The sequence below is a fragment of the Chelonia mydas genome, chromosome 3 (genome assembly GCF_015237465.2).
Source record: "Chelonia mydas isolate rCheMyd1 chromosome 3, rCheMyd1.pri.v2, whole genome shotgun sequence".
Taxonomy (NCBI): Eukaryota; Metazoa; Chordata; order Testudines; family Cheloniidae; genus Chelonia; species Chelonia mydas.
In genome coordinates this window covers 138,339,073-138,627,430 of record NC_057851.1, presented here as the reverse complement: position 1 = coordinate 138,627,430, position 288,358 = coordinate 138,339,073, and the positions used below count along the sequence as shown (strand labels likewise).

Here is a 288,358-nt window from a genome sequence, read left to right as displayed (position 1 = left end):
GCAGACAGAAGTCCCTGGGTGACAGCATTTAGTGGATCCAAAAGGAGTTTTATGAGATGGGAAACTGAATATCTTGCTGGTGCATAAGATGTAGTGATAAATATGGCTCTGAGGAGCCTCCGAGAATATCTGTACTCAGACAGCCTTTAGTAGCAGGTGGGGGCTGCAGCAATGATCACACACGTACTCGATCAGTCAAGCAGGCTGTAGCAGTTTTATCAGGTATCAGCAGGGTGAAAGTAACTTAAAGAACTTACCAGTACGCCAGAGTCCTGAGCGGGGGTGTGGCCTCAACCGGAAGAGGCACGGCCTTTAAATCAAGATTTAAAAGCCCCGGGGCTCTGGCTGTGGCTGGGAGCCCTGGGGCCTTTAAATCACCCCAGAGCTACCAGCTGCAGAGGCAGCTGGGAGCCCTGGGGCTCAGGGGCGAATTAAAGGACGCAGGGCTCCGGCCACTGCAGAGTTCCGGGCCCTTTAAATCACTGCAGGAGCCCTGCCACCACTACCCCGGGGCTCCAGCAGCGGGGTTCGGGCGGCGCTTTAAAGGGCCCGGGGCTTCCTGCAGTGGCAAATGCACCAAGCCCTTTAAATACCCGCCTGAGCCCGGCTGCCGGAGCCCCGGCGGTGATTTAAAGGGCCGCCCGAGCCCCACTGCCGGAGCTCCGGCGGTGATTTAAAGGGCCGGGGCTCCCCGCAGCAGCTGGAGCCCTGGCCCTTTAAATCACCGCCGGGGTAGCCAGTCTGGTCTGGCATGGCTTACTTTCACCTCTGGGTATCAGTCAAGATCAAATGCACATCTGGGGCAAGGGGGGCAATTATGAGACAAGGACCAGGTTACAAGACAGAAAAGCTGCACGTGTTCCCATCCCCAGATGGCCAACAAAACCTCTGAATGCAGGCAGAATGGCCCCACTTGTACCACTGCTGCAGCCCACTCATAACCAATGCAAGATGGGTAAAAAAATGCTCCTATGTCATCTCAAATACATGCAAGCCCTAGGTGTGGCTTTCTTCACGTAAGGAAAAGACAGGTGAGTTAAGCACTTTTTAGTGTTGCTTTTTCTGGACAAGTGCCCAAAAATCAAAAATGGAAACATATTAGTCCCAGTGATTGGCAGAGGGGGAAGCCAAAAGATAGGAATATTAACCTACATTTTCCCTGTGTGCTGTTCCTATGTCTCCAGCACATTAAACTAGAAGAACTCTCAGATGCAGGCTGAGGACAAATAGTTCCTGAGGAGCACTCCTCTCTTGCAGTTAGATGGTACAGGAGTACAGTGAATAAAGCTGGAGTTCAGCTGGGGAACATGCACGATGGCCTAATTCAAAGCCCATTCATTTCAGTGGTAAGGCTTCCATTGACTTCAGTGGGTTTGGATCAGGCCCTGAAACATACATACACAAAAGAAACTGCAAGATTAAAAATATGTTTTTTGTAAATATAAAGAAACATGGCAGGGAAATATTACAGACACCTTAGCTGCCAGAACAGCACTGTATGCACAGGTCCAAATCCTGCTCATTCTCCTCCAGAGGCACATGGCCCATAATGCAGCAGATTCAGAGTAGTTCCACGGCATGGAAGTTGGGGAGGCAGGCTATAGGGAGCCTATGCACCGAGGTATACAAAATGCAGGTCAACAATTTCACAAACCTATTGGTCAAAGTTCCTGAACCTGAGTCTCCACTGCCCTGCAAAATGCAGCGTTTACATTGGTGCACATGGGTGTCAAACACTACTAGAGCAAAACGCTAACAATTTACATCCACTTTGCTTTAGAGTAAATGACTATACAAGGTGCAGAGCACTGAAAAATCTGAATTACCTGTGGGGGATACAATGACCATAGATACTACTACAATGTATGAGCTGCAGTAGCAGCCACAGAAGGTTTGTTTTTTCTTCAATAAACTGAATTCAGTATCTCAACATGCACAGAATTTACCTGCAATTGTGCTTTGTGCAGGGTGAGTAGATTTGGCCTACGTACATACAAAACAAACTAAGACAAACTGTGTTTGGGTTTTTTTGTTGTTGTTTTTTGGAAGAGCTCTGGCTGTCAGCTCTGGTTGGCTGGGACTCATGCAGAAGGGCCGCGCACACCAGGGAGGTGGGGGTAAAGGAGACATCCAGAGCTCCCTGTAATCCCTCACTGGGAGGCAGCCCAGCTTCAGGCTCTCCTTCTCCCCTCGCAATCCCTCACCTGGAGGCGGCAGGGCCCCAGCTGCCGGCCCCAGGAAGGCAGCAGCAGCACAAAAGTTAAGGGTGGCAATGGGGCGCTGTCTGCTGTGAAAAATGATAATCAACGAATATTACTTTTCACATTGCCTCATTTACTTCTGTGCTGCTGCTGGCATGGTGCCGCCTTCAGAGCTGGGGAGCGGTATTTGTACTTGAAGGGTGGGGAGGCATAAATGACTACAGACACAAAGAAGGGGGGCCAATCAAATAAGTCTGAGAAGCACTGCTCTAGAGCAATATGTTTCAGTATCACAGCAACTCACAATGGACAGTGATGCTTTGGACTGTAAATAAAAACAAATGTAACTGGACTCTTTTGGAACAAATCAGTGGAGTGGTTGTTAGCTAAACATCAGAGGAAAACAAGACTGGACTGGAAGATGTGACTAACAAACAAGACCAAAGAGGTGGATGAAACAAAACAAATGGCCAGGGACTGAGGGTAAAGTAGGCTTAAAAAATAAAAAAAACACTACACATCATATCTCTGTGCACAGTGCTAGCCAGTGAGGAGCAGTAATCCTCCCACTCATTAGAAAGTATAGCAAGCTATACTGAATTTCCAGATACTAGTAAAGCCCAGGAGACGTTACTTCCAAGATGCCATTCTCGGGGTGGGAGGGATACCACAACTAGAATATAGACATACATTGGTTTGGAAAGAAATAAGGCCCTGATCCAGCAGAGGACTCAAGTATAAACTTAACCATAAGCCTGGATTTGCATTCAGTAGGATTACTCACATTCTTATATTTAAAGAAGTACTCACATGCTTTGCTGGACTGGGCCTATGTGCGAACTCCATTATGATTATTATCAATTCATGAAAAATAGATCTGCTAGGAATATTAAAAGAAGATACTGTCATACGGCCCAGTGTACTGTGTGTATTATTTATGTTCTGTACATAACATTCTGTTTGAACCTGCTCCACACCACTGAGAGGCTGTCTGTGAGACTCCACTCAGTGCTGGGAGCCCTATCTTGTTCCATCTGAAGTCAATGGGAGCAGGATTGGCCCCTGTATTGGTATGCACCATTATTAACTGGGGGGGAGGGGGGAGAAAATGAGATGTCAAGTAAATAGGTAGTCAACTCTACTGTGAAACAGAGTAATATTATTTTCTTTGGAGCAAAAGTTGGTGCTGTGTAAAGTTAACAGCTTTTGCTTTCACAGTACAAGTGAAAGATGGGCCATTGAAGTATGTGCCATTTCTAAATAGAATCAAGAGCATAAGAACCGAGTTAGATTATGCCATTTTCTCTTTTCTTACACTCGCGTAGGAGTCTGAAATTATTTAGTAAATGTAAAAGTCATAAATACAAACCCCATTGAGGGAAGAATATAGGAATGGCCATATTGGATCAGGCCCATGGCCCAATTGTCCAGTATTCCATCCCCAGCAATGGCCTCCACCAGATGCCTCAGAGGAAGATGCAAGAAACCCCACAGTAGGAAGAACTGGAATAATCTGTCCCCCATGAAGATTGCATTCTCATCCCATAGTTAGAGATTTAAAACTCAAAGCATGAGATTTTACAAGGGATATAAAACTATTTTTAGCATGAACTAATTCCAGATTCATGTGGCAGTGGGTCCCACAGTCTACGTTACTTTTTCACACAGTATATATTTCCTTATATTGGTTTTGAATTTTTCATCTTTCAGTTTCATTAAAAAACAAGGGTACATTGTGTTATCAGACATAGAAAACAGAAGCTCCCAATCTATCTTCTTTAGACCATTCATTATTTTATGTCCTCCCTGTTGTGTTCACGGCACACAAACAGAGAATTTAGATAAAAACAAACTTTTTTCAGGAAGTTTACAACTTAACGCTACTTTAGATCTTAAAGTCTAGGACACACACACACAAAAAAACCAGACACAAGGCAGGCTGCTCCCTAAGGCAGAAAAGCACAACTCACTCCATCTTACTGTAGGCTGGTGGGCTGCAGACTGACTGCTGCTAAACTCATATCATTTGCTTCCCTATAGAGCTTCCTAGCTTGCAAGCAAGATCAGGAAAACCCTCTGAAATTTAAAGTGAAATTTAGCACAGTTTTCAATACCCCACACCCCTTTATCTCCTTTCTGAAGTAGCTATTCCAATCTTTTCAGTCTCTCTCATAGGGTAGGCTTTTCCAGGCCCTTGTTCACTCTCATTCCACTTCTCTGAATGCTCTCTTTCTGCAGTATGCTTTTTGAGAGGGGGTATCACAGTATTCTGGATGAGGATATACCACTGACTTAAACAATGACATTTTCTGTATTATTCTTCATCCCATTCCTTATGCATCCTAACATCTTGTTTACTTCTTTGACCACAGATGCAGATTAGGGAGAGGTCTTCACTGAGCTGTCCACAGTGACGCCCATTTCCTTTCCTAAATTGATATTGTTAATTGAAAACCCTGTAAGGTGTATGAGTAATTCAAAGTTTTCCCTCCAATGTGCATTTCTTTGCATGTATTTACATTCAGTTTCATCTGCCATCAGCAACACAAACACTGCTGTAGAATGAATAGATGACAAAGGTCTAGAAGACCTAGAATTTGCTGATATTGCACTGAGCACCATCCCTGAAAAACAACAAATAAAGACAGACAGCCTGGCAAAAAGAACAGGCCAAGCAGGGCTCAAAATTTGTTATGCTAAAATATACAGTAACTCCCCTCTTAACAGCCTCTCGCTTAACGTTGATCTTACGTCCCTGCTCAATTACAGAACGTGCTCCATTTAGTTGGGCAATGCTTTGCTATAACGTCGTTTGGCTGCCTGCTTTGTCCACAGCTGGCAGCCCCCCTATCAGCTCTCCTACGCCCCCTTCCCCAGCACCTCCCCCCCGCCAGCAGACCCAACGGTTCAGCACCTTCCCTCTGCTCCCCCCACCTCCTGCCCACAGCAATCAGCTGGTTTGCGCATTCAGGAGGCAGTGGGGAGGAGCGAGGACTTGGCGGGCAACCTCCCCCCTGCCTCCTGCCAGCAGCAATCAGCTGGATTGCAGCATTCAGGAGGCAGGGGAGGGAGGGGGAGCCTGTGCGCCTCATCCTCGCCCCTCCCCCCTCCCTCCTGAACGCCACAAACCAGCTGATTGCCGCTGGCAGGAGGCGGGGGATGAAGGGGGGAGGAGTGAGGACACGGCATGAGGAGTAAAGGGGGAGGAGATGGAGGCAGGAGAAGAGGCGGGTTAAGGCTGGCTTGCAAATCTTGAGTTATGACGATCCTGACAGGGAACGCAGCTCCAAAGTGATTAGGGGAGTTGATCATTTAATGACTTGCTATAAAGAAATTTACCAAGAAAAAAAAAGAAATCAAAACAACAATCTCTAGATGTGTTTTTTCAAGTTCAGAAAGTTCAGCAAGAATAGCAAGAGGAGCAGCTGGACAATCCACCTTCTTCCATTCTCTGACTCCACCACCTGAACCAAGCTTCATACTCAGCAATGATGTATTAAATTGTTTCTTTAATAGTATTAAATAATAGTTAATTAATAATAGTATTAATTAATAATAAATTATTGATTAATAATTGTATTAAATTGTTTCTTTAAAATTGTTTAAAACTTATACCTGAATTAAATTGCCTGTTTAAAATTGTTTAAAATGTATATAATGCCTTTTGTCTGGCAAAAAAAAATTTCCCTGGAACCTAACCCCCCCCCCATTTACATTAATTCTTATGGGGAAATTGGATTTGCTTATCATCGTTTCGCTTAAAGTCACATTTTTCAGGAACATTAACTACAACATTAAGTGAGGAGTTACTGTACATCCTTGAAACCCAGAAGTCAAGCTGTAACATCATATGAGATGGCAAACATATCAAGAAAGTTGAACAGTTCATCTACCTGGGCAGCATCTATATTAGCCAATCAAGGATAGGACCGACATCCACAGCATTTATGAAACTTAATAATATATGGAAATCAAAGGTATACAGCACCAGAACAAAACTGAGAATTTTCAATTCAACTGTAATCTCAGTGCTAACATATGGCTCAGAGAGATGGAGATCTAATAAACATTAGACAGAAAGCTAGATGCCTTTGAAAATAAGTGCCTATGAAATAAGTGCATTATTTGGAAAGACTTCATTACTAGTGAAGAGAGAAGAAATATTAGAAATCACCAACCATCAGCTTGTTACCATCAGAATCATAAGGAAGCACTGGACATATTTGGGGCGTGTACTGAGGATGCAAATACGAAGACTCCCATATGAAGCTGTCAAGTGGAAACCAACATGTCTGAGAAAATGAAGGCACCCAAGAAATAGGGTTGCCACCTTTCTAATTACTGGTAACTGGCCCCCCCAAGCTCCGCCCCTGCTTCACCCTTTCCCCTGAGGGCCCACTCCCGCCCCGGAGGCCCCATCCCCATCTCTCCCACCCTCCCCCCATCACTCACTGGATCATTTCAGGGAGCCTGTCTGCAGGTAGGAGATGGCCCCGACTGAGCAGGGGCTGGCATGGGTTAATAACCTGGCACATTCCCCACCCCACAGTAACCAGACTTTTGGTTCAGGTGCCATTTAGGGTTGCCAGGTCCCCTTTTTTACTGGACTTTCCAGTTAAAAACCAGGCACCTGGCAACCCTAAATGGCATCCGGAGGCAGACACCAAAAACTGGACTGTCTGGGTAAAATCCAGACAGGTGGCAACCCTACCAAAAAAGACCTTAAGCAGAACCCTTAGGAGGGAGGGCAGAATTGTCAATCAACACCAGGTCAGATGGAAACAGCAACAAATGACAGAGGAATCAAAGAGACTCGTACACTAACATTGGCACAAGAAGGATGTAATAATAATCATCATCATATTGCTCATTCAACTTAAATTCCTCATGTCTCTTCTGCACTTAACTAACCTAAGTACTATTGTGTCATCTGCGAAACTATGCCACCTCACTGCTCTCCTTCTTTTCCAGATCATTAATATATTAATGAACATGAGACCTCACTGTTAGGCATGATGAAATCTGACCATTTATTCCTACTCTTTGGTTTTTCTCTCGGGCAGTTTTTGATCCAGGACAATATTTTGCCTTTCTCCCCATGACTGCTTAAGTTTTTGTAGTAGTCTCTTACAAGAAACCTTGTGAAAGGTCTTTTGAAAGTCAAAATAAAATGTATCAGCCAGTTCTCCTTTTGTAAGTACCTTACAGACATGTTTGAAGAATTCCTATAGATTAGTGCACAAACCATGCTGGTTATGCTCTTTCATGTCATGCTCTTCCAAGCGTTTTTATTGTATTTTTAATTATCTTTTGAGCAATTTGCAGATGTAAAACTCACCAGGCTGTGATTTCCTGTTCCCAAACAATTCAAGGCATGAATGAAAACCACTTGCTTTTATGTGAGTCACCAGTAGTGGCAAAAAAAAATAATTGTCCAGCTTCTAGTCATGCAACATGGGCCACCCACAGATGCCACTTCACAGATGGCATCTCACTTCCCTAGTAGACATGCTGTCCTGGGGTCAGATTGCCCCCTTCAATGTAAAAGACCAACAGAGGAATGGGCCAGTGGGAAGGAAAACCAAGTATGAGTACCCTTGAATGCTTCTATTTACATGCCCTGTAACTCTGAGAATGTAAGGGCTCTGGAAGACTAGTTAATATGTATATTAAAATATCTGTATGACTGCTAATTGTTTAGGAATAAAGCAAGCTGAGCTCTGTTACTATCTTCAGTGAAATTACTGACGTTAGCCAACAGAAAACTGCTGGATCGGACTGAGAGGACTACCCCATCATTTTATTCCGCCAGCATCCCTAGTAAACCAACCATGAATAAAAAGACATTTGATATTACCATATAAATGCCTGGCCCCAAGTCATCTCACATGCACTCTTTCAGAACATGTTTCTTTTATTACTTGAAAGAATTGTTAACACCCAAGAGCTTTTGAGTTATACCAGCCTGCCCAAAAGGCTTAAGTATAAAAAGTCATTTTATTACAGAATGTAGTATAAACAAAAACTACATTCCCCCAACAATTACAATACCAAATTCTGTACATAACAGGGGCATTTTGTGATATTTTCCCCTTATCTCATTTAGAAGTGCAAACATTTGGGCCTTTTCTCCATCTTTACTTCTAAGTAATATTAGATTAGATTTAAGGATCAAAAGACCCTTGTTACTGGACAGATGTAGGCTAATTGCCAATGTCTTGACCCCTAGAGGGGTCCATAGTCAGTGTGGTGTATAAGGAATCGTTATAGTTAATGGGTTGGTTCTAATTGCACCTAATTTCCAAAACACCACACAGAAAATGTATCCTAGAGAGACAGAATATGCTTCTTGGCCATTCATACAAAACATGGGCATTCAAGGAAACTAATAGATTGCTGTGGGGACCACAGTGGGATGTGCAAGTGGGATGTGACCTATTAAACCAAGAAGATAGTAAGTGCTGGGAGGAAGAGCATGTTGATCCAAACTTAGCTTTTCTTTTAACTTTTGCCTTCACTGAAACCATGGATTTTAGATTGGAATTTTCCTTCATCTCATAAAATATTCCCTTTCCCCTACATTTTCATTCCTGTAGATTACTAATCCGCAGAAGTGTTCAATTATTAGAGTGGTGTATTCAGAAAGGGATACAACATTTTCAAACACTCATATTCACATAAGATAGAATTTAAAAGTATAAGGGATAGATAGAATTTAAATATACCAGGAATATAAATCTTCATGCATCAGAGCATAAGACAACAACTAATAATGTGGGCTGTGAAAGAACCCTCTCCTATGAGCAAGCAATTCTATCACCATCTTTCCCTAAAACATGCTGCTGTTGCTGCCAGAGACAGGACACTTGACAGGCTAGGCCATTGGCCATGTCAGGCATGGTGGTTCCTATGTTCGCAGGCATCTGCTTCATACTTGAACACAAATCATCAAGGATATCATATGAGTAGATTCAAGGGGCCATATTTCATCCATGATTTAAATTCATGAGTTACACCAGATACGGCTTTAACCCACTGGAATTAACTCACATGAGTATAAGGGCTGCAGAGTTAAGCCTTGTTTCTATTGTGCCCTTCCCTTCGACAATTTCTTCCACATATTAAAGGAAGAGGACTGTGAAGCACGCTTAATAACTGTGTTGGCTTTTACTGATGACATTTGGAAGCTGAGACTGGAGGCCCACTTGGACTTCTGTGGAGCTCCACAAAGAATTAAGGCTCCTGGGAACAGATCTGTTTGCATGACTGGGCCATTAGAGTGTAAGCTCTTCAAGGCAAAGACTTGTCTGTCCTACATGGTCAAGAAGCACCTCATGAATTTTTGGGCACTATGGGTAAAATTTTCAGACACCAGAAGGATTTAGGAGCCTAAGTCCACATGACTTTCAATGGGATTTAGGTGCTTTTGAAAATCCCATCAGATTTAAAGAAGAAGAATTAATGGGAGAATTCAATACCTGTTTTTCTTTTTAAAGCATTTTCTATCACCTTGAAATGACAAAAATAAGCTTCTTGTACATCAGGATCAGCTGGGGTCTAAAATAAGTTGGCTTCGTGGATTTGAATAAAAGTATTCATGATAGCAAGACTTGCTGTCTGCCTCTAAGCTTCAGGTAAAATTAAAACACCACAGAGCACAAATGTTTCCGGAACATATTTTAGCACTCAAGCTGTGCTAAATGCACTGTTGCCCAAATATACAGAAGCAGCTCCATTTTCTAGTACACCTCTGTTTGCAGTCAAAATGTTTAGGTGACTGGAAAGAAATAAGTAGTTCATCTATTTCCCACAAATTCTCCTCATATGCAGTTTTTTTAAATGGGAAAATTCCATATTTTCCTATAATAGTTATTTTACACCTCTAGCTAAGAGCCAGATGAAAATAGCTCTGAAACTACCCAGAGGCAAAAATGATATTAAATGTGAGATCTTATAGCTCTTGCCAGGGGCCTGTCCATCTTCCATGATCAAGAGATATTTTCTAGTACTTTCTTGGTGGGTGGCTATGAGTAAGCGTAGGATGGTGACAAGCCATGTCTCCTTTTCCTGAGGCTTATTTCTGCCATGGTGTCGAAAGCAAAAAGCAACCATCCTGTAGGACTTCTCATTAGAAAAGCATCTGACATTCATGTCATATATCTACATATCTAAGACTATAGGCTTTCTTTTTAAACCAAAAATGCTATAAAATTAACATGATTTGTTGCTTGGTAATTTTCACAGGCAAATTTGATTGCATTTAGTTAGCTAAACAAATCAACAGTGTTCAGATTTGAGACACATCCACCAAGGATTGGAAATTCCAAGTTAACATTGCTTTTAACGCACCCCCGTTTTGCCTACGTGATATGCCAGTTCATCTCCTCTTCAAAGAGCCAATCAGTAAAGACTACGTGCTGCAATTCCTAGTCACAATCAGGCAGTTGGAAGTTTCAAGGCCATGCTATCCTCCACGCTTCAGTACAGAGGGAATGGAAAAGGCAAGCAAGAAACAGAGTGAAAGCTGAAGTAGTATCTTCCCCTAAGCCTCCATATTCCACTCTGTATGTACCCAGAGCAGAGTGTTTTCACAAAGACTTGCCAGCTACTCTACTGGGCATCATCCCACAGCACACACACACAAAGTCTCCAGCAGGATATAAAGCCTGATCTCACAAACCATTACCCCTGAGAAGTCACAGTGAAGCCTTGTTTAAGGACTGCTGTGCAAGGGCTTATGGGCTTATAATGCTAGGAGCTTCAGGGTGTAGATGTGGGTTGGTCGCCAGTGGCAGCACAGCTAATTGAGTGAGCCACAAGGCCAATGGCTTGATATCCACCCATAGTTCTCTTGATATCCATGCAGATAGAAGGCTAATCTCACTCCCCTCTCCTGGATACCAGCATCCTCAGAGGCAGGGCCGGCTCCAGCTTTTTTGCCGCCCCAAGCGGCAAAGGGGAAAAAAACAAAAAACCAAGCCTGGTTGAGCTGCCACCGAAGTGCCACTGAAGAGGAAGAGAGGGACTGCATGGCCCGCCGCTGAACTGCCGCCGAAGACCCGGACATGCCGCCCCGATGATGGACAGAGTGCTACCCCTTTCTATTGCCCGCTCCAGGCACCTGCTTCCTTTGCTGATGCCTGGAGCCGGCCCTGCTCAGAGGGTATCACATGGTGGGATGGCCACAGCTTCAAGGCCATGGATATTTCATTTTATCTTTTATTCTTCTACATGATTTCCCATGGGTGGGTGTTGGAGGGACATGGGGGAGCAGTGGGGTGGGGGAGAATAGAAGGTAGGAGAAGAGATTGGAGATGATATAAACTTGAATTCAGAAGGGACTCGTTTTTGTGTCTTTATGTTGCAGCCTTAACATTATTTTAACCCCTTTTTTTAAAAAATGTAGTATTGTTATTTCCCATTCATTTGCAGATGCTCAGATGCTATTCCAAATACATAGACAAGAGTTTGAAAAACAGGACCTTCAAGCTAGGCTGGCTGTACTCCTGGCTCTGGTGTACAACCCTGGGCACATCACTTTGCCTCTTAAGGTTGCAAAATCTGCAAGGCAGAGTTAGCCCTTGTTATGTTATTTGGTGGGGGCACTCCAGAGTTGGTTAAGTGGATCCTGAATCCCAAGCCAGCTACCTGAGAACACACACCTGCCTCCACATAGGCCCAAACCCCTTGGCTCCCTTACAGCAAACAGGAATTAACCTCAGAAGCAAATGCTGCACTCAACAATTATCTGGGCAGAGTCAACCCCACAGTCAGTAATCAGGGACTATTTGGAGATGGAAGGATTTCCCAGTAGAGAGTTCCACATCCACCCACCCTACCCCCAGTGCACCCAGTGCCCAAACAGCAAACTATATGGGTTAATATTCTCTAAACCAATTAAGGCCCAATCAGCCCCCCAGCTCCTGTGTGTCAGTCCCAAACAGCGAACCTTCTGCCCCTTGCACAGCTCACCGGTGCTTGGGTTTGGTGCCAGATCAGCATGCAGAGTCCTGGCCTCTGTTGCATTGCCTGGCTTCTCTTCCCACAATCACTGTGCTGTGTGCAGGCTACCCCAGCAGCCAGGCCTCCTGCTTCTTGAGCTGATCCTGCAGTCCTGGGACCAGTCTACACTTACGCCAGTCCATCCCAGCAACAGTGCTCTCTTTAACCCCGCCCCTCCGCCGGCTGATTGGCCTTGAGCCAATCAGGGGGCCTACAGTCAGTCCCCAGTTCTCATTTGGCCAGGGCTCAGGTGCTGCTTTGGACTGAGATTCCTCCCTTGGCCAGCAGCAGGAAGTCAGGGACAGGATTTCCTCTCACTCCCCTACCCAGCTCAGAATCTGGGAATGGCTCCTGTCTCTGCCTGCCCCCTAATTTATCAGAGCTCCTGGGAATGGTGCTGGCCCTTTCAAACCGCTGCTATTTGTGGAAATGATGGCTCCCTGTGTTTGTACAGCACTCAGCACAACAATAACACCAAGTTCTTATATAGCACTTTTCATTTGTAGAATCCGTAGTGCTTTACAAAGGAAATGAGTATCATTATCCCCATTTGACAGAGGGAGAAACTGAGGCACCGAGAGAGGCAGTGACTTGCCCAGGGACACCCAGCAGGCTGATGGCAGAGCAAGGAATAGAACCCAGGTCTCCACCTCCACTGCTCTACCCAGTAAGGCACCCTGCCTGTTCTACTGGGGTTTCACTTCTGATGGAAGACTAGCCACTACTAAAATATTAATAGGCACTTAAATAAATGGCCTGATTTTCAAAAATGTTAAGCACCCAGAAGCTCCCACTGAAGTCACTGGGTGCTCCACAGTTTTGGAAATCAGGCTGCTCATTTGGATGCTTAATTAAGGACCAAGAACCCTAACTCTAGGCTCCCACTTTTGAAAATCTTGGTCTATAGATCTTATATTACACCTTAGTCTTTAAAAGCAAAAATAATTCACGGTACCTGTTCATTTTGTACAACTCAGCTGATTTTGGTCTAAACTCAGCATCTAAAGAATCTGAAGCTTTAAAAAGTTAGCAGCTCTCTGTCGCTTTATAACTCAAAAACCAGCTTAACAGATCAAAATAATTTTGTATTAAAGGAGATCACCCATTTAGACTGACAAATTGTATATTAAGTTTCATCTCAGTGGGATTTAAAATGACTCTGAGCCTAAATCTCCCACATCAAGTAATGTTAAAGCTGACGGGCATGATACAGCCAAGCTTTTAGCATCTCCAGTGCAATGCTGCCATATCTAAGGGTCACTGGGAGACACTATGCTTATTAAACAATGCATTCTGTTAGGCAGCATGCAGGGTTACTATTAATAACAGTTAAGAGATGAAACAGAACAAACAATCTGTGCAACATCTTGACTTAAAGCAAGCAAGTTGATACTACTATCAAAAGAAAAGCAAATCTTTATACAAAACTATTAATCTGACTTCAGTGCCCAGCAGCTGGCTTGCTTAATAATGTGTTTAATGTAAATTACACTCCTTGTCAACTGGGTTATACTTTGTTTATTTGTGTGTTTAATCACAAAGAAAAGGAAGAGTGAATGGAGTCATGGTGGCTTAGTGGATAACACTTTGGCCTTTTGCTCCTGCTTCCATTCAGACATATGACCTGAAACACATGAGCTGTTGATATCTCCTTCTCCAGTTTATTATTGACTATGATTAGTTACAAGGGTGTTGTGAGAGCCAAGACGTTTGCGTAATTCTCCATAGAAAGGAGCCGCCTCTTCAGCTATTTATTTCTTGTCTACAGTCACTCTGTAAAAGAGGTACAAATCATTGCAGAGATGGGTTGCTGAGCTCCTGGATAAAATCTACCAGCTTGAAAGAGCTGGGTTTTAAATTAGTTGTCAGTCTTGAATCATCTTGCTTAAAATGCTCACCCCTGAGCCAGTAGCTGAGCAAATTCCTTTTTATGAGGCTAGGCATCTCTTGCTTACGTCTTTGTTCATGAAGAAACTTTACACACACAGATATGGGGCCACGTTCTGCCCTGGTGGGAGCTGGTAGAATTCCCGTAGAGATACACCAGGGCTGAATTTGACCCAGGGCCTCCAGACATTAAAACTGATTCATTCTTGTGTCATTAGTCCATTCAAACCTTTTAGTCTTCTATTTTATAGTTGCCTTTTAGGATTGTAAATCAGCCCAGAATAACTCTTCAAAAGACAAGGGAAAGGAAATGATCAATACAAAAAGTGAACACTAATCTAGTTTTAGGATCCATCTGCGGAAAGAACAGGCTGTCACTGAATACCCAGGTATTTCACCACATTCACGAAATCCTCAGTGCAGCTTTTAATGCCCGTCCCCATGCTGCGGTTTCAAAGAAATTAATTTGGCATATCATAAAATGTTAATTTCCCAGGTGTTTCCTTCCAAGAGAGACATGACTCTTCTTTAAAAGATCTACTGAGGCTTCAAGCCTTTTTTTAAAGCAAGGAGGGATTTGCTAGGCACTTATGATGAGACAGATTAGACAGACTGTAAAGCTGAAGCAGTGGTGGGTGACCTCCACTATACTAAAACCCTAACCCTCGTGTCAGGAAGCAAATAATAAGAGCCTTATGAACTCAGAAAGAAGTAATTAAGCACTTAGAGGAATGATGAAAGGCACAACATAATTTTTCTCACTGCCTCAGGGGATAAAGTTGATTCATTATAAATACTGTGTTGCATCATCTGTGATTCAGAGGCACAAGGAGCCCTGTTGTTTTTGTACTACGTTGCCAATGAACTGAGATTGTCAAGAGCTGCCTCGGTGCTTGAGAAGCCTTCCCTTTTGTAACCCAGTGGAGAGGTAAAGTGTCACTGTAGGCTTTGCACTCCCTTGAGTGCTAAGTTGCTCAAAGTCAGTAGGCGGGCAGTGACAGGACTATGACCTTGCCTTTCCACCCGAATCAGCCAGCAAAGCCGGCCCCACACAGGAAGGAGTACATATGGCTACTCTGCAATCATGCTTCTGCACTGTAGGAGCTTCACAATGCTTCCAGGAGCTTCCATTCCAGTGATGTGCCCCAACACAGACAGCAGCTGAAGACCTGCAATCTAGCCCTAAACATTTAGCAACATCATACTCATATCCCAAATGCAAGGTGCTCTGAGCCAGATCCTCAGCTGGTGTCAATCCGTGTAACTCCCTTGGTCCTCTATCCTTGATCACAGACAGCAATAATTGTATTTAATCTTCATAAATAATGCTCCTCAAAAGGTCTCCTCTGCCTGGTCTTTTGGACTGAAGATTGATAATAGTGGGTGAGTGTGTGCGCATGTGCATGTGAGAGAGAGAGAAAGAGGCAAAATTTAAGGCTGAGACAACATTGAAAAATATGGGAGGTGGGGAAGGAAGAGTAAAAAGGCATGAGAATCAGCTATTTGATTATGCTTCTGGGGAAAAACTGTGCTAGAAAGCACAACAACTCACTGTTACCTGTTTGTATCTTATCGCATCCATGTCAGAATTGCTTAATTTATTATATACTTCAATAGCCATATCTGTATTAGTCTCTGTTCCACACTATCAACTTTGCTTGTTAAATGTAGGCTATAGTGTTTCCACATACATCAGCACCACCAACAGCTAGAAAACAGAAAACAAATTCTGACTCTGGACTATAGACCACAGCTAATAAATTATACAGCAGAACAAAGACAGCTTGAGTTCATTTTTATTACCTTTCAAGAGAAAACAGCAGACCTGTTTTTGTTATTCATCTGGACAAGATGGCAAGAACATCACTAAGTGAATATGAATGGAACACTAGAAGACAGTATCTTAACCACGACTTTTTCCTAAAGGAGGTAGTGTACATACTTGTAAAGAACAAATGGTTTCATTTCAGACAAGGAGGCTACAAAAGCACAGAGCCCAATCCTGCATTCTTTGTGCAGTGAAGGCAATGGGAGTTTTGAGTACGTAAGGACTGCAGGATCAGGTCCTAATGTTAAACCTAATATCATTGAAAGCTATGCAAAAATTAAGCTCCATTCCTGCTACAGAGTCTCCTATGTTAAAAGCACAGCCCTAAATACTCAGTAGATTATATAACTAAAAGCTCAGCTACATCACAGCCCAGAAAAAACAATCTGGCACTGTTGCCCCACAGACATTGGAACCCAGCTTGTTCTTCATTCATGTCACTCTTCATGACGTGCCAGATTAAAAAGCATGTGCCAGATTAAAAAGCACTAATTGAGATCTCTTATTTATCTTTAAAAGAAGACATGATCTAGGAATTATTTTGGGGGTGATCGCAATGGTCCCTTCTGGCCTTAGAATCTGTGAATCTGTGAATAAAAGAGTCCTCCACTCTCCATGTCATTCCTCTTCTACCTACAGTATGACAATCATTTTAAAGACCCTTCTTTAATCAGTTATTCAGGATTCTAAATACTTCCATTAAATTATGCTTTTGCTCCACCTTCTCAGCAGCCACATTATAAATTATACCCTGTGTTTATATGACACTTGCCATGTAAGACTCTCAAAGCACTTTTCAGATATTGATGTTTCCCCGTTATCCCAAGTTGTTAGCCAGTATTCGGGGCTTGGCAGAGTTGGTTCCGTCAGGATAAGAAATCAGTGATGAGTCAGATATATTCTTCTTTGTGTAATCCTGTTTATTTACAAAGGATGTACACAGAGTCCTCTTTCCCTGAACTCAGTAGAAACAAACCAGAGTCTGCCACTCCAATGAGCTATGTGCCCAAGAAGCTCTGCCCCCTGCTTCCTCTCAGGGTCATGTCCACAACCCCTTCTTTCTGACTTTCTCTGCCTCCAGCTTGCACAGGGTGAAAACCAACCCTAGCCCCTTCATTTGCAGCCAGAGAAACCCTTCTGTCTATACAGCTTAGCTCTGACTATCATGTGACCAAGTGCCTTGGGCAGTAGCTCCAGAGCTCCCAGCTGTTTTGACTACAGAAAAGGGCTTGATTGCTCTTTCTGTTGAGTCTGAAAGAGTGTGTTTGGTACAATCATTGGCTCAAGACTCATCTGCTGTCAGCCATTAGCACATTCCAACATAACATGAATGAACTGAGCCTCATGACACACTTCTGTGACAAAAATGTAAAACTTCCCATTTCACAGATGGGAAGACTGCGGTAAAGACTGGTTAAATGGCTTACCTAAGCACGCACAGGGAGTCTATGGCGGGAATAGGACCTAGATCTCTTGACGCCATGTTCTCTGTCTTAACCACAAAAGCATCCTTCTGCATTTACAGAATAATACAAGAAACAAAGCCACATTTAAACCACATTTAAACCAAGAGAGAGGACAAAGATACTTATCTGGTTTGTTATACAGTAGTAATAACCATTATTACTTTTGGCCTCCTTGCTAGAAACTGTTTCTGCTCCTAGCTATATGTCTCAAATTTGTCTCCATATTCAATCAATGACAGCATAGATTTTCCCAGCATGAAATGGACTGGCGTAATCAATTTCACTGCTGAGGAGTACTGGAGGACAGAGCTCCATGATTTTAAATGGATACAAATAAAAATTTCATAGAACATAGTCACTTGGTAATGAAAGGAAGTTCATGTATCCTTTTCTCATAGGTAGGCTCCCTGCTGCCTCGGGAGGTGATACAGATGTCACTAGTTCAGTGGATGCTTGGACAGCTAAGACCCTGTTCTGACCTCAACTGCATCTGTGTAACTCACTGACATCCATGCAATCTGTATAAGCAAGATCAAAATGAAACTCAGTGGAGTTACAATAGTCTAAAACTTCTGAAAGGCAAATCAAGCCTGTAAGTGGAAATTCATCTACCTGGGGCATCCGCTACAGAAGTGTGCAACAGAAGGCTAAAAGCAGGGCTAAAAGAAGTATATTTGTGCATTCAGCTGATGATGGTAATGAGAGGCTATTTTGGAAAAAGGATTAATTTTAATTTCTGCTCTTTTTTTAAAGATGACCCATTCTAAGGACTCTCAGTCCTGCTCCTCATGACATCAATGGGGGAGTTTTGCCAGTGGCTTCAATGGGAGCAGGCCCTAGAATAGTTGTTACTTTGTACTCATCATGCTGGAATTTGGGCTGATTACGAATTTAAGGGGCCAATACATTAGTACAAAAAGCCTCAAGCTGTAAAAGCTGTAATGCATTATTATTTCTATTACAGTAGCTCCTTGATGTCCCAACAGCAATAGGAGGCCCTGAGCAACCACATTGGGGAAGATAGTGCTTAATCCTAAAGGAGCCACAGTCTAAATAGAGAAGACAGACTGATGGGAAATGATGACACCCAGAGAGTCTGTGGATGAGCCAGGATTTGAACCCCTGTCTAGTGCCTTAACCAGCAAGCTACCTTGCTGATTAGCTGTTTGTTTCAGCAAATGGACCAGACTCATCTGAATCACTTCTCATGCAGATACCTTTGTTCCTAAGCTGCCATAAGGGAAATGCTTACTTCTGAAACCTGAATTGTCTGCATCTCTATTAGTCTGAACCCAAGTGCTTCTTCCACGTTGTAGTTAGAAAATAAAGAAAGTCCTTTATCCTTCCTGCTGACTCACAGTTTGGAAGCAAATCCACCATTTGAAATAAACCAAGTGAAATACAAACTGTCCCTGTGGAGGGAGAACCTCTGCTTCTCTTTGCATTTGTCTAGTTTGATTCATGACAGAATGATGCCCCCCCCCAACTCACCTTTTAATAAGTGTTTACATGCTACCATTCCCCAAAGCCTAGGCTGATAAAATCCTTCCTCGGAACTAATTATGCTTCAAGACAAGGTTATTCTCAGTGGATGCAGCACTGCAGCAAACTTCAGCGCTAGAACTTTAGGCAAGTGGAGGGCTCCTCCCTGTGGCTGGCTTGGCGGACTCGTGCTCTCCCCACACATTAACATGGAAAAGGACGAGGAAACCAGGTTCCAACAGGTTTGGGATTTCCCTTGTCATTTCAGGAAACACTGGAATAGGTCTATGTAGTAAGGCTTAGGGCCTGACTGCAAACAACTGCCTGATTTTGATGGGAATTTTCCTTCACAAGGAGTTCAGGATCAGGCCCTTGGAAATATGACATAGCACCCATGTCAGACCATCATCATGTGTCATGCAGATTACACAGACAGAGCTAGCTTGTGCCTAGCCCTTTGTGAGAGTGCAAGTGGGGACAGAGGGGATGGATCCTCCCACCCCTTCTCACCTGTGTGCAGGGGCCAGGCAAAATCTCAGAGCCTGATTCTCCTCTCCATTGCACTGGTTATAGAGGGGTGACTGTCTCTGAAGCCAATTGAAGGGAGAATAAGGCTCTGAGATTTTGCCTGGCCCCTGCACACAAGTAGGGATTCAAGATCTCAATCTTTGTGGTCTTGATCTGCAAAGACCAGAGGGAGCCTAGCACTGCCAGCAGGGCTAGATCCCCCCATAGGGACAAGGAGGGCAGGGACAAGACAGAGTCCATAGCTGGGTTACTGGATGCACGATGATGACTCAAGCTGTTAAAGAGTGCAGCAGATGCCATTGCTGTGTGTACTTCCCCAGCAATTCTGAAGGCAATTGTGACTGCCTCAGGTCACGAAAGCTTATGCTTAAATAAATTTGTTAGTCTCTAAGGTACCACAAGTACTCCTTTTCTTTTTGCGAATACAGACTAACACGGCTGCTACTCTGAAACCTGCTCCTATAGAGTGCTCATTTTTTACAGTACCACAGGGAAATGATTTTTCTCCTCATACAGGTGAGTACATCATTATTCCATTAGCTTTCAACCTTTATGTTAGGCTTTGAAAGGACTATATGTTACATGTTTTGCCCACAGGATACTTTATCCTCAATTAACTGATCAAAATCAGATCAAAGGTTCAGCCCTGGCTTTGGCTAGTGCGCTGTTTAATCTCTTCACACATAGATGTTACTAGTTTTCTGGATCATTTCTTTAGGCCACATGCAGCCCTTTTATGATGAGCTGTAAATTGAGATTCCCTCTTCCCATCTCTAGTGACTTGCAGGTAGAAGACTAATTTACACACTTTCTGAAAGATTTAGCTAAGAGATATAGACTAAGCCTCAGCCAACATTCCCTCTTAGTACAATCAGCTTGAACCAGAACCCCAGATCAAAACACCCCCAAAGTCGGTGGGGGGAGAGTTGGGAAACCAACTTGGTATCTAGCCCTCTCTCTGTAGTGGGCTGAATCTAGGCCCCAGATCAAACCAAATCTGAACTTCTAGAGCAGTAGTTCTCAAACTTTAGTAACCCGAGGACCCCCATTTTGATTTAAAATTTTTCACGGACCCCCAAGCCCTCCACTCAGCCCCAGGTCCCGGCCCCACTCCACCCCTTCTCCCAAGGCCTCACCCCACTTCTTCCTGCCCCACCTCTGCTCCTCCTCTTCCCCACCTCTTTCCACCCTCTCCCCTGAATCCCCCCTTCCACCCTCCTTCTCCTCCCTCCCAGCGCCTCCTGCATGCTGGGGAACAGCTGTTCCATGGCATGCAGGAGGCACTAGGAGAGCGGGGGAGGAGTTGAGCAAAAGAGGGGGAAGAGTTGATCAGCAGGAGGGATGAGCTGGGGGAGGAGTTGATCAGCAGTACCCTCGCAGACCCCAGTTTGAGAAACACTGTTCTAGAGGTTCAAAATCTTGACTGGGATCTGAAGCCAAACTTGTCAGCACAGGTCCTGTGAAAACAAAATAGGCTCCTTTAATCTTACTGCTGTTTGTAAGATATTGCAAAATAATTGCCAAGTTTGCTTATCTGGTTAAGCTGCACACTACATTTAACTTATTAATTTGTACAGGGCTTTGAGATAATTTAGCTCTGAAAGATTCTTGTTAAAAAAATCACACTCTGTTCTAAGATGTTAGGGTCAGTGAAGCCAACATATTCCACCAAAGTGCAAGGTCACTACTCTGAAACCTATCTTAAACGAAGCTTAATGTTTTCCATTCCTAATAGTTACAGTTTAGTGTTATAAAAATATTACATGCTTAGTTCATCTTTCAATTAAGACACAAATTATTCGTGATCTACTGGTCAAATATCAAACTACAAGTAATTCTTCCCCCAAAATGCACACCATCATTTCGGAGGCAATACAGAGAGTTCAACTGCTAACTATTTTTTTTGGTGCCAAAGTTCTCTCTGTACCTCTGAATACTGTATCTGAGAATGACTAACTAGGGTTCTCTAGATGTTTACTTCATTTCTGAGATATAGATTGTAAAGATCACAGGAGTGATGATTTACTTCTGAGTTCTAGAAACAGATAGATTATTTCTTCAGGATGGAAGATTCCTTGGTGAGAAACACTATGTTTCATTAACAAAATATCTAATTTTAGTAATAAATGAAATTCGAAATGTGCAGGAGGAAACGTTTGGCTGTTGGATATTGCCATCTAGTGGTTATTTGCAAATAATACACATTCTGACACACCCTTGTTTCAGCATAGTATAAAGATATTTTTAACAGTTGATAAAAACACTTAATATTTATTCTTTTGTTAGTTTCCTACCCAATTCTCAATCCACATTGGCTTCATATGGAGATCTACATTCTGTTAATGACAATAGTATCGGATCCAATTTGTATCAAACAACATGGGAGATTTTCATACTCAGATACTTATCAAGGCAACTCTACTGAGCCAAAATTTTGTCTCAGAATCCATAGACTAAGCTAAAATTGGCTTATTTTATTCAGAGTCCTTAGCTAATGATGATTCACAAGGAGCGGCATAATAAAAAGTTAGTCTGCAAGTCAACAATGGGTTAAACTACAGGAGCACTGGGAATATTTGTGCTACATTTAATTTATTCTGTACTCACAGATTTGAAAACTCAGCAAAAATTAATTTACAGAGATTATTTCTGTCTCCACAGAGGTAGCAATGCAGCAAAGATAAGCTCAGCCTCTCCTGCACTGAAATAAACTGGTGCTAAAATAAACATTTCTGCATTTTTTATTTCTCCCCATAATGCTTCATTAACATTCACAAAGGAGGAAGAAGACTGCTAGTCATGGGAGTGGGGAAGTATCACCAATAAAGGAATGAGCTCCAGAAATATTTTGGCAAAGAAATAATGTCCACTAATGCTGGAAACAAAATGAAATAAACATAGTAATTATCTGTAACAGCTGACTGCATAAGAGCTAGGAATAACCTGTGGAATTTGAGCACTCTGTATATTCAGGTACCAATATCTAATAGAGCCACGAGGTCCAAATTGTTATTGTACGGTGAGAAGGGCATGTTTCCATGTATTTGTAATAAAGCCAAACTTGGGTGGGGGAGAGGCATCTCTGTAATTTATCAGCGTTCTCAGAAAAAAATTAGATGTCTTTTGCCTGTAACAGAAGTTGATTTTTAGTTCCACAAATGCCTCTCTTCCATGGTGCCCAGCTGGGAAGTTCTCTCTCTGCCAAACATGGCAGTTAGAGGATCACAGGAATGAGAGTCAGAAGGCATCAGTGGCTCAGTGGGAGCATGTGGTGTATGAGCAGGAGGATTCTGGGCACTAGGAGAGATAGGAAAGATCACCCCAAACTTTAATACATTCACTCTTTTGTGCACTCTAGGTCATTTCTGCGGGAAAAGTTTAATGGCTCTGTCTAACAGAAAATAACCCTTGCTTACCTTTTGTTTTTGAAGAAAAGCAGCGAGGAAACCAAAGTAAAAAGTTTCTGTTCCTGTCCAGAGTGCGACAGTGAGCAAGAACATAAGAATGGCCATACTGGGTCGGACCAAAGGTCCATCTTCCGACAGTGGCCAATGCCAGGTGCTTCAGAGGGAATGAACAGAACAGGTAATCATCAAGTGATCCATCCCCTATTGCCCATTTCCAGCTTCACCAAATAAAATTAATAGGCAGCAGATTTAAGGCAAACAAAAGGAAGTATTTCTTCACACAATGCACAGTCAACCTGTGGAACTCTTTTCCAGAGGATGTTGTGAAGCCCAAGACTATAACAGGGTTCAAAAAAGAATGAGATAAACTCATGGAGGGTAGGTGCAGCAATGGCTATTAGCCAGAATGGGCAGGGGTGGTGTCCCTAGCCTCTGTTTGCCAGAAGCTGGGAATGAGCAAAAAAGACGTTCAGGTAGATCCAATTGACTTAGAAGTTATATCCAGAAATTGTCTTAACAGTCCCTTCCTCTTCTTCCTATTTTCCATTATGAGGCAAGGTCTTTCATACCTTAGTGGGGAGATCCACAGCAGCTCACCTATGACACCACTGTTACCATCAAGCCAAGTAATTACTTCCTCCATGTCGTGAGATTCAGAACAAAAAACAAATGATCTTATTAATGCATGGGCACAGGGCCAAGCAGAAGACGTAAAGGAAGTACTGAACAGCTACCTTATTTGCTAATCACCATCTAATCCATATGTTGATTCGGGCAGGAATCATGGGGAAAATACAGTGTTTGAGCAAGTAATTAAAGAATGCATCCATACAGTTCAGGGAAACTGCACCTGTATTCCCCCTCCATGGTCCACGAAGGGCACTTCACTCTAGGTTCCCTGCTCTTCAGCCATCACCTCTCTTGGGCAAAGACCTATGTCTCTCCACTCCTAACCAGGGTTTTTTCCAGACTGCACATTTCCCTGCCTACACTGTGACATTCCCAGCAAGCCATATTGCCAACACAGGCCAGTATCTGAGCTTTGTTTTCTCTCCAGAGGCTATGAACAGCTCTAATGGCCCACAGTTACAAGTTACCACACAGCTCTTTATAAGTAAGCACATTTATTCTTAAGGTAAAAGCATTACAGAGAAAACATATTAAAACATTAGAACTTACATGCATGCTAATAAGCTAACCAGAGATCACCCCAGTTCCAGCAAGGGCTCAGGTCAGAGTCAATCCCTCAAAGCCCACCAAAGGTTTTTTCTGTGGTTACAAGTTCATGACAGCCTAAGCTCACAACTAGCACAACCATGAATAGGTTAGTCTTTCCTTTATGCAGCCTGGGCCTTTGATCTTGTGACTCTGGGAACAGATGATCATCAGACAATGTTCCCTCAGAGCAGAGTTTCAAAAGGCTAGTTTTTTGCATAACTGGAGGTGGGGAATTTGCATTCACCTCCCCCAAGAAGTTCCCCAGCAAACCACTTGACACCGTTTGTCGTAAAAAAAAAAAATTTTGTCTGGCACATTGTTCAATATAGTCCTCTGAAGTTCATAATACTTCCCAGGGTTCAGATCCCATCTCCTCCCCCCCCACCCCAGAAAGGCTATGTACAATCCCAGCCCACAATAATATATAACCTTTGCATTTAATACAATGGACTCCAAAGATACTTAAACTTTGTTCAGTCAAGGTTTTCAAGGATACTGCATGAAATTGCCATATCTGTCACAGCATCATAATGCATACACAGAATGGGGAAGAATTATGATTGTACAGACAACCTTAAATCTGGCATTTCCTAACATCTGCAACCTTAATTTGATGTTTTTAATATAGGGGGATTTTTTGGTCTGACATTTCCTAATTTGTTTTTCCAAAAAATGAAAATAATATATATCAGATACCATTATAATGATCCCTGAATGGCTCATAAGCCGTGTGTCAAGCTGGACCCTAGAGCACATGCCTTTCCTTCTTGAATTAAACTACACTGGTTTGCAGAAACAGAAGGCTGTTATTCCCTCTGGACCAGCCACACGGGGGAAGACATGACATGTAACACCTTAACAGTCAGAAACTGGGACTGGAGGGCAGGGGATGGCTCACTCAAAATTGCACTGTTCTGTTCATTCCTTCTGAAGCATCTGACACTGGCCATGGTCAGAAGACAGGATACTGGGCTAGATGGACCTTTCGTCTGATACAATATGGTCATTCATATGTTCACCGTGAAATCATATTTTATACATGCAGAGGTAGCCCCATTTTACAGAAAGCATGGCCAAGTTCATAGATCTGGCAGCATGACAGAGTTCAGGAACTTAGCAGCTGAGCCCTCTGATCACTTAGGCACCAGTCAGTTCCCCTGGAGAAAGCTGATTGGGGAAATTCGGCCAACTAGCTGACCAGGCTGATGAACAAATTAGCCATCAGATGGGGAGTAAAAAGAACATACAGACAGGCAGTGAGGAGGGAGCATCAGTGTTGACTGAGCCTGGTATGCACTGAGCTCTCAAGGAGGGGAAGACCTCAAGGAGGGCCAGAGTCTCTCTAAATACTTCACTTTACTGGTGATGGGAATATAAATAAATTCATGTGAAGTGGCCCTCTACTGACAGAGTCTAAGAGGTTTCTGTGGCATTGGAGGATGGGGATGAAGTGTGCCCTTACCAGCAGGTCACTTCGGAAAGACAGTGTGCTTAAGTGGCAGAGATGAGAGTCTGCCATATTAGAAGCCTAATGGATTCTATTGCTAGTTCTGCCAAAAGTGGTTTGCCCAAGTTCTCTGTTACTACTTGACTCTGTCCTAATGTAGGCATTTGAGACTTTTGTCAATATTAAGGGTTGTGGAGTACATGAAATTGTTAACACTACTTAGTACAAAGGAAGATTAACATGATTTCCTAGCTCCCAGCCAATACATCTGCCCCTACACCACAGGGTATTTTGATAGGTAAGAGGTGACTAAAGATTATCATCATCCTCTATTTTGTCTGTGTCCTGTCCAGACTTTCTGATCTGTGTGAATGCTTTAAATTGATGCCTGAAGCTCAGTGGGACCAGGGAGCATGCAGAATGCAGATGGGATGCTCAGAGAATTCAGTGGTAATCTAATAAATTCTACTGTGCATATGCAAGTAACAATTTTCTGTGACTTATAACTTAGCCAAATCTGCCTGCATTTTCATAGAGAAAACAAAAGGCACCTCCTTGACTACAGCAATATTCCACAGCCAAATTCCAGTTTCCTATTCCAAAACTTAAAGTCTACAAAAAACTGCCCCAAAATTAACATTGGCAAAACTACCACTTTCATTAGCTTTCTTTCCAAAAACAGCATTGTTTTTGTTGAAACTTTCACACATGCAAAAAGAAAATTCAACCTCGACAGAGACCAAGCGTGGAACATTTCAGCCCAAACAGAAAACGTTTGGCAAAGTTATAAGCAATTGAAAACAAGGAGTTATAATGGAAAGTGTTGGATGACCTTAATATTTCCCCTTGTAATATTTAAACATATTTTATCTCTTTGTACCTCTTTCTTCAAAGGTTCATATCATGTTTCACGAGAACTTCTTTGGTGGTGTAAGGGATATCACAAGTGGAATCTTCAAAAACATTCACCAATGGCCTAGCTCTGCTCCCATAAGTTTACTATTGACTTCAATGGGAGCAAAGTTAGTCCAGCACAGAGTGCTTTTGAAAATCCCTCTACAGAATAGAGGCTTTTAACCTTTATGTTGAGCAAGACTTACCAGAGGAGCTTGGCATGAGAAGCTGCCAAAATTGGCCCCACCACACATCACCACAGTCAGTCCTCGACTATAAGGAACAGAAAGTTCAGCAGCAAGTTTTTATTTCTGATCTTTAGAAATGGTTTTGAAATTATCATGAAAATCAAAGTACTAAGAGAAAGGAACTTCTCTGTGTGAACAAGTTTAAGGAAAATCAGTTCAGCTGTTTTGGAGCTATTTGGGGGTGGGGGGACGCCGACCACAGATACACAGTGCTGTGGGTGAAACAATGAAACAATTGTTTACCTGACATCTTGTAATTCTTGAATATTTGACAAAGCACTTAACGTCAGCATTTGGCTGAGTGACTGTTGAGCTCTATCCCACATCCTCCTAGAGACAAGGTTAATTTTTCATCCTTCTGAGGAAACTCTTACCAGGCAAAATGTCAAGAATAACTAATGATCAGCTTTTGTAAACGCTCAGCAGAAAATCCATTTACGGGTTTTTGTTTGTATGTGTGTCTCGCTTTTTCTGTGGAAATCTTTGTTCCAGTTTGCTATCCTCCCTGCCCATAATTTGATCGTTGCTTGTAATGGAAGCACACCATTCGTCAGAAATAAATTATACAGAAGAAAAGCAAAGTAGCTCTCAATCCCCTGTGGAAAAATCATAGCCTGCTTTTCAATCAGAGATGTATTGAAAAGCTTTACACTTAGCACCAGGGAAGAAGACTGCTGACCACAGAAGCCAATTATTCCAGAGAAGATAGCACAGCAGAGGCTAAAAACATTCATGTTATTCTCCCCCTTCATTATAGGTATAATTAATTCTTAGGAAAAAAATGTAACAGGACACAGACTATCAACTAGTGAAACTTTGCAGTCAACTCTGCTGATCTGTAGAAGGAGATATATTTATAGCTGATATTATATGTACTCTTCCCTTTATGGGGGGAGCGGTTTGGTTTGTTTGTTTGTTCATTCCCCAATATGCTTTTATTGTACATAATTTTAAGGAGATTTGATGCATTTTTGTACTGTGAAAGTGAGACCACCCACACTGCCAAAAGCTAGCCATTAGCCCAGGGCCTGATCCAAAATCCATTGTAAACAATGGAAAGATTCCCATTAACATAAGTTGGCTTTGTATCAGGCCGTTAGTGTTTCTGAACAGTTTTCCCAACTGTACTTCAATCCTCATCTGCATTTCCCTTTTTATTTCTGCAAAGGGCTCTTTTCCCTATCAACTCTGACAAAACTGGCAACTGTGATCATATGTGATGGAAATGTTCTCTAGACAAATATTTTTGGAAATAAATATCATTTTCTGTGTTAATATATAAATGCTAAACTAATATCATCCCTATCTGGAAGAGAATTCAGCTCTGGTCTCCATACTACATAAAATCCCTTGGTCTTGGTTTTTGTTTTTTTGGTTTTTTTGAGAAGAGCATTTAATCCAATACAAGAGACTTAACACTGATTTCCATAGAGAGACAGAAGGGGAAATGATCTTGTGCCCAACATAATAAAATAATTTTTGAGTCATATAAAGGCCCAAATTCACACCCTTTCGTACGTAGGGAAGCCACGTGTTTTTTTCTGCTCATTTTGTCTTATTATCCTCCCCGCACTCCTTTTGTCTGGTTTGTCCATCCTGTCTGACATGTAGACTGTAAGCTTTCTGGGCTAGGGACTGTTGACTTCATCATTCATCCACACATTAGGGCCCTGATCCTTGACTGGGGTTCCAAGATGCTTCTGTAAGGCAAATAAATAATATAGTAATAAAAGTAGGAGTTGCAGTGGGATCACTCAGAAGTGTGAAGAATGATAGATCTGGAATCAGCACACTGAAACAATTAGATATTTCTTAAAATAACCGTGGACAGTTCTACCAATGGCATGCCGAGTTACCAATCCTCTTCCTTTATTTTAAACAAACAAATCAACTAAAGAGAGCTGGAGGGAACTCCAGTCATTAGGAAAAGGCAGGTGTTAGTAATGGGAGATTCGATCATTAGAAACCGAGATAGCGGGGTTTGTGATGACCGGGAAAACCGTATGGTGACTTGCCTGCCTGGTGCGAAGGTTCCAGATCTCTCGAGGCATCTAGATGGACTTGTGTGTAGTGCTGGGGAGGAGCCGGTGGTCGTGGTACATGTAGGTACAAGTGACATAGGGAAGGGTAGGAGAGACGTCCTGGAGGCCAAATTTAGGCTGCTAGGAAAGAGACTGAAATCCAGGACCTCTATGGTGGCATTCTCAGAAATGCTTCCAGTTTCACGCGCAGGGCCAGGTAGGCGGGCAGAGCTTCAGAGTCTCAATGCATGGATGAGACGATGGTGCAGAGAGGAGGGGTTTAGATTTATTAGGAACTGGGAAACTTTTGGGATAGGGGGAGCCTATACAGGAAGGATGGGCTCCACCTAAACCAAAGTGGATCCAGACTGCTGGCACTTAACATTAAAAAGGTTGCCGAGCAGTTTTTAAACTAAGAGATGGGGGAAAGCCGATTGCTGCAGAGGCGCATGTGGATCGGACAGAGACTTCTCTTAGAGGAGAGTCTATTGATAGAGATTCTCTAGGTTTTAGTCAGGAGGAGGGGATGAAAGAGGACAAAGTATGGGCTAGATCAGACAAGAAACATTCACATAAAGAATCTGACACATCAGAAAAGGGCAGACAAATAAACAGTGACAAGTTTTTAAGGTGCTTGTACACAAATGCTAGAAGTCTAAATAATAAGATGGGTGAACTAGAGTGCCTCATGTTAAAGGAGGATATTGATAAAATAGGCATCACAGAAACCTGGTGGAGTGAGGACAATCAATGGGACACAATCATTCCAGGGTACAAAATATATCGGAAGGACAGAACAGGTCATGCCGGGGGGGGGGGGAGGGGGAGAGGGGGGGAATATATGGGGGGGCAGGGGGGCGAGTGGCACTATATATGAAAGAAAATGTAGAATCAAATGAAATAAAAATCTTAAATGAATCAATATGTTCACAGAATATCTATGGATAGTAATTCCATGCTCTAATAAGAATATAACAGTAGGGATCTATTATCGATCACCTGACAGGACAGTGATAGTGACGATGAAATGCTAAGGGAGATTAGAGAGGCTATCAAAATAAAAAACTCAATAATAGTGGGGGATTTCAATTATCCCCATATTGACTGGGTACATGTCACCTCAGGACGAAATGCAGAGACAAAATTTCTCAATACTTTAAATGACTGCTTCTTGGAGCAGCTGGTACAGGAACCCACAAGGGGAGAGGCAACTCTCAATCTAGTCCTGAGTGGAGCGCAGGATCTGGTCCAAGAGGTAACTATAACAGGACCTCTTGGAAATAGTGACCATAATATAATAACATTTAACATTCCTGTGGTGGGAAGAACACCTCAACAGCCCAACACTGTGGCATTTAATTTCAGAAAGGGGAACTATGCAAAAATGAGGAGGTTAATTAAACAGAAATTAAAAGGTACAGTGACTAGAGTGAAATCCCTGCAAGCTGCATGGACACTTTTCAAAGACACCATAATAGAGGCTCAATTTAAATGTATACCCCAAATTAAAAAACACAGTAAAAGAACAAAAAAGAGCCACCATGTCTTAACAACCATGTAAAAGAAGCAGTGAGAGATAAAAAGGCATCTTTTAAAAAGTGGAAGTCAAATCCTAGTGAAGTAAATAGAAAGGCGCATAAACACTGCCAAATTAAATGTAAAAATGTAATAAGAAAAGCCAAAAAGGAGTTTGAAGAACAGCTAGCCAAAAACTCAGAAGGTAATAACAAAATGTTTTTTAAGTACATCAGAAGCAGGAAGCCTGCTAAACAACCAGTGGGGCCCCTGGACGATCGAGATACAAAAGGAGCACTTAAAGACAATAAAGTCGTCACAGAGAAACTAAATGAATTCTTTGCTTCAGTCTTCACGGCTGAGGATGTTAGGGAGATTCCCAAACCTGAGCTGTCTTTTGTATGTGACAAATCTGAGGAATTGTCACAGATTGAAGGGGGAGGAGGTTTTGGAATTAATTGAGAAACTTAACAGTAACAAGTCCCCGGGACCAGATGGCATTCACCCAAGAGCTCTGAAAGAACTCAAATGTGAAAATGCAGAACTATTAACTATGGTTTGTAACCTGTCCTTTAAATCAGCTACTGTACCCAATGACTGGAAGATAGCTAATGTAATGCCAATATTTAAGAAGGGCTCTAGAGGTGATCCTGGTAATTACAGACCGGTAAGTCTAACGTCAGTACCAGGCAAATTAGTTGAAACAATAGTAAAGAATAAAATTGTCAGACACATAGAAGAACATAAATTGTTGCGCAAAAGTCAACATGGTTTCTGTAAAGGGAGATCATGTCTTACTAATCTATTAGAGTTCTTTGAGGGGGTCAACAAACATGTGGACAAGGGGGATCCAGTGGACATAGTGTACTTAGATTTCCAGAAAGCCTTTGACAAGGTCCCTCACCAAAAGCTCTTACGTAAATTAAGTTGTCATGGGATAAGAGGGAAGATCCTTTCATGGATTGAGAACTGCTCAAGAGAGTTAAGACCAAAGCAGACAGTGAAGAACTTCAAAAAGGTTTCAGAGTAACAGCCGTGTTAGTCTGTATTCGCAAAAAGAAAAGGAGTACTTGTGGCACCTTAGAGACTAACCGATTTATTTGAGCATAAGCTTTGGTGAGCTACAGCTCACTTCATCGGATGCATACTGTGGAAAGTGTAGAAGATCTTTTTATACACATAAAGCATGAAAAAATACCTCCCCCCACCCCACTCTCCTGCTGGTAATAGCTTATCTAAAGTGATCACTCTCCTTACAATGTGTATGATAATCAAGTTGGGCCATTTCCAGCACAAATTCAGGTTTTCTTTCTCCCCCCCCCCCCCCCCCATCTTCAAAAAGATCTCACAAAACTAAGTGATTGGGCAACAAAATGGCAAATGAAATTTTATGTGGATAAATGTAAAGTAATGCACATTGGAAAAAATAACCCCAACTGTACATACAATACGATGGGGGCTAATTTAGCTACAACTAATCAGGAGAAAGGTCTTGGAGTCATCGTGGATAGTTCTCTGAAGACGTCCACGCAGTGTGCAGCGGCAGTCAAAAAAGCAAACAGGATGTTAGGAATCATTAAAAAAGGGATAGAGAATAAAACAGAATATCTTATTGCCCTTATATAAATCCATGGTAAGCCCACATCTTGAATACTGCGTACAGATGTGGTCCCCTCATCTCAAAAAAGATATACTGGCATTAGAAAAGGTTCAGAAAAGGGCAACTAAAATTATTAGGGGTTTGGAACGGGTCCCATATGAGGAGAGATTAAAGAGGCTAGGACTTTTCAGCTTGGAAAAGAGGAGACTAAGGGGGGATATGACAGAGGTGTATAAAATCATGAGTGGTGTGGAGAAAGTGAATAAGGAAAAGTTATTTACTTGTTCCCATAATATAAGAACTAGAGGCCACCAAATGAAATTAATGGGTAGCAGGTTTAAAATAAATGAAAGGATGTTCTTCTTCACTCAGCACACAGTCAACCTGTGGAACTCCTTGCCTGAGGAGATTGTGAAGGCTAGGACTATAACAGGGTTTAAAAAAGAACTGGATAAATTCATGGAGACTGAATCCATAAATGACTATTAGCCAGTATGAGTAAGGAATGGTGTCCCTAGCCTCTGTTTGTCAGAGGGTAGGGATGGATGGAAGGAGAGAGATCACTAGATCATTACCTGTTAGGTTCACTCCCTCTGGGGCACCTGGCATTGGTCACTGTCGGTAGACAGAATACTGGGCTGGATGGACCTTTGGTCTGACCCAGTATGGCCTTTCTTATGTTCTTATGAGTGATATACAATCTACGAGCTGTTTTATTCTGAATCTGCTGTATGTCTTTTGCTTTGGAGACTTTATGACCATCCAACAAGATTTTAGTTCTTCTGTAACTGGGTCCACTCAATACTCCCAGCTCTTTCTCACTATTGCACCCCAGAGATATAACAGGATCTAGTTAAAGCTTAACATAGAACGGAAATTAAACCTCTAATTAGACACAGGTGTGTCTAGGAGTGCTTCCCCAGGAGACCTAGATAATTCCACTTTAGTTTAACAAATCTGTGAACTATTAAAATGCAGGAGATGTAAATAAATAAAAATAATTAGTTAGAAGGAGATTGAAGGTGTGTTGAAGTTCTGTGAATGAACATCACCTTCCACGCTAAACACATCAACCATGCATTAAAAGCCTGATCCAAAGCTCACTGAGGCCAATGAAAAGATTCCCATTGACTTTAATGGGCTTTGGATCAGGACCTTAATTTCTACATCCACTAATAATTTAAAAAGATAGAGCTGTCCTGGCTTAGGAGAAACATATGTTAGGCTGAAATGACCAAAGAGCCAAAGACTCACCCAATAAGTTACATGCGCTTACCCAAGCCCATATGGGGCCCTGAGTAAAGGATGTGAGTTGATATGCTTGCCGTTTAATATATCTTGCAAGAAAGGCATATATAGATTATTTATAATTGAAATCAGAGCCCCATTGTACTCAGTGCTGTACAAACACATACAATAGAACCACGTTTATCCGACCCTCCTTTATCCAGCTCTCCGTATTAACTGAACAACCAACATACAGAGGTCCAGAAGTGGGTGATCTCCTTTGTGGCTGCTAGATGGTGCTGCAGCCTCGCACTTGCCCATTCTCCATATTATCTGAATTTTTGATTATCCAATCTGGCCCCAGTCCCAATTAGATCAGATAAATGGGGTTGTTCTGCTGTAGTGAGAAACAAGCTCTGCCCTGGGGAATTAATAGTTTAGAGCAACAAAGGGTGGGAGGAGAAGTGATTTCCACAAGGTCACACAGCAGAACCAGAAATAAAACCTATGTCTGCTCAATCCCAAACTAGTGGCTAATCCACTAGATCATGTTACCTCCCTTTCTGGACCATCTTTACCTTCCCACCTCATTCATCCAATCTCTCAACAAACAAAGCTAACATACAATACTCTAGAGTCTGATACAGGGAAAACCAATACCTCCCTCCATTTTAAACCCCTTCAGATTTAATAAACAGAAACATGGATATCTGCCATAACAGATAAAGTGAGAGAACAATACCCTCCAAGACAGACACTTCTATCTTGGTTAAAATTTAGGAAAGCATTTGCAACAAATATAGTATTTTAGGGAATAATGATATTTTAAATAGGTTGCTCCTACCCATTAGGAAGAAATATGGAAGAAGAGACCTTATTTTGTTAAACTTTGAGTGGAAGTTGCAGACCAGAAAGCCTGTAAGGGTTGGAGACCCTTAGCTAATAAAGAGATTGCCCAAATTGCAATTAAAAGAAGAACATGATTTCCCAGACAAGAGAATCCCTGGAGATCAGACAACTGATTATCCACATGAATTCTGACACCTAAAATCTGACCACATTGGTTGATGAAGGAAATTAAGTTTGGGATGGATGTTTGAGGAGAGACATGTTATTAGCATAAAAAGTTGCCTTTTGAAAGACTCCAACCACCAGAATGCCTTCAATGGAAACTGGAAAGCTAACGGCCCATATTAAGGCAGAGGGTAAGGGAATCTCTGCCTTGTCCTAAGCCTACAGTTAAATAATTGGTGCAAAAATAATTGGCTGTCACAGCATCTCGGGGAGAAGTGTATAAAATCTGCACCAATTTGATAAACTTTGTGCACAGACTTCACTAGGCGACTTCCATTCAACCCTGTCAAAAACTTTCTCCACAACCAGTGTAGCCATCAAGTCTTGGAGATCTCTCAGACACATAGAAGCAAAGATGTACTGAAAGTATCTGACATTAAGCACCGGGAGAAGGTTCCACGAAGGCAGTTAGGCACGTAAGTCCCTCTTTTGGCTCCACTGTAATCTATAAAACTCCTGCCAAATCCTGTAGGCACCTAAACTTACTCAGCCCCTAAGTTTTCAGGATAAAAGTTCCCTCACTACCTATGGTCATATGCACTGCTGCCTCCCTCTAAGTATCTGGACACCTGTCTCCTACCTAAGTCCCAGAGTGATCCATGAACTGGGTGAAGACAGGAGTTCATTCACCTAAATTACTTGTGGGGCCCAATCCAGGAGGTAGTTTCTGGGCATACCTACTGGATCAGGGTCCCATTCAAAATCCAGCTGGAAGAGGAAGTGACAACTACTGGATAACTTTTAGCCTAGTGGATCCACTTCCCTGGGATGTGGGAGACCCAGGTTCAAACTCCCCCCTACATCTCTGGCAGAGGGGAGAAAGGATTTTAACAGGAGTCCCTCACCAGAGAGACAGCTCTAACCACTAAGATATGGGATGTTCTAACATGGAGCTCCCTCGATCTCACCTGTTGAAGCTGTTGCACTCTGAATAAATAATTGAAGAGCGATTGGAGCAGGGAGAATGAACACAGGGTCTCCCACCTCTGTGCCCTAACCATCAGACTAGAGAGTCATTTTCACACTCATTCTCTTTGGCCCAATGACTTTTTAAGTATTTATCCACAGCAGAACAGTCACTGGGCCAGAGAGAGAGAATAAGAGTGTAATCCAGTGGCTCAGGACCCAGCTAGGAATTGGGAAACCTGGGGTTCATTCCCCCTGCTCTTATCAATCCTTCATTATATATTCACAGTGGAACAGCTCAACAGAAGAGATTGAGGGAGCCCCACATCAGAGACTGTCCCATAACTCTCCTGTGATCTGGGAGATCCCTGTTCAAACCCTTTTGCCCCCCTCTGACAGTGATGGGGGAAAGAGGACTGAACCTGGGTCTCCCATATCTCAGGCAAGTGCTCTAACCACTAGACTAAAAGTTAGAAGGTGCAAACACCTCAGAGCAACACCTTATCCTTCTCCTTCCTCTATTCCCCCCCATCGCTTTATATGGAGAGGGGCAGGTGCTTAACTCATCCACTCAAAAAACTGCTTAGATGCCTCAGACACTTGACTCCATGCAGCAGGAACTTGTTCATGGGCACTCAGCTGACATAGGTGCCTAAGGCTGAGCTTCAGAGGGGCACCTATCTCCGAGACAGGGGCAGGGCTTACTACACCCCCTTCTCATCAGCATCTCCCACTGGCTAGCTTAGGCAGCTCCTTGCCTAGCATGCTGGCTTTTGTGGATCACATTCTTAGGAACCCATCTTTCCCTATTTCTTGGAGAGGGAGCTTAGGCACCTAACTCAGCTTTGTGGCTCACAAAGTTGTTCCTGCACTTTTCTAGGTGTCTAAAGTTTAGGCGCTGTGATGCTCAGTGTTGCAATGTCTAAGTTCCTTCATGGATTCCACACCAAGTGGCAGTCTAGGACAAAGCCAATATGATTTAATTTAACCAAAGGGATGATGAGAAGAGGCCAACATTTTAGACATAAATTTAACATCTACATTCAGGAGGGAAATGAGGCTGTAAGAGACACAGCTTTCAGGGTTCCTTCCAGATTTTGCTATTAAAGACATAAGGGCTAACTTCAATGAATAGTGGGAGAGGTCTCCCAATAAAAGATTGATTGTATACTCCAAGTAAGACAGGAACCAAAGACTGCCTGTTTAATATAGCAGCTCCAAACCTAACAGGGCCCTGGGCAACTTGAGCTGGACAATTACAGAGATAACTTTCTCTAGCTGGATAAATTTATTAAGCTGTTTCCTCAGCTCTGGGTCCAAAACCATAACAATGATACAACTCACAAATTCCTCCATTGGAGCAATTATCTGAGATGAGTAGAGGGGTTATTTATTTGGTTAGCTTTTTAAATAAAACTCTGAGAAAGCAGTGGTAATTTTATTATCTACACACCTATCTCCTTTCACATTAACTGTAGGGATTAATGTAGATGCAGCCAATGTCCCTCATTTATTACTTTGTGAAATAAAAACCTCTTGCTTAGCTGAAAATAATGAATATTGAGACTTGGTAGAAAATAGAGCATTTAAATTCCTATTTCTCAGTATGGGAAGGAGATGGTGGTTGGAAACCCCCCCAACACCTGTTTGTGACCTCCCCTAGGGGGGTATTGACTGATTTATACTTTAAATAAACTGTGAAATGAGGAGCTTTGCCCTCCCATGTTTCATACCCAAGATCACAGCAGAGCCATGGACCAGAACCTATGTCTCCTAAATCCTCTTCTGGTGGCTGAGCCACTAGGCCATGCTGAGTTGGAGCCTCAGCAAAACTAGCGGAAACTGTGGCACGCTCTGAAATGAAGTTACTGCCAACATCAGCATCAACCACTTGACAACTAAAGCCTATGAAATAAAATGTCCATCCACGAAAACAGAATAACTAGGAAGAGGGGAAAGGGTAACGATATGCCTTTAAATGTAAGAGTCTTCCAATGTCCACTAGTGCAAGGTCATTAATCAAGCTCAGTAGATGGCTCTCATGGGTGCATTTAAGGCTGGACTCTTTGTCCAAAGAAGTTGACATCATACAGTTAAGGTCACTGTGAAGATAATATGCCACTGATATGAAGGGATAGACAGACTAAAATCCTTCCAAAAAAATGTTGTCTAGGATCATTTGGGAATTGAATAGTGGCTGTGGGATGAAGGAACAAATTACATATACTGTACAGGCAGCATTGATATCAAAGCCTGAAATACAGGTGAAATGTTCTCTGAATATATAGCCATGATCAAAGCACAACAAATACAATAAACTATGCTTCATTTCAAGACAAAACAAAGACTTAAATCTTTATAGCCCAAGAGACAGTATTTTTTCTTTCTCAGCAATAAAGTAGGGCCCTGATCCTGCAAACTCTTATGCGTGTGCTTAACTTTAAGCACGTGAGTAATCCCACTGAAGTCAACTTTAATATTTAAAGTTTAACTTTAATTAAATCTGTGCAATATTGTTTGGAGGTTGGGACTAAAAAGCATAGTGATATCATAGTCTCACCTTTAGCGTGGTGAGCCCAATTGTGGAATCCCAGCATACTCTGAGCCTTGCCTATACCAGCGGTTCTCAAACTGTGGGCCGGTACCCCAATGTGGGTCATGACCCCATTTTAATGGGGTCACCAGGCCTGGCGTTAAACTGACTGGGGTCCAGGGCCAAAGCTGAAGCCTGAGCCCCACCACCCGGGGCTCAGGCTTCGGCTTCAGCCCTGGGTGGCAGGGATCAGGTTACAGGCCCCCCTTCCCAGGGTGGTGGAACTTGGGTTTTGGCTCCCCCACCCGGAATAGCGGGGATCGGGCAGGTTCAGGCTTCAGCCCCCCATCCTGGGGTCATGTAGTAATTTGTTGTCAGAAGGTGGTCACGGTGCAATGAAGTTTGAGAACCCCTGGCCTATACCATCACAGGAGCATACTCAAAAGGGCAAGAGAATGCAGCAGCAAAACCTAGTGATGAAAATAACATTCAACAATTTCTGGGAAAGTTGCACTGCAGGAATGTGACTTTCAACTCTACCAAGGAAAAAGCAGGATCCTTCCTTGAAATATGGGCTAATTTTAGCTGCCTGTATTGTTAGTTTCTCAATATGCTGGCACTGAGTGACAACTATTTAAAATGACATTTTCACTGCATTCTGTGGCCATGTCACATCAGTTTCAAGGGCTTCTTGTTTATGAAGCAAAGTAGCAACAGAAATGAACGGAGGATTTAAATATAAGTCTATGAAATTCCAAGGCCCAGAGAACACAGTGAATCTGGCTAAAGAAATCTCAGACCAGGCATAAAAAAGAAGCAACAGAGACAAAATAGTTGACAGGGAAAAAAGCATTTAACTGAAAATATCATGGTGACCAGCCAAGACATCCCTGCCTCTCATGGAATGGTAAACAAGCAGGTGAGTAAGTACAAACCATAAACAGATCAGCTATCTCAAGAACGTCCCTATACCTTTATTTATATTTAAGTTGTTCTAGTTAAATGGTGATGTATAAAAATTAAAAAGTATCCTGTTTAAAAGGCAACTTATAGGGGACCTGATCCCACAAACACTTACACACATGAGTAACTTTACTGACATAAGTAGTCCTCCCATTGACTTCCATGGGAGCTGCTGGGTGCTCAGCACTCTTGAATATCTGGCCACTTATTTAGGAACCTCAATATGGATTAAGGAACTTAATTTTAGGCAACCTCTTTGGAAATTCTTGGCCTGGGTAGATTGATATTTTGAAAGGTGCTGACACCGAAGCAGTGGGTGCTCAGTACCTCTGAAATTCAGGCAGCTTACCTAAGTTAAGGCAATTCAGGGGAGACTTTCAAAGGAACAAAAGGCAATTAGCCATTCAACTCCCAAAGTGGAGTGCCTAATTTTTCTGTGTGTCTTTGAAAGTCTTCCCCCAAAATATTTGGGCCTAAGTAACTTGGCAAAGATCAAACAGTGAGTCCATGGCAGAGCCAAGAATAGAATCCAGACCTCCTGAATTCCCTAGCTACTGTACCACATAGCCTTCCACTATTGTTTAGCTAAAGGTGCTTCCTTCAACTAAAGAAAAGGAAGGAAAGCCATTTACATCAGTCATTACTTCTTTAAGTCAAACTGGTACAACTTGTGGCTCAATTCTGCAAACGCACAAGTTGTCCTATTGAAGACAATGGGGATACTTAGATAAACATGGAATGCGCACAGAGTAAAAATGAATTGCATGAGGAAGGGCTTGCAATATTGAGCCCTAAGTAATGTTTTGCTTTCAGAAAAATGTCTGATGACACTATTTGCGCTACTGTGCCAAGGCACAAGAACCTGAACTTGGAATCCACAAGCTTTTTCTGTCTTAATCAACTCTTAAGTGTCATTTAAATATTAAGGTCCAACTTCATCTCTGGTCACTCCACCGTGGTCCATAAATTATCATTAATTATATATATATATATATAATTTCCTTTGATTTTTTAAAAAAGGTACTTAGAGTTTGTTTTTGGTTTTTTTCCAAAATTTTAAAATATTCAGAATATTTTCTATTATTTACTAAGACTATTTCATGTGGCTAATATACATTGAAAGGTGTCAATAGTCTGAAAAACATTTGCTGTATCTGCAAGTTCCCCACAAACACAGTTCAATAAACACCAGAGTTCAACTGTACTCAATTTTGCTATTGCTGAAAGGTGACGAGAGCTCATATTCAACTCCAGCATCTGAAATGATCCTAGGCTCTTAACTTATGAAATAGAACTTTCAACATGCATAATTCCATACATGTTGCTAAGAATGAGACCCCCCTACCCAGGGTGGTGGGGCTCGGGTTTTGGCTCCCCCGCCCGGAACAGCGGGGATCGGGTAGGTTCAGGCTTCAGTCCCCCATCCTGGGGTCATGTAGTAATTTGTTGTCAGAAGGTGGTCACGGTGCAGTGAAGTTTGAGAACCCCGGCCTATACCATCACGGGAGCATACTCAAAAGGACAAGAGAATGCAGCAGCAAAACCTAGTGGTGAAAATAACATTCAACAATTTCTGGGAAAGTTGCGCTGCAGGAATGTGACTTTCAACTCTACCAAGGAAAAAGTAGGATCCTTCCTTGAAATAGCTGCCCGTATTATTAGTTTCTCAATATGCTGGCACTGCGTGACAATTTCCATGTTTTCGTGTACTGAGTATATATACCTGCCTACTGTATTTTCCACTCCATCCATCTGATGAAGTGGGTTTTAGCCCACGAAATCTTATGTCCAAATAAATTTGTTAGTCTCTAAGGTGCCACAAGTATTCTTCGTTGTTTTTGTATTAAAATTGTAGAGCTATCACTTTAAATGGTCACGGGGTTCCTGGTCCTGCTTGCAGGCTAGGGGGCTCTGCAGGAAAGCATGCAAGCACAGGCAGTCAGCAGACAGGTGGGATGAGTCATGCCTCACTGTTTTAGGAAGCATCCTGTTTTCTCTGCGTGTGTTTTGGGGATTTTGTGAATTATTTAGGGTGACCAGATGTCCCAATTTTATAGAGACAGTCCTGATATTCGGGGCTTTTTCTTATATAGGCCCCTATTACCGCCACCTCCTGTCCTGATTTTTCACACTTGCTATCTGGTCAACCTAGCATTATTCTGAATTCTAAGAAATAAATTAATATGACATCGCAACCTTCTAGAGAGAGTGTTTATAATTTGTATTTAATTTCTCTGTGTGTATGCTGTGAACATTACAGAAAACAAGCAAGCAAGTTTGGCAGTAGAGCCATATATGCTGCACTTAAATAAAGACAAGTAGAATTATGCAAACTGTTGGAAAGCAAATGTGGTATAACTTGATTAGGCCTAGATTATATTGCTACAATATTTTCAGTTTTTTATTTCAGTAGTCATTAAACTTCTACGGGTTAGGGTGGAAAAAATCATCAGAATAGATTACTTGACATCTGCATATTGTGGGGTTTCTTGGACCTTTCTCAGAAGCATCTGGTGCTGGCTACTGTTGGAGACAGGACTCTGGAATAGATGGACCCCGGTCTGATAATGCAAGGCAATCCCTATATTTTTAAAAAGGACAAAAACAAAAACCAGCCCACCTGTGGAAAAGACAAAAAGTGTTCTGAAGACAGACCACAGAATGCAAAAATGTTGTTTAAATGAGAACTCAGCATAAGCAAAGAGCTAGCCTCCTGGAAAGGTAAAGCTTGAGGGAAGCAGTCTGGCATAGAGCCACAATTCTTGATTGGAACTGCAGTAAGTTGGAATCTGTGAAAGGTTGGTCTTAAATTTTAACCTGAAATATACTGTACTTTGTGTCCTTGCTATGCAAGGTCTTAAGTCAACAACAACTCAGCCACTGTTTTATGGGTAGCTAATGCGGGGATGTCAGGAGCTAAGAAATGTACTTTTGCTTCCCTCTGTGATACCTGCATAAGCTACAGTACTGAACTAGCAGAGGAATTTTGCAGAAGCAGGAATGTCATGGGGTTCACGCACTATTAGTGGTACCTGCTGCTAGCCATCCTGGGAATTATCTCTGCCAGGCATTGCGCTCACCCTCATGCTGTCTTACCCTGCGGTCCCTCTGGCCAGGTCACTAAGGTCTTCCCATTCCGGGGAATTCACAGTCCTTTCAAACCCACTGGCTGGCTGGCATCTCCCACCATAGGTGCTGAAACTAAGGGTGCTGGGGGGACTGCTGTACCCCCTAGCTTGAAATGGTTTCCATCGTATACAGGGTTTATAGTTTTGGTTCAATGGCTCTCAGCACCCCCACTATACAAATTGTTCTAGCAGCCTGTCTCCAGAACCCTTGTCACTTCCCAGTGGCTGGTAGAAGAACCCAGGCCCCAGGGGCAGTGCCAGCCTCTTCCCAGTGTGGGGGATGAGGTGGGCTACACAGAAAATGATGGGGCTGCATTATACATTTTGTGGGTACATATACTTATTTATTTTTAACAATACCTTAAATACATTTGGAGAGGCAGCCAGGGGAGCTGTAGAGGAAGGCTGTTGCAGTCTCAGAGAGAGCTTAGCTTGCCAAACACTTGCCCAGCATCACTCTCCAGCTCTGCCCTTTGGTGATGTGGAGCGGGGAGAAAGCTCAAATCCCAGAGTCATGGCTGAACTGCCAAGGAGCTGGAGGAGAACTGGGCAGCGCAGCTGTGTGTGTGTTTTACCACCAGGACCCCAATACATCCCCTGTCAATCGCTCTGCCCCAGGTGCTCCGCAAATCCCTGAGCCAGGTGCCTCTGTGTGAGTCAGCAAACAGGCTGCAGCCCAAGAACCCACACACCTAAGTGCTGATGCTATGAGCAGAGGAGAAATGCCACCCAGCCTCCAGGCACCAGAAAGTTTTGCAGCCCTGAGCGTGGTTACAAACTTCCCCCTTCTGCTTGGTAGGTGGGGCTCACAGCACAGCTACTCCCCAGGCTCCCTCAGTACTTTCTCGGCAGAACTGGGTTTGGTTTGCTTCCTCTCACTGTCTTCTCCACTGCTGCTGGTAGCAGCACTGCCTTCAAAGCCGGATGCCCAGCCAGCAACCACCACTCTCTCTGCTTTGCTTTCAGAGCTGGGCACCTGGTCAGCAGCTGCCACTCTCCAGCTGCCCAGTTCTGAAGGCAGCGAAACCATGAGCAGCAGTGGAGAAGTAAGGGTGGCAATACCATACCATGCCACCCTTACTTCTGCATAACCTTTGACCTTTTTACTGGGACAGGTGGCTATGGGGTAGCGAAGGCAAATTTTGGCGTGGCTATAGCCCCTGCAAGCCACCCCCACCAGGCCTGCCCTCTACACTGGGTGCCAGGCCAAGGACCATATAACAAGCCGCCAAGGTCTCTGCACAGTTTTACCCCTTTGCTGCTATTTCCCTGGGCTTCTTCCTACTTCTCAGGCTTTCCCTCTCTCTTGGGGTTTGCCTGCCAGCCTCCCAACTCCCTCCACCCAGGAAGTGGCTACAACCTCCTTCCCTGTCTTCCTGCAACCCCCTGTCTATAGCCAGCTTCCTGGCTTTATAGACCCCACCTGTTCTTGTACAGGTGAACCTGCATGCATTCAATTAGTTCCGTGCTCCCTGACTTCTCCTCCAGGTGCAGCCTGGGGAGTTAATTGGCAAGCCTGGCCAACTTAACCCCTTCCAATCCTGTATGGCATGGATATCCCCATCACAGGGAGCTTGGTATTCTGTATGGCAAACCAGAACAATCCAGTCAATGAGAGATGAAGGCATTAATTATTCTTTTTATTCTTTATTATTTGTATTTTAATTTCACCCAGAGGCCCCAGTCACAATCTGGGGCTCTTTGTGCCAAGTGGTCTGCTTGTATGGAAGTGCTCCAATCTGTTAATTTTTTGGGCCCCCCCCATATAGTCTTTCTTTCTCTCCCTCTCTTGAATCTTCTGTGATACACCGTATAAAGGATTTTTATTTTTATATAAGTGTTATTGTATTAAACTTCTCAGTGTTTGCAGGATAATAGAAATGATCAGTCTAGCTATACTCTACATTTGGCTCTCATTTGGGTCCCAAATTAAAACACTGCATATGAACACACTTGACCTTGGAGAGGGAGAGTGGCTCAGAATCTGGATCACGTTTCTCAGCTGATCACTGGCTCTATAATGGGACAGACCAATCCCCAGATTTAAGTACACACAAATTTTAAGGAATTCAAAATTTGGATCCAGTTCCTAATCATACACTTTGGGCCCATCTTTAGTTCTGATGAATATTTTAATAGCAAGCAGAGAGTGTTTCTGAATATTAGTAGTATGATTTAGTTTAGGTGACCTGACTGAGTCATATGCAGTCCATATCATATTTTTAAGAGAACTGATGTTGAACAAGAGCTATACTTTGACAATGGGCTTTAGGCCTTGGTCCTGCTCTGCAGAGCCATCAATGGATCAGGACCCAGCAACATCAATGACTGTATTTACCTCCATGACCTACCAAGACAGCTGCCCTCCTTTGAGACAAGACAACTGACAAAGCCCAGCATGAAGAATGCGAGAACTGGAGAAAAAGCATTGTCAGTTTGATGAGGCTAGGTTCTGGAACAAGCTCCTGTAGGAAGTCAGACGAACTCCACAGCTGACCACCTTTTGGGCACATGGCAAGACTTTCCTTTTTGAGGAAGCATTTTCACCACAGTCTGACACTATTATTATTATTCAGGATAGAAATAATTTTTAAAAATTAGGGGAGGGGAAAAAAGGAAATTTCCAGCCTTACTTGTCCCTTTAACATGAGTATGTATTTAACCCATGCAAAATCTCCTTCTCTCTTCCCTTCCATGGCCGTAGACTCCATATGATCCACTAGGACTTCATTATTTTGAGATGAACTTATGCCTCAATTCAGGAAAGCCCATAAGCATGTACTTAAAGTTAAGCATGTTCCTAAGTGCTTTCCTGAACACAGACAGATTTAAACACAGGCTTACGTATTTTCCTAAATCAGGACCTTAGATAATAACGTGATAGGTCTAAGATGCAGAGAGATAGAGAGAAAAGCATTATCAGAAAAAATCAGTTACCTTCAATTCAAAGTGACTACTGTGGGCAAACTAGGTTCAGAGTATGTCCCTCTAAATGAGCAGAATCTGAAATGAATTTGCTGTTGGAAGTGGTGTAACATAATTAGAGTCTTTAGCACTGATCTTGCAACATCACTACAGACACTAAAATCCTCCTACACTAAAATGTGGTCAAATTTCATTAGCAGTAAAGCTACAAAATCAGTAAGTTCAGTGACAGAAGTAGAGCTGAGGTTAGGTGGTCAATAAACAATGGCTAGAACAGTTCCAGCTTTTGTTTGGGGATTGATAATGAGAAGTTCACAAGAGTGATAATCGTGTACAAATTGTTCTTTAAACGTGCTACTGTGTCGAAAAAGCAACTGGTGCACTACTAGATAGACGTGATGTGTGTCAGATGATTTAAGATGGTGATGACTAGGCTTTTGGAGTGTGAAAGACAAACAAGCTAATAACACAACTTTGGGCTTGCCAGAATTAATATGGCTTCTTTTGTCACATCTCTACCTTCCAGTTTGCCCCCTCGTCGCCTCCATTTTTTCACCCTCTAATCTCGTCCATAGTCTGCTATTCTCCTCCTTTGCTCTTCTGTTCTTCCTCACTACCTTTCAGTTGCTCTCCACTTCTCCAACCTGAACGATTTTCCCCTGCACACTCAGTTCGGAAATGTCCCATTAGATCTTTGCCTGTATTGGCAGCCCCAACTCCACAAATATCCTATTCTTACTCTAAATAATAGCAGACTTCACATCACATGCTGCTCTGGTAACATGTAACTGGGGATCACCTTCGCTTCTTTAGCATTACACGGTCATCATTACACAGCCAAGTTTCCCTGAGGAAAAGTAAGTCTAGCAGGAGACTGTAGATTAAGTGACTGAAAATAACTGTTTTTAGACTTCTAGGTCACTGATTTGAATCCAGCCTAGGTTATTATTGACTACAGGTCATTATCATCTAATGGCTGTTTGGTGACGTCTATGAAATCAGTGAATGCTCTTAGTCCATCACAAAAAAACATCATTACAATTAGCACTACTAGCCAGTGTTAGGAAAGACCAAAGATAGGATGTACATGAAGCCTGAACTACTTTCTTACCCCTGTAGTTTCCTCCTTCAGTTCAAGTATAAAGAGCACAGATAGGGCAGTACAGCAAAGTCCATGCTAATGGTGACCATGCTGTACTCATTCTTTGGATAAATTTCAGGCTCCAGGACTTTAAATCCAGCCCCGGTAATAGCACAAAAATCTGAAGTAAAGAGATTATTGTTAGCGGGAGTAATAGTGTGGAATTCACATACATATGCCAGAGGAAATCTTCCCAGTAGTTGGTCTAGGTGATCAAGAAGAGACCTACCTTTGCCATCTTCAGATTACTCCACAAGACTCACCTCTCCAATAAGGTATTCCCCAAAGAATCAGAAGTCAAAAGGGCCCCTGGGGCAGTCCAGCTGAATCAGGGTTCTCAAGTCTAGTGCCTGGGGTGCCTTCTACAGTCCAGTTTCTATTCAAGCAAACAAGAGCTTGCAGATTTCCAGGCCAGGATCACTTAGTGGTGTCTCTCTCATTGGGGCCTCTCTGCACTGTTCCACATGTGACTCTGTATAGTTCCTGGGAATTCCTCTCTGCATCCAGCTTCCTACAGCCACTGCTTTCCAACCAATCATAGAATATCAGGGTTGGAAGGGACCTCAGGAGGTCATCTAGTCCAACCTCCTGCTCAAAGCAGGAGCAATCCCCAATTTTTGCCCTCATCCCTAAATGGCCCCCTCAAGGGTTGAACTCAGAACCCTGGGTTTAGTAGGCCAATGCTCAAACCACTGAGCTATCCCTCCCCTGCAAGGCTGGCCACTTCCAGGTGCAGGACCTTACCTGGCCAGGAAGTAGGGGAATGTGTAGTGGGGAGAAGGCTGATGGAAGTTGTAGTCTCCTGTTTAGCAAATCCATCTCACACAGGCTGAGAATGGTCTTGAGGCTTGAATGAGTGGCACTGAGTGAAGTGGGAGTGTGTAGTAAAGTTGTCATCCAGTGGTTAGCTGGATTACTCAGAGTATTATGATTTGGAGTCATGCTCCACCTCTCCCTTAATGTTTAGTGTGCATTTTCTCTCTCTCTCTCTCTGCTTGCATGTAGCTGGATAAAGCAGCATGTTCCCAGCCTGCAGTTCTGTAAGTAAAGTGAGTTTCTTGTGCACTGAGCAGTCCCTTTAGAAAAGGAGGAAATGGCACCAGGAGCAGTATAGGGGGGCAAGGCTAAGACAGGAGCTGGGCAGAAGGGTGGAAACTAATGCAAAGCCAGAGCATAATGATGGAAGACGCTCCAGGAACTCTAATTCACCCCCCAGGTTCACTTCACCAAAAACCTCCCACCCTCAATAGGCTGTCCCAGCCACCTTCCATTTCCTGGTTCCTCCCTTGTTCTCTCCCATCCATTTCCACTTGTCATGCTAGCTCATTCAGCTGCTCCTGCTCCTTCAACCCTCCCTGGTTCTGAGGTGGGAGAGAGGGAAAGGACATAGACTTCTAGCTTCTCATACCTGCTCAGGATGCAGGGGTGGGAGGGAGGGAGACCAGGCTTTCGGGAAGAAATAGGGACTTGCTCTCACTAAGGGTATGTCTACACTATGAAATTAGGTCAAATTTATCAAAGTCAATTTTTTAGAAATCGATTTTATACAGTTGATTGTGTGTGTCCCCACTTAAGACCATTAAGACCATTAAGTCGGCGGAGTGCGTCCACAGTCCACAAGGCTAGCGTCAACTTCCAGAGCGTTGCACTGTGGGTAGTTATCCCACAGTTCCCACAGTCTCCGCCGCCCATTGGAATGCTGGGTTGAGATCCCAGTGCCTGATGGGGCAAAAAACATTGTCACGGGTGGTTCTGGGTACATGTCGTCAGCCCCCTCTCCCTCCCTCCTTCCGTGAAAGTAACGGCGGACAATCGTTTCGCGCCTTTTTTCCTCGGTTACCTGTGCAGACGCCATACCACAGCAAGCATGGAGCCCATTCAGTTCACCGTCACCGTACGTCTCCTGGGTGCTGACAGACACGGGACTGCATTGCTACACAGCAGCAGCTCATTGCCTTGTGGCAGCAGATGGTGCATTATGACTGGTAGCCGTCCTTTTCGTCTCCTGGATGTTCTTGGCCGGCCTCGGTGAGGTCTGTCAGGGACGCCTGGACATAAATGGGAGTGACTCAGGTCATGCTCTTCTTTAAGTTTTGTCTAATGGAGATCCAGTCCTGCCTGGAATATTGGCAGAGGGATAGCTCAGTGGTTTGAGCACTGGCCTGCTAAACCCAGGGTTGTGAGTTTAATCCTTGAGGGGGGCCATTCTGCATCAGGCTGCTCTCCCAGCCAGCAGCCCCGCGAGCACCCAGGAGATGATGACAGCTAGCAGTTGTACTGCACTGTCTGCTGGCGAGCACCCAGGTGATGACGGCTAGCAGTCGTACTGAACTGTCTGCTGCCAGCCTACCCCTTGCTCCCCCCCTCCGTGAAAGCAACGGCCGACAATTGTTTCGTGCCTTTTTCCGTGCGGGCGCCATATTGCTGTCAGCATCGTCATCCACCTTCCGCTGCCACTCTGCTCTCCTACTCACTCCATACCACGGAAAGCATGGAGCCCGCTCAGATCACCACTGCAGTTGTGACCGTTCTAAACACCACGCGCATTATCCAGCAGTATATGCAGAACCAGAACCAGAACCTGCAAAAGCAGGCGAGTAGGCGACGGCAGCGCGGTGAGGAGAGTGATGAGGACATGGACACAGACATCTCTCAAAGTACAGGCCCCAGCAGTTTGGACATCATGGTGGCAATGGGGCAGGCTCACACCATGGAATGCCGATTCTGGGCCTGGGAAACAAACACAGACTGGTGGGACCGCATAGTGTTGCAGGTCTAGGATGATTCCCAATGGCTGTGAAACTTTCGCATGCGTAAGGGCACTTCCATGGAACTTTGTGACTTGCTTTCCCCTGCCCTGAAGCACAAGAATACCAAGATGAGAGCAGCCTTCACAGTTCACAAGCGAGTGGCGATAGCCCCCTGGAAGCTTGCAACGCCAGACAGCTACCGGTCAGTCGGGAATCAATTTGGAGTGGGCAAATCTACTGTGGGGGCTGCTGTGATCCAAGTAGCCAACATGATCACTGACCTGCTGCTATCAAGGGTAGTGAGTCTGGGAAATGTGCAGGTCATAGTGGATGGCTTTGCTGCAATGGGATTCCCTAACAGTGGGGCCACAGACGAAACCCATATCCCTATCTTTGGACCGGACCACCAAGGCAGCCAGTACATAAACTGAAAGGGGTACTTTTCAATGGTGCTGAAAGCACTGGTGGATCACAAGGGACGTTTCACCAACATCAGCGTGGGATGGCCGGGAAAGGTACATGACGCTCACGTCTTTAGGAACTCTGGTCTGTGGGAATGGCTGCAGCAAGGGACTTACTTTCCAGACCAGAAAATAACCGTTGGGGATATTTAAATGCCTATAGTTATTCTTGGGGACCCGCCTACCCCTTAATGCCGTGGCTCATGAAGCCATACACAAGCACCCTGGACAGTAGTCAGGAGCTGTTCAACTATAGGCAAGTGCAGAATGGTGGTAGAGTGTGCATTTGGATGTTTAAAAGCATGCTGGCGCAGTTGACTGACTCGGCTAGACCTCAGCGAAACCAGTATTCCCATCGTTATTACTGCTTGCTGTGTGCTCCACAATATCTGTGAGAGTAAGGGGGAGACGTTTATGGTGGGGTGGGAGGTTGAGGCAAATCGTCTGGCTGCTGATTAGGTGCAGCCACACACCAGGGTGGTTAGAAGAGCACAGGAGGGTGCGGTACGCATCAGAGAAGCTTTGAAAACCAGTTTCATGACTGGCCAGGCTACGGTGTGAAAGTTCTGTTTGTTTCTCCTTGATGAAAACCCACCCCCTTGGTTCACTCTACTTCCCCGTAAGCCAACCGCCCTCCCCTCCCCCCTTTGATCACCACTTGCAGAGGCAATAAAGTCATTGTTGTTTCAAATTCGCGCATTCTTTATTAATTCATCACACAAATGGGGGGATAACTGCCAAGGTAGCCCGGGAGGGGTGGGGGAGGAGGGAAGCACCGGGTTGGGTGGGGGAGGAGGGGAGGAGGGAAGGACAAGGCCACACTGCACTTCAAAACTTATTGAATGCCAGCTTTCTGTTGCTTGGGCAGTCCTCTGGGGTGGAGTGGTTGGGTGCCCGGAGGCCGCCCCACCGCGTGTTTGGATATCTGGGTGAGGAGGCTGTGGAACTTGGGGAGGAGGGGGGTTGGTTACACAGGGGCTGTAGTGGCGGTTTGTGCTCCTGCAGCTTTTCCTGCACCTCAACCATACGCCGGAGCATATCAGTTTGATCCTCCAGTAGCCTCAGCATTGCATCCTGCCTCCTCTCATCACGCTGACGCCACCTCTCCTCTCGCTCATCCCTCTTGTCCTCTCTCTTGTCCCTCCTCTCCTCTCACTTGTCCCTCTTCTCCTCGCGTTCATTTTGTGCTTTCCTGGACTCTGACATTGTCTCCCTCCACGCATTGTGCTGGGCTCTTTCAGCGTGGGAGGCCTGCATGAGCTCAGAGAAAATTTCATCATGAGTACGTTTTTTTCGGCTTCTAATCTTTGATAGCCTCTGGAACAGAGATGATAGGGGGAGCGATGAAACATTTGCAGCTGCAGGAGGGAAAAAAGGGAGATTAGTCTTTAAAAAGAGACATTTTAGAGAACAATGGGTAGACTCTTTCACGGTGAACCAAGCTGTTAACATTACATAGCATGTGTGCTTTCTTTACAAGGTCGCATTTTGCCTCTTATATCGAGGGCCTGCCAGTTTGGTGTGAGAGATCACACACGCAGGGCCGGGCAACAGAATTCAGCTTGCAGGCAGACATGGTAAGCCACAGTCTTTTGGCTTCTTTAACCTTCCTAACATGTGGGAATGGGTTCAAACAGCAGTGCCCTCATTTCACATACCAAGCACCCGTTGGGTTGGCCCTTTAAAATGGTTGGCCATTTAAAAGGAGGGGCTGCGGTATTCAGGTTAATGTGCAACACAAACCCAACTAACCACACACACACACACACACACACACACACACACACACACACACACCCAATTCTCTGGGATGATTGCTTCACCCCTGCCTCCACCGCGTGGCTAACAGCAGGGAAAATTTCTGTTCAGCCACAGGCAAACAGCCCAGCAGGAACTGCCACCTCTGAATGTCCCCTTAATAAAATTCCCCTATTTCAACCAGGTGACCCTGAATGATATCACTCTCCTGAGGATAACACAGAGAGAAAAAGAATGGATGTTGCTTGAATGCCAGGAAACATCGGGACCATACGCTGCCATGCTTTGTTATGCAATGATTCCAGACTATGTGCTGCTGGCCTGCCATGGTAAAGTGTCCTACCATGGAGGACAGAATAAGGCTGCCCTCCCCGGAAACCTTTTGCAAAGGCTTTGGGAGTACATCCAGGAGAGCTTCACTGAGATGTCCCTGGAGGATTTCCGCTCCATCCCCATACACGTTAACAGATTTTTCCAGTAGCTGTACTGGCCGCGAATGCATCCCAAGTCTTCAGGGAAAATTAATCATTAAACACACTTGCTTTTAAACTGTGTATTATATTTACAAAGGTACACTCACCAGAGGTCCCTTCTCTGCCTTCTAGGTCTGGGAGCCCGTCTTCGGTGGGTTGGGAGGGTACTAGATCCAGGGTGAAAAACATTTCCTGGCTGTCGGGGAAAACGGTTTCTCTGCATGCTTGCTGTGCTTCAACCTCCTCCTCATCATCATCTTCCTCGTCCCCAAAATCCGCATCCCTGTTGCGTGAGAGTCCATTGATGGAGTCCACGCACAGGGCTGGGGTAGTTGTAGGGGCACCCCCTAGAATGGCATGCAGCTCATCAGAGAAGCGCATGTCTGGGGCTCTGACTCGGAGAGGCCGTTTGCCTCTCTGGTTTTTTGGTAGGCTTGCTTGAGCTTCTTAAGTTTCACACGGCACTGCTGCAGGTCCCTGTTATAACCTCTGTCCTTCATGACCTTGGAGATTTTTTCAAATATTTTGGCATTTCGTCTTTTGGAACAGATTTCTGATAGCCCGGATTCGTCTCCCCATACAGAGATCAGATCCAGTACCTCCCATTTTGTCCATGCTGGAGCTCTTTTGCGATTCTGGGACTGCATGGTCACCTGTGCTGAAGAGCTCTGCGTGATCACCTGTGCTGATCAGCTCGCCACACTGGCCAAACAGGAAATGAAATTCCAAAGTTCTCGGGGCTTTTCCCTACCTGGCATCTGAGTTGAGAGTGCTGTCCAGAGCAGTCACAATGGAGCACTCTGGGACAGGTCCCGGAGGCCAATACTGTCGAATTGCATCCACACTATCCCAAACTGGACCCAGCAAGGTCGATTTCAGTGCTAATCCACTCCTCAGGGAGGAGTACAGAAACCGTTTTTAAGAGCCCTTAAAGTCGGAAAAAATGGCTTCGTAGTGTGGATGGGTGCAGGGCTAAACAGATCTAATGCTGCTAAATCTGACCTAAACAAGTGCTCCCTGATTTATCTTCAGGGAAGTAAGAGTTAGACCTTTCCTGAAACTAAGAGACTGGTATAATTGGTCTTGATGCTGGAGATGCTTATGATGCTCTCTGCCAAGACCTGGGGCAGGCCAAGTGAAATTATATTTTTCTAATTAGGGAATTATTTTACTTTAAATTCTTCTGCTTCTTAAAGTTCAAATTTAGCATTCCATATAGACATTTGCTTTCATTAGCAGAGGTTTCATGTGTACTTCCAGAAAAATTCTAAACCTAAGAAAAATAGCTGTGGAAAAGTTATAATTAAACTTAGTTCTCTCTAATAATCAGTAAAAGAAACAATTAACGTAATATCCCTACGTGTACCATACATATCACTTGAGTGAGCCTCTTCCCACCAAACTGTAACAGCATCCACAAATAACAAACAGTAGTCAGTTGATGTTGCAGGAAGGCAATGTTTTCTAGTGGTTTGAGCATAGGAATTGAGAAACATGAGTTTGTTCCCAATTCTGCCAATGGATTATTGTGTAAATTTGGGCCAGTCACATATGCCAAATTTGTCAAAACTGGCCTCTGATTTTGGGTACCTAACTTGAGGCACCTATTCTATTCTAGTCTGTTCTGTTCTATATAGGTTCTTGTACTGCCTTCATTCTTTAGTATCTGAGTGCATTCCAGTAGTGCATTAAGCAATGTGACTAATTTTTCTCTCAGCCTTTCCAGAGAAGGCAAACTGTGTGTGCTGTGTAGGGTTTTGTTAGGTGTAGAGGTTTTTTTGGGAGGTGGGGATTATGTAGATGCTGCTTTGTGTTTATGATGGAGAAGACAGGTTGAAGAAGTGTGACTTGCACTTGGAATAGAAGGCAGTGGCGTTTGTGCTAGTCCTTGGTTCCCCTGGGAGTTAATTCCACAGCCTCAGACTAGCCCAATGAAGTTCTGTCCTGCACAGAGAAGTTTAACCCTTCTGGTAGAAAGTTCCACTGTGCCTGAGGAACAAATTGTCCTCAACCTGGAGCTTTAGACAATCTTTTAGATAGATATGCTGATCCCAGGCCATTAAGCACCTTGAAGACAAAGACCAAGACCTTGATCTTGCCTTGCTATTCTATGGGAAGCAAGTGTAGAGAGTGGAGGACAGGTTTGATATGCTCATGGTAGCCCATGTTGGTGAGGAGATGCACTGCAGTTTTCTGTACTTGTTGGCATTTTATAAATGCTGATGTCTTCATCCCCAGGTATATTGCATTGCTGTTGTCCAGCCAGGGTATGACAAAGCTGTGTATTGAGGCCAGGTCATTGTCCATCAGGACTTTCCCTGTTATCCAACTGCTATGCCCAATATGATTCCATGAATAGTATGAAAACACTTCAACTCTTATTTGCATGAAGAGGGAGGTTGTTAGGATACAGATAAACTGATATTTATTGGACAGCATCATGTGATTTTTTGTTGTAACACCTTTTGATATTTTGGTATTTTGATATGTTGATTTTTGGTATTTTACTTTAACTTTGTTAAAAATTAATTGTAATTAAATAATTAGAACAACATTAATACTTTTATGAGACTAACTACTAGTCATTGAGCAATATAATTGTGATTTCACATTACAATAAAAGAAACACAATAGGAATTCCATTCCTATTTAATGTCAGTGGAAAGACTCCCTTTGATTTCAAAGGGAGCTGAATTGGGTTCCAATGCGGTACATCAGTGCAATTACGGGGTTAAGATCATCCCTGGTATAGCTCCACTGATGCAGATGCCACTGCAGCAGAGATGATTTTTGTCCTGCTGTTAAGAAAAGCATTTATTTGGGAGCAGAATGTAACACAGCCCTTCTTGTACATTTAATTTCAGAAGAGATTTGCATTCTAAGACAGAAAAAGTATCTTTTATCATTATAAAAATCCCATCATTCTGCTGTGCTCTCCAAAGGAAAATACAGGTTTAAAAAAGCAGACTAGCTCCTAATTAGAATATTACTTGAATGCCAATGCCATGCAAACAGCATTAGAGTATGAAACAGAAAAAGATTACTGGAAAGATGTCAACCACATATCCCCTTAGGAAGGATCTTTGGTATTTAAGGGGCCAAAAGAAACAATTCATTATATTGAATTTTGCCCAATTACTCGCAGCATCAGAACCCTCAATGCCCCCAGCCCTCTGCCCTGACCCCTGCACCCTCCTCACACACCCCCAGCCCCTTGCCCTGACTCTTGCACCCCCCACATTCCCACCCCCACCCTGAGCACCAAATGGGAGCTCCCGCTTCCCCCCACCCATTCCCATCTGCACCCTTGCACCAAATGAGAGCTGCCCAGGTAAGCACTCCACATCCAAACCTCCTGCCCCAACCCTGAGCCCCCTCCCTCATTCTAGCTTCTGGCCAGACCCTACACCCCAACCCCCAGGCTGCTCCTTCACCCCCAGCCCTGTGCTCAGTGTACTCCCACACTCAGCTCAGTGCAGAGAGAGAGAGGAAGAGAATGGGCTAGAACCAGGGAGAAGGTAGGTACCCACTCTATGTGGGCAGGGCTGGGATCCCAGACTGGCAGCAGGCTAAGCGGGGCCGTCAGCCAGGACCCTGGCTCACAGGAGCCGGCGGATGGAACCCCAGACCGGCAGCGGGCTGAGCCGCCCAGTGCCGGTCTGGGATTCTGGTTGCCGGCCCCTTGCCAGCCAAGGTCCTGGCTGCAGGTCCCGCTCAGCCTGCTGCCGGCCTAGGTGAAAGGAACCCCAGGCTGGCAGTGGGCTGGCAGCATAAGATCAGTATTTTAATTTAATTTTAAATGAAGCTTCTTAAACATTTTGAAAACCTTGTTTACTTTATATATGACAATAGTTTAGTTTTATAATATATAAACCTATAGAGAGACCTTCTAAAAAATGTTAAAATGTATTACTGGCATGCAAAACCTTAAATTAAAGTGAATAAATGAAGACTCGGCACACCACTTCTGACAGGTTGCCGACCCCTGGTTTAGTTGTTAATTTTAAAAAAATTAAGTTTAGTTAAGTTTTAGTTTCTTTAGTTTGACGAATAAAAATAATGTCCTTTATGATTGAGTATTCAGTAAATGATCACCTTTAAAAAAATAAATAAAATTCCCTGGGTGCACATCCTAATGAAATGTGCTGCGTACGCCTATGTGGACAATGCTTCTTGATGTTGCCAAAGCATAAGGAAGTGATATAAAGTAAAATTTAGAGCATACATTTTGCAAGGTATTCTCCTTCCTGTGCATGATGGTTGTGACAGGTGCTTCAATGTCTATTTTAATTTCTGTCTCAGTTCAAATTGTTCTGCAACACAAGGGGTACATAAGGAATTTTTCAATTAACTCCCTGTGACGATTTGGATCACAGAAACCTCCTGGGAGCTGCCACCTGATGTGCCCAGACTACTTCTACCCCTGCTTTCCCTGCCAGCTCAGGACTCCAGCACCCTGTTTTGCTGAGCCAGACACTTCCAACTGCTCCAACAAAGACCCAGGGTCTGAATTACTTGCCCCAAAGCTGTAGGTTTACCTGAAAGCAGCTAACAGAAGTGTTCCTGTTTTTAAACATTCAGATGCCCAACTCCCAATGGGGTCTAAACCCAAATAAATCCGTTTTACCTGTATAAAGTATATACAGGGTAAACTCATAAATTGTTCGCCCTCTATAACACTGATAGAGGGATATGCACAGTTGTTTGCTCCCCCAGGTATTAATACATACTCTGAGTTAATTAATAAGTAAACAGTGATTTTATTAAATACAGAGTATAGGATTTAAGTGGTTCCAAGTAGTAACAGACAGAACAAAGTAAGTCACCAAGCCAAATAAAATAAAATGCGCAAATCTATGTTTAATCAAACTGAATAGAGATAAGATCCTCACCCGTTCCAGAATGCTCCCTTTTACAGACTAATCTCCTTTAGCCTGGGTCCAGCAATCACTTACACCCTTTGCACACTGTCCTTTGTTCCAGTTTCTTTCAAGTATCCTGGGGGGTAGGGAGGCTCTCTCTTTAGCCAGCTGAAGACCACCATGGAGGGGTCTCTCAGGGGTTTAAATAGACTTTTTCTTGTGAGTGGAGACCCCCTCCTCATTCCTATGCACAGTCCAGCTCCAAGATGGATTTTAGGAGTTACCTGGGCAAGTCACATGTCCATGCATGACTCACAGTTTTTACAGGTAGCATCCATTGTTTACATGCTACCTTGAACGTCCTCAAGTAGACTTCTTATGTGGATTGGAGCATTCCCAGATTCATTGTCCTTTAAGCATCTCTTGATTAGGTACTTAACTTCAACCTTCCTTTCTCCAGGAACTGACCAGATGCTCTACTAAGGTTATTTAGAAATCAAGCCAGTATTCAGCCAATATTTATAACTTTGAATACAAAAATGATACATGCATGCAGATAGGATTAATAGATTCGGTAGATTATAACCTTTATATAGATATGTTACATAGTATATGTAGCATAGATAGATTCAGTAGATCATATTCCAGTTATGTCGTATTCCCATAAAGCATTATGGGGTACAGCATCATACTACATAACAAAATGAAAGATACTAAGGGAATTTATTTGTTTGCAGGTATCATCACATAGTCAATGATCGTAGGGGTTAGAAAAATGAAATGTACATATCTTTCAGGATTTGAGAAGAGAAAGCAGACGAAAACTAGACAGACGCAAGAAAAGGGAAAAATAACTTCACAAATTTCTTCAGGCACAATCCAAGTCAAGTCAGTTGACTGAGCTGAGCAATGCTGACATTCAAGGCTCTTCAGAGGTGGGAAGTGAAAGTGGTGTTGTAAGAGAAAAAGAAAAGGCGGTGTGTGAGGAATCCAAAATATTACCACATTCAGAAAACAATGTTATGGTTGTTGCAGAGGAAGAGAAGGAAATCCAGCCTCTTTGGATAGACAATGGAGAACGCAGCAGTAACACTGCTATAACTGAGAAACTGGTACAGTCGACTAGTCCTGCTGCTGTAGATGGGAATGATGAAGAAGAGTTGTGCAGTAACAACCCAGCCTCTTGGAAGTACCTAGATATAAAGAAAGAGAGATCTTATTGTATTGAAGGGTCCACCACATAAGCCCAAAAACTTTCCTCATGATTCTTTTGGCAGGAAATTGCTGATAACTGGTTTTTCTAAACATCTGAGTAATGGCGAACGTATTGAAAGAGACGGGATGATGATGCCTCCTACTACAATATGGTTTAAAGTGCTTCAGTGTATTAATGATAAGAACACGGTCCTACAAAGCTCCAAATTAACAATGGAAGAGGGAGCTAAACATGTGAGCAACTAAGTCAAGGAAATTCAAACAATGAAAGATTCTTGGCCAATTTTTTTTGAAGCCAAACAAGTTGCTTCAAGCCTCGGCATTGACCCAAAAATGAAAAGTGGCTCAAGGATCCGGAAGAACAAGTGATTCTTTGACAACACAGGGGGATGCAGACTATACATTTGACTCTCCCGATATTCAGTTCAAAGTACAGGTTTTCTTCCCGACAATGGATTTTATTCTATCAGAGCTAGGAGGTCTTGGCGAAAGAATGGCTGAAGTCTCAAATTTATTTTCACCTATTTTGTGTCTGCCATATAAAGAAGATGAATCTTCCATAGAAAATTTTGTTGACACTTTGGCCACAGCATAGCCAAAAGACCTCCAGAGAGAAGATCTTAAAGAGGAACTTAGAATCTTTTGCAAAATAAAGGAAGATTCCAACTTAAGAGTTGATGGACATATAACCTCTGCACTTACACTTCTTAATGCTCTCTTCAAAAAAGGGTTGGAAAATGTGTTTCCACAGATTTTTATTTGTTTACACCTACTAACAGTGTTGCCAGTGTCGGTAGCATCGGGAGAGTGTGCATTTAGTAAGCTAACATTAATTAAAAATAATTTTTGTTCAGCCACCGGGGAAGAAAGGCTGAACCATTTGCTCACTTTGAGCATAGAATATGAAATGGCCAAAGACATAGGTTTTGATGACATTATTAATGAGTTCACCAAAATGAAAGCGAGGAAAAAAATTGCAGCTGTATAATTAATGTTCAGAACAATTTGTAAAAAAATGATTTCATAAGAAGCATTATGTAATTGCAAATGTATACATACCATTAAAGCATTTAATGTTTTTAAATAATGTATTTCATGTATTTTCAAATTATTAAAAATTAATTTTTGAATGTATTTCACTGGTTATTTTTTAACATTTCCAAATACATGTTACTATAGTATTGCAACTTTTTTTTAATGGAAGGGGCCCCCGAAATTGCTTTGCCCCAGGCCCCCTGAATTCTCTGGGTGGCCCTGCTTTAAATAGGTGTGCTGGGAGGGCAGAATTAATGTATGCACTGTGGAGATGAAGAGCAGTATTAAGTCATGTCCAGAAGGAGGCAGTACTTTGTGTAAAATTATGTAAATGTTTGTAAATTTAAGCTGTGGGCAGGTATGCAAATATAGCTCAGCTGGGCCCCAGAGATCCATGTCTATCCTTTACTTTCTTTTGTTTTAATTTGTTCTGTTATTAGTGCTCCTTCCTTTGAGATGGGATCCTAACGGTTTGTGGTGGTGGTTTTTCTCTATACTCAGTGGTTGTGAATTGCCCCACTGATTCTTTTGATACACATTTTTCACTAGTATGTTAGGATTTGTCTCCCCGGTTCATATTCAGAATATCACAGTGCTCTGAATAATACTCTCTCTTTTCTTCCTTTTACCTTCAATTATTTTTATGTAATTCTGAACTTTGAAGAGTTTTCCTTTTGAAGAAAATTCTAGTTAGTTCTATTATTGTTGTTCTGTAGGGTTAATCATGCTGGTGAATAGCTTTGTATTTACAGCAGTTGATACTGCTACTATTCTACTGGATTACATAGTTGTCTTTCTATATTAACAGGTTTCAGAGTAGCAGCCTTGTTAGTCTGTATCCGCAAAAAAAAAAAAAAGGAGTACTTGTGGCACCTTAGAGACTAACAAATTTATTTGAGAAAATTTATGCTCAGATACATTTGTTAGTCTCTAAGGTGCCACAAGTACTCCTTTTCTTTCTGTATTAATGCCTTTTTCATCCCTTTCAGTTCCCTTGGGCTTATAGTGCACAATCCATGGGGGAGGGAGGGAGGAAGGAAGGGGAAGCACCTGTAAGGCCCTACTCTGTAAACTATACAAAACATACCCAGTGAATAGTGCAACAGGGAGCTCTGCAGGCTCTGTCATTCATTACACTAAAACAACGAAATCACCCATGTATGCAATGCGCGCTCTGCCTGCTGTGTTTTTCCTCGTTTGTTTAAATAGACAAGGTTTATGGCACAGGACCCTAAGAGCCAATTAAAGCAAAAGTGAAACTGACACTTGATAACAGCAGTAGTACTTGGGTAGGGTAAGGAATCGTATGTTGCCATTGTCTATCCCATAGCTATTTTGAATTATTGTTATTTGTATTATTGTAAGGCACCCCAGTCATGGACCAGGACCCCATTGTGCTAGGCGCTGTACAAACACAGAACAAGGGGAGAATACCACTTTATCATCGTAAGTATCCCTCTTTCCATCAAGGTTTCTCTGTTGTAACTTACGTTTTCCCCTCTCTCCAATCTTAATCATATTTTTCAACCGCCAGCTCCCCTCTCTCTTGCCCTGCCATTCCTTCTGCTCCAGGAATCAATTGCCTTTCTAAGCATGCCAGCTCTAGACACTGTAAATGTCATTGCCTCCAGCCCTTTACCCCATCCAGTGCTCCTGACACAAACATGTACCTGCTTCCTCGTTTTTACTGCTCAGCCTGTCAGGCTTGCTGTTTGGCTGGAGGAGTGTTGAATGAATTGTAATTCACCCTTGTGCTTGCCTTGAATGTATAAACACAGAGAAAACAATCCTAAAATATTTTTGATCATTTGGGGAAAGTTAACTGCCAAAAAAATGTCTAGTGGATCTAAGTGTGCTGGGTGCATTTCTCCTTGCCACACTTACACCAATCAAATAAGATCCACTGGGCCCATTTCTTGGAGAGATGTAAAGGGGGTGAAACTAGAAATGTCACCCCTTGGAAAATTTCTCCATCCTAAGGGAGATCCTTGGCTAGCACAGAGCCTTTACAATGGCTTTAGGCTGACCCCCCTACCTGGCTCTGGAATAGGTGTGGTGGCTATGGAACCATGAGCAGCCAGAATGTAAGCTAGAGCAAGCCTATGGCTGCTCTGCGTTGCGTCAGGGGGCAGAATCCTGGAAGGTGCTTAGTTGCTGTGCCAAGTAGATCTTGGTTGGAGCACAGTGTCAAGTCCACCGTGTGCAAATTAATCACTTCCCCATTTCTTTGCCTACATAAGTGACCTTATTTTTCCCACAGTTCAAGTGGTGAAAAGGATGTTTACATTTCTTTAACCACCCTGCCACAGTGACTGAGTTGACTGTAAATGGAGTTATGTTTACAACTGAAATGTTGATAATAATTTTAAGATGTTAATTATTTTAAAGAATAATAAGGAGATATTAATGAATATTCATTGAAATTAAAATTGCATTTTTTTGTTTTTATTTGGATTGTGGATCTATATATGTAGCATAGGGAATATGTTCAATAAGGAGTGAATGTTGTTTGGAATTTCTGTTCAGATGGTGGCGGCTAATGACTTACCTAATCATTTCCTGTTTTTTTAATGTGTTTTAGGGAGAAAACTTATAGGATAACCACTTTAAAGATTTCAATATTAGGACTGAGTGAGAAACATTTTTCCTGTCTGTAACAGAGTGGCACTCACCTCTCTCTCTGGTTGCAGTAAGTCTTCAGTGATTCAGTCCTCTGGCCAGCTCACCCACAGACTATAAGTTCAACACAAGCAAAACAAACCCCTTCCAGGATATGCAGTCTGGGAGAGGCCTACCTCAGTACCCCACAGTTGGAACATCTCTTGCTTCAGCCCTCCCTGGGCTCAGTCCCTTAAATAGTCCTGGCTCTGGCATAGGGCCATAACCCCAAGGCTTCCTCCCTGGACCCAATGCCTTCATCCTCTCTGGGCCCTATTGGCCTTAGCTGGGCCACTAAACAGTTCAGGTCCCCTTCTGGGGGTATATCAAAGTCCAATATCACTGACCCTCTTGGAAGTCTTCAGTCCCCTCTCCTGGAGATAGTTCAGTTCCCCTCTTGGGGGTTAGGCCAGTTCATCTGTGGCCAGTTGGGGGAAACCAGGCATGACCACTACTTCAGGTCCCAGCCCAGGAACCCTATAAGTAGCAGCTATGTGCTACTGCATCCCCTTTAACTCAACTGCTCCTGTTCCCTGGGCTACTTCCTTGCAGCCCTTCTTCACCTTCATGAACACTTCACCCTTACCGTTGGGCATTCAGCTACCAAATCTCAGCAGTCAGCCAGGAGCTCCTTCTTATTCCCCTGGTCCCTGCCATCAACTTCTCTGTCCATGGTACTACAGTTCCTTCTGCCAGCCAGGAACACCATCCTTGATCCTCTGCTTCCCCCCCAACAACTGACTCTGCTCAGGTACTGCAGCTCTTTTTATATGGCCTTGTTGGGCCTGGATTGGCTGCTTCCCTGCAGTCTCTTCCTGATTGGCTGTTTGGAGAACTCACCTCCACTGCTCTTTTCTGGGACAGGGTATGGTAGGACCATGAGGCCTCCAGCAGAAGGCCTTTGGGTCTCATACACCTGTCAGACCACCCCACAAAAAAATTAGATTTTTTTTTAATTCCTATTCCACAACAGAATGAAACAAAGGCCTTTTCAAGTTTTTCATGAAAAACAAGAGAGACAGAAACCTACCTCAAAATACCCAATAGCCTGGGTAGTTAGGACAGTCCGCTGGAATGCAGAAAATTCAGATTCATGTCCCTGCTCTGAATCAGACCAGCTCTACTCAACAGGTGGGTTTTTTGTTAATGAATTATACTTTCATATACATCATGTTATCACAACTGACATAAAGCTAATCTATTTATGGTACCTCCTCAAGTCTTTTCTTTTGAAATTAAATAAATAACCAATCTGAATGTTTCAAATATTTAATATTCACAATAACCACAGTGTGAACTAGAGGGGAAAACACAGTTGTTGTTTGTAGGAAACACATGAGGAGGAAATAAGCCCATTCTCTAGATAAGTAACAATCAGCAGAAAACTGCCATGCCATCAGGTTTTACAAAGGATGGAGTAGAATGTGTTGGAAGATTAGAATGGAATGAAAGTTGTATAGAACACAAATACCTGACAGAAGAATGATAAAAGAGCATGGTCTGGCAGTCTGCAGAAATGATTCAAATAAATCTCTGTGCTTTGGCAAAATAAATTAAGAAACAGAAACAAAATAACCCATATGATTCATGTATTTTTCTTTCTTACTTTTTCAGTTGATGTATGTAATGTCTAAGGTGATCTCTCATGTCATCTTCCCTCTAAAAGGGAACAGTTCGCTTTTAGTTATATTGGAAATATACAGTAGTGAAAGTATGGCTTATTTACTTGTTGGTCTGGTTTATGTTAAATGGCACCTCATGAAGTAAAGTAATACATTTTATAATTGGAAAAGGGGTTATATAATACTAATGAGTAAGAGGTAGTGAAGACAGCTTTACTGGCTTATAAAAAGCAAAACAGTTGGGAACTCACTAAGAAACACAATAAGAATATGTCAATAAACTCTCATTTTCACAAGAATATAAAACTCCCAAGACACTAACTTGAAAGCATCCTATCATTCCCCCACTACACCATATTTTCTGTAAAGTCTATACGCAAGTTTCTGTCTTTCAGTGTTAAGTCTCTATAAAGTTCAGCCAATCTTGCTGAAAGAAAATGAGTTGTAAAAACAAATCTGAACTGTCTTCAGAAGTTTCTATTCAAGGACAAACTGAACATTTGCAAGTTTAAGCTTAAGCACAGCACAGTACTTGGGGCTTTCTACATGGTACACACTCCTGTCAGGAACATTGGCTTAAAGCAAACAGTGTTTCTATTTGGTAGAAATAACTAGTTACGACCTAAAATGTGACATTTATTATTATATAATATTTTTGGGCAGGGATTTTCAACCTTTTATCATTTGCAGACCCCTAAAAAATTTCAGATGGCACTGCAGACCCCTTTGGAAATCTTAGACATAGTCTGCAGACAACAGGTTGGAAACCATTGTTTTAGAGCCTATTAGCTGAAATTACCAGATGTATTAATGTTAGGAAAGTGCTGTAGCAATTAACAACAATTAGGTTTCTTACCATAAATGTAGGACCATAAATAAATAGCATTTTATCTGAACATTTCAGTTATGCACTCAAACATTTAACTGACATAATGTGCTGCCACTCCCTATGTTTTCTTCTCTCACTTCCTATCTACATAGATTTGGGGCTAGTAACATTCAGAATAAAAATAAACCAATTTCATTTCAACCTCTCAATATGTTGCCCAGCTCTGTGTTACAGTAAGGGTAGAATAGAAGGATGCCGAATCCTGCCAAGAGCTTTTTAGACAAACATTCAGAATAAGGTGTTAGTATTCTTCCCAAAGAACCACCATTAAAGTGAATACAATTGTAGATAATTGGTATGGTATTGTAATGGGCACGACTATATTTCAAGTCCCCCTTCATTATAAATCCATTTGGCATCCATTCTAATTGCCAGGCTACCCTCGCAAAGAATGTATTTAATGTTTCTGTGGATGTCATATGCACCTTGTGCTTTTATGGCACTTCTATTGTAATCCAACATTAATTATATTTCCCATTAAAGCACTGCAAAATGGTGCTATATGAAATGCGTGGATTTTGTAAATGAGAAAATTGAGCTCATTTCAGTCTGCTTTGATCACATTTTACCTTTATTACACTTTGATACTATAATTCTCTTCCTTTTCAGTCAGGGGTTATTGATATCCTGAACACACAGAGGAAATCTTATAGAAGATTTATACTATTGTTTCCTTTTTTCCAGGTTTTCTGTCATTTCCACAAGCATTTTAAAATATTTTACTGCTTTATGATTGTTACTGAGTTCATAAAAGATAAGATGGAAGGAATAGGACTAATAGAGTATTATCTGCTGCTCATTAGAGATGGAAACATAGTAAATAGACACAACAGCAGACTACTGATGGATTGATACATGTGAGGCAGATAAACCTATATATAAAAACTCAGCCCCAAAACTGTGCTCAGAGGAGGAAAAGGCTTTTATTTGTCCTGAGTTGAAAAGTCTAACCTTTCCCACCAGATGTTGTGTATCAAAAATGTTTTTCAAAGTTGAGCTGCCAAAATATAAAGGGGGAATTTTCAGCAATTGTTGGTAGAACAGGAATTGTCCTTCCCTGTGCATGGCTGAGAGAATGTGTGATTCGTGTTTTCCTAGGATTTCAGTTCTAGTGTTTTACTAGTGTAACCCACACACCTCCTGGGTGCGGTCTTCTGTCCCATCTAGTGGCACCAAGACCACTTAGCCCTGGTCTACACTAGGACTTTAGGTCCAATTTAGCAGCGTTAAATCGATGTAAACCTGCACCCGTCCACACGATGAAGCCCTTTATTTCGACTTAAAGGGTTCTTAAAATCGATTTCCTTACTCCACCCCGACAAGTGGATTAGCGCTTAAATCGGCCTTGCCGGGTCGAATTTGGGGTACTGTGGACACAATTCGACGGTATTGGCCTCCGGGAGCTATCCCAGAGTGCTCCATTGTGACCGCTCTGGACAGCACTCTCAACTCAGATGCACTGGTCAGGTAGACAGGAAAAGAACCGCGAACTTTTGAATCTCATTTCCTGTTTGGCCAGCATGGCAAGCTGCAGGTGACCATGCAGAGCTCATCAGCAGAGGTGACCATGATGGAGTCCCAGAATCGCAAAAGAGCTCCAGCATGGACTGAACGGGAGGTATGGGATCTGATCGCTGTATGGGGAGAGGAATCCGTGCTATCACAACTCCGTTCCAGTTTTCGAAATGCCAAAACCTTTGTCAAAATCTCCCAGGGCATGAAGGACAGAGGCCATAACAGGGACACGAAGCAGTGCCGCGTGAAACTTAAGGAGCTGAGGCAAGCCTACCAGAAAACCAGAGAGGCGAACGGCCACTCCGGGTCAGAGCCCCAAACATGCCGCTTCTATGATGAGCTGCATGCCATTTTAGGGGGTTCAGCCACCACTACCCCAGCCATGTTGTTTGACTCCTTCAATGGAGATGGAGGCAACACGGAAGCAGGTTTTGGGGACGAAGAAGATGATGATGATGATGAGGTTGTAGATAGCTCACAGCAAGCAAGCGGAGAAACCGGTTTTCCCGACAGCCAGGAACTGTTTCTCACCCTGGACCTGGAGCCAGTACCCCCCAAACCCACCCAAGGCTGCCTCCTGGACCCGGCAGGCGGAGAAGGGACCGCCGGTGAGTGTACCTTTTAAAATACTATACATGGTTTAAAAGCAAGCATGTGAAAGGATTACTTTGCCCTGGCATTCGTGGCTCTCCTGGATGTACTCCCAAAGCCTTTGCAAAGGGTTTCTGGGGAGGGCAGCCTTATTGCGTCCTCCATGGTAGGACACTTTACCACTCCAGGCCAGTAACACATACTCGGGAATCATTGTACAACAAAGCATTGCAGTGAATGTTTGCTGGCGTTCAGACAACATCCGTTCTTTATCTCTCTGTGTTATCCTCAGGAGAGTGAAATATCATTCATGGTCACCTGGTTGAAATAGGGTGCTTTTCTTCAGGGGACACTCAGAGGAGCCCGTTCCTGCTGGGCTGTTTGCCTATGGCTGAACAGAAATGTTCCCCGCTGTTAGCCACGGGGAGGGGGGAGGGTTGAGGGGGTAGCCACGCGGTGGGGGGAGGCAAAATGCGACCTTGTAACGAAAGCTCATGTGCTATGTATGTAATGTTAACAGCAAGGTTTACCCTGAAAGAGTATAGCCACTGTTTTATAAAATGTGTCTTTTTAAATACCGCTGTCCCTTTTTTTCTCCACCAGCTGCATGTGTTTCAATGATCACAGGATCTTCTCCTTCCCAGAGGCTAGTGAAGATTAGAAAGAAAAAAAAATGCACTCGTGATGAAATGTTCTCTGAGCTCATGCTGTCCTCCCACACTGACAGAGCACAGACGAATGCGTGGAGGCAAATAATGTCAGAGTGCAGGAAAGCACAAAATGACTGGGAGGAGAGGTGGCGGGCTGAAGAGAGTAAGCGGCGGGCTGAAGACAGGGCTGAAGCTCAAATGTGGCGGCAGCGTGATGAAAGGAGGCAGAATTCAATGCTGAGGCTGCTGGAGGATCAAACCAGTATGCTCCAGTGTATGGTTGAGGTGCAGCAAAGGCAGCTGGAGCACAGACTGCCACTATAGCCCCTGTGTAACCAACGACCCTCCTCCCCAAGTTCCATAGCCTCCACACCCAGACGCCCACGAATGCGGTGGGGGGGCCTCCAGCCAACCAGCCACTCCACCACAGAGGATTGCCCAAAAAACAGAAGGCTGGCATTCAATAAATTTTAAAGTTGTAAACTTTTAAAGTGCTGTGTGGCATTTTCCTTCCCTCCTCCACTGCCCCTCCTGGGCTACCTTGGTAGTCATCCCCCTATTTGTGTGATGAATGAATAAAGAATGCATGAATGTGAAGCAACAATTATTTTATTTCCTCTGCAAGCGGTGATCGAAGGGAGGAGGGGAGGGTGATTAGCTTACAGGGAAGTAGAGTGAACCAAGGGGCGGGGGGTTTCATCAAGGAGAAACAAACAGAACTTTCACACCGTAGCCTGGCCAGTCATGAAACTGGTTTTCAAAGCTTCTCTGATGCGTACCGCACCCTCCTGTGCTCTTCTAACCGCCCTGGTGTCTGGCTGCGCGTAACCAGCAGCCAGGCGATTTGCCTCAACCTCCCACCCCGCCATAAACGTCTCCCCCTTACTCTCACAGATATTGTGGAGCACACAGCAAGCAGTAATAACAGTGGGAATATTGGTTTCGCTGAGGTCTAAGCGAGTCAGTAAACTGCGCCAGCACGCCTTTAAACGTCCAAATGCACATTCTACCACCATTCTGCAGTTGCTCAGCCTGTAGTTGAACAGCTCCTGACTACTGTCCAGGCTGCCTGTGTACGGCTTCATGAGCCATGGCATTAAGGGGTAGGCTGGGTCCCCAAGGATAACTATAGGCATTTCAACATCCCCAACAGTTATTTTCTGGTCTGGGAATAAAGTCCCTTCCTGCAGCTTTTGAAACAGACCAGAGTTCCTGAAGATGCGAGCGTCATGTAACTTTCCCGGCCATCCCACGTTGATGTTGGTGAAATGTCCCTTGTGATCCCCCAGAGCTTGCAGCACTATTGAAAAGTACCCCTTGCGGTTTTTGTACTCGCCGGCTTGGTCCTCCGGTGCCAAGATAGGGATATGGGTTCCGTCTATGGCCCCACCACAGTTAGGGAATCCCATTGCAGCAAAGCCATCCACTATGACCTGCACATTTCCCAGGGTCACTACCCTTGATATCCGCAGATCTTTGATTGCGTGGGCTACTTGCATCACAGCAGCCCCCACAGTAGATTTGCCCACTCCAAATTGATTCCCAACTGACCGGTAGCTGTCTGGCGTTGCAAGCTTCCACAGGGCTATCGCCACTCGCTTCTCAACTGTGAGGGCTGCTCTCATCTTGGTATTCATGCGCTTCAGGGCAGGGGAAAGCAAGTCACAAAGTTCCATGAAAGTGCCCTTACGCATGCGAAAGTTTCGCAGCCACTGGGAATCGTCCCAGGCCTGCAACACTATGCGGTCCCACCAGTCTGTGCTTGTTTCCCGAGCCCAGAATCGGCGTTCCACAGCATGAACCTGCCCCATTAGCACCATGATGCATGCATTGGCAGGGCCCATGCTTTCAGAGAAATCTGTGTCCATGTCCTGATCACTCACGTGACCGCGCTGACGTCGCCTCCTCGCCCGGTATCGCTCTGCCAGGTTCTGGTGCTGCCTATACTGCTGGATAATGTGTGTGGTCTTTAATGTGCTCCTAATTGCCAAAGTGAGCTGAGCAGCCTCCATGCTTGCCTTGGTATGGCGTCCGCACAGAAAAAAGGCGCGGAACGATTTTCTGCCGTTGCTCTGACGGAGGGAGGGGCGACTGACGACACGGCTTACAGGGTTGGCTTCAGGGAGCTAAAATCAACAAAGGGGGTGGCTTTACATCAAGGAGTATTTCAGGCAGGACTTCACGGAGGGTTCCAATAAGAAATGGTGCACCTAAGTTATTGTTCTTATTGGAACAAGGAGGTTAGTCTGGCCTCTGATTGATACATGGCTAGATTTACCTCGCTGCACCTTCCCTGTGAGTGACTGCAGTGTGACCTAGAGGAATGAGTCCCCTAGACGGGGGAGGAGGCAAATGAGTACAAAACAAATCTGGTCTATTTCTTGTTTTGATACACTCCATCTATCTTTTATAGCTTTGGCTGGCAGCAGACGGTGCAGAAGGACTGCATGCCATCCACATCTCAGGGCTGCTCGGCAGAAGATGGTACAATACGACTGCTAGCCATCCTCATCTCTTGCCTGCCCGACAGAAGATGATGCAATAGGACTGCTAGCAATCCATATCGCCTGCCTGTTCACCATAGATGGTTCAATAGGACTGACTGCAGGACTAAAGAGAATGACTTGATCAAGTCACTCCAAATTTAGTCCCTGCGCCCATGTCTGCCCAGGCGCTCCTGATCGACCTCACACAGGCAACCAGGAGCACCTCGGACATGACAATGACGGCTATCAGTCCTATTGCACCGTCTGCTGCCACAAGGCAATGGGTTGCTGCTACTGTGTAGCAATGCAGTACCGTGTTTGCCAGCACCCAGGAGACATACGGTGACAGTGAGCTGAGTGGGCTCCATGCTTGCCGTGGTATGGCGTCTGCACAGGTAACTCAGGAAAAAAGGCGCGAAACGATTGTCTGCCCTTGCTTTCACGGAGGGAGGGAGGGAACGGGGGCCTGACGATATGTACCCAGAACCACCCGCAACAATGTTTTAGCCCCATCAGGCATTGGGATCTGAACCCAGAATTCCAATGGGCAGCGGAGACTGCGGGAACTGTGGGATAGCTACCCACAGTGCAACACTCCGGAAGTCGACTCTAGCCTCGGTACTGTGGAAGCACTCCGCCGAGTTAATGCACTTAGAGCATTTTCTGTGGGGACACACACACTCGAATATATAAAACCGATTTCTAAAAAAACGACTTCTATAAATTCGACCAAATTTCATAGTGTAGACATACCCTTAGAGAGAGACAGAGAGATTAATGAGTTTGCTCTATAGCAGGTGTGGCCAACCTACAGGCGCCAACTTTGCAATGTGCCAGAGAGTGCTCACTGCTCCACCCCTGGCTCTGCCACAGGCCCTGCCCCCACTGCCCCCCCCCTTCCCACACCCTCCCAAGCCTGCCGTGCCCTCGCTCCTCCCTCTCCCCCTCTGAGCCTCCTGCACGCCACAAAACAGCTGATGGGGAGGGAGGGAAAGGCGCTGATCATCAGGGCTGTCAGTGGGTGGGAGGCGCTGGGGGGGCTGCTGACGTATTACTGTGGCTCTTTGGCAATGTACATTGGTAAATTCTGGCTCCTTCTAAGGCTCAGGTTGGCCACCCCTGCTCTATAGTCTTAGCTACCAGCCAGGTGGCTTTTAGCTCACACAGTAGAGGCTCATGCACTAAGCTCCAGAGGCCCCAGGTTTGACCCTGCACGACGACAACCGGGGCCTGTCGGTGTTACACTTGCTTTGCTTTTTTTAATTAATTTTGAGTCAGGTCTTTTGTACAATAGTTGACATAATGCCTGTGGACTGACACATGACCTCAAATGCCTTTGGAATGGCTGACTGAATGACTGGATATAATTTTGGATTTGTGGACTTTCTGAGCCCAACATTAGTGAAATAGAAAGGTTCTTTGTTTACATAAAGGTGATCTAGTCAGACCCTATTAGGTGACACCAGTGGCCTCAGAAGGAGAGTGCCCCATTCTGGTTTGCCAGTGAAGTCCTGCGGAGGAGTTCCAAGGGGGAGGAACCAGACACAGACCACCATCTTCAAGAACTAAAGGAAAGGAAGAAGCCTTTGCTTGCTTACCTGAAATGGCTGCTGTCGTGTCTGTTGCTGCCAGCCATGCAATGCCAGCAGATCTGATCAAGAGGGTTGTGCTTCCACCTCCCTCTGAGCGGTAGGAGTCATCTCAGATTTGACATCTACAAGCAAGTAATCTCTAGTCAGCCAGCAAGTCTATTGACATTAAAATGTCTGAGTCAGTGAGACCACTGGCTAACGTTTTCAACTGTATTCCTGCTTCTTGAAGCTGAATGAAACCACCAGAGTCACCACAATCAATCATTTTGGTTTTCTTTTATTTTCTATTAGTAGAGGGATGCCTCTATATCAGGATCTTGAACTGTTTTTTTGGGGGGGGGGGGGTTTGTTTGTTTTTTTTTTAATTCCAGCAGATGGCTGGTGAGTGTGTGTAGAGTGTAAGGGTATACAGAGTGCAGCACCTTCAGAGTAGTTCCTCAAAAACTTAAACAGCCTTAGGTTAAACAACCTGCTGTCAAAAAGATCACATGAATATATTCTATGGATTAGGAGATGCACATTTAATCCTGAGAAATCATGTTGTTTTCACCTACATTTGACATTTGAATATTAAAGGTAACAAGCTGTGTCATATTGAATTGTGTTGGAATGTTTCACTTTAACCTGCCCCCTCCCTCCCACTCCCGCAGCTTGTACGCCAAACAAAATCAGCTACATTCACAGCCCTCATGTCCCTCCCTGGTAGTCAGCGTTTACTTGGCATATCTAATGTTTATTTTCTCCTACCAGCATTTAGAGCAGGCTCATGGGATAAATGAAAAAGATGCTAAAAACCCAACTGCTTCGGGTTTTTTGATTTTTTTAGTGAATTGTAGACAGCTTTCCCTACTGAAGTGAACATGGCTGCTACACGGTAAGAAAATAAGAAGGGGAACAGGCCAGAAAAAAAATCAAACCAGGTTTTTGGGGCGACTTGATAAGGAAATAGCAGGACACCTTCTAACTACGTACTGAGGCTAAAGTGTCTTAACTATTCAGCTGTCACTAAAATACCTTAGAGAGGGGAGCCTTGCTAATGTTGGACCTTTAGGACCCTGTGTGACAGTATTTGGCTGCCAGTGTGCGTTCATATTGTCTGAACACAGCATTTGTAGTAAAGCCTCAGTTCTTTTACATGGTGAGGGAGGCTGAAAATGCAAGCACATTCCTTTTCTCAATTTAGTTGGAGTGAACGCTCCTTCTGCCAGACTATTTATCTCACTCACAACGATTATTTCTGGGACAGAAGCTGGCAGACACCATCAAAAAGGAAAGTGAGAAAGGAAATAAAAGATAAAAACAAGAAAGCAAGAAAATGAAGTGAGCTCCAGCTGCCAGTCAGTCTTCTTCATTCTCCAGGTATCTATCTAGGGGCTAGGGGACAGACTAGCAAATCTAGTTAACTCCTTGGGTCTGCAACATCCATTCTTTCTCCAGAAACAATGGCAGGCAGTTAGAAAGGATTCATTTATATAGAATGTTTTAAACAAATCTCTTGGAAAATCAATTTAACATGTTGAATAGATTTCCAGTGACTTCATCAGCTTTGAATAATGCCAGTACTTACTTTATTGCATTCTACACAGAATTCTACCAAACAACACATTGCAGCTAAAATGAGTTTAAAAAACAGGGACAGACCCTACAATCCTTGCTCATCCAAGTACAGTAACTCCTCACTTAAAGTCATCCAGGTTAACATTGTTACGTTGCTGATCAATTAGGGAACATGCTCGTTTAAAGTTGCGCAATGCTCCCTTATAACGTTGTTTGGCAGCCCCCTGCTTTGTCCACTGCTTGCAGGAAGAGCAGCCCTTTGCAGCTAGCTGCTGGGCGCTTGGAACCAGGGTGTGCCGGCAGCCCCCCTGTCAGCTCCCTGCTCCCCTAAGTTCCCTGTGCGGCAGCCGCCCAGCAGGCTACCAATTGCCAGCAATTCATCTGTCCCTCCCCCCACTTTCATGCACTGCTCCTGCCCTCTGCCTTGGAGCTGCTCCCAGGAGCCTCCTGCTTGCTGTGAGGGGAGCGGGGTGAGAGGGAAGGGGGGGCTAATGTCAGGGTGTCCCCCTCCTCCCTGCTCCTGCCCCCCGCTTACCCCTTCTCCATATAGAGCAGGGTGGGGACACGACAGGGCTCAGGACTGAGAGAGCTTGCTGGCCGCGGCTGCTGTCTCAACTTGCTGATCTACTTAAAAAGGCAGTGTACTTAGAGTGCGGTCAGCGTACTTAAAGGGGCAATGTGCATCTCTCTCTTTCTCATACACACACACACACACGGTGTGTGTCTCTGTCTGCCATACTGTCTCCCCTCCCGCCATTTGTGCTGTCTTGTAGAGTGTGAGGCTACATTAACAACAATGTGTTAACCCCTGAAGGCTCAGCTGAGTGCTAGTTCATCATTTAGCAGTAAGGCATTCCCTGGGAAATATCCCACCCTCTTCCATCCTTTGACTCCACCTCAGCCAAGCTTCACAATCATCATTGCTGTGTATAGTATTAAATTGTTTGTTTAAAACTTATACTGTGTGTGTGTATATATATATATAATATAGTCTTTTGTCTGGTGAAAAACATTTCCCTGGAACCTTACCCCACCTATTTACATTAATTCTTATGAGGAAATTGGATTCACTTAACATCGTTTCGCTTAAAGTCGCATTTTTCAGGAACATAACTACAACGTTAAGCGAGGAGTTACTGTACTCCCATTGAACTCAATGGCACTAATCACATGGAATTGATAGTTCACAAACCGACTGTGCATATATTACCTTTAATATACATTTAAGGTTATAGGCCTGTAGCGTACTATGCAATTAATCAACATTAATGCATATGCAAAGGGTTAGACCATGCCCTTGTCTTACTCAGTTGAGCAAATAAGGCCCCATCCATCCCCAGCCTAGCTAGAACTTGGGTCTGGTTTTGTTGTGGAGCTCAGCCTCTGCCCTCAGATACTTGCTGCTTCAAGAAAATGGACATAAGGGGATGGAGTCTTAGCTCTACCCCTTTCCCCCCTCACAGGCTGGAATAGTTGGCTTGGTGCAAGCGGGAGAAGTAAACTACACTCTTTCAAGGGCTGATATAACTTATTCCTTACCTGAAGCAAAAGTGGAGCAGGGGAGGAATTGTGCTTTGGTGGGATGACTCTTGAGGGTATGTGTCTAAAGGTACAATCTGGCCCAAAGTACATTTTAATAATATTAGAAACATAGCTCATTTTCACCAGTGAGCATGGACTGATAACTCCTTGAGTTATAGAAATCAGAGATGGAAAAAGCCTAGCAGGTCTCGTCCATCCCACTGCCTCTATATAATTGTTCTTTATAGTACATGCTCAAGTGCTTTCTCCAATCTAGTTTTAAAATCATGCATGTGATGAGAAGCTGTAGAAACCTGTTGGGACACTTCCACAGTTAGGGTTAAGGAAATGTTTTCTGATATGCACTCTAAACATTTCTTTCCTCGCTTTCATCCCTTTATTCCTACCTATTTCAGCATCCTAATCAATTCCACTCTTTCTGTTCTAGTATAATAATGGGAATACAACGATCCACAGCCCATAGTTACACTATGTCGTTCCTTATAAATCCCTGATCTCTTATGTTGCTCTTCCATGAATTTTCCCCAGTTTGGCTAAGTCTTTCTGGTATCTAGGTGTCCTAAATTACAGAAGTAATTGTGGTGCAAGTAATCTTATCTCTGGTCAGCAAAACATTTAAACTCTTGCTTAATTTATGAGTAATCCGACTGACTACACTGGGATTGAAGCAGGTGCTTAAAATTAAGCATGTGCTTAAGTGGTTTACCGAACTGAAGCCTGTATTCTGATAATACAACAGAACCAAACTTAGTAGATATTTAATCTTACACTAACAAGTTACAAATTACAACTGAGATATTCGTCCTGATTTAAACTATTCCTTTTAGAGTATATTTAAAAAATAAAATTAAAAAAAACATATCGAAGTGAGACTTTTCTGTAACCATTCTCAGGCCTTGCAGTACACATCATACTTCAGATTTGCTTTCAGCTTGGTTCCCCCTAAACACTCTTTAAATTTAGCATCCATTTCCTGGCTTTGAGCTTCAGTAAAAAGGTTCTTCCAATCTCCAACAGCACCTGGAATAAACAAAAGTAAGAAAAGGATACCCTTGACTATGATGACTGTAGGGACAGATTTAAAAGAAGAATGTCAGATTCCTTTATTATGGTATTTGGGGACAATGCATGTTCATATGCCAGAAATAAACATCTGTTCAGAGGAGGAAAAGTGCATACAGGACCTGATCCACCGTTGCCTGCACCTGGTATAGTCATTTATACCACTACAAGGTGAGTATAAAGAGTGGATATAATGCTTTTGTTCTGATTTGGTTGTATTTGCACGGGTGTAAAAAAGACTATGCAAGGTGCAGTGCAAAGGCCCAAAGAGTTCATAAGTATGACTCGCAACTGCAAGAACAGATTGTCCCCACTTGCAAAATTTGGATCCAGATTTTGAATACCCCTAAATCTGAGGATGTATGGATCTGGGACTGTAGTCTCATCCATTCCAAAGATACTTGTCAACCTATAGGTTGCTTAGATCCAAGATTTTGATTCAGGCCCATAATTAATCCCAGTAGTTGCCTAAGAAACTCAAGAAGAAAATTCTATAGAGATTTAATGGCCTAAATCAAGTTTTAGAGCCTGTTCCATCTCCCACAGAAGTCAGCGGGAATCTCTCCATCGCTGTAATGGGAGCTGGGGAAAGCCATGACTGTGCTATGCTTTAAGGAAACAGGGTAATCAAAGTGATCTATTTATTGATTTTGACCCATGTGGAAATATCAAGTGACTCTCTAAAAGCACCATCCGTGTTTCTCAAACCATTTCTAACCTAGATAATTAGAAAGGAAGAAAGGTTGATTGCCTCCTGTTCCAGATTCCTGTCAAAATTAAATATAATCATTGACAATCCTTGGATTTTTTTTTAAACACAAATTTACCTTTACGGAAGAGAATCGGACCAACTGAGCCATAGATCTCCTGGGATTTTTTTCTCATTACTTGGAAGCTTCCCCTGTCTGCAATAGACTGAATCTGCTCTGCTTTGAGAGAATCCAAAGAATTCAGCTATTTGCTTCGCTCCAGAAGCCAAGTTCTGAAAACAATGTAGTGAAAGGGGTAACATAATATGTTTGCTCTGAAAAAAGGAGTTCCCTTTTTGACTGGTGTGGATCTTGACGCATTAATAACACTTTCACACACAATGCATTTTATATCACCTTGATGCTAAGTGTTACAGATTTGTATCCATGCTCAACTTGTTGCTATAAGATGTTTTGGGAGCCATTATATCTCATTGAGGTCACTAGGAGCTTTGCCATTGACTTGAGTAGGAACAGGATCAGATAAGTCTTGCCTGCAAGTATCAACAGCTTTACCTCTTTCAGGTCTTCGTATGTTATAATCATAACATTTTCATCCTCAATGTGTTTGTTCTAGGCAACCACGTGGTCAAAATAGGAACCCCAGCTGACTGAAAAGAAGATAGAAAACAAGCTTCAGCCTGTATGTTCAATAATTATGCTTTTGTTTCTCTTTAACTAAGAATCACTTTTGCTGCCTTCAGGTTATACCCATACAAATAAACATAACAGAACATCTGTTCAGTTGTGCAGTGTTGTACAATGGAGAAGGCAAGATTTCTCTCTGACTCCTGTAGGCTAGAGGTTTATGTCCTGAAGCACGAACTCCTCTATCTATACTATTGTTTTAGCTTCCATAAGTACATATGCTGTTATTAGGGATCATTCTGAGCAGCCAAGTCCAGATCTCTATCTAGATCTAAACTTCCCTACATTTTGGAAGAAGTGCTTAGAACTGGGATTTTGGTTTGGTCCCAGATGCAGAAACTGAAATGTCTTCACTAGCACTTTTGATTCTGATCAGATCTTGCTTGAAGCTGGCCCTAGTTGGCAGAGGTTTTGCCCAAGACATTAAACTACTATGCAAGTTCATGACTCAAGGGACAACATAATGCCCAGAAGCAGCACTATCGTAGAACTTTCCTCACATTCTGGAGTTCAATTGCAACAATAACTATCAATTAATTTTAGCATTACACAGCTGTTTTCATATTGGCCCCATTTAGTTTGTCTAAAACATTTTTTTCTGCTGCTTAATCTTTCAGATACATTCAAAAATAGTAATTGTACCTTTTCTACTCATGAACTCTGAGAAAAACTCATCCCAGGAGTTATAACTGGGGACGTCTGAGACGTTGTTTAAGAAATGGAAAAACGATGCAGTGGTATCTTGAGGATTTCGAAACAACACCAGTATCTGGAGTGGGAGGGAGAGGTTAGCAATTTTTAGATCTTTTATTTCCCAGGATAACTACAGTGATAGTACAACCAAACATTCTGTAACCAGTAATGTACTGTAACTATTAAATATTTTTATTTATATATAAGACATGAAAAGCAAGCTCAAAATGTTGGCCATAATAAAGTCTCTGGCCACTTTTAAAGCTTGATCTTGTGGTCAAAGAATCATAAAAATGAAAGACTGAAAAAGCCTATATTACTATCATTAATATCCTTCCCTGTCCATGGGGCATTGCTCCCTATTGTTACCTTAGACCTGGTGAATTTCCACTGCAGGTTACAGCCTGTTATTGTGCAAAGCACTATTGCTTTCTCCCTCTGGAAACTGTAGCTGTGCTGTCCCCTTTTATTCCCATTTTCTATGTTATGGCAACAATTATGTCAGCTCTTTTGGATAGTTACTGTAAGCATTTTTTATCACAATTTGTCAGTGTGAAAATAATTCTACTGGCTCTCTCAAGTGACTAAATACAATACAATCTTTAAAAAAAAACAAAACCAAAATCCTAAACTGCTCCTTGACAGCCTGCCCTTTGGGCTTTATTCTGCTCAAATACCAAAAGGGTCAAACTCACTGAGACCTATTGATGTGTAGAATAGGAATAGAATTTAGCCATTGATGTATTTGTATATTTTCAAAAAATATTTCTAAAACAGAGAGTAAAAACAAGGGGGACATAGCTCCTTCCCTGCAATAACTTGCAGGAAGGGATTGGGGTGTAGGAAGCTCCCCAAGCAGCTCAGATCATTCTGTCAGGGAGAGGGTGTCTGTTACCCCCTATTAAGAAATAAACAAGGGGTACTACACTCATGGATTGTCCAAATCCTTCTCTGCACTGGGCCTGGAACCCCCTGTCCTGTCACCTCTCTGGCTACCTGATAGGGTTGCTCCAATGGAACTGTATTGTTAGGTCACTCCCCACCCGTTTCTGCTCCTTGGAGTCACCTCTTCAGAGGTTTCCATGAGTACTCTGCTCTAAAGATAACCAGCATGATTCGATGCTCATTGCCCTAGAGGATTGGCAAGATGTGACAACAATGTGTGTCCTTGGTCCATAGCATCATCCCCCTGGTCCTTGTGGAGATCCCCTTGGAAGGTTTGCCTCAGGGTCCATGGAGATGGTGCTGCAGAGTTGGCTGAGCCATAACTTACCGTGCACTGAGAAATCCCCCCGTGCATTCCAGAAACAACAAGAAATGCATGATGCAAACAGCTTTAACCTCATGCTTTCTGTGAAAAGCTGTGGCCTGAAAGGATGTTATCCTTCCTTCTCCATTCTTCTCCCCAACTTCCTCACTCTTCAGTCTCTTGTCCTCTTGTGTTTTCATATTAGCTTTACATTGTTAGCCCATTGGGGTAGAGATCTTGTCTTTGTATTCACCAGTAAAGCACCACACATGCCTGCACTGCTTTATAAATAATAATCTCTGCCTCAGTGTGATTCTCTGTGAAAGAGAGTTAACTGTACTTCCCAACTTAACAGGTGTTGTGAGGCTAAGTTTTAAATTGCCGTTTCCTGTTTTGCTTTTAGTTCTTTACACACACGCCCATCCTCTCCATTTTTTCCTTTATAAAACTTGGGAAATTAAATGCAAAAGTTCCATTTAATGCTAGTTAAGGTTGTGAGATTAAGCACTCAAATGTCAGGAAATTTTTTAAAAAATAAGGTTTTGCTGGCAATGGGTTACTCCACCACATTAGACATATATAATATTTTCTGTTCCTTTCTCTTGTGTTCAATGTAACCCTTAACAAATGCCTTTTCATTGATGTATGCCTGTTGCATGGTTTCAAAATTCTCCAGCTGCCCCACTCTGTTACAGGTGTTGGAAACCTGCAGGGAGTTGCAGATTCATTCCTCTGAACTCATTAGCAATGTCTTGTCTCTTGTTAAAATTTCCCATCATTGATTTATCACAAGCTGCATTCGTATTAGCAATAGTGGGGAATTTTTTTAAAAATCCCCCCCAGTGCAGACAAAGCTATAGAACCAGGTGTGGCTCATTAAACTAACTGAATTTCTGAATATCTCCAAACTGTAGTGGTGTTTGAAATATAAACCAAACCAAATTATGTAAATAGCCCTTATCCTCATATTAGGCCAGACAAAAAAATCTACAATCCCCAAAATCCCTAAATTATGAGATATTCCAAATCAGATCCACATTTTCAGCTCACCTCTCATTTTGTATTTGTCCCATTTCCGCTGCTTTGGCTTCCTGTCTCTCCATGGTTGAGATATTTACCTTAACCACGGCAAGCCAATTTCTTAAGTCCTTACTAAGGCAAAACTCCCATGGGTGATCAGCATATCTCACAATTAGGCCCACAGTAAGGTCTTTATGATTGGGCCCCAATTGGATTACATCATTTATTCATTCTATTGTAACAGGTTTCTCAACAAAAGATTAAATAAAATTGCACAGGTTCTCCTCTGCAGACCCCTTTGCAAGGTAGAGATCCTCTCTTACATCCATATTATCTCTTAAAACCATAAACCCCCATCTCTTCAGTCTCAAAATGCTTCTCTCCACTGTCCACCAGAAAAAGGAACATGGACTATTGGTGTACTATATTCCGGTCTGGACTGTTTTCTAGTCACTAGGTAAACCATATCAGATCTGGCAAAAACAACTTGAAATTTAAAAATGTTAAAGAAAAGCTTAAACTTCTGCAAAAGCAGCCAATATGCCCTGTCACTTTTCCATCATAATTAGTAACAACACTTTCTCTATTTCATCAGCTACTTTATTCTGTTGTTTTGCCATGTTTGTTGCCTTTGAGTGAAACTGCAGTGTTAGAACAACAATTGCCTTTAAATGGACAGATCTGAAGGGTGGAGAAAAATCCTGGCACTACTTCCTTTTTTTTTTTGAGAACAAAATATCTCATGTTGTTCTCCATATGCAAACCCCACCCAATCAGGTATATTTCTCTCCTCCTTTTCCATCTTCCTGGGACTGGAGAAAGGGTCCAATTCAGCAACACTTAGTCCTAAAAGTAAGGCTTACTCTTATAAGTAGTACCACTGAAGACCAATAGGAGCGGCAGGATTGGGCCCACTGAGACAAACAGGTATAGGAGACAAATCAGTAAGAATGAGAGGCAAAATATTAAATTTAACCTTATATAACATTAACAAGAAGCAAGCCTCTCACACCAATATAATGTTGTTTTTATTTTGGCAGCAAGCTATTTCTGTAATTAAAGAAAGCTTTTCAGCCCCATATCACTGATTTAGAGGAAACAGATGTAAAGTCTATGGGTAACAATAATAGAAGACAGTACAATAAAAAGCATAAGGCATAAAGAATAACAATCAAATTAATTCCAGGAAAGCAAAACTAACATCATAGCTTTAAAATAGTGTTTAAAATATCATCATAGCTTAAAATCGCAATGCCTACAGTGGAAGGTATTGTATATTAATGTCCCCTTTTATGCTAAAGAGACAATAAAATGCTGAACGCTTACATTTAGCAGGGCTTTTTTCCCCGCAATGTGCCCAGAATAAGATTTAGATCCCTCTGTAATGTACTGGATTTATGTATATAATCAAGTTTCACTTTAGCAGTTGACTCCGACAGAGAATATGGGACTTGCTAGTAGTAGCTAAGGGACTTTTCAAGCAGTAGAGATCTGTATCTAAGCATTATAAGCATATTCTTAATTTTATGCTTCACTCACTCTAGTGGAACTACTCACAAGCTTAAAGTTAGGCACTTGCTTGAGAATCTTGTTGAAGGATGAGGTTTCGAGCAACAGTGTGTGATTTGTACAGTAATTGTCTATTTTCAGCACCTGGAGCTGTAATCACAGTTGGACTGAGCTACTGATGCATTTTGTGGAAAACAGGGGCCCTGTGAGCCCTACAGTCAAAGATGAGAGGCAAGAAAGGTCAGGTGGGTATCACAAATGGCAGGCTCAGTAGAGACGCAGCCAAGCCCACCAGAGAACACACAATGGCAACTTTCTCCTTCCCCTTCTGTTGGGAGAAGAGATCCTGGCTATCGCATTGCACCCTGCTGGCAGACTGGGAGCAATGAAGGGAGGCTAACACTGAGTATGTGTAGGTCTGGAAGGAACGCAGCAGGGAATGACAGCCATAATTGAGCAAGAGGGAAATAATCATCACTTGTTATATGTTATAAAAATGTTAAAACAAAATACAGTTTCTTTTGGTTGTTTCTCTGCCCTGTAAGTATGATGCTAGTCTGGTCTAGGAGCCCTCAGCTATGCCCAGATCATTATTATAATCACACCAGCAAAGTCTGAAAATATTGAAATATACTGCTGAGTAATATTAGCATAGGGAAGACATTAATCCATACTTAATTACAAACTCTCTTAGTGGCTCCCAAGAGAGAGCCCTCTCAGTCAATGAACAATTCCCCAATCCTACTCTCTGGGCTCTCTTACAAAGAAAGGAATGGATCCACTCAAGAGTAACTCCATCTACCCCTGCTCAAGTTCTCAAGCAGGTCAGCAGCATCTCATAATATTCAAGGCTATGTTGAGGAAGGGTTGGAAGTTGAACTCAAGCTGGAGAAGGTTGTAGGCTATTCAACTACATTTTACTGAGAAGGGAGAAAAATCTGTGATCTTTGTGACTGCATTATGAGCTGGTGCACTCTTTGGGTGTTACTGCTGAACATATTTGTGAAATATTAAAACCTCCTGTACAGTACACTCCAAACCTCTGGGCCACCATTTCCATTATTCTACTGATAGAAGCAGCTGCCTATAAGAAAGGAAATTCACAGGTGCCATCACCAGGCCTGGCAGAGCATGAGCTTTGTCTTTTCCTGGCCCAGACAAACCCACAAATGCTTCCCTCACTCCCTTTATAGTTTCAAAACCTAACTATGGACCTCTACAGGTTACTTGAGGCATTAGTCACCATTGTTTGGGCAAAACCAGCTGCAAGTCAAAGCAGCAGCAGTTGTGTGTTGTCAGTCCTGTGCTTCCTTTGTTGGGAATGCCCAAACACAGCTCCCATTTCCTGCTATATTTAAAAAACAGAAGGTGCAGTTTGTGGACAATGACCTCCAAAACAAAAGAATCCTTCACTGCTTGGAAAACATAAAAAAGCTCTAAAAATATCAGTGGATCTGATCCTGAGAGACACAGGCATAGGGGCAGTATGTTAGGGGCAGGATCCCAGTGCAGAGCCTGGAGCTGAGTGTTTGGTGTGGGTTGCAGACAGCATCCTGGCGCAGGGGTGGAGAGTTTTGGGCCAAGTTGGGAGCCAGATCCACAGCACAGGGGCAAGGTGTTTGGCACGTATGGAGGTAGGGTCCCAAGGCAGGGTGTTTGGGGCACAGTGGGGGGAGCAGTGTCCTGAGTATGTTGAGGGTGCGATCCTGGGGTGGGGCTCGGCTGGAGCGTTTGAGAGTGTTGAGAGGGGTCCCTGGGCATGTTGGGAGCAGGGCTGGAGTGGTTGGGGCATGTTGGGGACAGGATGTCGGGAGGCGGGTGTTGAGGGCCGAGGCCCAGGGCAAGGGCAGGGCGTCTGGCCCGTGTTGGAGGTGCAGTCCCAGGGCAGGAGGCTGGGGCGGGGCCGAGGCTTGGGGGGCGCGTTGGAGGGCGGGGTCTGGGTGCTGGCTCCCGGGGTGTGGCCGGGAGGAGAGCTGCAGGTCGGGGCGGGGTCCCGGGATGTTTGGGGGCGTTAGGCGGGCGGGGGCGGCTCCGAGCAGGCGGCAGGTTGGGCAGCGCAGGGCTGGGCTGAGCGCTCGTGGTAGCGGCAGGTGGCGCTGTGCTGGGAGGGGGCTGCTTAGAACCCCCTACGCTGTGGGGAGACGGATCGTTGGGGGCAGGCGGTTATACGCATGCGCTCACGGACAGCGTCTCCAAACCGAGCCTCTACGCTGCTGTGTATGCACGCACGTTAACGGGCGCAATACCAGACTGCGCCTGCGCTGGGGCGCGAGTCCCTTCCCTCTCAAGGGTATAAAGTAAGCGGACGTGCGGCGAGTCGCGATGTCAGCCGCAGGGGGGTGAGGGGAAGGGCGCGCGCTGTCCGCTGCCGCTTTGTGGGGCTGTGAGCAGGGCCACTGGTTGCTGGGCCGCGCGCCCCTCGCTGCAGCGGGTGAACGGGGGGGAGAGGGGGGGAGTGACCGTAACGAGCCTTCAAGTTATGATGCGGAAGTAGAATCTGTGTTCTGTTTCCGGGTCACTCTGCTTGTTGCTACCGTTGGCGTGAGCGAGCTAGTCGGGGCCGTGAGCACAAGGAGCGAGGCTTGGAAACCCCGTGCGGGGCGGGGATTCAGCGTTGCGGGTCTTCCCCCGCATTTCGTTCCACCCAGTCGCGCCCGCAGGCCGCTCACGTGCCCGAGCTGGGGGCGGGGGGAGAGGGTCACGTGTTTCACACGTGGCTCCTGCCCCTCACGCGGCGCTGGCGAGTTGCTGCGGGCGCGCTCCCGGCTCCGCGCTCCCAGCCCCCCTCGTGCCCGTTGGCTTTACCAGTTGCTCGCTAGCGGCCCTGTTCCCCGCTGGGCGGTTTCCCGCCTGATTCCCCTGCCCCTCCTCCCTCCCCTGCCCGCGGCCTTTCCGGCCTCTTCCTGTCTCAGCTGCTGTGCGGCCTCCGGGCTGGGCTCCCCCGCGTGGCAGACCTGGGCGCCATGGGGCCGAGCGCGTTTCGGGCCCGCCTATGGCTGTTCGTGCCGCCCGTGTCAGACCCTGACGCCTCGCTTTGCCGACGAATCCAGGCCTCGCCTGGCGCCTGCAGCGCGCTAGGCATTGGGCCGGCCACTTGCAGCCCTGGCCTGATCCCAAGGCCGCGAGTGGCCAGGCTTGGCCGTAGTGCGAGCGCGTGTGTTGGCTGAAGGCTCGCTGCGGCCCGGTGCGGGGCCCCTCTCAGCTGGCACAGACCCTGTACTCCCTTTCCGGCTCTCTGACAGCTGTAGGGTCTGCCGCATTGATTTTAGTGGGAGCTAGTTGGGGGCCTGGAGCCGGCCGAGGGGGAAAAGACACCATGCAATAGCCAACTCTTGAAGCAAAAGTTGTTTTCAGAGCTGTAAATTCCAGATGTTAAAGGTGACTGGCAAGCCACCTCTTCAGGGTGCCATCAATTGCAGCAGTATGTGGTGGAGGCCCCAGTAGTCAAGCAGAAGGGGGCGCAGGTCAGTACCAAACCTTTGGGTCCAGTGAGGACTAGCACACCTTTAACTAATGATGTCACATCATGCATGGAACCTTGCTTGGGAACATGGCTCACATAAATGTTGAGCTTTATATTTAACTATCCAGAGCGTTACTCTTGTAAAATTTTGTTTTAAATATATACAAAGGACCTAGAAAAAAAAATAAAAATCTATAGGGTTTCAAGGTAATATGCTAAATGCACCTTCTTGGGCCTGATCCAGCACCCACTGAAGTCAATAGAAATTCCCATGGACTTCAGTGGCTATTGGTTTCATCCCTCGTCAGTATATTTGAGGCATTCCACACTTGCAGTACTCCAATTAACTCAAGGTGAAGGTGTTTAATGATTTAAGAATAAGCAGAAATTCTTATGGTATCTTTATTACAATTTTAGTTCAAGAATGAAAACATTAGCATCTTTATAGTAGTGCTTATCCAAATCTGTTTTTGAAAGTTAGGCATGGAACCTCTTGCAAGAAAGATCTTCAAAGGAGTTCTACTTTTGGAAGTGGCTGGGGTCGCTGGAGCATATTTACTATTTTACAGAATGGACACAAGTCAAGGTAATAAAATGGTTTTAGAAATTACTCCTGATAGTGGGTACCAACGTTTCTTACACTAAAAGTGAAAAATTAGTAGAGAGTGGATAAGGTAGCAGAATGTTGATGCCCTAAATTAAAAAGTTGAAACTTCTGTTCACACCAGTCCATACCGTTTTTCTACTCTCATTTTCCTGTTTTTTCTCTTGCCTTTTTCTGTAAACAGAGTAGTTGTGAAGAAATCAACTGTGCATGGAATATTGGGGTAGGGGGAGACTGTGCTTAAGAGGAGAGAGAATTTACTGGGTTATGTCCTAAGAACTTAGCCTAATAGTACATGACTGAGACTTATTAGGTGGTTAGATGTATCCTGAGGTAGTGAGGTGCAGGGGGAATAGAACCATCATGAAATAATTTCTGTTTCAGCAGTCTGTATATTAACTGTGTAACACAGAGGTGGGCAAACTACGGCCTGCGGGCCACATCCGGCCCATGGGACCCTCCTGGCCCGGGAGGCCCCTCCCCTGCCGTTCCCCCTCTCCCGCCGTTCCCCCTCTCCCGCAGCCTCAGCTCACTGGCGCTCTGGACGGCACGACTGTAGCGGCGCCAGCCACTGGTACTCCAGGCAGTGCAGTAAGGGGGCAGGGAGCGGGGGTGTGGGATAGAGGGCAGGGGAGTGGTCAGGGGGTAGGGGTGTGGATAGGGAACAGGAGGGTTGAATGGGGACAGGGGTCCTGGGGACAGTCAGGAAGGAGATGGGGGGTGGGGGGTTGGATGGGGTGGCCGGGGAGAGTCGGGACAGGGAGAAGCGGGGGTTGGATGGGGAAGAGGTCCTGGGGGCCAGTCAGAAATGAGAGGAAGGGTCGGACGGGGTAGTGGGAGGCAGTCAGAGGACAGGGAGCAGGGGGGGTGATGGATGGGGCAGGGATCCCAAGGGGGCCCTCAGGGAATGGGGTGGTTGGATGGGGCAGGGTTCCTGAGGGGGGCTGTCAGGGGGCGAGAAGCAGGGGAGGTTGGATGGGGGTAGGGGCTGGGCCATGCCTGGCTGTTTGGGGAGGCACAGCATCCCCTAACTGGCCCTCAATACAATTTCTGAAACCCGATGTGGCCCTCGCACCAGGGGCGGGCAAACTTTTTGGCCTAACAGATGAGATCTGATTAGTAATCTGTTGTGGAATTATTACCTCCCCAAAACCTTACTCCAAGGACAGGGACAAGGTTTCAAGTAGGAAAAAAGTCATCTAAGCATTTGTTGCTGAAAGATTGTATTGGTGAAAAAGAAATTGTTCATCTATTAGATTAGATCTATTAGACTCCTGAGGGAATTCTGTGCCAAAAAAGTAATTATACACACAATATTTTAAAGTTCTGCAAATTTTGTCAATAGATGGGGAGGCTCCAGCATGATAGTGGGGAGCACAGGCCACTGGTGGCATGGAGGTGAGAGATCACCCTGCAGTGCGTGCTCCCCCCATGCCTGACACAGACTTGGTGAGGACCTTGACATAGCGCAAGGGCTAGGACTGCCCCTCTGTGCCAGGCATACTGGATGTGGGCAGGCAGGCTCAGCCCAGCAGGATCCAAATGTGGAGGGATCCAGGTTTGGGTTGAGAGGGTTTGGTGTGGGTATCTCAATGTGGGGGTCTGGGTGCATGGGCAAGGGGACTATCAAGTGGGTACAGGTGACAGTGGTTGGGGCTCAGCGGGGGGGAGGAGGTGCTGAGGGAGTGAAGCTTGATGCAGTCTGGGTGCAGGGAGTTGGCAAGGTGGGGATTCAAGTGCAGGGGCTCAGTGGGGATGGTCTGGGTGCAGGGGGCTCCAGATGCAAGGGGTGAGGCCCAGCAGGGGGGTCTGGATATGGGGGGGTCCAGATGCATGGGGTTGGGCAGATATGGGGGGCAGCTTCCTGTACATTGATCCCTCCACCCATGGTTGAGGAGCAATGAGGGCAGGAAGCAGGGGGTGTGTGGAGCTTCATACAGCCAGGGGAGGTTTCTTGGGGTTGGTCTGACCCAGCCGTGGCTGCTTCATGCAGAGGAAGAGGAAGTTCCATCCTTCCCAGCACAGGGTAGGAGCTACAGGCCAGGATGTCCCCACCTCCACCCACAGTGGTGATTTAGCTCTCCCTTGGCTGCTCCGGGCACCAGAAATGATGCACCTGCACTGCTGAGGAGGGGCATGTGACTGCTTTTGCAGCTTCCAACAAGACGGATGTGGAAAAATTGGAAAGAGTCCAGTGGATGGCAACAAAAATGATTAGGGGGCTGGAGCACATGACTTATGATGAGAGGCTGAGGGAACTGGGATTGTTTAGTCTGCAGAAGAGAAGAATGAGGGGGGATTTGATAGCTGCTTTCAACTACCTGAAAGAGGGTTCCAAAGAGGATGGAACTAGACTGTTCAGTGGTAGCAGATGACAGAACAAAGAGTAATGGTCTTGAGTTGCAGTGAGGCTGGTGAAGCACTGGAATGGGTTACCTAGGGAGGTGGTGGAATCTCCTTTCTTTGAGGTTTTCAAGGTCAGGCTTGACAAAGCCCTGGCTGGGATGATTTAGTTAGGTTTGGTCCTGCTTTGAGCAGGGGGTTGGACTAGATGATCTCCTGAGGTCCCTTCCAACCCTGATGTTCTATGATTCCCTGGCAGAAAGTTCTACTTCTGCGGGGAAGCAAAAAAATCTTTAGGGGACATGAATTCTGTTTGCGTACAGTGGTGCAGAATTCCCCCAGCAGTAATCTATAGCACATAAATTATGTGAGAGATTTATTAGGGCCTGGAGAAACCTCACTCTGCCCAAGACAAAGCCTAGCTCACATCAAATGAGCCCTCAGATCTAGAGGGTTTAGCAGATTCACTGTGAGCTAAACGCTCTCCCAGGAGATTGTAAGAGTTTTATACTGCCACCAGTTACTCTAGTATCTGAGTGCTTTCCAAATCAACCAAAAAATTCTCGTTCTATCTACAGATATTTGTGACTTATAGCACAGCTTCAGGGCAGGTCAGAATGCAAAGTTACACTTGTTCTCTTCAAACAGAATGTTAGGGATCGGTTGCCATCTGAGTTGCAGTTCTACTCTAGGTCAGATTTAGATCAGATGATCAGAAATGGAGTTATGTAGAACTAAAGAGCTTTGAAAAGAAGGCAGGAATAGCCAGAGAATCACCTTATCCTAGTTCAGGGGGAAAAAAAAAGGTTGTGGGGGAAGTCTGTGGGTGATGTAGTAGTCATAGAATATCAGGGTTGGAAGGGACCTCAGGAGGTCATCTAGTCCAACCCCCTGCTCAAAGCAGGACCAATCCCCAATTAAATCATCCCAGCCAGAGCTTTGTCAAGCCTGACCTTAAAAACGTCTAAGGAAGGAGATTCTACCACCTCCCTAGGTAACGCATTCCAGTGTTTCACCACCCTCCTAGTGAAAGTTTTTCCTAATATCCAACCTAAACCTCCCCCACTGCAACTTGAGACCATTACTCCTTGTCCTGTCATCTTCTACCACTGAGAATAGTCTAGAACCATCCTCTCTGGAACCACCTCTCAGGTAGTTGAAAGCAGCTATCAAATCCCCCCTCATTCTTCTCTTCTGCAGACTAAACAATCCCAGTTCCCTCAGCCTCTCCTCATAAGTCATGTGTTCCAGACCCCTAATCATTTTTGTTGCCCTTCGCTGGACTCGCTCCAATTTAGGTCATTAGGTACAAAACTTTAGGTGTGTTAAGGGATAACATCGGCTCAAATTTAGGTTTGCACAGAGGATGGAGACACTATTTTCAGCTTCCAGGATGGCACTGATAAGGTTAATCTGCAGCCAAATAAGGGAAGTTGTCTGGAGGTGCCTGGTTGACAGAGAGATCTAAGGCAGGAGTTCTCAACCTTTTTCTTTGCGCCCCTCCACAACATGCTATAAAAACTCCACAGCCCTGTAAAAGCCAGGGCTGACATTACCACCATGGGCTCCCATAAAGCTAAGTTGCTCGGGCTTTGACTTCAGCCCCAGGTGATGGGGCTCAGTGCCCTAGGGTTCAGCTTCATGCGGTGGGGCTTCGACCTTCTGACCTGGGCCCCAGCGAGTCTAACACTTGCCCTGCTTGGCAGACCCCCTGAAACCTGCTTGTGGCTCCCAGATCCTTGGTTGAGAACCACTGCTGTAAGCCACTGTTTCTTAACTGGTTTGTGGGCTGGTGCAAGTCCCCAAGATCTTCCTGACACATTTAGGAAGGCAGCAAGCCAGTATCAAAAAGGTTGAGGAAAAACTCTTCTGAGGAAAGGAGTACTTGTGGCACCTTGAGACTAAGAAATTCTGAGGGATGCTCAAAGCTTGAACTTGTAATAAACTTGAGGCAAGCTCCTTGGCTCAACCCTTCCTTAAAACAGCCTTAGATTCCACAACCTCCTTGATTTTAGGAGGGAGAATTTGTGTATCTTTGGCAAAAGGAAAGCCTTTTCACCCTTAAAACCCTAAGAGCCAGATGACAGAGGGACCCATCAGGCTTTGCGCCTATCCCCACTAGTGAATGGGCAAGAAAAGTGTCTAAATTTGTAAATAAAAGTAGCTCAAATGTGGTGTTTGACTAACACTGAAAAATACTAAATGAAATTAAATTACACACTGCTAGTTAGTATCTAACTAAAGACTAAGAAAGTTACCTTTAGAATACAGAAACATGCATTCCATTGGTGCAGCTGTTTGTTGAGAAGAGTTAATTTTTTTCTTATTCCCTTACCAGATTTTAGGCATACAATGAACAGGAGATTTCCATCCATTCTGGAGGGTAAGTCACTTCTTGCCAACTAAAAGAAAACACTTGTATGTCTTTTGACAGAGAATTATCTTCTAGTTTTGCATTGTTGCTAAATATTTTTCAGAAATGCAGAGGTTGTAAAATGTATGTTTAGCTAGAGACAATTCCAGTGATTTTTTTTCCTACTCAGAATCAGATGAATACAAATCCAATAAAATTAGACCTAGAAATTCAGATGCACATAAGAGGAACAGATGACACTTATGCCTTTTTTTATATATTTTCAGTTTATTACAAAAGCAATGAATGGGCTGGAGTTTATGGAATAAGGGAGAACGACCGACTGAAATGGCTAAGCGGCAAAAATTAGAAGTAAGTAAAAACAGAAGCAGTGTAAAACAAATGTCTGATTCATTTTCTTGACTTTTTGCCTTTGTGTTTATTTTTCAGGCCTTTGTGTTTGAACTGTTTTTTCTTCTTGATAATATTTTTCACATCTCTGTTGTGAAGCCAGTTGTCACGCTCTGCTTCCCACTTGAGCTGTTTGATACCTACAAGGGAAGAGGAGGAACATGACAAATAAGAGGTGGTGGATAACTGATGTATTCTTTGAACACTGTTTGGAATTTGAATAATCTACCCCCAAATTCATAAAACACCAATAAAGTGTGAACTATTGGATTTTTCACCTCAGAAGAAATTTTTCCATTATGCAAAAACTGTTATACTTGAAACCTTTTAGGCCTGTTTCAAAGGCACAAATTTTAGAATTGCTTTCATGGATCCTGTGTTAGTTTGCATTAACACTCAATGTTTAGGATGGCAGCCATCAATTTTTTTTAGACCAGAGAAATGAGTATAATTAATGCTTTATCTATTTGATTAATCCCATTTTGAAAAGTAGATATTTTTACAGATTTAGATTTGTGGGGGAAAACTGTTTTTGCTTCATATACACCAAAGCTGGGGAGTGGTGTGTTTAGCTAAACCTTGGTTACATCAACTTTTATATCAGAAAAATTCCCATCAGGGAGAAAGTTAAATTACCTAATTCTAAATTATGTATTTAATGATGCAAGTCAAAAGCTGCACATCATTTTGCAAAATGCTTGCAAGTGCTGTGACTAAGTACAATTAAATCTAGACTAGGGTGAGAGTCCTTAAAAACAAGTACAGTTGTATTATACATCATGTATCTACATAAAGTTATACTGGAGCAGTGGCTGAATTATTTTTTGTGGATTTAAGTTAACTCATTTTAAAATGGAATACACAGTTTTATTTTTAAAAATAACTAAGCAATGACATTTTTTCTTAAAATTGTCTTAAGGATTGTGCATAGGTACCTATTCAAATAGCGTAAGGGTATAGTTTGTTTATAGAACATGTAACTGCACTTACTTGCATTATCTTTGTTAGCCATTGCATTCATACCAATGTTGTCAAACTTGGACTTAACATTTTCATCCAGAAGAGTGCCAAACTTTAAAGAGAGACAAATATTAGTATTTTCTTTATGGAAAATATATTCAGGCAAAATGTGAGATCAAGCATTTTTTCTTAATTGATCAGATTTACCTCTTCTGCAGCAGCAAGCATGCCCATGTCTTTGAGTTTTCTTTTCTTTTGCTGCTTTGATCCTTCAAATAGAAAAAAATTAGTGAAAATTGTAATCAGCTAAAATTCTACATTTTCCTAGGCACCACCACCAGACAAAAAAGTTCATCCTTTAATAACATTGTCCAAAGTATCTGATTTCTATTAAGGCTCCTAGAAAAGCATTTAAGTGTCTAGAATGTAACTAGAAGATAGAGGATTTCTCTATCATTTCATTGCAGGGAGAGATGTGTGAACAGATCGCTTAATAATGTAATAGCAACCTACAGACCCAATCAGGATTAAAGCCCCCTAGTGCAAGGTGTTGTACGAAGACATAGTCCCTGTCCTGTTCAGTTTACAGTTCAAGTGACAGATGAAGGGTCAAGGACTACAATCCAAAATATAATAAAATGAAAGTGTTAACATGTTTATGAAAGCTGTATAAATACTAATTATCTGATATTTCCATCTGTCCCTTAAGCAGTCATTAATTGGCTGACTTCTAATCAATGCTGCAGCAGAAATGGGTCTTAAGAGTAATACTCTTCTGGAGTCATTCAGGGAGACTTCAATAGCACTGATTAGCATCCAGAAGGAACTGATCTCACAAAAATGGTCTGCTAGCATTTGTTACAAATACACTTGAAAGTTTTAAAATCTACATAGTTTAGTATAAAAAAAAATGGGGATTAGTTTCTCTGAAAGAAGGGATGGCTGATAAGATTGGGGATTGTGTGCCAGTATTTTTTTCCTCCTCAAAAGGATTGCCTCAGTAGAAGCATACAGAATCAGAGCCTAATGGCTAGGGCCTTACCAAATTCATGGCCATGGAAATCTGGTCTTTTGTGTGCTTTTACCTGATACTCCCCTGTAAAATCTGTATAAACCAGTGTTTCTCAAATTGGGAGTCCAGAACCAAAAAGGAGTTGCAGGAGGTCACAAGGTTATTTTAGGAGGTTGTGGTGTTGCCACCCTAACTTCAGAGCAGGGCAGCTGGAGAGTGGCTGCTGCTGGCCAGGAGCGCAGCGCTGAAGTAAAGGGGGCAATACCACACCGTGCCACTCTTACTTCCGTGCTGCTGCTGTCAAAGCTGGGGAGCGGCAGCTGCTGACTGAGGGCCGAACAGTTTTGTTGGGAGTTACGAACAACCTCTATTCCCGAGCTGTTCATTACTCTGATATTCTACTGTATGTTTTTAGCTCTCAAATTTTAAGGGGGTGGGATATGTTGACTCTTTAACACACATCTTTTAACCAGTGTTAGAGTTATCTAATTAAAAATTCAGGTTTTGATGACTGGAAAGCTGGAGAAATAACATCACAAGAACTAGGATTTTTAATGTACACAAGCAGATTTAAAAAACAACTTTAGGTAAACTTTGTCAACAAAGTAGCAAAAAAAGGGTTCAACCTTTTTTGCAGGTTGTTTTTCAGATCTAAAGCAGTGGACACTCGGACCACAGTGATTAAAGAGCCACAGTAGTGTGAATTCATTGTTTCATTTACAATAGTACTGTATATTCATATTTAAAGAGACAAAATATTTAGTTTTATATTCTCACAGCAAAATGACTAAGTATTTTATCAACTACAATGGGTTAATATAATGAACGCATCCTGATTGCAGAACATATTAAAACCCTGATTTAATTAATCAAAGAGCCACTTGTAGTTCCCAAGCCTCAGTCTGAATATCACTGATCTAAAGCAACAGCTGATGCTGTAGGGGTTTTTCTGAGTGGGAGTGGTAAAGACTACATTCCCCTTCTCCTCCCCCCCCATTAAATTCATCCATTCACTCACTTTTCATGTCTAAAACTCAATTTATATCAAATTTGCATTAGTTTTCATTTTTAGTTTTGTTTTCATTACCAGCAGCAGGCCACAGCTCTTGAGGAATCTATAGATTTCCCTTTTTAAAGAAATTTAGGGAGCACAAATTTGTGCTGCATGTACTGTATCCAGGTACAATGTTATCTGCTAATTCAACTCAACCCTAACAGCCTCTCAAGAGCTGTCGCTAATACTCAGTTGTACCAGACTGACTGGATTTGCGGTACAGGTGTGAGAAATTCATTTTCACTAAAACAGAATTTGAACTTATGTTTCCAGAGGCAAAAGATCAGTGCACCAACCCCCTACACCACAGAGCCCTCTGCCACTCTACATACTTCTACTACTTTGTATTAGCCTTTCTCAGACTTTAAATGAAAATATATTCTTACCTTCAAATGATCCAGCAAAATCAGTATCTTTTTTTCTCTTGCCTTTTTTACTGACAGACTTGACCTGATCTTTACTGTTTACATCTATTATCAAAGAAAACCAAATAGGTCACTATAATTTGCACAGTATATACTATATTTAAAACATTAACTACGAACACTAACATGTCCATTAAGGTACATCTGCCCCATTGTTCTGTTGAGCTTGTTCTTAGAAAACATTAACACCACAACGGACATACTCAGATTTTTAATTTAAAACCCACAGATCTTGGGAAATGCCAAGTTAAGTTTTTCATACCAGCTTTAAATGCCTCCTTTGCCTACTATCACAGCATGGAAGATATATTAAATAAAGCACTGATCTCAGCTCCACGAGATACAAAGTCCAATGGAATAAGTTCAAAAGAAACATTGCATTATGTAAAATGTATCTATTTGATAAGTGTGGTGTATTAGGGTTGGAAGAATTAGATTTTTATCTGTAAATGCCAAATATTGATTGTACTGGACATGCAAACCAATGAAAATATATTTCTATTGATAACACCTAATGTCATTAAAGTTACTGTCTCATCCTTCCCGTGATTTCCCACAACTGAAAATTTAAATCGATAAAGGCTTTAAATTGATCATCAGTATTACCTGTTGAAATTTGAAAAAAAATTCCACCAACTAATACAGTAACTCCTCACTTAACATTGTAGTTACAGTCCTGAAAAATGCTACTTTAAGTGAAACAATGTTAAGTCAATTCAATTTCCCCATAAAAAAAATGTAAATAGGGGAGGGCTAGGTTCCAGGGAAATTTTTTTTGCCAGACAAAAGATTTTATACATACATATACATAGTACTGTACACAGCAACGATGATTGTGAAGCTTGGTGAGGTGGTGACATTAGAGCGTAGAAGAGGGTGGGATATTTCCCAGGGAATGCCTTACTGCTAAATGACGGACTAGCACTTGGCTGAGCCCTCAAGGGTTATTGTTAATGTAGCCTCACGCTTTACAAGGCACCACAAATGGAGGGAGGGGAGAGACACACACACTGTGTGTGTGAGAGAGAGAGAGACATGCATTGCACCTTTAAGTACGCTGATCCTACTACCTTTTTAAGTAGATCAGCAAGTGGAGACAGCAGCTGCTACCAGCAAGCTCCCTCCGTCCTGAGCCCTGTCATGTCCCCCACACCTGCTCTGTGGAGATGGGGGACACCCTGACATTAGCCTACCCCTTTCCCCCGCACATCAAGCAGGAGGCTCCCAGGAGCAGCTCCAAGTCAGAGGGCAGGAGCAGCACACAGCAATGGGGAGAGGGAAAGCTGAACTACGGGCATTTGATAGCCTGATGGGGGGCTGCCCGTCCATCCTGGTTCCAAGCCCCCACCACCTAGCTCCTAGGGCTGCTCTTTCTGCAAGCAGTGGACAAAGCAGGCGGCTGCCAAACAACATTATAAGGGAGCACTGCACAACTTTAAATGAGCATGTTCCCTCATTGATCAGCAACAAAATGACATTAACCGGGATGACTATACGTGAGTTACAGTATATTATGCAGTAGTGCCAATTTGAAAGAGACATTAAAATCTATCTGAATAGGTTACTTCAGTCCCTGATAATACTCCCTGACCTCAACAAGCCAATACTATAAACACTCTCTTAATCTCATATGTTTCTTGAAATTGTGAAGTGGTTTCCATGTAAACACTCTCTCTGATAACGTAATAACCCATGATCAGGTTAAGTCACAGCTTCAAATTTCTTATAGAAAAAATTATTAGGTACATGAATTTTTGTTGTTGTGCTAAACAGAATTACAGGAGTCAAACAGTTACTTATTAGCCACTAATTTTAAAATCATTAACTGGTCTCAAATCAATCAGTGGAAAAAATTAGTAAATGTTGATTCAAATCATGCATAACTAAAACTAGAATTTGCCAAACATTGATTGACTGATTATTTTTTCCTTCGTGCCACATAATGGTCACTGTGTCAGTTACTTGTGTAAAGACCTGTTTGTTTATTTGGTCTTTGGAGGTTTTTTGTTCTATTTTGCGTGTGCAGAGAATAGTGTATCTGGTTTGTGAAGTATTTAAGACCAAGTTTTCAAAGAGGTGTGCTTAAAATGAGGCTCCTAATTCCGTATTTAGGCTCCTAAATAAAAGTGGCCTCATTTTCAGAGGTAATGAGAACCTGCAGCTCACTGCCTTCAGTGGGAGCTTCTTGGCCAAAGAGTGACTTCAGTGGAAGCTGCTGGTAGCTTAGCGTCTCTGAAAGCCAGGCCTCTGATTTAGGTCCCTATCCATGGATTTAAACACCTAGTCTATGCAACCACATTTTTTAAAGTATTGACCTTACTGTTGTTTTCATTACCTTACCTGGACTGTTGTCGTCATCTGATACATTCATAAATGCACCTCCCTCTTCATCAATGTCATCTCCAAACTCTTCATCCATACTTCCCAGGGAGACTACTTCTTCATCCATCTCATTGAATTCATCTTCATCATCAGAATCTTCTAAGTCATCACTGCATTCCTCACCTCCTTTGCTTTTCTTACCACCCTTGGGCTTGTTTTTTATATTACTAAAATACACAATAATAATACTCAGCACTTCCTGCCTCATTAGATGTCTACAGAGAACACCCATCTATTTCAAAGCACTGTACTAGGAAGTTAAGAATCATTACAAAGAATTTTAAAAGTAACCCAAGGCGTAATCAATTGGCACTTACAGAATATTACAAATACATCAAACTGAATTTAACACAAGGAATGCTGCTGAAAATCCACCCGCTTTAAAAGGTCTGAAAAGAGTCCTGTGATTAAGGTACTCTTTTGACAACAGCTATATGTGTTGTTACATGTTCTAATGGTCCCAGTTCATTTTCAGAAATCCTTTTGCACAGGAGATTGTTGAGCTGCTTTCAAAGACACCCCCAGAAGCCTTAGCAGGCCTATTAAATGGAAAACTGAGAATTTAACCTAGTATAGCACTTTAATGGAATAGAGGGGAACTGACCCATCCTGAAACACTACAGGTGGGGGAAAGGGGGTTTGGTGAGGGGAATGGTAGGGTAAAGAGGTGGTAACAACGAAGATGAGTTTGAGAGGGAACAAGATCTGGATCAAAGTTTTTCAAGGTTCACTATAAATTTAAGCTATAAATTTCCCCCCCTCCTCCCAAAAGAAATTTCAAATTTCTTTAGTGAATTTTAAAAGTACGTTTCAAATAAAATTGCACATTCAATCATTAATGGAGCCAATGAGTTACTGGGAATTAAGCTATGTAACACTGGACTTCTACCATGGGATCAGAATTCCAGTTTTCAGATTTCATACATCATGTATTATTCCAATTGATTACACTCACTAGCATTATCTGACCATGAACTCGGAGATTGTGAAAACCAAGATGATACAGACTTGCTTGCTAGATCATTCTAGGATATAAATAAATAAAGTGCCCAGCCTCACGCTTTCTAGGCTAAGTTGCAAGTGCCATAGCATCAGCATGCTCAGCCCAGGAGGAGGTGGAAGAGAGAGTGACATGCAGCACTCAAGAGTGACGCCTCGTGCAAAATGATACTGAGCGAGGCTGACTTTCTTCAAAAAGTAATGTCCAGCCATGTGGAGTAAAAATCTGTAGGAGTGGCACTGAATTAGTACAGAAGGAGCAGAATCAGAAATCTTACCCAGCAAAATCAAGGTCATCCTTGCTAACAGCATCACAGTAACTGTCACCTTCAAATGACTCTGAAAGAAAAAAAAAATGGGGAATTTTCTTTTGTTATTGCAACACAAAGCCAAGGGAAACATTTTGAAGTTATTTAATAAATAGACTGAATGATCATGGCACAATTTATCATTTTAAAGTCTTCCATTTTCTCAAGCATACATTGTTTACATTTATTGACTCATCAAGGAAGAATCCCCCGGAGAGTTACTTCTGTGGAAAACTGGTCAATTAGCTTACAAACCATTTAACAGACCCCCTGAGTCACAAGGCATTTCATAATACAAAAACAATAGCATAGTAAAAAAGTTTTGAAAGAGAATTCCTTTGCACAGGAGAAAGTTATCTTAAAATTCATTTTGTTTATTTTCATGCTACTGTACAGAGAAATATACATAAATCCTTCCCCCACCCCAGCATCACATGAGAAAATATTCCCTATGATTCAGAGACTTATCTTGTGACACTCATAACCAAGGTATGCAGAATACAGGGACTGCACATTCGACTCTGAATTAAGAGTCTCAATCACAGAGAAGCCAAACCGCCTTGGACTTTAAAGGCCACTGTCACTGATGGAATTTAGAAATATAGATCTAAACCAGGGAAGACACCAACTAGGAACAATAATGTGTCCAAAAAAACTATGACATTTCTCTCTCAAGGAATTGCAGTCAAGGATTTATAGGGAGAGGACTTAAGATAGGCTGGCAGAGAAAAGTTAACACTAGGGTGCCTTGGATCCAAAATTTGTGACGCAAACCGCCTAACACAGGGGTGGCCAACCTGAGCCTGAGAAGGAGCCAGAATTTACTAATGTACATTGCCAAAGAGCCACAGTAATAAGTCAGCAGCCCCCCCATCAGCTCCTCCCTTCCCCACCGCTCCCAGCACCTCCTGCCCACCAGCGCTCCGCCAATCTGCACCTCCTGATCAGCTGTTTCGTGGGGTGCAGGAAGTTCGGGGGGGGGAGGGCAGGGGGCAAGGGAGGGCATGGCAGGCTCAGGGGAGGGGACGTGAAGGGGTGGAGTCGGGGCAGGGCCTGTGGCAGAGCCAGGGATTGAGCAGTGAGCACCCCCCAGCACACTGGAAAGATGGCGCCTATAGCTCCGGCCCCGGAGTCGGTGCCTATACAAGGAGCCGCATATTAACTTCTGAACCACACGTTGGCCACCCCCCGCCTAACATCAGAGGCAAATTGTACACTAAAAAGACCAATGGTAAAACATAAAAGGGATCAATGAAAAGTTAGATATTTTTGTTATAATTAGGACTAAATTCTCAAAATGTTGGTCTAAGTTGCATAAGCAAAATATGAAGCTGCAGATTAAACAATGAAAGTTGCAGCATGCACAGACAATCCTAGATTGTAGAGCAGAAACTTGCATCAAGTTCAAAAGAAAGGGCAGTCGTAGCCATATGCGGCCATTGGCAGAGATGCATAATCACATTACTTATTCAGTAGTCTATAGTGAGGGCTCTGTGTGTAAAGAATTAGCAGTCTACACAGGCTGTTCCTTGATAGACTAAGCACTGAGAGTGCTTTATTGCTATGAAAAATACAGCCTTACCCAGTATTCTTTCAAATTCATCATCATCTACGTCTTCCACGCTTTCTTCATCCACTGGACGTTTTCGTTTCTCTTTCTCTTTATCAAGCTTTTTATAAAATCTGAAATATTTAAAAAGTTTTCTGCAATCACACACTACATTACTGATGATGTGTTCTTATGACGCAATGATTTTAATAAACCCACAACATGGATTACATGCATTGTATATAAAGTCTGCCAGCTATCACTTAAATATCAGTTAATCGTTTCCAATATGGATCACAATTCAAAGATTTATACTTCATTTATTTTTCAAATTTTAAAAAAAGTGTAAAATGGTGAAGTGATGTAAGATTTAAAACAGTGAAAATGCCTGGTTAGTGGTTTGAGAAGCTTCTTTGATCACTGTGAATTTTAAAAAATGACAGGAACAATACACATATGATGTGTGTGATTAAATGAACATTGTCAACTTGAAGTCCGGTTGATGGGAAAAAAAAAGTTTAAAAGTAGTTTCAGGTACTATGCTTTCCCCCTGATTTCCTCTGCCAGTTTTTGTGGGTTTAGTCTCAGTTACCTATTTTTAAAAACATTTTCCTCTCCTCTATTGCAGCATGAAAGATCCACACAAATAAGAGGGAAAAGTGACTAGATATGGGGAGAAAATGTGAATTTTACTACACAAAGCATTATCAAAAGTGAATAAATTAAACTGAAAAAACAAACATTCTCTAATACTAAAGTTATAATAATCTTAGGTGTTATTGTAACAATAATTAATATTTTTTCAGGCAGAAGTGTGATTTTTAAGTAGGTGTCTCTTTAATATCAGGATCCCATCTATGAGAAGCTTCTGATGTCACTGAAAATTGCACACCCTTTTGCACTGACATGAAAATGGTTTGGAATAGTGATTTATCAAGAGAGAACGCAAACGGACTTCCCACAGTTGTGTTAACAGGAGCATTCCATTTCCATTTGCTAGTATTTATTTTAATTTTAAATAGTAAAGAATTTAACCACAAAAGCCTAATTCAGAGTCAATATCAATAAAGAGACACTGCCAAGTTTAGCCCAAATTTCCGGTTTAGGAAAAACTATTGTTTGCAAAACCCAAGACCACTAAAAAAGATGTTATGAATTAAGAAAAAAATCCAATGAAAAGTTTGGGGGTTTTTAAGACAGTCCTCATGCGGTGTTTGTAATTCAAACACTAGCATTGTGACCATATGATAACCTGAAAATAAAACAGACTATAAACAGAGGAAAAAATGGTGAGAAATATAAAAAGTAAACAAACACCTTAAACGGCTATCAGTTAGATTTTTTTAATTGCTCCATTTTAAAAAGCCGAGTTATTATCAGTAACATATTTTAAAATATTAAAAAAGATCAACTTGTTGTGCCCAGGTATTATAACACACAGGGTATTCCTGACCAACCAGTGCTCGCAACTCCATACTATTAAGTCAACTAAGTGATGTTAGGAGCAGATTGTAATTTTGAATGGCTTTCCTTATCATTTTAAGATGTTATCACTCCCTTCTGAAACTTGTTTCACACCTTTCAATATTCCACACGGAGCAAGGGAAGTTCCATCATTTCATTACATAAATCACTCGAGCTAATCCAAATCCTCACAAACTTCTCAGAGTAAAAATGTCAGGACAAATTTACAAATTCTAATTCTTTTTCTAAAGAGTTAAATTTCAGGAACAAAGCTTGTTAAGAGTATTCATAAATATTTAATTACCTGTGGAAAAATACTTCATCCACTGGGATTTTACTTTCATCTTGGGCAAGGAATTCCTTACTGTTGACTGAAAAAATAACAGACCTGGCTTTATGCTTCGCTTCACTAAAGGGGCACGATTTTATAGCAAGTTGAGTATCATTATAGAACATTTATGTTTTGTTATGAAAACACTGCAGTAAAATTGTTCCCAAACTAAAATTCTGAAATATGGTGTATTCTCCTCAATTTCTTAAAATAAGAACTTCACTATATTTACTATTTAAAATGATAAAATGTGGGCTAACATTCCACCCCACCACAATTCACAGGCATTAGCCCTAACTATCCCCTGGATCCTCATTTATATATGTTAGTAACAACCCAGTAGGAGTGTATGTTAAAAAAAGGTTGGAGGTGGGACAGATTTTGGGAACCTGTAGCCTCCACACTTCTTCCACCACACGAATGAGTCCTTCTCACCCTCCTCCTATGACCAAAAGCTCTTCAGCAGCTGTTGGGCAGGGGAACAGCAGCATAGGTCAAACAGGAGTGATTGGAACAGGATCAAGCATCCCACCACTTCCAAAGTCCAGCACTAATGATGGTGAGGAAAGCAGCATAAGTATCTGCAGGTACTCAGGGTACTCAACAGGCAGGGCACTAAAGCCCCCTCCACCAGAGATGGCAAAAAGATCTTATGACTGGATTAGGAAGGAGATGAATGGTGACAAGCACCTCACTTCCTCCCGCCACACAACCCCCATCCCAAAAAACACTCAAAAGGAGACAAGGAGAGCCATGTCCCACTTCACTGCATTCAGAAAACTGCCTGCTCCCTCTGGTAGAGAGAAATGTCACAGCATCGTAAGCCATATCATGGCCCCAGTAGTGAAGTCTGGGGAGATGACTGTTTCAGATAAAAGTGGGTGATGGAAATGGATTTCCAATAATCAAGGTTACAGGGGATAACAATGTACAGTGGAACGCTAGTAAATTAACTGCTCACAAACACAGAGTTTTCAATTTGCTAGGGTGGTCTGATTGTGATTTTTATAGCCGTGTTCCTGCATGGGAGCACTAGTTTCCAGAGGGCCAAATCACAACTGCTTTTTACTCTAAATCCTCTACACCTCAGTTTAGGTTGGTAAAATAGCTATCACAAATGCGATGCCCTGACATATTTAGTAAAAATGTACTAAACAAAATAAGGATTTCTGAAGTGCATAAATGGAATTAGTCAATGTTTTTAAAATGCTCAGTCTGCTCCTTGATTAATGCAATAAATGAATCATCCATTTGAATGAATTCTAGATAAAAATTCCTCATCACGTGTTCATACTGCCACGGAAACCTTGTGCCATTAAAGACCCATGGACTACTCTATATACCAGTGGTTCTCGGCAGATGTGCAGCCCACAATGTGTTACCTGGGCCACAGGGGCCAGGTGGCAGGGCAGCAGCAGCCCTGACTGTTGCTGACGGGAAAGCTGGCTGGCTGCCCACCCCGGGCCCCACGGAGCCAGCTGCCCCGACCGCGCAGGGCCGAACGGCTTCCCCGACCCCCACCAAGTGGGGTGGGCCAGCGTCCCCAGGCCCCAACTCTGCAGGGCCAGCCGGGAGCCCTGACCCTGCAAGGCCCGCCGGTAGCCCGGCCGGACCTCTCCGCGATGGGCTAGCTCGGACCCCCCCGCGCCATGCAGCTGGGAACCTGGCGGACCCTAGGCACGCAGCTGGCCTTTAGCACACAGCTGAGCGCTAATTGGGCTTCATGAGGCCCACGGGTTGAGAACCACTGATCTATACTAACACTACATAGCATTGGCTACAGCATCTCAAAGAGAACAGAACTAAAGGCATAAGTAAGAGCCAAAAAGAGTTACAAAAATCCTTCAGCAGAAGACATGGCAACTCAGCAGCAAAGGGGTAGACTATTTGTTTATTGGGGGGGGTAGGGAAAGAGTTTTAGCTGTATTCCAAGGATTTCATTCTTTGTTGCTGCACATTAAATTAACTACAGAGAGAATGTGACGATTAACTTCTATAACCCCTTTCCGTCTTCAGTCCATTACTATCCATTCCTGCTGCCAAACCCTGCCCTTAAGCACTGGAAGGAGCAAGGCCAGACAAAAGCTGGCCTATTTCTGAAACATAACGTTGACAAAGATGCCTACTAATCCTAACAATAGTTGCAGATTAGGAATTTTACATAGTAATCAATACTCTTATGGACAGATCTTAATGCGATTAAAATCATTATATAATCTGTTCTAGGTTTAAATCACCTTTCCTACTTAAGTCACTTAGGCAGAATAAATATGGTTATATGATAACTTGGGAACAGGAATATGAACTGAAACTAGAGATCCAGCACAAACTCTTTTAATATTTTACACACAGTTAACTGTTTAAAATCTTATTTCATTTTAACCAGTTAATTATTAGAATATTGTAACTAAAACAAATATTTGTAAAGCAAGAAATTTAGTTAAGCTTCTGCAAACAACCTTAACTCTGATCCTGTATCCCAACCCCATCTTCCTGTTGGGGATATGAGTATGCTGTTGCACCATTACCAGTTCTGAAGTTATTTTAATCATTCACATCACTAACAAGTGAATTTGTAACAACATTCTAAACACCTCTCAGTAATTGTGGCCCTACCCTACCCATCTTACATAAACTGTATCTAAAGCAGCACCCATCAGAGCAGTTTCTGAAGGGCAGGGTATTAGAGCCAAGTGGGGAGCACGGATGAGGAAGACACAGAATAGAAAGGGTGAATAAAGCAGGTAGGGTTCTCTAGAATGGTGGATGACAGCAAGTGCTTTTGTACCATACATAGATAAGCGGCAAGACACTTGTGTATCTTGCTTTGAATGGTCAAGTGAACTGGAGGACATTTCTTGGAACAGTACATAGAGGAATGCTGTCAGCAATGGAAAAATAGATAAGGTTACTCCTGAGGGAATTCTGTGCAACCCCCCACCCCCACCCCCAAAAAAAATTCTGTGCACAACATTTTAAAATTCTGCAAATTTGTCAATAAATAAATGTGGCTCCAGCATGGCAGTGGGGAGCACAGGGCACTGGCTGCACAGAGGTGGAAGATCTTCCTGCAACCTCCCACCCTGCCCAGGACACAGACTTGGCACTGAGGCTGCACCCAACCCAGACACAGCGCAAGGGCTGGCCTGCCCCAGAAACACTCCAGAGTCTTGCCCCTCTGCGCCATGCGCACTAGGTGTGGGCAAGCAGGCTCATCCTGGCAGGATCCAAGTGTGGAGGGGCTTAGTGTGGGGAGATCCAAGTGTGGGGTGAGAGGGTTCTGTGTGGGGCAATTTGGGTGCAGGCAGCTCAGTGGGGGGATCTGGGTGCAGGGAGATCTGGATGCACAGGGGCTTGTTGCGGGGGGGTTCTGGGTGCAGGTGCAATGGAACTCTGCAGAGGAGGTCCAGGTGAAGGTCGTTAGGGCTCGGCAGGGTCTGGGTGCATGGGGATAGGGTTAAGCGGGGGGGGAGGGGGGGGGTCGGGTAGTGGCCAATTCAGCCGGGGGGAAGGGAGCCTAGATGCATGGGGGTTGGGTGAATGGGTGAGCAGCTCCCCATATAGTGACTGCTCCCCCCACAGCTGAGGAGTGATGGGGGCAGGACATGGGGGGGGGGGGGGTGCGAGGCCAGGGGAGGTTTCTGGGGGTGGGTCTGACCCAGCCCTGGCCGCTCCATGCAGGGGAAGTACGCTCCTCCTCAACCCCAACTAGGACTAGCAGCTGAGCCTGGTGCTGTGTAGGAGCCACCGGCCACAGCATTCCCAGCCCTGAATGGGGCTGGGGAGAGCCAGGTGTGGGGAGGTGGGGGGTCCTGGGTCTCACCTGGCATCATCCCCAGCCCCGCTTCCACACAGTGATTTACCTCTCCGTCAGCTGCTCCAGGTGCTCGAAACAATGCACCCACGCTGTTGGGGAGGGGCATGTGACCGCTCTTGCAGCTTCCCTGTCAGAAAGTCATTTTTCTGCAGGGAAGCAAAGAAACCTGCGGCAGACATTAATTCTACACACATCCAGTGGTGCATAATTCCCTCAGGAGTAAAAGGTGTGGTGAGGAATAAGGACGTTTCTGGTGGGTAGGCACAGGTGTTGACATAAAGGTCATCTATACCGCTGTTAATTGTAGAACTGAGTTTCCTGACTTTCAAATTGTATTTATGAATACAATAGTCAAATAATGATTTAAATATACATATATTTTACAATGGCACAATTTTAGCTTAAGATTTTTTTTTTATCTAGGAAGTTATTTTTTTTAAAAGATACTCAACACGCCGATATGTGAACAGAGTTTTATTTTCATGAGCCCCTGAAACCCTCATGAATTCAGCTGTCAGAGCTTACAGACCCTGCAAACTGTGTGGGAAATAAGAAGAGGGGAGCGAGGAAATACATTCAGGCAGTGAAAGAGGAGAGTGTTTGGAAAAAGATGCATGGGATCTGTCAATAACTGTGTTACACTTGCTGGAACATGAATGGGAAAGAAAAGGAGGGTGAAGCAGGATCTCTGCTATTTCCTACTCCCCTACAAGGCCATGACTAGCTACAGAGAGGCTCACCTCCTTTCCAGTCTTTCTCCCCACCTTGCTTTTTAATTCCTCTGCCCTCATTTTCCTTCCACATTTGTGTGCCTCTCAAGGCCTCAGCTGCTAATGGCTTCTCTCTTAGGGAAACTGGAGATCACAGAAATCCAGAATATGCCTTTGATGTGTCACTGTTGGCAGTTACTACACCCATCATTCAGTAAGCATGGCTGGACATCCCAACTTACCTTAGCAACACATGGTTGGCAGGGATGTGTGTCACAAGAGCCAATTATTCTGCTATTTTCCATCTTTTTAATGAGTTATGTGACTCTTTTTCTCTCCAGATCCTCTTTTTAGAACAACATCTCATAAAACAAATGAGAAAGCTTTGTCCAGCACATGAAAACTACAAAAATAGCTCCATTTGCTATATTCCTGTAGGGCCTCTCAGGGCTTCAAGGACAGCAAGGTCTGCTCTTTCAGTAGTTCTACCTCTTCCTTTGCTAGCATGCATTTTTCTGTATGATGGCTAACCAGAGAGCAACAGCTCACTGACTGCCTGAGGAAAAGAAACTACTTCCCTATAAAGAAACTGACAGTGAATGAACTACAAGCATAAAGAAAAGATTTAAAGAACAGTAAAAAGGTGCACCAGGAAATGTGTTGAACCAAACCATATGCAGAAGCAAAGGCTACAGGATTTTCTTATTCATTAACAGATACAGAAAACGATAGCTGAGACCGTTGTGACCATTATGCGTCTATCAGATAGGTGTGCACCCCCCTGCTGATAAGGTGGTTTAACGGCCTGGAATTTTGAGCTGTGAACATTCCATACATATTCATGTGTAAGAAGCTTGGACTGAAGAGCAAGGATCACATATGACTTACTTGCCTCTGGAGAACAATTTTCTCTTTGTTATTATTTTCTTGATGAAACAGGAATAATGTTCATGGCATGGGGTACAGATATATATATACACTGGAGGCAATAACTACGCACAAAAGACATTTGCTGCCTTACGTACACCACCATGAACATTATTATTCCTTAGCCATTGCAATCTTTCAACTGGAAATGTTTCCACTTACCAGCAAGACTACGCACATCATTCATTAACTGTTTCTTCTTTGGCTGCATTACCACACTGCTGGTGTTCTCTGTGGTAGAACATAAATCAATCAAATGTGTTGTTTCACATTTTTATATTACCACTACATATATCAACAATAAAGATCATGTCCTATAATGTATAGAAAGGTTCCCACCTTTGCCTTTATGAAGTTTGGGATTTCGGTACACAAAGCGATCCAAAAATCTCATTAGTGTGAAATCCTGTAGAGGGTCACCTGCATATTGAATGTAATCACCCTGGAAGAAACAAAGCCAAAAACTATCAAGGTCTTAATTTCAAACTACACAAGAAATGAACTCAAATTACATAAAGATCTAGCATCAAACTTGAACTCTAAACAACAAGAATACAATATTAAACTGAATGAGAGGATATCTAATTATGTGAACCTGCAAGTGAATACATTTATTTTCAGATTCCCAAATTCTGTGCTTTATTTTTCTTCTTAGCTCTAGGACACCTTCACGAGCTCTCGACCACTGCAACAGTTCAATGATACCTTCTAATAGCCTCTTTATGGGTTTATTGGACAGACTTTGACGCTCTTGATCAATTACAAACTTTAAAGTCCTTTAGAAAAGAAGGTGCATATATCACAGTAAATAACAATCTATGCCCAGCACTAGTTAGCTATCACAGTCAAAACAAAATCTGAGTTATAATGTTTTTTAAAAATACACTTTGTGTGTGTTCACTTTGGCACAGTACCAAATACCACAATGCCATAAAAAACATTTGTTCTGACTGCATAGTCCATTTTGTGAAAAGCACTCAAAATAAAAAGAACATTAATATTATCCAAATATTGATCTATATGAACACTTCTCACCTCTTCTATTGTTAGTATTTATGACATGCATTTATTTGGCATCCATCACCACACTGTACATGTCTTAGATTAATACAAAACCAGTTCCCAGGTATTGGGAGCTAATTCTTTATAATCTCTTTATAACCACAACTTTAAAAGAAGAGAGTCTCAGAAGACATTGTCAGGAGACTAAGCGATAGAGAAAACTGGAAAAGCCTGGAGAAGGGATCTTCACTTTTATGCAGAATATGCAGGGGTGGCAAGTAGACAAATATGCCCAAAAAGGCCCTTTAACAAAAATGCATCTCAAAAAATAAGTCAAGACGTGAGAGCAGTTACAGTACTATGTAAATAGCTCTGCACTTTCAATTAAAACAACTTTCCTTCGAGTACACAAACCTTTCAGCCTGGGTTAGTTAACTGAAAGGATTCATAATAATAATTACAGCATTTCAATTAGGGATTTGAAGCTGAAGTTTAGAGAAGTGGGATTCTAATAGTCTGAGCACATGGAGGCATCTTTTTAAAAGGAAGTGCAAATTGACTCTCCAAGAAATTAAAGTAAGATTCCTCAATTTACCAATACAAACAGACAGATCTTTTTGCAATCAAAATACTATCCAAGGACTGTTAGGAAGAGGCCCCTAATCCTTGAAGTCTATATACCAGCACCAAGCAGGTTAAACATCTTGCAAATTTACACAGCCCTCTTATTCTGTGAGGAAATAAATTCCATTAAGAAATGTATATACATTTAGGCAACTAAAGGAGAGCAATGAATCCTCTATGGCAGAAAAAGGCACCATGACATTTTGAAAAAAGTAAATTCATTCTCCATCTGCACCCAAATCCAAGAAAACCCAACAGAAAAGTCAGTGGGATGAGACACCTACCAATCTACATAAACTTCATGGAACCACAGCAACAAATGTCAGTGCAAACAGTGGAGGATATGGTGCCAGGTCTGTGAAACCTGAGCTAGCCATGCCCACTCTGTGTGGAAATGTGATCTGATGAAGAAAAAGCCATCCATATTGGCTCCTCCTAAGCGTTTTCTCATTCAGGTTAAATATTTAAATCCATAAAAACTCTTTTTGAACTTTTATTTTAACCATGTAATTCATGATGTCACATAATTTCTCGCTATATCTCCAAAGTTCAGGTTCTGTTACATCCCAGAAATCAGGTAGCCCTGCTACAAAGTTTAGATCTAGTAAACCATCGACTGTTGGGGCCCTAGTTATTCCATTAAGTTATTCACCAGTCTTTGTAATGCCAATAAAAAATGGAAATTTCACACTATGGAATGGTAAGTTACTTACCTCTAAGATAGTTTTTGCAAAAAGAGCCACAGATGGATGAAAGTGTTCGGAAAGCTAAAAAATAAAAAACATTTGTATATTTCTGCTTAAAAGGTGTGTGCAACCAGAAAATAGAAGCCTCTCCCATTTGATTACTGCTACAGCAGCATTATCCATGATGTCTTAGCTGAATCTTGGAATGTCCCCATTGTAAGAATCTAGAATTTTGTTCAGCTACTTGCTACACAAATCATAGCCACTTTGAATTAAAGAAAGTCTGATTTGTGCTGCCTGAGAACAGCTGAAGAATTTATTACAAAATAAAGATTAAAGCTTGTTATAACTATTTGTACTACAACCTTATTCAGTACAAAAAACTATGCAAATGTAAGAGCATGGAAAAGATCTGTTGCTATCATTCTAATCTCAATCTAAATGTTGCAATTCCACACACCCCGCATAATTATTGACATGACATGTAATCTATTCAAGTTAAAACTGAATAAATGATTTCCTTTTCATCCAATATTACTTCCACCTGATTAAAATTTCACAAAATTCAATAACAGTTAAGAGTGAGTCTGAGCAAAGATAAGTCTATATTCCATGACATTAAAGCCAAACTGTTTTCTTGCTGAACTGGGCCTTAGCATAAAAAACAATTAAACAAAGTCGTAAGAACACTTTACCTTTTTTAATTCCCAAAGACTTGTGCTTTCAGCACCACAGAATAATGGATTTCGGTGCAATGGATCATAGCAACTTGAATTCTTTCCTCCTGAAGCAAGTACAAACGCTTTAAGTTTCTTCAAACGTAAATGTGTACATAAACATATGGGAACATAACTTATATTCAAAAAGAATTATAGAAGAGGACAACTTCTATTTGAAGGTTGAATCCTTTGGATCAGACTCTAGTTTAGAGATTTTTTTAAAAGTAATGTTTTAATTTATTCTTTCATTTTTCCACTAAGAGTTCTATCAACCTACCAGAAGATAACGGTATTACTGGATATGACTTAGATTTTCTAGTTAATTTACCTCCCAAGTTCTGATGATGCACCCAGGAGGCTGCTGAATTTGTATCATCTGCTTTGACAGAATTTTCCATCATGCTCTTTCTTTCTGCCTCCATTTCTCTGTCTGCATCTGTGAATTTTTCCTCATCCTCTTCAGCTTCTTCCAGGTCATGAAAGTGTTCTTCATCTTCAGACTCCTAGGTAACACATTTTTTCATTAATTGTTGCATTTCTATATAGTAGTAATAATAGGTGATGAATTCAGTTGGACAAGATTACATAATTCTGTTAAAGGTGACCTACAAAAATATAAACAAAGTGAGCTCAGTGTTGAAGATATTCAAGTTATTGGGCATTATGCAGGAATTACTGAGTGAAATTCTATAACCTACATTATGCATCAGGTCAGATTAGACAATTGTAATGGTCTTTTCTGGCCTTCAAAATCTATTAATATTTCAAACAGCGGTAAGAGGGGCACTTGGCATATCAGTGTATGTATAACTTACTTTATTCTTACCACATTACTTGAAGCATAGTACCACTGACTCTTAACACCATGGGCCTAGGAAAACATCCCACTGTTAAATGTCTTCTCCCTGACGTGCTTGCTTTCTACTGGTCTTGAAAACAGTTTGGCTGCTGGAGACAAAACTCTTTTCAACACCATTATACTAAGCACACTGCACATTACATTCCGCTAGTAACTAGGGCACTCTCTGTAATGGTACTGAAAATGGATTGGCCCCTTTTGACACTAGCAGCCAGAGGGGTGAATCAGGGAAATCTGCTGATGGTAATTATGACCATCAGCAGGTCACTTTCCTAGTATAAGCAGACCCAAGGGAAATCTCTAAATATACACCACTAAGCAGGTCAGGTCATAATCATCAGAGAATCCCACAGAAACATGGGGCCAGTTTAATGCTGAGGGCACAAAGAGGAGAAAAGGCAAAATAACATCACATAAAAACCAACAGGACTTAGTGGTACCATTCCTCCAATCCCTAGCGCAGAAGAAAACAGGTTCCACGATCCGGCAGGCTTTCATGGTGGTTGCAAATCACCAGTCTTGCAATGTTCAGGGATTATATTCAAAGTATACCCTTGTTTTACATCATTTTGTCAAAATATGTGCAGATCATCTTTAAATTAATTCCACAGCAAACCGTAGTCCACTGAGAACTTTAAATTATTACCCAAGTAGTATGAAATATGCTTGCTACCCTGTTCTAAGATGTGGATGAAAGAATTGTGAAGACTAAATGGTTGACACGCTGATCAAACCATGTCAGTGATTTCTAGTCAAAATATCGATACTGGAACATCACTAAATATAATTTACAGTGCTTTGCAAAATAATGACAAAATACTTGCCTTCAACAGCTTACAAATAAAAGGCATGATCTTTTACCCACTATAGTCAATAGCAAGATTCCTACTGACTTCAAAGGAAGCAGAATTGGGCCCTAAATTAGACAAGACAAACACATATCAAGGAAAAATTGTTCAGGAAATGTAAAGATGTAGAGAGATTATTGGGAAGGAGAACAAAGCAGGAAATATTCCTGGAAAAAGTAAATTTCAAGGAGGAGAGAACGCACATGAAAGGCTATTCCAGGCACGATTGAAGGGGAAAAGCTGAGGCAGGCAACAAAGGTGAAGCCAAGAGGACTGGGAGGAACAAATATGTGAAACACAAATAAATGTTTATTTAGATAACCTTCTTTGGGGTAGGATGATTACATAGCACCTAGCACAGTGAGGCCCCCTGATCCCGACTGGAGCCTCTGGGCCTGGCTAGAATACAAATCTGTTCTGTTTTTCACCACATATAAAATTGTTTCAGTATATTAAGGAAAAGACCAGATGAGAAATCAACTATTCCTAGTTACTCCTAGTGAGAAGTTCATGAATACATTTAATAAAGCCAAAGGGACAAGAATCACTTGTCAAGAAAAACTGATCTGGAAAAAAACCCAATGGTTTTAGTGTCAGCAAAGCTAGTAAGTGGAGACCCAACACAATATTACAGAAGTTGTTAAAAGTCACACTATACCACATGATCCTGTAGTTGAACTCGTAATCCTGGTTTTATTTTCAGAATCTCAGACACAAGATACAGGGCTCCACAAATGAATGGTGGCATTTGTCCACAGCTGACTTGAAGTAATCTTTTCACAAAGGCCTTCACCCGCCGCAACACAACATCTGCCTTCACAGACTTGAAAACAAGATTAAGAAACATGGACTGCTTTGAACATGCTGCTAACCCTGGATCCAGCAGCTTCCTGTGGAAAACATAGGTAAATAGAAGGAAATGTTGCTGATAATCCTATTATAGTGTTTTTACCTTTTCATATTACACAGTGGTATTTAAAAGAGTAGTTACTTCTTATTCTACCGTATAAGAAAATAGTACAGTAAATACTAAATTGTTAACGATGACAACTGTTGGGACATCTATATATAATATTTAACATGAAAAACCCATTTCTGAACCGTCAGGTGACAGAGAAACAGCCTGTGTGTAAGAAAAGGTTGGAATAGAAAGCAATAGAAAGCAAAACTTCATGATCAGGTTTTAAAATGTCAAAAAGAATAGGATAAATTGATCTATGTAATCTCCTCACACTTTCAAAGAACAGAAACAACTATTTTAAAAAGTGGAAAGAAAAGGATCAGCCCACTGGAGCACTCTACAGTCAGGCCAAACACTTGGTGACAAATCAGAATTCCACTGTCTTATTCTTCAGGTTAGCTAGGGCTAGAAGGCACTGCAGAAGCAGCATGTCTTGCACAAAGAGGAACAAAGGGGAATGAGAGCCCTGGATTAATCAGTGGCTTTCCTTGGCCAGTTAAGAAGTGACATATAAAGGTTCCGAAGGAAATTCCTAACAGTCAGCTCCAAAAAGGATGGTTAAAATGCAGAGCCTCTAGGGTAGTCTAACTCAGTGGCTCTCAACCTTTCAGGACTACTGTAGCCCTTTCAGGAGTCTGATTTGTCTTGCGTACCCCAAGTTTCACCTCACTTAAAAACTACTTGCTTACAAAATCAGACATAAAAATACAAAAAAGTGTCACAGCATACTATTACTGAAAAATTGCTTACTTTCTCATTTTTACCATGTAATTATAAAATAAACCAACTGGAATACAATATTTACTTACATTTCAGTGTATAATATATAGAGCAGTATAAACAAGTCATTGTCTGTATGAAATTTTAGTTTGTATTGACTTTGCTAGTGCTTTTTATGTAGCCTGTTATAAAACTAGGCAAACATCTAGATAAGTTGATGTACCCCCTGGAAGGCCTCTGTGTACCCCTGGTTGAGAACCACTCCCATGGAGGCTCAACATCTTGCCCCCCTTAAAAGTATGGAAACAAGAGTTTAACCAACTGTTATTATAACAAAAATTAGACAGCTAGAATACAGGTTACAGAAGCAGGTGACTATCAATAAGTTTCAAACTTAAGTATGGGGTTAAAACATGCAACTGGAAAACGATACATGAACAACGGGTTACGTTTAAATGTTCTGTTTTGATGACCTGTGTGATTGTCATGTCATTGCCATTTTTTTTTTACAATGTGCATTATAGGAGGGATGGACATAGGTAAGCATTTAGTAACAAATGTCCAAAATTTTAGCACAGGAAGATTGGAAACTGACCAGAGAGGCCATTAATGACAAAATAAAGTCCTTCATGTGTTTCTACAACAGCATTTTTAGTTAACAGTTACCATTTCATAAAATGAAATTTAGACCACCAAGTCAGAGAATTTATCACTTACTTGTACAACGCTGCATAATATCTATCTGATACAGTCTGATGAGAGTCCATTACTTGGAAAAGCAACATCAGGGCCTGGACACTGGTGCTGAAGTTCACAAGATGCAGCACCTTAAACAGAGTGTTCATCTGCTCTTTCACTTTCTCATCACCAATCTGAGCATAAGGGTAAGCTCTGTTCACCCCAGTCAGAAGAGCACTGAGCATTTTAGATTCAACTTCTTTTTTCTTGATGCAACTCCGAAAAAAGCAAAAATATAGAGTTATCAGTTTGTTAGCCAGATCATTTTCCTCATGGCTGAGGACTATCTGATTTAAAAAACAAACTGCATAATATTGAGCTTTAGGGCTAATGTTTGATCGGTAGAGAAGCCTCTCCACTTCATTACACACTACTCCTTTCATGTTTGGATGTTTATGAAGTAAGGTCTCCAGAAGATAAGAGGCTTTGGTGGCTATTTTGTTTTGAGGATCTCCCAGTTTATTTACCAGCTGCACAAGAAGAGCTTTCTCCTCCTCTGGCTTGTTACAGAGAAGCTCATAAGCAACTGCAAGGGCTCGAGCCTTAGTTGCCATCAGAGAATCGTGGGTCAGTGTTTCTAATGCCTGTACAAATTCTGCCACCAAGTGTTTCAGCTGATGCTCAAAGTACCATAATATCAATCGCCTGTCCCTTGAATCTCTGTTGCCACTCGAAAGCTTCTCCAGTTTGTTTAAAGGATGTTGAGAGAAAGTGTGGAGTTTACGATTATCTGGTAAAAGATCTGAGAGGAGAAGCTCCTTGAAAGTATCCAAAGCCATTAGGCTCTGACGCCTGCTGCCCTTCTTTTTGATAAGGTTCACCAGGGTCTCAACAAATTGGAGTGTGTGGACAGACCCATCTTGGATAAGAAGGGTCATGGCTGCCATTCTGTCAGCTAGCGTACCTGATGACACAACAGTGTTCATCCAAGCTGAGGAGGCCCCCTTCTGAAGATTTGTCTTACTCTTATACAGGTCTGCCTCCTGCTGATACAGTCTTTGGGCCAAGGCTTTATACTTTGATACAAACACCTGATTTTGTTGCTCAGAAGAGAATTCATTGGTGTACTCTAGATCATACCATTTGCCCCCTGGTTTGATCAGCAGTACTTGCCTAGCATGAAATTCAAACACCTCTTCTTGTTTCTCTTTCTTTACCACTGGCACTGTAGGCATGTGCTCTTCATTAGGCTGAGCTGGCTTCTTTTTCCCATCTTTGCCATTATTGATCTGTGCTTTTCCTTTGTTTTCTTTGACTTGATTTTCTTTCTTTCCTCCTGGTGAAAAGGCACTAGTTTCCTTTTTGCTGATTTTCTCTTTCTTTGCTGGCTTGTCCTTTTCTTCCTTCTCCTCTACCACCATGAATTTTTTTGAATATTTGCACACACCCAGTGACTTTATAAATTCTTCTAGTTCACCTTGCCCCAGGTCATCAATTGCTCCTTGTTTACCACCATCCACTAGGTCCTCTGTCTCATCCAGAGCAGCCAGCATGATATAATCTTGCTGCATGAAGCAAACACACACACACACACACACACACACAAAATCACAGAAAAATACTTAGAAAAGCAAGCAGCAACGCGAACAGGCGCCGCACAAATCCTATAACGGACGGAAAACCACCCATCGTGGCTGCGGTTTTCCTCCACGGGCCAGTCTCGGGATTCAGAGAGTAGCACAGCGATCCCACAGGACAGGCGCGCGCCAGGGGACCACGGGCTGGGCTGTCACGCGGCTACGAAGAGCGGCTCTGGCTGGGCACCGCTACGGCCCCATAGCGGCTTATAAACAAACCGCTTCTCTCCCCTCCACCCCCCCCCCCCCCAAGATCGGTGCGTCGGGGAGCGTCACCGGCCTGCGAGCTCCATGCCGGCTACGCCCCCTCCAGGCCGCCTCACCCCTCGCGCCGCCCGGCAACCCTCCGCGCGGGGGCATAGACCCGCGCGCGCTCCCCCCCCTCCGGCGGGGGGGGGTCTGCGCACTCTCAGGGCCCCACGTGCTCACGCGCGTGCCAGCAGCGCGCTGCCATCCCTCCCCAAATCCTTTTCTCACCTTGGTGCCCCCCAGGCGCAGCACCTCCTGCAGCGTGAAGCCGGTTTCGGCGCCATCCTCCTCATCAGTCTCGTCCAGCTCCCTCAAACCCACCACCGCTGACGCCGCCATCACTGCTCTGCCACCCCGCGCATGTGCTCCATCGACTTCCGGACAGAGCCCTTGGGGAGGTGGCAGGTCCGGCAAGATAGCTAGAGAGTAAAAGAGGTTCCAGTGCCTGAGAAGGGAGAAAGGGGGGCCCGCGCCCAAGTCAGGGAAACCCTCACAGGTGCAAGCATCGCTTGTGCTCTGGCCCGGCCTAGGGATCAGGCCCCAGCCTGTATTCGGGGCGGAGAGAGCATTCACAGCAGCCAGGAACTGGCAGCGTCAGGTCAAAGGTGGAAGGTCAAGGGGCGCGGACGCTGCAAACATGACCCGGCTGCCTGTAGGGCGCTCTCTGCTCGCGGCTGTCCTCGGTGTCTCCTGGCGACACCGACTTCTCCGTCACCATGGTAACAGCCAGGCCCAGCGCTGCGGCCGTGTCTCGACGGCGCTCTGACCCCCACCGTCCCCCGCTGCTTCTCCGCGCCCGCGCCCCTGGGGGGCGTTGGGGGAAAAGGAGCCCGCTTCCCGAGCTCAGCAGGGAGCGGGCCACGCTAGAGCTCGGGAGCCGCCTGCCAGCCCGCGCGCTCTGAGCGGCCCGGACACCGCGGGGGCCGTGTCTGCAGCGCTGCCTCCCCGGGCGTCTGGCCCGGGCCAAGGCTTTAGCCCCAGCGAGCCGCGCCCCGCCTTGCAGCTGGCCGGGGTCCCCCTTACCCGACTGGCAAAGTCAGCTGCAGGCGCTCAGTCAGCTAGTCCCATCATGACAGTCCTTCCCGTAGTGAGGGTGTCCGTGTGTTTTCTTCCCCTGACGCTTCTCCAGTTGTCCCGGCTGCGTGGAGACGCCAGTGCTTCGGTGCCGGAAGCAAAGCAGAAGACAGCAGTCCGGTGACTCCGCTGCTAAAGCACCTCATGTTCAAAATAAAGGCAACTGGCCCTATTACAGTCGCTGAATATATGCGGGAAGTCCTAACGAATCCCGTGAAGGTACGTGCGCAGCATGGCGCTTCTGAATGCAGTTCGGGTGAACCAGGTGACAGCATCCCAACACATTGCTAGGATAACCCTTAACATCTGATAAACTCCCCTCTTTCAAAGCATGTTTTTGTTTCTTTTAATAGACAAGCTAGACCAGCTCATAATACAGTTTGTAACCAAGCTGGTAACTTGTTAATGTTTGGCTTTGCACACATATCGCATTGTTTGTGCCCACATATCACGTTGTTAATTAGTAACCGACACAGCTAACAGTGGCACACAGTTGCCTTCCTAGAACTGGTTTGGGGAAGCATTAGTTGGGGTGGAGATGGGAAGCGGAAGGGTGGTTTGCAAAGTAGACCCCTAAATGTGCCTGTGTAATCGGGTTGTCTGGTCCTCCTCCCAACTCTCTGGGCTCCAGAAGGTGCTGCCAGTGTCACTTGGTGTGCATGCCTTCCTTTAGAGGAATAATAGGATCATATATGCTGGAATTCCACCACAGCCCTTGGGGAAACTGCACCACAAAACTTAGTTTCACCCATTTGGGTCTCCTACAGAAATATTCACGAGTGTCAGATGTTAGGAAAACTACAAAAAAAATTCCCTCCTTGGAAAACGCTGTGATCATTCAGTTGGGGGAGGCAGGTGAGAGATGGGAGGAGGGTTCGTTAGTGAGATATTCCTCAGTCCTGGCAAAATTTTCCTTTGTAATATGAGATGCACACCTCTCACTTGCATTGCTCGGCCATCAGCAGCTGCATTATCTCTGGAAGAAGCACCTGCAATCAGGTTTCTCCTGACTAGCCTCTTAGCTATTTAATATCTTAGTGGATGTGTCTCTGTTCTAGTTAGCTTGGCGGCATCATCTCCTCCACCTTGTTAATTTTAATTATTATGGCAATGCTCAATTCTGTTGTGATGTGAAGAATGACTTCTTTTAGTTGGTTGTAAAGTCTGCAAAATAATTAATTCTGAGTGCTGTACCAATCAGACTCTCTCAAATGGAACTGACAGCTTTGTAATTTTAACCCATGCTAATCAAATGATCGTAGAAAGTTAAGCTGTCATACAGAACACTGTCAGTTTCAGATTTCTAGGGACTCATAAAAAGGGGAAATAAGCTCAGTAATAAAAATCAATGTTTTAATTGTTTTAACATTTACTAATTTTCTTCTACAAACCCAAGTTCATTTCTTATTTTTTCCTTGATGTAAAATTTGTTGTTGCATCAATCAAACCCTCACCATTTTCCATAGGAGGAGTTTTGTGGGGTATTTTGGATTTGTTTCATTTTTTTCAGGATTAAAATGACTACATTTGTTCAGTAGACTGTAAAGTGATTTAATTTTGAAAGTTCAGGGGAATATGAAGGCTTACGTATCAGTAATCAGAAAATAAATGTGATATTATTCATTTCTCTCTTTACTTTACTTTAGGGTTACTATATGCACCATGACATGCTAGGAGAGAAAGGGGATTTTGTTACTTCACCTGAAATAAGTCAAATCTTTGGGGAGGTAATATATAAAATTAATTTTTAAAATGTTTCTTTCATCCTTAAAACATACTGTTACAAATACAATTTATGAACATGTGGTCATATACGTTACCAATGCTGATAACATTTGCTGAGAAGCAAAACTAAACACACATCTGAAAAGTGACTTTGTTTAAAGAAAAAAGCATTTGGGGCCTTCACATGTATTGTGTATAAATTATTTTCATACCAAATTTGTTTGGTTCATAAGTAAAAAACTGTTGTAACTTCCAGGCTTGAACTCAGAACACAACTTGACTTTTAGATCCCATGCTTTCTGACTGATGAATCATTACCGGTAATAAAGAACGTACAGGCCAAATTCTGCTTTCAGTAGCACTTATGAAAAGGCATTGTATCAGTGATGGTTGCCTATGTGTAACTAAATTGGTATCCACGAGTGACTTGCATTTGATAGTTAGTTAACAATTCTTTTGATGCACAAGCCAGAAAAGAATCCAGGTCAGTCTCCCAGAGCTGTTTTAGTTCTTCAGGGCTGACGGTAATCAGATCTTCTCCCTCTAGAGGTTCAGGGGTCGTTTTGGCTGCTAAGTAAAAGAATGACATTTTTACATAGCCACTTTTCAGCACAGACCTATGCTGTAAGACTGGTAAAATAATGTAAATGTTCTGGTTTCTGTAAGTGAAATGCAGGTGTATGTATCACTAATGCTATAAATTCTAGTAAGTTTTGTGTATTTTCTTCTCAACAGTTAATAGGAATATGGTATGTTAGTGAATGGATGGCCACTGGCAAACCTAAAACTCTCCAACTGGTGGAACTAGGCCCAGGTAGGGGCACTCTTACAGATGATATTTTGCGGGTACGTAAAAATAATATAATATTCTCTGTATGTCTGAGTTTACTAGTTTGGAGTTCTCTTTGGCTCACACAGCTAACATATTGAAACCTGAAATTAAAAATGAAATTCCATAATACGTGTTAAAACTTCCTTATCTCGTGAATGCATTTTGGTTACTAGACTGCAACATAGGATTTTACCTGAGCATATCTCTCTGTATTCCTGTTATTTTAGTGAGGAAACTGGGGGGGCTCAGAAGTGAGATGAGAACACTGGATACTAGAAGCACAATTGTGCAGATCCATCACTAATCCATTGTAATACCCTTTTCCTCAATGTAGTTGTGTAAGACTATCCCATTAAAATACACTTATAGAAAAGAGTTACTCAGGGTCATAAGCAGTTTATATGAATGTTGCTGATTGTAATTAGGAGGCCCTAATGTGAGCTACAGAAACATGACAGTATTACAGGCTTGAACCTCAGAGGTGCTCAGCATCCTGAACTCTTGTTTACTCCAGTGGGAATGGCAGAGGCTCATCATTTCTTGGAATATCAGACCGTTTCAGATGTAATGCCTGTTTCTCAATTATTCACTAATAAGTACTAATTGAATTACCAACCAAAAGGAACGTTATTGGAATTCAGTACTCCAGGGGAAATAGTGGGAGCTCCCCCTCCTTCATTCACAAAAAAAGGCAAATGTAATAACGACTGTGGAGTGTATAATATACATTGTTCTCATGTGTCCTACTTTGGAAAAATCAGAGATTGCTGGTGAACCACTGTACTCCAAAAGCAAAATTTGCTGTAGGTGTCAAAGAAGTTGCTTCTTTATGCCAGACTCCTGTTACTCTCAATACACTTTCATTCATTCCACTTCTTCTTGAGGTTGTGGGTCTGCATTTCCATCCTCGAGTTTAGCAGTTCTCAAACTGTGGGTCAGGACCCCATTTTAATGGGGTCGCCAGAGCTAGCTTAGACTTCCTGGGGCCAAAGCCAAAACTCGAGCCCCGCTACCCAGGGCCAAAGCTCGAGGGCTTCAACTCTGGGCGGTGGGGCTCAGATTACAGTCCCCCGCCTGTTGTTGCTGCTGACTAGTGACCTGAACCAATGGTAATAGTCACATAAATGAGGGTGACAAGATGAGGCCTTAGATGAGCTGAGTACCCTCCTCCCCAGAGACCAAGGATGAAATTCTGGTCCCATTGAAGTCAGTGAGTCCAGGATTTAACTCCCGATATGCTCCCTTCACATTTTTCAGTCTCCAACAATATAAGCAGTTAAAATCAACTCGTAACCTAAGTTTACAGTAGTGCAGCACACAACTGCCTCTAACAGAATTCCTCTTTCTCTATTTACAGGTCTTTAACCAGCTGGGCACTTTACTCGATAAATGTGACATTTCTATTCATCTGGTAGAGGTGAGCCCCAAACTAAGTGAGATCCAAGCATTGACACTGACAGGCGGGAAGATACAATCAGAGATTGATGTTACATCCCCTGTCTACATGAAAGGCATTAGCAAGGCTGGAATTCCAATCTTCTGGTACCGAGAGCTGCAAGATGTACCACAAGGTAGTTATGATTTTACTGTAACGATGGCTTTCTTCACTCATTTGTAACCTTTTTATAACTGAGAACTTCTCTGCAGTGTGGTTGTGGTTAGAAAAGTAATTCTGTATGAAATAACCCCTACTTCTTTTGTGAGCCTGAACAAGATTTGGGCCCAGATTGACGTCCTCCATGTGTGGGTGTCCCTCTTGACACACTTTGTGCCTGGTCTTCAGATGTGGTGAATGCATGCAGGCCCCATTGGCTTCATCTGCACTTTGTGGGTGCCTAGCACTTCTGAAAATCAGGCTCAAGCCGGCAACCCAAAAACGGAGGTATCCAAAGATAGTGGCCACTTTTGAAAATTTGGTCCTTAATGAATCTCTGCCTTAGTTAAATGAAATGGGTTATAATAATAATTGCATCTCTCATAGTGATGTTGACTAGCTTAATTCATTACTGTTTATAAAGTCCATTTTGATTCCCAAATGGAAAGCGGTGTTAGAAGTACAAAGTACGATTGTTAATGACTTTTTATGTTGAAACACTGATGACCATTTTATACTTTTTTTTTTTTTAAACAGGTACTAGCTTTTATTTAGCACATGAATTTTTTGATGCCTTGCCAATACATAAATTTCAGGTACATCTAGAAGCCCATTGTGTGTGACTTTCTGTTTAAGGGATGTGTGGTATGTGGAAGAATGAAACTCATTACCAAGCCAGACTGGGGCTTGTTTACTAACCCTACCACTTACAGAAATATATATTAAATTGTAACTGAATTTGGAAGACCTACTGTTATACTTTAACTGAAAAAAAAGTTAGGATTGAAAAGATACTATGTTGTATGTATGTTTTATTGAAAAAATAAAAAAAGACTTCTAAGGTTTTAGGAGAAATTTAAATATTTCCAGATTCTTATGGGAATCGTTTGCTTATTTAACTTGAATAAAATTCTGGAGATGGCTGTTCATATTAATTTGGCAATGAAGTGCCAACTCTTAAACTTACTCCTCAGTGGATGTACTTAAGCCTGCATTTAGTGACCTCAGAGCATTCTACCAGACCAATCTACCAGGCTTTCCCTAAAGACAGTTGGCTGGGGATTCCGGGTAGATATTGGTCCAATATACATTTGATATTGTTATAAAAATGTAAAAGCATCTCTGTGTTTTGATAAATCTTTAGTTAAATCTAATAGATACATAGGCTAATGAGTTCTGATGGGCTACAGTTTGGAACATCAAATAAATATTTTTGGTTTATTAAATAGAGAACAGAACAAGGATGGCGCGAAGTGTTGATTGATATAGATCCAAAAGCTCCTGACCAACTGTGTTTTGTTCTGGCACCATCTGCTACCCCTGCTACAGAATACTTCATACAGGTAAGATTATGTCTACTTGAATGACCTCAAATTAGCAGTGCCCTACTCTTTCAAGCATCTGGTTATTACTGGCTCTTCAGTTATTTCTGAGATTCCCAGAGCATCTTCATCTGAGGATCTATTACTTCATACTATATCATCGGGTGAGTTTATTAGCCTCATAAGTCACTGCCACAGTTTTAAGTTTTATTGTTTCAGGAAAAATGTTGAGCTTTGTTCCTCATGAGTAATAAGCAGGAGCACTTAATAGTTACAAAACCTTACTGTCAACTTACCTCTCCTTTTCCATATGTAATGCTGGCTTGCAAAAGACTGTTTGCTCTTGTGAACATTCAAGCTAGTACGTCTTTGTGAAGTTAGTAGTAACTCTAATGCATTATGTTGTTTGGTTTGCATTACAATAGCTCTTGGCCCCCTTTGTGAAGTGCTGTATGTACACCTACTAAAAGACAATTCCTGCCCTAGAGAGCTTACGCTCTAAGGTCCTGATCCTGAAATGTCTTGCTGGTGCTTAACCTTATGCACTCTGAGTGGGGTTGAATGGGACTACGCATAGGGCATAAAGTTAAACACATGCACCAGTCTTGCGGAGCTGGTGCCTAAATAGACAAAGTATCAGTTTACAGATGGGGAACTGAGGCAAAGGGACACAAAATGCTAAACAGGAAATCTTTGGCAGAGCTGGCACTTGAAACCAGACTTCCTGAGGCCCAGGCTAGCATGTTACCCCCAAAACCATCCCTCCCTGTCACTGGCTCTGAATCAGCAAAGCTCTTAAGCATATTGTTGGTACCTGTCCGTACATATTAATCCTGTAAATCCTTCTTTTAATATTAATTTAATTTACATGTTAACTATTCTCTCAGTCTTCACAGTACTGAGTGTGTATTTGGATAGTAAGTCTAGAGTGTTTGGTCCATAATCTGAGTGACCTATATTCAGTAATTTCTTATGATTGAGCACTAGACTATAATCCATCCTGGCACCTCCAAGTCTGTGGGAAAATAGATGTCCAGGAAAGAGAGCCCCTCAAATTACCAAAAGCATCTACAGAATATAAGCAGGACTGCTTGATTGATCAGGAGCAAATGTTACTGCACATGCTTTCTGAAATGATGAAATGGGGTTCAATTAAAAGATGTTTTTGGCAATGGCTGGTTGTCCCAGCTGCTAGAAATAATAATCAGATAAGAATTCCTTTTTTGCTTATCAATCATGTAACACAGATACAATAAAGGAAATTCTGTAAGTAATGACATAAATGAAAACCTTAAAACATATGGCAAAATCAATCATGGGAAAGTATTTTTCCATACAGAAAAGGGGTTTCTGTGTCTCACCCTATGAACAATAGAGGGCTTGAAAAATAGGTTGGAGAATGCAAAACTACTGGCATCTCACCAGTTTTAGAAGGGAGAGAGAGGCAGAAGCCAGCTCTTTTCTTTACGCCCAGGGTGATAATGTATCTCTTCTTTCTGTATTATGTACTGCATAGTGCTGTAGTAATTAATAATCTTTGATTAAATTCCATTTGATCCTGTTATTTGACAGTCTTAAATCATTAAATTCAGATGTGCAATAGCATGCTTGACTGTTCTGCTGACATGGGCCTGGATATGCCCGTTACAATATTTAAGTGACTATAACTGCATTTTTCTAAACCAGTTTCAGCTTTTAAAAACAAAGCTATGTTTTCTGAGTGAAGCAAAATTTCAAACTTAAAACTACTTAACCCAAAAATATTTTTGGGTTAAGACCATAAGGGGAGATATTTCATCTGAGGAGGTCCTTTTATGACCGAGAGGTAGCTGAAGTAGTATCTTCAACCTCCAATTATAATGGCATAGTAATGACAGCCTGATGCTAGTATTCATTTTCATTAGAGAATTTTCCTCATACCACTCTGGGGCGGGTAGGGGGGAAAGTTGAGTTGTACAATGGGTTTTTTCCACTACTTCTCTCTCACCACAATACATTTCTCATATAAATTATTAACTGAATGAATTACCACGTCAAGAAACTGCTAGGGTAACCTAGAACAGCTGAATATGGGGTATGCTCCATGTACAATAAAACAATCTGAAAACAGGTACAAGACAAACTAAAAGAAAATGTTTTTGCTCCAAATCAGCTAGTTACTTTTTGTGTGCTGATTTACGCATTTAATCCTTACATCCTGCATTAGGGTAAAGAAGCAAGAGATCACGTGGAAGTATGTCCTGATGCTGGCATCCTCATTCAGAGACTTGCGTGTCGTATTCAAGAGGATGGGGGAGCTGCACTGATTGCTGATTATGGTCACAATGGAAATAAGACTGACACTTTCAGGGTAAGTTGGATAGTTAAAATGGTCAGTTATCTTTCACTCCTTACTGCGTCAGCAGATCAATGACTATAGAAAGCAGCCAAAGTTCTGAAAGAGATTTGGCCAAGGAAAACCCATGACGAAAAGCTATTAACCTCCTTACTATGCCACAGTCACTGAAACTACTTTTGGGTGAAGGACTGTTTACACAAGTAGAAGTTGCAGAATTGGGCTCTAAATAAATATGGGGAGCTTTGTCAAAAGGGAAGGGATGAGTGAGGTGGGCCTTTGATTCTATCAGTGAGTTTTTGTTTCTGTAATTGAAGAAAGTAAGCTTTAAAAACACAATTTGCCTGTCACGTCTTATTCCTTGGCCTAAAGACAGACTGCCACCTAGGTGTGCACTGGCTTAAGTTATCTTGTAACTTAATTTTTCAGAGTTTCCGCAGTCACAAACTTCATGATGTATTAATAGCTCCAGGTACAGCAGACCTGACAGCAGATGTTGACTTCAGCTATCTCCAAACCATGACCCAGGGAAGAGTAGCCACCTTGGGACCTCTAAAGCAACAGGAATTCTTAAAGAATATGGGTATTGATGTCCGGCTGCAGGTGGGGTCCAGTGATTGCATGTAGACACTCTTACTAATGCACACACACCTCATAATGGCAGAGAGAGTACACTTATAAAGTTTGTGGACAATACCAAGCTGGGAGGGGTTGCAAGTGCCATGGAGTATAGGATTAGAATTCAAAATGATCTGGACAAACTGGAAAAACGGTCTGAAGTAAATAGGATGAAATTCAATAAGGACAAATGCAAAGTACTCCACTTCGGAAGGAACAATCAGTTGCACACATGCAAAATGGGAAATGACTGTCTAGGAAGGAGTACTGCAGAAAGGGATCTGGAGGTCAAAGTGGATCACAAGCTAAGAGTCATTGTAACACTGTTACAAAAAAAGCAAACATTCTGGGATGTATGAGCAGGAGTATTGTAAGCAAGAATGAGAAGTAATTCTTCCGCTCTACTCTGTGCTGATTCGGCCTCAACTGGAGGATTGTGTCCAGTTCTAGGCACCACATTTCAGGAAAGATGTGGACAAATTGGAGTCTAGAGAAGAGCAACAAAAATGATTAAAAGTCTAGAAAACATGACATCCGAGGGAAGACTGAAAAATTTGAGTTTGTTTAGTCTGGAGAAGAAGACAGAGGGGACATACCTTTTCAAGTACATAAAAGGTGGTTACAAGGAGGAGGGAGAAAAATTATTGTTCTTAACCTCTGAGGATAGGACAAGAAGCAATGGGCTTAAATTGCAACAAGGGCCATTTAGGTTGGACATTAGGAAAAACTTCCTAGCTGCCAAAGCGGTTAAGCACTGGAATAAATTGCCTAGGGAGGTTGTGGAATCTCCATCATTGGGGATTTTTAAGAGCAGGTTGGACAAACACCTGTCTGGGATGGTCTAGATAATACTTAGTCCTGCCTTGACTGCAGGGGACTGGACTAGATGACATCTCGAGGTCCCTTCCAGTCCTATGATTCTGTGCTGCTGCTACACTAAGCATTCATTAAAAGTAGGTTTTATGTAAAAACCCTCTTGTTTCTCTGTACTGTGAGTTGGTTGCAGGTTTTATTAAAATTAAATGTTTGCAGATCATAATTAATGGCATTTTTATATTAAAGTAATTTTAGGTAACATTTCTATTCCCTTCAGTATAAGACCCCATTTTGATCACCAGTTCTCCTGATCTTCCTTGTGTAGAACAGAATCTGTGTATAAGGCTTATTTTGTGGGAGAGGAGGAACAGGAGTAAAGGCATAATGAACATGAATTGTTTCTTTCAGGTGCTATTGCAGAATTCAAGTGACACAGCAATGCACAAACACTTGCTTCAAAGCTATGATATGTTAATGAATCCTAAGAAAATGGGGGATCGCTTTAATTTTTTTGCCCTGCTGCCTCATCAGAGACTTGCACATTCTGATCAGAAAGTGAATCTACAACACTCAAAATCTCTTTCAGCACCTGTTGCTGGATTTGGTGAACTTGTCTGGAAGTAAAGCTAAAGATTAGACACCTTGTATAATTGATGGGAGCCTGCCAGTAACTATTAAAGTCACAGTAAAGAAAATGAAGTCTGGGCATTTTCTAGTTTTACATAAATAAGCTTTTCTTGTGATGGACCATGTGTCTGTATGCAACCAGGATTTATTTAACTGGGTTATGCACTGCCTTTGTGCTGATGTACAAGCAGAGGAAGGGTACCATTGTTCTGGCCTGCTGCTTCCCCAGACAGCTTCTTTGTGCCTCCATCTTAGGTATATACCTATGGTTTTCTTGGAACCTGGGGCAGCACTGATGGCCCGAAGATTTCTCTCCAGCTTAACTGCCACCCTCCATTACACCACAAACAGGCTGCCCTGACAAATCTATATGATGCTTATCTGTTGTGGGTAACTGGGCTACTGTAATTGACTAGAATGACTTGTGTATGAGCTAATATCAAACTGAACAAATTTCAGCAGTTCCTATACAAGAAAGGTATACACAGTAAATGAGAGCAAACTCTTTGTTCCAGTGGCTTTTCACTTTTAACACTGTGCTTGTGAATGACATACCTGTGAAATCAGGTTTTACTGTACTTATTTGTTGATGTACAGCCATGATCACCAACTGCAGGGGTGCCCAACAGCCCACTAGAGCATTTCATTAAGGCCTGGGGCCTGCTTCAACACAACACTAACAGCTAATGCTAATGTAAACTAAAATGATGTAAACATAATACTAATGATTTCTTGTTTTTAAAGAGGTTGTTTCTATGTACAGTATTGTCTAAATACACATGAAACAAGCAGAACTTAAATATAAATCACAGGTGACTTTAAAGCTTATTAAAATATGTAGAAGCTGTTTGGGCGCGCCCCCCCCTCCAGTTGTGTGTAGGTTTACATGACCTCCTGGACAAAAAAGTCAATTACTACAGTCTCAGGAGTCTCACTTCTCCTTTCCTGGGAGAAACCTGACACACTTCTGTGGTTGGAGTTTTCTCAGAACAGATGGTCCACAGTGGAATGAAAATGTTGCCTTCTAAGGCACACATGTGTATGCAGGTGGTGTCAACTTTAAGAAAGGGTTAGGTGAATAAAGCACTTTACCATAAATGGTTTCCATTATACAGCCAATGAATAGTATTCTTTTGGCCATATTTTTCTACTGCTTGCTACATGCTCGGTGTACTTTTAACAGTAAAGTTACATTCATGCTACAATAGAATATACCTTGATGTTTATTCTGTAGAAACATTTTACTTTTCCCACTATTCTAGGGCTTACACTGTTATGCCTATTCTGTAAGAATTTAAACACAAACAAAGGAATGACTAAATGAACAAGAGGTAGCTGAAAGTAAAATTGCACAACTTCAGCTATTGAGGTACTGTCAAGAAGATATCATACTTGACCTACATTAACATTGTTTGATGTAATAAGACATTTGGGGAATGTCCTGTGGATTCTAAATATGTATATTTGTTTAAAAGCCAGCACTCCTTGTCAGTGATTCTCTTAATCCATTTTTAAGGAGTCAAATATTTTGAAAGATCGGAGGGGGATAAAAAAGTAGTACAAAACATAAAAAGCAGCACAGGTGAGTAAAATGCTATTCCGACAGCTGTTCCTCACATCAGTGATCCCAGTACACAAACATGTATGTGTACACACAAGTTGTTTTCAAGGACATTTTAACACAGGGAAAGGAAGGGAATCCACGTAAATGGACGACAACAACTCTGATAGGGAAATAAATTTTATTTTCAAGCTTAGAGGATATTTACAAACAATGGGATGTATAAAAATATAAAAAAAGTACTTGACAGTGTCCTTTTGAGGCTACAAATTTTACTTGAGCTTTTTCTAGCATCAACATAGCACTATTTCTTGCATGAATGCAACTTCTTAATTCAAAACAGGTTAATGATTATGTAGCATTGGGTACAAATTCATCTGGAGCAACTGATTATTATAACTCCAGATTCTTAGTCAGTGACTTAAAGCTTAAAATTTAATAAAAAAGGTTTTAGGCTTTCATTAAAAAAGTTAGAGTGCAAGCTGTGCAATTCATTTCATGGCTTGTAACATGTGTGTGATAACTATCAAAGTAATACAAATGTTCCAGTTATTTTTCACCTTAAGCATCAAGCCACAACAGGGTGTGCATTGCTACAGTACTGGCCCATGCCATAGGCATTCTGAGGCTTGAAGTATTTTACTTATCTTAATAGTGTACCAGTGATCCAGGAATGCACACACTTAATTTATCGCTATTGGAATATGGCTACTTAATTCTAAAATTCATTAGTTTTAAAATCATGGGTGAGGATTTTAAACATATCCTACTGCTATGGAATTCACTATAGAAGAATTAGAGAAAAGGGCAACAAATTTGGAGCACACTTTTACTACTAATTTGAATGTTTGTTTCCAATGCATGGGAGGAGGGAGGGGGTGAAGAAATCCTCAACTACCTGCTTCCAACCCCAGGAGTCCAAATGGCTCCAAAAGCAAGTTTCAATTCCCATTTTGTTTTTAAACCTAAATTGGGAATACTGAATAGGTCTCATTTTGTGTTTTAAAATAGAAAGACTTCACAGGGGGTGGAGGGAGGGTAGTTAGGCCTCTTCCTCCTCCATGGATACCATCCTCTCCTCCAACCCTGCTAAGATCATAAGAACAGCCATACTGGGTCAGACCAAAGGTCCATCTAGCCCGGTATCCTGTCTTCCAACAGTGGCCAGTGCCAGGTGCCCCAGAGGAAATGAACAGAACAGGTAAGCATCAAGCGATCCATCCCCTGTGGCTCATTCCCAGTTTCTGGCAAACAGAGGCTAGGGACACCATCCCTGTCCATTCTGGCTACAAGAACCGCCAAAAGCTATTGTGCTTTTCAAGCAACTGACCTGCTTTAAAGATGTTTCTTTAAATGTAACTGGAAGCCCTGAAATGCCTCAACTCAGCAATGTAAAATCCAAGTTTGAAAGCCCAACCATGTCTGAAGCACTACAGCCGTAAGAGGCATGGTGCCCAAATTTCAGAGATGCTAAAGAAATGGTGGCAGCTAGAAGAGAGTGTCACTTCCCTCTTAAAACCTGGCTGTGACAAACTTTACAGGAAATTAGGCCAACACTAATCCAATGATTTCACAGGTGATCAGGCTACTTCAAAAATTAAAACTACCATTACATTAGCCTACAAGGTGTTTCAATACTCTCTGTGGAGGGACCAATCCTGAAATCTCCCCTCAATGAAGCTGCAAGGTTAAGAGGGCAGATTCTGCCTCCTACTACAATTCCTTTATACTCTTCCAGCACCACAAAAGGAGAGAACAATCCCCTGGAGAATTCCCCAAATGCAGGAGTGGTATGGGCAGCTCTATGCCAACGCCCTGAACAAATCTCAGAATAGAGGCATGGCCTTGCAAGGCAAGAGTGTGTCAGGGTGGAATGGCCAGAAGGCTTTGACACTGGTGGCTGGAGGGATTCTGCCAAACATTAGAGCAATCCCAGGAGTAGGGCAGTATCCCAGATGTGCAAAGGCAGCACCTTGTATTTCCCACTGGTGAAGGTATAGTACAGAATCTGGCTGTAAGGTTTTAGTTGCTAACAGCCTAGATACCTATAAAATGCAGCGGCTAGGCTAAAGGAAGCCAAGCAGGAAGAGAGTCAATTATGGGCCCTGTTCTTCCTTCAGATACACTTAGGCATTTTCCACCAACTTCATTGCCAGTTCACTTATGTATCTAAGAGCAGCTGAAACTCTGAAGCAACCACGTATTTTCATGATGATTTTCCATCAGTCCAGGCACAAGTCTACTCACCCACCATGATTTTGATAATTACAATTAAAAATATTTTAGTCAGCCTACAAAAAAAATTACCTCACCTAGAAGAGTAAGGAGACCCCAAAGGCTTCAATTACCTTTGCAGCTGAAACCTACAGAATTTACATTTTAAAAAACCATAATAAGGACATTACCCAAAGCCAAGTTCTTATTAGCTAGTTGGACCTATCTGGGATATGCATAGTCTTGCATCAACTCCCAATAATACATGGCTGAAATTTCCTCAGAAACTCACAACTAAGTAAATGGAGGCCTCCATTTAATATAGTGTGCATAAAGCTTTCTTCTTGAAACATGGCAGACTTTAACTGCCGAACTATCTTCCTGCACCGTCATTTCAGAAGGAAACTTCTGCTTCCCTCTCCATTTGGCCACAGTTCTCAAGATGTGGCTGGGTATGTTTAAATGGAAGTTTCTGTTAAGAAGCTGAATAAGAATTGGTTTAGGGCTCCTAATTCAGTTTCATAATCTGTAAAGTTTAGGAAGTGGGGAAAGGGTGGAATTGCAGGTTAAAGACTGGAAGGCAAAAAGTGGTAGGCTGAAATAGGAGGCAATGCTTCTTCCTCCTGTTAGTTCATGAATCCAGCTGCCCTTTTGGCAACAGTTTGTGGCGCTACAGCCCCTTTAACTCATGCTCAATTCTGATTTTTTTTCAACAGGATTCCTAATTTAGTTTGTTCAACAGAAAATGGGGATCGAGAGTTGCTATCAGTCCACAAACTACTGCAGACAGGCTGAGCCCGGGGAACCTAAAATGAACATAAAATACGTTTTTAAAAGTTATTCAACAGTGGAAGGATATGCTACATAAAAGTGTGTATGCTATCTGTGCACTACTTCGGTGGTTTTAAGACAAAACGCCTTTGGTACACACCCAAGACACATGCCAATCTTGCATATTAATACACACCCTGTTGTGGTTTATTGCTCTATTGTAACAGACAATGTTGAGGGCTACCATAGCTTTTTGATTGTCAGTTAGCATTCAACAGAAATATGAAATCTGGTGTTACTATCTTATCTTCAGAGAAAGATCCTTCAATTCTACCAGGGCAAAGAAAGTCAAGCGTTCAACTGCTTAAACAGTGGCAAATGAGCATGTTCCTTTACCTTGATTGTTTTAGCATACCTGTCAAACAACATTCAATCTTTTAAATTAGTCCTAATCCAGCATTTTCTGTTGTGATTTGGTCAAGGTATACGGTTTTGATTTCTTTTTACAGCCTCTTTCCACAATGTACAAACTAGGAAAGTGGAGATGTATCTAAATACCAGAAAACAGTATTCTATGGCTTAGTAAATAAGGGACAAGGAAACCATAAAAAAATTGTTTCGTTATTGCATAGGCTACAAAAAACACAGAAAACTCACACCATGCATTCAGTTTGTATGCATTACACCTCAGTAACATCATCTGTAACCATACAGCTAGTGAAATGTTACCGAAGTTGCTTATCCCATTGCCAGATCACATTTCATAGTTCAAGAAATTAGAGATGAAGAAAAACTTGTTAGGTCATTTTGCCCAGCCACCTGCCAGTGCAGGATTCTTCATGGTTTTGTAGACTGAATCATCTGAACAACACTCAAAGAGCAATATCTGTCCAGAAAAGTATCAACATCAGTTTCTATCTGAAGCACCTTTCCGTAATGAAGTTAGCACGGCGAATATTAAGGGTCTTCTTCCATATCATCTGGATTGGGGGCCATAATGAAATGTTTGGGGTACACAAGGTTGTGTTCATAAGCATGTTCTTCCCAGCGAGCATCATCACTCTCATGGGTAATGTAACGCTCTCCAATGCGAGTTTCAAACTCTCTAAGATCAAGCCAAGTCTGATAATCCTTTAAAAAAATTAAGGCGAATGGTTTAGGAAACCCATAGCAGCACAACAGTCATAGAAATCAAGTTAGCAATTCAATACTTACACTTTAATATGACTAGGTGACTACAGTCAACAAGATATAGTGCAAAACCAAACAGGATTAGGTTCACCTGAAGGGGCTTGAGTTGAAATAAGTTAAATCCCTCTGATTTCAGTGAAAGTACTACATACAATTTATGAAAATGTAATGATTCCAAGACAGACATTTTTCAGATATATGTAAAAATGCTGTCCTTTCAGTTTAAATAGTAATTCCATCAAATAATTGAGTGGGTTTTCCCTCAGAGTTCTCGTCTGTCTGTGTGCAAAATTGTGAGATTATGTAGTTGTCAGAGATCAGAAAGTAAAAGGGACCCAAGTGAAAACTGAACCAACACTTTCCTTCTACAAGCACCCCTCACCTCATTTGCCTCTTCTAAAATGAGTTATGGTATAAATTCTGCTTTCATTCTCTACTTGAGAACAAATAGCTTCTCACTCTGCCACGTATTTCAGGTGGAGTTGAGTGTTGATAACTGGCAATACTAAGGGAATGAACTCTCCACGCCACTGCCAGATATACAGTAAAGAGTAAAAGCTGAGAGACAGAAAAATTAACTGTATCGTAGAGAACAAGAGGGCAAGATAAGATTCTGAAGGGCAGGGGGAAGGAACACAAGGAGATGGGCAGAATCCCAGAGGTGGGAAGGGGAGATAGGAAGGACACAGTAGGTAAGCATGGTCAATGAGGCTCAGTTATCTCTCAGATTAATTCTAGTTGCCATCTTCATGGATATCCATTGTAAGATATTTTCATAATGTTGCAGTAAAAACAATCTTTACAAAGCCTTCGCACTACTTAATTCAAAATGTGATTCACTTAAAGGACAGTTACACACAGTTTTTATAGAAAACAAGGTGGGCAATAGCTCTTACCTGTAGCCAGGGGTGACTAAGAGATTTGTCAACACTATAACGCTTTCTCATCTTCACTTGAAGCAAATTGTTTATTAAATCAGTGGCTGGGGGAAAAGCCACAGAACAAACAAATTATCAAAAATTCTACAATATAAATACAAATCTGTCATCTCTAATGTAGTTTACATGCAACTTTGAAATTGAAGTGTTACCTAAAATATATACACAATGTAGATTATGTGAATCTTAGCCAAGCCAATGGTCTTTACAGTAAATTTTAACTCATGTTAGGAGAAAGCCAGAAAGGTAGTGTTTTGTTTGTTTTTTTTTAAAAAAAAAACACTACTCAAAACCGAGTTTACTGATTTACTCCAAATTTAATTTATTGATTGCAAATTTACTGTCAAAAATAATGTACTAATGTGAGGGTAAAATCCTAGTCCAACTGAAGTCAACGGAAGCTTTACCAATATTGGTCCTAAATTAATAGGGGTAAAGTTTTCAAAATGACGAGGGTACTTAAGAACCTACGTCTCATCAGAAGTCAATGAGATTTAGGCTCCTCAGCCACTTAGACTCTTTTGAAAAGTTCTTTTTGAAGTGCTCTCTCTCAACAGTAAGTTCCCACCATTACACACTACTGTCAGGCATCCCTCCAGGTCTTATGTATATACACCACTTATTTTATTATCATCGTGAATTTCACAGCTAGAGATAAGCCCATGCTAAAACCCCAGGTCGGAACAACCTTGAAGCCTTCTAACATTTGGATCCAGATCTGAATATCTTCACTCACCCCTATTTCGTTATTGCACTGGATCAGACTGTTTGGATCCAGAATTCTAGTTATATGCATGCCTATGTTTCAAGTGATCAGTCCCAACAGATAGGCATGCCAGATTTAACTTGTCATTAGCTTTCATGAAGAGTACACATCTTTACCTCCAGCCCACCACTTTCTACACCCAGTAGAAAAGTTAGCTAAACCCACATTTGGTGAGTTTATACAATAAGCCATTCTGTCAAGTTCTATCAACAGCTTTCTGAAATCTAGTTATATCTATTGGTTCTCCCTTTTCTCTAGACCAATTGTTAAATGTAATCCCACCTGACATTGTTTATCTTCCACAAATTCATGCTGGTTCACACCTATGATGTTAGCCTTTACCAAAGAGTCATTCAGCTGTCAATTTTCACATTCGTGTCTGAATCAAACGCATAATGCAATTCAAAAATACCTGAATTCCGAAGTGTTAATGTATATAAAATGCTATAAAAAACAAGATCTCAAAAAGCAAAAGCTCTCTTGAATTTCTTTACCTTCACTAGAAATTTCCTTCCAGGGGTTCGGTGGATACATAAATGCTGCATTTTGGATTTGGTCATTTATATCTTCATCCTCATTAAATGGGAAGGTACCACTAAGGCTCACATAGACAATAACTCCCACTGACCACATATCCAGAGAGCGATTGTAACCTTTACTCCGGAGTACCTCAGGAGCAAGATAAGCAGGGGTTCCAACCACAGAGCGCCTGAAAGACTTCTCGCCTATGATGCGTGCAAAACCAAAGTCACACAGCTTCACCTGTAAATAAATACAGTACTGTTAACTGAAAAATCTCTGGTAGATCTCATAGAGGAGCAACTGTCCAAACAAAAAGTATGGTATCAGGCATCACACATTTGCCATCATTTAAGTATTGCTTGCACTGGACAAATTGAAGCAAAAAGCAGTTAGTCCTATTCCTTCAGTGATGTCTCCCTTTACATACTTGACTTTGGAAACTTACTAGCAAACTTGAGAAAAAACAAACAAACAGTTACTAACCTCTTCTGTAACTGTTGTTCTTTGAGATGTGTTGCACGTGTCCATTCCACTTCACTGCACATGTCTAGCCCACTTCAGGTATGTGCATACCCACTGCACCAGAATCAGAGATTTTTCCTATAGTGGTACCTGTCGGGGCAACACATGCACCCTCTGCTGCTTCGTGATGGCATAAGGCCACCCCACACCCCTTTGGTTCCTCCTTACCGGAGAGACTCTGCTATAGAGGGGAAAGGGGAGGGTCATGGAATGGACACGTACAAAACATCTCGAAGAACAACAGTTACAGAAGAGTTTATAACTATTTTGTCTTCGAGTGATTGCACACGTCCATTTCACTTCAGGTGATTCACAAGCAGTTCAATCTGGAGGTGCATTTCAGAGTCTACCTGAAAAAGAAATGAAGGACTACTCGTCCAAACTAGGCGTCATTTCTGGAATGCTGAGATACAGAGTAATAAGTTATAAAGGTGTGTGCCGATAACCAAGTCACCATCCTACAAATGTCTGTTATGGGCACTTGAGCTAGAAAAGCTGCAGAAATCGCCCGAGATCTTGCTGAGTGTGCTACCACCCCGCTTGTCAGGGTTATTTTGGCAATGTCACAACACACACGTAAGAGGAAATCCATGATGAGATTCTCTGTGCTGAGACTAGAAGGGCCCTCATCCTGTCTGAAACTGCTAAGAGTTGGGATGCCAACCTAAACAATTTGGTTATGTCCAAGTAAAAACCTAACGCCCTTCTGACATCCAAAGTATGGAGTGTCTCTTCATCCTTATGAGATTGGGGCTTAGGAAAGGAAGTTGATAAATTATATCACTTGATTGAGGTGGAATTTTGATATTACTTTAGGCACAGATTTTGGATGTGCACGTAACTTTGTCCTTATAAAAGACTGTGTAAGGAGGCTCAGCTACCAAGGCTTGTAATTCCCCCACTCTTCTCCCAGAGGTAATAGCTATCAAAAAGGCTACTTTCATGGATAGATGAAGTAAAGAGCAGGTTGCCATCAGTTCAAAGCGTGGACCCATCAACTTCGTTAACACCAGATTTGAGCCCTAAAGATATAGCCACCTGGGGATATAACCTGTCCAGACTCTTTAAGAACACTGGATTAGAGAATACTGAGTGGCCAGTGATTGGAAACTGGAGATAGCTCCCAGATGGTACCAATGGATTGGCCTTGTTGTTTCAGGCAGAACAAGTAATCCAAGACATGGTGGAAAGAGGCCCAAGCTGGAAAACTTCTTTCTGCTATGACCATAAAGAAAATCATTCTCACTTGAACAGAAAAGTATATCGACTAGGTTTTCAGCTATTCAGGAAGATGTTTCATACATTCTCTGAACACTCTGCCTCTTAAGGCATTAACTATAGAGCATCCAAGCCATAAGATGGAGAGCAGACAGGTTGTGATGCAGTGAGTCGACCGTGGTCCTGCAAGATCAGGTTAGGTTCTGATGGTAGTGTCGAAAGAGCCCTGATACAGAGGCTCTGCAGACTGGAGAAAAAAAGTTACCTACTTTTCGTGACCATTGCTCTTCAAGATGTGTTGCTCATGTCCATTCCATTCTAGGTGTGTGCGTGCCCACGTGCCTGGTCATCGGAGATTTTTGCCTTAGTGGTATCTGTAGGGTCGGCAGTGGCCTCGATCTTTTGGAGGCAGCTGGCTCCTTCAAGACACATTGCCCATGCTTCTTCCTTGATACCAGGGAAGGGGAATAGCACAGAGTCTCCGCAATGTACTGAGGGGCACTTCTGACAGAGGCAGAAGTACTTGACGTCCAAGGCTTGAAGTTTCTACAGATATGGGAACAGTCTGAGATGCGACCCTCACCGAGGCACTTTAGACTGCTGCAGTGAGGGTCACTTATCAGACTTCTTGCAGCCAATGCAAGCCTTAAAGCCCATGTACCAGGAGTTGGCACCCAGAACAAGCAGGAACTGACAATCTAAGCAAAACTAAGCCAAATAATAATAAAACTTTACTCTAAAGGTCTAACTATTGATGAGTACACGAACTATATACAAGAAAAATTCCCTGAAAAAGAGAATATTAGCAACCCCACCGATCATGGGTGTTTAGAAGGGACTGAAGAGGGTCGGGGCGGCTCTGCCCACTATATAATTGTGCAGCAGCATGAGGCAACAGAGGGCGCATGCACCACCCTGATGGATACCGGTAAGGGAAAAATCTCCGACTCTGGCACACTTGGCTGGCACACACCTGAAGTAAAATGGACATGTGCAATCACTCAAAGAACATCGCAAAAAGAAAAGGAGTACTTGTGGCACCTTAGAGACTAACCAATTTATTTGAGCATAAGCTTTCGTGAGCTACAGCTCACTTCATCGGATGCATCCGAAAGCTTATGCTCAAATAAATTGGTTAGTCTCTAAGGTGCCACAAGTACTCCTTTTCTTTTTGCGAATACAGACTAACACGGCTGTTACTCTGAAACCTGTCAAAGAACATCTACACTTATTCAATAAATCAGTACACAAAATACATAGATAATTCATAACAACCTCTTGCCACCAGGTCCTTTTAATTTAACTGTGGTAAACTCTTCTAGAACTTAGTTGTACTAATACATCTTAAGTCTCCTGGACAGTTGCATTGCAATATCTGAATTTATATTTCAGAGAACAGAATATACTCTTTTGGTTTTAGATTAATAGATTCTAAGGCTAGAAGGAACCAACTAATCTGAACTCCTGTATAATACGGGCCACAGAATTTCACCCAGTTACCCCTCTAGCCCCAACTGCTTGTTTGACTAATGCATGCTTTCCAAAAAGGCATCCTGTGTTGATCTGAAGACAGTGAGAGATGGGGTCTCCACTACATCCATTGGTAGTTTGTTCCAATGTTAATCAGCCTCATAGTTAAAGAAAATTGTGTCTTATTTCCTATTTGAATTTGTCTGGTTTAAACTTTCAACCATTAGTTCTTGCTATGCCTTTTACTGCTAGATTAGAGTCGTTTAATACCTGGTATTTTCTCCTTGTGAAAGTACTTATAGACTGTAATCAAGTCACCTCTTACTCCTCTAAGATATACCTGAAGCATGAAGATTTCAGTCATTAACTGATTAGGATCAGGAAGAAACTTCCCCTATGGCAAGATTATTCCACAGTTGTCCACTACAGGGTTTCTCGCACCTTCCTCTGAAGCTGCTGCTATGGGCCGCTGTCAGACACAGGACGCTGACCTGAAAGATTCACTGATCTGATCCAGATTGGTAATTCCGACGTCCCTACCTGCTTGCTTTGGGAAAATGTATTCTTCCAGCACTCACTGAGGCAGTTGGAAAGTTGGAGGGGTCTTATTCTCTTTGAAGGAGTGAGCAGAGGCTACTACTTACTGAGAGGGACAGTAACATTAGAGCAGGGAAAGTAGAGGTGAAAAACTTCATCCTCAGTGTTCTAAGAGTTGAAAAAAATGTAATAAGGTAACAAAACAGGCAGCTCACATAATTCTAGTTATATTTTGGGTGAAAACATCAGTAACACTGTCCTATGACAGATAATTTTTAAGCTCTAAATTCTATATTTCTTCTTTAGTGGAACAGTGATTTAGGATGAAACATTTGTTATATTTTCACTCACCTGAGGGAATGGCTCTGCTGATGCTAGTAGTACATTTTCTGGTTTTAAATCACAGTGCACAATATTCTTGAAGTGTAAATTCCTCAAAGCAACAAGTATCTACAAAAGAAGGAAAGGTATTTTCAAAATGATTAGGACTGTACGTGTCTAAGCACCAAAGATCAGACACAAAGTTGTACAATAATTTTGAACTGTACAGACTTCTACAATTTTGCTGTGCTTTCACATTGTGCAAGTGCTATTTTTTTTCCTGATCAAAATCACAATTAGTGTTAATTTTGTTTGGGGAAGGGCAGTTTTTGAATATTTTTATACCACACATGCACCTTTATGAAAACTTAATTTGAGGTGTCTCCTTTAAAACATAACCAACTACACCTCTAGGGAAAAAACATGAAAACTGTCACTTAGATGAGTGTCTGAATTCTCATCAGTTCAACTTCCATTAAATACAAAGTCTACCGTTAAAGCTTTGTCTTCTTTAAATAATGATTGAATCTAGGCAATACCTTGGCCTAAATTCTACTCACACCAGTTTAAGAAACCAAAATCTGGCCCCTTTTCTTCATAGAAGCAAACAGAGATGGAATACCAACCTGGGTGACCATGAACTTAGTGATTCGTTCTGGTAGCCGACTTTTCTCACTTGAAAGAATCATCTCCAGCATATCTCCATGCAACTTTTCCATCACAACAAACACCCGTTCTGGGGTTTCAAACATACATTCCAGGTTTACAATCCCAGGGTGGTGCAAATTCTAGAGTTACAAAATTCACATGAAGAACAAAAGAGATATAGCACTGATTAAACAGTTGGAAAATTACACTTATCCTGAGCTATAAAATCAGAAAGGATATATAAATGGAGAATTAGGGATTAGAAACAAAGGGTATGAGGCAGAAGGCATTTCAAGGTGGCAAGATTTAACAAAAGAAATGTGCCAATTGCCAGTATTAAGATTACTTTTGTCTTGAAAGGGAAATTATATCCGAAGTGGACAATTTTGTATATGATACAATCAGACAGGAATATAAAGGAAAAGACCAAACATTTGTATGGATTGATGGGCAAGTCATGCAATCAACAGAACAGAAGTCACATGAATTTCAGCTGCTGCCTGCTGCTTCAGGGAGGCCCTAGGAAGCCTAAGTATGTCTTCTCCCTCGGTCCGTGCTGGCAGTAAGTAGACAGCTGCCAACAATAAGCTGACAACTCTGCTACCAGCTGCTCAAAGACTCCCTTCTTTCAGAGCCCCCTCTAACAGCTGCGCTCAGATTTCAAGGATTCGGTCTTATGCCCAGCTCAGTAAAGCACTTAAGCACATGCCATAGAATCACAGAAATAATCTTTTCCTTTGACGGGACACAAAGCTCAAATGTGGATTTTATTTAAAATTTATTTTGTACCTGCAGAATGGCAACTTCATTGCGAAGCTGACTTTCCTGTTTTGTAGGAAATCTCATCTTATCAATGACTTTAATAGCCACATCCCTTCCAGTCTTCCTATGTTTTCCTAAAAGAAAAGCAGTACCACCCATCAAACAGCAGAAAATCATTCATTAACAAAGTTACAGTTGAAAGCTTTCCTCTTTGTGGAAATGGGTACTTTTTTCACAATCATAAATGTTAATACACATCTGAGTTGAAAATTGTAACTGAGATATGAATGTAAGTATGACAGTAAGTACTCTCAATCCTGAAATGCAGGATTCTTCTGCAGCATAAATTTAAAGTGACTGTTGCTTTGCTGTCCAATCTGTGCATTGATACTAAATATATTAGGTGAATTTCACCCCATGCAGATGACTTGCAAAAGACCTATGCACCATTAAGTCTCACATAAGCCCATAAAATCCTGGCCTCTTCTATGCTGATGCTCAGGGTGAGATGGAAAAAGGCGTAAGGATTCTTCTCTCCTGTTGTCCCAGCAGCCAAAGGATACTTCCACAGTGTGCAGGAATGTGCTAGAAGGTACATCCAGCTAATTCACTGGCTGGCATGCTGTATGCCCAACAGGGTATAGTCTACATGAAGAGGGATACAGTAGCCCCAAGCAGGTGTGCTGCCATCTGAAAACTCTAAATGACTGGTAGGGAAAACCGGCTGATCCTTGGGGGGCGGGGGCGGTGGTGTCTCGCTGTGCTATGTTTCACCTCAATAGAAAACATTATACCCTACACAGACAGGATGTCTCAAATGCTGATTGGCAGCTGCCCACCCAGCACCCCCACCCATGCTCAGTTGTTTCCTGTAATGTCAGAATTAACCCCTCAATGAAGAGGGCATGTTAATGAGGTCAGACACAGAAGGACCTTAGTAATCTAACATACATCAATATTAAATCTAGAATGAGATTGTAACAAAAACAAAAGGGAATGTCTGCTCAGTGAAAGTGCTGAAAACTATTTTAGAAAAATGTATAAAATACACAGAAAAGTCCACAGCTATAGTATAAGCGGCACAGAGAATACTACGGTGCACTGCTAGACAAATACTACAAGGAGGTCAAACTACTGCTATATAAACAACCTAGCTAGACCTCACCTGGAGTTCTGTATTCAGGACTGGTGGTCATGGCTTAGTAATTGCTCCTGAAGGTTGTTGCATGGAGCAATCAACATAATGTACCTGCCTTAAAGATTTACATGATGAATAAATGGTTAAAAAAAGGGCTTATTTCCACTGGACAAAATGAAGTAGACTTAATGGAGGCCTGACTGAAGTTCCAAATGGCAACAAAGTAGCCAAACAGACTTCATAGTTGAAAAGTAAAAACAATTAAATCAGATTAGAAGAGACTAATACAATGAAAAGCTTGCAATATATCCTGGGCTGACCGAAGAAATGGCATAAAGGTTGAAATCCTTCCAAGGATTTTAGGAGATCTGTTTTGAGGCATCCAGTATCAATACCAAATAAAACCCGCGGATGACATACAGCAATTCTTAAAATGACATAAATTATAGCCACCTGTAAGGGTTAAAAATATATATATAAAATTCAAAGAAAGAGGTTCTAACTCCACTAAACATCAAATTATACCAAAATGCCACAGAAATAAAGTCAACAGTGGACTAGACATATTCCTTCTGGATACTGGACTTGATTAAAGAACCAGGAGACAATATTTGGTTAAGTAAAGAGAACAAACTGGAGCTGTGCTCACACACAGGTGAAGGATTAACATTAAATAATGTATGTGGGTTCAAAATGGCTTTAAACATAGCCCTTTGATATGGTATTGCTGTCAAATCATACACCAGTAAGAGATCACCCAAATTTCCTTCCTAACCCCACAAAAATGTTAACACCTTTCAGAAATTAAAGGTAATGTGAATAGAGGGGCAAACAGAAAGAAAAGCTAGATATCAATACCTCAAAATGTATTTGATTTTCAGTATCTACAAGTTCAAAATTTTGTCCTACATTCTGCAAAAAAGCAAAAATTTCTCATATCTCATATACCTAGAGCATCCTATTAGTTTAATTATTTCTGTGAGAAATTTTCTAAAAATACAGGAACACAAAAATGAAACCAAAAGTACTTTATTCACTCTATGTTAACTAGAAGGTTGTATATCCAAATTTTAAATGAATAAGAATATTCCTATTTATGGTATAATGGTTACCAGATCCAATCTGTGAACCATTGGCAATAAATAGTGAAGCAGTGTTGATTCCAGGATGTTAGCAAGAGAAGGTGGATGAGGTAATACCTTTTATTGGACCAACTTCTGTTTGTGAGACAGACAAGCTTTCGAGCTTACACAGAGCTCTTCTTCTGGAGACAAAGAGCTCTGTGTAAGCTCAAAAGCTTGTCTCTTTTCATCAGAAGCTGGTCCAATAAAATATTACCTCACCCAACTTTGTCTCAGCAATAAATAGATCAATGCAGTCAGAACGTAAGACTTTGGTTATATTCTCTTTTCTTGCTCTCCCATTTTCTTTGTGATTTTAGCATCTTAAATGTGTTACACCATGCATGCATTTTTAAATGGTGGCGTGAACTAAAAAAGAATTTGGACAAATGCTTCATACAAGCATTAAACCCATTGGCTAAAAGAAGTATTGAACCAAGGAGTAATTGTTGTAAACATCAAGAGGAGTTTCTATACAAAGGACAGCCTAATTCTGGGAGTAGATCAAAAAATGATAAACAGGGAAAACTGTCTAATTCTGTCACAATCTCTCTTTCCCACCCTACACTCTGAACTTAAAAGAGAATCCTTACACAAAATGTCATGCTACCACTTTCCATGGAGTCCAGACGCAAAATAAATTTCTGTCAAGAATGGTGTACACCTACCAGCCCATCAACTTATATCTCCATCACAAAATTTTCAGAGTAAGGAGAAGAGTACTAATAGCACAACTAATATACAGAAGAATTAAAGTTTCCATGCTTTCTAGACAATGGAGGCAAAATGGAAAGGACGTTTTCTTTCTTTACATTGACTGTTTAATTACTGGTTTCAGAGTAGCAGCCGTGTTAGTCTGTATTCGCTAAAAGAAAAGGAGTACTTGTGGCACATTAGAGACTAACAAATTTATCTGAGCATAAGCTTTCGTGAGCTACAGCTCACTTCATCAGATACATTCAGTGGAAAATTCAGTGGGGAGATTTATATACACAGAGAGCATGAAACAATGGGTGTTACCATACACACTGTAACGAGAGTGATCACTTAAGGTAAGAAATTACCAGCAGGAGAGCGGGGGGGGATGGGGAAACCTTTTGTAGTAATAATCAAGGTGGGCCATTTCCAGCGGTTGACAAGAACGTCTGAGTGGACACAGTTGGCAACAGGCTTCGTTGCAAGGATAGGTTCCTGGGTTAGTGGTTCTGTTGTGTGGTGTGTGGTTGCTGGTATTTGCTTCAGGTTGGGGGCTGTCTATAAGCAAGGACTGGCCCGTCTCCCAAGATCTGTGAGAGTGATGGGTCGTCCTTCAGGATAGGTTGTAGATCCTTGATGATGCATTGGAGAGGTTTTAGTTGGGGGCTGAAGGCGATGGCTAGTGGCGTTCTGTTATTTTCTTTGTTGGGCCTGTCCTGTAGTAGGTGACTTCTGGGTACTCTTCTGGCTCTGTCAATCTGTTTCTTCACTTCAGCAGGTGGGTATTGTAGTTGTAAGAATGCTTGAGAGAGATCTTGTAGGCGTTTGTCTCTGTCTGAGGGGTTGGAGCAAATGCAGTTGTATCATAGAGCTGGGCTGTAGACAATGGATCGTGTGGTGTGGTCTGGATGAAAGCTGGAGGCATGTAGGTAGGAACAGTGGTCAGTAGATTTCTGGTATAGGGTGGTGTTTACGTGACCATCGCTTATTAGCACCGTAGTGTCCAGGAAGTGGATCTCTTGTGTGGACTGGTCCAGGCAGAGGTTGATGGTGGGAAGGAAATTGTTGAAATCATGGTGGAATTCCTCAAGGGCTTCTTTTTCATGGGTCCAGATGATGAAGATGTCATCAATGTAGCGCAAGTAGAGTAGGGGCATTAGGGGACGAGAGCTGAGGAAGCATTGTTCTAAGTCGGCCATAAAAGTGTTGGAAGACTGTGGGGCCATGCGGGTACCCATAGCAGTGCCACTGATTTGAAGGTATACATTGTCCCCAAATGTGAAATAGTTATGGACGAGGACAAAGTCACAAAGTTCAGCCACCAGGTTTGCTGTGACGTTATCGGGGATACTGTTCCTGACGGTTTGTAGGACATCTTTGTGTGGAATGTTGGTGTAGAGGGTTCTACATCCATAGTGGTCAGGACGGTGTTTTCAGGAAGATCACCGATGGATTGTAGTTTCCTCAGGAAGTCAGTTGTGTCTCGAAGATAGCTGGGAGTGCTGGTAGCGTAGGGCCTGAGGAGGGAGTCTACATAGCCAGCTCAAATAAATTTGTTAGTCTCTAAGGTGCCACAAGTACTCCTTTTCTTTTTGTTTAATTACTGTTCTTTTGCCTCCTTTCTTTCTTTCTGATAGGTGGAGTCTTAAAAGGTAACAATGATTCTTCTCTGGGAAGAGGAGACATGAAATGGAAGAAAACTAGCAAGACTGTTCAGATGATTTTGTCTTGTTTCCAGAATTTCATTTGCTCATGATTTCACATTACAAACAAATATGTTGTAACTTAAGCATTTTAACTTGAAATATTATGGCAGCAGAGCTGTATGTCATTGGGACAACTCAGATACGAGTAATATATGAAATGTGACTGTAGCTAATATACGGACACTAGCCAACTACACCTCCAGCATGAGCACATACATAGCAAAAGTTCACAGTAACTTACCTCCATATACAATGCCAAACTGACCAGAACCTAGGACCTCATCAGCAAAGATCTGATATACAGAGCTGATATCCTATTGCATGAAAGAGATAAGCCGCAAACATTAGGAGCAATCAGAGAACAAATGTCCATTTGGAAATTCAATGGTACTGGCTAAATTGTTAATCATGCTTTTAATAAACAGTTTGAAATTAAAGTTGCTTTGGTTATTTTAAAACTATGGGGCAGATTCAAAGCTAATGTAAGTTGTCGTATCTGCCTCATTGTATTTAACACTATGGTGACAGTAAAGAAAATGAATAATTTTGTACTAACTGACTTATATACATAACATCCACTTATTATTCTGAATGTCGGTGAATATCTGCTATCTCATTCTTAAAAATTCCAGAACACACTGTTAGTTCAATCTGTTCTGGGTTCTAATAAAGACAGTCAAACAAAAGGTTAAAAACCTGTCTACTAAGATTATTTTTCACTCATATCTCCTGCCCTTAAGGAAATGAAAATATAAAAAATTAAGCCAAAGTATTTGGAGCATAATTGCATCACCTACAAATGTAGGTTTCCCATTGTGTGTGCATCATTAATTTGGAAATAGATATACAAGGGAAGGAACTTTCTCTGAGGAAATTCTAGTCATTGTATTACATATGATGACACACACTCACCAAAATATCAATTATGTCAATAAGGGAGACTGCTTTTATGTACCTATTGAGAATAGAGAGTTCCATGGCTGTAAAACCTTTAGGTGTTTTCCCTTGACCATTTTATGAGACATTCATTCTTACTATCAATTGCTTTAAAAGAGTTTGGGTACATAATACTATTTTTGCACATGACTCACCACATTCTCCTGGATCTGGCAATTTGAAACAGAGATGCTAAGAGATAATTCCTCTGCAATAAGAAAGAAAGTATAACACTTTAACAGAATAAAAAGTCAACTTTTGTTACTGGTTAAAAATCATTTAACAGACTTCTAGCAATGTAGCTAGGGTGAAAGGCTGTGCACTGGTGTTCTGCAGGAAAATATATATTCAGACTCCAAAGTCACATGTTGATTTAGACAAACTGGTCTGGGTTTTGTTTTGTGAAGCAATAGTTCAGGATTAGTAAAATGCCAAAACTGATGGGAAAAGAGGTTAAAGATTAGAACAATTTGTACAAGGCCAGGAGCTGGAAACTGAAGATGAAAGTAATTTGCCTACTGCATCGTAAATTGCAGCAATTCTCTGGTAGTGAAACAGAAAAGTAATCAAGTGACAAAGTAAAATAGATCATTTATCTTAACCAAAAGGAATTGTTAGCTGTCTGCAGAGTTAAGGAACTTATATGCAATTAAGTAGGTAAATATAAGCAACCAAGGGAAGGAAAATATCAAGTCAAGCAAGATACAGACGAGCATGATAATTCAGAAAATATTGCCTGTGTAAGTTCTATTCTAAATGTTAGTTTTGTAGATCTGCTGAAGGAGGACATAAATCTGCTAAATTTGAGAGCAAATCTGGAAGATTGATCAGAGACCTCTTCAAGTAAAAGAAGCAGACATGGAAGTTGAGAGCACACAAAATTTCTACTCTAAGTCTTCAGCAGAGAACCAACTTAGACATGAAGTTTAGGAGTATAACCTCATAATGTACAAGGCAAGAAAACAGACAAAACATAGCAACAATTGCCTTTTCCTTTGTCTTCAGGCTGGAGTCAAGCTTCTCAGACAAAAGGACAAAGACCAATCTGCCAAGTGAACTTTCAGAGTATGCTGAACAAATCCCTGGACAATATGAACGTCAGGCATGTTCCAAACCAGAAAGAGCCTTGAACTCTAGGAACACAATTCAAGAGCACAAAGAGAAAGCCTGTTGCTTCCTCTCTTGTCATCGATGCTCCACCCTCAAAGCAAGGCTCTACAGAATTGGCATGGTAACAAATACCAACTCACTGGGACTAGGTTCCTCTGAATATTGTACCTGAACAAGAACCTCTACAGGTTCATGCGTGTCTAATGACTGTCCTCTTCTATTTGAGACTGGTTAGGCCTTAGCTGGGACAAAGTATTCAATTTTGGCCAAGAAACAGTTGAGTTCAAGAAGTGAGAAACAAAAATTGTAAGATTTAGAAAATAACATCAAAATATACATAGTCTAAATTGCAGTAAGGATAAAGTAGGTTAAAAGGAAGAGGAACTTTGTAAAATCACCATTACTGGAGATATTTAAGACTACATGTGACACCCATCTGTAGAGATGCTTAGAGAGCATGAAATCAGTCCAGTTACCATGCAGGAGGACAGTGATCAACTAACAGCCCCTTCCAGATAAGCTGATTCATGTATAAAAAACAACATGTAGATTGACAGTTCTCCACTGACCACATATCTGAGGAGACTTAAGAGCATAACTTATTCTAGCCAACAATATCATTAATTTACATTCAAAGTACTCCCTCAGAAGCTGCCTATATAAGTTAATTAGCAAGACAAGGTGGGTGAGGTAAGATCTTTTATTGGACCAACTTCTGTTGGTGAAAGAGACAAGCTTTTGAGCCACAGAGCTCATCCAATAAAAGATATTGCCTAACCCACACCCACCTTGACTTTCTAACATCCAGGGCCCGACACAGCTATAACTATACTGTGTACACTTATATGACATAAAAGTTCACTGAATCTACCTCCAGTCTTCTTCCCTCCTACTTTAAGTGAAGCTACACCAACTGGGGAGCTCTGCCTTCTAATTTATTAAAACAAAGACCCGGAGAGCCACCCTTTTTGAGGAACAGTAGTATGTCAGTGATTCATCAATTAAGAGAAGAATCATCTGCAAGCTCCTTACATGCATATATAAACCAAAATACTAAATCAACAGTGCAGATATGAAAAACGGTGCCTAGAAAACAAATTTCTAAGGATTTTTCACGTGATTTGATGGATGTATGTAGTTGTTAAGCTATCTATGTCCCTTTTATAGACAATTTTAATGTCTATAGTCAGACTGATGTTCACTGTAACTAACAAATGCACTGAAATCACTGGTTTCCAGGATATATCATGTTATCAAAAGGATTACAAATAATTACTTTTGGCTTTTTAAATACTAAAAAGGGCTTCTGCCTATATTAGTATCTTAGAGTTAAAGCTCAGAAGATGATAGATAGATATATTTAAAAGAATGGTAAAATAGCTATAGTAACCAATCACATTTCACAGAAACAAAACCTCTCCATAATTAAATACCAATATGGTGTTTGCTAGATATACATCACACTAATTTGAGAGCATATTTTGTTTTCAGAATATACCTTCACTCATTGATTGAGGGCAGCATCTGAGTGTCACTCTGCTGTCGATATCATTACCTACACAGAATAGGTAGGGATTTGATATTGTCAGAGGTAAATTAATTTATCCCAGGATTCCTTGCAACTTTAGTGACACAACAATAGGCGGACAAAGGAGCAGATGGGCCCCAGCAGCGGACAGCATTGAGGGAGAACTCAAGTGTGGAGGCATAAGCCTGAGCAGGGTGACAGTATGAATGCTGTTGCCAACAGGCTCCAAGGAGGTACTTGGAGAGAATGACCTGGAATATCTGGTGTTCAGTACACCAGGGATAGTGAATCTGATGCTCTGTGTGAAGAAGAAGGGTGAGGAAGGAAGGGTGGTGCCTTTCTTCTGCCTTTTTACAACTTCAGTGCAGAAGGAGTTCATCCCACCACTGGCAGTATTTACATCCCATTATCGGCTCCCTTCCTTGTTCTTACAGCTAGGGTGTAACTACAAAGAGGCATTACATATGTGAAAGGGATGAGGGGGACAGTACCACAAAGTAACTGAAATCTTACAAACTTAAAGAAATTTCACTTAAAGTAACCACCCATTTTTTTTAAAGTTTATATTAAAAGAAGTACTTTAGTCATGATCTGTATTAAATGCTTCAGCTACGTGTGACTTTTACAGTCCTACAATAAAGGTTTTGTAATATGCATTCATGATAGAAATGACAACAGATTCTTAACTACTGTTTGGTGCTACAACAGGTGAAAAGGTTTCTTTTCACAATTAAAATAAAATTCTACATGTGTCTAAAAATTAAGTAAGGCCCCAATTCAACAAAGCATTTACATGAATACTTTACTGTAAATACATGCTTAAATGCTTTACTGAACTGGAACCTAAATCAGTAACAGCTTCAGTATATGAACAACAGTGCCTTGTCTGCCTGCTTACTGTGATCTTTTCCTTGTCCTGCTGCAGTGCACACGCTAGCTTGAGGAGTGACTGGCATCAAAGCCTGACGGATGGCTTTCTCCCAGCTTTGAGCTACGTCAAGTCCAACTCCAGTGGCAGCAAGAACAGGATTGTGATGGCTGTTGCCATTATTTTCGCCAACAAAGTATACCATGGTGTCAGTGATGATCTCAAAACAGTGTGGGTTGCTGCCCTGCACCATGTTTGAGAAATCTCGAGGCTGATTCACCTGGAGAATTTCTGAAAGTGGAATCTCCTGAAGAAAAATATGAAGCATTAAAAAAATTGAAAACGTACATGTAGCTATAACATATTGGAACTTCTTTCTTGAAGTTAAGAGTCATTACAGTTACTGAACTGGATGTTCTGGTAATGTCAAACTTCATATTGCTACAAACTCCACAATTTTCCCAAACTGCTATATACAAGCCCAGAGAGATTTCCAACATTGTTGTTTATCTCCATACATATATAGGGCCCAATCCAGTACTCTCAAGTCAAACAGAAACATCATTAACTTAAATGGGAGCACAGCTTAAGTAAACATCATGGGATCAGGCTCTTATTAATAGGACTGTGTTTTATTTTTTTAAATAGCGGTATTATTTGTATTTGGGCTAGGACTTCATTGCATTAGGTCCCGAATATACACACACAATCCTTTTTATGAAGAGTTTACAGCTCAGAGAAGACACAACAAGTGAGCATGACCAAAGCAAGAAGGAATAGGAGACAAAGGACAAGGGCAACAGTGCTAAGAATATGTGGTTACCTAAGCAAGTTACATGCACTATTACAAAAAACTAAAGAATTCCCTTCTATATAAATATTAGACAATCCCACTGGCATTCTACCTTGCCATTATCAGCCGGCAAATTACCATAGTACCATGGCAGAAGTGAGACTTGGAAAGAGATCTGAAGAAAGAGGGTTGTAAGTTTATGGACCAGTTAGGGGAGAGCATTCCATGCGTGTGGGAAAGCGCGTGCAAAGACATTTGTAAAAAACTGGACAAGCAGGTGAACTAGGCTGGCATTGTAGTGAGAGGAGAGGGTCACTCAATAAGAGGCAAGAGCAGATAAGTAGGAAGGACAAATTGTGAAGGGGTTTTAAAGGTGAGGACAAAAAGCCTTCAAATAGTAGAAAAGTAAGAGTAAATGGAGGGTTTTAAAGAGGTAGTAACATAATGTGAGCAACGAGTGAAGAAAATGTTAACAGTTGTGTTTTGAATGGACTGGAATGGGGCAATTTGAGCATCAGGGAGGTCTCAGAGGAGAAGATTGCATTGTTCCAGACAGGAAGGAGGAGGACCTGGACAAGAATTTTAGCTGAATGCACAGAGAAGCAGCTGGATCTTAGAGATGTTATGGAGGAAGAAACTGCAAGATTTGGACACAGCCTGAATGTGCTCAGCAAGAGGGAAAAAAATCTCTGCTTAAATTATCAACACATTCTGAGCATTTCGCTACAAAATGTATTACTATATTAATAACCTGCTAGAATTATTGGCAAGCCTTGACTATTTACTGATTGGGCTGCACAGCAAGAGAATAAAGAAATGCATTTAACTAATCTTGGTTAATTACTCCTCAGAGAACAATTTCAAGTTTTATCTTAGGAGCTTAAAAGTAAATACAGGAGCCCATGTGAACATTTACAGTCAACATGTATAGTAAGAGAAGACCCCAGCTTTTAACAAAGCCATCTGTCAGAAGTGATTGAGCTGGCAAGTTACAGAAATGAGGGCAGATGACTGAAGTAATATGGAGTGAAAAATCCCTTAATAAATTTGAGCATCATCCATGTTAAACTCCTTGTCAAGGCCCTGAGACTTTCATAGTTATTTATTTACCAATACCTTTTACAAAAGAAAAATTATTTTCCAATGCATTCTCTTTCTAAAATCTGACATGTCGTATCAGCTTAATCTGCAGCCTGGGAGGTTTAGGTTATATATTAGGAAGAACTTTTTAACTGTAAAGATAGTTAAGCACCGGAATAATCTTCCAAGGGAGGTTGTGGAATGTCTGGAGGTTTTTAAGAACAAGTTACACCAACACCTGTCAGGGATGGTCTAGGTATATTTGATCTTGCCTCAACACAGGGACCTGGACTAAATGACCTCTCAAGGTCCCTTACAGCCCTACACTGCTGTGATTCTAAGCTATAGCCCCAACTGTACAACACACAATCTACATCTAGAATGGTGTATCACCAGTTAGCCAAACTATCCAATAACTGCTAAGAAACTTCATATACTAAGCTAACACGCTTTAAATAACCGTTTAAATATTTTTTTTAAAGTGAGAGACATTTAGTACAGGTGATTAAGCAGAGGAATGGGAAGCATGAGCTCCTAAGGTTCTAGTCCTAGCTCTTCCTATCTGGTGCCTTTGGCAAATCACAACCTTTCTGCCTCAGCTTTGATCTATAAAACAGGGATAATATTTATCATTCAACCTCAAAGGTTTGTTGAGAATAAACTGGATGTTTGTCAAGTAACAAGTAAAGTGCTATACAACTGCTGAGTATTCTTACTTACCTTGTAATATTTTGTTCCAGATTCATTTTGAAATAGCGTAAGACATTTACTATCCAGTCTCCAGTAATGTCTCTTTCTCTACAAGACATACCACAGAGGATCATCAGACACAAACAAAACAAAACTGCTAAAACTTCAGTTTCCAGAAATTTAATGTACAGAGTGGTTTTATGGTACACATGATATACTGCACACATCAGGCTACCGCTGCTAGAGTTTTCAGTTTACACTGGATGCATGAAGCAGTATGTACTTTGGGATACATACGCCAATTTTTAAAACTCAAGAACAGACGCATTCCACAAACTGGAAAGAATGGTTACTTACCCTATGGTAACTGTGGTTCTTTTCGAAGTGTTGTCCACATGGATTCCACTCATGGTGCATGTGCTCCATGCAGGCAAGATCAGATTCTTTTGGCTAGCAGTGTCTGTGGGGGCCACACCTGCATCCTAGGTGTTCTTACACAGCTCCCACCCACGGGTATTAAGGGCTGAGAAAGCCCAACCATCCCTCAGTTCCTTTGCCAATACAGAATCCGAGAGGAGGATACTGCAGTAATGGGGAAGGAGGATGATTCATTGAATCCATGTGGACGACACATCTTAAAGAACCACAGTTAGTGTACGGTGAGTAACTGTTTTCTCTGAAAAAAGAAAAGGAGTACTTGTGGCACCTTAGAGACTAATAAATTTATTTGAGCATAAGCTTTCATGAGCTACAGCTCACTTCAATGGATGCATTCAGTGGAAAATACAGTGGGGAGATTTATATACACAGAGAACATGAAACAATGGGGGTTACCATACACACTGTAAGGAGAGTGATCACTTAAGATGAGCTAATACCAGCAGGAGAGTTGGGGGGGGGGGGACTTTTTGTAGTGATAATCAAGGTAGGCCATTTCCAGCAGTTGACAAGAACGTCTGAGGAACGGGTGGGGGGATGGGGACATGGGGAAATAGTATTAACTTTGTGTAATGACCCATCCACTCCCAGTCTCTATTCAAGCCTAAGTTAATTATATCCAGTTTGCAAATTAATTCCAATTCAGCAGTCACTAGTTGGAGTCTGTTTTTGAAGTTTTTTTATTAACGAATTGTCACTTTTAGGTCTCTAATCGAGTGACCAGAGAGATTGAAGTGTTCTCCGACTGGTTTTTGAATGTTATTATTCTTGACGTCTGATTTGTGTCCTTTATTCTTTTATGTAGAGACTGTCCAGTTTGACCAATGTACATGGCAGAGGGGCATTGCTGGCTCATGATGGCGTACATCACATTGGTAGATGTGCAGGTGAATGAGCCTCTGATAGTGTGGCTGATGTGATTAGGCCCTATGATGGTGTCCCCTGAATAGATATGTGGACACAGTTGGCAATGGGCTTTGTTGCAAGGATAGGTTCCTGGGTTAGTGGTTCTGTTGTGTGGTATGTGGTTGCTGGTGAGTATTTGCTTCAGGTTGAGGGGCTGTCTGTAAGCGAGGACTGGCCTGTCTCCCAAGATTGTGAGAGTGATAGGTCGTCCTTCAGGATAGGTTGTAGATCCTTGATGATGCGTTGGAGAGGTTTTAGTTGGGGGCTGATGGTGATGGCTAGTGGCGTTCTGTTATTTTCTTTGTTGGGCCTGTCCTGTAGTAGGTGACTTCTGGGTACTCTTCTGGCTCTGTCAATCTGTTTCTTCACTTCAACAGGTGGGTATTGTAGTTGTAAGAATGCTTGAGAGAGATCTTGTAGGTGTTTGTCTCTGTCTGAGGGGTTGGAGCAAATGCGATTGTATCGTAGAGCTTGGCTGTAGACAATGGGTCGTGTGCCGTGGTCTGGATGAAAGCTGGAGGCATATAGGTGGGAATAGCGGTCAGTAGGTTTCCGGTATAGGGTGGTGTTTATGTGACCATCGCTTATTAGCACTGTAGTGTCCCGGAAGTGGATCTCTTGTGTGGACAGTGTGTATGGTAACCCCCATTGTTTCATGTTCTCTGTGTATGTAAATCTCCCCACTGTTTTTCCACTGAATGCATCCGATGAAGTGAGCTGTAGCTCACGAAAGCTTATGCTCAAATAAATTGGTTAGTCTCTAAGGTGCCACAAGTACTCCTTTTCTTTTTGCGAATACAGACTAACACGACTGCTGCTCTGAAACCTGTTCTCTCTGAGTGATTGTCCACCTGCATTCCATTCTTGGTGACTAACAAAAAGCTGTCTATTTGCTTGGAGGTGGGTACCAGGAGTCCTACTTAAAAAAATGATTGCAGGATAGCCAATCTGGAAGCCTCTGGCAAAGAGTAGTGTCTTGCAAAGATGTGGATAGAGCTCCCTGTAGCTACCCTAAAATTTCAAGTACTAAGACATTCCCCAAACAGGCAGCAGAGGCTGCCTGGTCTTTAGTGGAATGAGTGCTAATGTGGAATCTAACTTGGCTAGCCCGTAACCGTTTTTATAAAATTGAAGACCCACTTAGACAACCTTGGTGAGAATACAAGTCGTCCCCTAACTCTTATCAGCAAACACCATGGATAGTCCGGGTATGTTACTGAATGATTTTTTCTTGTTGATGTAAAAGTTTAGCGTCTTTACTACAACACCTGAGTTAAGGTTAGCTTCCCCAAGAGTTGAGTGAGATTTGAGGGAGGAAAAAACTGGGAGGTGAATGGATTGGCTGGAACTCTGAGACAACCTTGTGGAAAACTTGGAGACTGACCCCCATTATCTTGAAACAAGGAGAACGTATCATGAGAGCCAGACTCTCCTCTACCCTTTGAACTGATGTAAGGACTACTACAAAAGCAAACTTCATCAACAGGTGGCACAGGGAACAGGTTGCTAAGGGCCCATCAACTCTGCTAACAGTCTACTGAGGTTCAAAAGGAGGAAACTGGGGAAAAAACATGAAGCCCTTAAGGAATCTTGCCACTGTAAGATGGGAAAATGCAATCTGGCCCCATATAAGAGAAAGATACATAGATGTTGCTGCTAAATACATCCTTATGGAGTTGATAGAAAGCCTAGATAATTTCAGGGCTAGCAAACAGGGAATTGAGTCTTGCTAGATTTGCTTAGTCATATTGTTACTGTATACATCTAAATATATTCAAATTAAATTCTAAACAAGGACGTCAATACATTATTAAACCAGTTTTTTAAAACAAAAGGGAAATTAATTTATTGATTTAAACAAGTAACCCTTAAAATAAAATAGATATATGAAGAAACTTAAAGTTACTAACCAGGTTGTCTCTGCTGGTATAGTGAACCATCCATCCTTCCTTCACCATTGTACTGCTCTTCCTCTTTGTGTGTTTGATTGACTGTACAACCCTCATTAGTGGGATATTATTACTTGTTGATGGACTAAATTTTAAAAAAGGTTATAATTTAATCAGAAACCATTAAAATTTAACGACAATTATACCAGTACTATACTGTGTGTTTTCAGAAACAGACATCTTTTCTTACCTATAAATGCTATTTCTTTGATTGAAAAGGTCAGCTTCTAAATAAGTTGAATGTCACTAGCATAATGAGCATCCAGTTGAATAGCAGGATTTTTCAGCTGCAACACGTTGTCACAAGGCTGCTACTAGCTTCCTCAGTACAAATGCCAAAGCATTTACAACAGAGTGATATGTTTACAAAATTGAAGATAAGGTATGCCTGGTTGGAATTAGAATGACTAGAGAAATAATGCCATCTCACTAAAGATTAACTGAAGTGGTCATTTTTTTTCTCCAACAATCAGAAAATGCCTATGTACTGTTATTCTGTTCCACTTATTACACTACTCCATAATACTGTGATTCCACTGGTCATCTGTGTCTGTACACGTGACATAAGCTGTCCATCTGGCCAGAAATGGACTTTCTTCATTTGAGCCATGCCTGCACTAAACAATTTTACCAAAAAAAAAAATCATCCCACTAGTGTTAGCTCAAGTGCAGACAAGGCTCTGGCTGCTTCTAACATTTTTATAAATTAATTAATTAAATCTGCAGGTTTATGCAGTAAAAACCACCAATGTCCTGTCCAGAAAGTGGTGGTAGCACTGGTGGGAATAGTTTGCAAACAAGGCTTCCGAGAATCCAGCTGACACTTTTCAAAGTAATAAAGAAATTTTAAAACATTACATAATAAAATAAAGTGAACTAACCCAAACTGGATAATGATTGCCCTATTCAAGACCAAGAAGATATTTAATTTCAATCAAATCAGATACCAAATTCTTCCTCTCAAATAGTCAATACCCCCCACTTTATGTAAGTAAAGACAATTGGTATACAAGTTGTACACAGAGAAATCAACATTCACATCAAAATCTAAACTACAAAAACTAAAATATCATCTCCCTTAGTCCAGCTCACAAGGAATTAAAACACAAGGGCTAAAACCATTTAGATCTATTTACAGTAGGAATGAATTTGGTCCAAGGTCAGTAGCATAAAATAGGCATGAAGACCTTGGTCAGCAAGGCATTTTCCATTGACCAATCCAGGGGTCTCAAACTCAAAAGACCATGAGGGCCACATGAGGATTAGTGCATTGGCCCGAGGGCCACATCACTGACACCCCCCCCCCGCCCAGCTGCCCCCACTCCACCCCTTCCATGAGGCCCCACCCCTGCCCCGCCTCTTCCCACCCCTTCCCCGCCCCCATTCCAACCCCTTCCCCAAAGTCCCCACCCCAACTCCGCCCCCTCCCAGACCCCAGGGGGTGCAGGGTGCTCAGGGCAGGGGGTTGGGGTGCACGAGGGGTACAGAGTGCGGGCTCCGGCCCGGCACCGCTTACCTAGAGCGACTCCAGGGTTGCAGCAGTGTGCACCGGGGCCAGGGAAGGCTCCCTGCCTGCCTGCCCGCCCAGGCCCCAGCCCTGCGCCGCTCTGCTCCGGGAAGCAGCCGGAACCACGTCCCTGCTGCCCCTGGGGGAGGAGGGGCACAGGGCTCCATGCACTGCTTTTGCCGCTCCTCCAGGTACCTCCCCCGAAGCTCCCATTGGCTGCAGTTCCCCATTCCCAGCCAATGGGAGCTGCAGGGGGTGGTGCCTGGAAGCAACACACAGAGCTCTCTGTGCACCCCCACCCCAGTGGTGCCGGGAGCAGGGATGTGGTGCCAGGAGCAGCGCAGGGCTCGCGGCACCAGGGGGCGCAATCTCAACTGCAGGCTGTAGTTTGCCCACCCCTGGCCCAGAGGTAGGCGAGGTGGGGGGAGCTTGGCGGGCCGCGTGTTTGAGACCCCTGGACTAATCTGTAGTTCTAGCCATTTTTCAATAAGCTGATTTATTTCCAGGTTCACAGTCACAGTTCAGCAGCTTTTGCAAGAAAAAAAAATCCCAGTATATATCTAGGCTTTTAATTTACTTGGTTTTCAGCTTTATTTGGGACTGAATGTTCTGTAAAATTGTGCAAATGAAGACCTGACCAGCAACAACAAATTTGGAACTCTGCAAAAAACTGTGTTTTAGTATACAGTATTGGGGAATGGAATGGAATGCCTGTAGCACAACAATCTTTGTTGCTGCTTACCTGATAGTTTTGACAGCTTCTTCATCTTTGTCCACATCAAGATCAGAAGGGTCCATAAAGAACATTTTGTCCTCTGGAGGAGAAGGTTCTTCTACATCATCCAAACCCCGACTACCGTCACTGTTTATTTCATTGCTGTCAACTTCCATTGGCATGTCCAAATCTTGGCCTGGACTAGAAGGTTCTAACAACAGATAGAATTATCTTAAGTTAAAGACAAGTCATAGAACTCTCCCGTCTGATCTAGTCTTACACACACACAAAAATCAAGTCACAGACAAACAAAAAGACTGTCGACCACACCTGTGAAACCATTCAAGAGCCCTATATTTTTTCAGTACTGATGCAGAAGAGTATAAAGAACATACATATTGCAGGCCTCATTTCACATCATGCCAGGTTAGGGAGGTCTGGCCAAAACAGTCCTCATAAGAAAATTACAGGCAAAGTTCTATGGTCTGGATTCACCGGTTTGCTAAAGTTATTTTGTACCACATAAGCTGTGAGTAATGAAAATGGCCTTCAAGTGGCTAGAGATGGTCAATTCCTTGTTCAAGGGAATTCTCCACCAATGGAAAGTTTCCCCCTGTGCCAGCTGACCTTCCACTCCAGCATACAGAGGAGGGGGGCGTTGGGGACAATCCAAAGGCAGATGTTGCAGAACGGAGTTTGTACACACTCAATTCTTCACTGGCAAAAGTTAAAACTGCTCCCCTGAAGCTTTCACTTATGTTGCCAGGTGGCCCAGAACCAGGGAGATACAATCACTCATCTATGACTCTCCCTCTCCATCCTATCTTCACAAAGCTCAGACAGAATGGAGAATCAAGCCTATGTCCTCCCTTTTGAATGGGTCAGGACAGCCAAGGGAAAAATGGTATCGGAAAGGGCAAAACCTCAAGAATTTAGGAAGAGATGACACTTCCCCCCAAGCCCTTGGGAATAGAGTCCCATTAAACAAACCAAAGCTCCAACAAGTTAAAAAGTTAATGAAAATTCTTTCTCCAGATACATACAGAAATGTTACTAGCACATTACAAAGTATTGTTTGGCTGACTGGCCATTAAAATGTGTTATTAAGAGAGAGAATGTTTCCCTATGCAATTTTCCATTTTACCCCATTAAAAATGGTCCTTTTTTCTGCAAAGAAAGTTGTTCTTCATGAAAAACATTGAGTAGACAGATCACAATTTAAATTCATTTTTGGACATGAAAAAAATGTTCCTAATTCTTGACTTCAAGACAAATATCAAATGAAGTATACTGAGTTTGCCAAGATTTTTTAAGTAAGTTTTAAACTACCAGAAAGACACAGGTCTTAAAACCAAACCTTTAATTCTCAATTACCTCATAGGGACTAATTCTTCTCCAGGAAGAAAAAAGGAAGAGTGGAAAAGGGCATTTAATACACTTTAGTCTTAAAATACTCAGAGTTGACAGGATCAGAAAGTAATAAAAATAAGGTTTGTGTATTTTGTTATGTCTCCAGAGATATTTCACTATTTGAAAACATGTTTTTCCTACCTCCATTGAACACCACCTCTCCAAGACAGTCTCTAGGTACTTTAGATGCACAACGTTTGTGACAGTTAAATCTGCAATCTAAAAAAAAACCCACGTCATTACATATAGTTTAGTTTTACTCATACTCGGAAAGAGCCTCTGAAATAACTATCACATTATTTTCAACAAGATATTCAACCAACTTCAAGCCAGAAAGCATGTCAACAATCTTGTCACGAAGTCACTTGCTGAGATGGCTCCACTGCAATTCATTAAATCATACTGGCATCTATGACTATCCTTTCATCTCTTCTCTCTCCAAGAAATATACTATTCTTTTCTGTGTGTGTGTGAGTGTCTCTCTCTCTCTCTCGTTTGTTTTGTTTTTTCAATCCTGATTTTACTACTCTGCCCTGGTTCTCTTCTTTCATACTCTCCCTTCTCCATCCCCAGTTCCCTTTTTTCCATTGTTTTTGGGATCAAAGATTGTCTCCTCCCTACCCTTTGTTCTGCCTGCTGTTATGGGACTAAAGTTTTGCTCCGACCTTCATTGCAACCACCATGGCCACTATGACACCAAGTCTTTCACCACCCATCAAAGTTATAAGACTTCCCCCTGCTACCAGGGCCATGATATTTCTCCCTTCAATACAGTCACCACAGCTTAAAGATTTCCTTTGTCTCCAGGACTGGTTTTGAACCAACAATCTGGCCCTCCCTGCTGCTGCCCACATGAAGCAGGAATCACCAGGGGTTTCTCACTTCCTCAGGATTAACAGAAACAGCTCAGTCTCCTACCTTTTAAACTAAGTAGCTAAATGCTGGATCCAACTACTTCCTTATTTAGTCTTCTGAGCACCTAGAGTGACCAAATGTCAACAAATTGTCCCTTTTCTCCAGGGCTGTTTCTAGTAAGATTTACAGAACAAGATCAGTTTCTTGCTTTACTTTCAAGGAGCTGGAAAGATGAAGGTGCTCGGAATCCCAATAAGGAGCTGAGAAGAAAGGGTCATACTGCATGAAATGCTAGTCATCTTATTTTTCATCTCTCTTCTTTCATGCTCATTTCTCACTTCTCTATGCTTTTTTGCTATCTGTATCTACTGAAATTTACTTCACTGAAACTGGGGATAGAGGAATTCCATGTGTCTGGATGGATTCAAGACCAGTTCTCTTTGTAGTGGCTGCTGTCGAACATTTCCACTCTCGAAAGGGTTAAAATAAAGTTTCAAGTGTCTTTTTAAGCTTTGTGTGATTACATATCAACAGTGCATATACAACAAGACAGAGATTCAAAATCCTAAATAATCCTGGATGCAGCCTAGAATTTCCACGCTGTAATACCAGCAGAGATGAAAGATGTGAGGTTATAACTCTCCCCGTTGCAAAGGAACCTACTGATGTCTGGTGTTCAATTTTACAGTTACTTTTACATAACAGACGGGAGAAAACAAAACCGAAAATTTTTTAAACAAAAGCTATTTAAACACAGGATTACTGAAGCTTTATTGAGCAACATGTCTCAAATATACTAAAACATGACCAAACAGTTCAGCCTCCAAATCTGACCTTCTGGTATACTCCAGGCAGAAATGTCCATCAGATTGTAAAATATTCTTTTTCTATGTTAATTTTTAAGATTCACCACTCTGAGTTTTTTAGCTTTCTCTGTGACAAACTGTGATGGTGTACCGCCCTCTGGAAGGCCCTGCAGTCCTACCATACCCTGCCCCAGAAAAAGGCAAGAGAGTGGGTTTGGCCAAGTGGCCTAGAGAGGCTGCAGGGGAGGCAGCCAATTAGAGCCTAGAAGGCACATATAAAAGGAGTTGCAGGACCTGGACAGCTCAGTTGCTGGCTGGAGCCAGAGGAGGAAGAATGTTGTTCCTGGCTGACTGAGAAAGCTGCAGCAACTGGACAGAGCAGTCGCAGGCTGGAAAATTCCACAGGTACAGAGACTAGGGAGAAACCCTGCCCAGGAGCAGGACTGTGAAGCTCTCCAGGCACAGAGACCTCAGAGAAAGAGCCCTGACAAGAAGGGCCAGAGACCTGTTAGAAGCGCACCACGTGAATACACCTGAGAGAACAGGGCAGAGATTGTTACGGACTCTCTGGGCAAGGAGGCCTGGGAGAGACCCTGCTTAAACAGGGAACGGACTGGGGACCCAACAAGCTGATAGGACATAGTGGGAAGCAGCCCAAGGAATGCTGCAATAGATAGTAGTGAAGGAAGCAGTAGGTGGCTGCTAGCCACAGAGTCCTTGGCTTAGGACCTGGAGTAGTGGGCGGCCCCAGGTCCCCGGCCCCACACTGGCCAAATGCAGAAGGGCTGAGGATGCACTCACAAGCAGTGAATGACAACCCCTTTATACAAACAAAGCAATGAAACACTGAGTAAGTAAAGTCTGTAGTGTTTGGTATTTGGCTAATGCAGAGTCAATAGAGAAAGAATGTGATAATGTGCCATGTTCTGAGAGCTGTGGTGATATAATCAAAGATGTGAGAATATAAACAATGAGGTAGAGATATGTTAAGATGTTCTCCCTATAAACACAGGTGCACCTAATGGAAAGAAACTAAACTGGAACAGGAAAAATGTGATCTAGGTCTTTTTAAGTACTATACTTGACAGTGCCTCGAAGAGTTTTTGTATTTGTTTTTTAAAAGCCTCTAGTTGAAATGCAAGTGATTTTTAAAGGAGGGAATGTCCTCCACAATATTTTTGAGCTACTCAGAACGAGCCTTGGAGGATTACCTTCTTTGCTGAACTACATGTGAACTAACTTATTATTCAAGTACATTATTCACAAATTATACAACCAATTAATACACCTTTTTGAATGGAGCAAAGCATGAAAACTGCAATTATCTGAAATATATAATTCTGTTTTAAATAAAGCTGCTGTTTTAGATAATGAGATTCATTTTTAAAATGTTTAAATATTGTAACATTCACTGAAATGAATCTTACTCCTGTAGAGCACTGAACTCCTACCTTTACATTGCATTCCTTGGCGAAAAAGGCCCTTGAGCAAACGTTTGCAGTACTGGCATATGGTGGGACGAGTATAGGAATGGACAGCAAAGGTGTGAGGAACCTTCACCCTGCAAAGCACCATCTTTTCCATCCAGATTGGACGCCCACTCCAGGAGGGAATTCTCTTACTGGGCTCTGGGTGGCAGCGCTGGAATAAAAGATGCACATGAGATTTTAATAAAACCATGTCAGGCTTAGAAACAATTTATTTCAAGGGGCGCTTGGCCCAGACACTGAGCAAACATCTTTTTTGCAGAGCATCTTGGCCAGGCAGTTTCAAGAAGTAATTTTGGAAGACTGAAAAAAGCACCATACTGTAAGGATTTGCAGAGAGCAGGAAAAAGTTTATGAATCTGTATTTCCACAAGGACTAAAATTATGATAAACTAAACCAAAAATACCCACTTTTGATTTCTTCAGGTAGTATGGTAAAGGCTCAGAAACAGCACAGACCTATGATAAACATCAGTCTCACATGCAGACTCCTCCAAAATGGGAGGCATTACAGGCAATCAACCCAAAAACAGACACCTGCCACATCACACTATCTATTTCAGAAAGCCTTGCATGCCAGGACAATTTACTAAATTAGGTAAAAATTCAAAATCCAAAATAATGTGTAATTTAAAAATTAAAATGAAATATTCAAAGCCTTACTGCTGATCTAGGTGTATTGTTTATGAAAGTAAAATAATAGTAACTTAGTTTCAGGGACAACCATGTGGAAAACACTGAACATCAGAGAAGGTGGAGGAATGTGGCACTGCAAAACTCAAACTATAGTAACATAGGACCAACTGACAAGACTGCAAATCCAGTAATCTATATTGTCAATTTAATCCCCTTAACACTGAAAACAAAACCGAAGAGATGAAATCTAAGATGCACTGGGCAAATATGCAGAATCTGCATGAAAAAAAATTGGATATACCATATTAGGTGGAGAAATAGTGATTATTCTATTATCATTCAAATGAACTTCTGCAAAGATGGTCAGTGATACTTAGTTGTATGTATCTTCAAGTGCTCTGAGACTGGACCCTCCAGGCTCTGGCCAAAAGGTGTATTGTGTTCCTGAATGGTACTGTCTGTAAAATTTATACTGTAAGGTCTCTGAAGTTAGGAAATGCATCTCCCTCCACGTACTGTACAGCACCAAACACACCAAAGATACATAGTAAACGACAGAAATAGTGTCTGACATTAAGATACTGTCCTGGTCATTAAAGACCTTGGACTAGATCCTCAGCTGATACAAAGTGAAGTTGCTTCACTGAAGTCTGGTATTCCCTTCCCACAATGGCGTTCAGTCACTCAAGGAATAAAAACAGTTTTACCAAACAGCTCTGAAAGGGGCAGATGGCTCGCTGTGTTCTCTAGCCAAATTTAAAATGGTTTATGCCTGGGATTACTATATCTTCTGGGATCACATTGTTGGGAGCAGAGACATATTTAGGCCTGGCAGAAGCCTGCTGTTCATTTTAAGAGTCTGTTTTGATAACATTTAACAGCATAAGCATATGTAGAAGTGTGTATGTGTAAAAAACTGCAGAATAATCATGTTTAATGTTGCACATGTGTAAAACTGCAGAGTAGTCATTTGTGAGAACAAGAAAAAATAAAAGTAACTATAAACCTAGAAAAGCCCATTTGAACTAACATTAAACTTGTACTGACAAGGGAGGAGAGTTAATATAGAAATAAGAGACTAATATATATGTATATGAAAAGATAACAAAATGTTATAAATAAGTTTGTGTAACAAAGGGACATTGAAGCTGTATTGTCTGGTGCTGGAGGCAACTGTGATAAGATTGTCCTAATGAGCTTCCCACTTGTAAGTAATTGATCGCTACTAGCTGAGTGTTTTGCTATAATAAATATTTGTTAGACCCATCTGTTGAGTAAATGAACTTCAACCCAACACACATGACAGCAAAGAAACTTGACAAATTTAGGATGCAAAATCCTGGCCAAAGACAACAAAGCAGAAATTTTTTTAACTGCAACACATCACCTGCCATAACTCTGGCCACAGAAAGCTATTTCTATCAATTGCAACTAACTCTTAGATTTTGTTTTTTAAACTGACAGTTAGAAGGTAAGAACAGGCTTAATATTAGTTATCTTACTCCCATCCACTGGTCACAGTTAGTAACAAATACAACTGATCTAATGATCCCACTGGCCCTTGGATGTTTTGTTGCCATGTCTGGGATATAAGAGCTTGAGTTAATTTCTCATCCCTCTTAATAGTGGGGGGACTACTGTGGATAATATCTATGAGAAGAATACTTCCTGTAAGATCTTTACTCCCTACACAGATGTGTCTGTTGAATTCTGTGGAACACTCTCTCTTCTCACACTATAAATGTACAATTTATACTGTGTTTTACCCAATAAACTATTAAAGACTGATAAGTAATTGCACACTAAACCTATATTCCAAAAGCAAGCAATGTATTTTATCATCTCCTATCCCAAGATTTTTAAGGAATACACATAACTGTGAATGACACATTAATGGCAAAATTATACATAAAAGTTATAATCCACCTCAAATTTCACTTCTCACAATCCCTGTAATAAACACAGAATTATCATCAAATGTCATAGTGTAAAAGATTCACCAGCAATTTAAAAATAAACAAGCATGGTCTGAAATGGTTAATCTGAACTAGTTTTTACTCAATTTAAATCAGTTATGATATAAGGCTGGTTCTAGTTCCCAGAAACATGATGGATTTAACTCAGCGTTATTATGTATAAAGTGTATTTTGTTTTTACATTTTTATTACATACCTCTTCAGTGGCAGTGGCTGTGTATTCAGTTTGCACTGGTCTAGGAACTGAAAGCCCAGCGCTTGGTAAAGACACATTAGACAAACGCCTCTTTCTCACTCCACTACAGTTATTTGGGATCTTGAAGGCACATCGCTTATGGTAGTTTAATCCACAGCCTAAAAATGTCAGTTTGAAAAAACTATGTAAAGAGAACTCCTCCATTAGCACAAATAATTAAAATATTTTAAAATGGAAAGTACAGTATTAATATTTGTATAAAGCAGAAGGGAAAAATATAAATCCAGAAACATAGTAGACAAATGTAGCAATTTGTTTAGATTCAGTTAACGTAATAGAATAGGGAACTCAGTATTTATTGTTAGTGTAATTTACAATAATGGCTTGTTTTGCACTAAAAATTTTGGAGTTTGCCATTTACCTAAATAATGATTTCCCATTACCCCTTTCAATAAAACCTGGAAACAGGGTCTCTCAGCTTGTGTGGCTACTGATCTTCCTCACTTCTTTTCCCACAGGCAGGCTCTCATGGCTAAGCTAAAGCCACAGGAGTGAAGAGGAAGCCAATGGGCAAGGAAGTAGTGTGTTTCTAGTACCTGGACAGCAGCCTGCTGACCACAGGCAGCAACTTTTGTCAGCACCAGTGGGTGCTCCGCAACCCCGCCCCTGGCCCAACTCCAACTCTCCCTGCCCCTGTTGGATCCCTCCCCAAATCCCCGCCCCATCCCTGCCTCCTCCCCCAAGCACACCATGTTCCCCCTCCTCCCCAGGCTTGCTGCGTGAAACAGCTGTTTCGTGGCGCAAGCGCTGGGAGGGACAGGGGAGAAGCAGGACCCAGCGGCACGCTCAAGGGAGGAGGCGGAGCGGAGGCAAGCTGGAGTGGAGGGGAGGGGAGCTGCCGGTGGGTGCAGAGCACCCACCAATTTTTCCCTATGGGTGCTCCAACCCCGGAGCACCCACGGAGTCGGCTCCTATGCTGCTGACAAGAGGCTGCAACATTTTCCACAATCCAGCTGGACAAAGGCCATATGGAAAGGGGTTCCCCTTTGGGACTCTCTCCATTAAACTTTTAAAAAAGCTATTGCAAGGAACTCAAACTCTACACTAACTGAGTCAGACTCAAAACCCCTGTGAGTTAAGTATTATTCCCTTTATTACAGGTTGGAAACAGGAACAGGGAAATTAAGTGTCTTGCCCAAGGTCATACAAATTTTGTGTCAGAGCCAGGAACAGAACTCAGGTTTCCTGATATACAGTCAAAGCTCCAACTGAACTATGCTCCTTCCCAAAAGCTGAATTCATCACTTACCAACAAATTAATTATACAACATAATTAAGATACAGATCCTGCCTTTATACTTTCCCTGTAACTTTCTGTACAGATAAAAGCTAGAACATCATGATTCACCTATCAGCTATTAACACTTGACTTACCTTCACATTTTAATCCTTGTCGTACCAAACCCCAAAGCATCTCCCCACAATAGTCACAAAATGTAGGGGCCTTGTAAGAATGCACATAAAGTGCATGAGGACGAATCTGGAAATCTTCAACTGTAGCCAAAGCTTTAAAAAAAATTGCAGTAAATGATATATTTGTGACTGTAAGAATAATAAGTATTTATTGAAACAGTTCATTGTTTTAAAACAGTAGTTGCAAAGAACACCATCAAGCTGTTTAATACAAAAATTACATCCCAAAATCCCATACATTTGGAGGATTTCTCATACAAACTCATGCGCACAGTTTTTAGCTAAACTTTTTTTTTTTAATCTCTTGGTATCTGTAAGATAATAGAATCATGAGTACCAAACAGTACTTGCTACTGAAGAATATTTAGTGCTGGCAAATCTGGTTGATTGGGGGTGGGGGTGTTATGGAACTACAAAATTAATGAATGAAGAAAACCCAACAGATTAAGTATAATTTAATTTTATTAAAACATTTGATAGGGTGCCTCACAAAACATTACCTAAAAGATCATTCAAAATAACTTGGAACAATATTTGGTGAATAGAGAACTGGCAGAACTGTAATCAAAGGTAATGCTAAACCAGGCTACCAAGGTGACTCAACTCAAATTTTACTGTCTTCTGAAGTACTCTGCCAACAAGAGACAAGGAAGAAAACTGGGTTACCATATTGCACTTTCAGGTATCAGAGAATGCTTCACTGTGCTATGACACATGATTCAAGGAAACTGCCCTCCCAGTTTTGCTTGAAAGACAAGTCAAGGAGAACAGTGACCAATGCAATTCCTATTTCCCTGGATGGATCTAACTCCTGTCTCAGAAACTAGGCAAGAAATTCCCTCTCAGTATCCAAGGTGGCTTTCTGGGCCTCAGTTATCATACCCCTCCTTTCTATTCCCCCTGGATTACTAATATATGCCAAAGTGCTGGCTCTGAAGCCCAGGGAGAGGGACAGGTTTCAGAGCCTGAGCCACAATGTCTACAATGCTGTTTTTAGTGCTATAGAGTGAGTGCTGCAGGCCATAATCTGTAGACCCGGGCTCCAAGACTGACTGCACAGATATTTTAAAATGCAGGGTAGACACAAACTGTTAGGTTTCCATTTCCAACTTTACCAGCAGTCCATGGATGTGTCTCCATTTATTTCAATAGGCTTTGAATCAGATCCATAGAGCCCAACATCTCAAAGATTCTGAAAATGCAATGGGTTCTTTAATAACCACCACCTTTGTTTTCTGCATCATCTACAAGATGGTTCACTCAAGCAGCACAATGTCTAATAACACCACATCCTGACAGGTAATGATTCAGAATACTCATCTACATTAGCACTCTTTTTTGCTGTAATCAATCACTGATGGAAACTGTAAAATAGAAAGGGTGCAGACCTAGGTATAAACAACATGGTTGCTGGGGGGAACTTGAGTTCTATCTATACTTTAGCTTCCACAGTTAATATCAGAGTTGGAGGATTAAGATCACAAAGTTTGTTAGTGCAGATGCAGCTACAGGGAAGACAAATTCACTGAATCACAAATACCATTTCAGGGAGCACTCTGGATTTCTTTGGAAATCTGTCTCAAAGCTTGCTCAGCCAAATAGCTTCAAGACCACAGCTCATGGTTATATTGTTGCAGACAGTGTACAGTAATACTGTGACTTTTATTCAATAATAAGAATGGTTTCATTGCAACTACAAAGGACCTACCAGAGAGCACAACCTCAACAAGATCTCCTTCATGTATCTCTTCTGCTGATGTAATCCTATGCAAAATATTTTCCGAGTTCAGGTCATGGCGAAAGAGGAGAATCTTGTCATACATGCCAAAGAAACCACACTCTGGGAACTGCAACAACAACAACAACAAAAAAGACTCTAAATTAGCACATGCCATAGTTTGCTAAATCCCATAAACTGAATATTTTCTATATGACTACAGAACTTTTGTGTGCTGCAAGCGTTCCACTAGAGCACCATGATCCAGTTAATATCTCAGCTTCTGAAAAATAAATTATCTGACTTGAAATCCAACACAGGCTCAAAAAAGGCAGAAATTAAATATGTATATGGAAATGGAAACTTCCTAAAACTACACTAAAAAGAAAGGCTGTTAGCCATGGTTTCTTGCAATCATTGATGCTGATGCACCGATGGAGAATTATGGATGTGAATTTTGCCAGATGCAGCCAATGATGCTAGAACAAATTTGATCCATTTAAAAGAAAATAAGACCTGCAAATTCAACACGCAATTTGAAAACCAAGCTTTGCTCTTTCTAACTCAACATCACCACCAGTAATCCTGATCCAGCAGAGGTGCTATTCAAGTATGTACCTCTGTAAACAGTCCGCTCCAGATAAAAGATTACATAACTAGAACTTAATTAACACTTCTGTTGATATGTGAGCCAGAGAAGAATCCAACTCAGTATCCTACAACTCTTTAGATTCGCAGGCATAAAAAGAGTAAAATCTTATTTTTGTAAAAGACAGTGGATAGGACTCTGAATACAAACATGGAGCAAATATGCTTACAACACTGTCATTTTTCTGACCATACCTTACTTGACTCCATGTTTGCCCATTTTCCAAAAGTATTGTTACCAATTGTTGGCAGTAGGAAAGAAGAGTTTCATTTTCTTTGGCCCGTGTAAATCAATATAGTAGTTCACACAGGAAAAGGAGAACCCAAATGCGTCCTGGAGAGCAGTGAAAACCTATCATCCCAGCCTCCCCCATCCTTGTGTCCAAATAGTTTCTAATCAGAGGTTGGGTGAGAACAAATATATAAAAGCAGTTTGTAGAAAGAAGGAGGGAGAACATAGGAGAGACATGACTCAGTATACAAGGGACAACACTTTTAATTAAAAAGTGAAGTTTGGATTACAATTTCTTTATATACCCAGTAAACACAGAATATACACATTAAGTAATGTGGTACCATGAATGTTTAAGTACCATACAACATATAATTTTCTTTAGCCAAGGGAGCTGATGGTGAATTTCTGCCAGGGAATTTGTACAGATTCAATGATTGTGTCCATCATTTCTGTATTTTCTTCTTTTATATGTCATTTGAAAAGCAATGGGCTGGGACTGTAACTGAATTTTGAGATTCGAAAGCCATTCTAATGCTTCTCGGGTAGCGACAGCAGTCCCCCTCGTGCCACCACTGTAAATACGAATGGGTCAGTTGTCTGATGCGACGAAGTGAGCTGTAGCTCACGAAAGCTTTTGCTCAAATAAATTGGTTAGTCTCTAAGGTGCCACAAGTACTCCTTTTCTTTTTGCGAATACAGAGTAACACGGCTGCTACTCTGAAACCAGTCACAATATGGTGATTCTTTGATTTTCCATTTGTGATGGAGACATCCACACCCTCTGAGCACTGTCCAAATGTGGTTGAGTGCAGTCCACTGCCTGTGGGGAAGGCAAAATCTTAGGACTTCTTTCACTGGAACTTCAGGTCAGGTCTTCAGAATATCACACAAGTGGCCAAAGATTCGAGCCAGTGAGTGCTGGCGTCCTCTCCATTGGCCTGTAGCATTGACACACGGATCCAGAAAGGCTTCCTAGATTTGAACGGGGAAAGTGGCAATGAAATGAGGTCTTTGTGTATCAGCAGATCCAGAGTGGTCAGGATCTTCTTGTACTCCTGGACCCCAGCAGTGTCTCACCTGATGTTGACTGGCACAGTGCCCGCCAAAACTGGTAACCACAGTATTAGCATTGATTTGAGAGAGCCGCTAACAATTGTGAGCATAGCATTGATTTCAGTGTCAATGAGATTGGTGTGGGAGCTGTTTTACCAAACTGGCATACAACACTCCACTGTTGGCAAGACCAAGGCTTGTACTGACATTCGAAGTGTACTTGCATCACATCCCCAGGATGTGCCTGTGAGCTTCTTGATATTAACCCTTCTCTTTATCTTCTTTTTGGTGTTGTCAACATGTTGGTGACACCTCGGCATCTGATCGAGGGTAACTCCAAAAGTGCTCAGGATTGTGGTCATGCAGTAGAGGTAGACCACAGAAGTCCACTTTCCTTGGCACTTCCGCCTCATGGTTATTCAAGTGGAATGCAGAGACAGGTGTTTTCGAAGTGTTGGGTTTCAGTTGCCAAGCTCTGAAATACATCTCAGATATCCAGAGGTGGTAGTTCATGACCTTTTCTGTGGCCTTCAAAGACAATACTTGCATTGCTAGTGCAGTGTCATCTGCATAGATGAATTTATGGTATGATATGACCAGAATGTTGCTGGTACAGAGACAGAACAGTGCAGGCACTAAAATGGATCCATGTGGGAGGCCACTGTTCAATTTCCACGATGTGCTGGCAGACTCACCAAGGCGTACAGTGATTTTTCTGTTACTCAGCATCTCAATGATAAGTATGATGGTTGATTAGCAATGGAAAGCTAATTAGCTCAGCAGGAGACTTCTGCGCCATACAGTATCTTATGCAGAAGGTCAATGAATGCTGCCGCTGTTTTTAATTTTCACTGGTAGTCAAATTTTATGTAGCTGGTTACGACCAGCACCTGGTCACAGCAGTTGCAACTAGTTCTAAATCTGGCCTGCTCTTTGGGGACCAGTTGCTCCAGTATCAGCTACAACCTTTGAAGTAGGAGCCACTCCAACAATTTATAGCAACTGCTAAGGAAGGAGATGGGCTGGTATCTTTTGGTAGTCAGTATCCTTTGGGGGCCTCTTTTTCCAGGCTTCGAAATGGCTATGATCTGTATTTCCTTCCCAATTGGTAAGGAAATAACTTCCTTCCTTATGCCAGCATTTCCTCAACAATACTGGTGTGACCATCTTTATTTTACTGGGCATGCCATCCATGTTTACTTTGGATGACCATTGTGTACAATACTCAGGAGTCACCAGGCTTCCAGCAGTTAACAGTGCATAGCACTCAGAATGTACTTGAGCAGTCACGAAGAGAGGTAGCTCTTTTTCAATGTCAGTGGTCATCACGCACACATAAGGAAGAAAAGACAAGACATCTTGGTGGATACTGTGGCACATTTCATCTACAAACCCTGGCTGAGATTATCCATCCCACGTTCCCAGTCATTGAGAAGCTGATTGTGCTTATGAAGAAGCAGCAGGCTGTTTATTCTTCCTGCCTGGTCCATTCTCATATGTTCCACACACAAGCCTGTTACTCTTTTCTTCCATTGTATTCTGGAAAGAGGTTATGACAGCATAACCATGGTCTCAAATACAGAGCATTGTAAACCATCAAACATGAGCTGATAGAGAACAAAATTCCACCACTGTCATGCGATATTACCTACACCTCCCCACTTGTTTGCTACGTAAGCAATCTCCGGCACTTATTGCCAACTTCACTCTCTATCCAAGCAGAGTCATCCACAGATGAATCTTGGTAATTGGCATTTGTCCATGAATTATCAAAAAGTAGTATTTTTCCATCAAGCTCCCAAAGGTCTGTGTCAGGGGAGGAGATAAAGAGGGTGGGAATGTCTGTACGGCCAGAGTCTGTGCCTGAAACATAAGAAGAGATTTTGTAATACACACACTGATGTGCTGTAGTAGTAATATTTCCCATGTTTGGCTAATCAAACTCCCACCTCTCCTTCACCATCTCAGACTAGATACTAGGGATCAGTAATAGAATGCTAGGCTGTTGTAAGTCACTTTTACTCAAAATGTTAGAATTTTATAATTGGCCTTCTAGGCTTGGTTCTTAATGTCTTGGTTACTGTTCATTTCCGGGTGTTTTTTTGCTGGCAAGGCCAGCTTCTCCAGGGTGACCTCATCTGCACTTTCTCTGGCATCAGAATGTAAGCGTATTTTGGCTTCCAGTGTACTTTGGTACTGCTCCAGCTCACTACAGCTGCCTGTGAGGGAAAATAGGATATAGAGTAATAAATTAAGGAGAAAACTGAGTGAAGAATTGAGAACTGCATAAGCAGAACATACATAATATGGGTTTAAATACTGTAAATAAGAGCAATACACAGTACCTCTAATTTTAAGATCTGTATTCAAAATTTTGACTTCTCCGGTCTGTCTCTCTCAGGACTGTCTTTGTCATCCTTCCAGGAAGCTGATATCAGCCACATCAGTGATAAATTCTTCCTTGTCGATGAAGCAATGCTATACCATGGCAGGGAGACATCTGAAGGTTCAGTTATCAAGAGTGATGTCTGATAGATGTGATGTTTTAACACCCTTAAACTATCACTTGTCTCCTTGTAAACCATAGCCAGCAGAGAATCTGATGATTCTGAGGGATGCCTATTTGTGCTTATTGTGTTCAGCAGAACATTGTCATATCTACCACTACTTATCCAACAATCCTTAGGAAGAAGATATCCTCTAAGACATCGGTTCCCAAACTTTAACAACCCATGAACCCCTTTCACGAAAATATCAAATCTCACGTACCCCTCCTAAAAATGAATATTTCCAGGGATTTTCTCCCTTACCTGAGCATAAATTATAGAAGCAGTAATCTTGGAAATAATTTGAGTTTTTTATGACATACTTATTACACACTATTTATTATTACATTATTAATTTTATTACATTATGAAAACAGCAACACTCTTCCAAGATTTCACTTTTGTCACTCATATTACTTCGATTAAGCCTCCTACAAGTTTCATCAAGGAGTACCAGACGTGAAACAGCATGAAGGTATTTAAGAAGCCAACTCAAAGAAAGAACTCCTCCCACAAGCATTCGGGCCTTGAGCAGTCCAGGCAAACAATGCATGACTACAACAAAGCTTAAACTTGTTCATAATAATAATTTTAAACGCACTAGCAGCCTATTTAATTTTAGAAACAGCAAAAAATATCCACCTCCCTTTCCATTTCTCATAAGGAGTCTTGAAGTTTAAGTCTCCTGAGTGTGAGGGATGCACTTGCTTTGATCTGCATAGTTCTTGGAAGTCTGGAACCACTGGAGAAAGATAAAGTCTCAGGTCTGGTTCAGCATTGAGTCTGCTTCTGTATTTGGTGTTCAGATGTGCATATGAGGAAAATACTTTCTCGCATAAGTATGTTGTTGAAAAATGGTAACAAAACTATACTAGCTTTTTCTGCCATCTTAAACTCAGCCAAAAGTTGATGAATGACAGATTTCTGAAACTCCTTTTCAGTTCATAATCACAGGAGATCTCAATCAATTTCTTTTATTCCCCCCTCAGTGCTCAATATCTGCGTTGAGAAAGTGGTATCAAAGGGGTTACGAATCCAGTCATTACCACCTGACATAGCTGGAAAAATATTGCCTGAATGTTGTGCAAAGTCCTTTTAGGTGTGCAGTTATATTGGTTTTAGTGTACTGATCCAACTAAAGTTTATGTTCCGCCATGAAGTCATGGGGCTCGGGTGCCAGCCACCCGCACCTTGGGTCCCTAGGGATGGCTCTGTCCGCCATTACAGAATTTTTTCTGAGAACCCTCAATACATTTAGTGAAGCCCCAAGGCTTCACAAACCCCAGTTTGGGAACCACATGCTCTAAGAGAAAACTACTTGTAGTATATATTGTATATATGTTGGGGGGGGGGGGAGTGTTGTATATACACACACCCACACACCAATACCTATATATACACATACCTAAACACAAAAAAGGGTGATACATTACATTTACTGCCTTCTTAACCAGCACTCATCCTCTGAGCATCAAACAGCATCCACTGAAAACAAAATGCAACCACATGCAAAAAGTGTTTCCATCTTTTTTCTCTCAAAAAAAAATTCTACTGGCTTGATGCCCAGGATGTACAATACTCAGTCATAGGCCAGTAACTAATTTGAAACATAGTATCTTACAGAATATCAGTGTAGAAATGGAAGCTTTTTATGCCATTAGCAAGACAATGAAATGATCTGCCCATCCAAAGGTAGCCATAGTAGAATTCTAGATATCAGATCTTATTATCATGGCATTATGTACAGAAGAGTAATTTTATGTTATTTAAAGGTTTCTGAAATGTATTTATAATTAATTTCTCTCTCAGAACCCTGGCCCGTTGAAATCATTATACTAACAAAATCTAACTTTAGAGGCAGAGGGGTTACAAAATATAGCTTCAATAAAAATATCTGAAGACAAACATAATAAAATAGCTTTTGTTTACAAAGTATGCCATGTAAAGGATACATGATGGTTTAATATGGTATAAAGTTATACCATTTGGGATGTCTGGACAATTCACAACCTCACCACTCAAGAGCAATGCAGCTATTAGAAACTCAGGATAAAACCTTTTTTACTATACCATGTTTTATATGATATTTCATAGCAATATATTTTTGCATTTTGTTCAAGTCCCCATCACCATAATTATTAGTTAGATTGCATAGCAAAGTCCCAAGTTGCTTTTATAGAATGTTCAGCTCTTGGGTTATAAAAAGCTTTGCTAAGAGTAGGCATCTTTAATTTGGGGGGAGGGATGTGCCTGTAAACTTTATTTTGACTATGGAGGGAAAACTTTACCAAAGAGGAAAATATTACAGCTTGACCTCAGCTGGTCGAACTCTAAATTAATCATCTCTACTAAAAATTCATTCCACCACCAGACCCCAATTGAGAATGCCTTATCTCTGGCTCTCATATATTTAATACAACTACCATCAATGTTTCAACTGAAGGAAACAGGTTCTCTCTCATCTTTGGTGGAACTCATCCCCTTTTCTGGCTATTACTAAACCATCTCTACCAGAAGACTTATCCCTGACACAAAAGTAAATACTTTTGCCTCTAGAAAGCAACAGATTGCACTATATGCCAAATATATTAAATGTTACATATCTTTGTGAGGGAGGGCATCTCAGAACCTCTGATAAAGACTATTAACTCATTCAAAATTACTCAGTTTGTGGCCTGCTTAAAAAAAAATTGCCTGTGTCACTTGTATAATCAGCCTGGCCTAGATATTTTAGTTAATATAAATAAAGCATTGTTCATAGGAACCCAGAGATCATACAGAATTTTAACAGCTTGCAGCATATTACCTTCAACATAAGCACCGCTTACCCTTCCACCAGACTGCTTCAAGTTTTCATGACTCTGAGAAAAGCCAGTCTAGAAACATCATTTATGGGGGAGGACCAACAAGAGTTTTCTACTGATCAGAGAAGAGATTTTAAAGCACTTTAAAATTCAGATCTGATCCACTTGGGGGGGGGAAGGTATTTTCTTTAATGTTGGCTTTTTGTGTAAAAATCTACTTTGCACTACACCACATCAAGGTCAGACTCTGCCAGCAAAGCCAATATAGTCTACTCAAATTGAAGTAACCAGCTGCTGCTAGTGGTTTCAGCATTTTATTCTGTTCCAAAGCCCCAAGTGCATGTGTGAGTTTAAAATGTAACAAATATAAAAGAGGAAAGACAGTCTCTCTCTCTCTCTCTCCCCCCACTAGTGGTTCTCAGCCTGTGGCCCAATCAGCACACAGCTGTGGCCCATGTGACATCCTCAGGGCCATAACTAGGGTAGGACGGGAGGGGCACCTGCACTGGGAGCAGAGCCGGGGCCGGGGGCATAAAAAATGGCACGGCGCAGGATCAGGCCCAGCATCAGTCCCCCTACCCCCAGCAAGATCAGGCAGAGCGGCATCAACCCTCACCCCCCCTCCAGCAGCAGGAGGCCAGGTGCTCAGCCCACACACCCGCATGCAGCATCACGGGTCCAATGACCCCAGCTGAAGCAGGCTACCCGGCACTAGGATCACAGCAGCAGGTAGACAGGGCTGTCATTAACAAATACTAAACCCTTTTTATTATTATTATCATCATATGTACCGAATTTTACTTTTCTCCAGGGGGGTTCCACCCCTGCTCTGCCCTGAGGCCCCCTGCCTGCACTTTACCTCTTCCCACCCCCACCATGCCCCCTCCTCAAGGCCCCGCCCTCGCTCCAGCTCTTCCCAACACCACTACACCCCCTCCCCGAGACCCCTGCCCACCACTCACTGCTGGTCTCCGCCATCTTCCAAGCCACCAAACAGCTGTTTGGCAGTACCCCCGATGAGCTGATCAGCGGCACTGCCTAACAGCTATAGCTGGCGGGTGCTGAGCATCCGCTTTTTTTTTTCCCCCCGTGGGTGCTCCAGCCCCGGAGCACCCACGGAGTCAGCGCCTATGCAGGTAGTATATATATTGTGTGGATGTGGCCCACATAATATATAGAGAGCTGCATATGAGGCCCACAATGGTAAATAGGCTGAAAACTACTACTCTACACAAACACAAAAAGAGGACATATTTACAACAGAGAAGGTGATGTGGCTCATGACATTCATGCTTCACTTTCAAAATGATTTATATGCACAGGGAGAGTCTGTTAAGAGTTTAGAGAACAATCTGAAGTTGTAGCTCAATCCTATTAAAGTTCCATATTTAATTACAATTTTTAAATGACTGTTAGAAAAAGAATATTAGTTAACTAAACCCTGAAAAATTACAAATGATTCGAAGTTATCATAAACTAAATTTTCAACTAGATAATAATTCTCACCTCCACCTACCAGAAACAAAAAGAAATCAAGGGTGATACCACCTCCAAAATGAAAAGCTACACCGACAACTACGCAAAGTGATTGCTCAAGGAAAAAATCAACAGCTTAACAGAAAGGTAAGCCTTCCAATAATTTAATTTTACCTTTTATGCTCTTATTTTTCATCCAGGCAGAACGTTTCATCCAATGCTGAACATGTTTGGGACAGTCTCTTAAAATTAGAGGTTGTCTAATTGAGAAGGTGATTTGGACAGTTTTCACTTTGCTGGATAACAGTAAGAAGGAAATGATCCTTGTAAAGTGTTCTGACATTTTTGAGTTAGAGGGGCTATTTAAGTTCAATGTATTAGGTTTCTAAAATGAAAGAGTTGTTGATAAACTGTTCTGAGTGCAACTGCCATATTTATATAAATATAAAAGACCAATCTTTAGTCTTTGTTAAAAAATACTTGCACTTTGGTCCATATTAAATCCCTTTACTTCCTTGTTGTAGAAAGAAGACCTTCCCCCTCAATGAAGTTGCTTATCAATTAAGCTGCAGCAATGAAGACAAGTGAGACTCTGGGGCTGTAGCACCCAAGAAGATAAGAGACTGGAAGGCCAGGGCCACGGAGAGAAAACAACGGAGATATGTGTACCCCAAGCCCTACAAAACATGTTTCTTTCTCACCCTGTCAAAGACATCAAACTAGGTCATAGGAGCACTGCTGGGGGAGATCAGATGGCCACTAAGTGCTGATTTCCCCACCTCCCCATAAGAGATGGGAACTCTTGGCCACTCAGCTACTACTACTACTCTCCCAGAGGCCCCCACTGACAACCAGGACGTTCAAATGATCTTCTGTAAGTCATCAGATAACCTCTGTGCCTCAATTTGTAAAAATGAGAATTAAATTTTCCTGCATCATAGGGATATCAAGTTTCATCCACAAATGTTTATAAAGTGCTTTGTGAGCTTCAGACTGCAGGTACTTTAGTAGTATTATTAATAATAAAAGTTGGTATGTTAATGCCTAAATCAATTCTATATATATGACAGGTTTCAGAGTAACAGCCGTGTTAGTCTGTATTCGCAAAAAGAAAAGGAGTACTTATATGCATCCGATGAAGTGAGCTGTAGCTCACGAAAGCTTATGCTCAAATAAATTGGTTAGTCTCGAAGGTGCCACAAGTACTCCTTTTCTATATATATGACGACTCCCAGTTAGAGCATAACAACTACACTACATTATGGAATAATTTACTTCAGCAACAGGGAGAAAGCCAGCATGCAGGCATTTGCTATCAGGGTTACCTGTGTCTGCCTGCAACGAAAAGTGAAAATTTTTATTGATGCAATGGCGGTTCTAACTCAACAGGGGAGACAACCATTGACAGTCCTCTCTCAGGACAGATCACACAGAATCAACTATGCACCACAGATTTCCAGGGATCTACAAACAAGCAGTTTCCATGACTAGGGGGCTAAACTGCAGGAGTCATTTTCTATTTCTTTTTGTAAAGATTGTTCAGTTAATTTTTTCCTTGTTCTGTGCTTTTAGGACGTATGTGCCAGAAATTTTTCCCCAGTTAACTAGAAATCATGTACGAAGGTGAAAAATATGTTTGGTTATAAAGTTTAAGCTGTAACTAAACCTGTTTAACCATCCTCATGTATAAGTCCTAGATTATATATTTTTTTAATGATTTACAATTACTACAATGAGTTCTAAACACTCAAGGCAACTAGCTCACAGTTAAGAGACTGTGTTGAACTATAATTAAGAGATTGTACATGCCATGTGGAAATCCCCTTTGTAGCTGCAAATCTTGAAACATGCCAGACTCTCATTCCGCATTCAGGAAAGTACTCTTTCCTTACTAGTAAACAGCTTTAAAGTCTCTCCCCATTAGGATCTAATTCCAAAGTGTCTGAAGCAAGGTGTAAGAGTTACAGTATTTCTAAGAACTTGGAGACTTGACTCTCAAACAAACTACATGCTCTACATGATAGGATAAATTAGTTTTTGAAAAGGAAAGTATTGATGGAAGATGTCGATGTATGCAAGTAAAATCAATTTAATGCATTGTTGTACCTTGTGTGTTAGAAATGAAGACTATGTTCTACAGGTAAGGCTGCGAGTCTTTCATGAAGGTCACAGTAGTGACTGATACCATGATTTTCCGGGACCACCGGGACTTCCACAGCTGCAGCAGCTGACCCCAGGGTCTCCCCAGCTGCTGGGGTGGCCCCGGGGCCAGCCGCACTGGCCACTGTTTGGGCAGCCCCACGCAGCTGGTCCCCAAAGCTTCCCCGGAGCAGTGGTCTGGAAAGAGCAGTCCGGGAGGAGCGGCAGGGCCCCTGGGCCATCCCCCTCCCAGGAGCAGCAACAGAGGCAGTGCCTCCAGGCCACCTGGCTCCCAGGAGTGGCGACAAGGCCTCCGGCCGCCCCCCTCCCAGGAGCAGTCACAGGGCCCCAGGCAGCCCCATATCTGCAACTGTATATGCTATATTGTTTCCCCTCTCTTTAAAAACCTCACTTTTGATTTTAAGAACAGGCAATCATTTATTTTACAGGAATACATTTTTCGACCTTTTGGTAATCTGTCTCTTGAGATACAGACCTCCGATAAGATACGTAAGAATCCTATCACAAAATCTGTACTGTATCTATATACATGCATAGGTCATACCACTCTCACCTGAGGGCAATTACAGACCTAATCTTCATTTTCTATAACCGATTTTGAATCAAACAGTCATTCCAGAAACCAAGGCCTTGTCTGCATTATACTGCTCAATCATTTGTGCTTCTGCTGATGCAAAAAAAGATTGAGTGCACCTACATTTGCCAACTTCAACCAGTGTAAGGTTTGCTGTTGTGTTTACACTTGGGTTGCCTCACAGTGATTAAAATAACAGCTGTCACCTTTTACAGCTATCAAAAGGTAACTACCACCTCAGCGGGCTAACCTCTTTAAATCACCAGCTGAGAGTCCCCTTTGTGCCCCTCATCATACCTTCAGCATATTTAATATCTCCCCAATACCAGAGATGGCCCCCCAGCCACACCCCTCCATATTAACTGCTCCCCCTTTGCCCCATCACACAGTCCAGCTTGCAGGTCCACATCTGGCAATCCTGCTGTGGAAATCCAGCCAAGGCTGCATACTCTACCCCCTCCCCATGATCCATCACAGCATCCTCCTCCCACCTCCCGCTCTGGAATGCCTCAGCTAGAGAACTACTGGTTGTTTGCCAGCTACAAGCCCCTGCTCTGATGAGCCACAGGTGTTTCGTCAGCATATCCGTAGCTGGCTGGGCTTCAGCAGAAGGAGTGGAGCTGGCAGCTTTATTCCTCACAGCCCTTCAGCTACCCTCCCCCACCTCACCCATTCCCTGTTACATTTGTAGGGGCAGTGAGGAGCTCAACTAACAGCTCCACTCTTCTGCTGCCATCTCAGCTAGCGAGCTGTATGTGGATTGCTGGCCAATAATCTCACTGGCAAACAAGCAGGGGTTTTATATTCCAAAGAGTGTCTTTTAGAAAAGCAGCTTGAAGCTAAACTTTGCATAAATTCTTATTTTCAAGCAATATTATAAAAATCACCAGAAATTCTCCCTTTGGTAGTGTAATAAATAGAAAAGCTTTTTCAGCTTATCTTCCAGACAAATACATAAATAAATATCTGAGGGGAACCATCAGACCCTTTTTCAATTTTTTTTTTAAGAGAGATTCACAAGATAAATTTAAATTTAAAACAAAATACAAACCAGAATGTTTTATTTTTAAAAACAGTTTATTTTTAACAGTGACCCAGCCACTCCCAGTCTTTATTCAGGCCTAATTCGATGGTGTCAAGTTTGCAAATTAATTCCATTTCTGCAGTTTCTCATTGAAGTCTGTTTTTGAAGATTTTTTGTTGAAGAATGGCCACTTTTAAGTCTGTTATTCTTCAACAAAAAACCTTCAAAAACAGACTTCAACGAGAAACTGCAGAACTGGAATTAATTTGCAAACTTGACACCATCAAATTAGGCCTGAATAAAGACTGGGAGTGGCTGGTCACTACAAAAAATAATTTTCCCTCTGTTGATACTCACACCTTCTTGTCAACTGTTGGGAATGGGCCACATCCACCCTAACTGAATTGGCCTCGTTAGCACTAACCCCCCACTTGGTAAGGCAACTCCCATCTTTTCATGTGTTGTATATTTATACTTGCTTACTGCATTTTTCACTCCACGCATCTGATGAAGTGGGTTATAGCCCACAAAAGCTTATGCCCAAATAAATTTGTTAGTCGCTAAGGTGCCACAAGGACCCCTCATTGTTCTTAGTGATACAGACTAACACAGCTACCCCTCTGAAACCTGTCACCAAACAATCTGCAGTGATTCAATGTACAAAATCTAATCCCAGTATTACTAAATTTCCTAAAAGCAAAATGGTACCTGTTCTTAAAGTATAACAGGATATCACATGGGGGAAGTCTGCTTATACAACAGATTGTGCCTTGGTGTAATTACATTGACATCAGTGCAGTTACATCAAGAATTAACTTTGCCCTTTGTTCTGGTGGTACTTACTAACATTTCAGGACGCAATACTTCATTTTCCACTTTATATAACATTACTGGAATTAAATTGAGGACCTTAAAGCAGCGTACAGGAACCAGTATTGCTGGAGTGAAAAAAACAACTGGGGTTTTTCCTCTATCATGACAATAACTGAAAATTATTCTGGTTCAAGTTCCAGAACTTACTTTACACAATTATGGACCAATCGTCAAAAACTCACACAAAGGACAAGTGTAGGCGGATACTATTTTAAGGTCCAATATCTCATGACCCACCATAACTCAAAACAAATGCTTACACCATTTGAAAGTTAATCCCAACTTCTCTTTAACAGCACAAAACATCTGTAATCTTGTCAATTTTTATAATTCACTGAAGCCACATCACTCTGTTACCACCTTGTGTCCTCAGCCAGCTAACCACCCTAACACTTAAAATCATGTCAGAATTTGAGCTATTGTCTGGAGAACTAGACTTCAAAATCCAGTACTACAGATATTTTCTCCACCCCCTGCCTTGTCATATGGACATTACTTCACTGGTGCTGTCACCTGGTACACCAGAAATCCCAGCGCATGTCAATGCCTTGGCACAAACACACTCCTCACCCCCCCACACACACCACTCCCACCCCTATCTGCATACATCCCTGTTTTGCTGACCTCTCTGCCCTCATCTCCCCACCGCTCTGGTCACTTCCTTGTACCCCAAATCTGACTCACTCCCCTAGCCTCCACACATCCAGATTCATGCTTCCTATAGCAACCAAAACCCTCTCTCACTCCCCACTAGAGCCTGCCTCCTTGGCATATCAGGGGCACATGGAAAGCATAAATAGGTCAGTCAATGCTGCAAGCTGGAAACTGGGTGGATATAAACTGATGATTTTTTCTGAAAAAAATGTCAAAATCAGATTTTATTTCATTAATTAAATTATAATCAGGTTTTCTCTTTAAAAATACACGTTTAAAATGAAATCTGAGTTTAATATAAAATATGTTAAGGCCTAAAATTATAATCTCTCAAAACATTTAAATAAAAAAATAAATATGCTGACTCCATGACTGAGCCACAACCAAAAACTTTGAGTTAAAGGGTGCTTTTCTACATAAAGAAAAAATCAGGGGGAAAAACATTAAATTTTGAGGTCAAGCTTTATAAATATGGCACAATAGGGCATGTACTGTATTCAGGGCTCGATCCTGTGGGAATACTAAGGGGCTGTACTACTGGGTGCAAATGACGGTAGAAGTCAACATAGGCATTGAGACCCAGCCTCTGGATTCCAGGAGACAACATCATATATTTCATCAGGATCATCCACTGAGTTCACCTGGGTGGTCTCATACTCCTATTTTATAGCTTCTCCCTATCTGAGCTCTGACTAGCTCAGTTCTCAATTTATGACTGTACCCATCATGGAAACTTACTCTCCAAGTCATGCAAAAATACTGATTCACCCAATAACTACCAGCCCTTGCTTCTCGATGGTTTTGGGCACTTCAGGTAAATGGCCTTGAACCATCTCCTTGCATGTGTACACAGACAGATAAAACAGAAATCTATTAAATTTCTCAGCTGCCTCCCTCTCTGTCTCTAGTCTAAACAAATAAAACACTGCAATGCAAAAGGCATTTAGGTTACATGAACATAAGTCTTTGATTGTTGTTACTACTTTTCTTTTTCTGGGGGTAGGGAGTGGGAGTTATGTAACAAGGGAGAAGGAGCAGCATGGGCAGCCGGTGATCCAGCCATTGGGGGAGGCGAGCCCCCGGCCCTTCCCCTTCTGCCTCCCGCACTGCCCTTTTTGACCCCCCGCCCCCACAGAAACCCAGAGCACCTTCCCACGGCCCCTGGCCTCAATGCCGGGAGGCAAGACCCCAGCCCTGGTGTGCTGGGCTGTGTGGCCACAGCACCCCCAGGCCTGGTGCACCAGGCAGCCAGCCCCGAAGCACCGGGCGGCAGCGCCCTCAGCCCCGGGAGGTTGGGTGGCATGGCCACAGTGCCCCCAGCCCCAGGCAGCCAACACCAGAGAGCCGGACAGTGTGTCTGCAGTACCGCCAGCCCTAGTGCTCCGGGCAGTGCACCTGCAGCACCCCCAGCCCCTGTGCACTGGGAAGTGCAGCCCAAGCGGCAGCTGCCCTGAATCCCTGCAGGAGGCAGGCCAGCCAGCCTGGGCCAGGACAGAGCGCTGGGAACTGCAAGAGGGGGCCTGGCCTAGCGGTGGAGTGTGGGTCACACTCGGCCGTTTGGGGAGGCACAGCCTCCCCCAGCCTAAAATACCTGCTGCCCTGAGTGGCAGAGTATGCAACCAGAAAGGAAGAATGCTGGAGTCAAAAGCAGGACACTGTAGGAAGAAGGAACAACATTCATCAGAGTGCAGCCTTTAAGTGTTCATTTCAAAGTCTGGGAACTGGAGACCTTGGCTGCAGGTCTTAAAAAGACCCTATTTAGGAATATTTTCTATAAATTCCTGTACCTCTGGATAAGAAAGGAACATGAGCTAAATGTAAACTGTGCAACAAAGAAATGCAAGGCCTAGCTGTCAGGATGAAACAACATTATGAAAAAAATGCTCCTCAGAAGGTTGTGACTTTGAAGATGATGTGGACATGTCTGAACAATTTGGATCAAATGGCTAGTAAACTCATTCTTACAGACTGCCTACCAAGTCTTACTATGCTAGTAAATGATAATCTATATTACTGTCAAATTTGTGTTTTGCGTGTATTCCTTATTCATTAATTTCAAAAGGTCTGTTGAAAATATAATTGGTATGTTAGTTTATTGAGAGAATATTTATCAATTACATGTTTACTATTACTGCGGGATTTCTGAAATGATCTTTTTATTGCTCAATGTAATCAAATATCCTAGATGAAGATTTCCTGTTTAAAAGCAACGTTTTATTAGGCATTTATGAATATTTAATATTTATATTTTTTAATTCCAACCTGTTTGGTATGTTGCTGGAGATAAGGGTTTAAATAGATTTAGATGACAATCCTTATGATTATTAATTTTTTTCTCTATAAAATGGGGTTTCAAATAAATTAAATCATTTACACAGTAGTACAAACAGCTGCTGTAGGAAATATATTTAATTAACAATCTCATTTTTAAAGCACTGTACTGAGTAATACTCAGTGATTTTTTTTTAACCATTTTGTTTCAGTCTTAGACATAACACATTATGAATGTTCATCATCTGCAATAACTCTGAAGTTTTAGGTGTCTGTTGGTACTACCAACAGTGTTGCAACTAAATGTGTGTCAGACAGTAAATTACCTGTGTCAAAAAAAGACTTTCTTCATCATCCAGTAAAACCAAGGAGGAGTTCATAATCAGGACCAGCAAATTCCAGCAAGACACCATAGATGAAAAGATTGCTTGGTTTGTTTATGCAACAAATTCTCCCTTTCATCTTGTTCAGAACAAATATTTTGTTAACATTGTTCAATCATTAGGAACATGCTACACTCTACCCAGCAAAGCAGACTTTCCTGGAAGATGGCTAGATATAGTGTACGAGAAGGAAAATGAACAGTGTGCAAAAAACATTGACGAGAAATTCATTAATCTGAGTCTTGCTGGGTGGAGCAACATACACAATGATCCAGAAATACATGCTTATGCGACAACAAAAGATGGGGTTGTTTATCTCACAAAAACAGTCGATACTTCAGGAAATGTTCATGCAGCAGAATACTTATAAGAATTAGCAGTAAGAGCTATGAAAAATTGTGAACAAAAATTTAAATGTCAAGTGCCTAGCTTTGTCACAAACAATGCTACAAATGTAGCAAAGACATTAAGAAATCTAGAAGATAATGAAAGAAAACTGAAACTTATAACATACAGGTGGAGTGCTCATTTGATGCTTCTTTTCGCCAAAGTCTTAACTACAGCTTTAGGAATAAAGGAAAACATTGCTGAAATTGCAAAATACTTCCAGACCAGCCACTTTGCTTCAGCTTCACTGAAGAGAGAAGGAGGAGGAGGAATTCTCCCCCAAAAATGTATGATGGAATTCAGTGGTTGACTGTTTTAAGCTATTAACTAAGAACTGGCCAATTCGGATGACAGTTTGTGAAGAAAATCATGACAAAACAGATGGAACTATTGCAGCCAAAGTAGTCAACATCAAACTAAAGAGAAATGTAGAAGATATGCTGAATATACTGAAACCTATTTCCATAGCTTTGGACAAACTGAAGAAAGTTTGCTAGTGTATTGCTGATGCTGCTGAAATTTGGAAAGAACTTCAAGAAACACTGAAGAAAGAAATACTAAACAACAAAATTAAATTGCAGGTAGTATAGAAGCAGATGGATCAAGTACTTAACTCCACCTCATTTTCATGCCAATATTCTCAACCCAAAGTACTAGGGTAGACACCTATTTGCTGAAGAAGATGCTGCTCTGTGAGGTGGGAATCTAATAGTCACACAGCAATCATGCCAACCATAATAAATGTCAGGGCTGGAGGTGAACCTTTCAAGCAGCACGTTTGCTCATGATGTTTTAAAGAAAGTCACACCACTAACTTGGAGCAAGTCACTAGCTAAGCACCTGGAACCAGAGTTGGTTGAAGAACTAAACCAACTTTGGATAGCAGTAGCCTCTTCTGCAGACACAAAGAATATTTTCTTCATTTGGACTAATTCATTCAAAGCTGAGAAATCAACTGCGAGTTGAGAAAGCAGGAAAACATGTCTTTCCCTTCCAGTCTATGAATAAAAACAACAAGGAAGGGAACAAAATCTACCAGTTTTAAACATCTGAAGGGCAACCTAAGTAACTTAGGAGATTTGTATAATTTTCAAGAGACTTAGGCAAGGAAGAACTTAAGCTCCAATCACTTTCACTAAGACATATTTGAAAATTTTCTCAGGCTGACCTGAAATAATCAGTTTAATTCACCAACTACAGTTAATACCTCTGTTCCTTTAATAAATCATTTAGTAGTAAATGTGAAACATGTTTTGATATGGTTATGTATCCAAAATATTTAAAGTTGTTTTGATTAATAAATATATATTTTATATGCTATTGTGTGTGTTGAATTCAATTTCAGTTAACATCCTGATAAGGTCTGACACAAATCACAAGCAAAAATTATAAGGAAATAAGCAACATTCACTATTTTCTAGCATACTAAAAATGTTCAGTTAATAAGAATCTGAAAATATTAAGCTATATAATTGCTTAAATAAGCATATGCAGTTAAAACATACCCTGCTACGTAGCAAAAAGATATGATACATCTACTATAAAGTAGGGCTGTCAAACAATTTTTTAAAAAGTATCGCAATTAATCATGAGATTAAAAAAACAGTCATGATTTATCGCAGTATTAATGACACTGTTAACAACAGAATACCATTTATTTAAATATTTTTTGATGTTTTCTACATTTTCAAATATATTGATTTCAATTACAACACACCCTTATTTCTGCACTGCTGCTGTGGCTCGTGGTGCCTAGCACTCATCCTGCGGCTCATGGCAGGCTCCATGATCTCACACAGGGGCTGCATCTTGCTGGCCATCCCGCAGCCCTCTGGCTACTCCTGGCTCACTAGGGGCGCCATTTCAAATTTTGGTTTGGTGTGAGAGCATGTGTGTTGGTGGGAGATGAGCACTCAGGAGCCTAAATGCTTTTTCAGTCGGCAGCAGCTGCTGTCCACAGCATTCACTCCTGAGCCAGGAGCAGCAGAAGACAGGCTTACCCTATTCCCTGACTCCAGCTCAGCAGCAAGCGGGTATATGGGCAGAGGGAAAAGGACACCCTGACATCAGGTCCCCAACTCTGCTCTGTGCAGCAGATGGGAGGAAGGCTCTTGGTCCGGAGCAGCTTGGCCAGGGCAGCTCCATGGGGGAGGGGGAGGAGGGAACAACAGTGGAGCTCCTTGGGGGAGGGGGAGAGAGAGAAGGGGCACCCCTGCCCTGGAAGCATGCACTAGAGGCCCCCTGAGCATGGCGCCCTGGGTGGTGGCCCCCCTCGCCCACCCATAAGTCCAACCCTGTCCAGCGGGGAAGGGATGGTGCAGGTGGCAGGGTGTCTCCCTCCCTGCCCAGTCACCACCGACTCCCGTCTCCAGAGGCTTGCGATCAACACTCGTTAAAAAAAATGTGTTAATTTGTCTTGAGTTAATGGCACACATTAACTGCGATTGACAGCCCTAGAATAAAGGCTCTATTTAGTTATAAATCAACATTTTATTAGTTGTGACAACCATAAAATAACTGAAGTACAAATGGAAAAGCTGATTAAAATTGATTTAAATTCAAGCCTTTCCACTTAATGATTTCAACTGCTCATTTCAATTGCCTTATTTTAAATCAATCCACCCTGGCTAGCCGCAAGAGAAAGCAGATGTACAGTTGATGGTGCTGAGCAGATCTATTTGTTAATCCTTGTGTAATTCAAAAACATTATCCTGAATTAGAATAACTATGTGCTCCACTTTTAATTTGTCAAAAGTAGTGTACATCAGAGTTGTTAGGAAAAAAGCATGTGTACGTGAAATTTGGAAGGATTTGGAGGAATGGATTGGTGTTTACTTGAAGGATACGGAAGAAACCCTGGTTGTTTAGCTAGAGGAATGCAAAGAATTGAGAGAAACAGGACAAATTTCCAGAAAGGAAGCATTTAAAAGTGTTTCTTATGCCACCTGTAGTATTAGTCAGAAAATCCCCCAAAGAGTTGATGTAATTTGAGGCCTTTATAAATCTTGCTTCACTGTATCAGAACCACCAGCTGATTTTTCTAAGGCATTTTTTAATCAACATATGCCCTAGGTTTTAATATTTAAATTAGGTTCAAAATTTTACAGTAAGATGCTAATTAGCTACAGGGAGCCAAAACAGAGTAAGTTATAAGCAACTATATTTTGAAAATAGCTTGTTCAACTGCTTTCTAACTTAAAAAAAATAGCCTATCCTGAAAGTAATCACAAGAATACATTCCCTGTGCAAAGTTATGAAACAAACACACACACAGAAATTATACAGGAAGTCTGAAAAAGAACTTAATATGGAGCTATAGCTAATAGACTCCCTTACCCAGAGTAATTTTTAATGACCTGATCAATTTTTTCATACCTTGTAGAAGATAGAGTTGAATGCCATTCTGCAAGGAAACCATTGATACAAATAACTGCTAGATAAACCAAAGAGTTGAGATAAAAATCCAAACTCTTTAGTTCTCAAAATACAGGCCTTAACTAACTGAGCTAAGGAAAACCCTCTCATAGACTCAATCTTTAAGGCCAGAAGGGACTATCATCATCGTCTAGTCTGTCCTCCAGCACATTGCAGGCCACAGAACTTCACCCACCCACTCCTGTAATCGACGCATAACTTCTGGCTAAATTACAGAAGTCCTCAAAACATGATCTGAAGACTTCAGAAAATCCACCATTTGCACTAGTTTAAACCTGCAAGTGACCTAAGCCCATGCTGCAGATGAAGGCAAAAAAACAAACCAACCATCAAACAGGATCTCTGCCAATCTGACCTGGGGGAAAATTCCTTCCCAACCCCAAATACAACAGTCAATTGTACCCTGAGCATTTCACCAAGACCCAACAGCCAGACACCTGGGAAAGAATTATCTGTAGTAACTCAGAGCTTTCCCCATCTAATGTCCCATCACTGGCCATTGGGGATATTTGCTACTAGCAGTTGCCAATTGGCTATATTCCATTGTAAGCAGTATGATCATACCATCCTCTCCATAAACTTATCAACCCCAATCTTGAAGCCAGTTAAGCCAGTTTTTTGCCGCACTACTCCCCTTGAAAGGCTGTTCCAGAACTTCATCTAGTTTTGAGCCTACACTTATTGATGGCCAGTTTATATCCACTTGTTCTTGTGTCAATATTAGCACTTAAATAACTCCTCTTCCTCCCTAGTATTTATCCCTCTGATGTATTTACAGATAGCAATCATATCTCCCCACAGCCTTTATTTGGTTAGTCTCCACTCACAAGGTAGGTTTTCCATTCCATTCTATTCCAGCCCTTCTCTACACCTGTTCCAATTTGACTTCATTTTTTTAAAAAACATGGGATATGAGAATTGTGTACAGTATTCCAGATCAGGTTTCACCAGAGCCTTGTATAATGGCAACACTTTCTTATCTGTACTGCAAATACCTCGCCTGATGCATTCTTGGATGACAACCTTTTTCACAGCCGCATAACATTGGTCATTTATAGTCATCTTATGATCAACCAATACACCCAAGTCTTTCGCCTTCACTGTAGCTTCTAACTGTAAGTCCCTAGCTAATAGCAAAAAATTTTGTTATTAGTCCCTAAATGCATGACCTTGCACTTTGCACTATTAAATTTCATCCCATTTCTATTACTCCAGTTTTCAACACCATCCAGATCTTCTTGTATGATATTCCAGTCCTCCTCCATATTGGTAATACCTCCAACTTTGTGTCATCTGCAAACATGATTAGCACACTCCCACTTTCTGTGCCCAAGTTAATAAAAACATTACGTAAGATTGGTCCCAAGACCAATCCCTGAGGAACTCCACTAGTAACCTCCTTCCTGCCTGACACTTCACCTTTCAGTATGACCCACTGTAGTCTCCCCTTTAACCAGATCCTTGTCCACTCTTCAATTCTCATATTAATCCCCATTTTCTCCAATTTAGCTAATAACTTCCCATGTGGAACTGTATCAAATACCTTACTGAAATCCAGATAGATTATATCTACTGCATTTCCTTTGTCTAAAAAATCAGTTATCTTCTCAAACAAGATCAGGCTGGTCTGGCACGATCTACCTTTTGTAAAACCATGTTGTATTTTATCCCAATTTCATTCACCTCTATGTCTTTTAACTACTTTCTCTTTCAAAATTGTTGTAAGACCTTGCATACAATTGAGGTTAAACTAACAGGCCTGTAGTTTCCCAGATAACCTTTTTCCTTTTCTTAAAGATAGGTATTATATTAGCAATCGTCCAGTCATAGGGTACAACTCCCATATTTACAGCCCATAAAAAATCCTTGCTATTGGGCTTGCAATTTCATATACCTACTCCTTTAATATTATTTGATGGAGATTATCCAAGACCCTCAATTTAGTCCCATTAAGATGTTTGACTTCCACCTTGGATGTGATCATTTCTACTTTCATAGCCTCATTTCCATTATCCACCATGCCACTACCCCAAAGCGCCTCATTACCCTTATTAAAAATGGAGGCAAAGTATTTATGTAAGTATTAGGCCACGCCTAGATTATCTTTAATCTCCACCCCATCCTCAGTGTTTAGCAGTCCCACTTCTTCTTTCCTTGTTTTCCTGTTATTTATATGGCTAAAGAACCTTTTACTGTTGGTTTTAATTTCCCTTGCAAAATCCAACTCTGCTTGATTTTTGGCACTTTTCGCTTTTCCCCTACACTTCCTGACCTCCAAGAGGTAGCTTTTCTTGCTGATCCATCCCATCTTCTATTCCTTGTAGGCTTTCTGCTTTTTCTTAATCATCTGTTTGAGATGCTTGCTCCTCCAGCTTGATCTGCAACACTTACAAAACTTTTCCCCTTGCTTGGGACGCAGGCTTCAGATACTTGGTCAAAGTTGCAGAAACTAATTCAAAGCCTCCTCTACATTCAGATCCTTGAGTTCTGCAGTCCAGTCCACATCCCTAACTAACACCCTTTTAAAAAAAAAGTTTGCCCTTTTGAAATCAAGGACCATAGTTGCAGATCTATTTTTGTTTATCTTTCCATTGAGTTTAAACTGAATTAGCTCATGATCACTCAAACCAAGGTTGTCCCCTACAATCAGTTCTTCTGTGAGGTCCTCACTATCCATCAATACCAAATCTAAAATGCCATCACATCTTGTAGATTCAGCAACTTTTTGGTGAAGAAATCTGTCAGCTATCATATCCAGGAAAATCTGGATCCTACTATTATTAATAGCACTTGTCCTCCAATCTATACCTGGGAAGTTAAAGTCTCCCATAATCACACAATTCCCAGTAGTTTTTAATTTAATTACAAATATTAGAGAGGTCTCTATCCATACCCAAATCAGATCCTGGGGGGCCTGCAGCATATCCCCAGCACTATCCCAGGGGAACCTCTGGTAGTTTTCTTCCCCAAAGTGAGTTTGACCCAAACAGACTTTTATCCATTCCATCACTTCTAATTTCTTTACAGTCTACCTCATCATTATACAATGTGGTGGTTTGTGGTGGTTCTTTACAGTCTACCTCATCATCATACAATGCTACTCCACCACCTTTACCTTTATTTCTGTCTTTCCTGAACAGCACACACTTTTCAATCTCTCCACTCATGACTACTAGTCCACCATGTTTCTGTTATCCCTTTAATATCTGGTTTCACTTCATGCACCAGTTCCTCCATTTTGTTACCCAGGCTTCTTGTATTGAAGTACAGACATCTTAGTTGTTTCTGCTTGGCTTTGCCCAAATTTCTCACCCAATTAGATACAGTCATTCTACTGCCAGTATCGCCTACCCGCCTGTTAGTGCCAATACCAATGAAGCTCTCTTTCCTTTTAATATCCCTTCTCCTACCCAGTGCTGTTCCTTTTCCCTTTGCTGAATTCCCTCTTTCTTGATTTTCCTCCTGTTCAATGTTAGAATCAGGCATGGAGATTACATGAGTATGTCCCAATCATCTCCTCTGGGTTCCTAGTTTAAAGCTCTTTTAATGGGCTGTGCCAACCTCCATCCCAAAAGTCTATTTTCCTCCCTACTCAGATGGAGTCCATCCCATGAAAACAGTCCTCTGTCAGTGAATGCCTCTCAGTGGTCAAACATCCCAAAGTCCTCCTTATAGCACTGTCTGAGCCATCTGTTGACCAACACAATCTTGTCTCGCCTTCCTCCTCCTCCTCTAGGGACAGGTAGAATCCCACTGAAGATCACTTGAGCCTCCATTTCTTTAAGTGTATTCCCCAGCCCGGCATAGTCTCCCTTAATGCGTTCCAGCAAGAATCTAGCAGTATCATTTGTACTAATGTGAAGGACAATTAGTGGATTCTTTCCTGATCCTATTAGGGTCCTCTTCAACCTCAGGTCCACATCACATAGCTTATCTCCGGGCATCAGCTCAGGTGACAGGCCTGTCTATTCTTAGTAGAGAGTCCCCCAGTCATGTAGACCTGCCTTTTTCTGGCAATAGTGTGATTCTCTGGCCTTCCTCCTGTTCCTTCTGGCTGCAAGTCCTCTTGTCTTTTGTTCTCTCTAGCATTCTCCTGGGGCTCGACTGACTGTCTCCACTGATTTGTCCCCTCTTCTTGTAGGACTAGCTGCTCTTTTCTTCCTTGTCCTCCCACCTTGTACTGCCTGCTATGCCCCTTCTTCATTTTTCAACTCAGCAAACCTGTTCCTGAGCTATATTTCTCCTTCACTAGCCAGCCCTTTCCTCTTCATGATTCTCGTACTCTCATGCTTCCACTGGCTGCTTTCCTTACCCAGCAGTCTACTCTCACAGTTCTCCAGTCCAGCTTGCATCTGCAAGTCTTGACTTTTCCCTTCAGCCTCCTCTTGTCTCCCCTCCATTATCTGCTCGAATCACCTTCAGAATTCAACCACAGTTTCCACCTGCATCTCCAAACCTCTTCCATCAGCTCTATCAGGTGACACAATACAAACGAATCTCTTTTAACCGTACCCACTCCAGAATAATGTATCTGCATCTTCTATAGCCGGTCATCTTCATTGTCTCTTCCATTCCTTAGGTCACTACTACTGTTGCCTCAATCTTTCATAGCCTTCCTGCCTAAGCTCCTAACAAGGAAAACAAAAAAAAACAACCAAACACCAAAACAAAACCAGACCACCACACAGCTCCTCCCCCAAACTTCCCTGTTTTTGAGCTCTGTTTGCTAGCTCCTGTACCGCTGCTCCTGTTAGTGTCTAATCCTGCATTGTGATGTACTGAAGTTCTGCCATTGACATCAATGGGAACAGAATCAGTCCCTTACATAAGTGTAGTTTAGGACTCATGCTAAGTTACAATCAACTACTAAAGAGCACACTACCTATAAACAAACTAACATTTACAACTAGATCCAACAATAGTTAATACATTGCTTAATTACAACCTCATTTCTTCAAATATATCCTATGCATGAGTTAAGATTTAACCAGGGGAAGAACCTAAGGCAGACAATAGTGGTACTCTCCCCTGAGCTGCCCATTCCTGACATCAAAATGAGACACCACTCACAGTAGGTCATGAGCATACTGTCATAATGTGATCTATTTCTCATCTACTTTGATCGACAGTTAAATAGTTAATGCTCACATTTAAACTGTCATAAGGTTTCAATGTCAACTCATGTTGCCATATAAATAGGAGCAACAACTGCCTCTTATTAGGATAGTTTCAGGTTATCTGCAGACTCAGGAAGACACCACTTAGTTAACATTTTGAAAGTTATCTTCAGACATAAGGAAGAGAGGCTTTTCGTTTTGTTTTTAAATGAAAGCTTAGATTCTGGAACAATGACAGCCACCACAAAAAAGTACCAGCTAGTTAGCTATTGTGAGTCATCCCTATCCAACCCTGGATTTTGTTATATAGAAAATCTGAAGGGGTTAAGCAGCCATTTGTGTCCTAGACACACATTAAATGTTACCCAATTAGAAATTTCAAATTGGGATAATTTTTTTAAATGACCACTAACTCAAAAAAATTGATCAAGTCTCTTCAAACTTTGCAGAAAATTTCACTTTTGCCTTCAAAGTGAACTGGGCAATTTTCAGGCGAAAAATATTAGTAGAATTATACAACGATCAAAGAAAGATTTACACTGGAACATAGTTGTGCTATCAGGAGGGGCACAGTGACCAGTCAAAAACTAAAATCACACTTCTGTCTCAATTTTATCTGGTGTTGTTTCAAGCAGCAGCCAAGATTACCATAACAAAGGATATTTACATTTATTTACTGAAACTAACCATACCAAAGTGTTGTCACATGCACAGTTTCCCTCAATTAGTCTATTTCTTCCAGTGCTTGTGTTGGTCTTTCACACAGGAACAAGAGACGTGAAACATTTTTATAAAATTGGAGAAAATGTCAAAATCATAAAAATTGCCAGGGAAACTTAGCAACAGGTATAGTTGTCACAGTTTCAAGGTAGCTGCACCTGTATGCCCCCTCTAAGGTCCACCAAGGACATCCACTTCAGGCTTCTAGCAGTAACTCTCTTGTTCGGAGACCTGCATCTCACTAACTTTGGACCAGGGATTTTAAGACTACACAGAACCTTGCCTTACACTGTGATATCCCCAGCAAGCTAAACTGCTTCAACAGGCCACTGCCTAGGCTTTGCTGTCTCTTCAAAGACTATAAACAGTGTATAGCACACCATTATAAGTTACCAGACAGCTCCTTCTTAAGCAAGCACATTTATTCTTAAGGTAAAAATATTACAGAAAAAACATTAAAAAATAAATGAACATACAACCATGCTAAAAAGCTTCCCAGAGGTCACCCCCAACTACAACCTAGGGTTCTGGTAAGTTTTAATCTTTCAAAACCCACAACCAGATTTTCTCTCTGATTACAAGTTCATCCATCTTAGATCCAGAACCAGAATGAAGGCTGGGCACATCAGCCATTTATTTATACAGCTTTGGTCTTGGCCTTCTGTAACAGATGATCAGCAGATATGCCCTTAGGAGAGGGGCACTAACTTCAAAAGGCTGTGTTCCTGCAAAACCAGAGTAGAGGAATTTGCATTAACCGCTCTCCCTATGAAATCCCAAGAAAATCCACTTAACACTTATTGTCCCAAAAGTCAATATCTGTCTGCAACATTTTCAATATAGTATTTTGAACTCTAAAGTCTCACATCTATCACATCTTCCCCTTAAAGAGGTTACATATAATCCTGGCCCACAATAATACATAAACTTAATACAATGAGGTGTTCCAAGGATATTGCAGGAAATTGCCATTCTGTCACAGTAATATCTGAAACTACTTTTCCTTCTTGAAAATGACTAGATTTCAAGTTGACTGTGCTCCTTCAACTACACTGCCCACCCCAAAATCCTGCAAATACTTCAAGACCCTGATCCTGCAGACTCAATAAGATTATCACATATGTAAATCTGTAACAGATTGAGGCCTCAATTCTGATAAGATAAAACAGTAAGCAATAATTCAGGGAAGGATGGAGGAGATTGTTATAAGAAGATATGAAGCCCTGGCAGAGGACGTGGGCTACAAAGAGATGTGAAGTAAGCAAATGGAATCTTGCCAGACAAGAACAGGAAGATTACTCTGAGTATGGAAGGCAAAATGATCAAAGGCAAAGGCCAAAGCTGCAAAGAGGAGATCAAGGTAACAATCAGGTAAAAGGATGGAGAAGTACACAAAGACCCAGAGACAAAGGTGGAGGAGACAAGATAATGTAGGATCTTGAATTTGATGCTGAGAGAGATGGGAAGCTAATGGTGGGATTCAAAAAGGAGACTGACACAGCTGGAGTGGAGGGAGAGGACGACGACTTAAGTGTATCCAAAATGTTACTGCTAGAGGGGTGAAGAAATGAGAACCAGAGATGCCAAATAGGGGAAGGTTACAGTAGTCAAGGTGACCAGGTGCCACACACAGGTTTCAGCTGTGCAGATGATGGGGTAGGCTGGATTTTGAAGAGGCTAGAGGTATACATGACAAAACATAACAAGAAATTGCATATGGCAAGAGAGAAGAGCAAAAAAGATTAGGATTGGGAGCCTGGCAGACAGAAAGGAAAGGAATTGTTAATAGAGTTAAAGGAGGCAGATTAGGAAGAAAGGAGACAACTGGGGAATGATATCGAAATCCAAGAGATAGAACAAGAAATATGAGAATTAATGTAACGAGCTAGATTTGGGAATAAGTGTGGAGGTGGTAGATGAAGCAGAGGAAATACATGAGGTCAGAGAAAGAAGAGGAGGGGACTGAGAATAGAACCTTCAAGGAGGCCAACATATATGGTGATGGGAGGAGAAAAAGGAGAGCACAGAATGATGAAATCAAAGATGAGAGAAATCTGAGGGGTGATCAGTATAAATAAGGAGTGTCCCCTTGACTTTGCCAGATGGTGACCATTAGTCAGGACAGTTTCAGGAAATGGAGGGGAGGAAGCCAACTTGGAAGGACCATAAAGAAATTAAGAGGGGAAGAAATCTAAGAAGTGTGAAAAAATAGCACACATTATGACTTTGGAGACAAAGGGAGAACAGTAGTTAGAAAGGAAAATGAGAACTCCACACACACAAAAATATAATTCTTCAAGGCAAAAGGAAATCAGCCACAGAAGAGATTGCAGGTAAAGATAAAAGAAAGCTAAAATAACTGGCGGAATCAAGGATAACGGGAGTTGGGAAGGGGTGGGGACAGGTTGCAAGGGTAGAGAGATAACAGAAGAGATCTTGCCAGAGATTGCTGTTCTAAAGAAAACAGAACAAAAAACCTAAACTGGTAAAACATCTTTTTCTCATTTATAATAAATTTATGAGAACACTGCCTCTACTTTATCTGGAACAAAGAAAATACTAGCTATAATTTAGAGCACACTGTCAGCTGAACACCTCACAAAATGCATTAAAACATTAGTTTTCTATTGAAAACTGCTAAACAGTTCTACTTTTCACTTCATTCCTGACATCAGAGGGTGTGCAGGGAAGAAAGCAGTTGCAGTTAGCAGCAGATTTAAACATTAAATCGGGTACTATTGAGGCAGCTCCCACATCTTATCAGATATCAAGACTCGCTCTGCTCTAACACACTTGTTACATATGAATGTCTATTTTTAACAACATGCACTTCAAGTTTATATTTTTATTTGGTTATGCCTAAGGTTCTTCTCCAAACTCCACCCTGACAAAAATGTAGCTGGTACACAGGTATTTCTAAATAAGGAAAGACAGAAGCAGTGCTAATTATGGTTCAGACATGGTTACAATCCCCCACATGGCTGTAAAAATAAGGATAATTTGGGAACATCCCTATCAGATTTAAAGAACACTGACAACCTGACTTGTTTAAACTGACTAATTTAAAAAAAATCTTCTGATATAGAATACCCTTTACACAGAATGCCCTGAATTTCAATTTGGAAAGGTTTATTTCTGCTCTCCTGATGATTTTAAAAGGAGTTTTTGGGGCAAGTTCAAGAGCAAAACCAGACATATGTGGCCCTCCAATCTTCTCTCTCTTCCCCTTCCTCTCAGTGAAAAGGTATGTCCACTCCTTCTTCAATTTCAATTGTGATGCCACTACTGTTAGAATATCATAGAATATCAGGGTTGGAAGGGACCTCAGGCGGTCAACTAGTCCAACCCCCTGCTCAAAGCAGGACCGATCCCCAATTAAATCATCCTAGCCAGAGCTTTGTCAAGCCTGACCTTAAAAACTTCTAAGGAAGGAGATTCTACCACCTCCCTAGGTAACGCATTCCAGTGTTTCATTCAAGTTTTTCCTAATATCCAACCTAAATCTCCCCCACTGCAACTTGAGACCATTACTCCTTGTCCTGTCATCCACTACCACTGAGAATAGTCTAGATCCATCCTCTTTGGAACCACCTTTCAGGTAGTTAAAAGCAGCTGTCAAATCCCCCCTCATTCTTCTCTTCTGTAGACTAAACAATCCCAGTTCCCTCAGCCTCTCCTCATAAGTCATGTGTTCCAGTCCCCTAATCATTTTTGTTGCCCTCTGCTGGACTCTCTCCAATTTTTCCACATCCTTCTTGTAGTGTGGAGCCCAAAACTGGACACAGTACTCCAGATGAGGCCTCACCAATGTCGAATAGAGGGGAACGATCACGTCCCTCGATCTGCTGGCAATGCCCCTATTTATACATCCCAAAACGCCACTGGCCTTCTTGGCAACAAGGGCACACTGTTGACTCATATCCAGCTTCTCGTCCACTGTAACCCCTTGGTCCTTTTATGCAGAACTGCTGCCGAGCCATTCGGTCCCTAGTCTGTAGCCGTGCATTGGATTCTTCCGTCTTAAGTGCAGGATTCTGCACTTGTCCTTGTTGAACCTCGGATTTCTTTTGGCCCAATCCTCCAATTTGTCTAAGTCCCTCTGTATCCTATCCCTACCCTCCAGCGTATCTACCACTCCTCCCAGTTTAGTGTCGTCTGCAAACTTGCTGAGGGTGCAATCCACACCATCCTCCAGATCATTTATGAAGATATTGAACAAAACCGGTTAAGTGCCCTTTTGCAGCACCTGGATGATTTGAGCTCCCCCAAGGGCAGTGCATAAAACAGGAAGTCCAACTGACCATTGTCAAAATAGCAAAACTGACTAAACACAAAGTAAACTGAAAAAAAATAAAAAAATTGCTCTCCAATTTCTTTAAGTTATAGAACTTTTAGCTATTACCTGTAGTAGCTACTATACTTTCTGATGGAAGTGTAGTTTTCAAGTATACTGTGCTACCCTAAGAGAAATAAAAACGTGCTTGAAGATAACTGTTTTTAAGAGGGGCAAATATGAGATATTTGGAAAGACTTGCAAAGAGATCCTGCCCCTACTGCTCCAGGTTATGACGGAGGAAAGAGCTACTAATCAGCACTCTGTGGACAGCTGGAGCCCCCCAACCAACATGCTTTAATATTCTACAACTTGTCCTGCGGTAGGGAGCTACTGAAGGTAGGCAGGCAATTCAACCTCAGATCCAGAGGTGTCTGAGGCTACAGAGACAGATCAAGAGTGGTCTCCCTCATCTCGCTATACAAAGAAACAACATGCAACTGAAATATGACTTAGAAGCACTATTAAGAAACACCAAAAGTAAAAGGAAACTATCAGTAGAGTTGAGAAATTTTTAAAGAAGAACAAAAGTTAGAAACAATTCCAAAAAATCACAAATCCTAAACTTTTACAAATTTACTATTAGCAGTTTTTAAAAAGCATACATCTCCTGAACCCATGAGAACAAGCTGTGTACTGTCCTGAGGCTAGAAGAAGTTAACCGGTCAAGAGAAGAGACACTGAGCCTGCTATGAAATGCCACAGGTAGGTGAGGCCTGATTACCACCAAATTACAAGGCATTCCTGATGGGACAATAAATAGCTGTGTGCAGGATAATTCTCAGAGGAAAGTTATGTTTATGTTAATGTTATGTTAATAGGAGAACATATTTATGGATATAATTGTGGCTCTGCCACCTGACTTCAGGATCAGTTCCAGGCAGGATACCGGTATATTGCTGTGAACTGTAGGGTAATATTGCCACTTGTGCACTGGCTTCCAAAGTACTTACAAAAGATAAGTCCAACACACATAAGCAGCCATCCCCCAATTTCCTGGTCAGTGGTTTGCTGCCTGCATGGGGCATGCTCTCCCTAAGCAGCTCTCTACTGGCATCATCAGTCACAACAGTTAGTATACAGATTAATTAAAGCCAGCTGGGGAGAGGAAGACCAGGATCTTGAAATCCTAGCCAATTTTACAATCTAGCTGGCTCCACATATAACATGCTTCTGAACTTGAGCTATGAAATGGCTATAGATGAGGCCACCAAGAGTAGACAGGAAGTGCCAAAATAAGAGAATGAACAAAGAGAAAGGTGTTACAAGTGTGAAGACAGGAAGAAACAAGCAAACGTACAGATGCAAAGAGAGGGAGAAGAAAGAAAAAGAAAGAAGGACCATAAAAGGTTGGAAACAATAGTGGTGCTAACTTTTATGTCCTACCTATATTTTTTCCCACCAAAAATTATATGGGTCATTGCCTGAACTATTTTTGGTAGCCGACAAAACTTCTGTGAAATCAATATGTTTACTACATTTCTAAAAAAATGTAAAACACAGAATGAGAATACAAAAAAAATCTTATGGAGAAGGGGAAATGCAATTAGATTATCTAGATACTGGTGCTCATATCAAGCTTACCTCCACCCTCTCAAAATCCTAAGTAAGGGAAAAGAACACTGTATTCCAAGTCTAATAAGCCTTTCTATTCATAAACATAGTTCAGAGAAATAAAAAGAATTACAGGCAAAGAAAATCAACTTAGTCGACACTCCCATTGTGTTTATTTCCTCTCGTGATTTTTTCCCACCCCCCTTCTATAAAACTGTTTAATATAACAACTCATTTGAGGGAATGTTGTTTTTATTATTTGCTTGAAAGTTAACGTGAACTTTGAATTTGGTTAATAGCACATAATCTATACATAAAATACAACACATGAACAAAAATAATGAAATGCACATTTCCTTTCTACCAACTCAGAACATTTTAGCACTATAATGGGGGTTCTCAATTTTTTTCACACTGCAGACCCCATCTTAATAGAAAAATTGTCTCATTGGTACCTCCCCTCCCACTGAAGACTATATTGCATCCTTGTGACAACTATAGCAATTGCTTACATGGAAAAGAAATATTAGGAAAGTATTAGCTGCCTTTTAATGAAATTTTGCAGCTGTAAACAAGAAGAGCCAATATCATGTGACCCACCAGACCCCTGCAGACCACCAGCAATTGTTCTGTGAGCCACCACTGGACCAAGGACTACAGTTTGAGAATTGCTGTGTTATGCCAAGAATACTGAACAATGTTTTCTTCAACACAAATATATAGCAGCAATGACCACAGAAGAACACTACTAGAGAGCAGCAACACTGAGTACAACCACAAGGGCGAAAAATAACATTCTTTCCATATTATCAAAACTCATTACTGTATGAAGAGTCCAACTTTATTACTACATTTCTATTGTTGTAGGATTTCAGAAGACAGACATAAGGAGAGCCCCCTTCCTTTTAACTGAGACTCCCATCTTGGGAGGTACACCTTGTAGAACTACATGGGATCAGCCTTAACACAGTCCCAGCACTGGTCTTGTCTCTGCACATAACCACTTGATGTACCCAAATTACACAGAGTGATAGCGATGATAGTAAATTAAAACAATTACTACAATCAACAGCATTGTATTTTGTTATACTGTACCTTCTGGTAAACTATAGAACAGACTAGGTCTTTGACAGATGAGAGGGACAAGTCCTGAGCTTCAATGGTGACAGTCTCCCGAGTGAGACCGATCTGCAGCAGGAATGAGACCCCATGCATAGAGCCCCTGGAGTTGGTGAGACTCTGTGTACTGAGGCTGCCATTGGACAGCCGGTTGGAGAGCCCCGACTGGGGACTTGAAGACAGAGAAGGGACTGGTGGTGCGGCAGCATGAGATGCAGGAGAAGAAAACTTCTGTAAGGATGGAGGAGAGGAATCGTTTGCTGACATCTGACTTTCTTTAAATCTGTAGAGATCTGCCTAGTAGTCAATTTTTAAAAAAAATATTTGACCAGGGTGTCTATTATAATTTTACAGTTTAAAGGATAGTCTAAAGTTTCCCTTTTTCAGTTCAGTAAGAGGCCCCTGACTGATACATCATGTTCATTTTCCCTTTCATTCTGTTCAAGCTGATGAGCAAGAGAATTTCAGCCGGAAGTTACTTTAAATTAAAGGTCCTCTTTCCACAGTTTCAATCAGCTGATCAAAGACACAGACTTGCCTTTAGCACCACATCCAGATGTTTGGAGAGGCTTAAATCATCATGAAATTGTCTCCTTCAGAGGAATAAATCAATACTGCTTTTTCACACAGGTCCTTCATTTTATTTCTTTTGAGAAAAATCTTGGTCTCAGATAGAGATTACTCTTGGTAGATCTTTAAAAAATATTCCTTCTCTCACTTAACTCCAGACACTATATATCAAACACAGGCTCATCTTCACTTAGATGTCTTTTTCTATTTAAACAAAAAAACATGTGGATAGCATCCTGAGCCAATAATACTGCGTATATCAGTGTTTATGACGAATCTATTCTTTCTTCAAAAGTTCTTCTCGGAGTTCGTTAATATGCACGGACATGGTAAAAAAGTTACCTTAACTGATCTCCAAGTTTTCATTTTTGTGAAGTGTTTTATCTCATGAAATGCAGGAACAGCATTTCTAAAAACACAAGCACATTAAATCTAATCTCTAGGTTCACCCAGATAATCTGCAGCATTTTGAAACGTTGTATTCTGCCTGGTAGGGGAAAAAAAATTGATATTATTTCAAATTAGTTTATAATTTTGCATAATAGCAGTATAATCACATTAGTTTCAAACTATTACTAATTCCTTGCAAATACATCTATAGTGTAATTAATCAATTTTTACATTCATTTTGTTGGTTAGTAACAGATGCTGAACTGCTTCCTTGTTGTATACCACACTATATACATGGTGCCTAAAGCTATCCAGCATACATGCTCCATTTGACATTTCATGATTGTTTTCCCAGTAATGTCAGAGGAAAGAATGGTTCATACTGTAACTATTGATGTAGAAGGGCTGAGCACAGTTCTGTTTTATGGGTATACTAGTTTGTAGGTGGTGTGTGGGATAATAAATACATTAAATGCAATCAAATATTCATAAAACCACAATATTATCATTAGAAAATTCTCTGGTGCTTAACTTGGACTTTCTAATATTATTCATTCAAGTCAATATAAAAATGTGAAATACAGCACCTAGAAAAGTTTAGCTGTAGAAAGATATTTACACAATGTTTTCAAAAGAGCTACTGTACGCCATATTAATGTTCTTATACCAGACAAACAGCGAACCTGCCACTTTTTTATATGTATTTATTATTGTTTTGTGATTATTTTAATTCTTTTTTGCTCTGCATTTGGTGATTATGGACTCTAATTATTTGTTGTAATATATTATTGCCTGAACCAGCATTTCAAGCATTCAGGAGCAATGCTAAATAACCATTCATTGAATACATTTTATCTACACTAACAGCTCTGGCTGAATTTTTAATAGTGCTGAGCTTTATCATTTGGCTATATTAAAGAACAAAGTGAGGCAAGTTTGCATTTTATAACAGGGATCAATATGACAGATAGTTTAAAACACAATGAAATGTCATGTCAGACATACTAATCTGAGACAGGACTGAGGGCACAATTCTATGACTCCCACTGACAACCTCAGAAATTAAGGATGCTCAACATTTTGCAGACAGTGCACAGCATTTCAGAGAAATGTCACTGGTTCATCAATGGCTTTTCCACGGTTTCAAGAAATATAATTGGAATAACAGCAAACAAACATTTCTGCATTTCCCCATGTAACTCTGCTCCCATAAAAAGAAATTACCTGAATGCTCCACCAGGTGACCCAAGTATAAGGAAACTATATACAGTATAATGTACTTTTTTCAAGAATAAATCAATATAAGACATAAAAGCTCACATGCTTTTCATCACATTTTCTGTAGATGAGGGATGCTCACAGAGAACATTACTATCTCTAACAATTAAATTAATCCTAAAAAAGTTAAATAACTCCATGCTTTCTTCAGGACAGGAAATAAAAACTACCCTGAGTAGGAATAAGGCTGATGAACATTACAGGCCTAATTTAACAGATTAAAACTACTTGTGAATATTTATCCACAATATAACCAAAGATCCACTTGAGTGTGTGTGTTTGTGTGTAGACATAAAAAGTCATAAAAGAGATGTAAAGTTGGGGAAAAAATTAGTCCCTGATCCAGCAATCAAAACTGCTGGTATGGAGCTCTGCTCCCATGAAATAAAGGTGTCTTATTTGAAGATTAATATCTGCGCTTCTCACAATTACCTCATCCAAAAAATAAAAGTAAATTTTTACTTATTTAGTCTTTCAGTGTAACTAGTTACAACAAAATTATTATTTTTTGTGCACTCAAAAGTAGGAAAAATAAAGACAGTCCCTGCCTTGAAGAACACATTTGTCATAATACAAATTAGGGCCATAAACAGACAAAGCAGAAAAGGCGGCAAAAGTGATAGTAAGATCATGCATTTACTCAGTGACTTAACCTTTAAAGACTACTGTACCCCTTTCAACAGTCTGATTTGTCTTGTGTACCCCCAAGTTTCACCTCACTTAAAAAGTTACAAAATCAGACATAAAAATACAAGTGTCACAGCACACACTTTGAAAAATTGCTTACTTTCTCACTTTTACCATATAATTATAAAATAAATCAACTGGAATATAAATATTGTACTTACATTTCAGTGTATAGTATACAGAGCAGTATAAACAAATCATTATCTATGAAATTGTAGTTGATACTGACTTCACTAGTGCTTTTTATGTAGCCTGTTGTAAAACTAGGCAAATATCTAGATGAGCTGATGTACCTCCGGAAGACCTCTGAGTATCTCCAGTGGTACACGTACCCTTTGTTGAGAACCACTGCAATAAAGCATGCGAACATCTTAACTGTTCCTTTAACTCTGAGAGCTGGTTGTTGTGTGTGTTTTCCTTGTGTTACTTTCCTATCCCTCACTTCTCACAGCTGAGATAGCAGCAATTAGATTTTAGAAGGAATATTAAAGGAAGCAAGAGCAGTGGTTTAGTGAACAAATTTGGGGAAGGGGTTCCAAGAATATGCAGTAGTGTAGGAGGAGGCACAGAGACGTGTGCAAGAGAAGGAGACGAAAGAATTAACTGACATGTTGTCATTCGTGGCTAGAAATTAAGAGAAACCAGTTCAAATGTAGGTACTGGATGCATGCTGTAGGCCCGGGTGTCACTTATATTTGCCTGATTCTTATACTAAAAAGATTTTAAAATGGTAAATATTTGTATTTAAGTCTTTTCATGCCAATTTTTTTTATTATCTGCACATAAATGTTTAAAGTCCTTTATTGAAAATGGGGGCCGATCGTTGTGTACTAGAAAGGCTCATTTAACAAGACTATTCCATGTAAATATAACTTACATCTATACAGCTTCCCCATGCAAGGATTATAAAGTGATTAAAAAATTTAAAAAATATTTTTAAAACTCAAATTTTGAAATCAATGCTCACTCCTGAAATGCTTTAAAATTGTAAAAATAAAATAGTTCACAGAACCTCAGAAATCAAAAATGGAAAAGACCTATTAGATGATATAGAGTCCACTCCCCTGCCAGTACAACACTGCTCCATACACTATTTTTTTCAGTTTTGTCATGTCCAGTTTCAAAAGTCCCAAATGATCTTCCACCATGGTCGTCTGGTGACTGTTTCACAAAGTATTAGATCTTCCAGATAATTTTTCCTAAGGTTCAACCTACATTTCTCTCTCTCATAAATTCATCCCCATTATTCCTACCTAGACCTTTCAGAACCATGTGTTCCTGGTCTGTGATTGAGACTCGGAGGTGCCACAATAATACAAATAAAACATGACTCCTCTCCCTCATCCAAGTGGTTGGCTGGGCGGCTGTTAGTTTTCTCAGTCTCCTGGAAGTTATGTTTTTGGCAGGACTGACCGAGAAGGCCCACGTCATACACTATTTGGGGTCCAGCCCTGCAAACCCCCTACTCATGCCATGGGGCCCCTGAGCTCGAAGGGGCTCCTCACACGCGTGACGAGGCTTTGCAGCGGGCTCTGCGTGCCTGATCCCGTTACCCCCCGCCCCCCCCGTGGCCCTGGAGAAGGGCGCGGGCGATGGCCCCGCACGGTGTGTGGACAAGCCGGGTCTGTCCCGGGCAGCGCGCGGGAATAGAAGTGGCCAGCTCGCTCATTCACACCGTCTCTGATTCGGAGTCGGGCGGGGGCGGGGGACTGAAAGTTTCCCGACCCCACCCCCGCCTCCGGGAGCCACTTTTGAAGTCACCCGCGGTAAAGTGCCCCTCTTCCCCCCGCGAGCGGTTGCGCCTCTCTCCGGAGATGATGTGGCCTCAGCCCGCTCCCCCCCCACCAGCGGGAGCCCGGGGCCGCCCGGGCCGGCGCTGAGGAAGCCGCCCCCGTAGCAGCAGCGCCAGGAGCCCGGGCTGCCCCACGGGCTCCCGGAGCCTGCGCTGGCTGCACCCCCGGACCCAGCCTCCCAGGAGGGGCGGGGCTGCCCCGAGCACGGCTCCCGCCTCGACCCCTCCGCCCGCGCGCAGCCCGCTACTCACCTGCGGCACAGAGCGACTCCGGCGCCCCGCGGGACAGAGCCGCTTCACACGCATCTCATTATCCCCCCCGCTCCCCGCATCCACAGAGACGCCCGGGACGGGGTGGGGGCGCAGGGGCTGCCGGGAACTGTAGTTCGACCTCCCGCTCCCTGCCTCCGCCGAGCGCGTCGAAGAAACGACAACCCCCGCCATGCCTTGCGGGAGCTGGGCGAGGGGGTGGGGCGGCGCATGCGCAGGGCTCCAATCAAAGTTTCCGTTAGTCTTCTGCCTGAGGCGGTTGATGCTCTGAATGGCTCACGAGGCCGGGGTTGGGGGGAGAGAGCAGTAGGACGAGGAGGCAGCGCAGCAGTCACTGGGGGCGTCTTGCAGTTATTCTCCCACCCCTGTGGGGAGGCCTGAGGGGGCCGGCTCTTGCCTGGGGTGCGCTCAGCCCTGGGGAGCCCCTCCCCGCGGACACAGGTCTCCCCGAACGCTACAGGAAACCGCCAAACCCGCCATCGCAGGTAGAGCGGCAGAGCCGAACCCTGGCCGCAGACCCACCCGCTCCTGCCCACTCGGGGGTGGGGGAAGGTGGGCAGGTCTGAGGTGACACCCGTCTGGTCATTGTGTTGCACGTTTGCACCAGGGCTACCAATCGCTTGCTCCAAGCTGTGGCACATTGCACTAGGGCTGCCATATGGCTGCTCATTGTGTTGCACAGTTGTCACATACCTTGTTGAGTTTCACGTTCACACCACAGCTGCCCCACGCCTGCTCATTGTGTTGCATGGTTGCACCCTGCTTAGTGCCTAGCTGCTTAGTATGTTACACATTTGCACAGTGGCTGCTGTGCAGCTGCTTCCATTACACACTTGCTGCAATTTCCACACACCTCATTGTGTTGCATGCAGTGCTGCTGGTTCCCACCAGGAATATTTACATTTCCAAAAGGTTTTTACTTCTTTTCTCACTGTAATTTTGTTAGTACAAGAAATCTTCTCAATTCCCCTTCATGTATTAATTTCCAACTGAGGGAAAATTGGCAGACCACCCACAAAAATCAACAGGGATTTTCCAGACCCATGGTCTTCATCAAGTTGTCACTGTTCAAACCCATAAGTTTAGGCAGCTTTCTGTTCTCTATCTCCTGTGCTTCCCCTTCATTAGATCATGCCCGTAGATTTCAATCTGTGATTTACCGACCCCTAGGAGTCCACAAACTGTCTAATTTCCAAAGGAGTACGCACCTCTATTCAAAAAGTTTTAGGTGTCTGCAAATGGTTAAAAACCACTGAATTATGCTATAGACCAGGGTAGTCAATAAGACTGCAGGCCAAATCAGGGCCGCCAGACACTTTTGAATGGACCTTGAAATCTTTTTATTTACTTATTATTGTTATTATTTTTCTATTATTTTCTCTGGAGTTTGCACCTTGTCAAAAATAAATGACAACCCTGGCCATAGACCTTTGTATCCTTTCTCACCCTTTCCATGTCCATCTTTCCTTTATAAATTGTAGAACAGATACTCCTGATTTGGTGATACCTGCCTGGACCTACCCTTTTAAGTGCAAGGACGAATGGACTAATTGTGTAACAAAATACGATAGTGCAGAGGTTCCCAAAATTGTCCATTGTGCACTTGTTCAGCAACTTCTCTAAGGAGAGTTGGGTGGTCACATGGTGCCAGTTCTCCTTGTTTTCACCTGCTAAATCATATTAAAGACAGGTAAGTATATGTTAAATATCTCCCTAGCATACAGGCAATTGCTGTAGTTACTGGGATGTTACATGATTATGAATGGAAATAATCCACAGAATTGCAAAAAGGGAGGTGATCCATGTGACAAGCTTCCCCTTACAATGTGGTTCGTGCTATGAGAATGTTTAAGAGATCTGCTATATTAGCATGCTTATTTGGAAGGTTGTGTTGGGAGTGGAGTTCACTGTAAGCAATAGTAATGGACTCTTCGTGGCCAGTAAATAGGCTTGATACATAATAATGTGGCTAACACAAATATCTGGCCAAGTAATGCATTTATATATAAATAGACTTAAGATGAATGCAGCTTTAGTGGGGTGTATTCAGGATAGGCCCTTGGTTTGTTGGGGTCCATATGCTTAACTTGTGCTTAATTTTATACACTGTGAGTAGTTCTATTGACTTCAGTGAGAACTACTCACCATATATAAAGTTAAGCGTAGCCCTAAGTCTCTTAAGGATCAGGGCATTAGGTCCAGATTTTCAAAAGAGATGACCAGTTTTGGGTGCCTCTATTTTGGGGGCCCAAAATGGGTATCTAAAAATCAGTGGCCACTTTTGAAAGATTTTACTTTAACATCTCTATAAAGTGGGCATAATAATACCTACTCATGTACAGAGGTACTATTTTAATATTTTTAAATCATGTTGAGATCACTTAGAGGACGAAGGCTATAGACAGAAGCACACTAATTATAATCTCTTTAGTAAAAAGAAAAGGAGTACTTGTGGCACCTTAGAGACCAACAAATTTTATAAATTTATTTAGTCTCTAAGGTGCCACAAGTCCTCCTTTTCTTTTTGCGGATACAGACTAACACGGCTGCTACTCTGAAACATCTCTTTAGTGTTGCCAGATTAAGATCTCTGCCCATCAAGACAGACATGGAAGGCTGGTCAATGTACTTTTTCATTTCCTTCATCTTATGCACTTAAGAACAGATCCAAAGGCAACTGAAGTCAATAGGAGTCTTTCCTCTGACTTCAGATTAGACCTTTAAACACTGCAGCTGATACAGAATGCGGCAGGCCCGTGTTCTGACTGGAGCCAGATTATGGGATCATATTTAAGCTGGAGCTTCATGCTGAAATAGGGAATTGTTTTAAACAAAAATTGAAGTTAATGTGGCTGATGCTGCTTTTAACTGAATGCTAAAACACCCTGGAACTTTTTAGTGAAGCATATTCCATGAATAGCTGATGTTGTTGCCAAAGTACAGTACAAGATAACTCTGAGCAATCTCTGTGTCTTTTCTCCCCTAAAATGGGACTCCCACACACAAACATTATAAACATAAAAATCATCTCTTTAAACATTATTCCTGATCCCTAGCAGAGCTAGGATTCACTCTCTAAAGTTTTAAGTGCAGCAAGCATTTCACATGCTGAATGGCAACTCCCAAAAATAGTGGTTAATGGACAATAACAGATGGATATTAGGTACTACCACACTCATTTGGTCAGCAATTAAGCTTCTTTGTAAAGAAGCTCAACTCTGAATCATCCAGTAGGGTTGATACTGTTTAATTTGTGGCCCTAAGCCACAATAGTTGCTTTTTCATAAATTAGAATTGAAGATGGATTAGTTAAAATCATTTTTATAGTCCATTAAATAGCACCATGAGAAACAACAAATCAGGGAATTGTAAGCACGATATGGCTACACTGTGACTTGCTGAAGCACCCAAAATGTTTTGTTCAAACTTTAAGAGCTATTAAGTAAAACAAATCTAAATGCAGCTCTGCATTTCAATATCTATATATAGTAGCACATATGGCTGTATAAAGGCAGGGCCTAGTTTATGTGATTATACTGCACAGCATTACTGTAGTATGAAGCATTAGGGCACTGATCATCTAGACTAATTGACAGCATAAGGAGCCCAATTTACCATTTCCATGACTATCACAACCTGTATTTATCTGACATTTCCTGTGGATTGCATACATTTATATTTGGCTTCCTAATCATCTCTTTTTCAGGTGCTCTCTATATATTTAGGCTTCCTCCTCTGTCTTCACAACTCAGATCTTTCATTATTAGAATCAGCTGGATTTTCCTACTTGCCTCGCTCTTAGATATCTTTAGGGCCAGCTGGCTAGGCCATTGGTATTTCTAGCATAATATCTGAAACTAGGGTTAACTAGCTCTTTGCTAAACTTTGTTTTTTGTAAAATGCTGTTTTATATTCCATCTGGTGTACAATTTTTGTAGCCACAGTGCATTTTATAGTAGTTCTAAGTTTGACATAAGGGTACATTTTTAGCACTAGAAGGAAAGTGAATATATTCCTTTTCATTCTATCTCTCTGTGGTTTACCATGTTCTTCTAGCATCTAAATGGTGTTCAAAAGGGGAAAGATCCTAGGGAATTTGATTTCTGCATTTGTTTGAGAATCTCTGAAACAATGCACTGTTTTGGTTGTTGCTTCTTGTGGACCCAGTCCTGCATACTTTGCACAACCAAAGCTCCCCTTAGAGTCAGTGGGAATTTGGGGTTTGCAAGGAATGCTGGTTCAGACCCTGAGATAGAAACTGCTATTTAGGTAAAATATGGGATTATTTTTTTCTCCTTCTTTGCAGGTCACAACCCGTGATATATATTTCTATTCCAATTGCTAGGGAACCTCTGTAGGTTTGGAGTACAGATTTGGTTTGGATAAAAACCTGAAATTTGGATGCCTGTCTGAATTTGCTTAATCACTTGGCCTGATGGAGGAGGTCAACTTTCTTCCTCACAAAGTTAAACTTTGTCATTAAGAAACCATCTCCAACAGGAGAATGGGAAGGTAGCCTTGTGGTTTTAAAATCATGGGGGGCAAACTCATTCTAGATGTAAATCCATTGAAACCAATCAATCTTTTGGAATTCCCCCACCCGCCACTAATAAAGACAGTAATGGCATGATCCTGTAACCCTTACTGACATGTGTTGTCCTTGCTCAGGTGAGTAGTCACATTTAAAACATATTCAAATCCTATTGTTCCCATAATGAAGTCAGTGTAAGACTAAGCTATACTCACCTAAGCAAGGATTTCAGGATTGAACCCTACAGTATTATTCAGTTCCCAGCAATTGCAGCTAGAGACAATATCAGCCTAAGGAAGCAGAAGCCCTTAAATCTCAGTCACTGTGATGCTTCCTAGGATACCCTGGGTTGTAATGCACCTCGCTATCAACTGTCCTTAGCATGAGGAAGCCGCCTCTGTGTCTGCCATGGGTCAGCTTCCCAACTCTACCAGCCAGGGGAACAAGCATTCTCCTCTGGCCTTTCAGGATCCCCTGTTAGTCTAAAGATTAGCAATAGGCACACTCCAACCCCTAAGTTTGCTGAGTGTGTCCCTGGTCCACTGGACACTCGCCAGATTCACTCCTTCAAAAGAAATAGTTCTATCTCAGATCTACTAGTACTACCTCAGATCACCACTCCACTTAACTCACAGCACTTAGATGTGTTTATAGTGAAATCAAACATAAATTCAAGTAGAAGTACTGGAAACAAATGGTTACCTATAAAAAATATCATACTACTCATTCTAGAGCCTAGACTTAGTTAACAAGATACTCTCATGGCTAATAAAGTATTGCTTGCCCAAATCCATGCAGCTCTTTAGAGTCAGGCTGGCTGTAACCCTTCTTTCATGAAACATGCCCACTGTCCTTTTGCCTCCTAAGTGAGGGATTCAATGTGTCTCTTTGCACTCCAACACATATCATGCCATGCCTTTGGCTTTATTCATGATACCCACTTCTGTTTGTTTCTTCCTGTAGACTTCCTCTCTTGCAGATTTTGCAATCTCAGTTTGCAATTGGCTCCGTAATCAGTATGCAAACAGGCATACACTTTGAGGCATACAATATCCAATACACAAATGGCCATAAAGGGAGATAGATGTCAGATACCTCAGAGAAGTTCCTTTCAGGCAGGAGGTATGTCATCTCCTGGTGACCTGCCTTAGCACCAAGACCTTAAGAGAATAATTTTCATTAAAGGTACGTAACTTAAGTATTATCTGTATATACATTTCACAATGATTATCAGGACCAGGGGGCTATTGGCTCTCTTTAAAGACATCACCTGCCCCCCTTTGGTGAACTATTATGCAGGTCTCCAACCCAGCAGATCCCTGTAAAACCCTAAGTCATCACTGTGTCCTCTGCCTGTTGGGAACACGGGGTCGCTGGGTCACAGTCACTATATACAGTGATTATACATTATCATAAAGGGCCTGATCCAATGCCAACATGATATCAATAGAAAGGCTCCCATCAACTTTAGTGGGCAATGGATCAGGCCAAATTGTGGTAATCTATCACAAAGCAATCTGGACAAAACAAATCTGTTCCTATATGACTCCTATGGTACAATGGGTCTGCCACAAATTTACTTTGAGTAAGTTAGGGGATATTTAAAAAAAATTGAAAATCCCCACCCTCCCCTTTCTTTGGGCCTAATATTCAGAAGAGCTGAGCATCCAAAATGACAGCTGACATCAATAAAGAGTCAAGGTTGGTGAGATAGTATGTTTTATTGGATCAACTTCTGTTGCTGAGAGAGACAAACTTTCAAGCTACACAGAGCTCTTCCTCAGATCTGGGAAAGGTTCTCAGTGTCACAGCTAAATACGCAGTCAAACAGATAGTTTTAGCATAACTAGTTAGCACATATTCTAAGGGACCATTCAAATCAATGGGATCTGCAGGTGTTTGGGCCTTCTGAGAATCAGACTTTGCATTATGTCAGCAGCAGTGGATGTGTGTTCCTCATAGTTAAGAACCAGGGTAATCAAGGAATGATTAGAGAAAGTTCTGCAGAGAGAGTCTGGTTTTAGCTAAGATACATGTATTATGTAGTCTAATAAAGAGTGCAAGTCATGCACAAAAGATCTTTACAAATATTTTCTCTGTATGATGTTCCCTCTAGTGTGCACCAGATGGCACTGTGACATTACCTGGTTTAAGGAAAGAAACTATATAGAGCTGGCAGAATTATTTATTGCAAATCATTTATCTGACAGCCCCATGCAGAGAATGGAGATACTGAAACAGTGACATGTATCATGTTTCTAAAAATTGCTGTGAAGTTTTGTGTTTGATAAAAAGTGAAACCTGCACTAAGACTCAGATTCCATACTTCCAATTAATTCCAGGCTGAATTCTGCCCTATTTTTGGAGGCAAGACAAAAGACCTTTAATTTTCCCTAAGCAGGATGACAAAGTACAGTATCAGCTTTCTTTCTAGCTTTCCATCCATAGCTTTTAGTGTTGCAAAAAAATGTCAGAGGATTATCTTCCAAAGCTTCCCCCAGCAGGGCCCCATCACTCCTGAACATGGACTACATGACTTCCCACTTCTATTCCCCCACCGAACCACGTTCCCAACTTTCCCAGCCTCATGGACTAGTGTGCAGAGGATTTTTTTATTTTGAGAGGTGGCTTCTGTGACCTGACTGCTTATCTGTGTTAGACATAGGAGCTTGGAGTCTACTACTGTATTTAAAGAATGGTTGGCCTTTTTCTTCTTTATAAGGCTAATGGAACAGATCTTAAATGGATAAATGGGAACTGAAACTGTTGTTTAGCATCTGACACACTCTCTCGGAGCATCCAGAACTGTCATGCACCTTGTTACTCCTCTGCCTTAGCAAAAGAGGGATTTGTTGGTGTTAAACTGTGTGACAGTTCCCCTCCACCACAGCCCAAACAAACTTCTTAGGACTCCACCTGTCCTAAGTTTGCCTTGCACGTTTATCCTTGGTGTACTTCAGTTCCCAAACTATCCAGAAGCACCTCCCTGCAGCATCCAGCCCCTGTCACTGGACACTTGCAGAAATTACCAGGTCCAAAGAGACAGAGTTCACAGGAGCCTGTTGGCTCAGCTGAGGGTGCACACCTCAATTTAATATAACAGCACTGAGATGAACTTATCATACAAGAACAAGTTTATTAATAAAGATCAGAGATTTAAGTGATACTAAGTGAGATAATAGGAACAGAAAATGGTTACAAATAAAAACAAAGGTATAATAATGTCTTCTAGTAACTAACACTGAACTAAACAAGCAACAATCCTGGACTAAGATAAGTTTCTTACCTAAACCAACCTTTCAGCATCATCCACCCCACCTGATTGGGGATCCGTCATTCAGGGAATGCAAAGAGTCCTGGACCCTTTGTTCCCTCTGTGATGGATAACAAAGCGGTTCTTTCCCCTTCTTATAGTCCAGTAATCCCTTGTGATATGTTATTTTGAAGTGTATCTCCAGATACAGCTCTTCTCCCCTGCTTCTTGTGCTCCTGTGTGCTGACGCCATGCTATTTTCTTATCCTCCTGATAATGTGCTTTTTCTGTTGACTTAAAATGCAAATGAAGCTTGCTTTCCCAATGCTTGTTTCAAAGAGATACCTTGGCAGCCAGGTAAATCAACATTCCTTTGTCTGGGGAAGACTTACCAACCCTGTTTGATTACATGGCTTTAAAGATATTTTCAGTATACACATACAGCTTTTTAATTAACACTCAGACATACATCACGCAATGCTTATGATGACCAATAAGACATAAGTTTTCATCTGATACTTTACATCAGTGGTTCTCAAAGCCGGTCCGCCGCTTGTTCAGGGAAAGCCCCTAGCGGGCCGGACCTGTTTGTTTACCTGCCGCGTCTGCAAGTTCGGCCGATCACGGCTCCCACGTGCTGGCTGCCCTTCCCACAGCCCCCATTGGTCTGGAGCGGCGAACCGCGGCCAGTGGGAGCTGCAGTCGGCCGAAACTGCAGATGCGGCAGGTAAACAACCCGGTCCGGCCCACCAGGGGCCTTCCCTGAACAAGCGGCGGACTGGTTTTGAGAACCACTGCTTTACATGACATTCTTTTTAAACATCCAGACAACAACATATTAGGTGCAGTGAGTTAGTCAGGCTTGATAGGAGTTGTTGTTACATGGCAGTGAACCCTTTGCCGGTGGGCATTGAGGGCCTCATAGGGTTACACTACTCCACTTTTTCACTCTACTGCCATGTGTAAATATTCAAAACTGGTTTAACTGGTCTAGGTCCACTAATATTTTAGCCCAAAACAATTAATATTTTAGCCAAAAACAATTTCCTTTACAGCTATCATTTGTATTTATAAGTGGTAGCGCCAGCTACTTTCTGTGTGGCTACTAGCTTTGTGCTGGTATTGCCCTAATTCAGTGGTTCCCAAACTTTAACAACCTGTAAAACCCTTTCACTAAAATGTCAAGTCTCGCGAACCCCCTCCTAAAAATGAATATTTCCAGGGATTTTCTCCTTTACCTGAGTATAAATTATAAAAGCAGTGATCTTGGAAATACAATTTGTTTTTATGACATGCTTATTACACACTATATATTATTAATTATTATCATTACAGTATTTTTATTACATTATGAAAACAGCAACACCCTTCTAAGATCTCACTTTCATAGCTTGTATCACTTTGAATAAGCCTGTTATAAGACAAAGCTCCTATGTTTCATCAAGGAGTATCAGATGTGAAACAGCATGAAGATATTTAAGAAGCCAACTCAAATCGTTCCTCCTACACAAGCGTTCAGGTCTTGAGCAATCCAGGCAAACAACGCAAACAAAGCTTAAACTTGTTCTTCATAATAATTTTAAAAACAATACTAGCTGCCTATTTAATTTTAAAAACAGAAAAAAAGCATCCACCTCCTTTTCTGTTTCTTATAAGGAGTCTTGAAGTTTAAATCTCCTCAGTGTGATAGATATGCTTGCTTTGATCTGCTTAGCTCTTGGAAATCCAGGGACTCCGGTCTGCTTGCCCCATGCTGCCCAGGTCCCTAAGGACAGCTCTATCCGCCATTAGGGATTTTTTTCCCTGAGAACCCCCTGTAACATTTCACGAACCCCAGTTTGGGGACCACTGCCCTAGTTCCAGTCTTTCTCCCTAGGCACACCCACAAATTGTGTACACATTTTATTAAATTTTCTGAGCTTATACTAGTTTCCTTTTTATAAGATTACAGGACAATTCATATATATTTTGGATGCAGTGTGTGTTTTGTTTTAAATTGTTCACAGCATTATATGTAAACTTTCTGTAACCCATTGTAGATAGTGAAGCGTGGCATATATAGTTGAGGGCAACAGTGTTTGACTTAGGACGGAATAAAAATAATATTTAAAAAAATCCTGTATTATCTATGGGTATGTCTTCACTAGCAACTGCTTTAACGTGGCTGTGTAGTCGCGGCACCATCGCTGGGAGACAGCTCTCCCAGCGCTGTAAAAAACCATCCCCACGAGGGGAGTAGCTCCCAGCATTGGTGCACTATCTACACTGCCACTTTACAGCGTTTAAACTTGCAGTGCTCAGGGGGGTGTTTTTTCCATACCCCTGAGCGAGAAAGTTGCAGCACTGTATAGTGGCAGTGTAGACAAGGCCTATGAGTTTTCTACAGTACCCATCACCATAACACCTATGTGCTTCCTAGGTAATTTGGGTCAGCATAACAGGGTCTTCAGCCTGGCAGTGGATTTCATTACTTGTTTCACAGGGAGTGGTTTAAATACTTCTAAAGACTTCTTCTAATGCTTCATTATGCATGGTGGGACCAAACCCTCTGAGGGTATGTCTACACTACAGCAGCACAGCTGCAGTTGACAGAAGAGGTTTTTCCATCAATATAGGTAATACACCTTTCCAAAAGAGGCAATAGCTAGGTTGACAGAAGAATTACTCTGTTGATCTAGCTGTGTCTACAGTAAGAATTAGACTGACCTAATTACATTACACATGATGTAACATTTGTCACACCGCTGAGTAATGCAGCTATGTCAATCTAATTTTTAGGTTTAGACCAAAGCTCAGAGGTGGTATAGTAAATAATACTATCCAGTCCTGAATCAAGTTTATTGTCTCAGCAAGTTCCTCCCATATGTGATTGAGCTTTTCTGTGATGCGATCTTTTTGCATTGGTCAATACTTGTGTCCAAAGTCCAGCTTACATAGTCTGCACTGATTAGTCAGTACACTATTCAGAATAGGTCTGATGGCTATGATTTTGCAGCTATGAAGGCAGGCAGCAGAATATTATTTTTGTTCCATTATGTAGTACTGTAAGAAGTCCTTGTGCTCTTGGCAAATAGATTTAGAGTAGTTTCCCACCACTAGTGGCCTAGTCATGTGCCAGCACATCTGCCTATGTATGATCTTAATTTGATGTAATTTGTGTGTGTCCCATGTTAATCTCTGTGGTCAGTGCAGGGTGAAAGGGAGACTTGGGGCCTGTGCATCAACTTTAGTGATCATGAAGTGTTTATAAAGTTCTATCGGTTTGCCAGAATCTTGGCCTTGCAGCTGGAAGTTTTACCTGTCTAAGGCAGGCTATAAACTAAGGCTGTAAACTTGTAAATTCACAAGTTTTTCAAAATCAAAGCAGCTTTGTTGTCACTTCCTTTCCCTGGTGGAATGCAATGAAAGCCATGATATTGGCCTGGAGGAGGTGGTGATCAGACCTGTGGAGTGGAACTTTTATGATGTCCCTGAGCGCCACTCTTAGGCTGAAGATCAGCTCCAGCATGTCTCTTCTCTGAGTGTGAAGGACTAGAGGTGGTTCAAATGAATTACATGTTTCCATGCAGAAGAGGATTTTGGATGCTATGTCATCCTTAGTATTGTCTAGGTTGAAGTCACCAACAAATAATGACCCTGGGGAATTCCAGCTCCACAGTGGTAAATATATCCATGTTGTATCAACGAGGCAAGGTACTAACAAGCTTCAACAGGACTTTATTTTCAAAATGGAAACCTCTTTACCAAGCAGCTGCTGCACCCTCTGTAGCTTTCTCCCAGCCTCTCAACTCCTCCTCCCTCTTTCCTGTCCTTTCAGACTCCCAACAGCCAGTGCTCCCAATTCTAATAATTACAAGCAACATCGAAACACCACAATTCATTAGTTACTCCAGGAAGTCTGCAGGGCTTTTGTCCAGAAGTCGGTAGATCAACAAGGTCCTAGTTTCCTGTTGTCCTTAGCCTCAGAGACCAGGTGGGATAAATTTAAAGGTTTTGATTTCTGGGCTGGAATGTCTCCATATTTGATGCTGGAGGGCAGCAGGACAGCTTCCTATTTTTATCCTCTTCTGCTGTTTTCTGGGATCTTTCTTAGTTTATATTGAATAGCCTTTGAGTACTGAATGAGCGAAAATGTGATGGGAGAGGCTTCAAACCAAGCCTCAGTGATGCAAGCAAAGTCAGGAGTTTAATTCAAAATTGGATCCAGGATGGTGATAGTTCAAGTGTCAGTTGATCCTGCGTTCATAATATTGGGAAAAATCCTAGAAAAATGTATAGCAGATACCAGTGCAATCCCCAAACTTAAACATTTTGAAAATAGAATTTGACTCATTAATCATAAAATCAGTGTCTCTGGCCACTTTTGACCTAACAATTGATGTAGAACAGCATATATAATAATAAGTAACTTATTTGCACGTATATAGATATTTACATTTTCAAGACATTGTACAAACTGTGATACAGCATGGCCAGAGGGCAGCAGGAGAGTGTTTTTTTGGAGCCTTCTTCCCTGTAGAGGGAAGAAAGTTTGCTATAAATTAATTAAAGCACCTGAAGCCAATTAAAGCACCTGAAGCCAGTAACCTGATAAAAAAAAACCCTGCTTCAATCAGACAAGAGGAGGAGTTGAGGTAGAGTGGATTGATGTTGGAGTAGAGAGCAGTTTGGAGGAGGTTTTTTTTTTGAAGCAGAGTGGATTGATGCTGGAGTAGAGAGCAGTTTGGAGGAGTTGAAGCAGAGTGGATTGATGTTAGAGCAGAGAGCAGTTTGGAGAGAAGCAGAGGAGAGTTTGGAGAAGTGCTGTGGTGGGCTAAGACCACCAAGACCCAAGGTAAAGGGACACCTGGTTTGTGCAGAGGGAGGGCAGGAAGCCCCACAAGCTGAAGGGCAGGAGAGGGAACTAGCCCAGGGGACGGAATTGCTAGTTCAAGTGGTTTACTGCTATCCCTACGGCCCCTGGGCTAGGACCCAGAGTAGAGGGTGGGCCCGGGTCCCTCCCTCTCCATTCCCCTCCTCTAGGACACGAGTGGGGCAGTTAATACCCCAGTTCGGGGTAAGAAATAGTGCCCTGAAACCCCCTGCCCCCCAACAAGAGAGAGCGCGAGACCCATCATGGTAGTGCTAGCAATTTGCCACAAAACAATCACTGAACTTTGATCATCATTAACTAATTACACAGTAAGGCCAAGACTTTCAGTAATGGAGGCCTGAAGCTAGGCTGGTAAGTCCTTACTAATGTACCTGAAGTACGTGGCCTATTTTCAAAAGTGCTGATGCCAACAGGAGCTGTTTGGTGCTTGGCACCTTTGAATGACACCCTGTCTGTAAAAACAAACAGCTTTTTAATCTCCACTCAGAAAGAACTTCACAAATCAGTCCACAACTCTCCTCACTTTTCCCAGTGAGAAACACAAGCCCTCAGAGCCTCATTGTAACCCTGGAGGAAAACATCAGGGAGGGAACACATGGGAGAGAATAGAGAGACCATCCTGTTGTGATCACTGCCTGAGAGTTTGGGGATTAGTCACACTCCTGATGCTGCTGACGTGGTGCTAGGGACAGGGCTCATTTCAGAAGGGAAATGAGCTGGGTAAAAGGGTAGATGCTGCTGAATGAATCATAGATAGTCAGGCGTCTGCTCCTGCAGCAGATCATTGGGAAGCTCCCTCCTCCCCACCCCTCCTCCAGGACTGCCCCCTTTCCCCCTCCTACCTCCAGATCCTTAGTCAGGCAGAGGGAGAAGGGGAGGGGTGGACTGCAGAAGAAGCTGCTCCAGCTACTGACTCATGCACAGGAAGAAGAGCAGTAGCAGCTGCTGAAGAGGGATGGCAGGGGGAAGCAGGGGTAATAAGGCAGCAGCATCTTTCTGCCTGGCTGGGGCACTTTACCTGGCAACAGTCACCTTCTATCAGCTGACAGATGGGAGGGAAGCCAGAGCAAACTGGACACAGGAGAAGGTGGGTCACAGTTGTATTTCTCAAACTGGTTCTTGTCTTCTCACCCCCACTTAAATGCAGTGTGGCTTTGGCGTATGCGTGTGTGGGGAGGGGAGATCAGCAGCTGAGCTGTTTAAACCAGGCCTGCCTCTCAGTCAGGAGGCTTCTGGAAGAGGAGTTCTGACAGACACTTTCATTTGATCCCTACTCCTTCCCTGTAAGAGAAGACATCGGCATGAATTGCATCTTTGTTGTGCAGCCTGTGGCTGTGATCAGTGTTCTGTCTTCAGTGTAAGAGCTGCTGTTGTGATAATAATACAGTGTGGGTGGATGGGCTAAGTTCTCTGAGCCACCCACAACATAGAGATCAGAGTGAATCTTAGCTTATTGTTATTTAGAGAGCACTGTCAGTGTACGTAATACAGACTCAGACAGGTAAAGAGATAACATGCCCTTCATCATAATTTAATGGCTGCAGATAATTCTTTTTCTCAATGTGTTATTGTGATATGAGATTCACACTAACCTAGCATTGGCAACTCAACAAGAGAAACGTTTTGCAGAGAATTGTTGAACTTGGTGGGAAAAAAAAAAGAAAATCTAAGACTGCAGAAAAGAAATGAGAGAGATTATAATTAAAATGATTCAGAGAGTATTATATGTTCTTCTGAGGAAAAGAAGGGCTCTGTTAAAATAGTAAATTCTGTCTAGCATGGAACATATAAGTAGGGGCTATAGCAGATAATGACAACAGAACTGCTGCATCATTATTTGGAAAGAAGATATTAGCATGTTTTGTTTCATCCAGTGTTTTCATCCATTTGTGTTTCTTAAAAAAAAAAAAAAAAAAAAAAATGTAAACCAATTACAACAAGAAGATTAGAATCATAGACTTTAAGGTCAGAAGGGACATTATGATAGTCTTGTCTGACCTCCTGCACCACGCAGGCCACAGAATCTCCCCCACCCACTCCTGCAGCAAACCCGTAACCCATGTCTGAGCTACTGAAATCCTCAAATCGTGGTTTAAAGACTTCGAGGTGCAGAGAATCCTCCACCAAGTGACCCGTGCCCCATGCTGCAGAGGAAGACAAAACCCCCCCAGGGCCTCTGCCAATCTGCCCTGGAGGACAATTCCTTCCTGACCCCAAATATGGCGATCAGCTAAACCCTGAGCATGTGGGCAAGACTGACCTTTCCTGGGTGGCTGGCTGAATTCTCTGTAGTAACTCAGATCCCACCCCATCCATCACAGGCCATTGGGCATATTTACCGCTAATAGTCAAAGATCAATTAATTGCCACAATTAGGCTATCCCATCATACCATCCCCTCCATAAACTTATCAAGCTTAGTCTTGAAGCCAGATAGGTCTTTTGCCCCCACTGCTTCCCTAGGAAGGCTGTTCCAGAACTTCGCTCCTCCGATGGTTAGAAAGCTTAGTCTAATTTCAAGTCTAAACTTTCTAATGGCCAGTTTATATCCTTTTGTTCTTATATCTACATTGGTACTGAGCTTAAATAATTCCTCTCGCTCCCTGGTATTTATCCCTTTGATATATTTATAGAGAACAATCATATCTCCCCTCAGCCTTCTTTTAGTTAGATCTCAGGATTAATACTTACTGAGAGAGAATAATACAGCAGTAAAAATACAGGCAGACACTCAAAATATAACAGTTATTTGGCCTGATTATGAAACACAAACATGGTTTCTTCATGCAGAAGTTATTTGAGCCACATGAAATATAATAGATTGTGGAGCTTCAAGTTTAATTTAATCAAGTGTTCCAAGACTTTCAAATGGAAAAAATGTTCAAGACCCATTTTGAGTTGATTGTAAAGAATCTGAGCCCAAAGTTCATCTAGAATTGACTGACTTACAGTAATCTGATGTAACATCCAAAGATGTATAGGGCTACAGTCAGAATTTACCAGGCCCAGGACAAGATGGCAAGTGAGGTTCCCTTCTGTTCTATTTTTCATTAACTTCCCCTTTGTCATCTTCTCACATCCTCATTTTACCACTTGTTTAGTTAGATTTGTTTTAATTATTTTACTTTAAAAAAAAAAAAAAAAGTCTGTGCCCAGTAGAATTCTGTTTGGCTCATTGTTATGTATTTATATTTATCTTTCCAGATGTAACCCATAGGGGCAGCAATGTAGACCACTGAGCAAATATCTAATTGAGGCTGAGTCCATGGTTACACTGGTCATTACAGAAAATGCAGAGCAGCATCAGTGCCTCTCTCCAGCTCTCTTTCTCACCACACATACTCTCCCTCTCTTTACCCCACCCACCCAGTCTACTCACTCTGTCCTATCTACCAAGCCAATCCAGTTGCCATTGATTTCAGCAGAAACATCAGGCCTTCACCCCCACCCCTCATCACTGTAACCCTTCTACCAGGTGGAGTTGGCAGCAACAATGGCTGGGTTCACTGTCTAGGGCAGTGGTTTTCAAACTGAAGTATGTGTACTCCTAGCGGTACGCAAGCTCTCATCAAGTGGTAATGGCGGACAATGCATTTTATTACACGCTGTAATAGCGGACAATGCCTAGTCTTACTAAATAAAATGCAGTCTAATCATAGGTATATTATGATCCTATCTCAGATGGGGGTATGTGGTAGACTACATTATTTGGAAAGGGGTACATAGTCTAAAAAGTTTGAAAACCCCACTGCTCTAGGAGTTTCTCTTAGCAACAGAAAATAGAACCAGCTCAACCCCCATCCAGTCATCTGGAAAAATGAAACACCGCGGCTGGGCACTTCTAAGAGGTAATACTTCCCCTCTCGCAAGCTCTGAATCGGTGGATAACAAAAGAAAACTTTTATTAAAAGGGGATCCAATGTTTGTTTGGGAAAACACCACAACCATAATTCAAAAGCATGTGACCACAGGCAAACACCCACCCCACAGTGTTTTGGACAGTGTCCTTTGCCTCAGTTTCACACCTTATGGTGTGAAACTCCAACAAGCTGCTGCACTCCCGCTGTGCGCTCTCTCCCTCCTCTCTCGGTCACCAGTGGCTGCCGTCCCCTGCTACGGCTGTCTCTGTGCTTCCGTTGCTGCTGTCTTCCATTGGTATTACGTCACATTCTGAGGTTCCATTCCAGCTCTCAGGGATTCCTGCAGGTAGTGGGGAACCTCACTGCTGGTGTAGTTGCTATGTTGCCTTTAACTGCTCCCACACAAGTGCTAAGGCTCAGCCCCTAGACTTGCTCAGCAGTGAGGACAGCTCAAGGAATCACCAACTGGAAACAAGGACTCTTAATGGAGCTTAATCAGGGTCTATCATTAAATGCTGGAGAGGGGTAGATCAAATAGTGTCTAGGATGTTTCTCAAATGTGGCAAAATGATCTGCACCCTATACTGCCATTTTTAGAGTCACCTTTGAGAGAAGACCCACACTCCTAAGGGGTTGTTGTCCTTATTACTGGAGGATGCCACAGGAAATAGGATTAGCACTCAATATGTTGTTAATATAGTACAATATGTTATTTGCATTCTATAGCATCACGTTTGTCATATTGAAGAAAACAACACAAACTACCTAACAGATAATAGATGCCTCTTCTTCCTTCTGCAGTACTCCCACCAACCAAGTATTTTAACTTTTGCTGGTATCCGGCAAGTTGCAGCACACACAGATGTTTCTCAAATGTGGCAAAATGATCTGCAACCTATACTGATAGAGAGATACCCAGGATCACCAGGAAATTATGCTGTGCGTCAGGTGAGACTACATCCTCTGGACACACTAAGGATATCATCTGTTGTTTGTATTCTGGTCGTGCCCTCAGTGTATGAGGCTCTGGCCACCCATGTGTGGAGACACATTTGCTGCATTCAGTAAGACGACTACCATCAGAAGACTGAGAAATGTCATCCATAAAGACACAATATCAAGGCTGACAGGCCCAAAACTTAATCTACTTTAAATTCTATTCCCTAACTTTACACAGCTCCAACAAGTATTACGTCTAAAAGAAAATCAGATGTTAAATATGTATGTAAATGAGAGTACTCCATGTAACCTAAAATCAGCTTAGCTGGATGTCTTTGTGCTCACACAAACATGCCATTTTTGCACAGTTGCCTTTGGAACTTCACATGAGGGGCAAGCTAAATGTCTTCCCTGAAGAGGTCTTACTGGTTTTGAGGAGGGAGGGCTTACAGAGTTGCCCCAAAGATTATCTAGTGGAGGGTAGGACCATGATGCAATTTGACATCTTGCCTGCTCCGGATTACTATAGTTTATCAAGAAGCTACAGTGTTTTTAAAAGGTACATAGGACCAGGACTCAGGGCTTCCTTTGCTGGTCTTTCCACCTATTCACTGTGCCACCCGGGGCAAGTTACTTTACTTTTCCAGTTTCAATGACCACATCTGTAATGTGGGGATATCAGCTCTTTATCTCAGAGGAGTAACATGAGGCTTAATTCATTAATGCTTTTAAAGCACTTTGGGAGCCCTGGAAGAAAGGTGCTGTAGAACTTTGAAATAGAACTGTGGGCAAAATGCAGCCCTGGTATAACTCTAGTAACTTCAGGGGAGTTGCATGTGCTAGAACCAGGCCTAGTCTTGGTCACTCTTCTATAACAGTCCTGGGGAACTTTAGGAAAGGAATGAAACTATAATAAAGTTATATAGAAATCGCCCTAAAAACCTATGGAATTTAAAGGGACGCTGCCATCAGAAATCTAATCAGTTTCCAAAAAGTGAGTTACATGCTGCTGGTGATCGCTGCTTTCTGCATCAGCTGGGCCATGATCTGAAGATATCGTTGAAGATGACAGGAGGGTCAAAGAGAAGGACTTGGCCTTCACACACCCAGTGCCATGACTGGACAGATATTTTAATACATTAACTAGAGAGATTCAGTCTTAGCTAGGTGACATTTTGATTACAATGGCCTTACTGATAGTGAAACTACTTCTATATAAAAAGAAAAGGAGGACTTGTGGCACCTTAGAGACTAACCAATTTATTTGAGCATAAGCTTTCATGAGCTACAGCTCACTTCATCCGATGCATGCAGTGGAAAATACAGTGGGGAGATTTATATACACAGAGAACATGAAACAATGGGGGTTACCATACACACTGTAAAGAAAGTGATCAGGTAAGGTGAGCTATTACTGGCGGGAGGGAAACCTTTTGTAGTGATAATCAAGATGGGCCATTTCCAGCAGTTGACAAGAACGTCTGAGGAACAGTGGGGGGGTGGTAAACATGGGGAAATACTTTTACTTTGTGTAATGACACATCCACTCCCAGTCTCTATTCAAGCCTAAGTTAATTGTATCCAGCTTGCACCTCCTGTTAACATTTTGCCATGTTGAAAACTGACCATTTACTCCCACTCTATTTTTTGTTGCTACATTTATGTAAACAGAGTAATCTAAGGGCTAATTTGTAGCTAGTTCTGCATAGGTGCATACATAAGGGGAAAGAGCACAAGGGGTCTTTCCCCAGTCCACCTTGTACCCCTTTCAAGGGCCAGCACAACCCTTGTCCTTGCTCAACACAATTGCAAGGATCAGGAGTTGTCTTCTGCTGGAGCTACTGGAGACTCTACCATGGGTGACGAGGGTTCAAAGGTGGCATACTGACTAGCAGAGTTGAATCTGCACATGAGGGATATACAAATGGCACCTGTAAATAGTCTCTGCTCTCGGGTGACCGAGTCAGCCAGAACACCTCTTGGGATTCTCACCAGTGTGGAACCACTCTGTGCCCCCAACCAGCCATGCAGGCTGTGGCTTAACAGCACCACCATAGCCCATTGTGTCCAATTAATGAACTTGCCAATCTGTAGTTGGTGGAGTGGAAAAATGAAGCTTGTTTCAACGTCAGTGAGTGTCCATAGTATCTAGTTCTGAGGTTCCTAGGTGATTTACTGGCTGTCAGCCAAACTAAAGGAAAAAATAGCAGAGCAGAGTCCGAGGCATGGTAACCACATGGCATGCTCAAGTGGGGGATCTTTGCTGCTACGGGTAACAACAATGTATGAAAATAAAGATCCTTATGACAACATAAAACACTCTCCCTTGTCAGCACGGAGAGGAGAGTTTTGTTAAAACATAATAGAGCTGCAGGGGTGTCAAACCCATTCTGTGGAAAGGTACAAATTCCACTTTAAATTCAGTCCAGGGGCCGAGCTGTACAGCTAGAACTACATACTCCTATCAATCCACTGCAGAACACCCACTGATGCCAAAGGCAGGTTTGCAAACAGGACAAGGGTAAATTACTTGTTGCTGCATGAACTTTCAGAATGCTACCCAGAACAAAATGGAAACCATTCAAGGGGACACTTTTGCTCCCACTGAAATCAATGGCAAAAATCCCATTGATCTTAATAGGAGCTGGCTCGGGCTCTTCACTATCTGCTAGTTCCCCATTTAGAGGCTTTTTTCCACTATTTATCTAAATAGAGAGAAATATGTCCTTGAGAGAATACTTAAGAGACCAATAAAAATAAGTTGCTTAACACAGATGGTCTTCTCTAATAAAGATGATGCAGAACCCTCTGTACTGGATCTATTTGGGGGGGATATTTTAGAGGCAATCTTTCAAGGCAGGACGTTGCCTAATAGGAGTGGTCTATTATACAGATTCCATTGTTTTCATTTTTGCCCTCACATTGAATTATATTTTAGTTGTTCTCCAGTGTTCCACTCTTTGCTCAGTTTATAGAGAAGAGACTATTTAGTTGTTTCCTGTTGAACTCTTAAGCCTCGTTCAAGTCACTTGCTATTTGTAAGGCACATTTCTTGTAGAAAGCAAACAGTGTTATTGGTACTGCAGTAGCGCCTAGAGGCTGCCATCAGTGATCATTATGCTAAGCACTTTACAAACATATACTAAAAGATAATCCCTGCCCCAAAGAGTTTACAATCTTAGCATATAACAAGACACAACAGGAGAGAGGCCAAGCAAATGGGGTGATAGTGGAGGAAGAGAATGTAGCAGTGAAACAATGATGGTGATTACCACAAGCAGAACTCAGTCCCATTAGCTGCCTAGCCATAGAAAATGCTTATTATAATTACAGTGGCCCTTACAGAAAAATTAAAGAGCTAATACTGTAAACTAGCTACGGATATAGTTTGTTTGCAAACATCTGTTAGATGCTTACCAATATTAATGTGATTTTTTTTTTTTTTTTTTTTTACAATTCTAGCATATCAAGCGCCGTATTCAAAGTTTGCAGGCTGGCTGGGTAGTCGAAGAAGATACATTTCAGGGATACACGCCCTATGGATACCGAACGTTCTCAAATATCATCAGCACCCTCAATCCCTCTGCCAAGCGCCATCTGGTACTTGCTTGCCACCATGACTCAAAATACTTCGGTCCACAGTGGGATGGCAGAGTGTTTGTGGGAGCCACTGACTCAGCTGTGCCCTGCGCTATGTTACTGGAGCTAGCACGTGCCCTGGACAGCCAGCTTCAGTCAATTAAGGTACTTGTTTCTTTTTCTCTTTTGCATGCTTCCGTGATGGCTGAGCCTTATGTGGCTTCTGTATTGTTGTTCTCAGTGATCATGGATCTGATCCTCCTTCTACTGATGTTAATGGCACAACTCCCATTGACTTTAAAGGGGAGCAGAACTGGGACCCAGGTCTATTACTGCACAAGAGTTTAACTTCACATCATAAAAAAAATGAGGAAGCATTGATAGATGCACAATGGTATCAGAGAGGTTTGAGCAGTTCCATAGCATGCTATGGAAATAATACATTTTTACTTAGTTGAAGACTGGAGACTTTTAAAAAGAATTCTAACCATGGGTATACAGAACCATGCTTTTAAAAAAGTAACCTAATAGTGTCAGCTTTCAGGATGTAGGATACACGAATAATCTCGGTTTCTAAGTCTGATACCATTAAATGAATGATTAAACAACACAAAGAAACACAGTAACACTTCATAATTACATGTGAAGGGTGAATAATTCAATAGAGCAAAGCTATCATCATAAATGCATGGATTTTAAGGCCCAAAGAGATCATTATGAACATCTAGTCCTCCCTCTTGTGTAATACAGGCCATAGAATGCCATGTAATAATTCCTGCACCAAGCCCAGTCACTCAAGAAGACATTGAGAAGGGTATGGTGTATTTCTCTCTGTAACTGCTAGGCCTTTGCTTTGTGCATACCGCACTTTTAAATCTCTAGGAAGTCTACTGTTTTCTGAGATAGGTAGCCATTTGGAGGGTGAGAGAGAGTTACAGCAGCCTGTTACAGAGGAAATACATACACCATGTTCTAATGGCAACTTCACTTATGGTTTTTTTTCTTGTTTTTTTTTTAATCTAAGTCAATTATTCAGAATTAAGTATGGGGTGGTCTTGGATTATGGGAAGACATAATACAGGGAGTATAATATATATTAAGTTGTCTGGTCCATGTTAAGAGCGGATGTATGTTGGTACTAGGGCCATCTGCAGTGCACAAGAAGTTTCAGTGGCCCTAAAAAATCCAGGAGCTATACTACATATTTTTGAGTGCCTTATCTACTACTTCACACAGGCAGATATAAAACACTCCTGTAATAGATATGCTTGGGTTTCATATGTAAAGTTGATCAGCTGATCCAATCTCAAAGAACAGATGATAGAGTTTGATTTTGTTGTGTTCTGATGTGAAGTATTTAAGTAATCTAAACATTGTTTTTATGGCTGCAGTTGTTCCAAAAGGTTGATACTGTACCTTTTAGTGTTAGTAGCGTACTTGGGGATTTGAACATTATGAAGTGTTCCAATATTTTTTATCACAAAACTAAGTATGTTATATTATATAAAAATAAGTATGTTATTTCCCCATGGCATATATTAATGAACTGTCATTTAAAAAATCTTGATTTTTGCATGAACTAGCACAGTTGTTTATATAAACAAATCCTGGCACCAATTTAGAGGTCTGAATCTTTAGCAAGTACTAAGTCAGTATTTAATTTCAATTTTCCATCTCATGAAGAGGGAGTATTTTAAAGGTGGGTGAAATAATTACTTTGTACAAATGATGGCCTGTGAAATCTGTTAGCAAAGTATTTTGGGATTCATCTGATGAATACATTATCTATGACCTTTTGACTCTACTTGTGGTAGCATAATAGCCTATTATGTTCTCGGCCAAATCTATTAATATACAGTGACTTTGAGTTGTGATTTCTATCTCAATGTTCTTCCAATTTATTTATATTTACATAAAGCTTAAAATACTCTAGTTCATAGATATCTTTTTACATTATTAAAGCTTAAAATACTCTCGTTCATAGATATCTTTTTACATTATTCAGACACACAATATTTTAAGCAGAAAAAAATCATAGCCATGGATACTACTTTTCTTAAATTAGAGTTACTTTAATTCACATTCTCCTGGTATACATATGGCGGTGATTGAGCTCTGGGTCGACTAAGAGGTCTGTCTTGCAGTGGAAAGAACAAAGGGGAGTAACTGAAATCTCTACAAAATAGCAGGTGTTTCACAGCTGAGCAGATATCAATATTGCCCTGTCTACACAAGGGAAATTTTCTAAGTTTCCCACTATTGTTTACCCTGGTTCAGCTCCAGTGGTACCAAGGTTGGGAGCCTTAGTGCATAAAGGGCACTGCCACCTTGGTTAACTCTGTTTGGAGTAGGATTAGTGGATACAGTGGTAAAACCACCAATGGCAACTCTCTAGACTAGGGGTCCCAAAGTTACTAATATGGGTGGAACAGACCTGATATTAGCGATGGTGGAAAATTTTAGGATGTGGCCCCAGGTAGACAGCACCTGTGCTGGGAACATGTGGTGGAAGAGAAGACATTCCACATGGATAGCTCCTTTGCAGCCCTAAATACAAATGTCATCCTCTCTGCAGATGGCAGTGCCTTGATTTTTGTTGGTGGCTGAAGAGGAAGGGTCTTTGAGACACTTTTCGGAGTACCTGAGGTGTCCGGGTAATCCTCAAACCTTCACCTGGTCTAGACAGTAACTACTGGGCTGGTTCCATGGACGTCCATGGTTCTCAGTGTTGACTGAGTTAGCCCGGAGACTCGCCTTGCCTTACGTAGCAAGTTTCACTTCATCGGTTTTGAAACTCAATATCCTACATAACTAAAATTATTTCCTGTGCAAACATCACAAAATAACCATGACAATCAGCTAGTTCAAGTTTCAGCAGAGCCCACACACAGCCCTCTTCAGTGAAATATTGAGAATTTGGTTAGACACAGGTCAATATACCTGCTTGGGTATGTTGGTGCCACAGTGTTCCCTTTCCATAATGTGGCAACCAGGGTCCAGACACTCCAAAGGGAGAACAGGGGGTCAAAATCCCAAAGAGTAAGCAACTGAATCAATTGGTTGTGTACAGTGTTATTGTGTATAAAAATATGCCAAATAAGGTATTTTATGAAAGCTTGTAACATTCTGAACTTGATGGTCTTTATGTATACAGACCGTGACTCTGAGTCACTGTATTTGTGTATGTGTAGAGCTGTGCTCATGATTTGTGCTGCAACATTTAGCTCCACCTCACAGCAGAGCGGTGAAGCAATCAGGCAGGAGGGACTGCATTCCCACCCAACCCTACGAGATTAGCTCCAAGCACCTAGCATTATACAATCCCAGAAAAGACAAACACTGAGCCATTAGGATTACTGGGACAGCATTAAGACATCCTGTTTGAAATTTCCCCACCCTAAATAATTAAGACACCATGCCAGGATAGCGACATAGCTTTAAGGCACCCAAAGTTACAAGACAGGCAGTGACAGAACCCTTTACTGGTCTGGGTGAGCCCCAAAATGACACACGTCCTGTGCTTTGATTTTAGGGTCAGATTAAGGCTGCACGTCACCCTGCAGAAAAAGAAATGTCACTATTTTAATGACTAATAGTGCCTTGTTCCTCACTGTTTTCATGAGAACCACTACACACAAACATGACAAAAACTACAGCTCATTTATGAGTCTGCTTGCTGAGGCAGAACTCATATCAAGGATTACCACAAATGCTAATTTCAGATGACATTAAATGTTTCAACCACCTTGTTCTGTAGACCTCTCTCAAGTTATTGAATTCATCCTCATACAAGTCAGAGATGTGAAACTTCTAACCACCGACAAGAGTCCTCATAAAGGAATTGTATCAACACAGGCTGCTTTTAAGGCATGACCGCCTTTATCGTGATACCACAATATAGGTATGGGAGGTTAAAGATGTGGGAAAGTTTGAGTAAGAGTGGTAGTCCTTTTATGTGAGTTGTTAAAAAGGAACTACTCATAAGAAAGAGCTGCAGGATCAGACCCTATATCAATGTGTATTTCCACAGAAATTGAATATGACATTGCTTTTGACATTCCTCAACAGACCAGCTCAGCCTCCAGGCCAGATCTTTCACTTCAGTTGATTTTCTTTGATGGCGAAGAAGCCTTTGTGCGGTGGTCTCCTACCGATTCCCTCTATGGATCACGCCATTTAGCTCAGAAAATGGCATCTACTCCCCATCCACCTGGTGCAACAAACACAAACCAAATACAGAGCATTGTAAGTGAAAACTCCTTTTAATTTCCAGATGAATTCCTAGTTAAGTACCATACAACTAATATAAAGAACAACAGTGAAATCAGCCAAATTCCACCAAGGGAGAACTCCACCAGATAATAGGAGTGAGCATATGGGGGTTTTTTGTGTTTGTTTTTTTTGAGAGGCCTTACTTGCTTTCTGCTTCTCCTTCCTTTGCCACTTCAGTGGAAAAAGCACGGACAACTGGAGGCAACTTCTTATTTTTTCTGCAGGAAAAAGTGTGAGTTGCAACTCCTCACACCAAGTCTGAATCTGGCCCATTGCATTTTGCAAATCACGCTGCTTTTTTCCCTCCCTAGTTAAAGGTGCTGTTGTATATTAAACCTCACTCCTGCCTCTCATTAGCTCTCTTCTCACATAGTGAGTTGATTACTGGTTCTTTGCTCAGAATTATTTAATTAGTGAAGACAGAAGTAGCGAAGTCCTACTCTGTCACTTGTACTCATATTTTCAGTATGGCACATTATTTCTTTAAAAGACTTTTTTAATGAAGCTAAAAGTTTTCATTTTTGTTTTACTCCTATAGGATCTATTTGTGCTACTGGATTTAATTGGTGCTTCAAACCCAACCTTTCCCAATTATTTTTCAAACACTGCCCGATGGTTTAACAGACTTCAAGCAATCGGTAAGGAGGATTATCCATCAAAGTAAGGGCTCAATCCTGAAAGCCCTCTTCAGCAGGGTCATTCCTCCCCTGGAATTCAATAGGAGTTCTTCATGCAAAAGAGTTGTAGGTTCAGTCTCTAAAATTGTGGTCGCCACTTCCAACCAAAGCAAGTTATTAAAATTTTTAAGGTGCTTGTTTTTGGTAAAATTGTCCTTGCTAAACTCTGTTTGTTTTACTAACACTTATGGCGGTTTTCCAAGATTTCACAATTTATTACCTGGTTCACATAATTCCACAGTTTTATGAACTGGGAATTAATTTTTTCTCATTCATGAAACTAAAGAAATAAAAATAAAAATCTAACGTTTAGCAGGATCTTGAAAACTGCTATGAAAACTCTAGTATATTTGTGACCGCTAATGAAATGGCTCAAAGGGTAGCCTAGGAGCATGGGAGCCAGGACACATGGGTTCTAAGACTGTCACTGTGGGACCTTGGGCAGGTCACTTACACCCTTTGTGCTTGTTATCCCCATTTTACATATGGGGAAACAGCCATCTCGGGATCCTCCACTGACTGCTGCCAGGGGAACACAAATAATTGTTTCCAATTTTTTTTCCTCTTTGATGTGAAAAATATCCTATACTACATGAGAAAAGTTGTTCAATTGACTATATTATTTGAAGGATATTTTACTGTCAAGTATAATTTAAACTTTGTTTCAATTGTGAATTGTAGAACGAAAGTTACATGGCTTGGGTTTGCTGAAGAATCACCCTTCTGAAAGGCAGTATTTCCGGGGTAATGCCGCTCAAGCGTTGATTGAGGATGACCATATTCCATTTTTAAGAAGAGGTACTGGAATCCATTTTAAATATTTCCTAACTAGCCTATGAGTTTACTGCAATTTTAGGGGCAGATGCTTATTTTAAGCAAGTGAGCATTGTGTACAGGCCAGCATTTGCTAACTTAGCTCCTTAAATCTGAGGCTCCTAAATACATTTTCAGAGGGGCTAAGCACCACTGACCCCAAAGAAATTTCATAGCAAAAGAACACAAATCTTCCTTTTCCAAAAGCACAGCTTCTCACTATCTGAGCTCAAAGGAATCTCAGTACACACACTAGTCAGTTGGTTACAGCACAATTGAGACTAGTGAAATAATCTATTCTTCTTCACCTTGGCATTCACAAGTATAAAAGGGGAACTTGGCTTAGAGATTTGATTGAGCTGATATTGAGAGCCTTAGACAAGCCCAGGAACTTTTTCAATGGATTCTCCAGTATTTGTCCTCCCTACTTTAATTATGAGGCTTGTCCTGATCCCCAGCCTGCTTCTGTTGCCAATCTCCCATTCTTGTGTGTTCACTCTAACCAGCTGCAGGGCTTTGGCAAATGCAAAACTGGTGTTCAGTCCAGCCCAAGCTTCCCTGAAGGTCAGATCATGCACAACTGAGTAGGGTGGTGAGCACAGTATGGTGCAGCTCATAGTTGAGGAAAGCAGGGCAGGTGCCACTGAGACATAGCCTGTTAAACACCTTTTCATGTGTGAGCTATGGCAAGGATACCAAAAAGAGGCCTTAGTGAAAAGGTGGAGAAGAGCCACTACAGTCATCAGACACTACAGGTGACAAACTCCTCTAACATCATGGTTAGGAAGCAGAGAGAGGTGCATCTTAACTGTTTGCTTTTGGGAAGCTGTGTGAACAAGGGGCTGGTAGGGAACAGGATGGAGAAAAAAAAATTGTTAGGTGGAGAAGGAATTTAATTGTCCCTCCCCCAAAACAGTTCCGTACCACAGCCATCCCCACTCCTCCAGTGGCTTGGTGCCTGAGGCTTTCACCTAACCAGCATTACAGAGCCATCATGCTGGGAATGCTGGTAGCTTAGGTCTGGTCTACACTTGGGGGGGTGTTATACCAATAAATTAAAAACCAGCAGGATCTTATTAAAGGGAAAAGGGCAAAATACCACATTTATTGTGAATACAGAAAGAATCATAGTAAGCAGTTAGTTATAGCTATAACATTCCATTCAATCTCATATTTATTCACACCTTCATTCATACAAACACACACACACACACACAGGTTCCGCAAGGTTGTTATCATAGTTACCAGCCTTAGAGTTGCTCATGCCAAGCCACTGGCCAGGTGGCCTGGACATGAGGAGGAAGCAGGGCCTTGTCAGATGCTCATCTGATGCTCCTGGAAGTTGGTTTGCAGAATCAGACCCCAAAGTTCTCACTTTTTAGAGTCTATTTTTATAGGAATTTCTTCCTATGCCAGTCTATGGCAATTGCTTCATCATGCTGTTGCTGAATCAATCAGCAGATAGCACATTCCTGACGGCTCCCTGCTGCTAGATGTTATCTTTGTTCTATCTCATTCTTGAGGCTGTTGGGTGGATTCCAGTCTGCCCTCTGGGGGTCCTCTGGTTATTTCCACTTGACGCCTTCTTCAGCCGATGGACACTGGATTCTTAGGCTGGCACCTCCCTGATCATTCAGTTATTATGCACACCAAGCATCCATCCACATCCATCCTCTATCTCTATTTTATTCACAATTGTTAATACAACAAAAGGGCGGGGAGTCTCTGGGTGCTGCTTCTGTTGTTAGAGTATTGCTTTGAGTCTCTCTCTATGTGAATTGCTTTGAGAACAGACTCTGTCTTAGAATGTACTAACACAATTAGCAGCTTGCAAGTTTCACACAGAGGGAGAGAAACAGTACCAAAAACCAAGAGACTTCTTAATTAGTAATACCCTGGAATTTAAACTATGGGGAATCATACTCATTTGTGATTTTAATACAGAACTTCTTTAATATAATCCAACAGGGGGAATTGATCTAAGTTACACAACTTCAACGTAGCTGAAGTTGACGTACTTAGATCTACTCACTGCGGTGAGTTGAAAGCTGCCGCTCCCCCGTCAACACTGCTGTGCCTCTTGCTCCAGTGGAGTACTGGAGTCGATGGGAGAGTGCTCAACGGTCAATTTATCATGTCTAGAGTAGACACGATAAATCGACCCCTGCTGGATCAATCGCTGCCCTTTGATCCTGTAATGTGGATAAGCCCTTAGTGTAGCAAAGGGTGCTCCATTTTACAAGGCAATAATGGGGTAAGTCAGTCATCCTAACCAATCCCCATCAGGGAACTGGAAAACTGCTATGTAGAACAGAGCAACACTAACATTACGGTACAATAGGCCCATTCAGGGTTGCCCTGGGGGAAAGCTACAGTGCTACAATGCGTCCTTCTCCGTAGCTCTCAGGTAAGCACAGTAGGAGCATGACTGCAAGGCTGAGAGCTGCTGTGACAGTCCAACCACAACTATTGTCACAAGTATTTTTAAAAAGAGCACTGGGAAGGAAAGACTATTTTAGGAATCAGAGGGGTAGCCATGTTAGTCTGTATCCACAAAAACAATGACTGTTACATGACTGTTACAGACTAACAGAAGATTCCCTTCTCCTCATGTGTCAGTATATTTATGTCTGCATTTGTAACTTTTACTCCATACATCCGAAGAAGTGGGGTTTTTTTACCCATGAAAGCTTATGCCCAAATAAATCTGTTAGTCTTTAAGGTGTCACCAGACGCCTTGTTAATTTTAGGAATTGTACAGTGTAAGTGGTGAGCTTCTGTAGTCACAAGCTGGGTAAGAGGAACAGTGGAAGGAAGCTGTGGAGATACCAGTTTGTTATGGAGTCACCGTATTGAGTAATAGTCTGACTGTAGCCCTGGATTCCAAATGGTTTAGCGGCTCCACTTGTACAGTAATGCATGCTAATTTACTCACCCAAAAGGCTTGTGTACTATCTCCAAATTCTGTCCTCTCTTTCAGGAGTTCAAGTTCTTCACTTGATCCCATCTCCTTTCCCTAAGGTTTGGCACACCATGGACGACAATGAACAAAACCTCAACAAACCCACCGTTGACAACCTCAACAAAATTCTACAAGTGTTTGTGCTAGAATATCTCAATCTGTGATAGCACAGTGGCTCTGAAGCACTGCTCTGTTTTAAATACTGCTACCAGCCCCAAGCATCAGGTTCTTAATCATCTCTCACCAGGAGCTAACTGTGATGGAGAGCATTAAAGGCAAAGCATGGTGTGGTGACAACTCTGATTAGTCAGAGGTCAGCTCTCTTCGGCTGCATAGTCCAGTTAAGTCAGATAAAAATGCCTTTAAACAAGAGTTGTCAGCCTGGAAAGAACCTGGTCCTCCCCATCTGACCTGAGGAGAGAGAAGGGAAACCTGAATTTTTACATGTCACTATCACTGTTTTTAGTCCAGACATTAAAACTAAACAGAATCCAGATCCTGAATTCAAATACTTCCTAGGTTAGGGTTTAGCTGCAGTTTTTATAGAGTAACTTTTAAAGTCGAAAGATGGAAATTCAGAACTCATTACCAAGCATAAGTGTTCAGATTATGCCTGTTTTGAGAATGGTGTGGAGCTACCCCACCGCAGAAAGAGCTTCCAGAATTCCTGTCATGCCGAGTGAAGCACGCTTAAAACAACAGAGCTTGTGCTTAATCCCTGAGAAGCAGAGAAAGGACCATAAATATTGTCTTCTCCTGTCCTATCCTTTGTGAGCTGGTAGGTTTGTGCTCAAGGTGGGGGCACGAACTACAACTATGCCCTGCCCTTGCACAGGCATGTAAGATAAGAGTGGATACTGGGAGGGAGGGAAGAGCAGAGTTCCTGCACATACTACATAGAGTCAACCACAGTTTGTCCCAAAATAAATAAGCCCTTGCAGAACCCACCAGGGAGGGAGGTATTGCAGCACAAAGCAAAATCAGAACTGATCACATTTTAATTGTGTGCATTTTTTAAACTACAGGATTTTAAAAATATTTTTAAATACAATGCAAGATGTAGACTAGTGGCGCTTATGAAATAAGCATTACAGTAGGTGTAAGGGTCCAAAGAATGAGAGTCTAAACACCACACAGTGAGGAACAAAAACATCCCAAGAGTGATAACAATTGTCAGGGCACTGGCCTGTATTTTAGATTTTATACAAATAAGCTTTTCTAAAGCTAAGACCAATATTTCCATAACTTCAAATTCCAATAGAAACTTTAAAGGCACTGAACATTTCTTTGCAGTGTTTGCAACCCAAAGTTGCAGCATTGTGCTATTATGAGAATCTGAAAATGACATTTTGATCTTTTATTTTCATTGTCCAAATTGAGAGAAATGCAAAAGGTCAAAACAGCACAAGATGGATTTTAAATAATTTTCAATTTTAATCATTTAAGTCACTGTTTGTAACAGTGGCAAGAATTGTTGTTTTTTTTTAAATTAGATTTTTAAACTTTATATCCTCCTATTAAGATGCAATAACCTGGATGCATTTTCTAAAACAGAGCACAATCAACTTCAAAGTTAGATAAACATATATTTAAGTAAATGTACAATAAAAGTTGTCATATTAATAAAAATTATTTTGAGTCTTTGCTAGTGTGTGTGTTTTACAGGTTTGGAGAGAACAATTTTAAGTTATAATCATTTGAGGTTTTAACATAACTGATGTTACACTAAGACACCTATACAATGCCACTAGGCAGAGAAAAAGTATTAACAAAAAGGAAAGATACAGAAACTGCCATGAGTTTAAAGGCTTCTAAGTTATTAATTTTTAAAAAGTGGTTTTTCTGTGGTTTCATGCTCTGTAAGGCCTCTGAAAACAAAATGTATTGGCATTTGTAACATGTATGACATATATGTGGAGTTAGATGCTGTTACTAAGAAACTGCCTGAAATTATAAATTCCTACAAGTCTATTCATTGTTTTACACAAACTCACCCATAAAAATGTACTCCTGTCTGAAGTGTGACCTACAAAATCAGTATGGAGCATTTTAGGGTCCCCACTGCTCCTGAGGAAAGTGCTACACTTTTATCCCTTTGTCGCTAGCAGACATCACCAGCTTTATGAAGTGTCTGAGGTTTCCTCTGGAAGATAAATTTGTATTCAGTTTGCTAAGGGTGACTGTATATCCCGTTTTGGACAGGACAGTCCCTTTTTTAAGCGCTGGCTCAGCTGTCCTGACTTTTTCGGCAAAACTGGGCATTTGTCCCATTCGCTCTTGCCAACTGATCATAAACTTGCAAGAGCAAACGGAACAAATGCCCAGTTTTACCAAAAAACGTGCGGCGCGACTCATAGCAGGGCATAGAGGAACATGCGGTGGGGAAATGACTCGGGCAAGTGGCTTGGGCCAGGCCAACCCCACATGAGAGGGGTTGGGCAAGCAGCTCAGGCCAGCCCTGCATGGGCTGAGGGGTGAGCAGTGCAGGCTGAGGGGGATTTGCGGCTCGGGGCAGCCCCACGTGGGTCTGGAGGGTAAACGGCTTGAGCCAGCCCCATGAAGGTGGAGAGGAGCAGCTCAGCCCAGCAGCGCATTGAGGTGGGGGGGAAGTGGCTCGGACAAGCGCCTGGTATCAGTGCCGTGCAGCAGGGAGGTACACAGGGCTCGGGCCAGCCTGGGAGTAGGGAAGGGAGTCCTCAGGCTAGCCGCAGGCAGTGTCCCTTTTTCCCTTTTGAAAGACATGGTCACCTTAACTTTGCTACCAGCTCCCTATTTAGGGCCTGAACTGAAAGGCACTGAGCAGACACAGATCTCATTGACTTCAATGGGTTGCGATAGCTCAGCTCTGGGAGTGAGACAATTCTTGGCCATGACAAGAAGGTCTAGTGGTTCAGGAAACACCCCTTCCCTGGGCTCATAAGAGAACCAGGAACCCTCCCTAAAGAGTTTCCAGTCCCTGGGACTCATCAAAAGAGGCTTACCTGGAATGGCACAAGTCTCAGATCCAGGATGGAGGAAGGCCTCAGCAAAGGAAATGGCCCACAGTGCAACTGGAAGAGAGCAGGTGCTGGAAGGCATGAGTGACCCAGAACAATAAGAGCCTAGACGGCAGCTAAAAACCACAGACTTAGCCAGAGGAAACCCTAAATTGACTGACAAATCAAATTGAGGTGGGGTCTCATTGGTCCAATCAGACAGACACCCAGAGAAAAAAACAACACTTGGTAGAAGAAAGTCAGGGTCATCACTTACCATTGCCTCAGAAGACAAATGGCAGGAACTTGGTGGTGGAGCCAATTCAGAGCACATTGGAAACAGTTAGCCTTTGTATAAAAGATCTGTCATCGGGACAACATCTCCCCTTCCCTATCTGCATGGCAAATACTGTGCCCACGTGGGACACAGCAAGGATGAAGAACTCCAGGCCATCTGCTGATCCACAACTTGTAAAATTGCTGCTTGGACCTCCTTCTTGGATAGAGCTACCACCAGTCAGTCTCCTAAATATGACAGTTCTTGAATCTTTGGTTCCTGTAGGGATGCAGTGGCTGCTACCAGAGCCTTTGTTATAACCAGCACCACACACACTTTTTCAAAGACGGAAAAGCACTAAGTATCGTTACACAAAGGATCTCTCTCTGATGACGATGTATTACTTTACTTGTATTGCAGTCAGTGATGCATAGGAGCCCCAGTTATGGACCAGAACCCCATCCTTGTAGGAACTCTATCCACAAACAAAAAAAGACTGTCCCCAAGAATTTACAATCTCTCAGATCCAGTCAGGCCATACAATTTGCTTACTTCCATTGCAGCACTCACTGCCCTGTTAGATTGCATTTGAAGCTGATTTACTGGTTAACCCAGAATCCTCTGCTAGGTGGAATTATAGAATATCAGGGTTGAAAGGGACTTCAGGAGATCATCTAGTCCAAACCCCCTGCTCAAAGCAGGACCAAACCCCAATTTTTGCCCCAGATCCCTAAATGGCCCCCTCAAGGATTGAACTCACAACCCTGGGTTTAGCAGGCCAATGCTCAAACCACTAAGCTATCCCTCCCTGCCAGCCTCCTCTGTACAACAAAATACAGTCCACACAAACCCTGGATGATATCCTGCTAGGGCAGCAGCCTCATGGCCATGAGCGTAAATACAATTAAAATCAGCATTTCCCATTTAATGTACACAGATACTTGCTTTTTTGTGTGATTAGATACCAAACACACTGATTGTGACCAGCTAACAGTGAAATTTAAAATACAATTAGCAAAGGCAAAAGGATGACAAAAATCTTGTATCAGAAGTGTCATATATAAAGTCATTTACAAAATATATACATTCAATTCTGTTAATAATCTACATGACTGTGAAAACTAAAAGACCATCTATTATGCGATTCAAACATCAATCGACATATAAGGTAATGACAGAATTCTTTACACAAGTTATGTTTTTCTCTATTTTTAAGAATCATAATTGCCTTTGTTTCCTCACATCAAGAGATTTTAAAGATAGGAGTCAAATTATTTTTTCTAATTTTACTCTATCCTGATTCTACACATATTATGAACATATGTACAACAGTCAGTCAGCTGAAGAGCTGTATTTCTATTACAGCCTGTTACCTGCAGGTCTGTGGTATGTGTAGTAAAGCAGCAATTCAAAAATACTTGTTAAATGTAGTAATATTGCACAGTTCAGTAAAAATACTGAATCTCTCATAGGAAGCTGTGGATTCAATTCTCTTTTGGGGCTTTAAATCTAATGCATCTTCAATTTAAAGTGTGGCTTCTACTAAAAGCAAGCAAACAGATGCAATGAATACAATAGATATATTTCACAAAAATGAAAAAAAAATCAGTGTAACAAGTAGAGACAATTCTTAAACGTAGCTAAAGTATTATACTGTAAAGAACAGTTTTTATGTTGCTAAAACTGCTATATTGAGGGTGACAGAACATAGGCTTAAGTAGTACAAAGGGCCTGTTTAATATCCTCTGTACTGGGGTGAATTTTACCCTAAATGTATGCAACTTCTATTAAAAACTGCATAATGAAGGTGAGGTTACTAAACAAAGGCGATTATTGAACCAAGGGTTCTTCTAGATGAAAATATACACTACTTCAAAGTTCACTAGCACTAGGTTATGCTTGGTTTCCAGATACCATTATACTTTCTAACACTTTACTGAGCTGAGTGTCTGTCATTCATTCATCGGCTAGGAAGAGTAGGTTAGGTCTACACTACACACTTACTTTGGTACAACTACATCACTCAGGAGCGTGAAAAATCCACACCCAAGTGACAGTTATGCCAACCTTAACCCCCATGGAGACAGTGCTATGTTGACAGGAGAGCTTCTCCCACCGACACAGCAACCTCCTCTTGCGGAGGTGGAGTTATTAAGCTGACTGAAGAGCTCTCTCCCGTCCGCTTAGAGCATCTTCACCAGAAGCGCTACAGTCACGCAGCTATGCCGATGCAAGTTTGTAGTATAGGCCTGTCCTAAAAGTTAGATCCCATCTGTAACTCATGTGAAAATGTACTCTATAGCTGTGGTTCTCAGCAGATGGGCCCCAGGCAGTCCCCACCGAAGTACTGTTCTACAGAACACTTTTTTTTTCTCCCCTGGGAAGCCCTCATCCATGTGTCTGAGTGGACTAATGTGAGTAATGGGGAGATAAAGTGAAAATGATTTCTTTGTGTGTGGAATGGCAAAACTAGTGAAGATTTAAGCTCTGGGGAAGTGTTTGTTTCTTAACTTAACCAGCTCTGGAAGAGAAAGGCCTTTATCCTTCTGGTCAAACACATTATCTTCAGATAACATCTGATTAGATTTCAACTTGTGGGTCACCTAGATACTGACTATCGTGATTGGTGTTCTATAAATATATAAGATGGGTGGACTAATTTGGTGAGCACGCAAGCTAGCAAAGGGAGAGCCTCCGTGCCGAGGATAGTGGGAGGGACAAGTCTGTGTATGGTGAGCTGGGTGGCAAGGATGACATGAATGGGCAACCTGTTTGTGTAGAGCTGAGAGATGAAGAAGACAATGTAGAGACCACTTGTGTCTGGGGAGCTGAATGGTGTGGAAGACAATAGGAGCAAGGGAAATAATAAAAAGCAATATTGCCAGAAGGCCCTTCTACAGGATCATCATAGCAAAGGGGAAATGGGAAGGTGAAAAAGGAGGAGCCCCTTTGGGATGCACTTTTGGACCCTGGAGGAACATGGCTATATGCATATTTATTAGGGATGTTAAGCAATTAAAAAATAAACTGTGCAATTAAAAAAATCAATCGTGATTAATTGCACTGTTAAATAATAAAAAACATTTAAATATTTTTGGATGTTTTCTACATTTTCAAATACATTGATTTCAATTACAACACAGAATAAAAAGTGTACAGTGCTCACTGTGTATTTTTTTTTTTATTACAAATATTTGCACTGTAAGAAATAGTATTTTTCAATTCACCTAATACAAGGTCTGTCGTGCAATCTATTTTGAAAGTTAAACTTACAAATGTAGAATTATGTACAAAAACTACATTCAAAACAATGTAAAACTTTAGAGCCAACAAGTTCACTCAGTCCTATTTCTTGTTCAGCCAATTGCTCAGACAAACAAGTTTCTTTACATTTGCAGGAGATAATGCTGCCCGCTTCTTGTTTACAGTCATCTGAAAATGAGAACAGGCCTTTGCATGGCACTCTTGCAGCCAGTGTCGCAAGATATTTACGTGCCAGATGCGCTAAAGATTCATATTCCCTTGATGTGTCAACCACCATTCCAGAGGACGTGTCCATGCTCATGATGGGTTCTGCTCGATAATAATCCAAAGCAGTGCAGACTGATGCATTTTCATTTTCATCATCTGAATCAGATACCACCAGCAGAAGGTTGATTTTCTTTTTTGGTTGTTTGGGTTCTGTAGTTTCTGCATTGGAGCATTGCTCTTTTAAGACTTCTGAAAGCATGCTTCACTCTTCCTCTCTCTCAGATTTTGGAAGGCGTTTCAGATTCTTAAACCTTGGGTCAAGTGTGGTTATTAGAAATCTCATATTGGTACCTTCTTTGCATTTTGTCAAATCTGCAGCGTTCTTAAAATGTAACAACATATGCTGAGTCATCATCTGAGACTGCTATAACATGAAACATATGGCAGAATGCGGGTAAAACAGAACAAGAGATGTACAATTCTCCCCCAAGGAATTCAGTCACAAATTTAATTAACGCCTTTTTTTTTTTTTTTTTTTTTTTTTTTTTAAAAACAAGCGTCATCAGCATGGAAGCACGTTCTCTGGAATGGTGGCCAAAGCATGAAAGGGTATACGAATGTTTAGCATATCTGGCACATAAAATACCATGCAATGCCGGCTACAAAAGTGCCATGCGAAAGTCTATTCTCACTTTCTGGTGAAATTGTAAATAAGAAGCAGGCAGCATTATCTCCCGTAAAGGTAAGCAAACTTGTTTGGCTTAGCAATTGACTGAACAAAGGGTAGGACTGAGTGGGCTTCCAGGCTCTAAAGTTTTACATTGTTTTGTTTGTGAGTGCAGTTATGTAACAACAAAAAATCTACATTTGTAAATTGCACTTTCATGATAAAGAGATTGCACTGCAGTACTTGTATGAGGTGAATTAAAAATACTATTTTATCATTTTTACAGTGCAAATATTTGTAATAAAAATATAAAGTGAGCACTGTACACTTTGTATTCTGTGTTGTAATAGAAATCAATATATTTGAAAATGTAGAAAAACATTCAAAAATATTTAATAAATTTAAATTGGTATTCTATTGTTTAACCATGCAATTGAAACTGCGATTAATCATGATTAATTTTTAAAATCGCGATTAATTTTTGAGTTAATCGCATGAGTTAACTGCGATTAATTGACAGCCCTAATATTTATTAGAAAAAATAGGTAAGTGTACATGAAAATTAGACACAGTCATGTTGCCAATATGGCCCTCAGTACTTAGGGTGACCAGATGTCCCGATTTTATAGGGACTGTCCCGATTTTTGGGTCTTTTTCTTAAATAGTCTCCTATTACCCCCCACCCCCTGTCCTGATTTTTCATACTTGCTGTCTGGTCACCCTATCAGTACCACAAAAGCAGAGCATCACTGCCATATACTGCGTTCTCTTTTTCAGCACCATTGATATATACTATACTTGTGAACTAGGTGTATAAATGGTGAACTGTTTTCTGAAGATCTACAGGAGAAATACAAAGTCACAAGGGAATGAAAGGGCACTTTCAACAATCTGAAGGACTAGTGGCTTAACAAGAGTGAGCTATCCACTATGCATGCCAAAGCCATTTACCTTGTTCATACTGTTACGGGAGTGGCCATAAGTAAGAAAGAGGTGCTTCTAGAATATGGAGTTTCTAATATTTTATTTCCCAGTATATTGTCATGTAATTTTGCAATTAAATAAAAAAAATACAAATATGAATATGGAACAGTTACAAAAAAAACAGTTGATGACTGCTTTGTACCTCAATAAAATCAACAAGAAATAAAATTTTGAAATAAATGATTCCTTAATGTCAATAAGAAATTTAAAAGCCTTAGTTTTTCCTCATACTGGACAGTAAAATGTGTATTGAGAAAAAAGACTTTTCCAACAGAGGAAAATCTAACTGTGACTTTGCCAAAGATTGATCAAACAGTGATCATAATTTTTAAGAAAAAAAATAACTGAGGCAGAACAGATGAACCATTGCTGTTGCACAATCATTCAGTAAACAATTCAGAAACAATTCGCAGTTGAAAAGAATGGAGGATGCTCTGCCTTCACAATTTTGCTCTCGCATGAAACTATGTTCATGTTATACTTCAGCATATTATTGGAGGAAAAAGAAAGGTGAATAGAAAATTTGCCTGTGAATAAATTCAGTAGCTGTAAAAACTATATGCAAGTTTCACAAGTCTGTCAAGAATTTTTTGCATCATATATACGAACATAAAAAAGTGGAAATGCAATTTAACTGTTTAATGAATATAAACAATTGATCCCAGTAATTTAAAATGGTCTAATGGTTTACAAAGGCTGGGCAATTAAAATAAAAAAAATTAAATCAATACCCTTATGTACAATAAATAACGCAAAATAGAGTTTATTATGGCTGGGGTTGACCTCGAGTGCCAGTTCCATATCTGCTTGGGACATGTGTAAAACCAGTCCTGAATCCTTGAGTTGCTCCCATCCCCGGAATTCCAAGTCCTTGATTGAATACACTGCTGTAAGGTACAGATCCATGATTAAGGCCCAATCCATAGGGTCTTGTCTGAGTGTTTAAAAGGATAACTGGGTTCATATTTTTGCCCGGTGTGTTAAAAGAAAATTCTGGAGGTGGGCTGCTAGGTTTAGCTGGAGTGGATGTAACAGGGTTCAAATTATCAGTAGCCTTTAAAGGTGGCATTGGAATAACATGATGATCTGAAAGATTCAACATATTGTTTGCAATAGGCCCAGATGTTAAGGTAGGTCTGATCCAATCATCTTTGAAAATCTGAACAGTCAAAGTTGAGACTAGAGTATACAGTCGATTAGTCACATGAGCAAGTACCATTTGTTCATTAGCATCTCTTCGAATTCGTACATGTACTGATCCAGCCTAGAAAGTGAACCAAAACAAAAACCAACCAGGCTGTTATAAGACTTTTAGGTGGAGATCCTGATTTGCATTAAAACATTTTAGATACAAGGAGCGCTAAAGAGTATCTTATTCTGCACAAAAGTGGAGACTACTGTGAAGCGTCAGTGGAGACGACTGATCAGAGCCACACTTAAGTAATTCCATGATGAGAACAAATTTCCATGAGGCCAAAACACTGGGAATGGTGACAAGCTGAGATTCATTTCTGGGAAATTTAGATTATTAAAACATTATGCACTTGGTGTTAAATATTGTTAACAGTGAAATGAGGGCAGCAGCTGTAACATGACAGGAGCAGGTGGAGAGAAGGAGAAGAAAGAACAGTGAAACAAACTCCAATTTGAGAAAAGTATGTCCTTATGCTGCTGTTGAATGCAAGAGACAACACCTGTAACAGGTGAGCTTGAAGGTAAGGTAAGAACAGCAGCACTGCCACTAACAGTACATAGACTCAGAGCTCTGTGTCTGAAGTGATTACACTACCGGATATAATCTGTGCATGGCATGTGCCTTTCTGACCCTTACTAATATCTCCCTCTTCCATAACTTGAATAATACTGCAGACAGCATGGGAAACAAAGTTCTGTCCCTCATTTGCCTTTTGCATCCATATCTAACAAAGAATTTGACCTATAGCAAGAGCAGTTAATGGCTGGTTTTCTTTCTGGTAGTATTAACTAGCAAGAGTGTAGGCAGATTTGGGGCAGCACTCCAATTTCCACTGCAGATTGGAAAGTGCTAAGTACAAACAGACAAGCTGAGGTGCAAAGGTTTTGTAAAAATTTGTGGAAAATCCACTGAGTCCAACGTATTCCCACTGCATGACTTCAGTAGTTCAGTAACATCTTGTATTTCAGATAACAGAATAGGTGACTCCAGAGCCTCCCTTTCCTTATCAGCAAATTTAGGTAAGTTAACTTTGGCCAAGAAGCTCATGTTTTCAGGGTATGACATGCTAGAAGAATAAAAAGGAGAGGAAAGTTTTAAAGGACTCTTAATTCCTAGCTGTCATTGAGTACCTGATCCCCCGCTTTAGTTTCAGTAAAAATTTCCTTTGTGTGTCCATTTTATATCACAGAAGAAAAAACAGCTGTTAGAAAGCTTTAATAAACTCCATATTTTCCATTTAGGATCTTATTAGGTGCTCCTCTGTAATACAGCAATTCTAGTTCTGTTTTAGGATTGCTAGAGCACATATGGGTCAGTTGAATAGACCATATTTTCCTTTTCACTTCTCGTAGCTGAGCTTTTTCTTCCTCAGAGACAATTCATATTAACTTCCCATAAGATAAAGCCATAGGAGAATCCCATATCAATTGATTTGGCACTAATCATTGATGACATTTGGAAGAATTTTTAAAAGATCCAAAATGGCAGCTTTACTCCAAAGTTGTTGTTTAAGTCAATGATTGCATCAAGAAGATTCAACTCTAACGTCCTCTGACAAGTCTGAAAACTGGTTATCAATGCATGGTTCAAAGCAAAGATTTCATGGAGGGCGCACTTAAAAAAAAAAAAATCCTACAAGGACCAAGCTATAATCTAGCCTACTGTAAGACAAGTGTGTGGCTGAGAAACATTTGAATCTGCTACTAGTTGTATTGTTCTCTTTCTAGCTATAAAGTAGTTCTACATTTATGATACTACTCTAAATTGTAATTGCATTTCTTTAGCAAAAGATTGTTATGGTGGATCTGTGACATTATGCTTCTGTATATAACCAAAAATTGTATCTTGTTCAGGGTGGGGGAGAGGATTCCAAGCCTCACTCTAAGTTTTCAGAAAAGTGCTGCAATTAGTGTTTTTTTTAAAAAAAAAAAAATCCCCTCAAGCTTTATTTAACAGGAAAGGGGAAAGCTATATTTTATGGCATCTGAATTTCCAAATCCCATTTAAAATAATAAGAGATCTCATTTAATAATTATTTAGCTAAGAGATTAAAGATGTTTCCTTTTTAAAGAATAAGACAATATGGCATAAAACATACCAAAGTACCGAAGCCCAATGTCCAGAAATGCTCATTTCTAACCTCCAAGACACCATCCAAAGTGGAAACCTAATTTAAAACACAAATATGTGGTAAATCATCATTAAAGAAAACATTTCCAGTCTTTTAGAAATGTAGATTGGTTTAGATAGCTGAGCTGTAGATGATACTGTCAATATTTCATTTTGTATTGTGGATTCTCCCTTCAACTAAATTTTCATAAGGGACTTTATTGAAGATGCCACTAAACTCCTATACATATTTATATCCAATGTATTCCAACTATCTACAAATATGTAATTTCTTCATATAGCAAGACCTGTTTCTTCCCCGACACCCAGGCTCTTTCATGAATGCTTACAATTCCTCTATTTGTTAAAATATAAACGGAAACTCCCTCTTTTATGCCTTCTTAAAATAAATTGTTGCAAACCTTTTCAGTGATCATTTATCAAAGACTGAATATATTTTTAAGAAGATCTGTACCAATTTAGGAATTTGAACCTTTCTATAAGACATATCAACTGTACTGTCTAATTTAGATTGTAAGCTTTATATTTCTTACACACACACACAAAGTGAAAGCATAGAATTTTCATTTGCAGTCAGATTTATCTTTTGTGGGAGGAACACTTGAAAAACCTGTAGGTTCTCACTATGCACGTTCAGCCTTTGTACTGAACTTCTTTGCTGTGCACCTCATATATCATGTTATACGCTAACTTACCTCTCTAATAAGTTTATCTAGCTGACCAATCACATGTGGTGGGGTTGTCTGAAAATAATCAAAAGAATGTTATAATAAAGACAAACAGATGCTAATTTGGTCCTAATCTTAAAGCTATATTAGCTTTATTATGATCTACAGTCTGCTGCCTTTATAATTTATAGTAGTATAGTCTTTTAAATGTAATTACTTGACTGGATAGTTTACTAAACTCACAATGCTGATAGTATTTAACAACAGAGCAACAATTCAATCGAAACTATAGGCTGCATCTGTGATTGCTATGATTCCGTGATACAAAGTTGTCTCACGTTACAAATTTCTTCAGAGTTTAATCATGTATCACTTCTTTCTTGTGAACATTTTTCATTTCCATGTTTAATGGTGGATATCATTAAACATGTACATTTAAAAAAAGTAAAATTAAAACATTTTCTGACACTGTCTCACCTGAAGTAGTACTTTTCCACTGTAGACACTCATAGGATACATGGTACCAAAAGTCATCAAAGCAATAGCGATCGCAGAGGCTGTATCTACAGCAAAATAATTGCTGAAACAAAAAAGGGTAATTTTAAATGACGTGCTTGTTTCCTAGGGTATCTGCAAGCCATATGCCTTTTCTTTTAAATGGCCACCATTGTATAGAGAGAGAGAGAGAGAGAGAGAGAGAGAGAGAGAGAGAGAAAGAGAGAGCGAACATACAAAAATTCACTAAGCATGTGTTTCTGAAACACACAGCCTTTTAAAAAACAAATGTGTCTCAACAATTTTGGTTCATGTGGTAAGAAGCTGAAATTTCACATGTGACATTTCAACTTCTTACCACATGACCAGTGCTTGCAAACCTAAAAGGAGATTTCCCATGAATTATATCCTAAATACTTATTTTATTTATTTCAATAATTATTATACGTACTTAATTTCAATTAACATATACGTAATGCAAAGAGCAAAAGCACCAGCAAGATCAATCAAGACAAAAGGATTCATTCGTGGAAGGAAGATGCTGCTCAACCCTGGAATGATTCCACATAGACTGCAACAAAACAGAAAAAAGCAATTGTCAGCTAGTTGTTGTGGTAAGTGCTGGAAAACTAGAATTAAAAAGCTACACCTACTACTCCAACATACAATAGACCCGTAGATAGGATGATGTTGCTGACTGGATTAAAAGCCTTTTTTTCCTGATGGAAGTTAAATGATCCTCTTTGTGAGCTACAAAGATTAATTATTTTCAGGCCTAGAGCCATTTATGTCTCCTCTTCTTACTCACAATTTGAAATCAAGTGCTTTGTGCACGGAACATTCCTATCTTCTGAATCTGAATTATATTTAAACTCTTTCCCAGTTTTAAATAAAGGTTTCTAATCTCACAAGGAAAAACAGAAGACAAAATTACAGTAAAGTATACTAGAGTAATCAGTCTTTCAGAAAATGTTTCCACAAATTTAAACTGCGATCAAGTGTTATGCCCTTTTTGTTAGCAGATCTGACTGTGTGTCCTAGACCCTTGTTCCGGAAGCCCCTTTAAATATCTGAAAATCACATTTTCCAATCTTTTTTAAAGACTGCTTTCTATGCTGTTCCTCATAATACTGGGTTGACATACAATAAATCAACCTCATTGTCTTCTCTATCTAAATTTTTTAGACATTAACCCCCTCCAATTCTCTACACAGTAGTCCTAGGGTTGCTCTTCCACGGCCCTTGTACAGTGATACCATTATTTTTCTTTACATTTGTAACTTTTTATTTATGCAACTTAGAAACTATTGATTCTTTGCCACATTCACACATTGAGATGTGACCTTCACAGTCCTGCTCCTTGCTACACAGAGTCCCTTTCATCTTGTCTCATCTAACTTGCACCATTAAGGGTTTGGTCCAATAAGGTACTATGCATGCAGGTTCAAGATGCGCTTACGTGTACTGCAGGATCAGGACCAGACTGTTTAGCTCATTGAAGGATCAAGCTCTTTATGATTTCAGTAACTTGTGCTTTTTTTGCTCCTTCTACTACACCTTATATCATATTGCCCATCTCACTCCTGAAATGCTTTAGGGAACAGGTAGGGTTTGCAGCATGTCTAAAGTGTTATGTAATATGGTTTAACATACTCCATTACCTTATTTTTAGATAGAACTTTTTACTGTATTTGTAGTGCTGACAGCATAAAATACACACAGGGATGTGTAAGGCTCAAAATATAAACATTTTAAATATCTGGCAAAGGCTATTTGCAAATTATCTGTATTATTTGGCATTCAGTGTCCAAACATACATACTAAAAGGGTTAACAGCCAAAAAACATGACAATCAATGTTTCAGTTCTTGGAAGAGAGACCTTGTTGTGGCTCTGCAGCCAATGGGGGTAAAAAAAAAAAAATCTGTGATGCTTGGGACACAAAGAAAATAAAAGGAAAAAACCTGAGAGAGAAACAATGTGCATCTGTCTCTATTCCTGGTCTTTTTAGAGACCCCCATCTTCCTGCTGGACTAAGTGAGACATCCCCATAAAATTCTTATGTTTAAATTAAGCATTTTGAGCTGTGAGGCAGCCCTAGCAGCTGCTAGGAAATGCAGTTCAGACTGGCTTTGCTGCAGATAGAATTATCTTCACTCATTTGAGGAATTTTACTCAGATTTGCTGAGCAAGAGAGAGAGAGCAGAAATGTTTTAATACCAAGCTTATGCCTCAATGACTGGTCAGAGTGCCCTATACTATGTGATGCAGTAAAAAAATAATTTGGCATGACATAATGACTAATATTGACTTAAGTATTAGCTATTATGAAAAAATATCATGAAGCCTTACCTTCTGCTAAGATCTGCAACATGCTCCTGAAGCCAACTCGTACTAGCAGCTTCACAAAAACACAAAGGTACCAGTTATAATCATAACAACAATTCATCTTAAGGTGTGTTTTTAAAAAATAATGTAAGGAAGTAGTAAAATATGAGTGAATAATCCATCTTAACATTAGATCACAATGATCAGTGAGTTTCAAATATCACTTGAGAAAGGAGAACATTTTCTGGCCTGTGGTTGATTGGAAACCTTTTGTCGTGCAACATCTGAATTGGATTAATTTCAAGTGCAACTGCAGATTTCACTGTTTATTTTTAAAGAAAATATTGTCTTCGTTAACGTCTAAATGCATATGAACTTGAGCTCTCTATGGGAGCACACTACTTGTAAACCCCCCCCCACACACACACACTTGTGATTTTCTGCAGACATGAGTAGTCCTATTGACATCAATGGGACTATTCATGCAAGTAGCTGCTCACCAACATGAGGAAAGGGAGCACAGTCTGGCCCTGTGACTACGTTGAAAGGAAATTTTTGTAAATACAGGCAGCTACAGCATTATCCACTCTCAAACACAACATGTGAACTAGATGTGGGGGGAAAAACCACCACCTTTCAGCCATTTAATTCAGCTCTCCTAAACAAATTGAATAAATAAAATTAATACACCATCCTAACTGAGGCTCAGACAGTAACATTTGTTGTATGCATACGGGCACATAGGAATTAGTACAGTGGATCAGATCAGTGCCTATATACTGCCTCCAACAGTAGCCAATACCCAATATATGCTGAAGGCCTCACACAGGGCAGCTAATCAATTCAGCAATGCTCAAATTTGGTGGCCAAAATTCCTCTCTGACCCCTACTCAGATGACAGGGTTATAACCTAAAACAATGGTCCACAAACTTTTTACCTCATACCCCCCTTACTCTAGGGTTGCCAACCCTCCAGGATTGGCCTGGAGTCTCCAAGAATTGAAGATTGATCTTTAATTAAAGATTACATCATGTTATTAAATTTCCAGGAATACATCCAATCAAAATTGGCAGCCCTAGTGTAAGGGGGGAGGGGGGCGAAGAGGTGCAGTTACACAAGAGAAATTTAGAGTTTTTCAGTACCTTGCCTTGATCCCAGTTAATCATCTTCCACCTAGATACCCAACACCATTTGACCAAGTCTCTCGAGTTTTTCCACAATCCTCCTTAGTTTTCACTAGCTTAAATGATTATTATCAGCACATTTCACCATCTCCTTGCCTACAGCTTCCTCTATATCCTCACACAGACCTAGGAATACTCTCTCTTTGTTATAACGAAGAACCATTTACTATGACTGTGTCTTATCACATAATTTTTTAAATTTTTGTTTAAATTCATCACAGGTTTCTGGTTCTTTGCCACATAAAATTAATTATTTTCCTTTCTAGCTCCTTGTGAGGGAGCTGGTCAAAAGCAAATCATGAAGGTAATGTAGAACTTTGCTAATTCTCACTTTGAAGCTAGTCTACAAAACTCAATTAATTTTCCTGAAAAATGTAGATCTCATCCCTTCTCTAAGACGACAGCTGTAATGAGTCTCAGATTAAGAAGTTTACTTTCAAAATATACAACACAAATTAAAAACAGTAATAAGCACTGACAACTCTTTACATTTACGAAGGGGACCACTACAATTAATTAATCCTCACAAAGCCCTTATAAAGTAATTATTACCACCCCCACTTTACTGACATAGAAAATGTGGTACAGAATGGTTGCGCTTCAACATGGAAGTCAGGGTTAGAATTTAGGAGTTCCTGGCTCCCTGCTCAATTCACTCTGCTTTTCTACATTAGTGCATTACATATGAAATATTATAAATAATTTAAACTACAACTAATCAGAACAAATATATTTTGTGATGCAACAGACTTTTTAAAAAGTTATGCATTCATTCAATTTGCAAATATCCATAATGCTCAATTAGTGAGAATGATTGTGATTTTACTATACAAAGAGTAAAAACTCCAAGGAGTAAGTTGTAAAAAGAAGGTGGTTTTTAATTAACAAAACTTTAAATATTTGTACAAGTCTGTCTGTATCATTGTAAGATTACCCACATTAAAGTTTTACTGGTTGAATAAAAGAGCTACAACAGAAGAAGAAACTCGTCTGTTTCTTAACATAGAAAGGCCACACTTGGACAGATCAATGTTCCATCTAGCCCAGTATCCTGTCTTCTGACAGTGGCCAATGCCAGAAACTTCAGAGGGGAAAAAAACAGAACAGGACAATTATCTAGTGATCCATCCCCTGCTGTCCAGTCCCATCTTCTGGCAGTCAGAGGTTTAGGGACACCTAGACCATGGGATTGCATCCCTAACCATTTTGGCTAATAGCCTTTGATGGACCTATCCTCCATGAACTTATCTAATTTTTTTTTGAACCCAGTTATACTTTTGGCCTTCACAACATCCCCTGGCAACAAGTTCCACAGGTTGACAGAGTTGTGTGAAAAAGTGCTTCTTACATCTGTTTTAAATACATCAAAGCAGTAGCTACATCTGAAATTATACTCAATTTACCATATTGATGACAGCGTACTACTCTCTGTGTGTCCTATGGACTTTGTACATGACAAATGAGGAGACCACCTCAAATGCAAAACCTTTTAATTAGATATATGGAACTATTAGAAATGACATACATGGCAATTGTTTTTCTTATCTAACAAAAAATATATTTGAAGAAAACAGTTAACATTCATTGCCTTTCCTTAATTCTTGTCACAGTTCATTCAACACATACCTTCAGACACATAAGCAAAAGGCTTATTCCGAATGGAAAGCATTGTAAACAAGTTGAAAAAGAGAGCCACGAAAGTACCAACCAACAATCGCCCCCTAAAGAGAGGAAAAAAAGATTAATCTTTGTTTTTCACAGTATCCACCTGTGATGTTACAAAGTTAAACTGCCATCAATGAAACACTTCTGAACATCCTCCATTATGATAAATTCCAGTTGAATATTTAATAACCAACAGCATTCAATCATTTTAAAATACACAATATTGAAAAATGTTATTTGTGGTAAGATCAGGTTTAATTCAATTCTCAATTAACTGTACAACCTCAAAACAGAAATTTTAATAAATAAAAATATAAAAATAATTAGGGCTGTCAAGCGATTTAAAAAACTAATCATGCCATTAAAATAATTAATCACAATTAACTGCTCTGTTAAATAACAGAATACCATTTATTTAAATATTTTTGGATGTTTTCTACATTTTCAAATATACTGATTTCAATTACAACACAGAATACAAAGTGTACAGTGCCCACTTTATATTTGTTTGATTACAAATATTTGCACTGTAAAAGCCAAAAAAAATTGTATTTTTCAATTCACCTAATAATACAAGTACTGTAGTGCAATCTCTATAATGACAGTTGAAATTACAAATGTAGAATTATGTACAAAAAATAACTGCATTCAAAAATAAACCAATGTAAAACTTCAGAGCCTACAAATCCACTTAGTCCTATTTCTTGTTCAGCCAATCACTCAGACAAACAAGTTTGTTTACATTTGCAGGAGATAATGCTGCTTGCTTCTTGCTCACGTCACCTGAAAGTGAGAACAGGTGTTCACATCGCACTGTTGCAGCCGGTGTCGCAAGCTATTTACATGCCAGATGCATTAAAGATGCATATGTCCCTTCATGCTTCACCCACCATTCCAGAGGACATGCATCCATGCTGATGTCAGGTTCTGCTTGATCACAATCCAAAGCACTGCACACTGACGCATGTTCATTTTCAGCATCTGAGTCAGATGCCACCAGCAGAAGGTTGATTTTTTTTTTTTTTTTTGGTGGTTAGGATTCTGTAGTTTCTGCATCGGAGTGTTGCTCTTTTAAGGCTTCTGAAAGCATTCTCCACACCTCATCCCTCTCAGATTTTGGAAGGCACTTCGGATTCTTAAACCTTGGGTCAAGTGCTGTACCTATCTCACATTGGTACCTTCTTTGCATTTTGTCAAATCTTCAGCAAAAGTCTTCTTAAAATGAACAACATGTGCTGAGTCATCATCCGAGACTACTAAAACGTGAAACATATGGCAGAATGCGGGTAAAACAGAGCCGAAGATATTCAATTCTTGCCCAAGGACTTCAGTCACAAATTTAATTAATGCATTTTTTTTAAACGAGCGTCATCAGCATGAAATCATGTCCTGAGGAATGGTGGCCGAAGCATGAAGGGGCATACGAGTGTTTAGTATATCTGGCATGTAAATACCTTGCAATGTCAGCTACAAAAGTCCCATGCAAAGGCCTGTTCCCACTTTCTGGTGACACTGTAAATAAGAATTGGGCAGCATTATCTCCCGTAAATGTAAACAAACACGTTTGTCTTAGCGATTGGCTGAATAAAAAGTAGGACTGAGTGGACTTGTAGGCTCTAAAGTTTTGCATTGTTTTGTTTTTTGAGTGCAGTTATGTAACAAACAAACAAAAAATCTACTTTTGTAAGTTGCACTTTAATGATAAAAAGAGACTGCACTACAGTACTTGTATGAGGTGAACTGAAAAATACTATTTCTTTTGTTTATAATTTTTACAGTGCAATTATTTGTAATAAAAAATAATATAAAGTGAGCAGTGTACACTGTGTTCTGTGTTGTAATTTAAATCAATATATTTGAAAATGTAGAAAAACATCCAAAAATATTGAATAAATTTCAATTGGTATTCTATTGTTTAACAGTGTGATTAAAACTGTGATTAATGGCAGTTAATTTTTTTTAATTGTGATTAATTTTTGAGTTAATCGCGTGAGTTAACTGCGATTGACAGCCCTAAAAATAATTAATAGAAGCACTAAGTTACAGGGAACAAATACGTAACTGCTCTTCAACTATCTATTTATGGGCTCATGTAGACTAATTTGTAATTGCACACCATAGATTGATATTTCTGTGTTCCAAACTGCATGCGAGCCCTGTGGTAATAACTTCGATGTACTGAAAACAGTTTAATACTAGATAAGCCAAGTCACTCTTACTTTGTACTAGATAAAGAATTAGAAACAGAAGTAAACTGACAAAAAATTATAGTTTCATATATAAAAATCCAATCTTACGTGTGTATTTCAGGTTGTTCCAGAAACCGTTCTGTACTACAAGAAATAAATTGTCAATTTTAGTTGTTTTTATTAAATTATTTCCTTTATATAGTTAGTTTTTAAAATATATTTTCATTTCCAGGCACCTAAACCCACAAATAAACATAACAAATGGGATACAGGATGCCAAATTAAATGCTTCAACAACGTTGCAAAAATGGCAAATGCTGTATTGAGATGTATGGATAAGTATGTCATTTTTATGACAACACATGAAGTAATTATTCCAATATGCTTGGCACCAAATTGAAACGGTATAATTTACCACTGGAGAAAGGACAAACAAGGAAGACAGAGTAACCCTCTAAATAAAAAGGATGTTATAATGAGGACATAGATCAGTTATTCTCCTCAGTCAATGAGTAGTAACAAAGAATTAATCTTCAACTGTAGCAGAGAAAATCTGGGATAAGTATTAGAAAACACTAATATACAAGTAAGGCAAGAGAACATACTGTCCCAGATGAGGTGCAATTGCCATCACAGGAGAAACTCAAGGTTATGCTGGGCATCCGGCTACTAAGGGTAGTCTAAAAATCTAAAAATTTAATCCTGCCAAAAAGACCATTAAAGGGTCCCTCTTCAACATCAAATGAATGTGTGAAAAGGTGACAATAGTTTAAAACAAGTTTTAGTGGAGAGAAACTAAACCTGAATTGGAAATACCATCCCCATATAAAGAGGTGCTCAGCTGCCACCAATTCCACTAAAGCCAATAGGAATGTAACAGTTCTGAAAACACTCTCAACATGTAAACTCATAGGCAAGCAAATTCAGTGTTACATCTGGAGACCTTACATGGCTGTGACACTGCCTCTTTATCAAAGATCAATCCATGGCACGGTGCCAATGATTCACAAGATCAGTGGCACTGTTAGGTTGTTAATACAGCTGTAGGCATTTAAAAGAAAACACACAGTTGGTGTGCAGGCATTATAGGCGATTTACAGATGTAAAAAAATCATAATTTTAATGGCTTCTAAAAACAGTTTTAAAGCTAAGCACTTGAAACTAACAAACTATTATTTCTCTCTGATGTGCTCAACTAACTTATTAATCAAAAATAAACTGCAAAAAATAGACTAAAATAAATTTTGTACCTGGAACTAACTGTTTGTAGGTCAAGTATCAATATGGAGAAAATTTGGATGGATTGATAAAATAGGAGCTTAAAATAAAAAAAATAAAAAATAGACAAACCCATAAATTAACTACCACTTCTATGATAAAATTGCTTTAAGATCATAAATATGGTGCTATTTAACAGATGAACACTTGAAAATACTGAAGTTAAATAATTGCACAAAATTATGTATTTTCACCATTGCTTCATTTATCTCAGTGATCAAACTATATGAGAAGACGTACTGTCTTGCTTATTAAATCCTTAATAGAGTATCTGGAATATGCAATCAGTAGGACCATTTAAGTTTTTCCTTTAATCACATTTACAATTTTCCTGTAGTCCACGTATATAGTAATCAGTACAAATCGGCAACATAAGCTAATATAACATTACCTGTTGCTGTCAAATGATTCTGTCTTTAAGAAATCTGGAGCTTTTTCTAATGACTATCCTTCTTTTACAATACTTTAAAAACGTCTGAGCTTTACTCAAGCTGGAGTGGAGTACCTTCTCATGTTAGAATTCAGATGTAAATCTCAACAGAAACAGTACACATTCCTACCTCTCTTTGAGTATGAAAAGAGCTCCAAGTTGTGCCAGAACTGTGGAAGCAAATACTGCTAGTACTTCAAATCTTTCAAACCTGAAATTTGAGAAATAAGTTAAGAACACTGGACAACCTATTAACAGGGTTTTCATTTTGATCTGTGGGGAGCAAGCAGACAACCTTCCACCTCTAATTCTTTCCAGTAGGGCAGATAGAAGATGAATCAGAATTTTAGGGAGGAGTAATTATTTTCAAGTTTCTTTAGGCCAACAATCCATATCAAATGGATAGTTAACTGATCAGAGGTCCACAGGAAATTCTCACTATAATCCCCACCATAGAATTAAGCAATTTACCTCTCTCTCCATCCCTATCCTAGGACATTTTACTTTAGATTCTGAATACCTGTGTCTCCTTGATTTATGAGATACTACAGATGTTTATTTGACATTCAGTGTGCCTATGTACCACAACAATGGGCAAACTAGACATTATTGAACAAATACAGTGCAATAAATTAATGGGAATGGAGTCAAAAATGCTCACTAATTATGAAGACATTTTAGCATGCATACACACATACAGATTTTTATAAATGGGAACTTTCTAGATACACAGCTAATGTACTTACATGTATTTTTCATGGCACATGAAATAATTAGTACTGTATTATTAGTAAGGCCCTACTTGAATTGTGGGATTATCAAAAAATTGTAGCTGAATTGTGGACAAGCCATGGAAAATTGCAGAAACGTAATAATGGACTTTATTACTAAAAATAAAGTCCATTATTACTTTTACTCAATCTTCTGCTGTCAGCAGCTGCCCAGCGGTCAGAGCAGAGGCCTGGGGTGAGAGCAGGAGCTCTCGGGCAGTTGGGGATCCTACTGTCAGCCCCGCACACAGCAGGGCTCCTGCTGTCAAAACTGCGATGGAAACCTAATATTGCAGAATCTGCAATTTCTGCAATATCACAAGTTAAGTAGGGCCTTAATTATTAGTGCTTACCCAAAAGAATAGGCTGGGCTGGGCTTCTTCATCATTACCCAGTAGCTTATTAGGCACGTTATCAAACTAAAATAAAAAAGGAGGAGACTGATATTAGGATAATCAACTATTACAAACTAAATATTTTATAGATTAAAATGTAGCTTAACTTTCAGAATACATCCTTAATTTGAACGTTTCCGTAAGACTTCAGTTACACTTTGGACCCAGTCCGGCAATCTTTAGGCTAGCAAGGATTTCCTAGAATTTGGTGGAAGTTCTGTCTACATTTGGACTGTGGACCAAGCCGCTGGTGTATGTTTTATGAGGAAAGCTAACGAGTTATAGTGGAGCTGTAGCCAATACAATCCCTTATATCAGAGACAACCTCACGACATAAAAGATCAAAGGATGTACTGTACTTACAAGGGGCACCATCAACTTTCCCCAAAACCCAGCATCATTCAGACTACAATAAGGTTATCACAACTCCAAATGCAATATATTTTTCCACTGAAGTTCCTATAAGAAAAAGAAGCTAAAGTTTAGTCTCTTTGCGCCCTCAAAATTCTTTTGAAGGGGAACTAGAGGGCAACAGAGAAACATGCAAATAGGAGTTGATAAGCAAAGGTTTTCCATTGTTCTTTTACTGCACTGAGAAGGTTCCCCCTTTAATCCATTTGTTTTACTTATATTCCTTTTTAATAAAGTTGCATGCTTTTAAATAGGGTGAAGTTAAAAAATCTTAACACTTTAGTTTGTTAAATGGAAATTATTTTAGGCTGTAAGGCCAAAGATGGTGGCATAACCTCAATGGCCTGTCTTCCTCAGGACTCAAGCATTGGTATTACCGATTCTCTTGAGTCTAAGACCAACTGTATGATGGACAGTAGTTACCGCTACTAATGGAAAAACAATCCATTTCAGTTTGATTTACTGGGGCCAACCATGTCCAATGACTCTCATGGCACCCAATGGCTCACTGCTAAAAAGTCTGTAAAGGTGTTCAACATCCAGAAGTGCATGGTTTGACAACTGGAAGTTAGATCAACAGTACACTAACTTGAAGAAAAGTTTAATTTTGAATGAGGAAAGTTAGTGCACTATTGTCACTCTATAAAATAGTGAGGAGGCAAAGTCTAACCTGCTCCAGAATCCTGAAGAAGCCAATCCTTTTACTGAGACTAAGACAAGTAAGCTATTCTAGGATTCAGATACTAATATTGCAGACACTTCAGAAATCAGTCTACATATGAGAGCCACATTATATAAAAACATACTGCTTCGCTCTTCATATATTTTAAAAATGTTCACACACTCGTTATTTGGATTAAATTTATTAATGAAAAAATTGCACGGATTATACTATTATACAGATTTTCATTTGTTCACATATTGTATCACACGTTAGTGGTGGATCCAAGTTGTAAATTTCAGATCTGGATCCAAACTTCTCCAGTGTTCTGAGGTTTTTGATTTGGGTTTTAGTTATGACCCAATCCTCTCTGTTACAATATAGGAACGATCAGGAGACACCATTAAAAAAGGAATCAAATATTGTTCCAAAGTATTGGTTTTATCACAGTATTTCCTTCTGCAGTGAGGTACTTGTACTGTATCACAGTAAAGATTTACTTTTTAACATAATGCATGACGTATTACTACCTCCACTCCCTTGCTAATCTTACAGTCTTACTGATCACTGTCTAAAGCACCATGTTAAAAGAATACATATAATGGTTTCCACCACTTTCCTTTGAAGACTATTGTCAGGGTTCCCTCCTCACTCTGAACTCTAGGGTACAGATGTAGGGACCCGCATGAAAGACCCCCTAAGCTTATTTCTACCAGCTTAGGTTAAAACTTCCCCAAGGCACAAAGTCTTTGCCCTTGGAGGATATGCTGCCACCACCAAGTGATTTAACAAAGAATCAGGGAAAGGACCACTTGGAGTTCCTATTCCCCCAAAATATCCCCCCAAGTCTTTACACCCCCTTTCCTGGGGAGGCTTGAGAATACTATCCTAACCAGTTGGTTACAAAGTGACCACAGTCCCAAACCCCTGGGTCTTAGGACAAGAGAGAAATCAGTCAGGTTCTTAAAAGACGGATTTTATTTAAAAAAAAAAAAAAAAAGGTAAAAACCACCTCTGTAAAATCAGGATGGAAAATAACTTTACAGGGTAACAAAAGATTCAAAAACACAGCAGAACCTCCTCTAGCCTTCATTTCAAAGTTACAAAAAACAGGAATAAACCCTCCAGCAAAGGAAAAATTCACAAGCAGAACAAAAGATAATCTAACATGCCTTGCCCGGCTTTTACTTACAATTTTTGTAATATGAGAGACTTTTAGGATGGGTTATAGGAGAAGGAGTTTTCTGACCTGATGCTTCTCTGCTTCCCAAGAGAAAACACAAAACAAAGCCTTTCCCCCCTCCCAAGATTTGAAAGTATCTTCTTTCCCCATTGGTCCTTTTAGTCAGGTGCCAACCAGGTTATTTGAGCTTCTTAACCGCTTACAAGTAAGGAGGAATTCTAGGCTACCCTTAGCTGTATGGTTATGACAATATTTTAAAGACAAATCTCACCACTGGAAGGTTCTTCCTCAGTACTGGGCTAAATTTTCCATTACTATTAATTTTAAGTTCTTGAACCAACCCAAATAATTTTTCTGTCTCTCTAGTGTTTACACCTTTTAGTATTTGTAGACAGTGATCATGTCCCCACTATAGTTAGCGAAATAAACTGTTTAAGAAGAAATATTAAACTAATAACCTCCAGTTACTAAGTTTTATTGTTTTTCCCTGAATTCCTTCCCATTTGTTTATATCTTCCTGTTACTGAAGTACCTAGAACTGAACGTAACATCCTAGGCATGGGTCTCAGAACAATGCAAGAGGAATTACTACCTTCTTGTCCATACTGTGACGCCTCTGTATACAGCTCCAAATCAAACTGGCTTTTTTGGCTGTAACCGCTCACTCAAAGCTCATACCTAATAGACTATCCACTACCATCCTCGGGTCTCTCTCAGTATTTGTCTACCTCTTACTGAGTAAGTGTGATTCAGATTATTTTCTCTCTGACATATTAAACTTGAATTTTTCCAAGATGATGCTCTTTTCTGCACATTTCTCCTCTGCAGATGCCTTTTAATTATTTTTGTTTGTAATGCTACTTGCAACACACCTCAAATTAGTACCATCTGTGAATTTACACAGCACACTTTGTACCCCTTCTTCCAGATCATTACTGAAAAAGTTAAAGACTGGACAAAGAACTTACCACATAGCAGACAGACACATCCACACAATGTAATATATTGATGTTTAGCATTACCCTTTGCTCACAGAATTTCAGCCTGTTTTCATTCCTTGTAACACTGCCCATATCCAGAGCACCTGAATTTACTTCAGAAGCAAAATTTTAATTTGTTATAAGCCATCATGCAGCTCACAAATTGAAAGAGTGAGGGAGTTATTTTTGCAGCAAAAATATTGAGCATTGTTCACACTGAGCAAGAGATCAAACCCATGTAAAGAATTTGCTGAGAGATAGTTAGAAAAGTCTTCATCTCTGATATACCAATATTCAGGGCATTCCACTTTGGTATATTCCCAAAATTAAGGAAATAATGTTCTGTGCACACTTGGCACACAATTTACAATCAATAATATTTCCAAAGTTAGTTTTCTTACAGATCAGCAGTTTCATTCCGGATGTGTATAGTACACACAGAGTTTGAAGTCTCAAAATAAAGCTGTGTTTAGTAATAACTAAAAGGGGATTTTTCTTAAAATTAACATTCAGATAACTCAAAAGTGGCCCCAACAGCTTTTCCTTAAAAAGCTTTCCATACGGTGAAATAAATTTCTTCTGAGCTGATCCAAAAAACAAGAAATTTCAACTGAGTTAGTATAGTAATTTTATGAGAAGTAACTGACAGATTTAGATATTCAAGTGTTATCACAATAACTTGGTCAGAGACTAGAACTTATTTTAATATAAAGTCTTGACCAAGACATTTTGCCTTTCAACTGCCATTCTTGCATGCATGTTGTTGTGATTTATAAATGTTTTGCTAGCAATCAGGTAACATCCATGATATGCATGCACCCCCTAATGATTAAGCCACATTATTTCCCTTGCTAAAACCTAAAATGGCTAAACCACAAGTTTTCTTGTAGATGTTGTGTGTTCCATATATGAAACTTTAACTTGCCTATTACATAATACTCATTGGATCAGCCTCTTATTTCTTCCAACAAGCTGCACATTTTAGATGGCAGCACCAACAAATGTCATGCACATTTGTTCAAATGTTTTCTTCATATTAGCAAAAGGTTTGTGGTTTTCTGTCTGTTCAAAAGTGGAAAAAATATAATTATAGTAAAAATTTCAATACTGTATGCTATCTTATACAAAACAGTATCTACATTAAACTTGTAATTATGCTACTTCACAAAAAGCTAAATAAAAAACAAAACCAGTTTCATAAGAAAACTGTACACAAAAGCTCTCTTTTTTCTATTTACCTCAAATTATAAGAAAAGTACAACTGAATTATTCTACCTAAGTTCATAGTCTTGCTCAGTTCACCAAAGATTCTGGGTGATTTATGTACTACTAATTCCCAATTCCTCAAATGAAACTGTCGCAGTTCAGGGTAACTGCATCTGTATTTTCTACTGCAGTGGTCCAGCAAGGGCATCTACCCACAAGGTTCCAGCTCCCCTGACCATCACCTCCCTTGGGTGTAGGCCAGCATCTCTCTCCCTTCTGACCAGAAAGGAGTACTTGTGGCACCTTAGAGACTAACCAATTTATTTGAGCATAAGCTTTCATGAGCTACAGCTCACTTCATCACTGCGTCAGCTCAGAACCAGCACCCAGTGCCCAGTGCCCCAACTCTACCCTAAAGACCAGGGCCCTCTGTGGAACATGGGTCCTGTCTGCTGGATTAGGAAGAAAACCATGAGCCAGTTTAAAACCAGACTATTTATCCACAAAGCCTTTCTTTGTATGTTGGTCTGTGGAGAATCCAATTTGCCTTAGTATATGTATCTCTCTCCAGGGGGTTGATAAAGAAGGAACTACATTAGCATTCCCCTGTCCTACTAAAGAAGGTACTACATGCTTTCCAGGATGGTAGACTGAGGGAGAAAGGCGGTTCTGCTCACCCGCGGGGGGGCTGGGTGGGTGGGTGGAGGGAGGTGTGTGACTCGAGCTGTTCCAGGGATGGACAAAACTTTAAATTATGCTCCCCATCCCTATCAGCAGGTATGGATAGTCTCTGCCTGGTGGGACAGGAATGAAGCTGCACAGAATGTAGCCTGCAGCTGCGCTCTGGGGGAGGAGATGCAGGCATCTGGGCGGGGGGAGAAGAGAGAGACACGACCATGCAAATCCCCTCCTCCAGCACCCCCCCAAATACTCCCTTGCACTATACACAGACCCCTCCGGCACCCCCAAACTGTACCCCACTCCTAACTCCCCCTCCTCCTGGCAGTGTCCTCTATTTGGGAACTTGAAATATAGTAACCCTAAGGAGCAAATAAACAAGAATTGACTAAAAGATGTGGGACGGAGTTTTCCCCCCAAGATATGCCCAGCTGGCATGTGTGACACACCCAAATGGAAGCGTCCGACAAAAGCATAACAGGAGGAACAGGAACTGGGTTGTTGTAAGGGTTTCTTTAACTCTCTACTCCTGGGAGAATCTTTTTTGTTGTCGATACTGTTCTAGACATACTTGCTGACAGGTATTTTGAAATAAATTACCAAAACAATAGAAACTGGCATGATTATATTGGGTTATTTTGACCAATAAAATATGCAGAATTTTAAAATATTGTGCACAGTATTTTTTAATTTTTGGCACAGAATTCCCCCAGGAGTAATACAATGCCACACCAACACATACACAATTGTAGTTTTAATACAATGTACCCCAAAAGCATTATTCCTAATTCAATAAAGTTTATCTTATTTCCATAAGGTTCGTTCAGGACAATACAAGATACTGTCAGTCTGTCAGACATTTTCCAGCAGACTTCAACTTTTAGTGATCTTAGGTCATCACCAATATTTCAACATATTCTTTAAGAATGATTCAGTTTTTCTTTTAATGAACTGAATTGGTATATACTATACCCAGTGAGAAAATGAACTACAGATTTACCACCCATTCTTCAAGAATAGAGGTCAGAAATCAGTAAATACAGTCAAAGAGTCTACAATGCTTACACATGCTTAATTTTACAAACACTAGCAGTCTTGTTGAAGTCAATGTGTTTGTAGGATCTGGCCCTTAAAACAGAAGTAAAACTAAAAATCACTTCCCCCACCCTAAAGCTAAAACAAATACATTTTACAAATGATACTTGTGGAACTGGTGGTGGTAAAATTTTCTGAGTCAATCAATTAAAGGGATACTAGTTTGGCACACAGTGTGGATTTTGTTTTCAATTTACTTTGTTATAACAATGTCAGGCAGCTGTGTACAGAAATCTAAATGTAGTTGACTTTTTAAATTGTTCTTATCAGAGCTGTGATATTAGTCACTGTTTTCTTCTAAGTTTGTGTACTATTTACACACAGTCTTATATACACAATCTAAAACACTGTTAAACCAACTACTCAGTTCTTGCCTGTATTTATGAAAAGTCATGAATAACTCTGTAGTTGGTACATAATATTTATTCATCCTACTTTTACCCTATTTCAAATTTAGCAAAAAGAATATTCTTACAAGCATTGATAAATTGTAGGATCAGATTTAAAAAAACGTACCTGAAAAGATTAAAGATTGTCAGGTAAGAATAGGCAGTTAAAGCTGTGAAAACAAAATTTTAAACACTTAACACACTTTACGTTATTAGCAACGAAGAACGCTATATGTGATTTTGCCTTCAAAAATTGTGTGTCCCTCAATGTCTCTGAGACAGCTGCCTACCATTTTCTATCTGCACAAATTCTCTTTGCTGAAAATATAACTTATTTCAGAGTATGAAAATGTACATCTTAAAACCATTTTTGTATTTTTCTGTCTGTACTAACTACTCCAATATTTCATTTAATAACAAGTTGATTAACACAACACTAGCTCTGTGAAACCATGTAAAATACTGAAGTATTTAGTCACTGACATGCATCCAATCATGAAAGTTAAGATTGGGAATTGAGACATGGAAAAGTCAGGAAATTCTCAGTTAAGGTTTCCATCCCAACTGTAACAGTGCCTGTGTATGTATTACAATAAAGGGATGGGTGAACTGGTTCAGCTAAGATAGGAACTAGAGCAATGTTTTGATAATCATTTTTTCAGACTGAAATAAGATTAAAACTGCTCCACATAGTGAAAATATAGGCACTGTATCTGCATTGCAGATACATGGGAACATCTTGGGTATTGTATGCAAAACCAGGACACACATTGCAGGGCAGGCTGGGGAATACAGGGCAGAATACTCATGGATTTAGGAGAAGCCACTGCCACTACCTCACAATTGGAGGGGAGGGTCTCCACTGAAGTCAATCGGACTACTGACTTGAGAAAAGGTTTGAAGGACTAGTGCTAAGATTCTAAACTCTGCATGAAGGAAGCTCTGAGAGAAGGACTGGCAGGGAAAGCAGCATCAGAAGCACTTGTGGGAACAGTGAGTACCTTGAAGAATTCACTGGTCACGTGCAGTTCCTAAGCCTTGCAGAAAAGGAGTTCTCCTAAACTGACTATGCAGTAGCTTTAAAATGGGTAAATTATGAGGCCAGTTGCACAGCCGTCTAATTCCATTATACTCAGGGCCCTTCTTGTTTATTATGCTGGCACTGCTATAAATTAAAAATCAACAACAGACAACAATTATTTAGATGCAAGAACAGAACATACCTATACTGTTAGTAGAGCTGCACCACATAAGCAGGAAACCGGTGCATATTAAATTAATTGCACCAAACAGCAAGATCTTCCAGGACTGTTAATAAGAGTAATTACATGAGTAACCCTTTGGCTTAAAAGACAAAATATGATAAAATATGCCTGGCTTGATTTAAAAAGTCTGCAATACTTCATTACACATGTAGTGTTTTTCCCCAAAAAAGGTTTATTTTGAAATAAACTATTAAATGCCCTCACCTCCTTCTGCTAACTTTATGGGCAACCTGACAACTCACTTTCAACAGCATCATGGTACATGCATCATGGAACATTAGCCTCAAAATACAATTCTACTCTGAAAATTAACTATGTAAAAATGCCACCTTTTTACTTGCAGATCTGTGTAAAGTATACACCGGCTGACTTAGTGATACAAATATATTATAGTTTTACTCCTATCAACTGTGGAGAAACAACAGAGCGAAGAGAGAGCTGGAAGCTATTCCTTCATGTACATTGTCTCAGAAGTTCCTTTTCACTTGTGCATCTCCTTTGTAGCCAATGGGCTGCACCAGTGTCACTTGGGGCTGAAACTGAAGACAGCAGGGCTGCACAGGTGCAAATATGGACCTAATTTAGCCTGCAGAACATTTACTCCTAGTGATGATGCATAAGAAACAACCCAGCTTGACTCTCAGATCCCAGGCTGAGTTTGCAGTTCTGGCAGTCAGTAAGAGTATTTTTACTTGTAAACGGAGTACTGCTGATATGGATAGCAGTGGGATGGGGGAAAACCATTCTCAATGAACGTTAATGGGACAGAGAGAGAGAGGGAGAACGGACCCTAAACTTTAAGCTTTAAAAAAAAAAAAAAAAAAAGCAGTAGGGGTCGAATCCAGCACTCTTCACAGAGGCAAAACTCCTTCCCCCCACTACACTGGAAATTTTGTCTGAGGAAGGAATTCAGGATTTAGCCCCTATTTTAATTAAACAATTCAAAGCAGCCTTTTAAAATTTCACTCACCAAGAGTGTTTAATTCTGTTTCATGGCAAATCAAATATTGCATGATTTTTCATTATAATCATTCATCAAAGTAAACAGCAGGTATACAGATTTTGTGACTATGGTGGTAAATTTTTATGACAGTTTTGCAAAGCTACTTTAAAATTCCCTCTTGATGCGTTTGAATCTTATCGAGATACCATGTGCAGAACAATCCTTATTGCCCTTTTTTGTTATTTCAGGACAGAGCTCCTAGTTCAGTTCTACCTTAAAGAAATGGGAATTGGATAGAGCTTTAACTGCCAAGTATGTTTTACCTTTCCCGTAAGGCTTTATGATCATCACATATTTGATTTAAAATTAAATGTGAGGCACTCAAAATCAATGGCAATGGACACCACATAAATTAGGAAGTAATTAAAATTTACAATAAACTCAGTGAAAATAATGCAGGTGCAGCTAATAGTGGAGTGAAGCAGATTACTACTATTTAGGCCATCTATGAAACAATATGTACTTCACTAATTCTTAAATTGTTCTCCTACCATTCTTCAGATATATTTTTGGCCATTTTTCAAGTTCTGTGATTACTTCAACACACACTTAAGTACAAGGCCATAAACCCCATAGGAATTTTTAACTTAAAGTATAAATTAAAATATCTACTTAACCGCTTTTGAAACCATAGCTAGGAAAGGATAAAAGATTTATCTGGAAAGTTAACAATATACTAATCATTTAGGCACAATCACAATTACATTTGTAATCCATTTTTTACAAATTCACTTACCCTTCGATCAGCTGCTACCAACCTAAATTCCTGTGTTAACTTGCTAGCTATTGTTCTTTGTGATTTGCGGAATAGATGTATTGTCCCCTTTAAAAAAAAAAAAAGTGGTTAGTTTTCTTCTTGTTCAAACCATTTTTATGTTCCCTTCTTATTTTTATTCCTAGGAACTACAGTCGCTCCTTTGTAATCAACTGAATATACACTGCTTTCTGGTAAATGTTGACTGTCTTCATATTCCTCAACACAAAGAAGCAACATCATGGACAATAATGAGTAAGGTTAGGGAGATGCCACAATCGTCGAAGGAGCAAGCAGTAAAATCACTGAGCTCTTGTCAACCCTTCCCCAATTTTTTCCTTATAATCTTTTCTACCTTGCTCAGCACAATGGGTTGATTTAAATCAACGTAATTTATATACGTGGTTTTAAACATGACTTAAATCAGCACAAAGGAAATCTTGGTTTAAATCACTGATTTTATTCTTGTTTGCATTTGTGGTTTAGTTATTTTTCTAAACCATTAAAACATATTTACATGCAACCAAATATCTATATACTAAATTTGGATCTTTTTGCTAACATGGAAGATACACTATATATTTAAGAAATTATATAGCTTCACATACATTTATTCAGATTCTTAATTTTTACATTTTTATTTTGTTAGAAAATGATGACTAACTCAAATCTTATTTACTAGAAAATGTTTTATTCTGGATTTGTGTCAAGCTGCATTTGAATGGAAATTAGAATTCAAATTCATTTTAAAATATACAAAAACAGCATTTATAATTGTTTTTAGTTAAAACTATAAGAAAAAAGAGTTTAAGTATGTTTTCCATTTAAAACTGATTTATTAAACAAAGGAATTAACTTTCATTAGTAAACTGATGGATTGTTTCTGGTCATCATGGGCCACACTTCCAAAGGTCTTTAGGTGCCTAACGGGATTTTCAGAAGTCCCTAAACAGGTTAGGTGCCTATCTTGCATTGAAAATCTGACCCTTCAAGTTATTAGAATTAGCAGATCTCATCCCTTCCCAACTGGTTTTTAATTCATAGACTGGAAGAGAAAGAGGGGAAAAAAAAGCTCTCTTACTTTTTCAATTCCTAATCAATTTCTCAACTCTGAATGAACTAATCCAAATTAAGAAAATATTCTCTCAACTTGCTAGCTAAGCCCTCCCTCATTGTCTTAACCCTCCACTCCAAATTTCCTACAACTGAAAATTTCAACTGATAAAAATAGAAAAGTGCTTGCTGAAAATTTACAATTGTTAAAAAACAAACATTGATATTATCCACTGACATTATAAAAAAGAATAAAAAAAAATTCTGCCACGCCTAAGTGTAATCAATAATTTTAAGTATAGGGGCCTTCAATGGGCCATGGATATGATAGGCTGCCCAAACTGAAAATCTTTTCCATTTAGAAGAATACGTTTTCCTCGTGGAGAGCTTTCTGCCCTGTAGTCAAATGTTTTGAAGTAACAGTGAACAGTCATACCACGCAACCAGTCAACATCCAGGCTGTCAGATGCAGCAATCTCAGGTCTGGATGAAGTATTTGGTTCTATGCTATTATGCGTGGACTGTATTTTTCTTGGTTCTATGCTGTTATGTCTAGACTGTCTGGAAGTGCCATCCGAAGCTGAGTAGACATTCTGAGATGATGTTAACCAGAACAGTGTCTGCTAAAAAGGAACAATCAGGATGATCAGTGTGGCTGCATCCCATCTGATTTGCCATAACACCCTTGGTTTCAGGGGAATCTGTGGAAATGCATACATGAGCCCCTGATCCCGCGGTATGAAAAAGATATCCTGTCCTGTATTAGGATCCCAGGTGCATGATTCCATGCGGCACAAGATTTATTTTTGATGACAAACAAGTCTGTAATGCTCCAATAAGTCTGTCAGTCTATAAGGTGCCACAGAACTCTTTACCGCTTTTACAAGTCTGTAATGGGATTTCCTCATTGGTGAAATATTGGGGTGATAGAATTCTTCAGAAACCATTCATGGTTGCTGATGAATGGTGTGCGCTAAGATGGAGAGCTACTGGAGTAATCCTTTATTGTTGGCACTATGTATATAACTTGATTGCCTCCTGGCATCTCCTTGCTTGTTACGTAATACTTTGCAGATGTGCTGTCTATAAGAATCTGCATAGTGGATGTGACATTACCCAGGGTACAATGAAAAAACGAGGAGTCCTTGTCGCACCTTTGAGACTAACAAATTTATCTGGGCATAAGCTTTTCTGGGCTAAAACCCACTTCATCAGATGCATGGAGTGGAACATACAGTAGGGAGGTATAAATACACAGCATATGAAAAGACAGGAGTTGCCTTACCACGTGCGGGGACAGTGCTAACGAGTCAATTCAATTAAGGTGGGATTTGGCTATTCTCAACAATAGACAAGAAGGAGTGGAAATCACTTCTGTAGTGCTCATGAGGCCAATGTAATGGATGACAAGAAGGGGAAATTAGTTTTTGTAGTAACCCATCCACTCCCAGTCTTTATTCAGGCCTAATTTGATGGTGTCCAGTTTGCAAATTAATTCCAGTTCTGCAGTTTCTCGTTGGAGTCTGTTTTTGAAGTTGTTTTGGTTGAAGAAAAGGGTACAATCTGGACTGATGGACAACTATGTCCCCTCAATTCTCCAAGCTGGGATGCCTTTTACGCTGCTTCACTGTGAAAGCAACCACTCCTGGTTTGCTCTCTCAACGTCCAGCATGTAAATCACTCCCAGCTATACTGTATGAGTGCTACAGCCAGTCACTCATGAATTACACTGTAGGGCAACACCAGCAAACTCTCAGTCCCAGATTTCCCCCCAGAAATGTGCGTCTTATACTGTCCAGAACCCTCCTAGACAATACAAACTTGTATAAAGTCCGTAATTTCATTAATACAAAATGATTTGCACAAATCTTGTTATCCCAAATGGAGTTTCCCAAACACTTCAATCCAAACACACTGGTTTCGATAAAACAAAACAAATTTATAAACTACAGAAAGATAGATTTTAAGAGATTACAAGCAATGAGGCATACAAGTCAGAATTGGTTAAAAGGAAATAAAAGGTAAAATGCAACTAACTTAACAAGCTAAGTGAATACCAAGCAAAGGTCTCTCTCACCACATGTTCCTGCAGTCTTAATGACTGAACCTCTTTCAGTCAGGATCTCTCCCCTACTCCACTAGTGCTTCCTTTGTCCTTCAGGTGGTGATGATGCCAGGAGCAGAGCGCAAGGGAGAGATGATTTGCGGCTTCTGCCCTCTCGCCTTATAGCCCTTTCTTTTACACAAGAATCATCTCCAGCTGATGTTCAGCTGTGTGGCCAGGAACCTTAAGCTGCTTCTTTGTCAAAATGTAGATTTCCCCCCCCACACACACCCTCTCTCCTGCCAAAGAGTAGCCACTTAAGGTGGTGGTCCACTTGATCTAGTTGACACCTGGCTGAGGCACCAGCTAACCTTTTGTCTCTGGGGAACTTGTTTCTTGACTGCCCTCCAGAACATGATGGGACATGTCTTCATAATTTTATACAGTAGAATATTATATCTTTACATACAATGTTGCCACACATTTTACTAGGACAATTATGATCAGCAAATCACGAGTTTTCAAATGATACCTTACACAGTATGCTTTGTACAAAATTTAACAGTTTTGTAAAAGGGGTGAACATATGGGTACCGACTGTCACGGTGGAAAACTGCAGAACACATTGGAATGCTACGCTAACAAATCTGATCACTCAAATTCTAGAACGTTTATATGCAGAGTCATGTCCTTTTGGGACTATCTGGAGGTAGTCTAGATGTGCACCTGTGTCTCTGATGCACCGGTGTTCAGCATCTTTATAGGAGGTGGTGTGAACAGAGGTGCTCCCTTGTACACATTTTTGGGGTCTGACCACCAGTGCAATGACAGAATATGAGCTGGGACCACAACTCGCATACCTTCATTTGCAAAAAGAAAGAGTACTAGTGGCACCTTAGAGACTAACCAATTTATTTGAGCATAAGCTTTCGTGAGCTACAGCTCACTTCATCGGATGCATTCAGCGGAAAATACAGTGAGGAGATATATATACACACAGAACATGAAAAAATGGGTGCTATCATACACACTGTAAGGAGAGTGATCACTTAAGATGAGCTATTACCAGCAGGAGAGCGGGGGGGAGAAAACCTTTTGGAGTGATAATCAAGGTGGGCCATTTCCAGCAGTTAACAGGAACGTCCGAGGAGCAGTGGGGGGGGGGGGGGAGCGAATAAACATGGGGAAATAGTTTTACTTTGTGTAATGACACATCCACTCCCAGTCTCTATTCAAGCCTAAATTAATTGTATCCAGTCTGCAAATTAATTCCAATTCAGCAGTCTCTCGTTGGAGTCTGTTTTTGAAGTCTTTTTGTTGTAATATTATGACCTTTAGGTCTGAAATCGAGTGACCAGAGAGATTGAAGTGTTCTCCGACTGGTTTATGAATAGAGACTGGAAGTCGATGTGTCATTACACAAAGTAAAACTATTTCCCCATGTTTATTTCCCCCCGCCCCCCTCCACCGCTCCTCGGACGTTCCTGTTAACTGCTGGAAATGGCCCACCTTGATTACAGTGTGTATGATAACACCCACTTTTTCATGTTCTGTGTTTATATAAATCTCCTCACTGTATTTTCCACTGAATGCATCCGATGAAGTGAGCTGTAGCTCACGAAAGCTTATCCTCAAATAAACTGGTTAGTCTCTAAGGTGCCACTAGTATTCTTTTTCTTTTTGCGAATACAGACTAACATGGCTGCTACTCTGATACCTTCATTTGATGCCTCTTGGGGGTGATACACTGATCTTAGTCAACTTTGTAATGGACGTAGGTGAAGTCTGGCTATGGGCAAGCTGATTTGTGACCTAGACATCTGAAGCAAGTTCTTACTGTAATTGATGGATTCATTTTCATATTGGTGAGGGTTATCTGGAGAGCAAAAATCTCTCCTCAGGATGATGTGTGTTCTCCAATTTGCATTCAGTTAAGGTTCCTACTAAGTCTTGTATGAGATATGGTGAATTATGAAAAATTATGAGACCCAGTTGCTTGAACAGATGAAGGTCATTTCAATGCTGTAGCAACTTCCTGATGAAATCTACCTTTGATCAGCCCATCATCTAGATATAGGTAGACACAAATGCCTTGTCTCAAGTGAGCTGCCACCACAGTGAAAACTCTTGGTGCTATGGAGAGACCAAACGGTAACACCATGTACTAGTAATGATTGGGTCCTACTTTGCACCACAGACACTTTCTGTGGGCCAGAAGGATGGGAATATGCAAATGCATGTCTTGAGCAATATGAAAAGGAAGGATGGAGGCTAATGTTACTATCCTGAATCTGAGACAATCTATAAATGTGTACAGTTTTGTCAGGTCTAGAACAGGACAAAAAACCCCATTCATCTTCAGAATAAAGAAATATCAGGAGTAGAAGCCTCTTTCCTTGTACTTCATATATAACTCCTCTAGCTTCTAGGTCATTGGTTTTCAAACTTTTTGTATTGGTGACCCCTTCCACACAACATGCCCCTGAGTGTGAGCCCCGCCCCTTATAAATTAAAAATGGGGAAGGGGTAATTTAATTTAATGGGGGCTCAGGGCTGTCAGCCCCACAGAGCTGACGGCTCACAACCCCCATGTAACCACATTGTGAACCCCTGTGGGGTCATGACCCCCAGTTTAAGAACCCTTGTTCGAGGTGAAACAGGGAAACCACTTTTAGCTAATTCTCATGAGAAAGGTCCCTAAAAACGGATTGGGAAGGGATTGGGTAAGAAGCAAGGACTGAAACTGGATGGGATATCCATGGGAGATAACTTCCAGCACCCATCTGTCAGTTGTTGCTCTAGTCCAAACCTGATGAAAGAAAGAAAACTGGCATCTGAAGACAAGGTTTGGAGATAGTTCGTCTGATGTGTGTGTTGGCTTGATCCTTGTGTCAACCAACTGCCAGGAAGCAGATGCAGAATGAACAAGAAAGGATGCTATGGGTACCCGCATGGCCCCACAGTATGCCAACATTTTTATGGCTGACTTAGAACAACGCTTCCTCAGCTCTCCTCTCCTAATGCCCCTACTCTACTTGTGCTACACTGATGACATCTTCATCATCTGGACCCATGGAAAAGCCGCCCTTGAGAAATTCCACCAGGATTTCAACAATTTCCATCCCACCATCAACCTCAGCCTGGACCAGTCCACACAAGAGATCCACTTCCTGGACACTACGGTGCTAATAAGCGATGGTCACATAAACACCACCCTATAACGGAAACCTACTGACCGTTATTCCTACCTACATGCCTCCAGCTTTCACCCAGACCACACCACATGATCCATTGTCTACAGCCAAGCTCTACGATACAACCACATTTGCTCCAACCCCTCAGACAGAGACAAACACCTACAAGATGTCCATCAAGCATTCTTACAACTACATTACCCACCTGCTGAAGTGAAGAAACAGACTGACAGAGCCAGAAGAGTACCCAGAAGTTACCTACTACAGGACAGGCCCAACAAAGAAAATAACAGAACGCCACTAGCCATCACCTTCAGCCCCCAACTAAAACCTCTCCAACACATCATCAGGGATCTACAACCTATCCTGAAGGACGACCCATCACTCTCACAGATCTTGGGAGACAGGCCAGTCCTTGCTTACAGACAGCCCCCCAACCTGAAGCAAATACTCACCAGCAACCACACACCAAAACCACTAGCCCAGGAACCTATCCTTGCAACAAAGCCCATTGCCAACTGTGTCCACATATCTGTTCAGGGGACACCATCACAGGGCCTAATCACATCAGCCACACTATCAGAGGCTCGTTCACTGCACATCTACCAATGTGATATATGCCATCATGTGCCAGTAATGCCCCTTTGCCGTGTACATTGGTCAAACTGGACAGTCTCTACGTAAAAGAATAAAGGGACACAAATCAGACGTCAAGAATTATAACATTCAAAAACCAGTCGGAGAACACTTCAATCTCTCTGGTCACTCAATTACAGACCTAAAAGTGGCAATTCTTCAACAAAAAAACTTCAAAAACAGACTGCTGAATTGGAATTAATTTGCAAACTGGATATAATTAACTTAGGCTTGAATAGAGACTGGGAGTGGATGTGTCATTACACAAAGTAAAACTATTTCCCCATGTTTACCACCCCCCCACTGTTCCTCACACGTTCTTGTCAACTGCTGGAAATGGCCCACCTTGATTATCGCTACAAAAGGTTCCCCCCGCCCCCCGCTCTCCTGCTGGTAATAGCTCACCTTACCTGATCACTCGTTACAGTGTGTATGGTAACACCCATTGTTTCATGTTCTCTGTGTATATAAATCTCCCCACTGTATTTTCCACTGCATGCATCTGATGAAGTGAGCTGTAGCTCATGAAAGCTTATGCTCAAATAAATTGGTTAGTCTCTAAGGTGCCACAAGTACTCCTTTTCTTTTTGCGGATACAGACTAACATGGCTGCTACTCTGAAACAAAGGATGATGGCTTCCTTTGAAATAATCTTGGTTTAGAATTATAGAATCATAGAATATCAGGGTTGGAAGAACCTCAGGTGATCATCTAGTCCAACCCCCTGCTCAAAGCAGGACCAATCCCCAATTAAATCATCCCAGCCAGGGCTTTGTCAAGCCTGACTTTAAAAACCTCTAAGGAAGGAGATTCCACCACCTCCCTAGGTAACGCATTCCAGTGCTTCACCACCCTCCAAGTGAAATAGTGTTTCCCAATATCCAATCTAGACCTCCCCCCACTGCAACTTGAGACCATTACTTCTTGTTCTGTCATCTGCCACCACTGAGAACAACCTAGCTCCATCCTCTTTGGAACCCCCCTTCAGGTAGTTGAAGACTGCTATCAAATCCTGCCTCACTCTTCTCTTCTGCAGATTAAATAACCCCAGTTCCCTCCGCCTCTCCTCATAAGTCATGTGCCCCAGCCCCCTAATCATTTTCGTTGCCCTCCACTGGTCTCTCTCCAATTTGTCCACATCCCTTCTGTAGTACAGGGACCAAAACTGTACGCAATACTTCAGGTGTGGCCTCACCATTGCCGAATAGAGGGGAATGGAATAATCACTTCCCTTGATCTTCTGGCAATGCTCCTACTAATACAACCCAATGTGCCGCTGGCCTTCTTGGCAACAAGGGCACACTGTTGACTCCTATCCATCTTCTTGTCCACTGTAATCCCCAGGTCCTTTTCTGCAGAACTGCTGCTTAGCCAGTCGGTCCCCAGCCTATAGTGGAGCATGGGATTCTTCCTTCCTAAGTGCAGGACTCTGCACTTGTCCTTGTTGAACCTCATCAGATTTCTTTTGGCCCAATCCTCCAATTTGTCTAGGTCACTCTTGGTAGGTGAGTACTCAGAAGACCCTTGTTAAGCGTAGCTGGATGCCTTCTGTTTAGTTTGCCATTTGTATCTAAAGGACTTGCAATCTGATCCAAAGGTGCAGATGTCCAGTGAGTAAATTGTGGCCCTGGAGTCCTCTGGGGAGTAGAACACCTCACTGAACTGTGTGCTGAATGAGTCTGTACCTGCAAAGGGCAAGTCCTCAATTGTATTCTGCATCTCCCTAGGAATGTCAGAGACCTGTAACCACAATGTTCTGTGTATGATTACAACAATGGCCATCGACCGACCTTCCATGTCTGAGGCATCCATGGCTTCACAGAGATCGCTTCACCACTAGCAAATTTAAGCAATAATGGCTTTTCAACAAGTAAGCCTTTCTTCCAAAGAGATCTAATTTCTTTGGGTCCTTGTGTTTAGGAATGACCTTGGATTGCAGAAATCATTAATAAACTTAGTGTTGGGGCAGTGGGGTACATTATAATTCAAACCGCTTTTAAAGTACCTGGTATTTTTCTGTTCCTTTAGCAGTTGGAGGCAATGTTGCTGGTGCATGCCATAGGGTTTTGGCTAGTTCTAAGACGTCCTCATTTGGTAATTCATTTCTGGCAGGAGCAGAAGAATGTGCTCTATCAAAAAGCTTGTGAGCTTTTTCTTCAATCACTAAGGTCTCTATCTCAAGGGTATTAACTATATGAGAGAACAACTCTGGAAGGCTTTCTAATCATCTGAAGCTGATATAGGAGCCAAAGAGACTATCTCAATGGAAGATGATGACAGGTTTTCTGGCAGGAGATGAAGAGTGTGGTTCAGGAGGCTCAAGACCTGCCTGTTTCACCTCTGCAAGCTGTTCTTGTTCCTTTCCGCCTCCAGACAGAGGCTTGGACATTGATGCAAGAACCCAATGCACTGCTACAGACTAGGGACCGAATGGCTAGGCAGCAGTTCTGCGGAAAAGGACCCAGGGGTGACAGTGGACGAGAAGCTGGATATGAGTCAGCAGTGTGCCCTTGTTGCCAAGAAGGCCAATGGCATTTTGGGATGTATAAGTAGGGGCATAGCGAGCAGATCGAGGGACGTGATCGTTCCCCTGTATTCGACATTGGTGAGGCCTCATCTGGAGTACTGTGTCCAGTTTTGGGCCCCACACTACAAGAAGGATGTGGAGAAATTGGAGAGAGTCCAGCGAAGGGCAACAAAAATGATTAGGGGTCTGGAACACATGACTTATGAGGAGAGGCTGAGGGAACTGGGATTGTTTAGTCTGCAGAAGAGAAGAATGAGGGGGGATTTGATAGCTACTTTCAACTACCTGAGAGGTGGTTCCAGAGAGGATGGTTCTAGACTATTCTCAGTGGTAGAAAAGGACAGGACAAGGAGTAATGGTCTCAAGTTGCAGTGGGGGAGGTTTAGGTTGGATATTAGGAAAAACTTTTTCACCAAGAGGGTGGTGAAACACTGGAATGTGTTACCTAGGGAGGTGGTAGAATCTCCTTCCTTAGAAGTTTTTAAGGTCAGGCTTGACAAAGCCCTGGCTGGGATGATTTAATTGGGGATTGGTCCTGCTTTGAGCAGGGGGTTGGACTAGATGACCTCCTGAGATCCCTTCCAACCCTGATATTCTAAGATTCTATGACAGCATGAACTTCTGCATTTTCTTGAATGGTAAGAGGGAGACAGAATCCTGGGTCCTTTTAATGGAGGTCCTGAGTATGCCCAGTAAGGTCAAGATGGAGCACTGTAGGGATGAAGCTGGTTCTGGTGACTTGGATATTGCCATGTCTGAGGCAGAGGACTCAGGGCTCTGAAGTGAGTGCACCCTGGTTTGTAGAGCGGCCTTCTCCTGATGTGTGTGAACAGAGAGGGAAAAGTTCCCTGCTGGAACGTGAAGAGAAGCCATGTCCCAGTGATGGAGAAGACAACTACGCTTCCTCCAAATGCAACACATCTTTAAGGCCACGTCAGCACTGTGAGGACAGAGGTACATACCAGTGCCAAATGTAGTGTTATAAGTTCAAACTGAGGTGCCAGGGACATCATTACGTCCTCTAACATTAGATCAACTGGTACTGTTAATGTTTCTTTTGTTAGTTCTGATGCCAGTAGCTGGTCACCAGCATTATCTGGTGGAGACACTGAGGTTGATTTATACCCCTTTGGTACAAACAATTTCAGGCAAATACGCCTGATTTTCTTGTCCTGATCATAAAGGAATGTTATACTGAGCACAGCCTGGCACATGGCTCTCACGGAGACAAAAAAGGCAACAACTATGGCCATGAATATATGGAATGAGTGTCATAGGACTGGCATGGGTGAAGCCCAAGGGCTTTCAATCAGCCATTTTAAATCAAGGAAGGGGTACAAAGTGCTAAGGCAAAATCTTATATTTATTTATTTTTTGCATCAATAAAATAAAACAAACAAGAGAGGGCATTAGATGGGAATGAACTGACTACGAGAAGCAGATTCTAGTACAGATTCTAAGTAGCAGGCAGACACTGCTTGATTTGTCTCCCTGTCCTTGGCAGTAAGCGGGTACTGAGGGTCATTTGAAGATACTTTGCCCTTTATGCTCTTGGGTGCAGGGGGCATGCAAGGTGCAGACATAGCCCAACAGACACTACGATTCAAACAGTCTCATCTTCCGTCCATGACTTACAAATATAGCTAGAATAGGATACACACAGACACCTACTTGAAGGACTATTTCCCTTCTGTCACTGATTTCAATCAGGAAAACTCTGGCAAGCCGCCAAAATAACTGAACTTGAACATTTTAAAGATTTTGGCCCACCTCACTGCCAAAGAAGCAGCAGCAGCATCACCACCATACACTAGGAATGCCTGGGAGCTATTGGAACAGTAGCTAGATTGGGGAGTGGAGAAGGAGAAGACAAGCTAGGTTCCCTCTCCTTCTCCCCCCAACCCCCGCTATAGCACATGGGTCCAGGGGCTCGCCCCCCTAATAGGTGGGTACATGGGGTAGGAACTCCACTACAAAAAAAAAAAAAAAAAAAAAGCCACACCATTCTGGGCTTCCCTCAGCTACTCATCCAGATCCAGGACACGATGATAACCATCCTCCCTCAGTTTTAACTGATTTCTTTTTCTATCAGCTGGCATAGTTAGTTCTACAGCTCAAGTGGCAGAAGTCTGTGCTTCAACACTGAAAGCTGAGGATTCAAGCCCAATTGATGATGCATAATGAGGGAGTTAGAGCTGTACATTAGAGAATTTATCATCATCTCCCTTTAAAAAAAGCCTATAGTCACATACACAAAACTACATTAAAACAATGCTACTCAGATTTCAAAGTCGAGCACTGAAAAGTTAGGCAATGCCAAATTCTCTATTGCCCATACAACCCTAACTTACCTCCTTTATCTATATGCATTATGATCATTTAATTAAAAACCGTCACATTTTTCTTTTCCATAGGACTCCTGCCTCATTCAGTGCAGGACAGGGACACACAAGAGGGCGGAATTCAGGCTGTATAGGCAACTGTGATAGTGTTTCCTAACTCGAGTGCTCGACATTGAATCTAAACAACACACTTTTTAATGTTTGACATTATATACTTAATAAATGCTTTGAGTGTGACACGTAACTGTGGCAAGAAACAGATTCAGTGGAAAGTTGTCCAGCTGCAGAATAAACAGCCCTACTTACAAGCAAGACTACATTTTAGTCACAGGTATTTTTAGTAAAAGTCACAGACAGGTCACATGCAGTAAACAAAAATTCACGGCCCATGACCTGTCCATGACTTTTACTATATACCCCTGACTAAAACTGGGGGGGGAGGAGAGGGGGAACGCGCACACAGCCCGGGACCCTTGATGGGAGCAGGCAGGGCCAGCAGGCTCCCAGCTGGCTCCACACCTCCCCGCCAGCAGCAGCAGCAGCAGCAGAGTCTGGATGTTGGAGGGGGTTGGGACACGCGACGGGGTGAGGAGGGCTCTGAGCAGCGCTTACCTGAGGGGCATCCCAGAAGCAGCAACAGCCCCCTTGCTCAGCTGCTAGCCAGAGGCAGCGTGCAGAGCAGCCTGGCCATGCCTCCATCTAGCATCTGAGCGAGGGGGATGTTGCAACTTCCGGGGAGCCTCCCAAGTAAGTGCCACCCAGAGCCCACCTCACCCCATTATGTGCCCCAACCTCCTCCCATACCCAAACTCTGCTGCGGGGGGGTGGGAGGGGAGAAGAACAGGACACGGGACACATGCAGTGGCCAATCCGTGACAAACCCGCAGCATTATTTATAAGTCCCTGACAAACAATTAACACTGGACCACAGCAGGGGCCTAGGCAGTCTCCACCTCCAACCATGCCCCACCCCCGCACCGCCTCTCTTCCCCACCAGCCACACTCCTTCCATAGGTTTCAGAGTAACAGCCGTGTTAGTCTGTATTCGCAAAAAGAAAAGGAGTACTTGTGGCACCTTAGAGACTAACCAATTTATTTGAGCATACGCTTTCGTGAGCTACTTCATCCGATGAAGTGAGCTGTAGCTCATGAAAGCTTATGCTCAAATAAATTGGTTAATCTCTAAGGTGCCACAAGTACTCCTACTCCTTCCATATGCTCCTTTTTTTGCCACCCCCCTTCCAGTAATGCACCAGGGCTGGCTTTGCCCTGCCGCAGCAGGCCACCCACTGATGGCTTCCAGTGCATGCAGGCAGTGCCAGTGCTAGCCCATTGGAGGCTCTAAGCAGGAATATTTGGGGGAGACCCTCCACACACAACAATAATTATCCCTTATTATAGGGAGTCCCTTGAGCTGCTTGGCGCCCTTGCTTAGTCTGCTTACATTTAGCACCGGCTTCACATGCAGAGCCCCTGGTTCATTCAGTGAGACAAGCCTGGTCTTCACCTAAAACTTAGGTCAACTTAGTTACACCGCTCGGGGCTGTGATCAGTGTCGCCCCTTCCCTGCCTGTAACAAGTGCCTACACCACAGCTGTGCCAGGCAGCGCAGACCCCCCTCAGGCGGCAGCAGGACAGCTGGTACCTGCCCTTTTCACGGCCCCCGCGGCACAGCCAAGAGCAGGTACCAGTGTCGCAGCTGCCGGCGGCGGGGCGGGCACTGAGGGGCTCGGAGGTTCGCGGGCCGGGGGAGCCACCAGGCCGTGAGCGCCGGCGGAGCGGGGCTAGGCAGCTCTCAGCCTGCGCGCTCCAGGGGCCCGGCCCACAGCAGCCTCCCAGCGCCGCTCGCCAGCAGCCACGTCCCTCAGGCCAGGCCAGGCCGCCCCGGGGCGGGGCCGGCGGTCGCGGCCAGGAGCTCATGTGAGGCCGAGGCGACTAGAGCCCGGAGCCTGGGGAGCGCCAGCCTCGCGCGGCCGAACGCCCGAGCGCGCAGGCAACGAGACCCTGGCCTGGGGCGATGGCAGCTCGGGGGCCACAGCAACGCGCTGCTCCTGCTCCCCCTCACCGGGGGCAACTCACCATGTTACTCCCCCGCCCGGCACCGGAACAGGCGGCTCCTACGCTCCCTGGGGTCGGAAGAGGCAGATCTCCCAGTTGCCATGGTGAAAAAAGGGGGAGGAGCAATGTCACTTTTTTTCTTGGGGACGCCGGAAGTGACGCCAATACGTCAGGCGGGACGGAGCGGAGGGCGGCCGCCGCTGTCATCAGATGAGAGAGTAAATGCGCATGTGTGGTTCACGAGACTGTAGTCTCCTAACAGGGCGCGAGGTTGGCGGCGTGGGCGCGCGGGGCGAGGAGCTGACGCCGACCACACTGCTCCTCCCCCAGCCGTGACGGAAGAGCCCGGACCAATCAGCTCGCTCGCAGGGGGTGGTGTGCGGAGCGGGACAGTGGCCGCCTGTAGCGGGTGTTATGGGCATGGGCCAGCTGTTCTCAACCCGCAGTGGCCGAGTTACCGCACAGCTGCGGCCCAGTTCCGCTGTGTGCTAAAGGCCGGCCGCGTGCCTAGCGTCCGCCGGGTTCCCAGCTGCGCGGGGCTGGGCTGCCGCGCCGGGTTGGGGCCTGGAGCAGCCAGACCCGCGAGCGCCGGGCCGGGGCAACTGGCCCGCCCTGCTTGGCGGGGTCCGGGGCTGCTGGCCGGCCCGCCCCGCGCAGCGAGGGTTGCTGGCCCCGCGGCCCGGGTAACGCATTGTGAGCGGCCTGGGCGGGCCCACAGTGTGTAATCAGGCGAGACTCGCTGCCCGGGCGGGCCATGGCCCGGGCGCCGGGCGTTCTCGCCGGTAGCAGGGCGGCCGGAGCCAGCCTCCACCCGCCTCTGCGGAGAGCCCGACGCGCGAGGAGCTGCCCTGTTAAGGGAAACGCTGGTTCTGGCCCTGGCCGCACCAGTAGCAGCTCCCGCTTGTACGCGCAGCCCTGCGCTGCTACGGCACAGCAACGGCACTGGGCACAGCACGGGGAAAGAGCCTCTGTGATGATGCTGATGAGCTGCTGGGCCCAGCACACAGCAGTCTGGGTGTCCGAGCAAGGGGTTTTGCTGGTGTACCGGCCCCTCTCCATGAAGCACAACTATGGCTAGGGCCCTGCCAAATTCACAGCTGTGAAAAACGTGTCATGGACGTGTCACAGATTCCATGGTCCTTTTACCCTGCGGCTATACAGATTTCAGAGGGCTGGCCAGTGTTTCTCAAAATGGGGATCCTGACCCAAAAGCATCAGTTAAAAGCCAGGAAGCAAAGGATAGGAATAAATGGATAGTTTTCACAACGGCTTGAGTTAAATAGCTGTGTCCCCCATGGATCTGTACAGGACTCTGCTGTTCAACATATTCATAAATGATCTGGGAAAAGGGTAAATAATGAGGTGGCAAAATTTGCAGACAGCTACAAAATTATTCAAGATAATTAAGTACAAATAAGAGTGTGAAGAGTTACAAAGGGTTCACACAAGACTGGGTGACAAAATGGGCTTGGGGGAAGAGGAGGGGCAGGACGATGGAAGAGGTGGGGCTTGGGGGGCCTCCCACTTTTAGGAAGAATCCATTGCCCTGATGTAAAGGTGAGAAAACATAATCCCAACTATACATACAAATGGGTGGGGTCTAAATTAGCTGTTACCACTCAAAAAAGAAATCTTGGAGTCATTGTGGTTAGTTATCTGAAAACAGTTGCTCAATGTGCAGCAGCAGTCAAAAAAGCTAACATTGTTAGGAACCATTAGGAAAGGGATAGATAACACACAAAAATATGCCACTATATACATCTGTGATATGGCCACACCTTGAATACCGCTTGCAGTTTTGGTTGCCCCATCTCAAAAAGGATAGATTAGAATTGGAAAAAGTACAGAGAAGACAACAAAAATGATTAGGGGTATGGAACAGCTTCCAGATGAGGAGAGATTAAAAAGACTGGAACTTTTCAGTTTGGAAAAGAGATGATTAAGAAAAGATGTATTAGAGGTCTATAAAATCATTAATGGTGTGGAGAAAGTGAATAAGGAAGTGTGATTTACTCCTTCCCATAACACAAGAACCAGGGATCACCCAATTAAATTAATAGGCAGCAGGTTTAAAACAAACAAAAGGAAGGACTACTTCACACAACAGACAGTCAACCTGTGAAACTCATTGCCAGGGATGTTGTGAAGGCTAAAACTATAACTGGGTTCAAAAAATAATTAGATAAATTCATGGAGGGCAGGATGGTCAGGGATGTAACCCCCTGGTCTGGGTGTCCTAAGCCTCTAACTGCCAAAGGCTGGAATAATTGCCCTGTTCTGTTCATTCCTTCTGAAGCATCTGGCATCTGCCGCTATTGGAAGACAGGATACTAGGCTAGATGGACCATTGGTCTGACCCTATATGGCCATTCTTATGTTACCTCAGACAGGTGATTTTAACGGAAAAAATATCTTTATTTTGTGCCAGACCCAAATCCTTCTAGATCTTAAGTGACTAATAATTAGATGGGCAGAGACATCATCGCAGATGTTTACTTAAGATCTAGGACAGTGGATCTCAAACTTTTCTTCATGGACCACTTGAACGTTGCTGAGGGTCTCGGTGGACCACTTAATGATCTTTCTGAATGTTGTTTGTACCATTAGCTAACTATTGTAAAGCACTTCAGATAAAAGTGCTATATTAAAAAACCTTAATAATAAAAATTCTACAAATAAAAGCACACCACTCATATTTTAATATCAGTAGTCTTACCTTTTTAATGCGATGGATGTGCCCTTTCTCCCCTTCTGCAGCAGCCCCTGGGCTGGGGCTGGGAAGTAGGGGGGTCTCTCCTTCTCTCCCCTGCCACAGCAGTCCCCGAGTTGGGGCTGGGAAGGTCGGGGTTCTCTCCCTCTCTTCCCCACCGCAGCAGTCCCTGAGCTGAGGCTGGGAAGGAGGGCCGTCTCTCTCTAGCAGCCACAGCCCTGGAGCTGGGAAAAGTGGCCTCTTTCTTTGGCTGCCACAGCTCTGGATGTCCCAAATTCTCCCCCCCCACCCCCTCTTCTCACCCCATTGCCCCCTCTCACCTACCTCCTATTCCCCCCAAGGCCTCCACCTCAGATGTGCATCTTCTCCAGGGTCCAAGCACCTAATTAGTGGAGCAACACCTGCACGGCTCCAGTAATTAGGTGGGCGGCCGCCCAAGCACGTGCTGTAGAGGGAACTATCCACAGACCACCTGAATGGAGCTCGTGGACCACTGGTGGTCCGCAGACCACAGTTTGAGAACCTCTGATCTAGGAGATGGGTGTAGCACACCATAGAAGTAATTTTTTCCATTGAACTCTCTTTTATACGTATCTAAACAGGAAAAGAACTGTGCAGCATTTTAGGGAAGGCAGTTCAGCCGCTGGATCTAGCTGCGTCTCCCTTCTCCAGTCAACAGTGCAAGTCAGAAAGAAAGGAAGAAGAAAGGATAAACAGCACAGATGACAGTTATCCATGTCTATGCTTATTGTGGTTTCTGCTCATCATTTAATTGAGTTTTATTTCATATCCAGGGTGTTACTCTCCTGCAAAACTGAGGCTGTTAATCTTGACGTGCCTCATGGCATTTTAAGGATCTGCAGAAGGTAAGTATTGGCTTCCTCGTGTATAAGAGTTAATTTCAGCTCACTGATGATTACTAACAAACTCCCAAGGACAGGGGGAGGATAGGTCAGTGGTTTGAGCCTGCTAAACCCAGGGTTGTGAGTTCAATCCTTGAGGGGGCCATTTAGGGATCTGGGGCAAAAATTGGGGTTTGGGTCCTACTTTGAGCAGGGGGTTGGACTAGATGACCTCTGAGGTCCCTTCCAACCCTGATATTCTATGATTCTATGACAAGCAAGACATTTGGGAAAACTTGGTGACTCATACAGATGGCCAGGATGAGATCTGGAAATACAAAAAAATATTGGTGGTAGAAGGAAGATGTTGTAGCTAAGACACATAACTAGCAGAGACCTGCTTTGAGATTTTCAAAAGCATCTGCCATGTTTATTACAGAGGTGCCCAAGAATGGGGCCCCGTTTTGCTAGGCACTGTACAGACACAGAGTAAATGGCCCCTGCCCTAATGAGCTTACAATCTAAATAGATGTGTGAGGGAGAGGATTTGGAGCAACCAACCAGTCAGGAAAGGGCTGAGGAAGCCCCATCAAAACTGTAGAAAATTCTTTGAATATCCAAAGGTCCCTTCTTTGGTTGTTTCTGCTCCTACCTGGCTGTCTCCTCTCTGCAGTTTTCCCCCCAGGGCACACGGCCAGGGAAAGGGAGGCAGCACATATGGGCTAGTGCCCCCAGACTGTGTGCGGAGGGGTCAGGAAGATGAGGAGGGGAGGTTCCCTTGCACTGTTCTTGAAAGAGTAATGGAATAGTTTATGAACACAACAAAGGGTGCAATATGTTCACAGGGAATATTTCTAGAATAAATTCTTTGGGGGCAGTGCCACTACCAGGAGCACAAGCCCCACTGAAAGTCAATAAGACTTGTGCTCATAAATCACTTGGAAACTTCTGAAAAATCCCAGCCCTTGATTCTAGTCTTAGCTCCACCACAGCCTTTTTATGATACCTTGAACAACTCACTTCAGCTAAATTCCAGCTCCTAGCCAGACTAACTAAGCAGGAGCTGAGGGAAGGAAGCCCTTCTGAGCCATGGAGTAGCTTCAAAACTGTTTTTCACAGCCTACACCAGGCTAACAACTGTAGACTCTTCCCACTACCCACAAACAGGGAGAGGAATAAGACAAGACTATCTGTGCACATAATTGTTTGATCTGGACCTGAACCCCATCTCATGCAAAATAGGGTCCTTTTCCATAACCAAATTCCATGTGTGTGCATGCACAAATCTCCACATGCAAACCCCCTTTCTGCACCAGAACTGCACTGATTCAATCTGAGTAGAGACTGCTGGCAGCAGAATTTTGACCTTACTCATCAGTGAAATGGAGTTATTTGCCTCTCTACTACAGGTGAAAATTGACAAGTTTTTAAAGCACATGGAGATACACATAATGACAGTGAACATATAAAATGTCATGCCTGTGTTTTCTAGCAAACTTGAGAACTGTTTTCCTATCATCATACTTTTAACAATTTCTCCATAATGTGTCTATACCTGCTGGCTCAGACCATCCTTGTAGGAGCAAGAAAAGATTCCTGGCCTAGTGAATTCTTCATCACTTTAGATAAGATCATGATATTAGAGCTCTGGTCTTCACAGATCCCAGTGAGGTAAATGTTAGAAATTACACTGTGCTGTTCCTGGGCATTTGCAATTTATGGTACTGGTTAAATTTACTCAAGCTCTCCCTCCTACCCTGTATAAGACATGCCCTACCCTCCCTAGCCTGGAAACATAGGAATTGATACCCGCAAGCAGATCTATAGTCCACTTCATCCACTGTTTTGTCTCCAACCATGGCCAGATGCAAGTGTTTTAGAGGAAGGTATAAAGTCTCAGTAATGGACAATTATGCAATAAAGCTAGCCAAAATGTCTTTCTAATCCAGGTTGTTGATTGAGAAAGATGAATATTCCTTACACTTCAGTCCTCTTGAAAAACATTTTGCTACTGTTTCTGGTTCACTGCATTAGTTTGACTTATTTGTTCTTCATTTCTCCTATCAAACAACCAAGCTGATACTGGGATAAGACAAGGCAGGAGATGGCCGGTGGTGATGCTCCTGTTTCCACGATGCTTGGCCACTGCTGCCAAGTCTTTGGGTTATTTTAAAACTATTTCAGTCCAATGATCTCACTGTCTCCTACCTAGTACAGAGCTACAAGATTCCATGGCTGAAGTTTTAGCAGTCCAAGCATATGCTATAGGACACTTTACCAAGACGTACCAATGGAAATGAGATTGAGAAGGGGGGTGGGGGTGGATTGTTAACTCAGAGCACAATAGCAGGCTAACCTCACTCAAATGTATATTCACCATTTTAAACAAGGGCAAGTCGCCCAAAATATCCCAGTCCCACACACTACGCTTTATTTTGGAGCATTACCATAAATTATCAAGTGAACTTGTGTGAAATAGGTCTTGCTGCATTTACTATGTCTTAAGGTAGGTTAATTGTGCACACAATGTACACAACAGCTCACAGCATCACTTTGTTTTAATGAATAATTTTAATGTGGAGAACGAACAAAAATACTTTTATCTGGTAATTCCCTCGGTAGAGAAGGCAAGCAGGGCTCCCATGCTCTGCCAGTATATGGCACAGATGAAAGTTCTATTACAGAGCATGGTAGATGTTTAGCAGCGGTTTAGAAACAGCTGGTGGTGCCAGGTTTTTTTGTTGTTGTTACTTCTCCAAAAGGCAAAATCCATGCAAACTTGACTATCACAGACCACCTTCACACTCCAAATCTCCCCCTTGCGTGAGTATTTGGCTCTTCAGCTACTGCAAACCTGGCACTCTGCACTGAGTTCTCAGTACTGCTCATGGGAGAAGCAGCACAAACTAACCTGATTCCAAAAAAGAATCAAACCCACTTTTAAAATGATGTTCTGATGTAAACTATATCTTCTGAACCAAATCCAGAAGGTCTAAGGACTTGTTTGGGCATGGCTTTGGATTAATTCATAAATCCATAGCTGATGCCTAACATATAACCCTCATAGCCCATATTTATTTTAAAATATTTCCTTAATAGGTGATACTCAACAGCTTAGGACCCCCATTAGTGGACCATTTGGAATAAAATTCTATCAGTGGCCAGAAAGGTGTCTCAGTATAAAAATAATAATAACAACCCTGAAAGCCTAAATGCACACTTGATGTCAGGAAGAGCCAGCGTAAACACTGAGGGAGGTTGGGAGGTGCAGGGAAAGACAGGGAATAACATAAGATTGATTACTCAAAGCTACTGACAGACAATTAGCTGTTATGATAAATATAAAAAAAAGTGACATGGAGCTGTTGGCCAGATTCCATAGATGAGGTGAGTTTAAAAAAAGCATGAATGGAGACGACTTCCTCCCCCAATATTACAATGTCAGAATGACTTGCCCAAGGTCAGACACCATGAAGTCACTGGAAGGAAGTGTCATGAAGTTAAATTCCCAGGCTTCTGCCCTAAGCCCTAGATCACACATTCTCCTAGCTTCACAAAATAACCAATTTCCCCAACTTTTACTATCTTCGTTTTTGTAAGTCTGGTCACTCAAAAAATATGGAGAGAGAATTTTATCTAAGCAGGAGTCAGCTGAGCAGCTTTAGCAGCGCT

The 288,358-nt window shown here is 41.7% G+C and overlaps 6 protein-coding genes and 1 pseudogene across 33 annotated transcripts; 3 read left to right on the top strand and 4 right to left on the bottom strand.

The window, feature by feature from the left end:
• Positions 1 to 72,854: 72,854 nt before the first annotated feature.
• LOC102935452 lies at positions 72,855 to 77,898 on the bottom strand (annotated as a pseudogene).
• Positions 77,899 to 82,269: 4,371 nt separating this feature from the next.
• CEBPZOS (CEBPZ opposite strand) lies at positions 82,270 to 94,952 on the top strand. 11 transcript variants are annotated; one of them, XR_006289736.1, is made up of 6 exons: positions 82,273 to 82,524; positions 84,168 to 84,276; positions 88,976 to 89,020; positions 89,278 to 89,362; positions 89,441 to 89,592; positions 90,462 to 94,952. XR_006289736.1 is itself a non-coding variant. In XM_037895404.2 (5 exons), the coding sequence occupies exons 2-4, from the start codon at positions 84,174 to 84,176 to the stop codon at positions 89,358 to 89,360; spliced, it is 231 nt and encodes a 76-aa protein (XP_037751332.1). In that variant the 5' UTR covers positions 82,273 to 82,524; positions 84,168 to 84,173; the 3' UTR covers positions 89,361 to 89,362; positions 89,441 to 94,952. The 11 variants fall into 11 exon arrangements, 7 of the variants coding, with proteins under 7 accessions (XP_037751332.1, XP_037751333.1, XP_043399335.1 ...); XR_006289735.1 differs by lacking the exon at positions 82,273 to 82,524 and adding an exon at positions 83,707 to 84,043 and having other exon boundaries at positions 84,172 to 84,276; positions 90,563 to 94,952; XR_006289734.1 differs by lacking the exon at positions 82,273 to 82,524 and adding an exon at positions 83,707 to 84,043 and having other exon boundaries at positions 84,172 to 84,276.
• Positions 89,259 to 115,484, bottom strand: CEBPZ (CCAAT enhancer binding protein zeta). The gene is made up of 17 exons (XM_037895396.2): positions 115,346 to 115,484; positions 114,551 to 114,741; positions 112,476 to 114,001; positions 110,736 to 110,967; positions 108,699 to 108,873; positions 108,347 to 108,435; positions 107,679 to 107,732; positions 105,679 to 105,781; positions 105,502 to 105,570; positions 99,859 to 99,925; positions 98,124 to 98,224; positions 96,512 to 96,572; positions 95,193 to 95,401; positions 92,814 to 92,897; positions 90,569 to 90,630; positions 90,392 to 90,473; positions 89,259 to 89,541 (listed from the first exon to the last, which is right to left on the bottom strand). Exons 2-17 carry the CDS (start codon positions 114,659 to 114,661, stop codon positions 89,402 to 89,404), a joined length of 3,165 nt encoding a protein of 1,054 aa, XP_037751324.1. The 5' UTR covers positions 114,662 to 114,741; positions 115,346 to 115,484; the 3' UTR covers positions 89,259 to 89,401.
• NDUFAF7 (NADH:ubiquinone oxidoreductase complex assembly factor 7) lies at positions 114,758 to 125,386 on the top strand. Of its 3 annotated transcripts, XM_007057946.4 has the most exons (10): positions 114,758 to 115,041; positions 115,452 to 115,615; positions 117,043 to 117,123; positions 117,857 to 117,967; positions 119,311 to 119,524; positions 120,085 to 120,143; positions 120,777 to 120,890; positions 123,076 to 123,219; positions 123,634 to 123,807; positions 125,047 to 125,386. In XM_007057946.4, exons 1-10 carry the CDS (start codon positions 114,960 to 114,962, stop codon positions 125,260 to 125,262), a joined length of 1,359 nt encoding a protein of 452 aa, XP_007058008.3. In that variant the 5' UTR covers positions 114,758 to 114,959; the 3' UTR covers positions 125,263 to 125,386. The 3 variants fall into 3 exon arrangements, with proteins under 3 accessions (XP_007058008.3, XP_027676291.2, XP_037751331.1); XM_027820490.3 differs by lacking the exon at positions 123,634 to 123,807; XM_037895403.2 differs by lacking the exon at positions 114,758 to 115,041 and having other exon boundaries at positions 115,544 to 115,661.
• Positions 125,387 to 126,990: 1,604 nt separating this feature from the next.
• Positions 126,991 to 204,983, bottom strand: PRKD3 (protein kinase D3). 7 transcript variants are annotated; one of them, XM_037895399.2, is made up of 19 exons: positions 204,779 to 204,983; positions 199,786 to 200,866; positions 166,435 to 166,573; positions 164,688 to 164,819; positions 163,254 to 163,411; positions 160,410 to 160,599; positions 157,439 to 157,516; positions 155,915 to 156,098; positions 153,627 to 153,750; positions 150,403 to 150,480; positions 147,840 to 148,116; positions 144,459 to 144,511; positions 143,609 to 143,681; positions 138,734 to 138,840; positions 137,923 to 138,084; positions 137,327 to 137,425; positions 133,201 to 133,468; positions 131,899 to 131,984; positions 126,991 to 130,942 (listed from the first exon to the last, which is right to left on the bottom strand). In XM_037895399.2, the coding sequence occupies exons 2-19, from the start codon at positions 200,074 to 200,076 to the stop codon at positions 130,769 to 130,771; spliced, it is 2,673 nt and encodes an 890-aa protein (XP_037751327.1). In that variant the 5' UTR covers positions 200,077 to 200,866; positions 204,779 to 204,983; the 3' UTR covers positions 126,991 to 130,768. The 7 variants fall into 7 exon arrangements, with proteins under 7 accessions (XP_037751327.1, XP_037751328.1, XP_043399327.1 ...); XM_037895400.2 differs by lacking the exon at positions 157,439 to 157,516 and having other exon boundaries at positions 204,779 to 204,935; XM_043543392.1 differs by lacking the exons at positions 199,786 to 200,866; positions 204,779 to 204,983 and adding an exon at positions 191,483 to 191,518.
• A 97-nt stretch (positions 204,984 to 205,080) lies between these two features.
• Positions 205,081 to 236,196, top strand: QPCT (glutaminyl-peptide cyclotransferase). 3 transcript variants are annotated; one of them, XM_043543396.1, is made up of 8 exons: positions 217,401 to 217,414; positions 218,378 to 218,540; positions 222,114 to 222,260; positions 225,714 to 225,995; positions 229,899 to 230,075; positions 230,641 to 230,740; positions 231,461 to 231,577; positions 234,573 to 236,196. In XM_043543396.1, exons 2-8 carry the CDS (start codon positions 218,409 to 218,411, stop codon positions 234,716 to 234,718), a joined length of 1,101 nt encoding a protein of 366 aa, XP_043399331.1. In that variant the 5' UTR covers positions 217,401 to 217,414; positions 218,378 to 218,408; the 3' UTR covers positions 234,719 to 236,196. The 3 variants fall into 3 exon arrangements, with proteins under 3 accessions (XP_043399332.1, XP_043399331.1, XP_007058011.3); XM_043543397.1 differs by lacking the exons at positions 217,401 to 217,414; positions 218,378 to 218,540 and adding an exon at positions 205,081 to 205,281; XM_007057949.4 differs by lacking the exon at positions 217,401 to 217,414 and having other exon boundaries at positions 218,140 to 218,540.
• A 6,755-nt stretch (positions 236,197 to 242,951) lies between these two features.
• Positions 242,952 to 281,400, bottom strand: SLC30A6 (solute carrier family 30 member 6). 8 transcript variants are annotated; one of them, XM_007057950.4, is made up of 14 exons: positions 281,156 to 281,400; positions 267,263 to 267,349; positions 265,482 to 265,566; positions 264,386 to 264,428; positions 257,614 to 257,679; positions 256,621 to 256,701; positions 254,891 to 254,926; positions 252,555 to 252,649; positions 249,768 to 249,816; positions 247,868 to 247,987; positions 247,399 to 247,501; positions 246,949 to 246,996; positions 246,222 to 246,290; positions 242,952 to 244,192 (listed from the first exon to the last, which is right to left on the bottom strand). In XM_007057950.4, the coding sequence occupies exons 1-14, from the start codon at positions 281,339 to 281,341 to the stop codon at positions 243,695 to 243,697; spliced, it is 1,566 nt and encodes a 521-aa protein (XP_007058012.3). In that variant the 5' UTR covers positions 281,342 to 281,400; the 3' UTR covers positions 242,952 to 243,694. The 8 variants fall into 8 exon arrangements, with proteins under 8 accessions (XP_007058012.3, XP_037751323.1, XP_037751321.1 ...); XM_037895395.2 differs by lacking the exon at positions 281,156 to 281,400 and adding an exon at positions 280,521 to 280,656; XM_037895393.2 differs by lacking the exon at positions 254,891 to 254,926 and having other exon boundaries at positions 281,156 to 281,311.
• Between the last annotated feature and the right edge of the window lie 6,958 nt (positions 281,401 to 288,358).

What these genes read in the sequence shown, in the direction of transcription:
- CEBPZOS (XM_043543398.1), top strand. Translation starts at nt 83,962, where the DNA reads ATGGACTTCAGTGGCTATTGGTTTCATCCCTCGTCAGTATATTTGAGG. An exon ending in AGTACTCCAATTAACTCAAG is followed by an intron (nt 84,044 to 84,171) that starts GTGAAGGTGTTT and finishes TTTGAAAGTTAG; the next exon opens with GCATGGAACCTCTTGCAAGA. An exon ending in CAGAATGGACACAAGTCAAG is followed by an intron (nt 84,277 to 88,975) that starts GTAATAAAATGG and finishes TTCCCTTACCAG; the next exon opens with ATTTTAGGCATACAATGAAC.
- CEBPZ (XM_037895396.2), bottom strand. Translation starts at nt 114,661, where the DNA reads ATGGCGGCGTCAGCGGTGGTGGGTTTGAGGGAGCTGGACGAGACTGAT. An exon ending in GTCTTTGGGAATTAAAAAAG is followed by an intron (nt 107,733 to 108,346) that starts GTAAAGTGTTCT and finishes TTTATTTTTTAG; the next exon opens with CTTTCCGAACACTTTCATCC. An exon ending in GATGAAGTATTTTTCCACAG is followed by an intron (nt 98,225 to 99,858) that starts GTAATTAAATAT and finishes TAAATATTTCAG; the next exon opens with ATTTTATAAAAAGCTTGATA.
- NDUFAF7 (XM_007057946.4), top strand. Translation starts at nt 114,960, where the DNA reads ATGACCCGGCTGCCTGTAGGGCGCTCTCTGCTCGCGGCTGTCCTCGGT. An exon ending in TCCTAACGAATCCCGTGAAG is followed by an intron (nt 115,616 to 117,042) that starts GTACGTGCGCAG and finishes ACTTTACTTTAG; the next exon opens with GGTTACTATATGCACCATGA. An exon ending in GCTGCAAGATGTACCACAAG is followed by an intron (nt 119,525 to 120,084) that starts GTAGTTATGATT and finishes TTTTTTAAACAG; the next exon opens with GTACTAGCTTTTATTTAGCA.
- PRKD3 (XM_037895399.2), bottom strand. Translation starts at nt 200,076, where the DNA reads ATGTCAGCAAACGATTCCTCTCCTCCATCCTTACAGAAGTTTTCTTCT. An exon ending in TGTTGAGGTTGTGCTCTCTG is followed by an intron (nt 164,820 to 166,434) that starts GTAGGTCCTTTG and finishes TTTTTTTTAAAG; the next exon opens with CTTTGGCTACAGTTGAAGAT. An exon ending in CAGCAGAGCCATTCCCTCAG is followed by an intron (nt 133,469 to 137,326) that starts GTGAGTGAAAAT and finishes ATTTATTTACAG; the next exon opens with GTGAAGCTGTGTGACTTTGG.
- QPCT (XM_043543396.1), top strand. Translation starts at nt 218,409, where the DNA reads ATGGCAGGGGGAAGCAGGGGTAATAAGGCAGCAGCATCTTTCTGCCTG. An exon ending in CAAACTGGACACAGGAGAAG is followed by an intron (nt 218,541 to 222,113) that starts GTGGGTCACAGT and finishes TTCCTTCTGCAG; the next exon opens with TACTCCCACCAACCAAGTAT. An exon ending in GAAATTATGCTGTGCGTCAG is followed by an intron (nt 222,261 to 225,713) that starts GTGAGACTACAT and finishes TTACAATTCTAG; the next exon opens with CATATCAAGCGCCGTATTCA.
- SLC30A6 (XM_007057950.4), bottom strand. Translation starts at nt 281,341, where the DNA reads ATGACAGCGGCGGCCGCCCTCCGCTCCGTCCCGCCTGACGTATTGGCG. An exon ending in CTTTTCATACTCAAAGAGAG is followed by an intron (nt 254,927 to 256,620) that starts GTAGGAATGTGT and finishes TATTTCTTGTAG; the next exon opens with TACAGAACGGTTTCTGGAAC. An exon ending in CATTGGGCTTCGGTACTTTG is followed by an intron (nt 244,193 to 246,221) that starts GTATGTTTTATG and finishes TTCACTTTCTAG; the next exon opens with GCTGGATCAGTACATGTACG.